The sequence below is a fragment of the Pelobates fuscus genome, chromosome 11, assembly GCF_036172605.1.
Source record: "Pelobates fuscus isolate aPelFus1 chromosome 11, aPelFus1.pri, whole genome shotgun sequence".
NCBI classification, from domain to species: domain Eukaryota; kingdom Metazoa; phylum Chordata; class Amphibia; order Anura; family Pelobatidae; genus Pelobates; species Pelobates fuscus.
The window spans coordinates 5,026,835-5,304,059 of record NC_086327.1 but is presented as its reverse complement, the minus strand read 5'-3'; the positions used below and the strand labels follow the sequence as shown (position 1 = coordinate 5,304,059).

The 277,225-nt window shown below is 42.4% G+C and overlaps 4 protein-coding genes and 2 non-coding genes across 7 annotated transcripts in view; 2 read left to right on the top strand and 4 right to left on the bottom strand.

The window, feature by feature from the left end:
* Positions 1 to 40,789: 40,789 nt before the first annotated feature.
* Positions 40,790 to 40,862, bottom strand: TRNAF-GAA (transfer RNA phenylalanine (anticodon GAA)). The gene has a single exon. It is a non-coding gene; the product is annotated as a tRNA-Phe (tRNA).
* Positions 40,863 to 47,821: 6,959 nt separating this feature from the next.
* On the bottom strand, positions 47,822 to 47,894 carry TRNAF-GAA (transfer RNA phenylalanine (anticodon GAA)). Its single transcript has one exon. It is a non-coding gene; the product is annotated as a tRNA-Phe (tRNA).
* A 9,427-nt stretch (positions 47,895 to 57,321) lies between these two features.
* Positions 57,322 to 83,203, bottom strand: KIRREL2 (kirre like nephrin family adhesion molecule 2). The gene is made up of 15 exons (XM_063435986.1): positions 82,946 to 83,203; positions 70,350 to 70,499; positions 69,845 to 69,994; positions 68,886 to 69,043; positions 67,976 to 68,126; positions 67,781 to 67,886; positions 65,524 to 65,669; positions 64,603 to 64,730; positions 63,270 to 63,396; positions 62,560 to 62,660; positions 62,209 to 62,407; positions 61,010 to 61,114; positions 60,146 to 60,243; positions 59,211 to 59,276; positions 57,322 to 58,510 (listed from the first exon to the last, which is right to left on the bottom strand). The coding sequence occupies exons 1-15, from the start codon at positions 82,998 to 83,000 to the stop codon at positions 58,091 to 58,093; spliced, it is 2,160 nt and encodes a 719-aa protein (XP_063292056.1). The 5' UTR covers positions 83,001 to 83,203; the 3' UTR covers positions 57,322 to 58,090.
* An 18,370-nt stretch (positions 83,204 to 101,573) lies between these two features.
* Positions 101,574 to 189,592, top strand: NPHS1 (NPHS1 adhesion molecule, nephrin). The gene is made up of 31 exons (XM_063436921.1): positions 101,574 to 101,642; positions 152,890 to 152,948; positions 153,912 to 153,999; positions 154,436 to 154,633; positions 155,277 to 155,399; positions 155,897 to 156,028; positions 156,152 to 156,230; positions 156,815 to 156,918; positions 157,076 to 157,197; positions 157,723 to 157,894; positions 158,490 to 158,647; positions 160,936 to 161,077; positions 163,010 to 163,134; positions 164,690 to 164,855; positions 165,087 to 165,216; positions 165,294 to 165,466; positions 165,814 to 165,954; positions 166,808 to 166,948; positions 167,852 to 167,973; positions 171,185 to 171,350; positions 172,433 to 172,589; positions 172,924 to 173,075; positions 181,943 to 182,054; positions 184,510 to 184,691; positions 186,351 to 186,404; positions 186,564 to 186,683; positions 187,079 to 187,103; positions 187,297 to 187,408; positions 188,365 to 188,479; positions 189,145 to 189,251; positions 189,346 to 189,592. Exons 3-31 carry the CDS (start codon positions 153,948 to 153,950, stop codon positions 189,469 to 189,471), a joined length of 3,708 nt encoding a protein of 1,235 aa, XP_063292991.1. The 5' UTR covers positions 101,574 to 101,642; positions 152,890 to 152,948; positions 153,912 to 153,947; the 3' UTR covers positions 189,472 to 189,592.
* A 2,103-nt stretch (positions 189,593 to 191,695) lies between these two features.
* NFKBID (NFKB inhibitor delta) lies at positions 191,696 to 221,252 on the bottom strand. The gene is made up of 12 exons (XM_063436560.1): positions 221,173 to 221,252; positions 204,386 to 204,456; positions 203,814 to 203,850; positions 202,939 to 203,138; positions 202,061 to 202,284; positions 200,354 to 200,459; positions 198,543 to 198,689; positions 198,118 to 198,175; positions 197,683 to 197,834; positions 194,884 to 195,000; positions 194,632 to 194,796; positions 191,696 to 193,012 (listed from the first exon to the last, which is right to left on the bottom strand). The coding sequence occupies exons 1-12, from the start codon at positions 221,198 to 221,200 to the stop codon at positions 192,944 to 192,946; spliced, it is 1,374 nt and encodes a 457-aa protein (XP_063292630.1). The 5' UTR covers positions 221,201 to 221,252; the 3' UTR covers positions 191,696 to 192,943.
* A 43,798-nt stretch (positions 221,253 to 265,050) lies between these two features.
* Positions 265,051 to 277,225, top strand: part of LOC134578198 (T-cell surface glycoprotein CD3 delta chain-like) — a 20,622-nt gene continuing 8,447 nt past the window's right edge. For both annotated transcript variants that reach the window (XM_063437218.1, XM_063437217.1), the window contains exons 1-2: positions 265,051 to 265,217; positions 276,229 to 276,252. In XM_063437218.1, coding sequence (XP_063293288.1) covers positions 265,163 to 265,217; positions 276,229 to 276,252 — 79 coding nt within the window. In that variant the 5' untranslated portion in view covers positions 265,051 to 265,162. The remainder of the gene's footprint in view (positions 265,218 to 276,228; positions 276,253 to 277,225) is intronic.

Below are 277,225 nucleotides of genomic sequence, written 5' to 3'. Positions count from 1 at the left end.
TTCACTTGAGTAAACACTATATAAGGAACACAGTCATGATTACCTACTGGCATTGGTTCCAAGAGGGACGGCCGAACATCTCATTAATTCTACAAAAATACGAGGTGGATGTCAACATTCCTTCAAACCAATGTTTGGTAAATGTTCAGACTTGGGTGGAATATCATCATGCATTCAAAGCAAAGGTGTCACAATTTGTGTATATTCATCAATTTACCAAAACATTTCCCATTCCCTGGTCACAACGTCCAGATGAAGCTTACACTGGACAACCTTGGTATTGCAGGTATTTTGTGAATTACATTTTCCATAATATTCAGCCAGTGTAAAGACTGGCTTAGTCAATACCGGCCTAGTGTAGAGAATTACGCTTTTAGGGACCAACAGCACAGATCCACACATGGATTATTTTCGACGGGGGCTTTACCAGTAATGGGTACTAACATCGTTTCTACTTACAATAGACATAATATAACATAAAATCAAAAATCCATCTCTGTAAAACATATACATTCTTCTTAGAAAGCAATTGAAATCAAGCGTAACTACGGATCTGTGTAAACAAAGACACATCCTAATGGCAGCCAAATTAAAGCATCACACAGACACATAAAATACGGCAAGCCCCTTTTAAATAGAATGGATGAAATAAAGTCTGTGTCTGTGGATGTTTAAAGCTCCTACAGTATCATGTAGTCAGCGTTCTAGTAATTATAAGGAGCATTATCAAGGGATTCATTTTGTCTTCGTAAGAGCTACCTCTATCTTTCTTAATGGCTTCATTACACTTCTAACACAATTAACCATTACATCCACAGGACTTGTGCAGAGGACAATGAGTAAATCAGACATCCATATTATCAGTTGCCTCTCCTCAGTCCTCCCCAGTATCCTAAAAACACAAGCTATAAGGATTTCCTCTGCCCCCACTTCACCTGTTTGTTAATCGTACACCAGATATCTTCCTTAAAAGACAATTCAACCATTGTAAAACGCACTGTGTCTGCGCTAGCTACACTCCTGCCATATCTGCTTTTGCTCAAATACGGGCCTCGGTTTAATATTTTTAAATAAGATTTTCAAATGAGTTAATATTTATTTTCAAGATATTAAAATATGGACAAGCTCCCGCTCATCATGCTCTCCCACCGGGCATACCCTGGGTTATGGGGACGGGACCAGCGAGACAAGGTGCTACCAAACATGGGGGCACCCCAACAATGGTGACTTTACCCGAAGCCTGTAGCCATTGGGAGCAGTTACGACAAGCTGAGGCCTACCAACGCCTTGAGCTGAGGAAAGGCGACCGACCTCTTCACTTTATAACGAGCAGTACAGCCCTCAGATTCGCCTCCCCCTTTGGACCTGTGGGGGTGATCCTGGTCCCCACTGATCTGACCTACCTGATTGTTCCGGCTCCAGATACCTGCTGTTACCATCCGAGTTCCAGCTGCCACGCTTCACAAAATGGCGGGCAAAGGTGTTTTGGAGGAGCAAGGCCATACGTGGATGCATGGCGAGCAGCATCACTATATTGAGCACACATTAAGACACCTCGTTACTCGCTTTTGGGCAAAGCTAGAAGAAAGTGCGGCTGAGGCACTGCCTCCCCATTGCAAGGCAGACCAGGAAAATAAGCAACGGAACACGGGAGGGCCTACACCGAGCGATGATTCTACACCACTACCCATCTAACTTAGCGACATGACTCGGCGACACAAGCCACGCAGGCAGAAGAAAGCTGCTAACAAGAGGCTACAAACCAGTGGATCTACCTACTATTCCCAGATGGGGAGGGACTCGGGCTGTGGGATCCCCCAGGTCAATGCCTGGAAGCTGATCGCCCTCAGAAAAGCCTGGCTCTTGAGCAGAACGCCCCTGTGCTTACCGACTATTGGGGTCGGCAGACTCTAGCTTCCCCTTACCAGAATGGTCTATTGTCTAGGCCTTACAATCTTATTTCCTTAATAAAATGCTGATTTGCATAGTTGTTCCACTTTGCTAATCTCTAACCGGTGGTATGTTACAGTAGTATATACCGGTCATACTTCATTATAAATACAAAGGAGGAGTAGGGATGCAAAATGAAAGATAAGCAATTCTAAGGTGCAGATATAAAAATATATACAACCTTGTAATGATGAAGTAAGCGATATCTATATAAAAATAAATAAATCGCATATAGTGTATTACAGAACCAAAATGTTATTACACGCAAGATGATTGTGGGAACTCACAAGATTGTAATGTAAAACAGGCCCATCATCCTCAGTCAGGCAGGATCTTCAGTATATGAAGTAAACAGACTCTTCTATAGAAAAAGGATCCAAGTAAAACAGCATAAAAACCACACTCAGGTGGTATCAACAATCACTTGGGGACTTACTTTGATGCTGTTGATACCACCTGAGTGTGTTTTTTATGCTGTTTTACTTGGATCCTTTTTCTATAGAAGAGTCTGTTTACTTCATATACTGAAGATCCTGCCTGACTGAGGATGATGGGCCTGTTTTACATTACAATCTTGTGAGTTCCCACAATCATCTTGCGTGTAATAACATTTTGGTTCTGTAATACACTATATGCGATTTATTTATTTTTATATAGATATCGCTTACTTCATCATTACAAGGTTGTATATATTTTTATATCTGCACCTTAGAATTGCTTATCTTTCATTTTGCATCCCTACTCCTCCTTTGTATTCATACTATTGTATTGGTGTTTGTAGAGGGCACACTGTTTAGTAGGTTTGCTATTTGCTGTTGTGTTGTTTAGTGGTTGGGTACTTTTTTGCCTTATACTTCATTATAAGTTTAAAATATAATTGTTATTCTCACAACTTCACCGTGCATGTTAATACTCAATATATATATAGAAAAAAATCTAAACATTGAAACATTTTGCTAAATATTTTAACATTTTATTTAAAATTAATCGTTTGAAAAGCGTATTCAAAACAATTATATCGAGGCCATTATATAATATAAACTAGAGAGAGGCCTTTTACTATATCAGTATGGGCGCACCACAAATATTGGTTTCTAAAGAAGAAACCACTAGAAAATGTACTGAATTAATTTATACCTGGCTTTTCTGCATAGAAGTTAAAATCCAGAAAAATATTTGCCAAACATTTAAAATTATGTTCATATTTTTTGGCAGATCTTTTTTTAAGCTCGTAAAATAAATACCCCCCTCTTCCATCCCCCCAATTGTACGTGATTTTGTAAGGAAGACAAAAGTAAGCCAATTTTTAGATTTCATTTTTTCTTTTATGAGAATTTCTGTTCATCCTTCTTAATGCCACTTCCACATAACATTCTATTTCTCTATGCACTCATCTTATCCCACGTTGGCTACTGTAGCCAGATTTGCTACATTCTATCCAATGTTGGATGCCCGTCCTTCCCGACTGACGGTGGGAATTTCCACGCTCTTGGGTGGGTGTGGAATTGGCTAGATCTGCATTATACTTTCTTGTTATATTATTCTTGGCCAAAGTGCTAAATGCCTGAAAGATGAATTACCCCAGACTCACTTAAAATTTTAGTCATACACATAGGATAGATAATAAATTATAGATCAGGGCCTGCATTAAACATTAGGAAGGATCACTTACTGTGAGTTATTATGCAAAGCTCCCCAGCAGAGTCGTCCAGACAGCTCTTCATTTCGCCCATCAGGACAGCCGCATTTTTCTAAAGCCGCAAAGACTATTAAATGTCAGGGGCAGTAAATGGAAACAAAAACATGGGAAAACACCAAAAACTGACGCAATAAACCACGCTAAAAATATTAACTTATTGAGTCTCTTATCATACGTTTCTAAATTACTGTGATGTTGGTAGGACAGTTGCATTTGGAGTGAGGAATAAGGATAATCAATAATTAATAGGGGTTTAAAAAATAAAAAATGCAAGCCAGACATGTGCATCTGGACCAAGAAATAATCAAAGGGATACAATTTATGGCGCTAATCGCAAAGACTATAGGGACCTACCTGCTGCCCAGACAAGCCATTAACAAACAGAGAGCCCAAACTGATTGGGGTCAGAAAATTGTAAAAATAATAATCCCCTCCTGGCTTCACATTGTGTATACCCATGGAGATAGTACTTCCGATCCAATGTCACGGACAAAAGAGGCAAGATGTCAAAACATGTCTCTGCACAAAACATGAATACAAAGATTCAGTGAAAGGGTGTTCTGCTTTTCTATGCTTGATCTATACACTGTCTGTGTATGGGCAAAGCATGGCTCAAATGCTAGTGAATGGTTTGTTTTTCTGGGAGTTGGTTGTGAAAAGTGCAGTGCGATTTTGAATTGTGAATAATGAAATGGAAAGACTGTGAAACTATTTCTCCCCATCCATATGAAATAGCAATATTTACTAACAAACCACCCCTGCTCATGGTATATTACATTCTATAACTACCCATTAATACAACAGCCAGACTAACCAGTAGCTGTAGACAACACGATGGGTACAGTTAATAGGTGTAGATGGTACAATGGGTACAGTTAGTACCTGTAGGTGATAAAATGGGTACTGTTAGTAGCTATAGCTGATACGATGGGTACAGTAAGCAGCTGTAGAAGATACAATGGGTACAGTTAGTAGGTGTAGACGGTACGATGGGTACAGTTAGTAGGTGTAGACGGTACGATGGGTACAGTTAGTAGGTGTAGATGGCATGATGGGTACAGTTAGTAGCTGTAGGCGATACAATGGGTACAGTTAGTAGGTGTAGGCAATATGATGGGTATAGTTAGTAGGCAATACGATGGGTACAGTTAATAGACAATAATTTGGGTACAGTTAGTAGACAATACGATGGGTACAGGTAGTAGCTGTAGGCGATATAATGGGTACAGTTAGTAGGTGTAGGCGATATGATGGGTATAGTTAGTAGGCAATACGATGGGTACAGGTAGTAGCTGTAGGCGATACAATGGGTACAGTTAGTAGGTGTAGACAGTACGATGGGTACAGTTAGTAGCTGTAGGCGATACAATGGGTACAGTTAGTAGGTGTAGGCAATATGATGGGTATAGTTAGTAAGCAATACGATGGGTACAGTTAATAGACAATAATTTGGGTACAGTTAGTAGACAATACAATGGGTACAGGTAGTAGCTGTAGGCGATACAATGGGTACAGTTAGTAGGTGTAGGCGATATGATGGGTATAGTTAGTAGGCGATACAATGGGTACAGTTAACAGACAATACGATGGATACAGTAAGTTAGTAGACAATACAATGGGTACAGTTAGTAGCTGTAGACGATACAATGGGTATAGTTAGTAGGTGTCGCCGACACGATGGGTACAGTTAGCAGCTGTAGGTGATACGATGTAACAGTTTGTAGCTGTAGACGATACAATTAGTATAGTTAGTAGGTGTAGGCGATTCGATGGGTACAGTTAGTAGGTGTAGGCATTATGATGGGTACAGTTAGTAGGTGTAGGCAATAAGATGGGTATAGTTAGTAGGCAATACGATGGGTATAGTTAGTAGGCAATACGATGGGTACAGTTAGTAGGCGATACGATGGGTATAGTTAGTAAGTGTCGGTGAAACGATGGGTATAGTTAGTAGGTGTTGGCGATACGATGGGTACAGTTAGCAACTGTAGAGAATACAATGGGTATAGTTAGCAGCTGTAGACGATACAATGGGTATAGTTAGTAGGTGTAGACGATAAGATGGGTACAGTTAGTAGCTGTAGATGATACAATGGGTATAGTTAGTAGCTGTAGACGATAAGATGGTTACAGTTAGTAGCTGTAGATGATACAATGGGTATAGTTAGTAGGTGTCGCGATACGATACGTTAGCAGCTGTAGGTGATACGATATAACAGTTAGTAGCTGTAAACGATACAATGGGTATATTTAGTAGGTATAGACGATAAGATGGGTACAGTAAGTAGCTGTAGACAATACCATAGGTATAGTTAGTAGATGTAGTCGATACAATGGGTACAGTTAGAAGCTGTAGGTGATATGATGTAACAGTTATTAGATGCAGATGAAACGATGGGTACAATTTGTAGCTGTATAAGTCAGTACGGCAAAAACAAGTGCAGCCAATCTCCATAGCTATTATCATACTAACATCGAGGTACCAGAGATTCCGTTTCATGGTACTTTGTTGTAATACAATGGTTTGCAAGGAGAGAAATCCCACCTGCATGTGGCAATAAAATTCCCTAAAATGAAGTCCCAGGAGTGTGGGCATTTCTAGATCGCTGAAAACCGTCACTCAGGATAATCTATTGCTTTTAAATAAAAGTCTCAGGATTCGTTTTTTTCCTTCAGTTCAGCCCTGTCCGCTGGCGAACTCCAGTCCGAGTTTACGTATTAATAAAGTTTTACAACTGCTTCAATCTCCCAGCACGTACACTTGTAAAATGGCTCGTAGTTCACAATCCCACAGGGAGAAAAACCCAATAAAACAGTTTTTATTATTTTACACCAAGTACAGTTCAGATTGATGTAAAAGAGGTTGTGATCAATATGGATATCACCTTAATTGCAACTGACAGATTATTGTTTTCTCTCACAAATTTAACATAAATGGCGCTAGCACAAAATGTAGTAAAATCTTCTCTCTCTATTGCTGTAAACCATATGAATTCATCGGTTCCGTCTTCGCAATCTCTCCATCGACCCGCTGTAGGAGTATATTCATTAAACCTCTTATTGTAGCGAATTAAAGTAGAATTGACAAAACTGAGGCTAAAGTAGCGGTTATTAATGTCAGACTGGGCGATTTTTTCAGAGCAGCTATTTTTTTAATTCTTTAAGGAATTACATGCCCCCCTCCCAGGAATAACATGTCTCCCCTCCCAGGAATAACGTGACCCCCTCCCAGGAATAACATGTCTCCCCTCCCAGGAATAACGTGACCCCCTCCCAGGAATAACGTGACCCCCTCCCAGGAATAACATGTCTCCCCTCGCAGGAATAACATGTCTCCCCTCCCAGGAATAACGTGACCCCCTCCCAGGAATAACATGTCTTCCCTCCCAGGAATAATGTGAGGTTAGGACTCCATCAAATATTCTGTACTCTGGTCTTGGGTTTTTACGTCCAAGATTCATTATCTTGCACTTATCCACATTAAATGTCAGTTGCCACAACTCTGACCATTTTTCTAATTTTTCTAAATCATTTGCCATTTGGCTTATCCCTCCTGGAACATCAACCCTATTGCAAATTTTAGTATCATCAGCAAAAAGACATACCTTACCATCAAGACCATCTGCAATATCACTAATAAAAATATTAACAAGAATGGGTCCAAGTACAGATCCCTGAGGTACCCCACTGGTGACAAGCCCATGCTTCGAATATACTCCATTGACTACAATCCTCTGTTGCCTGTCATTTAGCCACTGCCTAACCCATTCAACAATATTGGAATCCAAACTTAAAGATTGCAGTTAATTGATAAGCCTTCTATGTGCAACAGTGTCAAAAGCCGTACTGAAATCTAGGTAAGCAATGTCTACTGCACCACCCTGATCTATTATTTTAGTTACCCAATCAAAAAAAAAATCAATAAGATTAGTTTGGCATGATCTCCCTGAAGTAAACCCATGTTGTCTCTGATCTTGAAATCCATGTGATTTTAGATGTTCAACAATCCTATCCTTTAACATGGTTTCCATCACTTTCCCCACTACTGAAGTAAGGCTTACTGGCATATAGTTGCCCGACTCCTCCCTATTACCTTTCTTGTGAATGGGCACAACATTCGCTAACTTCCAATCTTCTGGGACTACTCCTGTTATCAACGATTGGTTAAATAAATCTGTTAATGGTTTTGCTAGTACACCACTAAGCTCTTTTAATAGCTTTGGGTGTATTCCATCAGGCCCCATTGACTTATTTGTCTTTACTTTTGACAGTTGAAATAGAACCTCTTCCTCTGTAAACTCACATGTAAGAAATGACTCATTTGTCCTTTTTCCTAACTGAGGTCCCTTTCCTTCATTTTCATCTGTAAATACTGAACAAAAATATTCATTGAGGCAGTCAGCTAGACCTTTATCCTCTTCTACATACCTTCCTTCTTTTTTAATCTTACTAATCCTTGTTTTACTTTCCTATAAGAGCCAACTATCAGCCAACAGGGAGGAAGTGATGGCAGCCTGTTACTTCCTCCCTGCTTCACAGCGAGCCACACAGGATGAGTGGAGGGAGGAGGCAGCAGAGACACACAGACAGCAGCATGGGGGCAGAGGAGAGGCTGGAGTGGGCTGTTACTGCATGCTTACTCCCATCAGCCTCAGCCAGGACCAGAGCACCAAGCAAGTCCTACTCCAAGATACAAAGGTAAGCTAACAGGAGTGTATCTGAGTGCTTGTGTCAGTGTGCGTGTGAATCTGTGTGTCAGTGTGCAGATCTGAGTGTATGTATCTCTGTGTCAGTGTGTATATGTGTGAGTGTGTACGTGTCAGTGTGTGTCTGTCAGTGTATGTCTCAGTGTTTATCTGTGTGTATGTGTGCGCACGTGCGTGGGGTTGGGTAGCGCCATAGCTGGTGATGCCACCTCCCTGAAATGCAAGTTTTTGCAAGTTAGGATGTCTGTGGGTCTGTATGTCACTGTATGCCTTGTTCTTTATGTCTCTGCTTGACTGGGTCTGTCTGTCTCTGATTGACTGTGTCTCTATGACTATATGTCTGTGTATGCATGTCTCTGAATGCTTGTGTATGTATGTCTGTGTTTGTATGACAATGTACCCAGTGGTGTATTTTGGATTTGTGCTGCCCTAGGCAAGAATATATTTGGGCACCCCCTAATCTAAATTTGCCCCACCAATTTGTGTGAAGGCCACTTGTTTGACTGACAGAAACACGCCATCATTGGTACTGACACACCCTCACTGACAGATGCACAGTCATTGGCACACACACTGTTTAACCAACACATACGGTCAGTGACAGACACACACTGACACACCCACTCACTGACAGACACACACTTTCAGATACATATACACTGACAGACTCACACTGACATACAGACATACACATCCTCACTGATTTGATACACTGAAAGACACACACATTCACTCACTGACAGACACACAGTGACAGCTACATGCACTCACTCACAGACACACACACACACAGTCACTGACAGACACACACTGACAATGACAGACACACACACTCACTGAGAGACGCAACACACACACTCGCTGACAGACACACACACACACTGACAGACACAAACACACACTCGCTGACAGACACACACACACACTGACAGATACAAACACACTCACTGACAGACACACACATTTTCTCATACACACACCAATTATTAATATTTTTTTTTTATTTAAATCCACCCAGCTTCTCTACCTTTGGGAGAGCTGGAGAGGATCCTGTCCCTGACTGCTGCTAAGTGGGCTCCTTGCTGACTCCGCTGGCTGTATGGGCATTTAATGGAGGCGGTGAGGGAACTGAGCTCTTCTTGCTCAGCTCCGTTATGCACCGCTTAGTGATGCTGGGACTGGGGGGACAACATATTCCGGCTCTTGGCATCACAGAAGGGCATGCGAGGAAGCATGAAGAGCTGAGGACACCCGGCTAAAATATTAGTATTTTGACACTTCGGTAGGGCCCTAAGGTGGCTAGCTGGCCAGTTCTTGGGCCCCTTAAGCAGGGCTGCCATCAGAAATTTTGGGGACCGCGAAACAGCTCAAGGTCTGGGCCCCATGGGGCCTGCCCCCGAGTCTGGGCCACACAAGGCCATGCCGAGTCCGCCCACAGGGCCGCCCCCTGGGATGCAGTGTGTGTACTGATTGTGGTGTGGGTATAGTGGATGCAGTGTGTGTACTGATTGTGGTGTGTGTATAGTGGATGCAGAGTGTGTGTTTGTGTAGTGTGTGTATAGTGGATGCAGAGTGTGTACTGATTGTGGTGTGTGTATAGTGGATGCAGAGTATGTGTTTGTGTAGTGTGTGTATAGTGGATGCAGAGTGTGTACTGATTGTGGTGTGTGTATAGTGGATGCAGTGTGTGTACTGATTGTGGTGTGTGTATAGTGGATGCAGTGTGTGTACTGATTGTGGTGTGTGTATAGTGGATGCAGAGTGTGTGTTTGTGTAGTGTGTGTATATAGTAAACACAGTGTGTGTTTGTGTAGGCATGTAATGTGTGTAAAATGGGGGTGGGGGGGATTTTTTATTTTTTAACCTACCTTATCTATTTTATTTTTAAAGGACCACTATAGTCACCCAGACCACTTCAGCTCAATGAAGTGTTCTGGGTGCCAGGTCCCCCAGGCTGTAGCCCTGCAATGTAAACATAGCAGTTTGCAGGGTTAATCCAGCCTTTAGTGGCTGACAGCCGCTAGAGGCGCTTCCCCGACGCTCAATGCGAAAATCGCATCCAGCGTGCAGAACGTCCATAGGAAAGCATTGAGAAATATTTAGTAAGGATATTGACCAAGGGACAGGTCAGGGTGTCTCCTACCAACTAAAACCAGAACTTGGGGAAGGCCTACGACTATATCTCCTAGTCAAAAAAGAGGTCACCTAGTTGTACTAGATAAACGGGGAGAACCCTAATTACTAAAATTAGAAAATGAATGAAAACAATATCCAAGGCGTTCACTCCAAATGGAAGTGAATGTCTAGGAATAGGTACAACTTAGGTTAAATAAGTAGCTTACATGCCAAGAAATCTAGTAAAAACCTGTATTAGTCCATAAGGCATAGAGCTGCTATTCACAGTGAAAGGGTCCCAAATAGGAACAGAGTATATAGATATAGGGAAACACCATAGGGTGCGGACAGGCATTCCACTATAGAGGGATATATTGCTATTAAGCAGAATCAATAAGTGGTGATAAGGAAAGGGGAAAGTGGTCTAAATTCCTACACAGAGAGCAGGAGAACCCCCCCCCCCCCCCCCCCACTAGATGTCTACTAATTGAAGATTAATCAGGATCAAAGCAGAAGGGAGATATCTCCAGGCTATTGCAGCGACCACTATTCCATTCCCACCATAACCACCATACTCACAGCCAGTAAACTAGCATCTATCCCTAATAGCTCAGCACCGCACAAAGCTAGTGCCTATCTGAACCAAAGACCCTATATATAGGTAACTCCAACACAAAATAAAAAGGGTGCTACCTAACAAGTGCAAAAGTGCATATTAAAATAAATAAATCAAGCCTGACGCGCGTTTCAGCGTATTATAACGCCGTCGTCAGGGGCACTCTGTCTGTTTGCACCCTAGAGTGTTTCCCTATATCTAACATATATACTCTGTTCCTATTTGGGACCCTTTCACTGTGAATAGCAGCTCTATGCCGTATGGACTAATAAAGGTTTTTACTAGATTTAAGTTGTACCTATGCCTAGACATTCACTTCCATTTGGAGTGAACGCCTTGGATATTGTTTTCATTCCTTATCTAAGCATTGAGAAATGCTTTCCTATGGGCGTCTTTAATGCGCCCGCGGCTCTGGCCGTGCATGCGCATTCGGCTCCACTCGGTAGCTGACGTCGGAGGGGGAGGAGAGGTCACCAGCGCCGAGGGAGCCCGGCCCTGGATTAAGGTAAGTGGCTGAAGGGGTTTTAACCCTTTCAGCCCAGCGGGTGGGGGGCCCTGAGGGAGTGGGGGGCCTAAGGATTTTATAGTGTCAAGAAAACGAGTTTGTATCCTGGCACTATAGTGATCCTTTAACATTTTATTCCCCCCTCCCTGCATCTTTTTATTTATTTTTTTTATTCTTTATTTATTCCAAGACATGACCTCACATCCAATACAAACGTGACAATAAACGATTGCAAACAATCAGACCATTGTACATTCACAGTAACATTAGGTATGAACAAATAGCCAGGAGAAACAAAACAGCATAAATTTCAAATATTATAAACATTAATTGCGGTGATGACTGTGGAGTGTAAAGAAATCTTGTATCTATACTGGAAAAGGTATCCGTAATGGTGTCTTTTATAAGAAGATAAAATATGAAAAAATAATACAAACTATTTCTAAAATGGATAGGAAGATCTCGTGGTCCATGATTGCGTCTCGTATGGGATACACATAGAACCAAATTGTAATTAAATTTGCTCCCTCTTCCTATTTTAATTACGTTTGCCATCCCACGTTATAAAGTTATGTAATGTAAACAAGAAGGAGAAAAGTAAAAGTAGAGAGGGAATAATCTCTCAGAAAACCGTGAGGGTGGAAAGGGTGTAGGGGATATAGGCAGGGGGAGCCGTCTAGAGCACCACTTGCCGGAGGTGGACAGGCCCAAAGCCCGCATCGGATTCGTCCCTTGGGGCAGTCTATTTGTGGACATCCCCTAGGGGGATCCTTAAAGGATTAGTAGTGTCAGGAAAACCCCTTCAGCAGCTTACATTATTCCAGCACCGGGCTCCCTCGGTGCTGGTGACCTCTCCTCCCCGTCCAACGTCAGCTTCCCCGTCCGACGTCAGTAGAACCAAATGCACAGCAAGTGCCGCGTGCGCATTCAAAGTGTCCATAGGAAAGCATTTCTCAATGCTTTCCTATGGACGCTCTGCGCAATGGAGGCGAAATTAGCCTCCAGCGTCGCAGATGTGCCTCTAGTGGCTGTCCAGAAGACAACCACTAGAGGCTGGATTAACCCCAAATGTAAACATAGCAGTTTCTCTGCTTCTTACCTGGCCAGGGAGGAGGGAGATCGCATTCCCTGGTGGTCCAGTTGCATGGTGCTCAAAGCCAGCTGCTGGATCGCATTCCCTGGTGGTACGGTTGCATGGTGCTTAAAGCCAGCTGCTGGACTCTGCAGAGAGGGCCCGCAGCACACTCTGACTCCACTTCCCATCGTTGACGGAAGCTGCTGGGCAGTGAAGTCAAAGTGTGCTGGGCCCCCTCTGCAGCGAACAGATAGCCGGGGGCCCGCAGGTACACATATATATATATAGCAAAAATCGCCATATATATGTGTACATAGGCAATGTGGGGCCTGGAACTTCCAGAGCAGTCCTGGGCCCCCAAGGACCGCCAGGCCCATGATAACCGTCATGGTTTTCAGGCCCTGATGGCGGCCCTGCCCCCAAAACACAAGGCAAACAAGGAATTTGCCTGGGTGCTTGGGGTGGAGTTTTTTACCGCCCCCTCTGAAAGTACCGTACTAGGCAAAAGCCTTGTTTGCCTTGTGGTAAACACAGCCTTGAATGTACCTGTATGTGTAGATTGTATGAATGTGTGCCTGTATTTGTTTGATTGTATGCCTGCATATCTATGTGACTGTATGCCTGAATAATTATGTCTGTGTTGCTATATATCTATGTCTGTATGGCACACAAAGATGCTGGGGGAAATAAGAGACACACAAAGATGCTAGGGGAAATAAAAGACACACAAAGGTGCTGGGGGAAATAAGAGACACACAAAGGTGCTGGGAGAAATAAGAGACACACAAAGGGGCTGGGGGAAATAAGAGACACACAAAAGGGGTGGGGGAAAAAAGAGACACGCAAAGGTGCTGGGGAAATAAGAGACACACAAAGGTGCAGGGGAAATAAGAGACACACAAAGGGGCTAGGGGATATAAGAGACACACAAAGGTGCTGGGGGAAATACGAGACACACAAATGGGCTGGGGAAATAAGAGACACACAAAGGTGCTGGGGGAAATGAGAGACACACAAAGGGGCTGGGGAAATAAGAGACACACAAAGGGGCTGGGGGAAATACGAGACACACAAAGGGGCTGGGGGAAATAAGAGACATACAAAGGGGCTGGGGGAAATAAGAGACACACAAAGGTGCTGGGGCAAATAAGAGACACACAAAGGTACTGGGGAAATTAGAGACACACAAATGGGCTGGGAGAAATAAGACACATACAAAAGGGCTGGGGGAAATACGAGACACACAAAGGGGCTGGGGGAAATAAGAGACATACAAAGGGGCTGGGGGAAATAAGAGACATACAAAGGGGCTGGGGGAAATAAGAGACACACAAAGGTGCTGGGGGAAATACGAGACACACAAAGGGGCTGGGGGAAATAAGAGACATACAAAGGGGCTGGGGGAAATAAGAGACACACAAAGGTGCTGGGGGAAATACGAGACACACAAAGGGGCTGGGGGAAATAAGAGACATACAAAGGTGCTGGGGCAAATAAGAGACACACAAATGGACTTGGGGAAATAAGAGACACACAAAGGGGCTGGGGAAATAAGAGACACACAAAGGGGCTGGGGGAAATAAAAGATACATATGGGGTGTTGTAAGAGACACATAAGGGGGTGTAATACACACTAATGGGGGGTAAAATACACTAAAGGGGGTAAGAAATTTAAAAGGGGGGTTACGAGACACACAGGTGTAGACGCTTTTTTTTGTGTAGCCAAAACTACATGCACTGGCCCTGGAAGTACAGAAGTACTCTACAGCCCCTGTATTTCCTACATTCAGCAGACAAACCATATCTCAGGTAAGGTAGCAGCTGGTTAGAGCTTAGCAGGTAAGTAGCTCTCACATAGTGTGCAGCTTGGTGTGCTAGGTATAATGGTGGAAGGGCAGACAGCTCGTGTCTAATGTCAGAATTGCCTGTGACTTGCTATGTGGTTTCCTGAGTATAGTGGGAGTGATTCCTTACGCTAACCTCTGACCTATGTCTGGCTGGCTGAGTAGGCTTGGAGTTGAGCTCATAGAAGTCAGTTTTGTAATAAGACTCACCTGTTACTCTCAGGAGAGATCTCCCTGCACACCAACTCCTGATGGGCCCCTGCTCTTCCCTTGGCTGGCTGAGTGTTGTAGAAGTTGTAATCCACAGCTAGTGGAGAAATAATTTCATGTATAACTCTGATCCTAGAGGGATCTGACATGTAAAACGTCCACTCTCCCAGCTCGGCAGATAATTCATCCTGGGGTGACTCCCCCTACTGGAAACAAGTGGGAACAGCAGGGTGTCCCAGTAATCCCAACACCTGATTTCTGCATACACCTAGGATATAGCCATATGGTACCTACCTCCTTAGAGAAAGATTAGGATCCCATGATCTTAAGGCAGCTCCCCCTTTCACTCTTACTGTAGGGGTGGAGAATGTGGCGAAGTATGGCCCTTCTCATAGCACCTTAACCCTGCCTATTCCCTCTCACTAGGCAGCTGCTTTACCATACCTCCAGAGTGTACCTATTTAGGAGGACAGTCCCTATGTGATATACCAATAGAGATCCTGTATAATGACCGACCTGGGATAATCTCATATTATATTAAATACCTGTAGGGATCCTGTATAATGACCGGCCTGGGATAATCTCATATTATATTAAATACCTGTAGAGCTCCTGTATAATGACCGGCCTTGGATAATCTGATATTATAATATGTACCTGTAGAGATCCTGTATAATGACTGGCCTGGGATAATCTCATATTATATTAAATACCTGTAGGGATCCTGTATAATGACCGGCCTGGGATAATCTCATATTATATTAAATACCTGTAGAGCTCCTGTATAATGACCAGCCTGGGATAATCTGGCATTATATACTTATAATGACCTGCCTTGGATGATCCTATATTACAATATATACCTGTAATGACCAGCCTGGGATTATCTAATATTATAAATTATACCTGTAGAGATCCTGTATAATGACCGGCCTGGGATAATCTGGTATTATATACTTATAATGACCGGCCTTGGATGATCTTATATTACAATATATACCTGTAATGACCAGCCTGGGATAATCTAATATTATAATATATACCTGTAGAGATCCTATATAATGACCGGCCTTGGATAATCTCATATTATAATATGTACCTGTAGAGATCCTGTATAATGACCGGCCTGGGATAATCTCATATTATATTAAATACCTGCAGGGATCCTGTATAATGACCAGCCTGGGATAATCTGATATTATATTAAATACCTGTAGGGATCCTGTATAATGACCAGCCTAGGATAATCTGGTATTATATACTTATAGAGATCCTGTATAATGACCGGTCTTGGATGATCTTATATTACAAGATATACCTGTAGAGATCCTGTATAATGACCGGCCTGGGATAATCTGGTATTATCTAGTTTAAGAGATCCTATATAATGACCGGCCTTGGATAATCTAATATTATAATATATACCTGGAGAGATCCTGTATAATGACCGGCCTGGGATAATCTGATATTATAATATGTACCTGTAGAGATCCTGTATAACGACTGGCCTGGGGTAATCTGATATAATATATACCTGTAGAGATCCTGTATAATGACCAGCCTGGGATAATCTGGTATTATATACTTATAATGACCGGCCTTGGATGATCTTATATTACAATATATACCTGTAATGACCAGCCTGGGATAATCTAATATTATAATATATACCTGTAGAGATCCTATATAATGACCGGCCTTGGATAATCTCATATTATAATATGTACCTGTAGAGATCCTGTATAATGACCGGCCTGGGATAATCTCATATTATATTAAATACCTGCAGGGATCCTGTATAATGACCAGCCTGGATAATCTGATATTATATTAAATACCTGTAGGGATCCTGTATAATGACCAGCCTGGGATAATCTGGTATTATATACTTATAGAGATCCTGTATAATGACCGGTCTTGGATGATCTTATATTACAAGATATACCTGTAGAGATCCTGTATAATGACCGGCCTGGGATAATCTGGTATTATATAGTTTAAGAGATCCTATATAATGACCGGCCTTGGATAATCTAATATTATAATATATACCTGGAGAGATCCTGTATAATGACCGGCCTGGGATAATCTGATATTATAATATGTACCTGTAGAGATCCTGTATAACGACTGGCCTGGGGTAATCTGATATAATATATACCTGTAGAGATCCTGTATAATGACCAGCCTGGGATAATCTGATATTATAATATATACCTGTAGAGATCCTATATAATGACCAGCCTGGGATAATCTGATATTATAATATATACCTGTAGAGATCTCGTATAATGACCGGCCTGGGATAATCTGATATTATAATATATACCTGTAGGGATCCCGTGTAATGACCGACCTGGGCTAATCTGATATTATAATATATACCTGTAGAGATCCTATATAATGACCGGCCTGGGATAATCTGATATTATAATATATACCTGTAGAGATCCTCTATAATGACCGGCCTGGGATAATCTAATATTATAATATATACCTGTAGAGATCCCATATAATGACCGGCCTGGGATAATCTAATATTATAATATATACCTGTAGAAATCCTGTATAATGACCGGCCTGGGATAATCTGATATAATATATACCTGTAGAGATCCTATATAATGACCGGCCTGGGATAATCTAATATTATAATATATACCTATAGAGATCCTGTATAATGACCGGCCTGGGATAATCTAATATTATAATATATACCTATAGAGACCCTGTATAATGACCGGCCTGGGATAATCTAATATTATAATATATACCTGTAGAGATCCCATATAATGACCGGCCTGGGATAATCTAATATTATAATATATACCTGTAGAGACCCTGTATAATGACTGGCCTGGGATAATCTGATATTATAATATATACCTGTAGAGATCCTTATAATGACTGGCCTGGGATAATCTGATATTATAATATATACCTGTAGAAATCCTGTATAATGACCGGCCTGGGATAATCTGGTATTATATACCTATAGAGATCCTGTATAATGACCAGCCTGGGATAATCTGATATTATAATATATACCTGTAGAGATCCCATATAATGACCAGCCTGGGATAATCTGATATTATAATATATACCTGTAGAGATCCTGTATAATGACCGGCCTGGGATAATCTGGTATTATATACCTATAGAGATCCTGTATAAGGAGCGGCCTGGGATAATCTCACATTGTATTATATACCCGTAGAGACCGTGTATAATGACCGGCCTGGGATAATCTGATATTAGGCATGTGCATGGGGAAAATTTTCGATTCGGTTCGGCATTCCGAAATTGTGGATTTTCGTAATTCGGGACTTTGGCAATTCGGCACTTCAACACTTCGGCAACTTCATAACTTTAGCACTTCAGGAACTTCGACACTTTGGAAATTTGGTAATTTCGGAACTTCGGGACCTCGGCAATTCGGACATTCTGAAGTACCCGAATTATCCGAATTGCCCGAAATTCGTCCGAATTCATATTCAGACCGAAACGAATTGCACATGTCTATCTGATATTATATTATATACCTGTAGAGATTCTCTATAATGACCGCCTGTTATAATCTGATATTATAATATATACCTGTAGAGATATATAATGACCGCCTGGGATAATCTGGTATTATTTACCTATAGAGATCACATATAATGGGTGGCCTGGGATAATCTCATATTATATTATATACCTGTAGAGATCCTGTATAATGACCAACCTGGGATAATCTGATATTATAATATATACCTGTAGAGATCCTATATAATGACCAGCCTGGGATAATCTGATATTATAATATATACCTGTAGAGATCCCATATAATGACCAGCCTGGGATAATCTGATATTATAATATATACCTGTAGAGATCCTGTATAATGACCGTCCTGGGATAATCTGGTATTATATACCTATAGAGATCCTGTATAAGGAGCGGCCTGGGATAATCTCACATTGTATTATATACCCGTAGAGACCGTGTATAATGACCGGCCTGGGATAATCTGATATTAGGCATGTGCATGGGGAAAATTTTCGATTCGGTTCGGCATTCCGAAATTGTGGATTTTCGTAATTCGGGACTTTGGCAATTCGGCACTTCAACACTTCGGCAACTTCATAACTTTAGCACTTCAGGAACTTCGACACTTTGGAAATTTGGTAATTTCGGAACTTCGGGACCTCGGCAATTCGGACATTCTGAAGTACCCGAATTATCCGAATTGCCCGAAATTCGTCCGAATTCATATTCAGACCGAAACGAATTGCACATGTCTATCTGATATTATATTATATACCTGTAGAGATTCTCTATAATGACCGCCTGTTATAATCTGATATTATAATATATACCTGTAGAGATATATAATGACCGCCTGGGATAATCTGGTATTATTTACCTATAGAGATCACATATAATGGGTGGCCTGGGATAATCTCATATTATATTATATACCTGTAGAGATCCTGTATAATGACCAACCTGGGATAATCTGATATTATAATATATACCTGTAGAGATCCTGTATAATGACCGGCCTGGGATAATCTGGTATTATATACCTGTAGAGATCCCATATAATGACCAGCCTGGGATAATCTGATATTATAATATATACCTGTAGAGATCCTGTATAATGACCGGCCTGGGATAATCTGATATTATATTTTATACCTGTAGAGATCCCGTATAATCACCAGCCTGGGATAATCTGATATTATATTTTATACCTGTAGAGATCCCGTATAATGACCAGCCTGGGATAATCTGATATAATATTTTATACCTGTAGAGATCCTGTATAATGACCGGCCTGGGATAATCTGATATTATAATATATACCTGTAGAGATCCCGTATAATGACCAGCCTGGGATAATCTGATATAATATTTTATACCTGTAGAGATCCTGTATAATGACCGGCCTGGGATAATCTGATATTATAATATATACCTGTAGAGATCCTGTATAATGACCGGACTGGGAAGATCTTATATTACAATATATACCCAGTGCAGTATAATGAAAGGGTTAATACATTCTGTGTTTAAATCGTAGTACAGTATGATGAAAGGGTTAATACATTCTGTGTATAAATCTCAGTGCAGTATAATAATAGGGTTAATATTTTCTGTATATAGAACCCAGTGCAGTATAATGAAAGGGTTAATATATTCTGTTTATAGATCTCAGTGCAGTGTAATGGAAGGGTTAATACATTCTGTTTATAGATCCTAGTACAGTATAATGAAAGGGTTAATATATTCTGTATATAGATCCCAGTGCAGTGTATTGAAAGGGTTAATACATTCTGTGTATAGATCTCAGTGCAGTATATTGAAAGGGTTAATACATTCTGTGTATAGATCTCAGTGCATTATAATGAAAGGGTTAATACATTTTATGTATATAGATCCCAGTGCAGTATAATGAAAGGGTTAATATATTCTGTGTATAGATCTCAGTGCCGTATAATGAAAGGGTTAATATATTCTGTGTATAGAACCCAGTGCAGTATAATGAAAGGGTTAATATATTCTGTTTATAGATCTCAGTGCAGTGTAATGGAAGGGTTAATACATTCTGTTTATAGATCCTAGTACAGTATGATGAAAGGGTTAATAAATTCTGTATATAGATCCTAGTGCAGTATAATGAAAGGGTTAATATATTCTGTATATAGATCTCAGTGCAGTATATTGAAAGGGTTAATATATTCTGTGTATAGATCTCAGTGCAGTATAATGAAAGGGTTAATATATTATGTGTATAGATCCCAGTGAAGTATAATGAAAGGGTTAACACATTCTGTGTATAGATCTCAGTGCAGTATATTGAAAGGGTTAATATATTCTGTGTATAGATCCCAGTGCAGTATAATGAAAGCGTTAATATATTCTGTGTATAGATCTCAGTGCAGTATAATGAAAGGGTTAATATATTATGTGTATAGAACCCAGTGCAGTATAATGAAAGGGTTAATATATTCTATTTATAGATCCCAGTGCAGTATATTGAAAGGGTTAATATTTTCTGTTTATAGATCTCAGTGCAGTATAATGGAAGGGTTAATACATTCTGTTTATATATCCTAGTACAGTATGATGAAAGGGTTAATAAATTCTGTATATAGATCCTAGTGCAGTGTATTGAAAGGGTTAATACATTCTGTGTATAGATCTCAGTGCAGTATATTGAAAGCGTTAATATATTCTGTGTATATATCTCAGTGCATTATAATGAAAGGGTTAATATATTCTGTGTATAGATCCCAGTGCAGTATAATGAAAGCGTTAATATATTCTGTGTATAGATCTCAGTGCATTATAATGAAAGGGTTAATACATTCTGTGTATAGATCTCAGTGCAGTATAATGAAAGGATTAATACATTCTATTTATAGATCCCAGTGCAGTATATTGAAAGGGTTAATATATTCTGTTTATAGATCTCAGTGCAGTGTAATGGAAGGGTTAATACATTCTGTTTATAGATCCTAGTACAGTATGATGAAAGGGTTAATAAATTCTGTATATAGATCCTAGTGCAGCATAATGAAAGGGTTAATATATTTTGTATATAGATCTCAGTGCAGTGTTTTGAAAGGGTTAATACATTCTGTGTTTAGATCCCAGTGCAGTATAATGAAAGGGTTAATACATTCTGTGTATAGATCTCAGTGCAGTATATTGAAAGGTTTAATAAATTCTGTGTATAGATCTCAGTGCAGTATAATGAAAGGGTTAATATATTCTGTGTATAGATCCCAGTGAAGTATAATGAAAGGGTTAACACATTCTGTGTATAGATCTCAGTGCAGTATATTGAAAGGGTTAATATATTCTGTGTATAGATCCCAGTGCAGTATAATGAAAGCGTTAACATATTCTGTGTATAGATCTCAGTGCATTATAATGAAAGGGTTAATACATTTTATGTATATAGATCCCAGTGCAGTATAATGAAAGGGTTAATATAGTATGTGTATAGATCTCAGTGCAGTATAATGAAAGCGTTAATATATTCTGTGTATAGATCTCAGTGCATTATAATGAAAGGGTTAATACATTTTATGTATATAGATCCCAGTGCAGTATAATGAAAGGGTTAATATAGTATGTGTATAGATCTCAGTGCAGTATAATGAAAGCGTTAACACATTCTGTGTATAGATCTCAGTGCAGTATATTGAAAGGGTTAATATATTCTGTGTATAGATCTCAGTGCATTATAATGAAAGGGTTAATACATTTTATGTATATAGATCCCAGTGCAGTATAATGAAAGGGTTAATATAGTATGTGTATAGATCTCAGTGCAGTATAATGGAAGGGTTAATACATTCTGTGTATAGATCCTAGTGCAGTATAATGAAAGGGTTAATACATTCTGTGTATAGATCCCAGTGCAGTATATTGAAAGGGTTAATATATTCTGTTTATAGATCTCAGTGCAGTGTAATGGAAGGGTTAATACATTCTGTTTATAGATCCTAGTACAGTATGATGAAAGGGTTAATAAATTCTGTATATAGATCCTAGTGCAGTATAATGCAAGGGTTAATATATTCTGTATATAGATCCCAGTGCAGTGTATTGAAAGGGTTAATAAATTCTGTGTTTAGATCCCAGTGCAGTATAATGAAAGGGTTAATACATTCTGTGTATAGATCTCAGTGAAGTATATTGAAAGGGTTAATACATTCTGTGTATAGATCCCAGTGCAGTATAATGAAAGCGTTAATAAATTTTATGTATATAGATCCAAGTGCAGTTTATTGATGGGTTAATATATTCTGTGTATAGATCCCAGTGAAGTATAATGAAAGGGTTAATACATTCTGTGTATAGATACCAGTGCAGTATAATGAAAGGGTTAATCTGTGCTGTGTATAGATCCCAGTGCAGTATATTGAAAGGGTTAATACATTCTGTGTATAGATCCCAGTACAGTATAAGGAAAGGGTTAATATATTCTGTGTATAGATCCCAGTGCAGTATATTGAAAGGGTTAATACATTCTGTATATAGATCCCAGTGCAGTATATTGAAATGGTTAATACATTCTGTGTATAGATCCCAGTAGAGTATAAGGAAAGGGTTAATATATTCTGTGTATAGATCCCAGTAGAGTATAAGGAAAGGGTTAATACATTCTGTGTATAGATCCCAGTGCAGTATAAGGAAAGGGTTAATATATTCTGTGTATAGATCCCAGTGCAGTATAATGAAAGGGTTAATACATTCTGTGTATAGATCCCAGTGCAGTATAATGAAAGGGTTAATATATTCTGTATATAGATCCCAGTGCAGTATAAGGAAAAGGTTAATATATTCTGAATATAGATCCCAGTACAGTATAAGGAAATGGTTAATACATTCTGTATATAGATCCCAGTACAGTATAAGGAAAGGGTTAATACATTCTGTATATAGATCCCAGTAGAGTATAAGGAAAGGGTTAATACATTCTGTGTATAGATCCCAGTGCAGTATAATAAAAGGGTTAATACATCCTGTATATAAATCCCAGTGCAGTATTATTATTATTATTATTATTATTATTTTATTATTTATATAGCGCCAACAAATTCCGTAGCGCTGTACAATGGGTGGACTAACAGACACATAATCAGACCACTGGACGTACAGGAACAGAGGGGGTTGAGGGCCCTGCTCAATGAGCTTACATGCTAGAGGGAGTGGGGTATAGTGACACAAACGGGTTAAAGTAGGGGAATTAAGGAAAGGGTTAATACATTCTGTGTATAGATCCCAGTGCAGTATAAGGAAAGGGTTAATATGTTCTGAATATAGATCCCAGTACAGTATAAGGAAAGGGTTAATACATTCTGTATATAGATCCCAGTACAGTATAAGGAAAGGGTTAATACATTCTGTATATAGATCTCAGTAGAGTATAAGGAAAGGGTTAATACATTCTGTGTATAGATCCCAGTGCAGTATAATGAAACGGTTAATACATTCTGTATATAGATCCCAGTAGAGTATAAGGAAAGGGTTAATACATTCTGTGTATAGATCCCAGTGCAGTATAATGAAACGGTTAATACATTCTGTATATAGATCCCAGTAGAGTATAAGGAAAGGGTTAATACATTCTGTGTATAGATCCCAGTGCAGTATAATGAAACGGTTAATACATTCTGTACATAGATCCCAGTAGAGTATAAGGAAAGGGTTAATACATTCTGTGTATAGATCCCAGTGCAGTATAATGAAACGGTTAATACATTCTGTATATAGATCCCAGTAGAGTATAAGGAAAGGGTTAATACATCCTGTATATAAATCCCAGTGCAGTATAAGGAAAGGGTTAATACATTCTGTATATAGATCCCAGTAGAGTATAAGGAAAGGGTTAATACATCCTGTATATAAATCCCAGTGCAGTATAATGAAAGGGTTAATACATTCTGTATATAGATCCCAGTAGAGTATAAGGAAAGGGTTAATACATTCTGTGTATAGATCCCAGTGCAGTATAATGAAAGGGTTAATACATTCTGTATATAGATCCCAGTAGAGTATAAGGAAAGGGTTAATACATTCTGTATATAGAGCCCAGTAGAGTATAATGAAAGGGTTAATATATTCTGTGTATAGATCCCAGTGCAGTATAATGAAAGGGTTAATCTGTATGGCTCAGGGTTTCTGTTCTGGAGATGTGTATTAGGCTCCATTCAGTTTATGATAAATAATCTGAGTGCTTGGAGTCAGTAAATCTCTCTATAAAGTCCTGGCTCCCCTCTTATTCCCTCTGCTTGGGCTGGGAACAATGAAGTTGACGAGGCAGTTCAATCTATTTGCCAGCAGAGGGCAATGTTGTTCCTTCTCTCGCCTGTGTGTCTATTAGATAATGCCCTCTCCGCTCAATTTTAGGAATCTTTAGACTGCAACTCCCATCACCCTGAGCTATACTTATCATAATTATCAACGCTTACATTGTGATGGTGTGAGAGAGTGTATGGGATCCTGCGCACGCTTACCATGCACTGCTGAGGCCTTTTTAATGTGATCTTCACAATTTGCTCGGTTTAGACATAGGACAGTCAGAAAGAGTCACCAAACTACACTGGGGGCACTAGGTCCCTGCAAACAGAGCTGAAACAGATCTCAATGCACAGCCTCTTGCATGCTTTGACGCAATGCTCACCTGCCAATTATTTGGGCCCCTTGAGCAACACCATAGACAGATTTACGTCACTTTGTACCCCACCTACCTGCTGTGACATTGGAGGGTACGAAGTTACTCTTTCTAACATCTACCGCTGATGTCTTGTTTTTCTTTATTCCTTTTCTTGCTCTGCAGCTAGCATATTACCCATAATAACACTCCCATGGATTACCCGTAATAACACTCCCATGGATTACCCGTAATAACACTCCCATGGATTACCCGTAATAACACTGCCATGGATTACCCGTAATAACACTGCCATGGATTACCCGTAATAACACTCCCATGGATTACCCATAATAACACTGCCATGGATTACCCGTAATAACACTCCCATGGATTACCCGTAATAACACTGCCATGGATTACCCGTAATAACACTGCCATGGATTACCCATAATAACACTGCCATGGATTACCCGTAATAACACTCCCATGGATTACCCGTAATAACACTCCCATGGATTACCCGTAATAACACTCCCATGGATTACCCATAATAACACTGCATGGATTACCCGTAATAACACTCCCATGGATTACCCGTAATAACACTGCCATGGATTACCCATAATAACACTGCATGGATTACCCATAATAACACTGCCATGGATTACCCATAATAACACTGCATGGATTACCGGTAATAACACTGCATGGATTACCCGTAATAACACTGCCATGGATTACCGGTAATAACACTCCCATGGACTACCCGTAATAACACTCCCATGAATTACCCATAATAACACTCCCATGGATTACCGGTAATAACACTCCCATGGATTACCCGTAATAACACTCCCATGGATTACCCGTAATAACACTCCCATGTATTACCCGTAATAACACTGCATGGATTACCCGTAATAACACTCCCATGGATTACCGGTAATAACACTCCCATGGATTACCCGTAATAACACTGCCATGGATTACCCGTAATAACACTCCCATGGATTACCCGTAATAACACTGCCATGGATTACCTGTAATAACACTGCCATGGATTACCCATAATAACACTGCCATGGATTACCCGTAATAACACTGCCATGGATTACCCGTAATAACACTCCCATGGATTACCCGTAATAACACTCCCATGGATTACCCGTAATACCACTGCCATGGATTACCCATAATAACACTGCATGGATTACCCATAATAACACTGCATGGATTACCGGTAATAACACTGCATGGATTACCCATAATAACACTGCCATGGATTACCCATAATAACACTGCATGGATTACCGGTAATAACACTGCATGGATTACCCGTAATAACACTGCCATGGATTACCGGTAATAACACTCCCATGGATTACCGGTAATAACACTCCCATGGATTACCCGTAATAACACTCCCATGGATTACCCGTAATAACACTCCCATGTATTACCCGTAATAACACTGCATGGATTACCCGTAATAACACTCCCATGGATTACCGGTAATAACACTCCCATGGATTACCCGTAATAACACTCCCATGGATTACCCGTAATAACACTCCCATGGATTAAACGTAATAACACTGCCATGGATTACCCGTAATAACACTCCCATGGATTACCCGTAATAACACTCGCATGGATTACCCGTAATAACACTCCCATGGATTACCCGTAATAACACTCCCATGGATTAAACGTAATAACACTGCCATGGATTACCCGTAATAACACTCCCATGGATTACCGGTAATAACACTGCATGGATTACCCGTAATAACACTCCCATGGATTACCGGTAATAACACTCCCATGGATTACCCGTAATAACACTCCCATGGATTACCCGTAATAACACTCCCATGGATTAAACGTAATAACACTGCCATGGATTACCCGTAATAACACTCCCATGGATTACCCGTAATAACACTCGCATGGATTACCCGTAATAACACTCCCATGGATTACCCATAATAACACTCCCATGGATTACCCGTAATAACACTCCCATGGATTACCCGTAATAACACTGCCATGGATTACCCGTAATAACACTCCCATGGATTACCCGTAATAACACTCCCATGGACTACCCGTAATAACACTCCCATGGATTACCCATAATAACACTCCCATGGATTACCCATAATAACACTGCCATGGATTACCCGTAATAACACTCCCATGGATTACCCGTAATAACACTCCCATGGATTACCCGTAAAAACACTCCCATGGATTACCCATAATAACACTGCAATGGATTACCCGTAATAACACTCCCATGGATTACCCGTAATAACACTCCCATGGATTACCCGTAAAAACACTCCCATGGATTATCCGTAATAACACTCCCATGGATTACCGGTAATAACACTCCCATGGATTACCCGTAATAACACTGCCATGGATTACCCGTAATAACACTCCCATGGATTACCCGTAATAACACTCCCATGGATTACCCGTAATAACACTCCCATGGACTACCCGTAATAACACTCCCATGGATTACCCGTAATAACACTCCCATGGACTACCCATAATAACACTCCCATGGATTACCCGTAATAACACTCCCATGGACTACCCATAATAACACTCCCATGGATTACCCGTAATAACACTCCCATGGATTACCGGTAATAACACTCCCATGGATTACCCGTAATAACACTGCCATGGATTACCCGTAATAACACTCCCATGGATTACCCGTAATAACACTCCCATGGACTACTCGTAATAACACTCCCATGGATTACCCGTAATAACACTCCCATGGATTACCCGTAATAACAATCCCATGGATTACCCATAATAACACTCCCATGGATTACCCATAATAACACTGCCATGGATTACCCGTAATAACACTCCCATGGATTACCCGTAATAACACTCCCATGGATTACCCGTAATAACACTCCCATGGATTACCCGTAATAACACTCCCATGGATTACCCGTAATAACACTCCCATGGATTACCCGTAATAACACTGCCATGGATTACCCGTAATAACACTCCCATGGATTACCCGTAATAACTCTGCCATGGATTACCCGTAATAACACTCCCATGGATTACCCGTAATAACACTCCCATGGATTACCCGTAATAACACTCCCATGGATTACCCGTAATAACACTCCCATGGATTACCCGTAATAACACTCCCATGGATTACCCGTAATAACACTCCCATGGATTACCCGTAATAACACTCCCATGGATTACCCGTAATAACACTCCCATGGATTACCCATAATAACACTCCCATGGATTACCCATAATAACACTGCCATGGATTACCCGTAATAACACTGCCATGGATTACCCGTAATAACACTCCCATGGATTACCCGTAATAACACTCCCATGGATTACCGGTAATAACACTCCCATGGATTACCGGTAATAACACTCCCATGGATTACCCGTAATAACACTCCCATGGATTACCCGTAATAACACTGCCATGGATTACCCGTAATAACACTCCCATGGATTACCCGTAATAACACTGCCATGGACTACCCGTAATAACACTGCCATGGACTACCCGTAATAACTCTGCCATGGATTACCCGTAATAACACTGCCATGGATTACCCGTAATAACACTCCCATGGATTACCCGTAATAACACTCCCATGGATTACCCGTAATAACACTCCCATGGATTACCCGTAATAACACTCCCATGGATTACCCGTAATAACACTCCCATGGATTACCCGTAATAACACTCCCATGGATTACCCGTAATAACACTCCCATGGATTACCCGTAATAACACTCCCATGGATTACCGGTAATAACACTCCCATGGATTACCCGTAATAACACTGCCATGGATTACCCGTAATAACACTCCCATGGATTACCGGTAATAACACGGCATGGATTACCCGTAATAACACTGCATGGATTACCCGTAATAACACTGCATGGATTACCCGTAATAACACTGCATGGATTACCCATAATAACACTGCCATGGATTACCCGTAATAACACTGCCATGGATTACCCGTAATAACACTCCCATGGATTACCCGTAATAACACTCCCATGGATTACCCGTAATAACACTGCATGGATTACCCGTAATAACACTCCCATGGATTACCCATAATAACACTGCATGGATTACCCATAATAACACTGCCATGGATTACCCGTAATAACACTCCCATGGATTACCCGTAATAACACTCCCATGGATTACCCGTAATAACACTGCATGGATTACCCGTAATAACACTGCCATGGATTACCCGTAATAACACTGCCATGGATTACCCGTAATAACACTGCCATGGATTACCCGTAATAACACTCCCATGGATTACACGTAATAACACTGCATGGATTACCCGTAATAACACTGCCATGGATTACCCGTAATAACACTCCCATGGACTACCCGTAATAACACTCCCATGGATTACCGGTAATAACACTGCATGGATTACCCGTAATAACACTCCCATGGTTTACCCGTAATAACACTGCCATGGATTACCCGTAATAACACTCCCATGGATTACCCGTAATAACACTGCATGGATTACCCGTAATAACACTGCATGGATTACCCGTAATAACACTGCCATGGATTACCCGTAATAACACTCCCATGGATTACCGGTAATAACACTCCCATGGATTACCCGTAATAACACTGCCATGGATTACCCGTAATAACACTCCCATGGATTACCCGTAATAACACTGCATGGATTACCCGTAATAACACTCCCATGGATTACCCGTAATAACACTGCCATGGATTACCCGTAATAACACTCCCATGGATTACCCGTAATAACACTGCATGGATTACCCGTAATAACACTCCCATGGATTACCCATAATAACACTCCCATGGATTACCCGTAATAACACTCCCATGGATTACCCGTAATAACACTGCCATGGATTACCGGTAATAACACTGAATGGATTACCCGTAATAACACTCCCATGGATTACCCATAATAACACTCCCATGGATTACCCGTAATAACACTGCCATGGATTACCCGTAATAACACTCCCATGGATTACCCATAATAACACTCCCATGGATTACCCGTAATAACACTCCCATGGATTACCCGTAATAACACTCCCATGTATTACCCGTAATAACACTCCCATGGATTACCCGTAATAACACTCCCATGGATTACCCGTAATAACACTGCCATGGATTACCCGTAATAACACTCCCATGGATTACCCGTAAAAACACTCCCATGGATTACCCGTAATAACACTGCCATGGATTACCCGTAAAAACACTGCATGGATTACACGTAATAACACTCCCATGGATTACCCATAATAACACTGCCATGGATTACCCGTAATAACACTCCCATGGATTACCCGTAATAACACTCCCATGGATTACCCGTAATAACACTGCCATGGATTACCCGTAAAAACACTGCATGGATTACACGTAATAACACTCCCATGGATTACCGGTAATAACACTCCCATGGATTACCCGTAATAACACTCCCATGGATTACCCGTAATAACACTCCCATGGATTACCGGTAATAACACTCCCATGGATTACCCGTAATAACACTCCCATGGATTACCCGTAATAACACTGCCATGGATTACCCGTAATAACACTCCCATGGATTACCCGTAATAACACTGCCATGGACTACCCGTAATAACACTGCCATGGACTACCCGTAATAACTCTGCCATGGATTACCCGTAATAACACTGCCATGGATTACCCGTAATAACACTCCCATGGATTACCCGTAATAACACTCCCATGGATTACCCGTAATAACACTCCCATGGATTACCCGTAATAACACTCCCATGGATTACCCGTAATAACACTCCCATGGATTACCCGTAATAACACTCCCATGGATTACCCGTAATAACACTCCCATGGATTACCCGTAATAACACTCCCATGGATTACCGGTAATAACACTCCCATGGATTACCCGTAATAACACTGCCATGGATTACCCGTAATAACACTCCCATGGATTACCGGTAATAACACGGCATGGATTACCCGTAATAACACTGCATGGATTACCCGTAATAACACTGCATGGATTACCCGTAATAACACTGCATGGATTACCCATAATAACACTGCCATGGATTACCCGTAATAACACTGCCATGGATTACCCGTAATAACACTCCCATGGATTACCCGTAATAACACTCCCATGGATTACCCGTAATAACACTGCATGGATTACCCGTAATAACACTCCCATGGATTACCCATAATAACACTGCATGGATTACCCATAATAACACTGCCATGGATTACCCGTAATAACACTCCCATGGATTACCCGTAATAACACTCCCATGGATTACCCGTAATAACACTGCATGGATTACCCGTAATAACACTGCCATGGATTACCCGTAATAACACTGCCATGGATTACCCGTAATAACACTGCCATGGATTACCCGTAATAACACTCCCATGGATTACACGTAATAACACTGCATGGATTACCCGTAATAACACTGCCATGGATTACCCGTAATAACACTCCCATGGACTACCCGTAATAACACTCCCATGGATTACCGGTAATAACACTGCATGGATTACCCGTAATAACACTCCCATGGTTTACCCGTAATAACACTGCCATGGATTACCGGTAATAACACTCCCATGGATTACCCGTAATAACACTGCATGGATTACCCGTAATAACACTGCATGGATTACCCGTAATAACACTGCCATGGATTACCCGTAATAACACTCCCATGGATTACCGGTAATAACACTCCCATGGATTACCCGTAATAACACTGCCATGGATTACCCGTAATAACACTCCCATGGATTACCCGTAATAACACTGCATGGATTACCCGTAATAACACTCCCATGGATTACCCGTAATAACACTGCCATGGATTACCCGTAATAACACTCCCATGGATTACCCGTAATAACACTGCATGGATTACCCGTAATAACACTCCCATGGATTACCCATAATAACACTCCCATGGATTACCCGTAATAACACTCCCATGGATTACCCGTAATAACACTGCCATGGATTACCGGTAATAACACTGCATGGATTACCCGTAATAACACTCCCATGGATTACCCATAATAACACTCCCATGGATTACCCGTAATAACACTGCCATGGATTACCCGTAATAACACTCCCATGGATTACCCATAATAACACTCCCATGGATTACCCGTAATAACACTCCCATGGATTACCCGTAATAACACTCCCATGTATTACCCGTAATAACACTCCCATGGATTACCCGTAATAACACTCCCATGGATTACCCGTAATAACACTGCCATGGATTACCCGTAATAACACTCCCATGGATTACCCGTAAAAACACTCCCATGGATTACCCGTAATAACACTGCCATGGATTACCCGTAAAAACACTGCATGGATTACACGTAATAACACTCCCATGGATTACCCATAATAACACTGCCATGGATTACCCGTAATAACACTCCCATGGATTACCCGTAATAACACTCCCATGGATTACCCGTAATAACACTGCCATGGATTACCCGTAAAAACACTGCATGGATTACACGTAATAACACTCCCATGGATTACCGGTAATAACACTCCCATGGATTACCCGTAATAACACTCCCATGGATTACCGGTAATAACACTGCCATGGATTACCGGTAATAACACTCCCATGGATTACCCATAATAACACTGCCATGGATTACCCGTAATAACACTCCCATGGATTACCCGTAATAACTCTGCCATGGATTACCCGTAATAACACTCCCATGGATTACCCGTAATAACACTGCATGGATTACCCGAAATAACACTGCCATGGATTACCCATAATAACTCTGCCATGGATTACCCGTAATAACACTGCCATGGATTACCCGTAATAATACTCCCATGTAGTGATGTCGCGAACATAAAAATTTTTGTACGCGAACGCCGAACGCGAATTTCCGCAAATGTTCGCGAACGGGCGAACCGCCATAGACTTCAATAGGCAGGCGAATTTGAAAACCAACAGGGACTCTTTCTGGCCACAATAGTGATGGAAAAGTTGTTTCAAAGGGACTAACACCTGGACTGTGGCATGCCGGAGGGGGATCCATGGCAAAACTCCCATGGAAAATTACATAGTTGATGCAGAGTCTGGTTTTAATCCATAAAGGGCATAAATCACCTAACATTCCTAAATTGTTTGGAATAACGTGCTTTAAAACATCAGGTCTGATGTTGTATCGATCAGGTAGTGTAAGGGTTACGCCCGCTTCACAGTGACAGACCAAACTCCCCGTTTAATGCACTGCAAACAACCGCAAACAGTCCATTTGCACAACCGCAAGCTCCCCATTTGCACAAGGTTGGATACCAAGCTAGCCATGTCCCGTTCCTTGTCCTCACTGATGTCATTGAAGGTCTCTCCCTCCACCCAGCCACGTACAACACCAAGGGTCCCCGAAAGGTGACAACAAGCCCCCTGGGACGCCTGCTGTGTTTGGTCTTCCACCTCCTCAAAGCAACCTTCCTCCTCTGACTCCTCTTCTTCAGACTCCTCTTTCTGCGTTGCCTCTCTCTGCGTTATTATAAGGTGTGTTAAGTAGTACTATTCCTATCAGTTTAATCCCTGTTATGTCCCCTATCAGGGGACGTGTATATGGCATCGATTTTAGGAACCGGGAGATGGAAAAAGATGCTTGGTCGGTCCTCCTACTTCGAATTTGGGGCACTGCTCGTGTAATCTAATGTGCCACCAGATAGGAGTGGTGTGTTAAGTAGTCCCCCTCATCAGGCCTTTTTTAGTCGAATGTATCGCCCACTGTCAGTCCCTTCGGGATCCATCCCTCATTCATCTTAATAAAGGTGAGGTAATCTAGACTTTTTTGACCTAGGCGACTTCTCTTCTCAGTGACAATACCTCCTGCTGCACTGAAGGTCCTTTCTGACAGGACACTTGAAGCGGGGCAGGCCAGAAGTTCTATCGCAAATTGGGATAGCTCAGGCCACAGGTCAAGCCTGCACACCCAGTAGTCAAGGGGTTCATCGCTCCTCAGAGTGTCGATATCTGCAGTTAAGGCGAGGTAGTCTGCTACCTGTCGGTCGAGTCGTTCTCTGAGGGTGGACCCCGAAGGGCTGTGGCGATGCGTAGGACTTAAAAAGCTCTGCATGTCCTCCATCAACAACACGTCTGTAAAGCGTCCTGTCCTTGCCGTCGTGGTCGTGGGAGGAGGAGGATTACTTTCACCTCTTCCCCTGTTAGATTCCCGTTGTGCTGTGACATCACCCTTATACGCTGTGTAAAGCATACTTTTTAATTTATTTTGGAACTGCTGCATTCTTTACGACTTGCGGTAATTCGGTAACATTTCCGCCACTTTCTGCTTATACCGGGGGTCTAGTAGCGTGGACACCCAGTACAGGTCGTTCTCCTTCAGCCTTTTTATACGAGGATCCCTCAACAGGCACGACAGCATGAAAGACCCCATTTGCACAAGGTTGGATGCCGAGCTACTCATGTCCCGTGCCTCGTCCTCAGTGATCTCACTGAAGGTATGTTCTTCCTCCCAGCCACGTACAACACCACGGGTACCAGATAGGTGACAACGAGCATGCCTGTTGTGGTTGGTCGTCCTCCTCCTCCTCAAAGCCACATTCCTCCTTTGACTCCTCTTCCTCACAATCCTCTTCCAGCGTTGCCGCAGGTCCAGCAAGCGATGCTGATAAGGCTGTTTCTGGTGGTGATGGTGACCACAACTCTTCCTCTTCACGCTCATCTACGGCCTGATCCAGCACTCTTCGCAGGGCACGCTCCAGGAAGAAAACAAATGGTATGATGTCGCTGATGGTGCCTTCGGTGCGACTGACTAGGTTTGTCACCTCCTCAAAAGGACGCATGAGCCTACAGGCATTGCGCATGAGCGTCCAGTAACGTGGCAAAAAAAATCCCACCTCCCCAGAGGCTGTCCTAGCACCCCGGTCATACAAATATTCATTAACGGCTTTTTCTTGTTGGAGTAGGCGGTCGAACATTAGGAGTGTTGAATTCCAACGTGTCGGGCTGTCGCAAATCAAGCGCCTCACTGGCATGTTGTTTCGCCGCTGGATATCTGAAAAGTGCGCCATGGCCATGTAGGAACGCCTGAAATGGCCACACACCTTCCTGGCCTGCTTCAGGGGGCCCTGTAAGCCTGGGTACTTATGCACAAAGCGTTGTACGATCAGATTACACACATGTGCCATGCACGGCACATGTGTCAACTTGCCCAAATTCAATGCCGCCAACAAATTTCTTCCATTGTCACAAACCACTTTGCCAATCTCCAGTTGGTGCGGAGTCAGCCACTGATCCACCTGTGCATTCAGGGCGGACAGGAGTGCTGGTCCGGTGTGACTCTCTGCTTTCAGGCAAGTCAACCCCAAGACGGCGTGACACTGCCGTATCCGGGATATGGAATAGTACCTGGGGAGCTGGGGGGGGGGGGGGTGCCGTTGATGTGGAGCAAGACGCAGCAGCAGAAGAGGACTCAGCCGAGGAGGTTATGGAAGAGGATGGAGTAGGAGGAGTCGTGGCGGTGTCACCAACTCCTCTGCAGAGCCACGCATTCCATGCTTGGCAGCCGTCAGCAGGTTTACCCAATGCGCAGTGTAGGTGATATACCTGCCCTGACCATGCTTTGCAGACCAGGTATCAGTGGTCAGATGGACCCTTGCCCCAACACTGTGTGCCAGACATGCCATTACTTCCTTTTGCACAATCGAGTACAGGTTAGGGATTGCCTTTTGTGCAAAGAAATTTCGGCCGGGTACCTTCCACTGCGGTGTCCCAATAGCTACAAATTTTTGGAACGCCTCAGACTCCACCAGCTTGTATGGTAAAAGCTGGTGGGCTAAGAGTTCAGACAAGCCAGCTGTCAGACGCTGGGCAAGAGGGTGACTTTGTGACATTGGCTTCTTACGCTCAAACATGTCCTTGACAGACACCTGACTGTGGGAAGATGAGCAGGAACTGCTCAAGGCGAGAGACGAAGTGGTGGATGGTTGAGAGGGAGCAAGGAGGACAGCAGTGGTTGACATGGCTGAAGATGCTGGACCAGGAGGAGGATGGTGGCTTTGAGTTTGTGTGCTGCTTGTACTCATGTGTTGATCCCATAGGCGTTTGTGATGTGCGATCATGTGCCTTCGCAAAGTAGTTGTACCTAGGTGGGTGTTGGACTTCCCACGACTCAGTTTCTTTTGGCACAGGTTGCAAATGGCATCGCTTTTGTCAGAGGCAGACACACACAAAAAATGCCACACTGCTGAGCTCTGCAATGACGGCATTCTGGTGGTGGCAACAGCATGTGTTGATTGGCGTGCTGTCTGGCTGACCCCGGGTGCCGATGCATGCTGTCTGACTGTGCCACTAGCTCCTTGCGACGACCTCCCCCTGCTTCCAATTCGTCTCCTCCTCCTCTCTGTCTCCCCATCTGAACTTTCCCCTTGTTCTTCTTCTCTTCTAGCGGGCACCCACGTGACATCCACGGACGCATTGTCATCATCAACCGCTTCACTTGTATCTGACAACTCAGCAAAGGAAGCAGCAGCGGGTACAACATCATCATCATCACACCGTACGTCCATGTGTGTAATGCTGCCTGACTGAGACATAGCCCTGTCATCCTCTGACAATAATGCTTGCGCATCACTCATTTCTACCAACTGATGTGTAAATAACTCCTCTGACATATCAAGCGGCTCCTCTGACATATCAAGCGGCTGTGGTGCTAGTGTTGGTGGTGGCGGCAGGCGGGCGAGTGGTAACTTGAGAGGTGCCCGAAGCTAAGCTGGAGGAGGATGGTGCGTCAAGGTTCCGAGTGGAAGCTGTAGAAGATTGGGTGTCCTGTGTTAGCCAGTCAACTATGTCCTCAGAACTTTTCGAGTTCAGGGTACGTGACCTCTGAACACTACGCATTATTCTAGGGCCAAAGGGAATCACAGCACCACGACCACGACGGCCCCTGAGGGGTGGCCTGCCTCTGCCTGTCATTTTTTTTTCGATTAGTGGTACTATGCGTGCAAGCTACTGTGACAACATATATGAGTGGCACTGTGCACTTGCAGAAGTTGGCAGATTAGACGCTGTAGGCCTGACACACACGCTTGCAGACAACTAACTGCTATTCAATCTATTACAGTCAAAATTGTATTTTTTTTTAAATGTACACAACTGTTACACCAGATATGAGTTGCACTGGTGTGACACTGTGCCCTGGCAGGCCCTGAAACGCACACGTGTGAAGGAAACTGACTGCTATTATTCCACAGTCAAATTTCTAGTTTTTTTTTTAATGTACACTACTATTACACCAGATATGAGTTGCACTGGTGTGACACTGTGTCCTGGCAGGCCCTGAAACGCACACATGTGAAGGAAACTGACTGCTATTATTTCACAGTCAAATTTCTAGTTTTTTTTTTAATGTACACTACTGTTACACCAGATATGAGTTGTACTGGTGTGACACTGTGCCCTGGCAGGCCCTGAAATGCACACGTGTGAAGGAAACTGACTGCTATTATTTCACAGTCAAAAAAGTGTTTTTTTTTTTAAATGTACACTACTGTTACACCAGATATGAGTTGCACTGGTGTGACACTGTGCCCTGGCAGGCCCTGAAATGCACACGCGTGAAGAAAACTGACTGCTATTATTTCACAGTCAAATTTCTAGTTTTTTTTTTAAATGTACACTACTGTTACACCAGATATGAGTTGCACTGGTGTGACACTGTGCCCTGGCAGGCCCTGAAACGCACACGTGTGAAGGAAACTGACTGCTATTATTTCACAGTCAAATTTCTAGTTTTTTTTTAAATGTACACTACTGTTACACCAGATATGAGTTGCACTGGTGTGACACTGTGCCCTGGCAGGCCCTGAAATGCACACGCGTGAAGAAAACTGACTGCTATTATTTCACAGTCAAATTTCTAGTTTTTTTTTTTAAATGTACACTACTGTTACACCAGATATGAGTTGCACTGGTGTGACACTGTGCCCTGGCAGGCCCTGAAACGCACACGTGTGAAGGAAACTGACAGCTATTATATTACAGTCAAAAAAGTTTTTGGTTTTTTTTAAATGCAAGCTATTGTGACACCAGATAGGAGTGGTGGCACTGGGCAAGTGGGCACAGTATACACTGTGAGCCTGACACACACGCTGACAGGCAGGCAACTGCAATTAGATTACACAGGAAAAAAAACAAAAAGCAGACTGATGTTCTAGCCCTAAAAGGGCTTTTTGGGGTGCTGTCCTTATAGCAGAGATCAGATGAGTCCTTCAGAACTGTAGTGGACAATGAATACACTAGCCTAGCTATACATTTCCCTATTAAATCAGCAGCAGCAGCACACTGTCCCTCCTCTCACTAAGAATGCAGCTTCAGAATGAATCTAAAATGGATGCTGTCCAGGAGGTGGAAGGGTCTGGGAGGGAGGGTCTGCTGCTGATTGGCTGGAATGTGTCTGCTGACTGTGAGGTACAGGGTCAAAGTTTCCTCAATGATGACGAATAGGGGGCGGACCGAACATCGCATATGTTCGCCATCCGTGGCGAACGCGAACAAGCTATGTTCGCCAGAAACTATTCGCCAGCAACCGTTCGGGACATCACTACTCCCATAGATTACCCGTAATAACACTGCAATGGATTACCCGTAATAACACTCCCATGGATTACCCGTAATAACACTCCCATGGATTATCCGTAATAACACTGCCATGGATTACCCGTAAAAACACTCCCATGGATTACCCGTAATAACACTGCCATGGATTACCCGTAATAACACTGCCATGGATTACCCGAAATAACTCTGCCATGGATTACCCGTAATAACACTCCCATGGATTACCCGAAATAACTCTGCCATGGATTACCCGTAATAACACTCCCATGGATTACCCGTAATAACACTCCCATGGATTATCCGTAATAACACTGCCATGGATTACCCGTAAAAACACTCCCATGGATTACCCGTAATAACACTGCCATGGATTACCCGTAATAACACTCCCATGGATTACCCGTAATAACACTGCCATGGATTACCCGTAATAACACTCCCATGGATTACCCGTAATAACACTCCCATGGATTACCGGTAATAACACTCCCATGGATTACCCGTAATAACACTGCAATGGATTACCCGTAATAACACTCCCATGGATTACCCGTAATAACACTCCCATGGATTACCCGTAAAAACACTCCCATGGATTATCCGTAATAACACTGCCATGGATTACCCGTAAAAACACTCCCATGGATTACCCGTAATAACACTGCATGGATTACCCGTAATAACACTCCCATGGATTACCCGTAATAACACTGCATGGATTACCCGTAATAACACTCCCATGGATTACCCGTAATAACACTCCCATGGATTACCCGTAATAACACTCCCATGGATTACCCGTAAAAACACTCCCATGGATTATCCGTAATAACACTGCCATGGATTACCCGTAAAAACACTCCCATGGATTACCCGTAATAACACTGCATGGATTACCCGTAATAACACTCCCATGGATTACCCGTAATAACACTCCCATGGATTACCCGTAATAACACTCCCGTGGATTATCCGTAATAACACTGCCATGGATTACCCGTAAAAACACTCCCATGGATTACCCGTAATAACACTCCCATGGATTACCCGTAATAACACTCCCATGGATTACCCGTAATAACACTCCCATGGATTATCCGTAATAACACTGCCATGGATTACCCGTAATAACACTCCCATGGATTACCCGTAATAACACTCCCATGGATTACCCATAAGAACTCTGCCTAAAAATACTCTGATGTGAAAACAACCCATGTTTTTTCATGCATTTATTATTTTTTAAAATAGTTTACAATATTGCAGACAATTAGAAAGCATTCACTGGACTTCAGAAATTGTATCAATAAGAAGTGGTTTGTAGATGTGTATATAATAGAACTTGTGGAGAGTAAAAAACGGGTCGCAAGAGTATTCTGAGAACGGACAGCAACTGAAATAGCCTGCCCTTCGGTGGGTCCCCGCTCAGAACTCAAGCTGGTTTTAGCTCATCTTGTGCCATTACAGAGAGAACATATCTGAAGCATATCAGACTGGTCCCACCCATACGGGCAGTCCAGATCTGAAATGCCAGCAAGTTCTCTCTGCACGAGAGACACAGCAACCCCAGACGATCGTTTCAGCCAGTGAGACATAGCTGGTATCTCTCTAGGCACCATGAGCAAGGGGTCCACGTCTGGATTACCCTTTAAACTTATGCCTCACTGATGATGCCTAACAAGGCTGAAAAGATCGTCTGGGGTTGCTGTGTCTCTCGTGCAGAGAGAACATATCTGAAGCATATCAGACTGGTCCCACCCATACGGGGAGTCCAGATCCGAAATGCCAGCAAGTTCTCTCTGCACTGTAATGGCACAAGATGAGCTAAAACCAGCTTGAGATCTGAGCGGGGACCCACCGAAGGGCAGGATATTTCAGTTGCTGTCCGTTCTCAGAATACTCTTGCGACCAGTTTTTTGCTCTCTATAATAGAACTTGTACAAGCGCAATATTAGTGTTTGTTTCATGTTTTAAATCTTTTCTTATGGATTTTAAAACTGATTTAACAAATGTAAAAAATGCACAGACATAAAAATTTACAGTTTTTTTTTTTGTGTGTAACTTTAAATGTTCAGTTATTTAAAGAGACACTGTTTGCATTCTTTTTAGAAAACCTTCAGGGCATAGTTAAGATAAATATGTTCAAAACTTCTGCCGAAACCCGGGATCGAACCAGGGACCTTTAGATCTTCAGTCTAACGCTCTCCCAACTGAGCTATTTCGGCCACTGTTTCTTTAACATGATGTCATTAAAAACAGTGACATGACAGTCTGTGCAGGCTAACCAGGTTTAGGGTTAAAAAATATATGTTAAAAAATGCGCTGACTTGAAAATTAGCCTTTTTTATGCACATAATTTAAATGTTTTGGGAAAAGTGGGATAAATGTGTGCAAAAGTTGTGCTGAAATCCCAGGACCTTCAGATCTTCAGTCTAATGCTCTCCCAACTGTGCTATTTCAGCCACTGTCCATGCTTCATAATGTCATGGGAAACAGTGACATGTGCTGGCCTTGCAGGTTTAGGGTTATAAAACACATGGTAAGAAGGTGCCTAAAAATGCTCTGATGGGAAAACAACCCATATTTTTTCATGCATTTATTATTTTTTAAAATAGTTTACAATATTGCAGACAATTGTAGATTATGCTAACGTAGTGTACTTATAATCTTAATTTTAATAATGACAGGAGGCGAGTATTTTGCATGACTTTCTTTACTCATGCTTCCAGCAGCACAAGTCAATCATCAAATTTTAAACCAATCATAACAGTCTGCATAACCATATAAATAGCCTTGTATGTCACATGACTTCCTCTTTCTTTGGTGAGAGATTAGTCCATGTATTCTCCCGAAATAACAAAAAAGTTCGTAAACATAAAACAGTCCAAACTTGTTCCATGGTAGTTTCAAACTGATAACTCATAACGGTATTGGAACTTGATTCGAGAACTTCCACAGCCGATGTGTCTTATCCGGAACCCATAACTGTCATCATGCTGCAAAAAACAGAAACGAGTGTAAGAGGATGGAAGTAGACTTATGTCCACATGATATCATCGTTACCGTGTCTATCCATACATAGTATCATAAATGTTAATCTATCTGATATACTATATTGAATACCATAATACAGTCTATCCTCATCTATTAACCATTAACTATAATATCAGACAAAATTCAGCTATTACCTCAAAACTTTTATCCCTATTCTCCTGATAAAACTATAATAGTTATAGCTGATCTATAAAACGTTGACAGAAGACAACCCGTATAAGCGGGAGTGGAGGGTGGGAAAATACTCGCCTCCTGTCATTATTAAAATTAAGATTATAAGTACACTACGTTAGCATAATCTACAATTTTATTACATGACAGGAGGCTTCATATTTTGCATTTTTAAAGCTGAGGTAATAGTGAGAAAGATGCGTGTGTGGTTTGACGAAAATAAAATAACCGGAAAGTATCTTCCAGTGTCCAGTCCGCGGAACGTAATATATCCGCTAGGGATGCTCCCGCCGAGAACGCTCGAGATGCGGCTGCGCCCCTGACCGAGTGAGCTCCGAAACACGTTTCTACACCTGCTAAGGATAGGATCCAACGTACCCATTGCGCCAGTGTAGTGGTGGTAACTGGTTTATAAGGTTTGGTGTATGACACCAACAGTTGACCTCTATTAAAAGCACGAAGGTTTGCTGTAACCTCCACGTAACGAGTAAGTGTGGAAACTACACATAAACGGGGAACCGTAGGAAAAAAGGGGTAAAATATAGATGTCGAATTCGTTTTAGTTCTTCTAGACACCGTGAAGGTAACCCCTTCTGGTGCTATAGAGAAACCGTCCACGTCGAACGCTCGTACATCCGAAACTCGTCGAAAAGAGACCAAACATAGCAGTAAAGTGAGTTTGGCCGACAGCTGACGTAGGGATAAGTCTGCGTTGTCTGGCCAATTCCTAAGTAAACTGAGGACCACCTCTACGTCCACATATGATTATACTTAGGTTCCGGTGGTCTGGACAGTTTGATGCCTCGCAGAAGGCGACATACCAAAGGATCCTGACCCACCGGGGAACCCTGTATTGGCACGTGTGCCGCTGAAATTGCTGATCGTGCCACATTAATGGAACGATAGGATTTTCCCTCCGTGAAGAGGTTTGACAAATAATTCACCACTGTGGGAATAGATGCTGTAAAGGGATCACAGTCTCTTCCCACACACCAGCGGGTCCATGTATTCCATGCTGATATGTAACTGCGTCGTGTACCTGGTGCCCAGGAGTCCCATAAAAGGTCTTTAGCTGGTTGCGATAGACCTTCGACGGACCAGGTTCCCCTGAAAGACTCCAGGCTACCAGTTCCAGATTCTCTTGTAGCATTAGTGGATGTGGTTCCCCTTGCGGGTCTGTCAATAGAAAGGGGAACGATGGTAGAAGCAGGGGATGGTCCTGCGTTAGGGCTAATAATTCCGGAAACCACGCCTGACTCCTCCACAATGGTGTGATGAGTATCATCGAGATCTTGGTCACTCTGATGCGATGGATCACTCTCGCTATCATCGCAAATGGTGGGAATGCGTACGCTCCCTTGGGGGGCCACTGTTGTAGGAAAGCATCTACCGCTTCGCATTGAGGGTCCGGCAGCCAGCTGTAATATCTCGGTAGCTGTGTATTCGTCCGGGACGCGAACAGGTCCACGACCAGTGGTCCCCTGATGTCTTTCACTGCTGAAAATATCGACGTGTCCAGTCGCCAGTCGCTCCCGTCTCTCCAGTGTCGAGAGAACCAATCTGCCGTGATATTGTTGATTCCCGGTAGGTATTCCGCCTTGATTGAAATGTTGCGGGGAATACAAAATTGGTATATCTCTTTCGTCGCCTCTGTCAGGTTTTTTGACCGTGCTCCCCCCAGGCGATTTATGTATTGGACCGCTGAAATGTTGTCCATACGCAGTAAGATGCAGCAGTTCGTCATCTCCTTGGCCAGACTGCGAATCGCAAATGATCCCGCGATCAGTTCCAGACAGTTGATGTGGAGATCCTGTTCCTCTTGGGACCATGGACCTCCTGTGGATGTGTGGGCGCAGTGGGCTCCCCAGCCCCAAAGGCTCGCGTCCGACTCCAATACAAAGTCCGGGTTCTTCCCGAAGATGGCTTTGCCGTTCCAGGCTTCCATGTGGAGTAGCCACCATCGAAGTTCCGTCCGAGCTTCTGTGGAGACGGGAATCCAGTGATCGTATGTGAGTCCTGCTCGTAGGTAGTGAGCCTTCAGTCTCTGCATGGCCCGATAATGGAGCGGGCCCGGGAAGATCACCTTTATTGACGAAGATAGTAGGCCTACTATCCTCGCTAGTAGTCTGAGAGGTATGGTGTCCCTCCTGAGTATGCGTCGAATTTCCTTGCGAATGGCCGCTATCTTGGATGCGGGGAGGCGTAGAACTCCCGATTTGGAGTCTATCTCGAACCCGAGGAACTGGACTATCTGTGATGGTGTCAATGCTGATTTTTCTCTGTTCACTACAAATCCTAGCGATTCCAGAAAATGCATGGTAAATCTCGTCTGAGATTGAATTCTGGATTTTGATTCGCAGAAGATCAACAGATCGTCCAGGTAGATGAGGCAACGTATGCCCCTTCCTCTCAGATGTGCCATGACTGGTTTGAGGAGTTTTGTAAAACACCATGGAGCCGAGCTGAGTCCGAATGGGAGACATGTGAATTTACACGGGCGGCCCTTCCAGATGAACCGGAGGAAGGGACGACTCTCTCTTGCCATGGGGACCGACAGGTATGCGTCTTTTAAGTCTAGACGTGTGAACCAGTCGTGTTCGTTCAATAGGTCCCTCAGGAGGTGAATACCCTCCATTTTGAAATGGCGATAAGCCACAAATCCATTGAGTTCTCGTAGGTTGATAACTGGACGATAGTCTCCCATCTTTTTCCTGACTATGAACATGTTGCTGAAGTAACCTTGGTCGTCTGCGGCGAATTCCACCGCTCCTTTCGCGAACAGGGCTCTTATCTCCGTGTCTATGATGCGTATCTGATTCTCGGACGCCCGTATGGGTCGTGGTCGTCTGGTCTGGTATGGTGTCTGGGTGAATTCTATCACATATCCTCGTACGGTCTGAAGGATCCATGCGTCTGTGGAGATGTGTTCCCATTCCTGTGGAAAAAGGGACAGCCTGCCAGCAGTTAAACCAGAATGACATAACGGAAGACAGTTCATGCTCACCTGAGTTGAATCGTCCCCGTCCTCTGCTCCGAGTGCCTCTGGTACGGAAGGATCCCCGTGTGAATGTGGCTCTTGTCGATGGGAAGAACTGTTGAGCTGCGTATGGACGGCTGGGGCCTGATGGCCAGAAGCGGCTGGTGGCCCGACCCCTCTGCCGACCAGCCCTGCCAAAAACACTCCGATTTGTTGGAGGGGTCCGAAAGACCTGTCTGATGGAGGATTGGGCCTTATTTAATGTAGTAAATAGACCGACGTGCTTCTTTAGTTCCGCCAGGAAAGGTTCTCCAAAGAGTAGTCCGTCTGCCCGAGGACCTAGCTCCTTCTTTCCCAGATCCAAGAGTTTGGTGTCTATCTTCAATAGAGCCGCCTTACGTCTTTCTGCGCACATGGCGGCGTTTGAATTTCCCAGGAGACAGATCGCTCGCTGCGCCCATTCTCTGATATCGTGCGCTTCGAGGGGTGTCCCCTGAGTAAGTGCCAGGTCAGCGAAGTATAGGATCTTCGCCAGCGGGCCTATCATGTCTAGCATTTTGTCTTGGACCGACTTCATGCTTTTTTCAACTCCATTCCGTGGGTCTCTGCCCGACCGGGACATAAACACCCCTACTGTGGTGTCAAACTCCGGTGTGATGGCAATTTTGTCAGGCAGTACGGGGCGCGGGCATTCTGCTTTAAGTTTAGCCCGGACTTCCTTGTCCATCGGCTTCCGTAGCCAGACATTTATAAATTGGGTCAGATGGTCCGGCAGGTTCCATTCGGACGATCTGGGGTGTCGTATCTGGCGAGGGTCGAACATGGGGTTGCCCGTCTCGTCCAGGAACACCCCGTCTTCGTCTATGTTTGGTTTGTGGGAACCCATGTTGCCGGAGTGGCTTGCCCATTCTTGACTCTGGCTGAACTCTCCGCTTTCCTGCGGTATGTCCTGCCAATCCTCCTCCTCATCCGAGGGTGAGTTCTCTGCCCTCCATTCGTCCATTATTTCCAACAACGGAGGTGATGATGGTCCCTCATCACCTGATGAGGGGTCTTGTGTAGGGGAGCGATCCAGGTGTCTTGACTGGCGGCTCCGCTTATGTAGAATTCCTCCCTCGTACCTTGGGAGATTCATACTGGAGCCCTTCCAGTGGCGTTTGGACGCCACTGCCTCCGGCTTACGTTGTGTCGGATCTTTATCCTCCCTTTTTGATGGAGGTCTGGTGTCCGCCGACTCCGGCGGTGACTGTGTTATCATCTTGGCCAGCGCCTTTTCCACCGATGCTGACACTGCGGCATTGATCATTGCCTGGAAGTCTACTGCTGATGGTGGGGTAGTGTCCGACATTATGTCTGCTTGTTCTTTCCCGTCTGTGGGGAGACAGAGTATACGTCAGTGCGTATATGGCTACACAGTGGCTTCCACGTACAACTGGGGCTCACCCAGGTACCCTGTCTTAACTGCCACTAGGAGTGTGACTAGTGGTTTGTAGAGGGGGTCAGCCTCTTAGCGACCGGGGTGTACGGTCATTAATGTTGGGACGGAGCCCGGTATTGGTCGGGACGGAGCCCGGGTAATGGTCGGGACGGGGCCCGGTAATGGTCAGGACGGAGCCCGGTAATGTGAGGTATCAAAGACCTCAGTACGCTTGTAATGAGTTCACCCTTGTAAGTAACTTTGTGGAAGGTATTGCCACTGTGAGTTGCGAGGATCACCCCAGTTGTACTATGGAGGTGCCGCATACAATAAAGCGTACTTGTATTTATTTATTTATTATTATTTCTTATATTTATTGATTTATGTCATCAGTGTTTCCACATGTCAATCAGACACTCCTGTGATCATCCAATTCATTTAGTACTGTAGCCTGAGCCTGATGGGAGTTATCCTGCTGGCTAAGAGTTTGTCAGCATATAGATCCACAGTGCAGTCTTTCCAGCCCAGCACTGTGACCACTTCTATGAGCCCACATACAATCCATTATCATGTTTTAATCCATTTAACAAAATACACTTGAACTTGGCAAAAAACGTTAATAAATTGTGTGCCAGTTCGTGGGAATCACGAACTGGCGAAACCAAGATGGCCGCCGAGGATCTCACGATATCGCGAGATCCAAGATGGCCGCCGTTTGCGCGCAAATTTTGCAGCGCGATCCGCGATCGCGGTCTGCGATCGAGGACCGACGGTATCGGATGGCACCCCCTCGTGCCCCCCCACCCACCCCTCAGTACCCTGGGACTAATAAGAGACCTGGCGGTCCCGCGCGATCGCGGTAAAAATGCCGCGAACCGCGCGAGACCAACAGGCAGAAATACCAGAGAAAACTGAACTCAGATAGGGGAGAACAGCGTAATGACAAAAATGCATATAAACTTATATTAGGTATAGAGGGAAAGGGTAAGGGGAAAGCAGAATAAAAGGGGGGCGAAATACACAGTATAGTGGCCAAATGAATTAAAGGGGCCACAAGATAAAAAGCATTGCATAAATCGAAATTAGTAGAGAGCTAATACTCTGACCTGTGTCTTGGCTGGAAGCAGCAAAGAAAGAGGAAGTCATGTGACATACAAGGCTTTATATATGGTTATGCAGACTGTTATGATTGGTTTAAAGTTTGATGATTGACTTGTGCTGCTGGAAGCATGAGTAAAGAAAGTCATGCAAAATATGAAGCCTCCTGTCATGTAATAAAATTAGAACGCATTCACTGGACTTCGGAAATTGTATCAATAAGAAGTGGTTTGTAGATGTGTATATATTAGAACTTGTACAAGAGTAATAGTGTTTGTTTCACGTTTTAAATCTTTTCTTATGGATTTTAAAACTAAGTTAACAAATGTAAAAAATGCACAGACATAAAAATTAGCTGTTTTTTTTTTGCATATAACTTTAAATGTTCGGTTATTTAAAGAGACAATGTTTGCATTCTTTTTAGAAAATCTTCAGGGCATAGTTAAGATAAATATGTTCAAAAGTTCTGCCGAAACCCGGGATCGAACCAGGGACCTTTAGATCTTCAGTCTAACGCTCTCCCAACTGAGCTATTTCGGCCACTGTTTGTTTAGCATGATGTCATTAGAAACAGTGACGTGACATGACAGTCTGTGCAGGACAACCAGGTTTAGGGTTAAAAAATATATTTTAAAAAATCCGCTGACTTGAAAATTAGCCTTTTTTTATGCACATAATTTAAATGTTTTGGGAAAAGTGGCTCTTTATTTTAAGGAACACTATAGTCACCTAAATTACGTTAGCTAAATAAAGCAGTTTTAGTGTATAGATCACCCCCTGCAATTTCACTGCTCAATTCACTGCCATTTAGGAGTTAAATCACTTTGTTTCTGTTTATGCAGCCCTGGACACACCTCCCCTGGCTATGATTGACAGAGCCTGCATGAAAAAACTGGTTTCACTTTCAAACAGATGTAATTTACCTTAAATAATTGTATCTCAATCTCTAAATTGAACTTTAATCACATACAGGAGGCTCTTGCAGGGTCTAGCAAGCTATTAACATAGCAGGGGATAAGAAAATCTTAATTAAACAGAACTTGCAATAAAGAAAGCCTAAATAGGGCTCTCTTTACAGGAAGTGTTTATGGAAGGCTGTGCAAGTCACATGCAGGGAGGTGTGACTAGGGTTCATAAACAAAGGGATTTAACTCCTAAATGGCAGAGGATTGAGCAGTGAGGCTGCAGGGGCATGTTCTATACACCAAAACTGCTTCATTAAGCTAAAGTTGTTCAGGTGACTATAGTGTGCCTTTAAAGTGATAATGTGGCAAAAGCTCTGCCGAAAACCCAGGACCTTCAGATCTTCAGTCTAATGCTCTCCCAACTGAGCTATTTCAGCCACTGTCCACACTTCATAATGTCATGGGAAACAGTGACATGTGCTGGCCTTGCAGGTTTAGGGTTATAAAACACATGGTAAGAAGGTGCCTAAAAATGCTCTGATGTGAAACATATTTATCTTGTCCTCTCCTGATCTCTCCCCGTCCCTCTTGACTCGTGTCTCTGACCGCCTCTCTGCTGTTTCTAACTGGATGGCTGCCCACTTCCTTAAACTCAACTTGACCAAAACTGAAATTCTGGTCTTTCCTGGACCTTTAGATCTTACTCTCTCCCAACTGAGCTATTTCAGCCACTATTTCTTCATCATGATGTCATTAAAAGCAGTGACATGACAGTCCGTGCAGGCCAATCAGGTTTAGGGTTAAAAATACAAGTTAAAAAGTGACCAAAAATTCACGGATGTAAATATTATCCTTTTTCCCCCCCTGTATGTTATATTTAAAGGGACAGTATACGCTCCAATTACTTCACTAATCAGTGTTTATGGAACACTACAATGATAGAAATATAAAACGGGGGGGGCGGAGCCTGGCTGTGGAGCTGAACAGACGCGTGCAGCACGAGCTCCCGCCTGGAATCCTACTTACCTCGAAATAAACCTGGCTCTCCAGCTACAAAATCGACTAAAAACGCAGCACCCACGTAGGGGCTGCAAGAGAGAACAAAACAAGACCACTTTTGAAAAGCTGAGCCACCGTGAACGCGGACTGCAAAGATGGGGCCTACCGCAGTAACGACTGGCCTAAACGGAGATAAGGGAAAGGGTGAGGCGGCCGATCACCCAGCCCTGAATGCGGACATGAAAATTGCGGGGAACCACCTACTAGCCTTCCTCCCTTCCCCCCCGCCGGTGGGGGCTATACCGGCACCAACAGCATACTCACCGTGGACACTCACTTCCCAGAGACTGCATACATCAGGAGTCCCTGACTCCAAAATGGCGGATGCCACGCGCCAGTCGGCAAGCATGGGGACAGGTGGAGAATTAACAAACAACATGCTGACTAAGCTGGATGAAATCTTTGCTGCCTTCTGGGCTAGGATTTCGGAGAGGGTGCAGAACACAGCTAAAACTACACGGACCAAGCCTGCACGCACACCCCCGGCAACTGCGGGCTCCAAGGGCAGACGCAGTATGATAGCCGCCAGAGGCTCCCCAAGGAGACACTGAAAATGGGACCGGTGGCACAAACGAAAAAGCAGAGGCTGCCCCATGACAAGCAACCATCCCCACTGGAAGCAGCAACAACCCCACATCAGACCAAAGGCACCCTGCACACCTAGAGGGCGCCGACCACCTGACAAAACACAGCATCACCATCGCAACTTAGATACCTGGCACTTAGCCACGCACATGCCTTTGATGCCTCAGGAAACAGGGGTTCCCAGGGACTGCACCTGGCGACCAGCAGGAATCGGATGAGCACAGGTTGTAGGTCGGAGCCTGACAGGCATGTCTCGCTATAGCCGAACTTTAACATCACGCCTTATATCATGCGATCTGCTCTCTGAGCGTTAGCTGATTATATAGTAACAGTTGTTTTTAAAATGCCATTATTTCACCACTTGCAGAAGTATGCTGCCGCAACTCCTTACCTATGTCTAGTTTAACTACTCATGCATTATTTTATTAGTTAGTCCTAACAAATGGGGCAACTTAAGCATGTAAAAATTAACAGGATCGTCCTTGCCAGTTCACGTGTTTGCTGTTCGGCCTCAGCTCGGCCCCATGGTGCTTTACAAAGCTTCTGAAACCGGCCATGACACATTTGAGAGAACGGGGTATCCGCTGCCTCATATACCTGGACAATTTGTTGATTTTGTGCGACTCCAGGTCCAGAATTCAGTCGCAGATGACATTTATCATTCAATTTCTGGAATCGTTGGGTTTCATAGTAAAGAGAGAAAAGTCGGTTTTGACCCCGTCCCGAGTGATTCAATTCCTCGAGTTCGAAATAGACTCCAATTCCTGTGTGTTACGCCTTACCGCATCAAAGATAGAGGCTATTCGGAAGGAGATCTGACGGGTCCTCAGGAAAGACACCATACCTCTACGCCTACTAGCGAGGGTAGTCGGGCTGCTTTCGTCCTCAATCCAAGCGATTTTCCCGGGACCACTTCATTACCGGGCCATGCATGCAAAGGCTAAAAGCCCATTACCTAAGATCAGGACACACGAACGACCACTGGATACCGCTATCCACAGAGGTGCGGACGGAACTTCGCTGGTGGCTCCTTCACATGGAAGCCTGGAACGGCAGGCGGTGTGAGGGCGTGCTGGGAGACTAGAGCTCCCACAATACAGCAGGTGGTGTGAGGGCATGCTGGGAGACTACAGCTCTCACAATGCATCAGGCGGTGTGAGGGCATGCTGGGAGACTAGAGCTCCCACAATACAGCAGGTGGTGTGAGGGCGTGCTGGGAGACTACAGCTCCTACAATACAGCAGGTGGTGTGAGGGCGTGCTGGGAGGCTACAGCTCCCACAATGCAGCAGGCGGTGTGAGGGCATGCTGGAAGACTACAGCTCCCACAATGCAGCAGGTGGTGTGAGGGCGTGCTGGAAGACTACAGCTCCCACAATACAGCAGGTAGTGTGAGGGTGTGCTGGGAGACTACAGCTTCCACAATACAGCAGGTGGTGTGAGGGCGTGCTGGGAGACTATAGCTCCCACAATACAGCAGGTGGTGTGAGGGCGTGCTGGGAGACTCCCACAATGCAGCAGGTAGTGTGAGGGCGTGCTGGAAGACTACAGCTCCCACAATACAGCAGGCGGTGTGAGGGCGTGCTGGAAGACTACAGCTCCCACAATACAGCAGGTAGTGTGAGGGCGTGCTGGGAGACTACAGCTCCCACAATACAGCAAGTAGTGTGAGGGCGTGCTGGGAGACTACAGCTCCCACAATACAGCAGGTGGTGTGAGGGCGTGCTGGGAGACTATAGCTCCCACAATACAGCAGATGGTGTGAGGGCATCACAGTAATATTCCCTCTGCTCCCTGATCCCCATTTTCTCCCCATAAATATGTCAGAAAGTAAGACCTACCTGAGGTGGAGCAAAACTTGGCCTATGGCTGCTCCTTTTATGGTGTGACTTGTCATTGGTGGGAAGTGCTGACATCTGCTGCAGCTCCCACACATATAGGGACCTCTTCCTCCTTGCCACAGCATTCAGAAGTGGATTGACAGGAGGGAGGCCAGGTATGTGTGTGGGCCGTGGAACACTGAAAGGTGGTAGGCGCCATCTTAATTTAGGCCCTGTGCAACAAGTGTTTATTTTAACCCCTGCAGTGACATTCCATGTATAAGACGACCCCCAATTTTAGACTAAAAAAAAAACAATAGTCTTATACACGAAAAATATAGTAACTCTAAATGTTCAGTTATTTCAGTGAAACCTTATAGCTTATTTTAGATCTTCAGCGCATGGGCGTTTTAACCAGGAACCTGGTTATTTCTGGTAGACAGCCACTCGAGGCAGCCACAACCCCTTCAACACAAACATGTTCGAAACATCTGCTGAATCCCGGGATCTTTAGAGCTTCAGTCTAACGCTCTCCCAACCGAGCTATTTCGCCCACTGTTTCTTCATCAGGATGTCATGGGACACAGTGACATGACAGTCTGTGACGGCCAATCAGGTTTAGGGTTAAAAATACAAGTTAAAAAGTGACTAAAAATGTTCTGATGTGAAAACGATCATTTTAAAATAAAAAACAAAACATTTTATTCACTGCTGTGAAAACGATTGGATCGGATCTAACTCAGATTTTTCAGTTATTTACATTATTTTGCATCCGTTAGATGCAGGAACTTCCAAAATTAGGGCGGAATAAAGCATGTTAAAAAGCCAAGCAGTGATTATGGTGATTATAATGTGTTTAAATAACAGAAACAATGAAACCTTTCAATTAATCCTAATAGCATCTTTTAGATCTTCAGGCCGTTTTAAATGTTACTATGTTATGTTATTTTATATGTTACATATTATGTTATATGTTATGTTATTTTATATGTTACATATTATGTTATATGTTATGTTATTTTATATGTTACATATTATGTTATATGTTATGTTATTTTATATGTTACATATTATGTTATATGTTATGTTATTTTATATGTTACATATTATGTTATATGTTATGTTATTTTATATGTTACATATTATGTTATATGTTATGTTATTTTATATGTTACATATTATGTTATATGTTATGTTATTTTATATGTTACATATTATGTTATATGTTATGTTATTTTATATGTTACATATTATGTTATATGTTATGTTATTTTATATGTTACATATTATGTTATATGTTATGTTATTTTATATGTTACATATTATGTTATATGTTATGTTATTTTATATGTTACATATTATGTTACTATGTTATATGTTCCTGCATAGATATTGAGAGCTTTTCAGAATATTTGCCATAACCCAGTCAAAGAAGGGATGTATAGATCTTCAGACAAACAGAGTAATTAGAGAAACTGTCCATTAAATTCACTGATCTGGAGCATTAGAACATTTCAATGTGAAAGTCAAAACTTAGGCCATAAACAACTGAACCGGGAACTGACTTTTAAAATGTTCCCACTTTACCGATTTTGACCATAATTTAGACATTCAGCATCAAATGTGCAACAAACGAAAGAAAGGCTGCGCCAAAATTAAATAAATAAATAAAATGAGTCCCAATATACATCAGAGGATAGAATATCTGTTTCGCAGGTTCCACTGGTAGGGTATTTTCTCTGTCTGTGATACTTCAAATCGTCTCGTGATATGGAAAACACAAGAGAGGACCAATCGTGCAGAGTGTATAAAATAAGTAGTTGTAGAATAATAAGATATATTACACTCACATTTACATGAGCTATGACCAGCTCAGGGGTAACAGGTATTCAGCAGAATGATCCCTGCTTGTAGGATATTCCGAATGCTTGTCCTCTGGAGTGTGATGGTATCCAACTCTCAGGAAGAAGGGAAAATAGGAATAACAAATAGTGCTCTCTGATAGTATGATGAAATATAATTAAATATTATGTACCCATAATATTATGATTGTGACATGATATACTTTTATTTTACTTATTGTAATCTTTGTTTTATCTGTTACCACAAGTTTTGTGATTTGTGCATACTATACTTAACTCTGATTGGCTTATGCTAATTGATGCTATTTTTGGCGCCATTTTTAAAGTACCAGTGCTCTTATATATATTGTATCCTTGCCAGGTTTTAATGGTATTCCATTTTGATAAAACCCCAGTGGTGAAACGCGTTAATGGTTTAAATTGTGTATTTTAATAATAAATTAAGTTTGGCTATATTATTGTGCCACTCATATATTTTTATTTTATTATTTTTTACACATTTTTATTATATTCTTTCCTGGCATTTTATATATCCTGAGGTGGGGATTATACCGCCCACGCTTTATTCAAAGTGCAGTGAGTCCTGCACTCCTTTTGTGAGTATATCATTTTTATTTAATTATATTTCATCATACTATCAGAGAGCACTATTTGTTATTCCTATTTTCCCTTCTTCCTGAGAGTTGGATACCATCACACTCCAGAGGACAAGCATTCGGAATATCCTACAAGCAGGGATCATTCTGCTGAATACCTGTTACCCCTGAGCTGGTCATAGCTCATGTAAATGTGAGTGTCATATATCTTATTATTCTACAACTACTTATTTTATACACTCTGCACGATTGGTCCTCTCTCTTGTGTTTTCCATATCACGAGACGATTTGAAGTATCACAGACAGAGAAAATACCCTACCAGTGGAACCTGCGAAACAGATATTCTATCCTCTCATATATATTGGGACTCATTTTATTTATTTATTTAATTTTGGCGCAGCCCTTCTTTCTTTTGTAGCACATTCTTATCTAAGAGGGTTAGAGGGTTACCCTCTGTGAGGCCGCTGCCTACCCATTGTATTATTAGCGCTAACCTATCTTTTATTTATTCAGCATCAAATACCCGCACTCAAAATCATCAGAAATAATCTAGGACCACTTGGAGGCATTTAGACGACAACCTCTGGCGTTGGTCACAGGATTTTACAACACCCCAATGTTTCTCCATTACCTACAAATTGACATAAATCAAAACCAAATTTTAGCCTGAAAACAATCGCATGAAATCTAGAATCGAACTATGGGAACTTGGCTGAACTCTAAGGTTCTCCCATCGAAGATATATCAGCAGTTTATAGGCCACGTGTACAGATCACAGTTAAGCCATATATCGGCCATTTGTGTCTCTTCGCTGCTGCATCTTTCAGGGGCAAAAAAAGTATTTATATTTTATTGTGACATTAAAGTGACATTATCCATTTAAATGATGGTTTTGGGGGGATCTACATTAGGTCCCCATTTTGTACTGTTGTGAATGTGAGCGAATCCCTGGATCACAATGAATGAATCGAGGGGGAACAGGCTGCGACAAGGAGAGAGATTTAGGCAAAGTATATTGACCTCCTTCTGGGTGTCATAGCAGACTTATCACCTTAAAGGGTCTTTACATAAATGTAAATGAACCACTTCCTCTGTAGTATGTCTTTAATTCAGCAATGCATTGTGGGAGTCAGCTGGCCTCTTCCAGTACACAGTCACTCATTACTCCGAGGCAGCAAAACACAAAGCAAGAAAATGCAAGTTTGCCATTGAGGTTTTTTTTTAATTAAATATAAATATTTCTTATAACTTTACAGATAGAAAAACAATCATTTTTGCAATGTAGAAAACACACATAAGAAAAGAAAAACTGGGGAAGCCAAAATCTGATGTGCAATTATACATATAATATGATATTTAGAGCAGGAATTTCTCTTCACAGGTAATGGAAAAAAATATTAAGGCAGGAAAATGGATTTAGAGCAGGAGTCACCGAGGGCAAGTTAAAGTGTAAAATAACTTTCAATGTCAAGAGAAAACATTTTAATTCACTAATGTCTCATTCCATGCAAAAAGTGATGTGTTATGGGGTGCCATGAGGGCGCTGTGTGTGTTATGGGGTGCCATGAGGGCCCTGTGTGTGGTGTGGGATGTTATGAGGGCGCTGTGTGTGGTGTGGGGTGCCATGAGGGCGCTGTGTGTGTAATGGGGTGCCATGAGGGCGCTGTGTGTGTTATGGGGTGCCATGAGGGCACTGTGTGAGGTATGGGGTACCATGAGGGCGCTGTGTGAGGTATGGGGTAGCATGAGGGCGCTGTGTGAGGTATGGGGCACTGTGTGTGTTATGGGGTGCCATGAGGGAGCTGTGTGAGGTATGGGGTACCATGAGGGTGCTGTGTGTGTTATAGGATGCTATGAGGGCGCTGTGTGTGGTGTGGGATGTTATGAGGGCGCTGTGTGTGGTGTGGGGTGCTATGAGGGCCCTGTGTGAGGTGTGGGGTGTTATGAGGGCGCTGTGTGTGGTGTGGGATGTTATGAGGGTGCTTTGTGTGTTATAGGATGCTATGAGGGTGCTATGTGTGTTATAGGATGCTATGAGGGCGCTATGTGTGTGGGATGTTATGAGGGTGTTGTGTGTGGTGTGGGATGTCATGAGGGCGCTGTGTGTGGTGTGGGGTGCTATGAGTGCGCTGTGTGAGGTGTGGGGTGCTATGAGGGCCCTGTGTGAGGTGTGGGGTGCTATGAGGGCCCTGTGTGAGGTGTGGGGTGCTGTGTGTGGAGTTGGGTTCGATTAATGCTCTATATGTGGGTGCTTGCATTTCATGTAGGAATTATGTGGGTGTTGTATATAAAGTGTGATAGGAGCTGTAGGTATTTAAATTACACTGTTCTACACATACCCTCATCTTATCACATTATGCCGATCCTATAACCCTTACCCTTATCACGTTATGCCCACCCTATAAAACTCCCCCATATCATGTTATGCCCACCCTATCCATGATACAGAGAAGATCATTGAATGATATAACACGCTACCTATCACACAGTCCATTATTTCTCTGATAGAATCACATATCTCTGAGCATCAGAATATGACACCAATCATCACAGCCTTCCGGGGTCATCTGAATCAGCAGGAAAGCAGGTCTGCTGGGATCTAAGCAATCTTTAATTAAAGGGGACTTATACCAAGGAGACAATACTAACAAGACTTCAAGCGAGTTTGGAGAACTAGAATGCAATAGATTGTCTCTGCACTGGCCCTGCGTGTGACAACACCATGCAAACATAGATGTAAATGAGAGACGCTTTTACAAATGAATAAATGTGCATTGTGTGTTTTACACTCTATTCGTACATTGTAAACATCGTTCGGTGAACTGCCTTCAGTTACGAGCAGTGGGAATGAAAACATTGAATCTTTCGCTCTGTTTTCAGACTCCGGAGGAACGCACATTGCAGGCTATAGGGGAGTGGAATGGGTTAATAAATAATTAGCAGGCCGCTTGGTGAGCAAAGGATACAAAATATCTCATAATATCCAACATGATGCGCATCATAACGTCAATACGAGCCAAGTAAGAAGATTCATCTAATTCCCACTTAAAGCTCCATAAATAAAAATCGCTTTCATAGAAATTCAAATCCAATCTCATTAACCCTTCCAGAGAGATTTACTAAAGAGTGATAAGTGCAGGGATATCATAAAATATATTTTATTAATATATATATTTGTACTGGGTAGAATATCCCCATATTATCACACCTTAATATATCACTCCCTTGCGTGCCAGAACCGGGAACAAGATATGAACCCAGCACGTCTAGGGTTAAACTATATAAATATGCCATTTAAGGTTTATTTAGGTCTGATTGTATATTAAAAATAAAAAACAGCAACTAAAACGCCCTTTGTTACCTAGTCTATATACAGTTTCATTTCAAAATAGTAAAGGCATTTAACAACGCAATACCCAGCATGGCCACTAAGTGTCACTATTTTGACAGCTTGCATGCTGATTCATCATTTGTCTTCGACTGCTCAAAAATGAGCTACTATAATACTATATTTTTGTATTTGCAGGGAATTCCAGAGACGTATCCGTTGCCTCCTTTGTCAAGTTTTATAGGATAAGTAATGTTAGTGATACGACTTTCTGGTTTTTCTTGCCATTTGATGGGTGAGGAAATAGAGTGCTTCTCCTCGGAAGTCCTTATTGTACATTTAAACGCTTTCCACTTGCTTCACACAAGTCCTTAGGCCTCCATTTTGTCTCATTACACTTTGTTTGTGGACTTACAAAGGTTGTTTAGTGCAGTAGCAAAATGTCAACAGGAAGACATAAGGCAGCCATTTTGAACACAAGATGGCCACACGCTAGATTGTTTTGTTTTGTTTGTTCTAAGCCATAATCTTTATGCCTGATTTTTCCTCAGCCATTTTGGTATGAGTAAAGATAGAGAAGATCACACATGAGTCTGCATACGTTGTGTGGGTCTTCCATAGTCACAGGACGTGGAGATGGATGCGTAGGAAAGGCGTGAGAGTGTAGGCCCTGTCTCCAGTGTATCGTAGCGTTCAGGACGAACGTAACTGCAAAACGCTCTAGCGTACGGTGCTTGATGGTGACCAGGTCCTAGCAGCATGTGCGAGGGGCCCTGTGGCATGTGGATTCTCTCACTGGAATGGCGTGGGGTTGTGGCATATCGGTGCGAGTAGTCATACACCTTGGCTGGTCCTTGCAATGAGGGAGCAGCACACAGAGGTGTAAGAGTAGCTGGAGTTGAGTAGAGAGGACGTGGGGGAGTGGAGAATTCTGGGTAGGAGACAGTGGTGGGGCGAGAGTCGTCTTGAGCTCGTACTTTGTAGTATCCATTGGTTGGATCCTGTAAACAACAACAGTTTTAGAAACAGCTAGACATTTAAAGACATATTTAGTATCATGAGGAGCAATGTCCTTGTCTAAAAATTATCCAATTTTCAGAGGTGACGCCACGCTAATGAAGCCCTTTATCAGGGTATAATTACTATTTAAAGGGACACTATAGTCACAAGAACAACTACAGCATAATGTATTTGTTCTGGTGAGTATAATAGTTCCCTTCAGGCATTTTCATGTAAACACTGCTTTGTCAGAGAAAAGGCAGTGTTTACATTGCCCCTAGGGACACCCCCGCGAACCACACCAAAACTTGTACCCCTGCCCGTTCGACTTCCCGAACAGCTACGAGAGCGGCGTTTGGGAGTCGAAATTGCCCCGCATTCAATGTACAAAACTAGCACTGACCCATGGATAAGTCGACTCTGCGTTTTTAAATGAAGTTTACAACTAAAATTTCTCGACTTATACACGAGTATAAATGATAATTGTTTGTTTTATTACTGTAGCTCAATATAAGTCCCTGTTTTTGTTAGTTAGTTTTATAATAATAAACGACAATTCTCTTGATTCTCAGTCACCCTGAGTGCAATTTGTATCTCACAAACTCTGCAGCACCATCTGCGCCACAAGTGAATTAGAGATCACTGAATGTGAAATACAAAAACTAGCCATCACAGGGTCCGACTGACTGACTGTGAGTATACCTGCGGTTCATCGGGGATATCACTGTGTTCAGTCTGTGACGTCCCTCGGGATTCTGTGTCTGTGTGCTGCGGAGAGAAAAGACCAGGAAATATTAATATTCAGTGAGATCAGAGCTACAATCCTAGTCCATCTATTGAACTGCTACTCCCAGTATGATCAGACAGCCGTCTTTTCGCCTGAAGTCAAACTGTGCAAGACAGACAGACAGTTACAGGTTGGAGAAATCTACCAAGATTTTTTTTTGTTTATTTTGTTTTTTTTGTGATGTTATTGACAAAATAACAAAATAATAAATTAACATTCTCTGTAAATTTTATTGGTTGATTTTCATAGAATCCCCGCACCATGGCCAGCTAAACCTGACTAATGGGTTTATATAAAACAGCTGAAATGGAGAATTCTGTCCCAAGAAATTCTGATGTTAAGGTAACTGAGATGCCGACTTCCTGAACTCCTGGGCAATGTTAATGAAAAGAATGTGCTTTGAAGATTTCTTATTTCAACCCTTTAGATTTTATCAACCTTGAAATTGAAAGAAGAGGTAATTTTTTATGAGTTATACTCGGGTGTCTTTCATTGACATCTATATTAAATCCTTTGAAAACCTGCCACAGGTGACTTTTTTGGCACTCTATGCCATGAAATATACATTTGGCACGCCATGACACTGCACACAGCTCGCACAGCGCATGACGTATTAACGCTGTACTTTGACATCATAAAATATTAATTGGAAATTAGTGAGTCCCGATTATCGTACTTAAATCTGGAGTTGGAAAATCTGGAGTTTTTCTTAAAAACGATTAACAGCTCATAAGGCTCCAGTTTTTTTTAAAGATTATATAATTCCCAGTCTATCCCCTCCTCCCCTCTTTTGCCCCTTGTCCCTCAGCCACAATCCCCACAATCTGCAATTTGGCGTAAATTGGCTCACCAGTGGCTCCTTTAGGTCTTCTTCAGAATCACTCGGGTGTTTTTCGCTGGGTTCACTCCCAGACACATCCACCGCCAAGATCTGAGTGTCCTTCACATCTAGATATGGACAGATACTATTATATGGACTGTTTGAGAAATCACTAGAGACCACTAGAGGGCGCCAGAGAAACATGTATGCAATTTGATAGAGATGTCTACTAGACTGGCTAGACAATTATTTATTAAAACATATATTTTTTAAAGTGCCAACATATTCAACAAGGTTAAAAGCAATTAAAGAATCCACATAATAAATCACTGTTAGATGGGGAGAGAAATAAAGAAATATCTAGAAGAGTTTAATTCAACATTTTTCCAAATAAAGTGTTTATATGATTTAGAGAAGTGTTTTGCTGGACCTGCGCCTGATGTAATCTAATCATTTATATAGAATTGATATGTAACTGTAGGGCCAACATCGATGTCATCATCTGGCTATAGCTTGCGGCCAGTCAGAAAGCAATGCTCAAGAACAAACGGACGATAATGGAAGTAAGAGCTTACGAGTGTCAGAAATACTCTATGCCAAATTTAGAATATAATCTGACGATGGCAAAGGAAGAGTCTCAATGGGAGCACATCAAATATGTAAATAAGAGATGTGTGTATGCAGCCATCCAGTGGAGTTGCTAGACAGAAAATGGCTCCACAGACTTTTCCACATGGATCTTCTTGAAGACAGTAGGTTAAAGATCCAAAACATCATTGTCTTTCTAATGTTGTACTCATAGACTGATGGCAGGATTAGTACAAAGGAGGAACTGATGTAACCAAAGAGACAGAGACAGAGGTTATCAGAGCGTCAGACACAAGCCATACTTACTCTTTCGTGGTCGCCGGCAACACAGCACAGAGATTGTCACAAGTACAAAGAGGAAAAGCGTCCCCGAGCCCAAGGCGATCGCCAAGAGAGTTAGAGGCAAAGCGGCTGTAAAAGATGGACAAGATATAAGTGACAGCTCCACCATGATAGTGCCACATAGGAATCCATCAAAATACGTTTGTTTCTCTTTAGGGTTAAACAGTTGATATTAAACCAGGATGCTTGTGACCTCCTTTACATGTAGTTCTAATATTTAAAAGAAGAAAAACTACCACAACAAGAGGACATAGTCTTAAATTAGAGGGACAAAGGTTTAAAAATAATATCAGGAAGTATTACTTTACTGAGAGGGTAGTGGATGCATGGAATAGCCTTCCAGCTGAAGTGGTAGAGGTTAACACAGTAAAGGAGTTTAAGCATGCGTGGGATAGGCATAAGGCTATCCTAACTATAAGATAAGGCCAGGGACTAATGAAAGTATTTAGAGAATTGGGCAGACTAGATGGGCCGAATGGTTCTTATCTGCCGTCACATTCTATGTTTCTATGGTGCTCCATATTTTGAAAATAAATAAATAAATAATAAGATATTTTTTTTAAATAAACAGTACAACATAATTAATGAAATATTTCTACAAAAGCATGTATTCTTAACTATTTATATTTGGAAAACAAAGACATTTTTAAAACAGATTTTTCTAGCCAGCAATATCTCATATTTTTCATGTTGCAGCTTTATTAGCAATTAATCACTCATTGTCTGCTTGTCTGCTTTTTTATTTAAAAAAAAGGGTATAGAACTGTTCCCCTCTCATTAGCATACTTTAAGAATAGGACATATTTGCATATCAATGTCACGATGTTATCGTTGCAAAGCTGCTGTTTTATACTGATGTTAAATTAAGGTATTGTAGGGGGGAATATAAAATATTGCTTAAACAAACTTTTGGTCCAAAGTATTGAAGGCTGCTAATGTATCGAGTGGTCTGTAGGCCTTGGATGATCAAATAAAAAAAATAAAATAACTCTCGAAAGTTCTTGATTTATTTGTAAGCTTGAGACAATCAAAGTAAATTATTGTGAAGGTGTTGATATGGTAGTTTGAAGCTGGTTAACAACCTTGAGGTCTTGCCTAAAAACTTGAGTTGATGAAATAGTTTTTTTGTTCAACATATTGGGAGTTGGAGAAAATGGACTCACCTTGCTGTCTCAGAGAGATAATGATCGAATCCTCTCCAAATTCATTTAATGCACTGCAGTTAAACTCCATCTGGAAATCAGACTGTTCTGCTCCGTCGATAATCAGGAATGAAGCGGCTTCTTCATTTGTAACTCTTGTCTCAACGGAAAAACGACCCCATGAACCATCTTCAAGGGTGTTCTTATCCCACGTCCAGATCTGATGGACCACGGATAAGAGGAGTGAGAAGACGGCAAGAAGACCAACATTGAGATAGATACCTTATGGTACTCAGTAGTGAGAGAAGGTGTCACAAAATATCTCTTATGAATAACAGAGGGGGACAATAGTTCAGAATATATGGAACTTACAATTCTGTCTGGCGTGGGCATCGTCTCAACGAGACACTCAAGTCGTGCCTTTCCTCCGAGAGTGCTTTCAAAGTGTGTATCGCTTGTGATCACTGGGGGACCTGAATGGGCAACAGAAGAATAAACACAATTATTCCAATGTTTCTCTTTGATCAATGAAAACAGAAACTAATGATAAAAGAAACTGTACAAACTGTCTAACAAGTTCTGAATTATAAAAAAACTGGAAAACTGAATGGCAACATGTAGGATAAAAGCTGGGACTAGAGCTGGGTAGGGGGATTTGGCCAATTCACCTATTTATATTTAAGGAAGACTATAGTATTAGGAATACAAACTCTGTGCTCCCGCCCCGCTTCCTGACATAATCAACATTGATAATAGCGAATCAACGGGAGGCTAGTGCGCATGCCTGGCAAAATCAGCATTAAATCAGTGCATCTCAATGGGGAGCGTTCAGCATCTTCATGCGCGGTGTGGAGATGGTGAACATAGGTCCGGTAAACATTGCAGGACTGAAACAAGGAAGCACCTCTACTGTCTGTCTGCATGATGGCTCCAAGAGGTGTTACTAGGAAGCATTACTGGTGGCCGCTGCATTAATGTGAAATTAACGCAGTAACTGTACACATTTGGAAGACTAACTGCACAATGTCTGGCATCAGGTTCTGAGATCATCGTAATAGTTACACTGGCACCACTTTCCTCACCTCTTACGGTCAGCGTCACTTCCCGTTCCATGGTCCCGATTCGTGGCACTATTGCTTTACATACATAGGTTCCACCGTCTTCACGAGTGACCTTATTCAATATCAATGTGTTCCCGTTACTAAGGACCTGGGAGGGAATGAGAAGGATTTATTGAGAAAAACACTTAAACCTATTGAAATGCTTGGGTTTAATAGGGCAATCCAGATTGGAGGCTAACCATCCAACATAAACTAAAAACAGAAAAGATACTACTAGAGGTGATGATTTTATTGACTTCTTGGAATGAGTTCTCTACAGGCCAGGATGTGGCAAAAATCTCTCAGCCAATCCTTGTCTTCTATGATAGGAACGTTCTAATGCCTGTCCAACTATGTCTACGCTTGCACGTTGCTACATTCATGTTTTTTCACAGATAGAGCAAGTTCCTGTACATAAACAATCTCTCATAGACATCTTACACATTATACCGCGCTTTCATATAGAACAAAACACAAAGAATGAAAGCATCCCGCTTTCTGTATGATCGAGATAATACGACGTTTTCTTTCATTTCTACTCTCGCCTCGCAAGTTCCTATTTTATCAGTTGCCAAATGAAGATTGTATGAGTGAAGGGTCTGTAAAGGAAGCGCTTGCCTGAGCGGAATGAAAATTAACCAATATCAAGGCCTGGTTTACAGAAGCAAAATGCTAATATTTAATCTCACTCCAACATCAGAGTTAATAAAAGAACGTCTTCCAGGGTTGAGCACATTTTATAAAGAGTTTCAGACGCAGTCAGGGATTTTTACATTGCAGTCGGACTCTTATTTAAAGCAGAATAAGGTTTATTTATTAAAACTCTCTGTGGTTCTAAATAAAAGTCATGTCACCCCTGATGATATCGTGTCATGTTGGCGTCAGGTGAAACATGTTTAACTAATGTTTATAAACTAGCTCCGTCTCCAATTTACTGCAATCAGAATGTGCATATAAAGAAAGTCATTTTTAAATCTATACACAAAATGTTAATTTTAACTTTACTCAGAGGAGACATAAAAAAAGACACATCACTCCCGATAACCAGGCCAGAAAGAAACAAAATGAGCCGACAAGAAGAATGCATTATATGAACGAGAATGTTTTTAGAAATGTTTAAGTAAAAAAATTCTCGCGGATGACAGGTTCGCTTTAAAACAGATTTTCGATGTAATAAATGTAAGAATGTATAGCGGTCATGTTCAAAATACGGGCAATCGGATCCGAGAAATATCATATCACAGTGATCCTCTTCACAAACGATTCGGAGACCATCACTATTTTCCACATACTGATTGACTTCTGCTGTACTCACCTCCCCAGATCCTTTCTTGCTCCAAAATTGAGTTGGGGTGGGATTCCCAGTCCAACCACAGAAGAATGAAGTATCACCACCCAGGTCCACCATCATAGGACGTGGCTCAGTAAGAAGACGTGGCCCAACTAATAGAATAAAAAAAAAAAGGATTCATCACATGGATTGCTCGTCAGCTGGATGGAATTAGCCCTGACTGCCTTACTTAATTAATCCCCACCATTTTATTCAACATATCTGTACAGATGTACTTTTTATACTCTCCAATAAATCCCAAATATCTGCAAAAAGGGTTTTTCAGTGAATTTCAAATTTAAGTAGAATAACAGAACTGAACAAATAGCTGGACTCGGACAATTCTTCCACTATTTAACTTAAAATTTAAAATTCCTTATTACTCAAAAATAAAGGAAAAATGCTGCATGGTTTTTATTTACATTATGCTAATTGTCATGAATTGGAGACTGATAAAAGAATATTAATATTTCAGGGAAAGAAAATTGTTCCACTTTTAATGTCTCCCCCGTTTTCTTCCCAAAATGCAAATTGTTTTTCAAAATGTAAAATAAAAACTCAAGTGAAATACAATGAAATTACAAATACCGGTACTTAAATTGTGAGCCGAGAAATTGTATTTCAAATATTTAAAAAAAAAAAAAATTAAATGAAAGTTTAGAATAAATATTTGGGAAGTATAAATATTTACATTGTGAGTAAAGAAACCGCATTTTAAATAATGTTCGGTGAAAATACATTTATCACAGATACTGTGAGTCTGACTAATTATGCAGCAGAATTGACATATTTTAATTTAATTTTAACCAAACTTCTGTCTTGTTTATAAATAATTGCCCGTGGTTTTATTCCTTTCTCTTCAATTTATTTGTCCATTTTATAAAAGACACCAGACTCAATACTTACATAAGACATTTACGGCGGTGCTCACATTACTGCTTCCGACACTGTTTGTGACCTCACATGAGACAGGCGCTGTGAAGAACGTGTGATCGACGGTCACTTGGTAGCTGTCAGCTGACACCGGCAAAAGAACACCACCTTTCGCCCATCTATGGAAACACAGATTATACATTAATTACACTCGGTCTCGTGGTTGATAAAACTTTTAATTAAAGAATTATACTAAAAATGGAAGCGAATTATTATGTTGTGAAGAAGCAATATGGGCAATTATTTGCATTAAAAATTGAAATATTCCATACAGCCTGTTTACCTCGCAGCAAGAATATAAAATGTTATATGTGAACCGATTACCTATATTTAACAAAATAACATGAATTTATTGAGCCACAGCCTTTACCCTGCAACTGGGCGACTCTATCTTAGCTCCCTGTCAATCATTGGTATAAGCTCCGCCCTTTACACCTGGCAGTCAGTATAGAGAGAGCCACCTCCATCTTAGCTCTCTGTCAATCATTGTTATAAGCTCCGCCCTTTACACCTGGCAGTCAGTATAGAGAGAGCCAGCTCCATCTTAGCTCTCTGTCAGTCATTGTTATAAGCTCCGCCCTTTACACCTGGCAGTCAGTATAGAGAGAGCCACCTCCATCTTAGCTCCCTGTCAATCCTTGTTATCAGCTCAGCCCTTTACACCTGGCAGTCAGTATAGAGAGAGCCACCTCCATCTTAGCTCCCTGTCAATCATTGTTATAAGCTCCGCCCTTTACACCTGGCAGTCAGTATAGAGAGAGCCACCTCCATCTTAGCTCCCTGTCAATCATTGTTATAAGCTCCGCCCTTTACACCTGGCAGTCAGTATAGAGAGAGCCACCTCCATCTTAGCTCCCTGTCAATCATTGTTATAAGCTCCGCCCTTTACACCTGGCAGTCAGTATAGAGAGAGCCGCCTCCATCTTAGCTCCCTGTCAATCATTGTTATAAGCTCTGCCCTTTACACCTGGCAGTCAGTATAGAGAGAGCCACCTCCATCTTAGCTCCCTGTCAATCATTGTTATAAGCTCCGCCCTTTACACCTGGCAGTCAGTATAGAGAGAGCCACCTCCATCTTAGCTCCCTGTCAGTCATTGTTATAAGCTCCGCCCTTTACACCTGGCAGTCAGTATAGAGAGAGCCGCCTCCATCTTAGCTCCCTGTCAATCATTGTTATAAGCTCCGCCCTTTACACCTGGCAGTCAGTATAGAGAGAGCCACCTCCATCTTAGCTCCCTGTCAATCATTGTTATAAGCTCCGCCCTTTACACCTGGCAGTCAGTATAGAGAGAGCCACCTCCGTCTTAGCTCCCTGTCAATCATTGTTATAAGCTCCGCCCTTTACACCTGGCAGTCAGTATAGAGAGAGCCACCTCCATCTTAGCTCCCTGTCAAACATTGTTATAAGCTCCGCCCTTTACACCTGGCAGTCAGTATAGAGAGAGCCACCTCCATCTTAGCTCCCTGTCAATCATTGTTATAAGCTCCGCCCTTTACACCTGGCAGTCAGTATAGAGAGAGCCACCTCCATCTTAGCTCCCTGTCAGTCATTGTTATAAGCTCCGCCCTTTACACCTGGCAGTCAGTATAGAGAGAGCCACCTCCATCTTAGCTCCCAGTCAGTCATTGTTATAAGCTCCGCCCTTTACACCTGGCAGTCAGTATTTAGAGAGTCACCTCCATCTTAGCTCCCTGTCAGTCATTGTTATAAGCTCCGCCCTTTACACCTGGCAGTCAGTATAGAGAGAGCCACCTCCATCTTAGCTCCCTGTCAATCATTGTTATAAGCTCCGCCCTTTACACCTGGCAGTCAGTATAGAGAGAGCCACCTCCATCTTAGCTCCCTGTCAATCATTGTTATAAGCTCCGCCCTTTACACCTGGCAGTCAGTATAGAGAGAGCCGCCTCCATCTTAGCTCCCTGTCAATCATTGTTATAAGCTCCGCCCTTTACACCTGGCAGTCAGATTATAGAGAGATAAAGGAGTAAAAAACTGAAACAATGTTACTGTCTCATCTTTTAATGCAATGTGTGCCAGGCTGTGCCAGGATTAAGATGTCAATTGATAAATCTTTGAAATACATTTAACAGCAAACGGAGCCTCATGAAGAGAATGTTAAGAAACGTTATCGGTGATTCTCAATGTTTTACTCAATGGTGTGATTCTCAAAGTGATATGTTACCGGTATTAGTATGATTTACTGAGCGCGCACACCTTATCTGAACTCACCTGTAACTTGCAACCTCTGGGTTGGAGACCGCACTGCAAATAAAGGTGACCGTGCCTCCTTCAGAAATGGTTGGCGGTTCCACTGAGAGCGTCACTTTGGGGGGATCTATAAGACAATACAGGTGTGTTTAGGATAATTTAGTACCTTAATAAAGGGGTTCTGCATGAACTCACAATCTGAGTATAGACACTCACACTGCACACTCAGCGTTACTGCCCGTTCTCGCCCCTCCGGCAGCGCAGCATTTTTGACGTGACAAGCATAGCTGGCCCCACTGTCCTGCAGGCTGGGGGTGATCTGGAGAGTGCTGGCAGCCCCCTCGCTCTTCCCATCTGACAGCAATTGCTACAGGAGAGACAGACAGAGAGACACTGTGAGTGGCACTCATAGACAAACAGAGAGACACTGTGCGTGGCACTCAGAGACAAACAGAGAGACACTGTGCATGGCCTCTAAAGACAAACAGAGAGACACTGTGCATGGCACTCAAAGACAGACAGAGAGACACTGTGCATGGCACTCAAAGACAGACAGAGAGACACTGTGAGTGGCACTCAGAGACAAACAGAGAGACACTGTGCATGGCACTCAAAGACAGACAGAGAGACACTGTGCATGGCACTCAAAGACAGACAGAGAGACACTGTGCATGGCACTCAAAGACAGAGAAAGAGACATGGCGAGTGGCACTAAGAGACAGACAGAGAGACACTGTGCGTGGCACTCATAGACAAACAGAGAGACACTGTGCATGGCCTCTAAAGACAGACAGAGAGACACTGTGAGTGGCACTCAGAGACAGAGAAAGAGACATGGCGAGTGGCACTAAAAGACAGACAGAGAGAGACTGTGAGTGACACTCAGAGATGGACAGAAAGACACTGTGAGTGGCATCCAGAGACAGACAGATGACAAATGAGAAGGACTACAATTCTTATTATCCTCAGACAAACAGACGACCAGCACAGGTTAATCAGTTATAAAGTTGCAATCTAAATAAAAATAAAAATAAAAAAAAGGATAGAAGTCTAAGACCGTCTAGGAATTCTGCATATCAATTTCTGAATGTTATTAATAACTAATAGTGAGATTTCAGCCTCTCACCTTGCTGTAAATCGCCCAGTCCAGCTGTTTCCCATCACGGTACCAGGTGATCTCTGCTGCCGGTTTAGCCACGGGGGCCAGACACGTGAGGTTATATGCAACATTCAGCAGGACATTGAGGATAGGGCTGCCTGGGATCATTGGTTCTCCTGGGGGGACTGAGCAAAGGAAAAGGATCTTAGTATAAGGAGACTGAAGAGTGATGACAGATACACTGACTGTATTATATAGAGGAAAAGACACAAGAGAAGCACTGAGTGTATAATATACAGGAAGTGAGAGGATGCAGGAGAAGTACTGAGTGTATAATATACAGGAAGTGAGAGTATTCAGGAGAAGCACTGAGTGTATAATAGACAGGAAGTGAGAGGATGCAGGAGAAGCACCGAGTGTATAATATACAGGAAGTTAGAGTATTCAGGAGAAGCACTGAGTGTATAATAGACAGGAAGTAAGAGGATGCAGGAGAAGTACTGAGTGTATAATATACAGGAAGTGAGAGTATTCAGGAGAAGCACTGAGTGTATAATAGACAGGAAGTGAGAGGATGCAGGAGAAGCACCGAGTGTATAATATACAGGAAGTTAGAGTATTCAGGAGAAGCACTGAGTGTATAATAGACAGGAAGTGAGAGGATGCAGGAGAAGCACCAAGTGTATAATAGACAGGAAGTGAGAGGATGCAGGAGAAGTACCGAGTGTATAATAGACAGGAAGTGAGAGGATGCAGGAGAAGCACTGAGTGTATAATAGCCAGGAAGTGAGAGGATGCAGGAGAAGCACTGAGTGTATAATAGACAGGAAGTGAGAGTATGCAGGAGAAGCACTAACTGTATAATACACAGGAAGTGGGAAGACCAAGGAGAAGCTCAGAATTCCAGTGTCTTAGTATATGAGTCATGCTGATGATGACAGCAGTAACTGTTCTCTGAGTATGAGTCCTCCACACTCAGTACTTACTCAGCACGGTCAGACGGGCACGCTGTGACCTCAGTGCTGCTTGGGTAGCTTGGCATTCATAGATGGCATCATCATTGAGCTCCACCGACTCGATATGCAAATTATGTTCACCCAATGCAGGGTCTCCGATGATAGAATAACGAGACCATCCTACGTTTGAGGAAAAAAAACAAAATGAGTTTCTAGAGCAGTTTAGCTCCTTTCTTTATTTCTATATGTGTTTGCGGCTACTCTGTGCCATTTCCTTACACCCCTGCTGGGTGCACTATAGTAAAACACATAGTTAATAACCAAACTGGCAATTTTAGGCAGAAATAACTTGTTACCTAATTTTCCAGTTTCATTATGAGATTCCTGACAATTCACACTTTAGTGATAAACTGGGCACTTTTAAACCTGTATGCGCCAACATGAAGGAGGTGCATCGCCATCACATGACGCTCGTACGATGTGGCGCCAAGCTCTAAGCCCACACGCTGCCCACTTTTTCCTGTTTGTATTTTACCTGGCAGATCTCGCTCTGCTCCCAGCGCCAACCCGTCCATCGTCCACTGCACCACTCCTCGATAGCCAACCACTACACAAGGCAGCGTTACCGATTTTCCAGCCACAATCACCTGATCTGAGGGCTGCTGGGAAAAATGGGCTCCATGACCTACCAGAAAAAAAGACACAATTTATCAAAATGGCAAGTGTTGGCAGCGGTCGGCAATTAACAGTATGACATCTGGTAGTCCTTGTCTCGCATTGCATTAGGGGAAACTAGAGAACGGCTAATTCTTCTCTCCCAGTCGGTAGAGAAAACACTTAATTCAACTAGCTGTAACGCCAGTAGCAAAGTAGTATTTGGGGAAAAAGTTGACCTCAAAGAAAATGCAGATAAAGTAGTCTTAATGGGACAGTAAATACCAATATTACATGTTTTACTAAGTATTCCCGAATCAAGGTTTAATGCTATTTTATGACTATGGTTTGAAATGAGGGCTCCTTCTTAAAATAATGTGCTAGCGTGGCTTTCGTGATGTGGTAAAGGGCTTACCTTTCTGACTGCAGCCATTAAAGCCACAGAATTGGGCACTGACCCACTAGTCTCTGCCACAGGGCCAGTGGTTGGACCCATGCCATCTGATAAAGTGGCACAGTAAGTTTCCAAGCAGTGGTTCTATGTGAGTCCCTGGGCACGTGAGCAAATCAATTCTGGATTTATTCCCTTACCACAGAAACAACAGATTGCTTTCTATTTTAATTTAAATTCTTTATTTTGATACAAGCTGCCAGTACGGTAAGCAGTTCACAATATACTTCTTATACTGTAACTAAATTCAATATGTATCGCCAGTTTGCGTTTTTAAAGCCTTCAAAGACAATCGGGCACTGCCCTCCAAATATGAATGAACAGCGCATTAATTATAAGGCAAGACGTAAGAGGGCGAGAGAGGTATAAGGAAGAGGAGGGAGAGAGGGCCCGCCAATGTTACAGAATTCTGCCCACAATGCCAATGTCCCAGAGCCTGCCCACAATGCCAATGTTACAGAATTCTACCCACAACCCCAATGTCCCAGAGCCTGCCCACAATGCCAATGTCCCAGAGCCTGCCCACAATGCCAATGTCCCAGAGTCTACCCACAATGCCAATGTCCCAGAGTCTGCCCACAATGCCAATGTCCCAGAGCCTGCTCACAATGCCAGTGTTACAGAATTCTACCCACAATGCCAATGTCCCAGAGCCTGCCCACAATGCCAATGTTACCGAATTCTACCCACAACCCCAATGTCCCAGAGCCTGCCCACAATGCCAATGTTACAGAATTCTGCCCACAATGCCAATGTCCCAGAGCCTGCCCACAATGCCAATGTTACAGAATTCTGCCCACAATGCCAATGTCCCAGAGCCTGCCCACAATGCCAATGTTACAGAATTCTGCCCACAATGCCAATGTCCCAGAGCCTGCCCACAATGCCAATGTCCCAGAGTCTGCCCACAATGCCAATGTCCCAGAGCCTGCCCACAATGCCAATGTCCCAGAGTCTGCCCACAATGCCAATGTCCCAGAGTCTGCCCACAATGCCAATGTCCCAGAGCCTGCCCACAATGCCAATGTCCCAGAGTCTGCCCACAATGCCAATGTTACAGAATTCTGCCCACAACGCCCAGACTGTTTTGGAAAGATTTGGTGGAATTCCTGACCGGTGCTTTATTATCTTTTAGTTTATCTATTCCAATCTCTGTTGCTGATGCTGGTGCCGAGAATAGTTTATCTGAAAACCGATACAATTGTCACCCTGATCTATTACAAGACAGCCACACGGGGGCCACCTCTCGCCATTCTCTGTCCCCTTGTGCCCACAGGAAACCGCTACAATCCTGGCCCTAAAATGCCACAAAAAAACAGAAATCTTTCTGACCCCCAGCATCCCACATTTACATTCTGCCCAATAATGTTTCAATTTGCTGCTTTCTAATGGCACAGCGCCAGGCTGGGGTTAATCCTTCCTCCTCCTGGTTCTATACCTTTAATCCCCCCAGTTCTCCTGCCTCGCTAATTCATAGTCAGAACCTGTCGCTTAAGAGGATTTTACATTAATATCGGGAGAATACATGTGAATATTAATATTTTTTCGAACTGTTCAGTAGTTTTTGATATATTTTTTATGTGATATCTGCACTTCTATCGCTTGTGCTGAGATGATCATCCCCCGTGATGGGGGCCAGGAGAGCTAGGGGGCTCAGTGCCTCTCTGTGCCTTCAGATGAATAAAGAACTGGCAGAACATTTGGTCATTTTGGTCCAATGGCAGTTGGAGTTGTTCCTCTGGGCCTTACTTATTACTGCTCTATCATATTGCAACAGGATGTGTGTGTGTGAAGCTGTACTCTGTGTGTGACTGTAACAGTGTCTGTGTGTGTGTGTGTGTGTGTGTGTGAAGCTGTACTCTGTGTGTGACTGTAACAGTGTCTGTGTGTGTGTGTGTGAGACTGTACTCTGTGTGTGACTGTAACAGTGTCTGTGTGTGTGTGTGAAGCTGTACTCTGTGTGTCACTGTAACAGTGGCTGTGTGTGTGTGCGTGTTAGCGTGTATGCTTGTATGCATGTGTGCGAGCCAGAGCAGTGAGTGTGCGTGTGAGCCAGAGCAGTGTGTGTGTGTGTGCGTGCGAGCCAGAGCAGTGTGTGTGTGTGTGTCAGAGCAGTGTGTGTGTGTGCGCGAGCCAGAGCAGTGTGTGTGTGTGTGCGTGTGAGCCAGAGCAATGTGTGTGTGCGCGTGCGTGCGAGCCAGAGCAGTGTGTGTGTGCGTGCGAGCCAGAGCAATGTGTGTGTGCGTGCAAGCCAGAGCAATGTGTGTGTGTGTGTGCGTGCGAGCCAGAGCAGTGTGTGTGTGTGTGCGAGCCAGAGCAGTGTGTGTGCGTGTGTGCGTGCAAGCCAGAGCAGTGTGTATGCGTGTGTGCGTGCGTGTGAGCCAGAGCAGTGCGCTCAGGTATGACAGTAAAGTATTTTTAACCCTTATAGAGTTATTTACAAAAGTGAGAATTTACAGTGAATTTCAAATAAAGGTCAAATTAGCCAGACTGGAAAAATCCTCTAAGTCAGCTTTGATTTCAGTTTGGCTAATGACGTCTTATAAACATCGTAGCATCAGAAATTAGCAGCAGTCGGGATAGCACAGATCCTTAAAGCGGCCCTGGATAGCAGATTCATTATACTGCGCTACACAACCTGTTGGCTCTTTAGAATCAAAGCAGATTAGTAAAGTTGAGATACCTCCTATGAGGTCATCATGGGAATTACATGGTTGTAGACGTATATGCGAAGGGTCATTAAACCTGTATGTCTCCACATGATTAATGTTCCCCCCAAAATAGGCTCACTCATCCATCTCTAGAAAGAATCTCTCTTTGTGCCATTTTTTGTCTCTTTTTGTGCAAGCCTCTCCCTTTGTGTTCCTGGTCGTCTCTTAAGCCTTTTTCCTGTCCCCTGAGTGGCTCTAACAGATTTTTAAAAGCTGTTTTCCAGAGTTAATCTACTTCCCCCCTTTCATGCCTTCTCTCCCTTTGTGTAAACTGACAGCATGAAGTCCAGGGGGTTGAATGAACTGAGGGGAGATGTGGCCTGGCTTCTAGTCTCTCACTTTGAAAAGACAGAGAAAAAAAACCGCAGGGGTGACAAAATGGGGATTTAACCCAAACTCTGCTGGAAACACTAACTGCTTATCTTGGGGGGGCTGGGTTTAAACGTCACCCCACTGGGTTTTAGCTTTGTTCAATAAACTAAACGTTAAGGCCAAAACAGCCCAGCTGTAAAAACCTCAGATAAAATAGAGACTTTTTATAATCAATTTCCCCTATTTTTTTTAAAGTTGGTTATCAGCTGGTTATAACATTGGAGTTTATTTGCAAAATGAAAAGTAAATTATTATTATTATTATTATTATTATTTAGGCTAAAATAAAAAAGTTGTGACTATAATTGATCATGAGAACTTTTTTTCTTCAAACCAGCACTTTTTGTCCACAATTTGCAATTTAGTTTCCATTCGATACAGCTCTGCTTTTAGCAGGTAAAACTCTGTATAGTGAGTAAATTCCAGTCATTGAGCTGTTCGCCTTATTCTGTTATTTTTGTAAACTCTGGTGTCTATACTGCACTCTGTCACTGCAGAGGCCCTATCGATGATCACGCATGTTTTAGCGCCTCTAAAGTGAAACCAATTCATAAAAGGACTGAGCTGAGTGCAAGCTCTTCAGCATAGGATGAGATTGCCATTGTCCCCCCCCCTGCCTGTGCGGGGTGTATTGTGGAGTGTTAAGTGGAAGTTAATGCACCATATGGTGTAGTTAAGAGAGCATTTGTCTTGTGTGCTGGTTGTGTGTATTGTGATATGTTTATTGGAGCGTGAGGGCTTCTATTCAGTGATGTACTGCAGGGGTCAGGGGGCTCTGTGTTATACAGAGACAGAGGGATGGAGGGGGAACTGGCAAACTGAAAAAAATGCCCACTGTGCGGGTGGAATTATTGAGAGTGCCAGCGACCTGTGTGTCTGTGTCACTCAATTAACCAGTAAAATGCCATTTAATGCGGCACACCCCTAATACCGGCCCAAGAAACTCCCAGAGGAGAAAGAGGCAGACAGGTTTATTGCGGGAAAGGTTTAAAGAATTAAAAATTTTACTCAAAAATAGCTGACTTGGATAATGTCTCCAATCTGGTTATTTGGTGTAAAATTTAAATTGAATTCCCAGAGATTCACACTTCGTGTTTAACCCTGTGTGTGACTGTTAGCACATAAGGGTTTACTCAGTAAACAATGATTAGCAGCAGACTTGCATTTGTAAAATTGACACCAAAACAGACACATTTTACATTCCAGCCTTCACCACAAATTTTCCAAACCAGTTTTTTTTAGGCACAGCGTGTTTGAAAAATATCTATTGATTGATAAAATACACGTTGGGTGTTCTGTATAGTGAGCGATTCGAAATAAAAGTTGTACAAGTGGAGCAGTCACCGTGGGAAACCAACGTGCAAGCGTGTCCGTCGTACCCCAGAAACACGCTAATACAGGGCTACGTCTGGTTTGAATTAACATTTCGTTTTACCCGATTTTAGGATATATCACTTCCCACGTTTGCTACTTTTTACCTGTAATATATATATATATATGCAATGTGCGAATTTCACCACGATGGCTTAGTACATTAAACCGGCTCACAGTGTGTTATTTTATCACCTAACATATCTGTTATTCCCGCCAACAAGAGAAATCAAGAGAAATCTCAATGTATCCTTCCTGGTAAAATATTTAAGAAATCCATTCTTGTAGGTGCAGGGTTTGAAGCTTTCCTATTCACGCCTTAGACTGCCGGTGTTTTATTGCATGCTGTACAGTACTCGATGGAAGGACTGACACAATCGTGATATCCGCCCCTCTAAACCCCAGAAGTATAAGAGCTGATTAGTGACCCATCAGGGACTCGTGGGTTTTGAAGGATTTAGGGAATGGTGTAATAATGCATTGAAATTCTCCTCTAAGGTTTATATCCCAAGAGGATAACTCTTGGAGTGGCAGGAGGTGAACAAAAAAAATAAAAAATAAACGTATGGCGCACGTCTGTTCCTGAAAGGTTTAAGAAGTTAGGAATATGGAGAGGCCTTTACAATAAGACGTTGTTTGAAGCCTCAGCGGTACGGTGGCTGTGTCTCTCTGCCCCTCCCGCTCTCCTCCTTATCTCTCCATTCCGAGCTGTGATCCCGTCAGGGGATTAGCACTTGGCTCAATATAGATTTAAGTGGTTATACAGGAAGAAATGGGAATGAGGGGCGCCTGGCATTGTGCTGCTGTAAATCAATGGGATTTCAGTGAATAAAATAGAATATTCTCTTCATTCCTCCGAACACGAAAATCCCTTATCAAATGGCAGAAAACATGGGGAAAGTGGCATCGGGGGCCCTGACACAGAGCGGGTGCCAAAAGCCACCGGAATAACCAACTTTCCTAAAGGGATGTGCAAAAATCACCCACGTAACACATTCTCCTGTCTCGAAACCATGCTCCATTTAAACTCTTCACACGTTTTCTAATTACAGTCAGATTCTTTTTCTGTGGCGGGTTGCTATGTGAAAGTCGTATCGTATTAATATCTTGAATTACCCGCAGTAGGAGGACTATTGTAGCTTGCGCATATCTTGCAGGAAGGAGTTAATTATTTGGCTAATGTCACAATGTGCTGGCATTTCCCATAAGCCTCTCTAGTTGATATTGATAATGATACTATTTAAGAGGGACGACCAGAATTTATATCGGGGCCTGTATCTAGATCAATGGTACCCACACAGTATCACTGGTCTCGATAAGGAAGCAATGTGATGACCCCAATTTGTGAATACCCCAGGGGACCTTTCTGGCCCCATTCCATATTCAGGTGATCTGCAGAGGGTTGTTCTATAATATTATGATTTATATATAGCAGGGTTATCCAGCCTGCTCTGCTTCTGGGAACTATATCTCCCATAAACCCTCAGGCTAGCAGAGGATCATGGGATAATTAATCCACAACATCTGGAATGACGAATTATCCAATGTGTCACATGGAGTTAGATGACATGACAGTGTTGGTGTCCTATTATAGCAGATAAGGGATACAGCCTGGGCTATGGTACCAAATACAGATTCATCAGTCGGCCTTGGCCCTAATACAGAGATGGACGTTGGCCCTAATACAGAGAGAACCATGGTTCTCGCTACTAAAACAGAAGGAACCATGGAGATTTCCTCTAATACAGAGAAAGCCATGGGCCTTGCCTCTAATACAGAGGGACCCTGATTGCTCCCAGTATGGAGGTGGTAGGTACAGTCTATGTACAGTAGGTGACCTCACTGGGTGGTTGTATATAGTGCGTAGAGCTGGCATCCCTGGCTGTGTTTTATTGTAACGCCGGATGGAGATATTTCAAGAAATCATTTGATATTTTTATTTCCCAGTAACTTCTAAATCAGCGTGACACAGCCTGCAGCTTCCAAACTATTGTATTCCAGTTCCATCCATGCAGGGGCCAGTGGATGGACAGCTAGCATTGAATCCTCACAGTAATTCGAACTCATCCAAGAGGCCCGGCCATGCTGCTATCTGGATAACTGCGAGATATGATACAAATTTTGTTTCTAATCGCGGTGTTTAATGGGTAAAGACGGTAATGCTTTGGATGTCACAGCCGCCTTTCTAGAGCCTCAAATTTCGAATGTTTGGCTATTATACACAGCTGGCTGTGATATGTTGGCGCTATATAAATGGCAATAATAATAATAATATTTGTTATAGGAATAGTATGTTTTATGCATTGCTCGGAGAGAGGTCCACGTTGGCGAATCTCAATGGTTGGACATAAAACCAGAATGTGTCAATCACAGTGTAAGGGGCCATTTCATTCCCAGGACATACACAGTCTCATGTGAAAGTTCTTGGGAAACACATCTGCCACTCAATATTTCCACTTAATATCTGGTAACTGATACCATTTACTAAGTAAAAGACAGCGAGTGAGGATCAACCATGACGGTGAGCCAGCGCCTGATTTAGCCAGTCTACCCATCATCATCAACGAATCCGAGCCAACAGGCTCCATCACAGAGCTAGTGTCTCACCGCCACTGCACACAATCAGGGGCATTGTTGGTGCCACCTAATTCCCGTGAGACCAAAGTATTTCCTGAGCTGATAAGCAGGGGGCCTGCTCTCTGTCTCACATACCTGCTGTTTGTCTGCTGATACAGTGCTATCTCCAGCCCCCCCCCCCCCCCCCCTGCCTGCAATATGAAAGCCATTCTGCCCCTTCACATGAAAGAGCCACTTCAGAGGCCTGAGCCACTCTTATCTCTCCCCCTGCCCAAGCCCAGATGACAGACAGACATTTTTTGCGATGTGACCTCCTAACCTCAAAGATCTATCCCTTTACATGGGGCACCAGTAAGATTTGGTGGCATTTGAGGAACTGGTGATAAGAAAATATTTAGCCAGATTTAGAGGAAGGGATAGAATGGAGCTGAAATGGAACAACAATTCCTATCATCCTGGCTGGCTGAGGCTCATGGACGTTTAAATCCAATGTGAGCTGGAGATTAAGAGATGGGCCCTAAGCATGACCCCATCCCCAAACTTTAATTAAAAAAGCTTAGAAACCAATTAAAATGCTGAAATACAATAACCTTGTTCTGAGTGATTTATGGTTCTAATATGTATCAGTGAGCGAATGGTATTTAGTATGTTGTGTAATATTATATTGCTTTATACAGAGCAGTACAATAATACTGTGTATAGGATAGCCCAATATATACACATGGCTCTGTGTGTGTGTATTATTCATTGATAGAGATACGGAATGCTGCACACACGGGCTTTATGTCTGGGAGGTTTTGCGTATATGCCAAGTTTATGGGTCTTTACCGTTACAATATTTATTAATATTTATTCACACAGACCCCCCTGGCCACAAACAGCTCCCCGTTCAGCAAGAGAGAGACCCTTTTCATGCTCTGCAGATACATTATATCCTTTGTACATATGGAATAGGGTTAACAGATGTCCCATAGTGATGGTTTGGAATTAATAATCTACGGGGCTAAAATAAAATATACACTCTTACGCAGGGTGTGTTTTCCCATACGGAAATCTCTACACAGCACAGAGCTGAGTACACTGACATTCTAACCATGAGCGCGCACAGAGCTGAGTACACTGGCATTCTAACCATGAGAGCGCACAGAGCTGAGTACACTGACATTCTAACCATGAGAGCGCACAGAGCTGAGTACACTGACATTCCAGCCATGGGTGCAGATAGAGCTGAGTACACTGACATTCTAACCATGAGAGCGCACAGAGCTGAGTACACTGACATTCTAACCATGAGAGCGCACAGAGCTGAGTACACTGACATTCTAACCATGAGAGCGCACAGAGCTGAGTACACTGACATTCTAACCATGAGAGCGCACAGAGCTGAGTACACTGACATTCCAGCCATGAGAGCGCACAGAGCTGAGTACACTGACATTCTAACCATGAGAGCGCACAGAGCTGAGTACACTGACATTCCAGCCATGGGTGCAGATAGAGCTGAGTACACTGACATTCTAACCATGAGAGCGCACAGAGCTGAGTACACTGACATTCTAACCATGAGAGCGCACAGAGCTGAGTACACTGACATTCTAACCATGAGAGCGCACAGAGCTGAGTACACTGACATTCTAACCATGAGAGCGCACAGAGCTGAGTACACTGGCATTCCGGCCATGAAAGCGCACAGAGCTGAGTACACTGACATTCTAACCATGAGAGCGCACAGAGCTGAGTACACTGACATTCCAGCCATGAGAGCGCACAGAGCTGAGTACACTGACATTCTAACCATGAGAGCGCACAGAGCTGAGTACACTGACATTCCAGCCATGGGTGCAGATAGAGCTGAGTACACTGACATTCTAACCATGAGAGCGCACAGAGCTGAGTACACTGACATTCTAACCATGAGAGCGCACAGAGCTGAGTACACTGACATTCTAACCATGAGAGCGGACAGAGCTGAGTACACTGACATTCTAACCATGAGAGCGCACAGAGCTGAGTACACTGGCATTCCGGCCATGAAAGCGCACAGAGCTGAGTACACTGACATTCTAACCATGAGAGCGCACAGAGCGGAGTACACTGACATTCTAACCATGAGAGCGCACAGAGCTGAGTACACTGACATTCCAGCCATGAGAGCGCACAGAGCTGAGTACACTGACATTCTAACCATGAGAGCGCACAGAGCTGAGTACACTGACATTCCAGGAATGGGTGCAGATAGAGCTGAGTACACTGACATTCTAACCATGAGAGCACACAGAGCTGAGTACACTGACATTCTAACCATGAGAGCGCACAGAGCTGAGTACACTGACATTCTAACCATGAGAGCGCACAGAGCTGAGTACACTGGCATTCCGGCCATGAAAGCGCACAGAGCTGAGTACACTGACATTCTAACCATGAGAGCGCACAGAGCTGAGTACACTGGCATTCCAGCCATGAGAGCGCACAGAGCTGAGTACACTGACATTCTAACCATGAGAGCGCACAGAGCTGAGTACACTGGCATTCCGGCCATGAGAGCGCACAGAGCTGAGTACACGGACATTCTAACCATGAGAGCGCACAGAGCTGAGTACACTGACATTCTAACCATGAGAGCGCACAGAGCTGCATTATAAATGAATTTACATCATTATATTCTCGGACAGACTCATTTCTCAAACTAATCACTAGAGGGGCCCAGAGTCTCTGTGCATCCTGCTGTATGGGGGAGGACTAAGCTTATACACAGCACTGTGCATATTGCTCACTCTGCTGGGTACACACAGAGAGTTCACACAGAGCAGCCTGCATATTACATCCAGTGCTGGGTACATAGAGAGCATTGCTATATATTACATGCAGTGCTGGGTACACACAGAGCATTATTACATATTACATGCAGTGCTGGGTACACACAGAGCATTATTACATATTACATGCAGTGCTGGGTACACACAGAGCATTATTACATATTACATGCAGTGCTGGGTACACACAGAGCATTATTACATATTACATGCAGTGCTGGGTACACACAGAGCATTATTACATATTACATGCAGTGCTGGGTACACAGAGTCTTTATATTAAGCTGAAGGTATACTTTATTTAAAGACACACACAGGACAATAAGTGTCTCTAATCTGCACATGTTTGCTGTGTTGGAGGAGGTAACCTGTGACTACGGCACTAGTCCCCATATAATTAGCACAATGAATGACATGATGCCCTGGTTAAGGTACAAGTAATGGAAATTGTGATTCCCGCAGGATGCTGGCTGCATAGGGCTTAATTACTGCAGTAAAACTTGGCAGGTGAGCAGCACAATCTCACTAACAGTGGAATATCTCTGCTACCCCTGGGAGAGACCCCCTGTCCCACCACCACTGGGAGAGACCCCCCACCCCTGAGAGAGACTCCCTGTCCCCACCCCTGAGAGAGACTCCCTGTCCCCACCACTGAGAGACCCCCTGCCCCCCATCACTGGAAGAGACCCCTATCCCCATCACTGGGAAAGACCCCCCTGCCCCCCCCCCACCACTGAGAGAGACCACCTGTCCCCTATCACTGGGAGAGACCCCCTGTCCCCCATCACTGGGAGAGACCCCCTGTCCCCCATCACTGGGAGAGACCCCCTGTCCCCCATCACTGGGAGAGACTCCCAGTACCCCATCACTGGGAGAGACCACCTGTCCCCTATCACTGGGAGAGACCACCTGTCCCCTATTAGTGGGAGAGACCCGCTGTCAACCATCACTGGGAGAGACTCCCTTTCCCCCATCACTGGATGAGATCCCTGCCCCCCATCACTGGAGGAGACCCCCTGCCCCCCATCACTGGAGGAGACCCCCTGCCCTCCATGACTGGGAGAGACCCCCTGTCCCCCATCACTGGGAGAGACTCCCAGTACCCCACCACTGGGAGAGACCACCTGTCCCCTATTAGTGGGAGAGATCCGCTGTCAACCATCACTGGAGGAGACCCCCTGCCCCCCATCACTGGAGGAGACCCCCTGTCCTCCATCACTGGAGGAGACCCCCTGTCCTCCATCACTGGAGGAGACCCCCTGTCCCCCATCACTGGAGGAGACCCCCTGCCCTCCATGACTGGGAGAGACCCCTGTCCTCCATCACTGGGAGAGACCCCCTGTCACCCCACCACTGGGAGAGACCCCTGTCCTCCATCACTGGGAGAGACCCCCTGCCCTCCATGACTGGGAGAGACCCCTGTCCTCCACCACTGGGAGAGACTCCCTGTCCCCCCACCACTGGGAGAGACTCTCTGTGCCCCAACCCCTGGGAGAGACACTATGCCCCCACCCATGGGAGAGACCCCCTGCCCCCACCCATGGGAGAGACCCTCTGTCACCCACCACTGATACTGGGCCTGGGGTATGACTGGGGCCAGCTTTCTTAAATTAAATTTATCTTTCTCAATATTATAAATCTGTAGTTTGTTCCCCAATCACTGCATGTGGCCTTGGAGGACCCCAGAGATTCTCAGTGCCCCCAAGATTTCATGGGGTACATATGATTGGGGATTTCACATCTAAATTACTTTGTACAAAATTGTATCATTCAGTGACCAGCACAGAGCAAAAAAAACCTGCATGGCTAACACACAGTCCGGCTAATTATATAGCAATAAATAAAGCTTCCCATCTGTACTTTGTAGGAGCCTTTTGCACTGCGCTTACATGTAGGTTGGTGCTTTATAAAGAACATAGTAATTAAAATATACTTTATATGTCCCCAAGACTATATTAGTTACCCTTCTATCCTGCCATCCATCCCTCCATTCATTCCTCCATCCCTCCCTCCCTCCATCCATCCATCACTTCCATCCCTCTATCCATCCCTCCATTCATTCCTCCATCCCTCCCTCTATCCATCCCTCCCTCCATCCCTCTATCCATCCCTCCATTCATTCCTCCATCCCTCCATTCATTCCTCCATCCCTCCCTGTATGCACAGTTTCACATTAAACTTACTTTTCCGCAGCATGGCTGTGAGGAAGACACAAACTATCAGATAATGTATCTCCATCCTGTGTCTCCAGGTGTTAAAGAGGTGAAAGTCCTGAGACCAGGTGCAGGTACCCAGTGTGCCAGGTGTGTGCCAGGAGTGGGTGCAGGTTCCCGCTGTCACTCTGTGCTGCAGACTGTCCTGTTCACTCACTGCCTACTCTCTGCTTGACTGCTCCAGCTAAATTCTCCACCTCTGCATCCTCTCCTCACTTGCCAGCCTGCTGTACTCCCTCTCTCTGCAGTGGATTTAATGAGGCTGTGTGCCCTCCTCTCCTCTCCAGCCATTGGAGAGAAAGTTGTTCCTGTTAAACAATAAAAGTCCTTTGCAGTCTCTCCTCCTACTTGCTCCATGTCCTCCTCTTTCTTCCCTCCCCTTCTATCTGTCTCACAGACTGAGAATCCGTAAGAACAATGATGGGGCAGGAGGCTTGCAATCTTTTTACTGCAATTAGATTCAAATATTTCCTGAGCGTCACAGCTGGAGCCCACTAAACACATCCTATTCAATTAAACAGCCTAATGGAATGTTATTCCAGGGAACGCCAGTCATTACAGTCTGTGCTCTGTGGGCTAACTGCACTCAAATAATCTGATTTCAATATGTGCTCTGACAATACTGTGAAAAACAAACCATCAATACATTGATTAGTATTACACACATCGCAGTGAGCTGAGCTAAGACACAGTCAATGTTACATTGTGTTTCAAGAGCTTGCACTCTATTAATTGTTGCAATAAGTCCCTGAGGTCTGAAAGTGGTGGGATGATAATTTGTGGGTATATGCGCCCTTGGTGGGGTCTGTGAGGAGTACCGCTATCAGCGGGCTTGGGGACAATATTTTTGTAACCGAGACTCGTCATTCCCCAAAGTCAACATTAGAGTTCTGCAAATCAAACAAAAATTGTCTCATCCAAATCTTTTATTGTTTTTGGTATCGGGCACATCTGAATTTGGAAATTTGGCTGACTCGTTGAGTGCCCAAAATTCAGACAAATCGCAATTCGTTTGAAACTGAATGCACAAATCTTGTCAACATGTATCCCACCGCCCAGTGCTCAACACCTGGGGGCTCTGTGGTTAAGATGCCCGCTTTAGAGAATGGGCCTACTCATTGCTCATTCGACCTGTGTGGGCCCTTCGGGCTGACGGCACCATGAAATGAGAATTATTGGGCAGCGTCACTGGACTCCTTAAACCCAAGCACCGGCACAAATGTAAATGGAGGTCCAGCAACTGGCATTGTGATCCTGTGATCGATCAATAACTGCATAGCTTATTGTAATCAATGTAGACCACACAAAGGATTAATCAACTGACATTTTAATCTGTGTCTCGCATAAAAAATAGGCCCAATCCAGGGCTGCATATTATTGGTGTTATTAAGGGCTTTTTTAGTAGTATTTATGTTTAGTGGGTATTTTAATTACCGCACAGTGCACATTGGTCATAGCCTATTGATCAGACTTGCTCAGAGCACTTTGTTAATGAGCGTTCTTCACCTAGTCAGCAACCTATAACTAAGTGTCCCCTGCATCGTGCTTGACAGCCAGGCATTGCATTTGCCTATAGTTCGGTGCTGTTTCGGTACAGCTGTTTGGCCTATCTTTCCCCCTTTTTCAATTTTTTAGTAATTAAGAGTGTTTAATCCCAAGTCGTCTATGTATAAGCACATGATACCTTCATTAAAATTCTCCAAACTGTACTTTTTTTTAGTATATTAGCTTCTATTATTAAAACTGTGATCTGCCATCTCTACTCAATCAGTGATCGATTCGCTTACAGGACATTCTGCCTCAGTGCGCCTAGCTTTGCTATGGCTTGAACTGGCCACCTTGGTAGCGAATACTCCAAATTGGATGAATATATACTTAGAGAGTGACACTACATTGTACAGCTCAGTGTAGGGGTTATGGGGCTATACATCAGTGGGCGCTGTCCCTCGTTCTTTAGATCAGACCGGGGTGATTTGATAAAAGCCTCCTATACTTCCACAATATGAAGTGCGATTCCTGTCTAGCTGATGGCAATGATTGGCTGAGAGCACTGGGAGTCGGTTATCTGAATATAAATTAGCCCAGCATTCTCAGGGTAGCATTGCTGTCCAAGGTAGGATGGAATCGCACTTGATAAGTGTAGTTTTGGTGCTAGTCACGGGTGCACCAACATGGCCTGACAAATAAAGAATGGCGTCCACAGATTCCTAGTACCATAACTACTAGAAGACCTGTGCAGTGAGTGTCAGTGCTTGTGGTGCTTAGAGAAGTCATTTAAAGCACATTGAAACAAGGCCTCTGTGCCACGGATGTTTTGTAGCATATCTCCACAGGTTACAAGGAGTTATAGCGTAGTCTGGTGCCTTGGCTTCCAACAAGTCGCACAGGACACTAGATCTAACAATAACCTGGATAATAAGATACTATGATGCAAAACCTTAGGGATCATCTGTAAATGTAGCTCCGCTGGTTTATTTTTCCATTCGCTGATTCCCTCTGGGGTCCAAGGTTGCACAGGGAGAAAGAACTGAATGAAGCTTCAGGAAGTGATGTGCTCTCATTCTTGAAACTTTCTCCTGTCCTTAGCTGCACAAATACAAGTCCGTAAGGTGCCAGCAACCCATTTCAGCTCAGTAACTGGGGCCTTGGGACCTATGCCGACGTCGTAGTCTCATAGTAATGTGATGGTAAGCTCTTTGGCACATTATTAGGCGTACAGCCAGCATCGTACACTAAATCCAATATTCCCTTTAACACTCTGTACAAATAAAATGCATTCAAAAAGCAGGGAAAGGATCACACAAAATGAAACAATCAAGGTGCATTTTTGGTGATAAGTGACCTTTTTGTAAATTAGGTTTCAAATCAAAGGATCCACAAACTTGGCTGTGACAGCACGGCGCTAATAAAGAGGATAGGATTCTCCGCTACGTGCGCTGTGAGTGTTGGGAGTAGTAGTTATTGTACAAAACGCATTGCGTACCCCAACAACCATTGTAATCGCTAGTGTTAAATTTAGCCTTAACCCCTTAAGGACCGGCCTGTTTTTGCGATGTTTGTACGTTAAGGACCAGAGCAGTTTTAACACTTTTGTGGTGTTTGTGTTAAGCTGTCATTTTCCGCTCTCTCATTTACGGTTCCCATACAAGTTATATATTGTTTTTTTCACGACAAGAAGGGCTTTCTTTACATACCAGTATTTATATTATGTCATATATTGTATTTAAAAAAAAAAAAAAATATGGTGAAAAATTAAAAAAAAAACATGTTTTTGGACTTTTACTTGAAAAATCTTTTACTTATCTACAAAAGCTAATGAAAAAAACTGCTAAATAGATTCAAAATTTTGTCCCGAGTTTAAAAACACCCAGTGTTTACATGCGTTATTGCTTTTTTTTGCAAGTTATAGGCCTATAAATACAAGTAGGAAATTGCTGTTTCAATATATATATATTTTAAATGTATCAATAGTGACGTTGTAACACCGTTATCTGTCATAAATCCCCGAAACACACCTAACATGTACATATTTTTTAAAGTAGACAACCCAGGGTATTCAAAATTGGGTATGTCCAGTCTTTTTTAGTAGCCACCTAGTCACAAACACTGGCCAAAGTTAGCATTTATATTTGTTTGTGTGTTAAAAATGCAAAAACGCTAACTTTGACCGGTGTTTGTGACTAAGTGGCTTCCAAAAAAGTCTGAACATACCCCATTTGCAATACCTTGGGTTGTCTTCTTTTGCAAATGGTATGCCATCATGGGGCTAATTCTCATTCCTTGGCTACCATACGCTCTCAAAGGCAACCTAACCAATCTGACAAATTTCAATAAAAAAAAAAAAAGTAAAATCAAGCCTTAAATTTGACCCTGTAACTTTCACAAACACTATAAAACCTCTACATGTGGGGTACTGTTATACTCAGGAGACTTCGCTGAACACAAATATTAGTGTATCAGAACAGTAAAATATATCACAGCAATAATATCCTCAGTGAAAGAGCTGTTTGTGTGTGAAAAATTCAAAAAACTTCACTTTCACTGACAATATCATCGCTGTGATGTGTTTTACTGTTTTGAAACACTAATATTTGTGTTCAGCGAAGTCTCCCGAGTAAAACAGTACCCCCATGTACAGGATTTAGGGTGTCATAGAAAGTTACAGGGTTAAACACAGTGCTAGCAAATTAAATTATCTGGACTTTTGGCCTGGGTTGGCAGGCAGGTCCCTCAAATTGCAATCATTAAAATTACTTAATTAGGTAAAAATATTACATAAATACGCACGTCGAATTTTAATATATATACATATTTATATATTTGACGTCTACGTGTATATTTATGAAATTATTTATGTAATTATGTATGTGGACATATGTATATTTCGTATTATTTTTATTTATTTATTTATTCATAGATATATATATCATTACATTCTAAGTGTATTTTGATATAAATATATATATATCAATATCAAAATACTGTTAGAATAAAATTGCATATATATATATAATTTTTTTTAATTATTAAAAATTATTTTTATTTTGTGTTATTTATTTTTATTAACATATTATTTGTATTTTATAATAATATATATATACCATATATATAGTTATTATATATATATATTGTATATATTCGTGTGTAATTTAAATATAAGTGTATTTTTATATTAATATACGTATATATAAATATAAAAATACACTTAGTATGACATTATATATATGATATATATACATATATTATATATAGGTATATATAGATATAATACATGTGTATATATATATATATATACACATATTATTTATTTATTTTTACACTGATTGTTTGGTTTTTTTTACTTTTTTTTTTTTATTTTTTACTTGCAGGGAGACTGCCTGTCAGCACAGACAGTCCCCCTGCAGGCAGACACATGGACCCCTATTGCGGTCATGTGATCGAGTGATCACATGGCCGTGGGGTCCTGATCTGCCGAGGGGGGACTGCCCGGGCAGACAGGCAGTCCCCCTGGACCGGGAGGAGAGCTGATCGCCGCCGTGGGACCGACGGCGATCAGGTAAGTAGCCCCAGACCGTTATGACGGTTCAGGACCGTCAGCGGTCCAAACGCACGTTTTACCGCTGACGGTCCTGAACCGTCAGCGGTCCTGAAAGGGTTAAACCCTTAAGGACCAAACTTCTGGAATAAAAGGGAATCATGACATGTCACACATGTCATGTGTCCTTAAGGGGTTAAACTTGAATCAAAGAACAGCTTGAGCTTGTGCCAGACTTTCTAATTACATTTATTTAAAAGACAAAATGTTGGTAATGTCTTAAATAAAGATCCCTTTATAAAAGTGTCTCACAATCAGGTAAACATTTACCACAAGTGTCACTTTCTCATTTGTTCACACCTAGCATCTACTGGAAATGCTGCCAACACCCACTCCCCCACCATTACCCTACTTACCGTTACTCCATATGTTTCCTTTATATAAAAAGTCTAACTCTGTAAACCCCATCTTTACATTGAAAAATGATTTCATTAAGATGATTTACACAAAAAAATTAGCCAAACTTGAGAAATTGCCAAACATGGCAAGTTTTTCAGAATCACATATTTTGTCCTAAAATGTTAAATTCACTTTAATTCTCACAATTCACACTTTAGTGAATTATCCTGTGATTGAACGTTGAGGTGGATTTACTAAAATGTGGATTTTGGTGACATGTGGCCATGGTCGGGGAAGAGGGGGGGATAACTTAACGCCAGATGCGACTAAGGTGTTGGTCCATTCCACTGTACTTTCTCGCCTTGACTACTGTGTAATCCGCTTCTCAGTGGTCTTACGTGCTCCCAACTTGCGCCGTTACAGTCCATAATGAATGCGGCAAGGCCCATCTTCCTGTCCGCCCGCACCTCCCATCTGTCATTCCCTACATTGGCTTCCTATAAAATATAGAGCTCAATTTAAAATTCTAGTTCTTGCTTTCAAATGTCTACATAATGCTGCTCCAACCTATCTATCCTCCCTTATACACAAGTATGTCCCGTCTAGGCACTTACGATCTGCTGAAGACTTACGTCTATCTTCTGTCCGTACTCCCACCTCTGATGCTCGCCTTCAAGACTTCTCGAGGGCTGCACCGTTCCTGTGGAACTCGCTTCCCTCCTCCATTAGATGCTCACCCAGTCTCCACTCCTTCAAAAAATCATTAAAAACCCACTTCTTCATAAAAGCGTATCAATTAAACTCTTAATAGCTCCCAACTGATTCCTCTTCTGCAACTGTCACTAGTCTAATACTATCCTTACCTTTTGTGTCATTTTACCCCACTCCCTCTAGCATGTAAGCTCATTGAGCAGGGCCCTCAACCCCTCTGTTCCTGTGTGTCCAACTTGTCTGGTTACAACTACATGTCTGTTCGTCCACCCATTGTAAAGCGCTGCGGAATTTGAGGGCGCTCTTTAAATAATATAATAATAATAATAATAATAATAATAACGGACCCTATGCTCCATCCCACCATGTCTGAATACTGGAGCAGGACTCAGAGAAACACTATCCTTAGTGAGGGACATGTGGCCATGGTCGGGGAGGAGGGGGGATAACGGACCCTATGTTCCATCCCACCATGTCTGAATACTGGAGCAGGACTCAGAGAAACGCTATCCTTAGTGAGGGACATGTGGCCATGGTCGGGGGAGGGGGGGGATAACGGACCCTATGTTCCATCCCACCATGTCTGAATACTGGAGCAGGACTCAGAGAAACGCTATCCTTAGTGAGGGACATGTGGCCATGGTCGGGGGAGGGGGGGGATAACGGACCCTATGTTCCATCCCACCATGTCTGAATACTGGAGCAGGACTCAGAGAAACGCTATCCTTAGTGAGGGACATGTGGCCATGGTCGGGGGAGGGGGGGGATAACGGACCCTATGTTCCATCCCACCATGTCTGAATACTGGAGCAGGACTCAGAGAAACGCTATCCTTAGTGAGGGACATGTGGCCATGGTCGGGGAGGAGGGGGGGATAACGGACCCTATGTTCCATCCCACCATGTCTGAATACTGGAGGAGGACTCAGAGAAACGCTATCCTTAGTGAGGGACATGTGGCCATGGTCGGGGAGGAGGGGGGGATAACGGACCCTATGTTCCATCCCACCATGTCTGAATACTGGAGCAGGACTCAGAGAAACGCTATCCTTAGTGAGGGACATGTGGCCATGGTCGGGGAGGAGGGGGGGATAACGGACCCTATGTTCCATCCCACCATGTCTGAATACTGGAGCAGGACTCAGAGAAGCGCTATCCTTAGTGAGGGACATGTGGCCATGGTCGGGGGAGGGAGGGGTATAACGGACCCTATGTTCCATCCCATCATGTCTGAATACTGGAGCAGGACTCAGAGAAGCGCTATCCTTAGTGAGGGACATGTGGCTATGGTCGGGGAGGAGTGGGGATAACGGACCCTATGTTCCATCCCACCATGTCTGAATACTGGAGCAGGACTCAGAGAAGCGCTATCCTTAGTGAGGGACATGTGGCCATGGTCGGGGAGGAGGGGGGATAACGGACCCTATGTTCATCCCACCATGTCTGCATACTGGAGCAGGACTCAGAGAAGCGCGCTCTGTTTGATTGGCAGTCAATGCTGTTAAACAGTTCAGCTGAAATCAGGCATAAAACGGGAATCCGGGCACCGTGCCAGGACCTGGAGATTGTGACTGAGAGGATATGATTACTGTATACACAGACAGTGGATGTGAAACATGCTCACAGGGAAATAATCCTGACACACAAGAGTTAAATAAATGGAATGATTTCATTCCCTGCAGCTAAACTGTCATGAAATTTATAAATTCAAATATCCTACTTTTATTGTTCTATGTGTCATAATCAGGGCAGCAAGTGGAGCAGAACATCAGAAAATCCTTATTATTCCCATAAAGGGAGCTAGTAAAATGCAGAATGTCTCTTCCAGCGAGGACGGGACGCTGTGGGGGGGGGGGGGGGGGGGGGAGAGGGCAAAGGGTGGGGGGTAGTTCGGAAATAACTGGTTATGGTACTTAGGGTCTTTAACAATCCTGTTTGGTGGGTCGCTTTCTGCTGGAATTCAGAACCCGTTCAGTAAACCCTGAGATAGTGCAAGTTGCTATCCAAAGGATCGCAATCAGGGTGAAATGTCCAAGCTGCCAGTCACACAGTGTATCCAGTTTGGCTAACTTTACCGAACTCTTGCCATTCAGATTTTTATTCCGCACAATTCAGTGAATAAACCCCACGTCCTGTGACGGTACAGAGCGATCTGCCAGATTGTGGTGAGACGGACTGAAAGGACTGACAACTTAAGCTGAGCCCAAACTAGTAAATTAGAAATAAAAAGAGATCTGGGATTCTAATTCTGGTTTCTGATTTTGTAATTGTTTTAGCAGTCGGCCGTGATTCACTGTTTAGTGAATGTAGCATTGGATGCAGGACGTTTGAGAGCTGCAGTCTGCTATCGGTGGAGTAGCAGAGTCTGGTAACTACGCCACGGCTCAGGTGTGAGATTAACTGCAGAGAGCGAGTCTTTTCTCTCATTGTGCGGATATTAATCCACAGAATAACGTTGGACGTGACCAGGTTTTTCTCGTACTAAGAAAGTCGTCTAATGTATTTCTCGTTAGTGGCTGTCCTTAATATTGTACGGTTTGATGTAAGGGGGTTCAAAGCCGCTGCTCCAGCCAATTACAGCAGCAGTGAGGGTCACTGGGGAGACAGAACACTTTATTCAGACAGCAGAAATAATCCTTCCAATATATACATTATATAATACAATATGGAAAGCGTTCATTCTAATTAATATTCTTCAGCTGCTCATCTGGATACCAGAGACAAGAAATGATTAATTCTGAGCTTATTACACTCTGTTAGGCAATCCTCCCACTTGCTTCCGGTCCCGCGTCACATGGGCTCTATGCCTTTTTCATTATAATGACAAGTGTCGTGTGCCCGTGGAGACCTGTGCTATCATCCACAGCCCCTACACCACAGCTCTATAGTGGAAAGGTGGCCCATGTCATTGCATTGTATGAGTGGGCCCTGGCCCTGCATTGTGAGTGGCCCCTGGACTTGCATTGTGTGCGTGGCCCCTGTTCTTGCATTATATGAGTGGCATACAATGCAGGGCAAGGGACCACTCACAATGCAAGGCAAGGGGCCACTCACAAGAGTGGCCCCTTGCATTGTATTGTGTGCTTGGCCCCTGTCATTGCATTGTATGAGTGGCCCCTGGCCCTGCATTGTGAGTGGCCCCTGGACTTGCATTGTGTGCGTGGCCCCTGTCATTGCATTGTATGAGTGGTCCCATGCCCTGCATTGTGAGTGGCCCCTGGACTTGCATTGTGTGAGTGGCCCCATGTCATTGCATTGTAGGAGTGGCCCCTGGCCCTGCATTGCGAGTGGCCCCTTGCCTTGCATTGTGTGCGTGGCCCCTGTCGTTGCATTGTATGAGTGGCCCCTGGCCTTGCACTGTGTGCGTGGCCCTTGTCGTTGCATTGTATGAGTGGCTCCTGGCCCTGCATTGCTAGTGGCCCCTTGCCTTGCATTGTGTGTGTGGCCCCTGTTGTTGCATTGTATGAGTGGCCCCTGACCCTGCATTGTGAGTGGCCCCTAGCATTGCATTGTGTGCGTGGCCCCTGTCATTGCATTGTATTAGTGGTCCCTGGCCCTACATTGTGAGTGGCCCCATGCCTTGCATTGTGTGTGTGGCCCCTGTCATTGCATTGTATGAGTGGTCCCTGGCCTTGCATTGTGAATGGCCCCTGGACTTGCATTGTGTGAGTGGCCCCTGGGCCTATGCTGTGTAAGTGGCCCCTGGCCCTACATCTATAGCCCTTTGCTAGCCGTCGCTGCTTTCTCCGTTAAGGATTGTGATAAACGTTAATAAAATGTTGTCTTGCAATCTGAGATCAGAATCCGACAAACGCCCTAAGGCCGGTAAGGGGAGTGTAAGGAAGAAGGTGCCATAATGTGATTATTCCACAATGATTAAATGTACTTAGGATAATTGTAACAATGGCTGTTACTTTATTTGATTTGTATTTGGCGAGAAACATAAAACAATTGCAGAATTGGCACATTTCCATCTCGTGGCTCTCTTTGGGGGGGCAGGGGGGGAACCATGATAAAACATTGTGAGATAGTGCGGCCATGCATATACACATATGCTGCATGTGAATTGATTGATCCCATAGCTAGACTCTACAGTGTATCAAACCTCTAATAATGCCTGCAATTCTATATGTAACGTGTAACCTCTGTTAATGTTCCTGTAGATATAGCGAGCACCTGTGCCCGAGTCCTGGGGCATTGTATGCAAGGGTTAACGCGGTATGAGACGTGCGTCAGAGTTACCCGGCGCGGGCGCTGTGGTGCTGTAAAGTTCTCTCCATCAGATAATGTAGATTTATAAATATATCTGTTATCGTTCTCAGTCCTGCAGCCACTACGTGTAATTCTCTCCCTTGCATAGTTCAGCCATATCTGATCTATTCTCTGCCTGGGTTGCGAGGCGCTTCTCTATCTAATCTTCTCCACGCTTTCCACCGCGATCTGCTGCTCCTCCTGTAAACACAACCTGTAATATTGGATATATAGGAGTCTGTTAGCAGCACCCTTAACATTCCATGCGCTGGCAACCTGACTGCGTGTTTAGAGAAAATAGAGTGCAAGCTCTTATGACCAGGCTCTGTAGCTCAGTATTACAGGGATCTATCCTATTGCTGAGATCATTTATTACTGCTCTCATGACTATATATATATTGGTGATGTATGTAAAAACCTACAGCTATCTCATTCCGTAATGAACTCAGCAGCAAACGTTCCGGACTGCAAGGCTTGATTGGTCTCCTTGGAAGAGTTCGTCACTGCTGAGTCCGTACACAAGATATCTGAGCACATTGTTTGAACATGGAAAAGTGACGGCCAGAACCAATTTCAGTCCTTATTGGTTTAGTTACTGGTCATAGAAGTTGGCATTACTGGTTATGGTAGTTGGGGTCTCTGGTTATGGAGTTTGAGTTACTGGTTATGGTAGTTAGAGTCTCTGGTTATGGTAGTTAGGGTCTCTGGTTATGGTAGTTAGGGTCTCTGCGTGGGATAGGCATAAGGCTATCCTAACTATAAGATAAGGCCATGGACTAATGAAAGTATTTAGAAAATTGGGCAGACTAGATGGGCCGAATGGTTCTTATCTGCCGTCACATTCTATGTTTCTATGGTTATGGTAGTTAGAGTCTCTGGTTATGGTAGTTAGGGTCTCTGGTTATGGTAGTTAGAGTCTCTGGTTATGGGAGTTAAAGTCTCTGGTTATGGGAGTTAGGGTCTCTGGTTATGGTAGTTAAAGTCTCTGGTTATGGTAGTTAGGGTCTCTGGTTATGGTAGTTAGGGTCTCTGGTTATGGTAGTTAAAGTCTCTGGTTATGGTAGTTAGGGTCTCTGGTTATGGGAGTTAGGGTCTCTGGTTATGGTAGTTAGGGTCTCTGGTTATGGTAGTTAGAGTCTCTGGTTATGGTAGTTAGGGTCTCTGGTTATGGTAGTTAGGGTCTCTGGTTATGGTAGTTAGGGTCTCTGGTTATGGAGTTTGAATGACTGGTTATGGTAGTTAGGGTCTCTGGTTATGGTAGTTAGGGTCCCTGGTTATGGAGTTTGAATGACTGGTTATGGTAGTTAGGGTCTCTGGTTATGGCAGTTAGGGTCTCTGGTTATGGTAGTTAGGGTCTCTGGTTATGGCAGTTAGGGTCTCTGGTTATGGAGTTTGAGTTACTGGTTATGGTAAGGTCTCTGGTTATGGTAGTTAGGGTCTCTGGTTATGGAGTTTGAATGACTGGTTATGGTAGTTAGGGTCTCTGGTTATGGTAGTTAAGGTCTCTGGCTATGGTAGTTAGGGTCCCTGGTTATGGAGTTTGAATGACTGGTTATGGTAGTTAGGGTCTCTGGTTATGGTAGTTAGGGTCCCTGGTTATGGAGTTTGAATGACTGGTTATGGTAGTTAGGGTCTCTGGTTATGGCAGTTAGGGTCTCTGGTTATGGTAGTTAGGGTCTCTGGTTATGGTAGTTAGGGTCTCTGGTTTGGTAGTCACAGTAATAGCAGGTAGTGATAGGATTTATTTGCTCACTGACAGCAAGGCACGATTCTCTGTGTTATTTGAGCGATATTGGCTACATCTTTCAGTATTCACTGGCATTTTAGTAAATAAACCCCTTAGTTATCCCGAGTTTTTGTCGCCAGGTATGAACCCCTTTCCATGGGGCCCCTTCGCTTAGCCCATCGCCCCAGTGGGGGCTTTGGTGTAGCTGTGACAGTGAATCCAGGTGTTTGTGTGTCCCTTTCAGGATCAAGGGGTGGAAATTGACGATTTTATTGTAGCACTAAGTGCAGTGCGTCCGGCCCTGAATTCTATTATCATATCAATTCAATGTTTTGGTAACAGTTCTGGCTGGGAGCTCGCTGGAGGAGGGGGGGGAGGGGGGGTTCTTTGAAGTTGCATGGAGATATAATAGAAATATCTGGAAATATTTCCATGCTGGCTGCTAATAGAGGGGTTTGCAGAGTACTTTACATCAAAGTGATTATTGTGCAGAGATTTAATATCAGTCTCTTTTGTTGAGATAATATATCAATTATAGGGCTGCTGTGGATGGGATAATGGAGATATTGCAAACTAGCTACAACTGAGCAGATAGAAGGGGAGAGCAGCTAAATTAGAGGGATAACGTGATTAATCTGCTCCAACTCTTTCACTTAAAGGAATATTCGTGTTTAAAACCATAAACCATTCTGGTATACGTTTGCCATGAGGACAGAGCTTCAATTATTAAAGCTTGGTACAGCTCCTCCCATTTTGTGGTGTACTCCAGGTGCCCAGGTAGCCCTCTTCTGGTGTTGATAGAGGATTATGATTATTATATTATTTATATAGCGCCATCAGATTCCGTAGCGCTGTACAATGGGTGGACTAACAGACATGTAATTTTAACCAGACAATTGGACGTACAGGAACAGAGAGGTGGAGGGCCCTGCTCAATGAGCTTACATTCTAGAGGGAGTGGGGTATAGTGACACAAAGGGTTAACGTTTATGGGAAATGTAGTACAGAAACATTTGAAGGGTCAGTGTTGGACCCTCTAGGCATGGACATTCAGAGCCATTGGTGGAACTGAATTCGACACCCCTTTGTAAACAGCTGTAGGGCCAGGATTGGCCAACCTTGCCAGCGATATTTGGAGCATTTGATGGGCCAGGTTTGGACACCTTTGGTAAGATCTCCAGGTATGGTTAATTAGGGAGCTGAGCTAAAATCCCTAAATATTTCATTGGGACGCCATGTCTGTCCAATGTACAGAGCTCAGGATTATATTGGGGCTATATAAACAACTAATCACATAGATCAATAATTGTAATAATTCTTATTTGCCAGAGACATTTCTGAAAATATATAAAAATAACTATATTAAAAAATAACTATTATTATTATTACTGGTATTTATATAGCACCAGCATAGTCCGTAGCACTTTCAAATATTATCAAAGGGGGAGATTTAACGATAGGTTGAAGAGGACCCTGCTCAAACAAGCTTACAGTCTATAGGACGAGCTTACAGTCTATAGGACGAGCTTACAGTCTGTAGGACGAGCTCACAGTCTATAGGACGAGCTTACAGTCTATAGGACGAGCTTCCAGTCTATAGGATGAGCTTACAGTCTATAGGAGGAGCTTACAGTCTATAGGACGAGCTTCCAGTCTATAGGACGAGCTTACAGTCTATAGGACGAGCTTACAGTCTATAGGAAGAGCTTACAGTCTATAGGACAAGCTTCAAGTCTGTAGGACGAGCTTACAGTCTATAGGAGGAGCTTACAGTCTATAGGACGAGCTTACAGTCTATAGGAGGAGCTTACAGTCTATAGGACGAGCTTCCAGTCTATAGGAGGAGCTTACAGTCTATAGGACAAGCTTCAAGTCTGTAGGACGAGCTTCCAGTCTATAGGACGAGCTTACAGTCTATAGGACGAGCTTACAGTCTATAGGACGAGCTTCCAGTCTATAGGACGAGCTTCCAGTCTATAGGAGGAGCTTACAGTCTATAGGAGGAGCTCACAGTTTATAGGAGGAGCTCACAGTCTGTAGGACGAGCTCTCAGTCTATAGGACAAGCTCACAGTCTATAGGACGAGCTTACAGTCTATAGGAGGAGCTTACAGTCTATAGGAGGAGCTCACAGTCTGTAGGATGAGCTTCCAGTCTATAGGACGAGCTCACAGTCTGTAGGACGAGCTCACAGTCTATAGGACGAGCTCACAGTCTATAGGACGAGCTCACAGTCTATTGGACGAGCTTCCAGTCTATAGGACGAGCTTACAGTCTATAGGAGGAGCTCACAGTTTATAGGAGGAGCTCACAGTCTGTAGGACGAGCTCTCAGTCTATAGGACGAGCTCACAGTCTATAGGACGAGCTCACAGTCTATAGGACGAGCTTACAGTCTATAGGAGGAGCTTACAGTCTATAGGAGGAGCTCACAGTTTATAGGAGGAGCTCACAGTCTGTAGGATGAGCTTCCAGTCTATAGGACGAGCTCACAGTCTGTAGGACGAGCTCACAGTCTGTAGGACGAGCTCACAGTCTATAGGACGAGCTCACAGTCTATAGGACGAGCTTACAGTCTATAGGAGGAGCTTACAGTCTATAGGACAAGCTTACAGTCTATAGGACGAGCTCACAGTCTATAGGACGAGCTCACAGTCTGTAGGACGAGCTCACAGTCTGTAGGACGAGCTCACAGTCTATAGGACGAGCTTCCAGTCTATAGGATGAGCTTCCAGTCTATAGGACAAGCTTACAGTCTATAGAACGAGCTTACAGTCTGTAGGACGAGCTTCCAGTCTATAGGACGAGCTCACAGTCTGTAGGACAAGCTCACAGTCTGTAGGACGAGCTCACAGTCTATAGGACGAGCTTCCAGTCTATAGGAGGAGCTTACAGTCTATAGGACGAGCTTCCAGTCTATAGGACGAGCTCACAGTCTATAGGACGAGCTTACAGTCTATAGGACGAGCTTACAGTCTATAGGATAGTGCCATATTATTTAAATCTCCTTATTCTGTAATGCAATACTTTACTCCTTTATTTTGTATATTTTTTTCCTATTGTTTTCTATAAAGTTTTCTATAATTACTCTGCTATCCACAGCGGTAGGATATTGTGTATCCAATTCCGTTTGTAAAAGAAGTATTTTATTTGACCATAAAATTGTCAATTAAAAATGATACCATAGTCTATCTAGGAGAAGAGGATTAAAATTAGATCTATTGTGAAAACGGTTTATTAAACTCCGGTATATCTTGAGTAGGTCGTGTTTCCCTCCCCCCAAACCGCTTACTGAAAAGTAAAGGGGGGGGGGGGGGGGAGGGCGATGGCGAGGAGAGAACAGATTGTCGGCTCTGGTGATTTGAAGAGATTTAAAATGGAAAGGCAGATTTCCTGGAGCTTCACTGCTTTTAAATATGTTTCTTCTCTAATCCCCAAATACAGCATTCTCACATAGAGACATCGCCCCCGGCACGCTCCCCTCGCCTCTTGCCCGCGCTCGGGGGTCTCGCTTGACAACTGTCCCCTCTCGTTTTTAAGAAACATGTATTCGATGTGAAACCCGGAGACAGTCCCCCGACTTGTCACACTGGCCACAATTCAGGGCAAAGAAGTCAGTTTAAAATATTTCATGTTAAATGTGACCCCACAGGTTAGAGGAGAACATGCAGATAAGACATGTTGTGGGGTCTCGTACCGCTGTGAGACTTGTCCAGGAAATCTACAATAGCTGTCCGTTCACTTTAAGAAGTCACCTTAAACAGTCTAAGGATAGTTTGTGCCTGTCTCGCCTGCTGTCAGCTTCCCTTTCTTCGTCTCCTGTCTCTCTGTGAGCTCTCTCTCCTTCTGCCTGTCCCTTTCTCTGTGTTCCTGCCTCTCTCACTCTGCATACCTGCATCTCTCCCTCTGTCTGTCTCTCTCTCCATGTGTGAGTTTCTCTCAGAGTCTTTTCCTATGTCTATGCATATCTTTCTAATGCATTGTCTATTTAATTATCACTCTTTCTGTCTCTCTCTCCCATTGTATCTCTCTCTTTCTGTCTTTCTCTCTCTGTGTCTCTTTTACTTCTCTTTCATGTTTTCTCTTTCTATATCCCTTTCTTTCAGTATCTATACATCTTTCTTTTCCTGTGTGTCTCTCTCCTTGTATGTGTCTCTCTCCTTTCCCCTGTCTCTCTAACCCTACCTTTGTGTGTGTGTGTGTCCCTCTACATGTCTCTCTCTTTAGGCTCTGTTTCCTGCTGTTTCCTTGCATGTAGTGTTCCTTCCAGCCTGTCTCTCTCGCACAGTTTCATCCACTGCTGTCTCTCTCTCTCTCTCTGTAATCTGTGACACAGAATCTGTTGGAGAGACGGAGGATTTCAGCTGTGCTTGGATTTGATATTTGTATTATTGAGACCTATTCACTAAGTACCCTGACACTGTCTATATATTATTAATATTCAATGTATATAATAAGGGCTAACCTTGACCGCTGGCATCCAGTATACTGAACCCCCCCCTCCCGGGATATATTTACTGAATGTCACTTTCCGAATTATTAATTACACTCAGCCGTGGAGGGGGTTAATGATGAACTGGCACTTCTATGACAGTCTTACTGTGGTAAAATGTGTAGCAGAGGTTACTATAAAACCCTCAAAACATAAAACATCTTCAGTTTACAAACTGATCTGCCCAGGGTAAGCTGGGATCTCCTTCCCACCGTGTGTGCACCAGGCCTCCCACTAAGAATCATGTCACACATTCAATTTGCATTGGATGCCAGGCTATGCCAGCTCTGAATTACAATGGATAGAAGTCAAAATATAAAAATACATTGACATTTTTTTTTTTATTTTTTTTTTAAAGTTCTGCACAGGATTCACACTAACGTGGTCACTCAAACCACAAGAAGGCTCTACGTGTCAGGAACCTCTCATTCTGGACTGTGTGTCTGATTTTATCCCCTAATCTCCTGTCCAGGAAGGGCTATGCGGCATGTAGTTCTGCTGATCCATGTATCACATATTAGAACAATCTCCTAACATCCATGGCTGCTATCACCATCATGGTAGCCCTGTTCATAGTTGTCTGAGTTGGGCTGTGCTCAAAGTTTGCCTGAGCCACCAGTGGGGCCCAAAGCCAGGGGAGGTGGGAACTGAAAGACACTCACAGTGTGTGGAATATTGTGCAATATCTAGAATGAAGGGATGAGCTTGTAGCTTTGGGAATTTTTTTTTAAAGTCTCTGCTGTTTTGAATCACTGAGGAGACAGGGACAGGAAGCGCTGCACCATAACCTAAGCAAGCGACATTAGTTGTTATGGTCCCTTTAAGAGCTGACTGACAACATTAATGCCAAAACAGCCGAGCTAAAACTCCATTCTAACGATAATACACAAACACAACTCCTTCCGAGGTGCTGGTGGTGCCCTTGCACACATTAAGCATATTGTACTAGGCTAATTCATTGCATGCCTTCATTAGTGTGTATATGATCTAAGCTGAATCTAAGTTAGACTCGCAGGGCTGCATTTACACCTCAATATTCTCAGACACCCCAACCGCCCCCCAAAAATCCAGTTCTCTTTCTTAGAGAAAACAACAACCAGAAATAGCAGAAATGCAATTACCGTGTAGCAAAGTCAAAAACAATATCAAAGTATGTTAGAAAAGGAAACAAACATTAAAATACAGAGTAAATGTAATAGCTTTTTATTTTTACTTTTAGTGACGTCAGAATTAAAAACCCTCAGAGTGAACGTCTTACTGCGTGAGGAGTCAACATTTTGTAATTTTCTATTATTATTATTAATATTATTATTATTTTCTGATAAAACGGTTGCAAGCTAATCCTCCCACAATTCTCTGTAGTTTATTCACTAAACGCTGAATTGTAGCAAAGTGAAACCCAAATTGCAAAATATGCTCAAATTATCCAACCTGTGAGTAGAGCTGAATTGGGAAATTTTCCCAGATACGTTTTTCAGCTTAATTTTCCTATTCAGAATACAATTCACAGCAATTTAGATCTTAGTAAATAGCCCCCCAGTGTGGCATCCTTCAGCTACGGGTAATACACTTAATACACAAAATGTCTAAATATAAAAGTGAAGGTTGCAAACACTGAGTGTAAGAAATATCATCAACCTCTTACAGAGAGACGTTACAGAACAATAGGGATGTGCATGGGCAAAAAAATTGGTTCCGAAATTCGGGACTTCGGCAATTCGGCACCATGGCAATTCAGAAGCATCTGAATGTCCGAATTGCCGAAATTCATCCGAATTTAAATTCGGACCGAAACTAATTGCACATGTCTACAGAACAACACTATGAGAAAACAAGGGTTTGGCTGCTCTCACCTGAACATGCTTAAATGGGGTGCTGCTGGGGGCCAATATTAAGCATGTTTAGGTGAGTGCAGCCAGTCCCTTGTTTTCCCATATATATTTAGGAGTCTAGCCAACTCCTTGGTTTTGCACCCCTCCCTGTTACAGGTGTCTCATCTCAGGACCCTATTTAAGCCTTGTACTGCAGAGAACTTGAGATGGAAGGATTTCCCCAAGTGAGTAGCTCATTTAGTAGACAGAGTAGGACCTGCCAAAGATGGGGTACATTGACGTTTGTGGCAGGCTTATGCAATGTATGATCATATAATGTAACTAAACCCCCATTATTTTTTGCCTAGATCAGGTGTTTTTAATAAAACTAACAAAATTGTTCAGCACTAAAACTGTTTAGTAGACAAGCGAGTGCGCTGGATTTTAATTTTTACTGTACAGAACAACACTAAACACAATATAGGTTACAAAGCTAGAAGGTGAATATATAGAGCACCCAGGTGCAGCGTAAATATAGTAAATGCAAAAAGGTAATTACCCCTTTCAAATACAAGGTGTAACAAAGGATTCCTCTCAATCCTTAAATACAAATCGCAAAAGTAGGATCTACCTAAAACCACAAAATGCAGAACAAAACCTCAAAATTTAATAACGTTTAAATATGTAGAATCTCCAGAATTCAAGGTTGCACTCACCCCGCTTTAAAAGGGTTCTGTTCATGTGTTAAGATCGAATTGGTATTTACTTGATGAAAAATCTCGTTAAGCTCATTTTTCTATTAAACTTCTACATGATTATATACATTTGAAATGAATTGGGAGGAACATTTGGGGTATATTTTAGACCTTTCTTTAAGATCATGCATTCCTGTTTTGTTAAAAAAACTTGAGAGATTTTTCATCAAGGAAAGGCTTGAAAACCCTATAAATACCAATTCAATCTTAACACATGAACAGAACCCTTGTAAACGATTTAAACCGAGATCCACTTTTTGCCCTTATGATAGCGGTAGTCAAATCAAAGTTTTCAACAAAATGGTATTAAAGGATCTAGATAAATTAACCCCAAAAGGAGAATACTGCAATAATTTGACAAAAAAACGAAATGCAAGTCTTAAATCAACTCAAGAAAGAGATGATCTAATTATTAAGAATGCGGATAAAGGAGGAGGCATTGTAGTTATGTCTGTGGACTATTATTTAGATGAGGCGTATAGGTTATTGGGTGATAAAAAAATACCTACGTGAAACCACTAAACAATCCCAATCATGAGTTTAAAAGTGAGTTACGAGCTTTATTGGAGAAAGCTAAGACAATGCAGGTCGTTGACACAAATGTCTATCATTTTCTATATCAAGAGTTTCCAAGAATCCCTACATTTTACTTTCTACCGAAAGTTCACAAATCCAAAGAATACAACAAGGAGGGACTTTTAAAAGGAGGTTTGGGTTCCCCCATGGACTACAGCACTTTATACTCATGCACATTTTACTCCTGATGAAGTCTAAATAATTAGACGAAACGCGTAGAGTTATTATATATTTTTATTATTTTGTATTGGAGGACTCCAGCACCCTATATCGTTGTGATCAGGACTGGGGACTACAAGATTATACTGATGTTTTTTTTTATTTACTTGTTTCTTGTAAGTGTAACCATTAAAGTGTGTTTTTTACTTTATATCAGTGTTGCACTATGTTGTTTTTAATTTTCTCTTCACATGAGTCATTCAACATTTGAACATTGCTGAATCTCCCAGAAGCTACAAACTTTCGATGAGCCTGAATTATTCATAACTCTGTGAGTGCAGCCTTGAATTCTGGAGATTCTATATATTTAAACGTTATTACCCTATGAGGTTTTGTTCTCCATTTTGTGTTTTTAGTTAGATCCTACTTTTCAATACAGGTTGCGCCAAATAATATATCTAGTGACAGGTGGAGAGATAAAGGTGCAAAAATGTGCAGACAGGCCACTGTAAACAGGGACACTCCTAAATCCCTGCAGGTTGCGCCAAAAACTTAAACCAGTAAGTCCAGAAAATGCTTGAGACAATCCCACTGATGGATTTGTAGTTCTCTGGGGATTTCACCGCTGAATGCTGTCTTACACAGGGCTGGTCTATAGCTCTATTGAATGTGAGTGCTAGCCCAATATCTCAGTTGTGTATCTTACACCTAGCACCAGACAATCTGCACTATTATTAGTTGTTTTCTGTTTTATTTACAAGCATTTGAAGTTTCGACAGTTACCAACTAAGAATATCTCCAGCAATTTTTGGGGCTTATTAGACTCAGTATTTGGCGCAACCTGTATTGTGTTTAGGGTTGTTCTGTTCCTTCTGCTGTGGGTGGCTGCACTCACAGGATTGTGGGATGGATATGAGCATTTGTTGTGGACAGATACATGCGCCCTGTGCACATCTAGTACAGCCGCCATCTTGGAGGAGGCGCAGCAGATCTTTAATAATGTTTGTTTTTGACATTAAACATTCGCTGATGCTATCTCTAGTGTTTGACTACATCATCCACACCACGAGTGACTAGACTAAGCTCAGAAAAGAAAAGGAAATACATTAATCAATGATTTTTTTTTTTTTTTACAAAAACATTTTATCTCTAGAAAAACAGCAGATATTTGTTTAAAAAGCTTTTGATGCTGCTATGGAAACGAGCATTTTAACCTCTGTCCCCTCTCGGACCAGGCTAAAAAGAAATAAAGTGAGATGTGGTTAAAGGATATCTGGTCAATGAAGAGTAACAGCGATTAACTGAGTGTGATATTCAGAGAAAAACGGGATCTTAACAATATGAGTGAAAATGTGTTTGTTAAATAGTTACTAATTAAGTGTTGTTTCAATTCTCAAGTGTATATTTAGAAATGTATCATTTGTGTGATTTGGCAGTACCTGAAAATGTCTGTGAACCTGGCACCAACAAACCCTTTTATATATATATATATATATATATATATATAAACTCAAATAGAATGGCTGCACTCACGGATATTGTCCAGTTAAAATATAACTTTTAATGGAATCACATAAAAATCGACGTTTCAGTCCAACCTGTGGACTTTCATCAGGATATCATATATATATATGTGTGTGTATATGTATATTATAAGTCTGCGCTGAATGTACCACTGATTAATGGTATCATTTATTTTAATAGGAACACTGCAAGCACCATAACCACTACAGTCTGCTATTGTTTATGGTGTCAGGAGTCACCTGGTGCCATCTTCTTGTAAGTACTCAAACCACTCTAGTAGAGTTTATCAACTTACCTGGGTCCCACTGGTCACCAGTGACTGAATACCCTGCTTCTGATCCTCTCCCCTTATCGTTACTGTGTGAGCTGTAGTGGTTATGGTCCCTTGAGTGTTCTTTTAAATACATATAGGATTCCATATTTGATCCAGCACATGAGTCTGCATGGGGATACTGACAAATATCATTGAGCTAAGTGTTTTTATATATATGGGCATGGAATGTTTTTGACACTAAATATATAGCGCTCCAATATTTTTTATAAATATTGACAAATGATGTTGAAAATCATCAAGATATAGATACATGCTTCTAATTAGAGTGATTATATTTACAGCTCATTTAATGGGGCGCGTTAAGCACCATAACTACTTAAACCAAGAGATGTCACGCCGTCGTATCAAGGATATCATGCTGGATCTGGGAAATCTTGTGCCCCTTGCATGTGTTATAATGCGAAGAATCGCTTATTCCTGTCCCCTCACCTTATTCATTAATTCTGCAGCAATTTGCAAAAAAAGAAATAATCAATAGATCTAAAGGCCCGCCCCTATAGTCCATGACATCACAGAGGGAAGCACTGCATCCCCTGACCCGTACATGGGTTTGTATGGTGTTTATAATACGAGGAGCTTGCACTGACGTTTAATTCATGCTGTCAGTAATTTGATCTTTCTGAGGCACGCATTCATTTGCCGTATTGATGGGAAGCACGTTGCAGTATGTATCATTTATATGCTGTAAGAGTCCTGATTGATTAATCATTTGGTTTCTGACTCGCAGCATTTGAATTCTACATACCTCAATGCAGCGGTATTCATGTGCTGCCATTAGAATGGCCAATCCGGCTCCTCTAAATCCTCCTTGTCGGGTAGTTTTATTCATTATTTTCATGAATGAAGGCACTCACAACTGAACTGCACATCCCGTCAATGTGCTGCATTAAAGGGTTAATGGGATACTGTCTGAGAAAACACCCTTCCTGGACTTTTTTTATTTTTTTTTAGAGATTCTGAGGGTTTGCAGCAAACATGACACAATCAGAAATGTATCTTTTTTTTTTTTTTTTTCTGTTTTTTTTTTTCTGTTATGTTTTTAAAATGGAAGGGAGAATTGGAGTAATCTCTAACCCTTTAAACAGACATGATATACAAATCTACTCAGGCTTATTTACCAAGGTGTGAATTACCCAGAATGCAAAGTGAATCTGAGGAGAATGGAGCATTTTAGGTTAAAGGAGCCGACTTTCAATTCTCAGCAATTCAGACTTTAATGAATGACCCTGTATTGTTTTCTTATTCAATAACGTCCAACCAATCCATTTCTAAGCATTGAAGTTTATTGGTTAATCTCAGGTTGGCGTATTAGAGTGCTAGTTCTTGGATCCAGGCCTGTGTTATGTTATTAGCTAACCAGACCAGTCAATCCCCGTTCACTGAGAGAGCTAATAATCAGTGCTGCTACGAGAATACCTGCACAGGACAGCTGGATCGCAGCCATCCATATCAGCCATCACCTGGCCTTCCAGCCAAGCTGCCAGGATTCCCATGCTCTGTGGGGCGAGGTGGGGGAGGGCGATGGGAATTGAACCTGCTGTTTCCATTCATGGTGGAATTGCTGGCAGAGGGAGAGCAGAGAGAGCATTGAATAGAGAGTCAGCGTGTGACACTCCATCGTCCCCCCCTATATAAGGCCTATTGTACGAGCTGCACACAGCCTTCCTGAAACATGTGTCTGTGCTCCCACACGCTCCGGCAAGGACTGGAGTGATGAGGTTTGGCCACTAAACCTATACAGTGACAGGGGGTCACCGCACAGCACTGGGTTAACCCTTTCATTGCACGGGGCATGGCAATCCGGGAATTGTGATACATCGCAACCTTTAGGTCAAATAACCAACTGGGAAATCGTGGAATGTTTCCAGTCTCTCATTGGTGTAAAATGTTACATTTCCTGTGAATTCCTGCTTTATTATCCAGGTCAGACATAGATTAACAATAGTGGTCTGACGGAGACGGAATGGGCTCAATATACGTCAGATCTATGGTGTATTCCTGGACACACATTGATGGGCAGCACCTGAATGCCCCGTTATGTAGAATTCATACAGGAATCCTAAACAGAACAGGGCAGGACATCCTGCAATTAGTGTGAATAGACGATACTTTGGGCTTTGTCAACTCCAGTTAGAAATGCCCAGATCATCGCTTTCCTGGACCCATATAATGTGTTTCCATTCTGATGGTCGGTACATGAAAAGCGTTGCCCTGAAATGTATTTAGTATTATTAGCATTTACATACAGTATGTCACATGTGTTTGGACTAATTCAGGTGGTTCCTTTAGGATTCATTAAATTAATTTCTTCCTTTAGCGTTTACATTCTAGATAGCACATAGCAGCACTTTTCATGTGCAGACCAACAGCAGCTCTAGTCCAAATTCCAGGTAATTCCTGCACATACACACATCGTAACGACATATTACACAGATACAATCACAGCGCACACTGTGTGCCAGCCACACAGGCCTGGTACGGGCACGCACCCTGCCAACTCTCCGTCAAGGTGAGCAGATGGCGTCAGATGATGAGGGACACACAGAATGGCTTCCTTTCTAGCATTACAATAGCAGCCCACACTATACTGTCCTCAATAGCCTGCCGTGTGTTTATTGCGGGGTGGGGTGCGGCAGACAGTAAGTCTTGCTCCCCCTCTTTACTCTGCATTAAAGCACTGTGTGCCAGAGGGGGAGGGGATGGACACACTTGTTTGTTAACAGAAGTGTGTGTCTGTGTGTTTGTGGAGCTGCCGTGTTTGTCTGATAGAAATTGGACAGCGAGCGACATTTACTTGCTAACTTCTTCTCGCCATCTGCCTGTCGATTGCTCTGTACACTTTGCAGTGTCTGGGAGGCTCTACACAGCCATTTAGTTAGTCTTTACTCCGATTAACTCTCTGTGTGCCAAAGAGACCAGCAAATCATTGCATGAGAATATTAGTGAGATATTAACAGCGAGGGCTGTCCGCAATGCTAACAGAAAGATCACTCTGAGCTCTGGCTTTAACAGCTGAGTATTAAAAGATGGCTTTTTTTAAAATCCGAGATATGTATCTCCCTTTATGGTATCTGTCACAGCGGCTATATTTTCTTGCTTGTGAAACAGAAGATTGTAACAATAATGCAATAAAATTCTAATGCTCTTTTCTACTCAGAACTGCAAACTACGCACGCCGTATAATTGAAGAAAACCTGCTACAGTTTGGGCAAACGCCTGCAACTGCGCCATATAACCTCTTCTACAGAATGGAAACCATGTTTATTATTTGGCAGAAAATGAAAGACACCTGTGTGGATTAACCCCTAAAAAGCACAAGATGTGCCATTTAAAGGAGCACTCCAGGAAGAAATCTGGCAATTCCACTCCCACTCCCACAATCCCTTACTGTGTCCATAAAGGCCCAGCGGTGCTATAGAACATGATTGGCTGAATCTGTCCTGGGTCTGAGCAGGGCTTATTGCAGAACCTGCAAAGCCTGGGGATCTGCTGCCAGGGCAGTAAATTCACGTGGAATGTCGTTTATTTTTGTAATTCTCGTATGTTTGCTCACGCTATTCATCATGTGTGTATCATGATGATGGCAGCCATGCTTGTACTGCTCTTTATGGAGAATTTCCTCTGGTGTCACAGGCTGTGTGTCACCAAAGGGAAAGCTTAAACTGCACAGAGACATAAAAATCCCCAAATTTATACCCGTCCTCCTAGAGAGGTACCACAACTTAAACCTGAGTGTACCGAACCCAAGGGACCCCTTTTCCTCTCCCCCCCCCCATTTAGCAAAATGGACAGCACACCGACCGACCAACCACTGCCAACCTCTGCCACTCCACAAGGGTATAACATCCTAGGCCAGAAGGCCGGCCTTAGAGAATAGGCAGGGTAAACTTCTTATTGAGATAGGAAAAGAGAGTAAAGCGGAAGGGAGGTAAAGCCGAAAGGGGTGAATAACAGGTCCTACAGCGGCTGCTTTTCCCCCACCCTGCTTCCTTTTAAGTCGACCCCCCAACAGGGGCCGAAACACAAAAACAATAAAAATTGTCAAATGTAAAAAGAAAAAATCCCCAAATGTTAGCTGGTTACCCAGACTGAGATTACTAGTGCGTATGGCAAAGCATCCCTGTCAACATTTCACAGGGACAAAGAGCGACACTAATTTATTTACAGACTGATTCCTAAACAATTATTGTAGTTTAAAGACACATTACTGGGAGTATTATTACTGTGGAGCTCTGTTATACACTCAGACACATTACTGGGAGTATTATTGCTGTGGAGCTCTGTTATACACTCAGACACATTACTGGGAGTATTATTGCTGTGGGGCTCTGTTATACACTCAGACACATTACTGGGAGTATTATTGCTGTGGAGCTCTGTTATACACTCAGACACATTACTCGGAGTATTATTGCTGTGGAGCTCTGCTATACACTCAGACACATTACTGGGAGTGTTATTGCGGTGGAGCTCCGTTATACACTCAGACACATTACTGGGAGTATTATTGCTGTGAAGCTCTGTTACACACTCAGACACATTACTGGGAGTATTATTGCTGTGGAGCTCTGTTATTCACTCAGACACATTACTGGGAGTATTATTGCTGTGGAGCTCTGTTATACACTCAGACACATTACTGGGAGTATTATTGCTGTGGAGCTCTGTTATACACTCAGACACATTACTGGGAGTATTATTGCTGTGGAGCTCTGTAATACACTCAGACACATTACTGGGAGTATTATTGCTGTGGAGCTCTGTTATACACTCAGACACATTACTGAGAGTATTATTGCTGTGGAGCTCTGTTATACACTCAGACACATTACTGGGAGTATTATTGCTGTGGAGCTCTGTAATACACTCAGACACATTACTGGGAGTATTATTACTGTGGGGCTCTGTTATACACTCAGACACATTACTGGGAGTATTATTGCTGTGGAGCTCTGTTATACCCGCAGACACATTACTGGGAGTATTATTGTTGTGGAGCTCTGTTATACACTGAGACACATTACTGGGAGTATTATTGCTGTGGAGCTCTGTTATACACTCAGACACATTACTGGGAGTATTATTGCTGTGGAGCTCTGTTATACCCGCAGACACATTACTGGGAGTATTATTGCTGTGGAGCTCTGTTATACACTCAGACACATTACTGGGAGTATTATTGCTGTGGAGCTCTGTAATACACTCAGACACATTACTGGGAGTATTATTGCTGTGGAGCTCTGTTATACACTCAGACACATTACTGAGAGTATTATTGCTGTGGAGCTCTGTTATACACTCAGACACATTACTGGGAGTATTATTGCTGTGGAGCTCTGTTATACACTCATACATTACTGGGAGTATTATTGCTGTGGGGCTCTGTTATACACTCAGTCACATTACTGGGAGTATTATTACTATGGGGCTCTGTTATACACTCAGACACATTACTGGGAGTATTATTGCTGTGGAGCTCTGTTATACACTCAGACACATTACTGGGAGTATTATTACTGTGAAGCTCTGTTATACGCTCAGACACATTACTGGGAGTATTATTGCTGTGGGCTCTGTTATACACTCAGACACATTACTGGGAGTATTATTACTGTGGAGCTCTGTTATACAATCAGACACATTACTGGGAGTATTATTGCTGTGGAGCTCTGTTATACACTCAGACACATTACTGGGAGTATTATTGCTGTGGAGCTCTGTTATACACTCAGACACATTACTGGGAGTATTATTGCTGTGGAGCTCTGTTATACACTCAGACACATTACTGGGAGTATTATTGCTGTGGAGCTCTGTTATACACTCAGACACATTACTGGGAGTATTATTGCTGTGGAGCTCTGTTATACACTCAGACACATTACTGGGAGTATTATTACTGTGGAGCTCTGTTATACAATCAGACACATTACTGGGAGTATTATTACTGTGGAGCTCTGTTATACAATCAGACACATTACTGGGAGTATTATTGCTGTGGAGCTCTGTTATACACTCAGACACATTACTGAGAGTAGTATTGCTGTGGAGCTCTGTTATACACTCAGACACATTACTGGGAGTGTTATTGCTGTGGAGCTCTGTTATACATTTAGACACATTACTGGGAGTATTACTGCTGTGGAGCTCTGTTATACACTCAGACACATTACTGGGAGTATTATTGCTGTGGAGCTCTGTTATACACTCAGACACATTACTGGGAGTATTATTGCTGTGGGGCTCTGTTATACACTCAGACACACCAACAACATGGAGCTCGTAGAAAAGAGGGACATTAGGATAAAAAAAGGGACTGAATAATTTGGGCCACAAATAGGGACTGTCCTCCTAGATAGGGACACTTGGGAGGTGTAGCAGAGTTACCTCTGCTGGTGTCTCAGCCAGGTCAGGGCAGAGAATTACCAATTAATAGTTAATAATGCCTTTCAGAAGGAGACATATTGAAAGCCATTATACATTATAAATGAAGCACCAACATTGTCAGCGGTGCTGTACAGTGGGAAGACAAGACTTGAGGACAAAATAACTGGTTTGGGATAAATAATCTCCTTTTCAGTCATTTTCCCACTTTTCCTATTTTGTCTTAAGCTTTGCAATTCCCTACTGAATGCTCCACAATTCCTGCTTTAGTGACAGAGTCCAATTTCCCCGTAACTCTCATTCTGTAACAGAGCTCTAAAGGGTTGATGTGTTGCAGGAGCACAGACGCTGCTCCCATTTTTTGGGATAATTTTTTCACATCTCAATGTTTCTTCAGATGTCGTTGTATCCAGATGGTGAGACTTTGCTTTCCATTTGGGAGGCTGAGCGGGTAACACAGTCCTGTTTGTTGTTAGATCAGTGTGCGGGAGTGAAGGTAGGTATTTGCTCAGCTAAAATCAATATTTAACATGAATTCTCAGCAAAGTGTTTATATGTGTCAGATCACTCAGATTACGCCCAGCCGTCAGTCGCCCACACTCGTACTGCCAAAGAAACACTCGGCTGTGAAAGTTCTTCGTTTGTTTTATTTTATTTTATTATTATTATTATTATTACTTGTCTTTCTGTTCCAGACGCCCAGCATGGCTGCATTGTAGATACTCACTAAAGTGGGAGTTCAAACTACATTTCAAATTTAAGGACAGAGTAGCCAACTGAAAGCATAGTCTTGCCATTTGCCATGACGGGCCGTTGGGGAGATCAAATATCTCCCTCACTGGTCCACAGACACTTAAATTCAGAGAGGAGATGGCAGAGACTTATTGTAGCCTAAAGACACATTACTGGGAGTATTATTGCTGTGGGGCTCTGTTATACACTCAGACACATTACTGGGAGTATTATTGCTGTGGAGCTCTGTTATACACTCAGACACATTACTGGGAGTATTATTGCTGTGGAGCTCTGTTATACACTCAGACACATTACTGGGAGTATTATTGCTGTGGAGCTCTGTTATACACTCAGACACATTAATGGGAGTATTATTGCTGTGGAGCTCTGTTATACACTCAGACACATTGCTGGGAGTATTATTGCTGTGGGGCTCTGTTATACACTCAGACACATTACTGGGAGTATTATTGCTGTGGAGCTCTGTTATACAGTCAGACACATTACTGGGAGTATTATTGCTGTGGAGCTCTGTTATACCCTCAGACACATTACTGGGAGTATTATTGCTGTGGAGCTCTGTTATACACTCAGACACATTACTTGAAGTATTATGCTGTGGAGCTCTGTTATACACTCAGACACATTACTGGGAGTATTGTTACTGTGGAGCTCTGTTATACACTCAGTCACATTACTAGGAGTATTATTGCTGTGGAGCTCTGTTATACACTCAGACACATTACTGGAAGTATTATTGCTGTGGAGCTCTGTTATACACTCAGACACATTACTGGGAGTATTGCTGTGGAGCTCTGTTATACACTCACGCACATTACTGGGAGTATTATTACTGTGGAGCTCTGTTATACACTCAGACACAATACTGGGAGTATTATTACTGTGGAGCTCTGTTATACACTCAGACACATTACTGGGAGTATTATTGCTATTGAGCTATGTTATACACTCAGACACATTACTGGGAGTATTATTGCTGTGGAGTTCTGTTATACACTCAGACATATTACTGGGAGTATTATTACTGTGGAGCTCTGTTATACACTCAGACACATTACTGGGAGTATTATTACTGCGGAGCTCTGTTATACACTCAGACACATTACTGGGAGTATTATTGCCATGGAGCTCTGTTATACACTCAGACACATTACTGGGAGTATTATTGCCATGGAGCTCTGTTATACACTCAGACATATTACTGGGAGTATTATTGCTATTGAGCTCTGTTATACACTCAGACACATTACTGGGAGTATTATTGCCGTGGAGCTCTGTTATACACTCAGACATATTACTGGGAGTAATATTGCTATTGAGCTCTGTTATACACTCAGACACATTACTGGGAGTATTATTGCTGTGGAGTTCTGTTATACACTCAGACACATTACTGTGAGTATTATTACTGTGGAGCTCTGTTATACACTCAGACACATTACTGGGAGTATTATTACTGTGGAGCTCTGTTATACACTCAGACACATTACTGGGATTATTATTACTGTGGAGCTCTGTTATACACTCAGACACATTACTGGGAGTATTATTACTGTGGAGCTCTGTTATACACTCAGACACATTACTGGGAGTATTGTTACTGTGGAGCTCTGTTATGCACTCAGACACATTACTGGGAGTATTATTACTGTGGAGCTCTGTTATACACTCAGACACATTACTGGGAGTATTGTTACTGTGGAGCTCTGTTATACACTCAGTCACATTACTAGGAGTATTATTGCTGTGGAGCTCTGTTATACACTCAGACACATTACTGGAAGTATTATTGCTGTGGAGCTCTGTTATACACTCAGACACATTACTGGGAGTATTGCTGTGGAGCTCTGTTATACACTCACGCACATTACTGGGAGTATTATTACTGTGGAGCTCTGTTATACACTCAGACACAATACTGGGAGTATTATTACTGTGGAGCTCTGTTATACACTCAGACACATTACTGGGAGTATTATTGCTATTGAGCTATGTTATACACTCAGACACATTACTGGGAGTATTATTGCTGTGGAGTTCTGTTATACACTCAGACATATTACTGGGAGTATTATTACTGTGGAGCTCTGTTATACACTCAGACACATTACTGGGAGTATTATTACTGCGGAGCTCTGTTATACACTCAGACACATTACTGGGAGTATTATTGCCATGGAGCTCTGTTATACACTCAGACACATTACTGGGAGTATTATTGCCATGGAGCTCTGTTATACACTCAGACATATTACTGGGAGTATTATTGCTATTGAGCTCTGTTATATACTCAGACACATTACTGGGAGTATTATTGCCGTGGAGCTCTGTTATACACTCAGACATATTACTGGGAGTAATATTGCTATTGAGCTCTGTTATACACTCAGACACATTACTGGGAGTATTATTGCTGTGGAGTTCTGGTATACACTCAGACACATTACTGGGAGTATTATTGCTGTGGAGCTCTGTTATACACTCAGACACATTAGTGGGAGTATTATTAATGTGGAGCTCTGTTATACACTCAGACACATAACTGGGAGTATTATTACTGTGGAGCTCTGTTATACACTCAGACACATTACTGGGATTATTATTACTGTGGAGCTCTGTTATACACTCAGACACATTACTGGGAGTATTATTACTGTGGAGCTCTGTTATACACTCAGACACATTACTGGGAGTATTATTACTGTGGAGCTCTGTTATGCACTCAGACACATTACTGGGAGTATTATTACTGTGGAGCTCTGTTATACACTCAGACACATTACTGGGAGTATTATTGCTGTGGAGTTCTGTTATACCCAGACACATTACTGTGAGTATTATTACTGTGGAGCTCTGTTATACACTCAGACACATTACTGGGAGTATTATTACTGTGGAGCTCTGTTATACACTCAGACACATTACTGGGAGTATTATTACTGTGGAGCTCTGTTATACACTCAGACACATTACTGGGAGTATTATTACTGTGGAGCTCTGTTATACACTCAGACACATTACTGGGAGTATTATTACTGTGGAGCTCTGTTATACACTCAGACACATTACTGGGAGTATTATTAATGTGGAGCTCTGTTATACACTCAGACACATTACAGGGAGTATTATTGCTGTGGAGCTCTGTTATCCACTCAGACACATTACTGGGAGTATTATTTCTGTGGAGCTCTGTTATACAATCAGACACATTACTGGGGGTATTATTGCTGTGGAGCTCTGTTATACACTCAGACACATTACTGGGAGTATTATTGCTGTGGAGCTCTGTTATACACTCAGACACATTACTGGGAGTATTATTGCTGTGGAGCTTTGTTATACACTCAGACACATTACTGGAGTATTATTGCTGTGGGGCTCTGTTATACACTCAGACACATTCCTGGGAGTATTATTGCTGTGGAGCTCTGTTATACACTCAGACACATTACTGGGAGTATTATTGCTGTGGAGCTCTGTTATACACTCAGACACATTAGTGGGAGTATTATTAATGTGGAGCTCTGTTATACACTCATACACATTACTGGGAGTATTATTAATGTGGAGCTCTGTTATACACTCAGACACATTACTGGGAGTATTATTGCTGTGGAGCTCTGTTATACACTCAGACACATTACTGGGAGTATTATTGCTGTGGAGCTCTGTTATACACTCAGACACATTACTGGGAGTATTATTGCTGTGGAGCTCTGTTATACACTCAGACACATTAGTGGGAGTATTATTAATGTGGAGCTCTGTTATACACTCATACACATTACTGGGAGTATTATTAATGTGGAGCTCTGTTATACACTCAGACACATTACTGGGAGTATTATTGCTGTGGAGCTCTGTTATACACTCAGACACATTACTGGGAGTATTATTGCTGTGGAGCTCTGTTATACACTCAGACACATTACTGGGAGTATTATTAATGTGGAGCTCTGTTATACACTCAGACACATTACTGGGAGTATTATTGCTGTGGAGCTCTGTTATACACTCAGACACATTACTGGGAGTGTTATTGCTGTGGAGCTCTGTTAGACACTCAGACACATTACTGGGAGTGTTATTGCTGTGGGGCTCTGTTATACACTCAGACACATTACTGGGGGTATTATTGCTGTGGAGCTCTGTTATACACTCAGACACATTACTGGGAGTATTATTGCTGGGGAGCTCTGTTATACACTCAGTCACATTACTGGGAGTATTATTGCTGTGGAGCTCTGTTATACACTCAGACACATTACTGGGAGTATTATTGCTGTGGAGCTCTGTTATACACTCAGACACATTACTGGAGTATTATTGCTGTGGGGCTCTGTTATACACTCAGACACATTACTGGGAGTATTATTGCTATGGAGCTCTGTTATACACTCAGACACATTACTGGGAGTATTATTGCTGTGGAGCTCTGTTATACACTCAGACACATTAGTGGGAGTATTATTAATGTGGAGCTCTGTTATACACTCATACACATTACTGGGAGTATTATTAATGTTGAGCTCTGTTATACACTCAGACACATTACTGGGAGTATTATTGCTGTGGAGCTCTGTTATACACTCAGACACATTACTGGGAGTATTATTGCTGTGGAGCTCTGTTATACACTCAGACACATTACTGGGAGTATTATTGCTGTGGAGCTCTGTTATACACTCAGACACATTAGTGGGAGTATTATTAATGTGGAGCTCTGTTATACACTCAGACACATTACTGGGAGTATTATTGCTGTGGAGCTCTGTTATACACTCAGACACATTACTGGGAGTGTTATTGCTGTGGAGCTCTGTTAGACACTCAGACACATTACTGGGAGTGTTATTGCTGTGGGGCTCTGTTATACACTCAGACACATTACTGGGGGTATTATTGCTGTGGAGCTCTGTTATACACTCAGACACATTACTGGGAGTATTATTGCTGGGGAGCTCTGTTATACACCCAGACACATTACTGGGAGTATTATTAATGTGGAGCTCTGTCATATTCAGATTAATTGAAGTGCTCTAGTGTGCAGCTCCGCCTGGGAGTCTTCATCTCGTGAGCTGAAAGCATTGCCGTGGTTAACACACCAACGCTCTGACTGTGCCAAGCTAGTAAATGGAGCTGCAGGCTAGAGTTCGTGCAGTACCACAGGACCATCAGGATTGGCAATGTCCCCTCTGGTTCTGCCCCCTTGTTACTGGACTGCTGTGATTAAAAAAGTCCGGCCCTGGTTATACCCAGGCACAAAGTAAGCCAGCGTGCACGTGACTGGCACAATTTTCCTCGGCTTGGAATTTAAGAAATGGAGGCCTGTGCCACCCAGGCTTTTACGGTGGATGGAGACATGGTTTGGAGCAGATCATTTTGCCTTGTCGACCATCCCACCACTTATAATATGATACGTATGAACAGCCTGAGGCTCATTTGGCGTTTCAGCTGAGATAAGCTGTTTACGTCCTGCCATATTCTATCTCTGATTCCTATAATCCCCTCTACGTGCCTGCCTTTATCTGAAATTATATACCATGTTCCTCACTTAAAGGGACACTCCGCTGCCTAAATGCAAAACAAATAAAAATCACTATTAGTAGATGGAAACATAGATTTATTACTTTACTGAGAGGGTAGAGGTTAAACCAGTAAAGGAGTGTAAGCATGCATGGAATAGCCTTCCAGCTGAAGTGGTAGAGGTTAACACAGTAAAGGAGTTTAAGCATGCGTGGGATAGGCATAAGGCTATCCTAACTATAAGATAAGGCCAGGGACTAATGAAAGTATTTAGAAAATTGGGCAGACTAGATGGGCCGAATGGTTCTTATCTGCCGTCACAGTCTATGTTTAAATCACAGATTTCCCAATGCAGCTCAGTGACAATGACTTTGCAAGGCAGGTGCTCTGGGAACTTACTGCTATTTGAGTTTATCTGAGCTAAACAAACCAGGAAGTAAAAGGACCGGGCGTCTGATTGAAAAGCTGGGGGTTTATCCAGTATAATATATAAACTCCTCCTCTGTGCCTGTGAGATAATTGAGTCAGGAACGGTACTAAACTTAATTATCTCCAGGCACAGAAAAACTAAAAATACCCCCAAAATACATGGAAACATCCATGGATAGCCTGGATCTGAGTGAGCAATATATCCAAAAATCACCCAGATCTTAACGGTAGTTTTGTATTGTCATCGCAGGGAAGTTCTGACCGGTCTGCCACGAGGTAGAAGCCGAAAATAGTTCCAAGGAAATTGTGGCAAGAGGTGGTTTCATTCGTGGGATTTTGTACGAAAACCACAGAAGGTATAGGAAAGCTGGTTCATGTAGAATTCTCCCTGTGTTCAGTAGTCTGTAACTCCCGAACGCCATTCATCTATGTGAACTGGAACTGGAACAGGCTGTCGGTCCATGGTGACCGGTGTTCGCAGGTGTGCCTGGCCGAAATGAGGTCCAGACACTCAACGATCAAGTCCCGCTACCAGCTTTCGGCAGACAAGGTGGCCGCCATCCATTGTCCCAACAATGTGCGTTTGCATGTACAAAATGGCCGCCATCCAGTGGTGCATTCTATTAATTGTTTCCTTTGCGGTTTTCGTACAAGATACATAACGTTCCACGTTCTAATGGGTCTCTGGGGTGGTCTCGGTTCGGGAACGAACAAAATAAACGAAACAAAGCTGGGACATGAATACAGACGAACAGAAAGAGCTGAACGTGATGGGGTATTTCTGCACAGTATATATACTGTATACTATTTGGCCCATTTTCGCTCTTTTTGGTTCTTCTGAATCGTCCTCCAAAATCTTACTCCGTTAATTAAATTTGGCCGAGCGTAACCATGATAGATATGGGCAAAATGAAGCCTTCCTGAAAACATTTTTATTTTTCTCCCAAAACAAACAATTTACGCAGTACAGGAGTTTAGTTCACACTCAGCCGACAACCAGGAACTTTATTTGCTTCTAGCACCCACATTTGTATAGACTAAGCCATTCTAATTTTGTGTTAACGTTTTGGTCCATTTTAGTGAATTTTACCTTCAAATAGGCAATAACTTCCTAAATATAGATTATATTAAAAATATATTAGTAAAATACTCATTTATTTTAAAATGTTATTCATTTATGAATTTATTTTTTGCTTAATTATATTTTTAGATTCATTTTAACAGACAAAGTAAATGTCTGCATTATAAAAATAAATCGACCGCTTTGCCAAAAACAAAAACAAAAAAATAAACTGCATGGCTGACTGAATGTTTAAAAAAGGAAAGATTTTGAAAGCAGCCATTTTTCTGGATCCTGTGGCTTGTATGGGTGTAGATGGACATAACGTATATCCACGCAGATATTGCTGGCCCTTTGAATGCTCGAATGCAGAGAATGCGACTCATTCTTGCAGGCCCCGTTGCTGGGGCAATGGTCGAGAAGCTCAGTTGTGGTCCAGTTCTACCTGCTGGGCCCTTGTATTGAAAGGTGACAGCCATTGATAAAACAGCCAGCAAATCCATATGCTGAGACATCAAAGAAGTATGCTGACACATTATAAATCAGTCACGGAGAATTAACTGCTCACAACATCTTTTATTTTTCTGCCAATCCTGCTTGAATAGCTATCCCTTTAAAACATGATCATTAATCCTCCGAATTTCTCTAAAACAAAGTAGGAAGTGATGTGTTCTGGCTAATGAGCTCACAGACCAAGCTTTGCAGCTAATGGCCAAGAAAGATGGGGCTCTGCTTTGTCAGCTTGTCCCTTTATTTACCCAGGAAAATGGGGGGCGTGAAAACATCAAACCTCTTCGTCTCAGCCTTTTGTCCCTATATTTTTGTTTAAACGTGTGCAGAAATGCTTGTTTGAGATATTTATACAAAGAGAAACAGAGGTTTATAATTTAAGGGGTTTATTTACCAACTAGGGGTTTGGATGAGTTGTAAATCATATTTCTCAGTTGAAAAAAGTGTCCAGTTTGGAGATTAGTTAAAAGTGTCTCAATGTTACAGATTCCTGTTTGACACAATTTGCAGCTTATTCAATATATTTCTTATTAAAAGGCAGCCATTAAATTGGTGAGTTAAAACAACTGCATGGCATTATAGATGGTTCTGTCTCAGCTCCTTTAATAATTGGGGTGTCATTGCATAGTGGGGTGCTGTGGTGTACCCCTAAACCTTGCTGACACTGGCCATGTTGGGGACTATAACTCCAGTGGCTATGAATGATGGGGGTTACACCCCACACCTTCTAAAGTGCAGGCACACTAAACTGAGTCCCCCACAAACCATACTTACCCGCACCCTGGGGACCCCAGCCGGCAGTCAGCAGCTCATTGGCAGCTTTGTTCCCGTTAGATTGCTGCTAATGGCCGGTGGGCTATAACTAGCCATTATGATGATTTGCTCTGATAACCCAACACGTGAGCCACACTTAATAAATAAAGTAATGAATCCCTAGTAAATAACGTTCTACATAAAGACTGAGCACAAGGCAGTGATAACAAGCATGATTAGAGACAATGATAATGACCCGTTATTAAAGGCAGTAGTAATTAGAATAATTAGGCTATAACACAGCTCTATTAATTATCTTATGATACTTTATTGGTTGTCGTGAAGTTTTACTTTCATTTTCCGTACTTGTCTTTTAGAGCAGACGGCTAGCCTTGCACCGAGTATTAAATACTCAGCATGCCCCATTCCTCCTCTCACTGAGTGTCACTCACCGAGCATTAAATACCCAGCATGCCTCTCACTGAGTGTCACTCAGCGAGCATTAAATACCCAGCATGCCTCTCACTGAGTGTCACTCAGCGAGCATTAAATACCCAGCATGCCTCTCACTGAGTGTCACTCAGCGAGCATTAAATACCCAGCATGCCTCTCACTGAGTGTCCCTCAGCGAGCATGAAATAGCCAGCATGCCTCTCACTGAGTGTCACTCAGCGAGCATTAAATACCCAGCATGCCTCTCACTGAGTGTCCCTCAGCGAGCATGAAATAGCCAGCATGCCTCTCACTGAGTGTCACTCAGCGAGCATTAAATACCCAGCATGCCTCTCACTGAGTGTCACTCAGCGAGCATTAAATACCCAGCATGCCTCTCACTGAGTGTCACTCAGCGAGCATTAAATACCCAGCATGCCTCTCACTGAGTGTCACTCAGCGAGCATTAAATACCCAGCATGCCTCTCACTGAGTGTCACTCAGCGAGCATTAAATACCCAGCATGCCTCTCACTGAGTGTCACTCAGCGAGCATTAAATACCCAGCATGCCTCTCACTGAGTGTCACTCAGCGAGCATTAAATACCCAGCATGCCCCATTCCTCCTCTCACTGAGTGTCACTCACCGAGCATTAAATACCCAGCATGCCTCTCACTGAGTGTCACTCAGCGAGCATTAAATACCCAGCATGCCCCATTCCTCCTCTCACTGAGTGTCACTCACCGAGCATTAAATACCCAGCATGCCTCTCACTGAGTGTCACTCACCGAGCATTAAATACCCAGCATGCCTCTCACTGAGTGTCACTCAGCGAGCATTAAATACCCAGCATGCCCCATTCCTCCTCTCACTGAGTGTCACTCACCGAGCATTAAATACCCAGCATGCCTCTCACTGAGTGTCACTCACCGAGCATTAAATACCCAGCATGCCTCTCACTGAGTGTCACTCAGCGAGCATTAAATACCCAGCATGCCTCTCACTGAGTGTCACTCAGCGAGCATTAAATACCCAGCATGCCCCATTCCTCCTCTCACTGAGTGTCACTCACCGAGCATTAAATACCCAGCATGCCTCTCACTGAGTGTCACTCAGCGAGCATTAAATACCCAGCATGCCTCTCACTGAGTGTCACTCACCGAGCATTAAATACCCAGCATGCCTCTCACTGAGTGTCACTCAGCGAGCATGAAATACCCAGCATGCCTCTCACTGAGTGTCACTCACCGAGCACTAAAAACCCAGCATGCCCCATTCCTCCTCTCACTGAGTGTCACTCACCGAGCATGAAATACCCAGCATGCCTCTCACTGAGTGTCACTCACCGAGCATTAAATACTCAGCCTACCTCTCACTGAGTGTCACTCACCGAGCACTAAAAACCCAGCATGCCCCATTCCTCCTCTCACTGAGTGTATGTAAGGGGCCCTCAGTACTTACAGTATGTCACCGGCAACCAAATTTATATTTATCGACTTAAAACAACGACTCTATCCAAGACACAGAGGGGCCAGATCTGGATACCAAGACAGCCATAGTTTTGTAAATCTTCTCAAGAACAGTTTGACAAAATTGGAGAGTCTGCAACCAAACACTCTGAGCGCTATGACCAATACAATAAGCTGTAATAATACAATAAGCTGTACTGGTTCAGGTGCTTATGCCCCGTTTCCACTGAGCAGTTCAGTTCGGGTCAGTACGGTCTGGTATGCTATTTTGAGTGTTTCCATTATGAAAGTGGCCCATACAACCGAACAAAACCGCACCATTCCTGGGCCCACTTTAGATGTAGGTTCATAGGAAATGGTTCGGTACGGTTAGGGCGGAGCTACTGGCATCACACTATACAATCCATTGATTGGCAGACAGGAAAATGTCAATGCTCACAACAAATGACACGCTAGGCATTTGGTCTAAACCCCGCATGCCCCCTGGTGGTCCCACTTGCAGTAGAAACGCTCCCCTGAATAGGCTGGACCATTCTAACCCTTCCGAACCGTACCGACCCGAACCATACCGCTCAGTGGAAACCAGGCATAATAATAAGAGTATCCCTTCTAAAGAGACCACACTAGACACATTTTATAAATCTATTGCAGGAGCCATGAAATGTCACTCGGTTACCACCCTACCCTAACATGCGATGTCCTTGTTTTCTCCATACAGACCAGCGTTAATAGTGGGACATTCGATTATAACAAAGACTCGTTCGTTACCATGGACTTATTCTGGTGTGGGTCCATTAAGAGAGCTTGTATTTGGGGGGGATTTTAAAGCTGATTGTTTTCCTAATTTAGTACTAATTTGTTTTTGGATCTCCATTGTGAATGACGACATGTTTGAAATGAAACTTTCAGGCACTTCCTGAGGTTTCTGTTATTTTTGTTTCAAAACATCAAATTTATCAGAAACCAGAGACGAAAGCAAACAAACTCCCTGCGATCCTGCGGACTTTGCGAGATCTTTAACAAATCTTCTCCAAAGCCTATAGATACATAGATCACACATCTCTGGGCGATAAGGCATGTCTATCCGCTGTGTCATAGACTTTTTGTATTTGTTCTGCCATCTGCCCTCAGACTGGGCCCAGTCTGTGAACACACACAGGGTCTGGGGACGTTTCACATGTCTATCAGTAACGTGACCCTTGGTACTGTTTCCTGTCAATGCCACCTCTCAGCCTTTGTTATCTCATCCCAGTGTGTTTGTTCGGACAATCTGTTTGTGATCACTGTATTCAGAGCCTTTTACTAAACAATTACCCAAATCAGAGGCTCTGTGTACACTTCCAATGACTCACTTATTATGCTGTGTGAGTGACACTCGCTGCTCTAGGAAGCAGATACATTGCTCTACTCCCATTGTATAAAGTATTCTATCAAATATCTGTGAATGAAATCTGTAGCCTCTCTAACGGTTACACTATATCCGACACGCGCTGCCAGATGCAGTGGTAAACAATTCATTAAAACGAATCCTGCGTCAAAATACCAAAGTTGGTTTAACGTGTTAGTCTTTTTCTGCTCTTTGATGTAATGATGATTACTACAGCGGGGGCGGCTATTCTGAATGTTTAAATAAGGACATGCCGTAGCAGCCCCTCGACATACCAGGCAAACCAATGACTCCCCATGAAATGTTTTTTTTTTTTTTTTTTGGGATGCCCATTGTACAGAGCTACAGAATATGTTGGAACTCTATGAAATCTAATTAAACATATCGAGTACAGCAAAACGTCCTATCGCCTTTAGATTGTAGGTGTTGAGTTGGATCTTCCCACCGTTGCGTATGGCCTTGTCTCTATGTGTTAAACAGATGGGTGCAATGGATAAGCCAGTTTAAAGTGATCACGCATTTTGTAATATTCACGATGATCTGGGAGATTGTGCATTGTTGGCTAGTGATGATTTATACGCAATATTTCATTAAATAAACAATGTACCGCATCACTTTAATACTAAGAAACAAAATAGAACTATAGCCTTTCATCCCTGTCTCTGCAACTTGCTTGCTATTTCACTGCGCTACACTCTATGTTGGAGCTACATAAGTAACAATAAGAAGAGGAATCTTTCTCTATCATTTGGTGATTCACTGTTGTAAGTATTACATATTAGCATATCTTCACATAGTCGAGTTTGAGACTAATGTACGTCACATGCATTTAAACAAATTAGGGATAATGTTTTGTTGAGAAGAGAATCGGCCCCCCGGGACATTCTAGGGACCCTTGATGTTTCACTTATCTATTCTTATTTAGCACATGTCAGGCCTGGCAGCCACAAAATCACACTCAGTCCAACTCTGATGAAAGATAATGACTCTGCTCTTATAACTGGCTTTGTTTTATCTCAAATCCTATTGGAATTTTCATTTTGTTTTATAAGCAGGAAGATCTATTGTCCCTCCCAAAGCATTGTTACGTTCTCAGCATCCTCTATCAGAACCCAGGGGGTGAGGGTATTCACAATATGCATGCCGGTAATTCCTCAGCAAAAACTCGGGGGATCTAAAAAAAACACAACACAAAGGCTTTTAAAATAATAAAACAGTGGGATGTTAGGATTGAAAGGTTCCGTATGGTATTTACGTGTAAATCACATAGCACGACGGGGGCCTGTCTCATCTATACTGGGAGAACCAGGCGTGCTATTGGCGCAAAGATGGAAGATGGTGGGGAATTAATATTTATTTAGTATAAAATATTTTACCATGAAATAAACTGGTTGTAAGCGTGTTAGTGTGGCGTTATCTGGTGCTTAACCTAGGGAACGCATAATAGCGCCATGCTTTAAGTGTAAATTAACACATGGCGACTTGCCGCCATACTGTGGGCGCCATTTACTGGAAAGTATTTGGAGAACAGATAAAGAGAGAAATAAAGACAAACAATGCAACAAACACAGTGTGAACTGTACTGGCGTTAATTAATTACACTCACTGCGCCATAACACACATTTACAGCCATAACCGATGGCTATATGTTATCCATATGGATGGGATGTGTACAGTAATTGTGCATGGATAGACAGTGAGGGATCATGGGAAGAGTAACTTAAAGGGACACACTAGGCTGCATAGGGAATATCGCAACCTATATCCCATGAAAAATGTAAAATATATTATTAGACGTTCATTTATTTCATAAATCACCTCTCTCTTTCTGTAGATACATTGCCTAAAAAAAGATACTGATATTATATATTTAAAATTTATTATACAGGTCTAATAGCTCTCTTATCCCGAGCACTTTACAATTTATGCAAAAAGAACAGCGGTGATAACACTAAACGCACTGATACAAAAAGATAAGAGAACATCCAGATTTGATAAAGCCCCATGATCATCTCTCTCACTCTCTCTCTGTCTGTCCGTCTGTCTCTCTCTCTGTGTGTCTGTCTCTGTCTGTCCATCTTGCTGTCTCTTTCTCTGTCTGTCAGTCTCTCTGTCTGTCAGTCTCTCTCTCTGTCTCTCTGTCTGTCTGTCAGTCTCTCTCTCACTGTCTGTCTCTCTGTCTGTCAGTCTCTCTCTCTGTCTCTCTCTCTGTCTGTCAGTCTCTCTGTCTGTCTCTCTGTCTGTCAGTCTCTCTCTCTGTCTCTCTCTCTGTCTGTCAGTCTCTCTGTCTGTCTCTCTGTCTGTCAGTCTCTCTCTCTCTGTCTCTCTGTCTGTCTGTCAGTCTCTCTCTCTGTCTGTCTGTCTGTCTGTCTGTCTCTCTCTCTCTATATATATATATATAGAATCTCCATGAGAATGCTGTCCCTTTATTCATAGAGCGTTTTATTGCAATCTTAGCATACGTTTTGATGCTGGCTCAAATATCACTTGAACTGAACTAACTGTGGCTCCCAGCCATGACTTTTATGTGCCAAACGTGCCCGTGGCAATTGCTGTGAATTAATGCAAATTGGGTTGATTTGAGATATGGCCGCACGCCAGAGCAGATCTGACTGTCGTTCTTGAGAAGCAGGAGACTCTGATCACTACACGTGCTGATCGAAGAGGCCGATTGCTGCATGTGTTTAATGTCGAACAGAAAAGTGTTTTTATTTTTGTTTTTCTTTGGTTTAATAAGGTCAAGGTTAATTACAGCGTCTCGCAAACAAAGCACAATGAATAAATATGTGTTTTATAATCAGATAAATACAGAAACAACGAAAAGCGGTTATAACATGCAGTGAGGGGTGCATTCACTTGGCAAGTAGTTGTGGTGGGTTGACAGCCGAGTTGTAATGTTTGGGACAATCGCTAAATGATAGAGAAAGATTCCGCTTCTCATTGTCACTTATGTAGCTCCAACATAGACTGTAGCGCAGTATAACAAGCTGGTTGCACAGACAGAGGTGAAAGGCTATATTTATGTTTTGTGATTCGCCAAGTCTGAAAAAAATCTCTGATTCAACTGAACTAATCAACAACCCTGGACACTGCTTTTACAGAATAACAAACATCGCTGGAAATGGTAAAATAAGCTGATACCATAATACTGATTCATGATTTAATACAAAATCTATTTTATAAAATCACAAACTCAGGCCTGTGCCTATATTGCTGAGGGAAGCCCTGTATTTTTTTTTAGAGAGGAAACAGGAATTAGACAGAGAGAAATAAACACTAAACTAATGAATTTGGATTCTAAAGCTGTTTTTCAGCCAATCCCAGTCCGGATAGAATCCAGATCACAGTCCGTGAATCCAGATCATAGTCAGTGAGTTCAGATCACAGTCTGTAAGTCCAGATCACAGTCAGTGAGTTCAGATCACAGTCTGTAAGTCCAGATCACAGTCAGTGAGTTCAGATCACAGTCCGTGAGTCCAGATCACAGTCTGTTAGTCCAGATCACAGTCAGTGAGTTCAGATCGCAGTCCGTGAGTCCAGATCACAGTCCGTGAATCCAGATCATAGTCAGTGAGTTCAGATCACAGTCTGTAAGTCCAGATCACAGTCAGTGAGTTCAGATCACAGTCCGTGAGTCCAGATCACAGTCTGTTAGTCCAGATCACAGTTAGTGAGTTCAGATCACAGTCCGTGAATCCAGATCACAGTCAGTGAGTTCAGATCGCAGTCCGTGAGTCCAGATCACAGTCAGTGAGTTCAGATCGCAGTCCGTGAGTCCAGATCACAGTCTGTAAGTCCAGATCACAGTCAGTGAGTTCAGATCGCAGTCCGTGAGTCCAGATCACAGTCTGTAAGTCCAGATCACAGTCAGTGAGTTCAGATCACAGTCCGTGAGTCCAGATCACAGTCTGTAAATCCAGATCACAGTCAGTGAGTTCAGATCACAGTCATGAGTCCAGATTACAGTACGTGAATCCAGATCACAGTCAGTGACCAGAAAGGACACGTATAACAAGAGCCTCGGTTTGCTATGAAATTCTACCTTCCTGAAATATTAAACTGATAATTTACATTTGCTGTATCTTTAGGTATATTTGAACGTCTTTGAGTTTGCTCTTTTATTTATCTTTAATGTGACCCAAACAACTTATCTGACCAATCGGTTACCAATTCTATTGTCATGGGAACTCAAACCTGATAGCATTTTAAGGATTCCTGAATGACACATTTTTACAAGCTGTGAAACTTCCCATTTAGAAATATGTTGTGTTCAATTAGAGAGGGTTGGATCACCGTCTGGAGACGTTCTCCTGCCTGGGTTTCACACTTTACTGCTATGCCAAAGGCACAACAGTAAACCAGAGAGGGAAAATATAAATATATAATATGTTAATATATATGAATTCTAGAAATATACTTTAAGATCTATGCTTGGGCTTACTGCAGTGTCAATAAATAATCCCTATATAACAAAAAACACATTTGGTATCATGGACACAAATGATGGGGCATTCTAAGTCCCATAACATCTACCATTCCTTGCAGTGTTTATGGTACAAAGCGTCATTGGGCGCTGTCCCCGTATTTAGTGCCAAACTATGTAAGATCAGTTTTATTCAAAACATGGAGCCCAGTGCCCAAATCCCAGCTAATGAGTTAGTGGATGTGGGCATTAGATGGTTCCAGGTTTGGACATTCATGTTAGGCTGGAAGATTTGGGCTAATCCCCCCAGTGCTATCAGCCTATAATTGCAGTTTACAGTTGGACGCTCTGCACCATAAACCCGCAGCGATCTGAAGGGCTTATGGTGCTCAGAGTGCCGCTTTAAGATTGCTGAGATTCTCATGACTGACTTTGCAGCATTTTACAATAGTGCGTACAAAGGGCTTTTCTCTTCTCTGCAGAACATTGCGGCATTCAGGAGCAATTCCACTAAAGGCCGAGTATTGTAAGGCACTGCGTAATAAGCTGCGCTATATAAATACCAATAATAATAATAATAATAATAATGATAATATTGTGGGACTTGTGTTGACAAATATCTGCATTGCTGAGGGTAGCCGGAGGCTTGTCTAAGGGCCGCGAGGAATGGCTGAATGGGTTAAATGCTGATATGTACCTTCCTGTGAGTGCACTGTATCTGTGCAATCTCGGTATATTGTCTTGTTGGCAATTATCCTCTTTTGATGTGCAGTCTCTTGTATGGCTTTGCAATTCTACATCTGTATTCCTTTCCTGGGGGATTTGCAGACTGTGCCTTAGCGAAACCAATCTTCCGCACTCTGTCATCACCTCCTATTGATAAATCATTTTGTCTCACAGCCTTACATGTGTATTGTGCGCTAGCGAGGAAAAACGATTCCGCTGGGCCCTCGTTTCCCTTATGCTTATTAATTTATCTCTGATTTTATAGCAATCAGCCCCGTAACTAGAAAATGCTGCTTCATACCTTCCAAGCGTCTCAATGTACGCCGGATAGTCCTGATTCGTAACATTCCACTGTGTAGACAGGTAGGACACAGAACAATAATTCTGAAGATAGTCAGGTCTATTTAATATATACATGCTCAAAATCATAGGCCAGCACAGCCAGTGTCAGCAAGACGCTCCTTCCCGTCAATATGGCGCCTTTGATAATGTCACCGTTAGCGTTTGTGGTGATTAGGTGATTAAGTGAAAGTCTTTTAATGTTACTTAGGATTATGGGTTTATCAAAATGTGGCAGACAGTAACTTCCATTATTCATAACGAAACTGAAAGTCATGGGAGTGACAGTCTGCAGCATCTCCAGTATTTACAAAGTTTCAGGAATGTGGTGCTATGGAGATAAAAGTAGGGGTTATGAGATTTGTTGGAATGATACTGCTTTCATTAGGGATGTATCCACTCTCTAGCTTCTCTATAACCTTTGGTTCGAGCGCTGCTGTTAAATTAATTTCCATGTATCCCTGGAGGGTTTATTCACTAAACACTGAATTCTAGATCTGTCTCCACAAAGCAGGGACTGGTTATACAAACACATGTTCCTGTGTCTGTGCAGCTCGCCCGATGTACCCATGGGGTTCAGCCTGATAAAGCATGTTATTATATAATATATATAATGCATTAACCCCCCAAATGCCTCTCTGAACATTCCAGCACACTCATTAATCCTCTGTGCTCCGGCCCCTGTCTCAAGCCCTTTATCCCAGCCATAGTGAATTGGACGGGAGATTCTGTGCCATCTGCAGCGTGACAAATGGAGGGAGGGATGGACAGGGACAGGCGAGGGTGCCAGCAATGGCATTGAGTAGTAACTGGCGGAACAGACACACAGTGTGTTCTTCACCTCCCCCCCACAAAGCAGTATGGCTGCCCACCTGTCTATACAATCATGGTGCAAAATATGTCTGAAGAGAAATACATTTCCACCGATATCCTCGTAAAAAAGCAAAATAAAAAATCAAAATATTAATACCAACATAATTATTCAATTTCCAGGCATCTATCAGTCTGTCTGTCTGTTTATCCCGGTCTCTATTCTCACTGTCTGCCCCGGTCTCTATTCTCACTGCCTGCCCCGGTTTCTATTCTCACTGTCTGCCCCGGTCTCTATTCTCACTGTCTGCCCCGGTCTCTATTCTCACTGTCTGCCCCGGTCTCTATTCTCACTGCATGCCCCGGTCTCTATTCTCACTGCCTGCCCCGGTCTCTATTCTCACTGCCTGCCCCGGTCTCTATTCTCACTGCCTGCCCTGGTCTCTATTCTAACTGCCTGCCCCGGTCTCTAATCTCACTGCCCGCCCCGGTCTCTATTCTCACTGTCTGCCCCGGTCTCTATTCTCACTGCCTGCCCCGGTCTCTATTCTCACTGCCTGCCCAGGTCTCTATTCTCACTGCCTGCCCCGGTCTCTATTCTAACTGCCTGCCCCGGTCTCTAATCTCACTGCCTGCTCTGGTCTCTATTCTCACTGTCTGCCCCGGTCTCTATTCTCACTGCCTGCCCCGGTTTCTATTCTCACTGCCTGCCCCGGTCTCTATTCTCACTGCCTGCCCCGGTCTCTATTTTCACTGCCTGCCCCGGTCTCTAATCTCACTGCCTGCTCTGGTCTCTATTCTCACTGCCTGCCCTGGTCTCTATTCTCACTGCCTGCCCCGGTCTCTATTCTCACTGCCTGCCCCGGTCTCTAATCTCACTGCCTGCTCTGGTCTCTATTCTCACTGCCTGCCCCGGTCTCCATTCTCACTGCCTGTCCCGGTCTCTATTCTCACTGTCTGCCCCGGTCTCTATTCTCACTGCCTGCTCTGGTCTCTATTCTCACTGCCTGCCCTGGTCTCTATTCTCACTGCCTGCCCCGGTCTCTATTCTCACTGCCTGCCCCGGTCTCTAATCTCACTGCCTGCTCTGGTCTCTATTCTCACTGCCTGTCCCGGTCTCTATTCTCACTGCCTGCCCCGGTCTCCATTCTCACTGCCTGTCCCGGTCTCTATTCTCACTGCCTGCCCCGGTCTCCATTCTCACTGCCTGTCCCGGTCTCTATTCTCACTGTCTGCCCCGGTTTCTATTCTCACTATCTGCCCGGTCTCTATTCTCACTGCCTGCCCTGGTCTCTATTCTCACTGCCTGCCCCGGTCTCTATTCTCACTGCCTGCCCTGGTCTCTATTCTCACTGCCTGCCCCGGTCTCTATTCTCACTGCCTGCCCTCGACTCTATTCTCACTGCCTGCCCCGGTCTCTATTCTCACTGCCTGCCCCGGTCTCTATTCTCACTGCCCGCCCCGGTCTCTATTCTCACTGCCTGTCCCTGTCTTTATTCTCACTGTCTGCCCCGGTCTCTATTCTCACTGCCTGCCCCGGTCTCTATTCTCACTACCTGCCCCGGTCTCTATTCTCACTGTCTGCCCTGGTCTCTATTCTCACTGCCTGCCCCAGTCTCTATACTCACTGTCTGCCCCGGTCTCTATTCTCACTGCCTGCCCCGGTCTCTATTCCCACTGCCTGCCCCGGTCTCTAATCTCACTGCCTGCTCCGGTCTCTATTCTCACTGTCTGCCCCGGTCTCTATTCCCACTGCCTGCCCCGGTCTCTAATCTCACTGCCTGCTCCGGTCTCTATTCTCACTGTCTGCCCCGGTCTCTATTTTCACTGCCTGCCCCGGTCTCTAATCTCACTGCCTGCTCCTGTCTCTATTCTCACTGCATGCCCCAGTCTCTATTCTCACTGCCTGCTCCTGTCTCTATTCTCACTGCATGCCCCGGTCTCTATTCTCACTGCATGCCCCAGTCTCTATTCTCACTGCCTGCTCCTGTCTCTATTCTCACTGCATGCCCCAGTCTCTATTCTCACTGCCTGCCCCGGTCTCTATTCTCACTGCCTTCCCCAGTCTCTATTCTCACTGCCTGCCCCGGTCTCTATTCTCACTGCCTACCCCGGTCTCTATTCTCACTGCCTGCCCCGGTCTCTATTCTCACTGCCCGCCCCGGTCTCTATTCTCACTGCCTGTCCCTGTCTTTATTCTCACTGTCTGCCCCGGTCTCTATTCTCACTGCCTGCCCCGGTCTCTATTCTCACTACCTGCCCCGGTCTCTATTCTCACTGTCTGCCCTGGTCTCTATTCTCACTGCCTGCCCCAGTCTCTATACTCACTGCCTGCCCCGGTCTCTATTCTCACTGCCTGCCCCGGTCTCTATTCTCACTGCATGCCCCAGTCTCTATTCTCACTGCCTGCTCCTGTCTCTATTCTCACTGCATGCCCCAGTCTCTATTCTCACTGCCTGCCCCGGTCTCTATTCTCACTGCCTGCCCCAGTCTCTATTCTCACTGCCTGCCCCGGTCTCTATTCTCACTGCCTGCCCCGGTCTCTATTCTCACTGCCTGCCCCGGTCTCTATTCTCACTGCCTGCTCCGTTCTCTGTTGTGACTGTTTATCCCTAGTCTCTATGCTCAGTGTTTGCTATACTCTCTCTGCTCTGCCTCTGTCCTCCTTTTCTGATCGAGTTTAATTGGGATTTTCATGGTTTGCTAATCCAGTTCTGTCTAAGTTCAGTTGATTTAATCTCAGGGCTGGCGCGAAGCTACATCTGTTCCCACAGATTGCATCGAACATTAGAAGGACATCTTCATAAACAAAATACTTTACCTACAAAGGTACACTTTACGTTAACACCCTGCTCCCCAAAACGAAACACTCTACCTTAACACCCTGCTCCCCTAAAACTAAACCCTCTACCTTAACACCATGCTCCCCAAAACGAAACACTCTACCTTAACACCCTGCTCCCCTAAAACTAAACCCTCTACCTTAACACATCGCTCCCCCAAACTAAACACTCTACCTTAACACCGTGCTCCCCCAAACTAAACACTCTACCTTAACACATCGCTCCCCCAAACTAAACACTCTACCTTAACACCCTGCTCCCCCAAACTAAACACTCTCCCTTAACACTCTGCTCCCCAAAACTAAACACTCTACCTTAACACCCTGCTCCCCAAAACTAAACACTCTCCCTTAACACTCTGCTCCCCAAAACTAAACACTCTCCCTTAACACATCGCTCCCCCAAACTAAACACTCTCCCTTAACACTCTGCTCCCCAAAACGAAACACTCTACCTTAACACATCGCTCCCCAAAACTAAACATTCTACCTTAACACATCGCTCCCCAAAACTAAACACTCTACCTTAACACATCGCACCCCCAAACTAAACACTCTACCTTAACACATCGCACCCCCAAACTAAACACTCTACCTTAACACATCGCTCCCCCAAACTAAACACTCTACCTTAACACCCTGCTCCCCAAAACTAAACACTCTACCTTAACACATCGCTCCCCAAAACTAAACATTCTACCTTAACACATCGCTCCCCAAAACTAAACACTCTACCTTAACACATCGCTCCCCAAAACTAAACACTCTACCTTAACACCCTGCTCCCCAAAACTAAACACTCTACCTTAACACATCGCTCCCCAAAACTAAACATTCTACCTTAACACCGTGCTCCCCCAAACTAAACACTCTCCCTTGACACTCTGCTCCCCAAAACTAAACACTCTACCTTAACACCCTGCTCCCCAGAACTAAACACTCTACCTTAAAACCCTGTGAGAAATTCCGCTCAGCTCAACTATTTCCCCCCCCAAATTTTTCAGAACACAATATTGACCAAATGTCAGTTGAGCTTGGCAGAAAATCCGGAACCAAATGAGATGAACAAAAAAAATGGCACAAAAAATGGGTGAATCAGGGCCCTGCCAAATATAAACATAATATAATATAGGGAAAAACAGGAGGAGCAATTAAAATATCTATACTTATAAATTTATTATAAAAAATATAATATATTCATATATAAAAACAGTTTCTTATTGTCCCTCCTTTTTCCTCTATCGGTCACTTCTTACTTCATCAGTGAATTAAATCAACTATCACTCATCTGTTTCTCCATAAATCATCTCTAATTCTGACATCACGGATGGATCTCAGGTCGAGGAACCTGTTCGGTATTGCACTTTGAGTTGGTTTGGGGTTTGGGTAATTACAGGTACATTGTTACACTGTACTAACATGATTTGACTACTTGGAATGGGACAGATCGAGTGCAGTACTTGTGGGTTGCAGTGGTTATGGTGCTTGAAGTATTCTTTTAAGTGAATATAATTTCCTGCTCAATAAACCACCATTGAAACTCCCAAGGTTAAAAAGATATTTCAGATTCTGTCCTCGAGTCATCCTCTTACTAAATACATCAACCCCTTCCAAGGGGAAATTGGAGCAGGGACAATGCCTATCCGTAGCTTTATAGGCGTTTTATTGCAGAGTGTGTGCTGTTGTGAGTAACGTACACTTTGACTTCGTCAAAGGCGAGGAGTTATAATCTCAAACATCCTTCGCTGCTTTTACGGATAAAACAAACATTTCAATAATAATTATAGTTCTCTCCCATGCGTGAAGGCGCTGCTTCACCTACACCACTGAATATAACACTTCTATGGCTAAAAATAGTATGAAGCACTTCAAACCTATTGCTTTAACGCTGTCAGGAAATAACCATTTAATCATGTCAAACTTTGACTCATTGATATTTTTTATAAGACTGGCTAATTCTAACCCTGCGTCAAAAACGGAAAATGCTAAAAAACAAAACAAAAAAACTATTAAGAAGGGGATCACTTTTTGATCTGTTTAATTCCCTCTGCTCAGAATATTCTGTGCCCGAGTGAATCAACCGTTATCACACAGTAATAAGTATATAATATGGTATTACCAGAATGTGTGCATTTAAATGTATCTAGCTATACATGTGAGCATTTCTACTGCCCACCTCAATGATACTCATTTCATTGAGGTGGTAAGCAAGACCTGGGAAAGATGAAAGGCTGCCCCCAAGAGGTAAAAGTAGGTACTGTGTGTACTGCTGTAGGTACATTGAGCATCTGAATTATCTGCCCAGCACAATGTATGTCTTATAATTATTATCGCAATTTATATAGCGCCAACAGATTCCGTAGCGCTTTACAATATTATAAGGGGAGGGGGATTTAACTATAAATAGGACAATTACAAGAAAACTTGCAGGAACGAAAGGTTGAAGGGTACCCTGCTCAAAGGAGCTTACAGTCTATTGAATATCTTGTTCTCAATGTATTCCCACAATGAGATGACCTTCGTATCACGTAGTGGGACTAACCACCGGTGGATTGCGTAGACGAGAAGAATTTATATCTGCTTGTTACGGATCTGTCACACAGACCTTTATAAGACATGCGAGTCTCTAACCAGAGTTACCGCCAGAGCGTTCCAGGTTACCATGCCGTTTAGTAATCGCTATTAGTTGTCCTCTTTTGGGCTGGTGAAGTCATTTGAATTGTAAGATCTCACCTCCTGTTTGTGTTTGTCTGAACACATTTTAATGTTTGTTTGTTTTTGCCTGTTTTTGTACAGCGCTATGGACTATTGCAGCCCTTTAGATAAAGATGAAAGGCAGCGAGTGGCAAATATTGCTGTAAGATTGGGCTTAATGGAGAGCTGGCGAGGGGGTCCATGGCACAAAAGGCCCCCTGGTCACAGTATAGAACGAATTGTGAGCTGCTACCTCACATCACATCATTAAACTATATTAACTAACTGTGTCTATTTATTATTATCATTCGAATGATCACGCCTGCTCGGTGCATTATGGGAACATGTCAGCGTTAGAATCCGGATGGTTACAAAGTAAGTGCAGTTCTCACACAGGTATAAGGTCCTCTTTCAAGATATTATTTATTACAGTGAGATGTATAGCTCCGCTAAGAGTAAAATAGAACTCCCTGTACAGCGCTGCTGAATATGTTAGCTTCTCACAAATATCAATAATTGATATTATTATCCGGTCTCCATACACTGTATCTGTCTGTAACATGTGAGTTCAGGAACCCATGCTTTGGCAGATCACATGCCTGAACTCCCAATCCGTGTGCTCATGGTGGGAGAATTAACGAGCAGCAGATCCCCCTGATAACCTCTGGCTGTGCCAGGTCGGGGTCAGACGGGCAGTAATTAGCAAACTGCTGTGTTGGATAAATGTATACATGGAGGAGTGACAGCTCCAGAGCCAGGCGCCCCCTGGCGACTTCACCCCCAGGACGAGAGCATCTCGCTCGCTGAGACTGCACATTGAATGGCTGGGTGTACTCATTCCCCTAAATCTGAAAATCAGCCCTGGCTGGCAGAGCTCCCAACATTTCACATGGACAAAGGGGGATACTTTAAGTTTAGGGGTGTGAGTGGGGGTGTGGCCAGGGCAGGCTCCTCTTACTTACACAATTAACAATTTATCCAAATAAAATGTAATTTATAACAAGAACAATGTATCTTATTTACACAGACTGATTTCTAAGCACATTTATTGTAGTTTAAAGACACATTACTGGGAGTATTATTACCGTGGGGGTCTGTTATACACTCAGACACATTACTGGGAGTATTATTGCTGTGGAGCTCTGTTATACACTCAGACACATTACTGGGAGTATTATTGCTGTGGAGCTCTGTTATACACTCAGACACATTACTGGGAGTATTATTGCTGTGGAGCTCTGTTATACACAGACACATTACTGGGAGTATTATTGCTGTGGAGCTCTGTTATACACTCAGACACATTACTGGGAGTATTATTGCTGTGGAGCTCTGTTATACACTCAGACACATTACTGGGAGTATTATTGCTGTGGAGCTCTGTTGTACACTCAGACACATTACTGGGAGTATTATTACTGTGGAGCTCTGTTATACACACAGACACATTACTGGGAGTATTATTGCTGTGGAGCTCTGTTATACACTCAGACACATTACTGGGAGTATTATTACTGTGGAGCTCTGTTATACACTCAGACACATTACTGGGAGTATTATTGCTGTGGAGCTCTGTTATACACTCAGACACGTTACTGGGAGTATTATCTCTGTGGAGCTCTGTTATACACTCAGACACATTACTGGGAGTATTATTGCTGTGGAGCTCTGTTATACACTCAGACACATTACTGGGAGTATTATTGCTGTGGAGCTCTGTTATACACTCAGACACATTACTGGGAGTATTATTGCTGTGGAGCTCTGTTATACACTCAGACACATTACTGGGAGTATTATGGCTGTGGAGCTCTGTTGTACACTCAGACACATTACTCGGAGTATTATTGCTGTGGAGCTCTGTTATACACACAGACACATTACTGGGAGTATTATTGCTGTGGAGCTCTGTTATACACTCAGACACATTACTGGGAGTATTATTACTGTGGAGCTCTGTTATACACTCAGGCACATTACTGGGAGTATTATTGCTGTGGAGCTCTGTTATACACTCAGACACGTTACTGGGAGTATTATCTCTGTGGAGCTCTGTTATACACTCAGACACATTACTGGGAGTATTATTGCTGTGGAGCTCTGTTATACACTCAGACACATTACTGGGAGTATTATTGCTGTGGAGCTCTGTTATACACTCAGACACATTACTGGGAGTATTATTACTGTGGAGCTCTGTTATACACTCAGACACATTACTGGGAGTATTATTGCTGTGGAGCTCTGTTATACACTCAGACACGTTACTGGGAGTATTATCTCTGTGGAGCTCTGTTATACACTCAGACACATTACTGGGAGTATTATTGCTGTGGAGCTCTGTTATACACTCAGACACATTACTGGGAGTATTATTACTGTGGAGCTCTGTTATACACTCAGACACATTACTGGGAGTATTATTGCTGTGGAGCTCTGTTATACACTCAGACACATTACTGGGAGTATTATTGCTGTGGAGCTCTGTTATACACTCAGACACATTACTGGGAGTATTATTGCTGTGGAGCTCTGTTATACACTCAGACACATTACTGGGAGTATTATTACTGTGGGGCTCTGTTATACACTCAGACACATTACTGGGAGTATTATTGCTGTGGAGCTCTGTTATACACTAAGACACATTACTGGGAGTATTATTGCTGTGGAGCTCTGTTATACACTCAGACACACATTACTGGGAGTATTATTGCTGTGAAGCTCTGTTATACACTCAGACACATTACTGGGAGTATTATTGCTGTGGAGCTCTGTTATACACTCAGACACATTACTGGGAGTATTATTGCTGTGGAGCTCTGTTATACATTCAGACACATTACTGGGAGTATTATTGCTGTGGAGCTCTGTTATACACTCAGACACATTACTGGGAGTATTATTGCTGTGGAGCTCTGTTATACACTAAGACACATTATTGGGAGTATTATTGCTGTGGAGCTCTGTTATACACTCAGACACACATTACTGGGAGTATTATTGCTGTGAAGCTCTGTTATACACTCAGGCACATTACTGGGAGTATTATTGCTGTGGAGCTCTGTTATACACTCAGACACATTACTGGGAGGTTTATTGCTGTGGAGCTCTGTTATACACTCAGACACATTACTGGGAGTATTATTGCTGTGGAGCTCTGTTATACACTCAGACACATTACTGGGAGTATTATGGCTGTGGAGCTATGTTATACACTCAGACACATTACTGGGGGTTTTATTGCTGTGGAGCTCTGTTATACACTCAGACACATTACTGGGAGTATTATTGCTGTGGAGCTCTGTTATACACTCAGACACATTACTGGGAGTATTATTGCCGTGGAGCTCTGTTATACACTCAGTCACATTACTGGGAGTATTATTGCTTTGGAGCTCTGTTATACACTCAGTCACATTACTGGGAGTATTATTGCTGTGGAGCTCTGTTATACACTCAGACACATTACTGGGAGTATTATTACTGTGGAGCTCTGTTATACACTCATACACATTACTGGGAGTATTATTGCTGTGGAGCTCTGTTATACACTCAGACACATTACTGGGAGTATTATTACTGTGGAGCTCTGTTATACACTCAGACACATTACTGGGAGTATTATTACTGTGGAGCTCTGTTATACACTCAGACATTGCTGGGAGTATTATTGCTGTGGAGCTCTGTTATACACTCAGACACATTACTGGGAGTATTATTACTGTGGAGCTCTGTTATACACTCAGACACATTACTGAGAGTATTATTGCTGTGGAGCTCTGTTATACACTCAGTCACATTACTGGGAGTACTGTGGAGGGACACTTGGAAGGTATGCAGCAATTGGACCCGGTGCAACAAATGACAGACGATAAGACCAGTGCGGCAAGATATATTTTTCGAGGACCACATACCTTATTATGCTTTTCAAGAATATCCCGGAGCCTAGTGGTCATATCTTCCAAATCATAAACACGTTTCATTTTTTTTTTTTTTTTTTACCAAAAAAACTTATTTTATAAACGATTTAGATGTGTTATGTTCTGAGCTGGCCGAGGGCTATATAATGTTTGTTGGCTCTCTGTGTAAATCCTACCTGAGGAATGGCTAACCATGGCATACCAGATGTTTATTATTTGCACATGATCCTCAGCCAGCCAGAGGCACCCAGAAGCCATGCCATGAAGAAATGCTCATGAAGGATCCATAGTGTCAAAAATAATTTTCTTGAACTCTGTGTGACTGGCTCTCCGCTGGACGTAGAAGAACTCAGAGTTGCTAATGAATTAGTCGGTCTGACTGCTAAATTCTAAAACATTTGTCATTCCCTGTGACAGCAAAAAGGAAGACACATAAACAAGACGTGTCCTATTTAACACCCAAACATGTCACACCATGACTGTAGTGACCCCATGCTGATGTCATTCCCGAATGTCTCCGATTTAACATTGGACCTGGAGCCTCTAGAATTGACAGTACAATTCCAGGGGGGAGGGGGAGTATTTAACTCTTTAAAACCCCCAAAATAAAATGACTGTCACACAGACCTGCAGTATACCCCATACCGGCGGAGGCACCCAGTCAGGCTGCCAGGCGGTCCGTCACAGGGAGTTATGCAACACCAGTAACATTATACCTTGTAAATTATTGGCATTATTTTACTGGGAAAAGGGCATCCATGGCGGTGATACTTTGGCAGACCGTCACAAGTAGTATTAGGGTTAGAGGAGGACTTGGGGAGGTTAGTGGGGGCCGACTTTAGGCCAGGCTTCGCTAAGCACCCCAAACTCTAAAATGAGTCTAGCAGTTGGTGTGTCATGGCGCTGTGATGATGCCACTCTCCTGTTAATGCCGCCCCCATTTCGCAGTCACTTAACGTACACTTGTTATATAAATATTATCGTCCTGCAAGGTGTTTGAGGTAAATACCGGTAACTTCGGAGTAGAAGTCACAGAGAGAAAGTAATTATAAAACAGGTTATGATCATTTTTCAAAGGTTTCATTTTCCATCAATTTCCATCACTAATCTGATATTTCTCTTATTGTCACATTTTTGAAGAAAAATCAAATTACTATTCGTTTTCAAAGAAATAAGTAAATAAACAATAAACAGACCAAACTACGTCCATAAATAACAAACGCATCGGAACGAAGCTTACTTTTTATGTTAGTGTTTCTGATATCGTGTAAAAATACCAGACGCAAGGCACGGCCTTTTATGGAGCGTTTTCCTTTATGATATTTCTGACCCCTATTATCTTGTTTGCCAGAAGCTGGGCCCATTCGGGCTGTGGTATCTATTCCACGGATCGGGACTGTTACGCTCTTTATAATATGTCAGGAGGGTCGCTATGTTGGGTCTCAGGACAGCGCGAAAACCAGCCATTAATCCTCAAATCTTATTAAGGGAATCTGAGTTCTTCCTGAGGCCCTGGGTATTGATTAGAAAGGATAGTGTTGGGTATTTTACCTGATATCTTCCTTATATATACATGACCTACGACAGGGTTATTCAATAAGGTGTGAATTGTCAGCAATTGCAAGTGAATTCAAAGGGAATTGAAACTATTAAAGCAGAATTGTAAAAAATTCTCCACATCAGTTATGTGTTCAATTGCCGACAATTCACCCTGAGCATGTTGTTTTCTTCAGAACCTTATCATTCGTCACGTTTTATTAACGGCCTGTGATAATGTTCCATATTTTAATTTCAGTATCGTGTTCACGTTCTTGAAAAGCAGGGGTTTATTGACTAACCAGTGAAGTATAGTGAAGTGAAAATCAAATTGAAAAATTCAGGATACAATCATTTTTTTTGCTATTTTTGTTGATTTATGAAAACTCGTTTTTTATCTACTAGATAAATCTAACAATGCTTATCTTACTGCATTGGCTGTAACCAACTTGCTGGCTTGTCTTTGAGAGCCGTGATGGCACGTTACTAACGCGAGGGTGGCCACTGGTGCGAATATTGACTTGAGAAATAAAACATTGTGTTAACAGCACCACAGGAGGAATTGTATTACAAAATATAGCAACAAAGTAATTATCTGGAAAGTGCCGTCTCATTACTATTATTATTTATGGCGTGGGCAACGTATTCTTTGGCGAAGGGACATTGAAAATTACCCTTTAAATTCTGGGGAACATAAATCTCTCCCTACTAAATTTAATTGTAATTTAGTCTATTTAAAGAATGCATATGGTGAGCAGACGGTTTAATTATTGAGGACAGGTTGTTATAATTTCATTTGTTTACTCCATAAAACAGACTCCCACGGCGCCATATGATCACTCCGTACCGCTATACATCAGATAAACAGAGACAGACAATTTACAGTAAGACCATTTACACATTGACATCTGCAAGTGACACACGCCCACCCATTAAAGTTATAGGAAAAGCAATTCAATTGTGCATTTTAGCTGATTTCGAACAAATATAACAAAAATAGCAACTGCGCAAATGGCAAAATGGCGTTGAGGTCAAGTGTGCGGATTGCAGTCTGTCCTTCGTTCTGGGCAGTGTTGTGGGAGCCGAGGTCGGTTCTATTTGTGTCACAGATCACTGCCCCCGCGGTACGGTGCTATGTAAGGATAGAAGCAGTGCATGCTGGGATTTGATGTCACGCACAACGCTGCTCTGTATCTTCGCTCACACTGCATCTAATGCTGCACACTGTAAATATAAAATGAAAAAGAATATGGGTAAAAGTCAGAAACGAAATCAGAAAGTTCCACTAAGAAAAATATAAAATAAAACAATTATCTTTATTCTGTATCTAAAAAATGCCATCCATGGTGCGGGGGAAGGGTGAGGAGAGGGTTAGGGTTTGCCCCCAATCTATTTGAGCTGTTTAGTCTAAATCATAGCTCTGTACTCTAACTCATAGCTGTGAGCTGTGTGCTCTAACCCATAGCTGTGTGCTCTAAATCAGAGCTGTGTACTCTAAATCACAGCTGTGTACTCTAAATCAGAGCTGTGTACTCTAACTCAGAGCTGAGGCCCTGGGGAGATAGCGCCGCTAAGCAGACAAGGGCACATGTATTAGTGTGGGGACAGATGCGTGTGATTGGTTGTGTATGAATGTGTGGGTGGGATTATGTGGTGTGTGAGTTTGGTGGGGGTGGTCTTACCTCAGTGCCACTTGGGATTCGGGCCAACAAACAGCTTCCTGTCCTCATGCTCCTGTTTGTCCTGGGCCTGTAGGTTTCTCTGCTTGAGAGATGGAGGTTGAGGCTATCCTGGCGTCCCTCATAGCTGCTGCTGCACTTGATGGTGGCCGGCAACTCCATGAGCAATATGCTCACCTCACCCTAGGTATGGCTGCCGGCGTGGTTCCCCACCGCAGCCAGGCTCCTTCAGGGGCCTACCCTGCGGGCCCTGCTCCCTGGGTCCGCACTAGCACTGGCCGGCATTCCCGCCTGCCAGTTAGGCTGTCCTCAGATGTTGCACCTCGGGCTCGCCAGGCCCACGTGGTTGGGGCTCCTGACACGTGGCCTGCTACTGCCACGCAGGTTGTGTGGCCTACTACTGCCTCACGGCCTACAGCCCCTGCTTCACAGCATGCCACGGCCTCCAGCGTGGGAATGCAGGCCGGCGGCGAAGGGAGGCAAGCGGCCAGCACCATCCCTTTTTTGGGGGTTGGCAGTGGGGGGACGTCCTTCTGCTCGTCTAGAGGCCGGGCTGTTGTTGGAAATTCCATGACAGTCACTGTAAGTGGGGATCCTCATGGCGTTTCAAGCATGAGTGCTCCGGATGCGGGTGTGCCCATCCCATCTCCCGCTGTTTCAAGCGGGGCAAAACTGTTGAGAAAGGGGATACTGTTGAGAAAGGTTTGCTCCCTATCCTGTTTTTATTTTAAGTACTTCAGCACTTTCCTGGAGTGGGTAGTGCGAAGGGAAGCAGGGGTCGACTCCCTTTTGCACTATCTGTATGTGTGTGGGGCCGGCAGAGTCGCACGTCTGCGCATTACTGCTGCAGTTTCTTGGGTAAGTGTTTCAGTGTTTTGGTGTTCCATTGGTCCATGACAAAATCGTGGGTCCGGTTACGTGCCTTAGTTTCCTGGGCATCAAGATCGATTCTGTGGATGGGGAATGTCAGTTGCCCCTGACTAAGGTTCAAGACCTCCAGCAGGAGGTGTCGCTGGCTTTGGGGCGATGTAAGATTCAGCTAGGCTCCCTGCAGTCTCTCCTAGGTAAGCTGAACTTTGCCTGTCGGATTTTGCCCATGAGGCGAATCTTTAACAGGCATCTGGCGGCAACGATGTCCAGGGTCACCCACCCTCAGCACTTTTTTCGGCTTACTCGGCCATTACGGGATGACCTGGCTGTCTGGGATTCCTTCTTGGCCTCCTATAACGGAAGTCTCTAACTCTGACCTCCACCTGTTTACCAATGCAGTGGGCTCGGGAGGTTTTGGGACCCCTTTTGGGCTCTTAATGGTGTGTTGACTCTTGGCCAGAAGGCTGGCAAGTGGCAGGGTTCACGCAGAATCTGGCTTTCCTGGAGCTCTTCCCCATTCTGGTGGCATTGGAGGTGTGGGGTCCCAAACTCACGGACAGGCGTGTAGTTTTCCATTGCGACAATCTGGGGATATCAATCAATTGACCGCATCCTCTCCCCGGTGGTACACTTGCTGCTGCGCCTAGTTCTGTGCTGGTGGGTCTTAATGTGTCTTGTAGGGCTGAGCATATCCCGGGGTTCTCAATGCAATACTCCCTCTCATTTGCAGTGGGACGTATTTCGGGCAGTGGCTCCGCAGGCCGAATTGGAGGGTTTCCCGTGCCTGGTGGAGATGTGGTCGCTTGGTCTGGCAGACTGATGGAGCTAGTGCGTGGGTCGGTCTCTGCGGCCACGTGGGCCGGCTACAGTAAGGTATGGAGTGAATGGGACAGGTGGGAGCGTTCCCTCAGGGGTTTCCATGATTTGTCCTCTCGCCTACAATGTTTATTACGTCTCTTAGGGGTATGGGAGTCTGCGGGTTTGTCCCCGTCTGCGATTTCTTCAGGCTTTGAGGGCTCAGCTTCCTGTTCAAGTTACAGGGATGGGAGGATGCTGCCAAGACATTTATGGGTTTAAGGCGGAGAGTGTACTCGCGGGACTCGAGGCGTCCTGTTTCAGGCACTCTCTTAAGCTAGTTTGTGTGAATCATTATCTAAGGTTTGCCATTCTGTATTTGAGGCCCGTCTATTTCGTCTGACCTTATCCAATGCGGATTGGGGAGCTGGTGTGCCCTAGTCATCAGCAGGTGGGGGGGTGCTTTTTGGTGATGTTACTTGCGCAGTGGACCAGATTTCCTTCAGGCTTCACCGCTCAAAGAGTGATGTCTTTGGAAAGGGTTAGTGGGTCTGCTTGGGGGCGGTGCCAGGTTCGGCATTTGTCCCATTTGTTTGCTTTGGTGAGTATTATTTCTTCCGCCCGGCTTCTCCAGCCCTCCTCCTTTTGGTGCACGAGGACAGAAGCTTCATCTCCCACTTCCAATTCATTCGGGTGTTCCACTTGGGGCTCGAATACCTGGGTATTGATAGCAGGGAGTTCAGCGGGTATTCATTCCATATAGGGGCTGCTACAGGGGTTGCTCTAGGCTTGTCATGCTGGCGCAGGTAGTTCAAAGAATTGGGAGGTGGGAGGCGGGGGTGTTATGTTTCTTATGTTCGCTCTACTGTTCTCCTGAGTTGTTTTCTCTCCGCAGGTCTGTTTCCACCCAGAATGGGACACTTCTATGTCTATTGGGCCAGGAGGCGGTCCGGCCTGGAGGCGAGCGGTTGGGTCTTATGCTTTCTGAAACGGAGGTTCAGTGGTTTTTCACCAGAGGCATGAGGTGGGTGCGGCTTCTCCCTGACCTGGTTCAGCTGTCCCATCTCCTGGAGTTTCCCAGTGTCCTTGTCATCCATCTGGGGGGAAATGACCTGGGTTCGGTGCCCATATGGGATTTAGTGTCGGCCGTTAAACAGGACATGGCACACATTCGTCCGAGGTTATCGTCCGTAATTTCTGGCTCGGCGCTCGGAATCAGAGTGCCATGGAGCGTCCGAAACTGAACAGGAGGGTGTCTAGGTTTGTTTTGGGTGTTTGGGGGATTCCAGTTGTTACGTATTCATCCGCTTATAAAAATGTGGTTAATGGCATTTACTGTCCACACAGGAAAAGTTGTGCCGAGCAGCAACCAAATCCACAGAAGGTTTAATGCTGAGCAGCAATTATGCAAATGGTAACCTGGTAACTGCCTTTGGGGTCATAGGCCGGTTACAGCCTATCAGATCTAGAGGAGGGGTATTTAGGGCCAGTTCTCATCCTGCTCAGTGCCCTGTCGTGGTTTCCCTTGTGGTTGTCCGAGAGCGCGTTCCTGATTCAAGTTTCTTCTGGTTTTGGACTTGGACTTGGACTTGGACTTTGATTTCCCTGTATTCTGTATCCCCTGACCTCGGCAAGTATCCTGACTATTCTTTGTACGTTAAGACCGGTCATTCTAAGGCCTGGTAATACGTTACCTATTCATCTGTGTGACACAATTCTACGTGCTGGATCATACAGTAATCCTGACACCAGTTCACCATAGGGTTTTCAGGGGGATGCTGCCAATCTTTTTCGGTGGTCAGGTGGGTGGGTGTGGTCAGGGGTGGGGCTATTCTGGGTGTAAGTGGGGGTGTGGTCAGGGGTAGGGCTATTCAGGGTGTAAGTGGAGGTGTGGTTAGGGGTGGGGCTATTCTGGGTGTAAGTGGGGGTGTGGTCAGGGGTGGGGCTATTCAGGGTGTAAGTGGAGGTGTGGTTAGGGGTGGGGCTATTCTGGGGGTGGGGCTGTGCTAAGTGTGAGTAGGGGCAGTTCTGAAAAATTTGAGGTGACTTACTAATAACAATTTATAGAACTAAAATGTAATTTATAACAAGAACAATGTATCTTATTTACAGACTGATTTCCAAACACATTTATTGTAGTTTAAAGACACATTACTGGAAAGAGAGACAGTGATTTGGGTCTAATATAGGGACTGTCCTTCCTAAATCGGGACTCTAGGTCACTATAAGTAAATAGCTAAAAATGACAAACAGATCAGAGGAAGAGATGTAAACGATACACAGAACCCTATATAGCGAATTATATTGCAAACCGTTGGCCACGAGGGCTGATTCAGAATACATTTTCATTGTGTCTATAGTCACAGCAATTTCAGCCCAAAGTTTGCGATCTAAACAAAATGTCAGTTCATGACAATTCACTGTTTAGCAAATAAACCCCAAAGCCCAACACAGTGCTGCCCCCTAGTGATCGGCCTTATCACCTGTTTTCAAGGGAGTCATTCACATGGAAAATAATCTGTCCAATGTATTTAGCTCCCTCTGCTGGTGATATTTTATAATAATAGCATGGTTATTCTGTACATCAGCAAAATTTGGGTCAAAACATTATTTGGAAAAAGAAGTCTCGCTTTCCGCTGTATCCCAAACTTGGTTATTTTGACCTCAATTTTAAGAATTTGATTTCCAATTTATCGACATTCACAGTTTGATCAGTGAACCCCTTTTTGATTGAATTTGTTTTGTATTTATATATTATTAATAAACGTTATGAAGCAGCGTTTAGGTGTTGGAGAGTCAGGTATTCCCCCATGTTGTGCGACAGACAGTTTCGCCGTTTTCCCGATGCTGACATTTCAGAGTGCGTGAAGTCAGGCGTTTCCCACGTTTGGTATAATTACTGTTTGAATTGTGCCTCCTCCTGTACGACCAGCTGTAAGGGGGGAGCTTGTTATTCTGAGTCAAGTGTCAGTTTGTAAATGATGGATTGTGCTTTTCACATCCCTCCCTACTAACACTCACAATACGAAATTAGCAAAATGACTAATCTTCAAATTAAAGAGAGTGTCACCAAGCCAGAACTTCCCACTCTTTGCAAACTACGATCACTGATGGCGACTGTGGAGTAAAATATCTTATTTCACTTGGCAATTCTTCACGATTTACAGTTAATGAATAAACGCATAAATAGTATAATATCGATAGTATGAACAGATCACTCAGCCTTCCGTCACCGAGACAATGCTTGAGCTGTGATCCTTCACAGTATATTAATATCCGTGTACTTTTCTCTTTTGAATTTCTTTAAGTAACACTCCAAGCACCATAACCACTACAGCATGCTCTTCGATAAACACTGCATGACTTTGCTCCGGAGAGCTGGAGGTCCTAGTTCTCTGTAACAGGAGAGAGACCGGGAACGCCATCTGGTGGATGCGAGTTAATAAGTCAACAGTTTGACTTTTGAAAAAATTTTAGGCAACAATATTTAATTTAAAAAACAATGTTTTCAGTTTGGCTACTTCTGGTCTAAAATGTTAAATTCACTTTGAATTCCTGAGAACTTAGAGGGTTTATTCACTAACACTGGATTGTAACAAACGTTAAACTCAATTGTAAACATTAGGCAGCAACTGCTATTTCGGAAAACACCCAGCTATAGTGCCTGTTCGGCTGCTTAGCCTAAATAGAGCAATTTGTAAAGTGTAACGGGCGATATCACCCCCTATTAATTGTTACACCCACTAATTCTTATAGTGACATGGACCGGGCGATATCACCCCCTATTAATTGTCACACCCCCTATTAATTCTTATAGTGACATGGAACGGGCGATATCACCCCCTATTAATTGTTACACCCCCTAATTCTTATAGTGACATGGACCGGGCGATATCACCCCCTATTAATTGTCACACCCCCTATTAATTTATATAGTGACATGGACCAGGCGATATCACCCCCTATTAATTTATATAGTGACATGGAACGGGCGATATCACCCCCTATTAATTGTCACACCCCCTATTAATTCTTATAGTGACATGGAACGGGCGATATCACCCCCTATTAATTGTTACACCCCCTAATTCTTATAGTGACATGGACCGGGCGATATCACCCCCTATTAATTGTCACACCCCCTATTAATTTATATAGTGACATGGACCAGGCGATATCACCCCCTATTAATTTATATAGTGACATGGAACGGGCGATATCACCCCCTATTAATTGTTACACCCCCTAATTCTTATAGTGACATGGACCGGGCGATATCACCCCCTATTAATTGTCACACCCCCTATTAATTTATATAGTGACATGGAACGGGCGATATCACCCCCTATTTATTGTTACACACCCTATTAATTCTTATAGTGACATGGAACGGGCGATATCACCCCCTATTTATTGTTACACCCCCTATTAATTCTTATAGTGACATGGAACGGGCGATGTTACACCCCCTATTAATTCTTATAGTGACATGGAACGGGCAATATCACCCCCTATTAATTGTCACACCCCCTATTAATTCTTATAGTGACATGGAACGGGCGATATCACCCCCTATTAATTCTTATAGTGACATGGAACGGGCGATATCACCCCCTATTAATTGTCACACCCCATTAATTCTTATAGTGACATGGAACGGGCGATATCACCCCCTATTAATTGTCACACCCCCTATTAATTTATATAGTGACATGGAACGGGCGATATCACCCCCTATTTATTGTTACACCCCCTATTAATTCTTATAGTGACATGGAACGGGCGATATCACCCCCTATTTATTGTCACACACCCTATTAATTCTTATAGTGACATGGAACAGGCGATATCACCCCCTATTAATTGTCACACACCCTATTAATTCTTATAGTGACATGGAACGGGCGATGTTACACCCCCTATACATTCTTATAGTGACATGGAACGGGCGATATCACCCCCTATTAATTCTTATAGTGACATGGAACGGGCGATATCACCCCCTATTAATTGTCACACCCCCTATTAATTTATATAGTGACATGGAACGGGCGATATCACCCCCTATTAATTGTCACACACCCTATTAATTCTTATAGTGACATGGAACAGGCGATATCACCCCCTATTAATTGTCACACACCCTATTAATTCTTATAGTGACATGGAACGGGCGATGTTACACCCCCTATTAATTCTTATAGTGACATGGAACGGGCGATATCACCCCCTATTAATTCTTATAGTGACATGGAACGGGCGATATCACCCCCTATTAATTGTCACACCCCCTATTAATTCTTATAGTGACATGGAACGGGCGATATCACCCCCTATTAATTGTCACACACCCTATTAATTCTTATAGTGACATGGAACAGGCGATATCACCCCCTATTAATTGTCACACACCCTATTAATTCTTATAGTGACATGGAACGGGCGATATAACCCCCTATTAATTGTCACACCCCCTATTAATTCTTATAGTGACATGGAACGGGCGATATAACCCCCTATTAATTGTCACACCCCCTATTAATTCTTATAGTGACATGGAACGGGCGATATCACCCCCTATTAATTGTCACACCCCCTATTAATTCTTATAGTGACATGGAACAGGCGATATCACCCCCTATTAATTGTCACACACCCTATTAATTCTTAAAGTGACATGGAACGGGCGATATCACCCCCTATTAATTGTAACACCCCCTATTATTTCTTATAGTGACATGGAACGGGCGATATCACCCCCTATTAATTGTCACACCCCCTATTAATTCTTATAGTGACATGGACCAGGCGATATCACCCCCTATTAATTGTCACACCCCATTAATTCTTATAGTGACATGGAACAGGCGATATCACCCCCTATTAATTGTCACACCCCCTATTAATTCTTATAGTGACATGGAAGAGGCGATATCACCCCCTATTAATTGTCACACCCCCTATTAATTCTTATAGTGACATGGAACAGGCGATATCACCCCCTATTAATTGTCACACCCCCTATTAATTCTTATAGTGACATGGAACAGGCGATATCACCCCCTATTAATTGTCACACCCCCTATTAATTCTTATAGTGACATGGAACAGGCGATATCACCCCCTATTAATTGTCACACACCCTATTAATTCTTATAGTGACATGGAACGGGCGATATCACCCCCTATTAATTGTAACACCCCCTATTATTTCTTATAGTGACATGGAACGGGCGATATCACCCCCTATTAATTGTCACACCCCCTATTAATTCTTATAGTGACATGGACCAGGCGATATCACCCCCTATTAATTGTCACACCCCATTAATTCTTATAGTGACATGGAACAGGCGATATCACCCCCTATTAATTGTCACACACCCTATTAATTCTTATAGTGATATGGAATGGGCGATATCACCCCCTATTAATTGTCACACCCCCTATTAATTCTTATAGTGACATGGAAGAGGCGATATCACCCCCTATTAATTGTCACACACCCTATTAATTCTTATAGTGACATGGAACGGGCGATATCACCCCCTATTAATTGTCACACCCCCTATTAATTCTTATAGTGACATGGAACGGGCGATATAACCCCCTATTAATTGTCACACCCCCTATTAATTCTTATAGTGACATGGAACGGGCGATATCACCCCCTATTAATTGTCACACCCCCTATTAATTCTTATAGTGACATGGAACGGGCGATATCACCCCCTATTAATTGTCACACCCCATTAATTCTTATAGTGACATGGAACGGGCGATATAACCCCCTATTAATTGTCACACCCCCTATTAATTCTTATAGTGACATGGAACGGGCGATATCACCCCCTATTAATTGTCACACCCCCTATTAATTCTTATAGTGACATGGAACGGGCAATATAACCCCCTATTAATTGTCACACCCCCTATTAATTCTTATAGTGACATGGAACAGGCGATATCACCCCCTATTAATTGTCACACCCCCTATTAATTCTTATAGTGACATGGAACGGGCGATATCACCCCCTATTAATTGTCACACCCCCTATTAATTCTTATAGTGACATGGAACGGGCGATATCACCCCCTATTAATTGTCACACCCCCTATTATTTCTTATAGTGACATGGAACAGGCGATATCGCCCCCTATTAATTGTCACACCCCCTATTAATTTCCTCTAGTGACATGGAACGGGCGATATCACCCCCTATTAATTGTCACACCCCCTATTAATTCTTATAGTGACATGGAACGGGCGATATCACCCCCTATTAATTGTCACACCCCCTATTAATTCTTATAGTGACATGGAACGGGCGATATCACCCCCTATTAATTGTCACACCCCCTATTAATTCTTATAGTGACATGGAACGGGCGATATCACCCCTATTAATTGTCACACCCCATTAATTCTTATAGTGACATGGAACGGGCGATATCACCCCCTATTAATTGTCACACCCCCTATTAATTCTTATAGTGACATGGACCAGGCGATATCACCCCCTATTAATTGTCACACCCCATTAATTCTTATAGTGATATGGAATGGGCGATATCACCCCCTATTAATTGTCACACCCCCTATTAATTCTTATAGTGACATGGAACGGGCGATATCACCCCCTATTAATTGTCACACCCCCTATTAATTCTTATAGTGACATGGACCAGGCGATATCACCCCCTATTAATTGTCACACCCCATTAATTCTTATAGTGATATGGAATGGGCGATATCACCCCCTATTAATTGTCACACCCCCTATTAATTCTTATAGTGACATGGTATGGGCGATATAACCCCCTATTAATTGTCACACACCCTATTAATTCTTATAGTGACATGGAACAGGCGATATCACCCCCTATTAATTGTCACACCCCCTATTAATTCTTATAGTGACATGGAACAGGCGATATCACCCCCTATTAATTGTCACACCCCCTATTAATTCTTATAGTGAAATGTAACAGCGATATCACCCCACATTAAATATTTCACTAGATTTTGTAAAGGTTTAGGATTTAGGACATTTAATAGTGCTTTGTTAGTGAGTGTGATAATATGGTGTGTGGGGGATGTTTGTAAGTTTAGCTGTGTCCCCTGTCACAGGATATTACTAATCCAAATGATTCTGCAATGTAAGTAAGTGCTGAGTACTGACTCCCACTACACAGCACAGGGTGGGAGGAATCAGGCTGTGACACTGGAAAGGTGGAGAGACCGAGAGAGAGAGACAGAGAGTGACAGAGAGAGAGAGAGAGAGAGAGAAAGAGACAGAGAGGGTACAGTGCATGAGATCTGGGAGAGTGTAAGAGATAGATAGAGAGAGTAGGAGTGAGAGAGAGAGTGGGAGATAGATGCCTAGAGACAGAGAGAGAGTGGGAGATAGATGCCTAGAGACAGAGAGAGAGAGAGAGGGACGAGGAGAGGAAGAAAGTGTGATAAAGAGAGCAAGAGAGTACCTGTAATACCCACTGAGCTAAGAGACTGAGAGGACTAGAGAGAAGGGGTAGATAATAGAGAAAAAAAAGGTATGTAAGAGAGAAGGGGTAGAGAGAGAGAGAGAGAGAGAGAGAGTGTTTGGAGATACGGAATGTAAGAGCCGGGAGACAGGAATAGTCTTTGAGTGGGAAGATTGGCTCAGTGAGTGACAGATAGAAGTGAGAGTGAGTGAGGTTATAATTACACTCACACAATAAATGACAAGAGAGAAAGGAAGCTGCTAATATGGGGACGTCATTGAAACAGAGCAAGAGACATTAACACATCTGTCCAACAGGGCCAAACCAATTAACCAACTACAAGAAAGGATTCTACAGGTTTCTCTATTGATTCAAGGTTAGAAATATCTCACTTTATTGCCACATATCCCTTTCCTTCATTCCTGTATCTCTATCGTATAATAAATCCCATTCCTTCATTCCTATATCTGTCGTATAATAAATCCCCTTTCCTTTATTCCTGTATCTCTATCATATAATAAATCCCCTTTCCTTCATTCCTATATCTCTGTCGTATAATAAATCCTCTTTCCTTCATTCCTATATCTCTGTCGTATAATAACTCCCCTTTCCTTCATTCCTGTATCTCTATCATATAATAAATCCCCTTTCCTTCATTCCTATATCTCTATCATATAATAACTCCCCTTTCCTTCATTCCTGTATCTCTGTCATATAATAAATCCCCTTTCCTTCATTCCTGTATCTCTGTCATATAATAAATCCCCTTTCCTTCATTCCTATATCTCTATCATATAATAACTCCCCTTTCCTTCATTCCTGTATCTCTGTCATATAATAAATCCCCTTTCCTTCATTCCTGTATCTCTGTCATATAATAAATCCCCTTTCCTTCATTCCTGTATCTCTATCATATAATAAATACCATTTCCTTTGATGCTGTATCTCTATCACATAATAAATATAACATTTCTCCTACCTTTCTTTCCTCCATTCCTCTCTCTCCTTTCTCTGTTTCCTCCATTCCTTCCTCTCCTACCTTTCTTTCCTTCCATTCCTTTCTCTCCTATGTCTGTTTCCTTCATTCCCCCCTCTCCTATCTCTGTTTCCTCCATTCCTTCCTCTCTTATATCTATTTTCTCCGTTCCTTTTTCTCCTACCTTTAATTCCTTTAATTCCTCCCACTCCTGTCTCCGTTTCCTTCATCACTATCACTATTTTCACTTGCTTCTTTTCTCCCCGTTATTCGTGTCTTGTTTTCCAGTTTCACTAATTAACATTGAAATAATGAGCTGTTAATACATTAATTGGGAATTTATATGTGAAAAGTATTTTTTAGGATTATCACACTGTCTGCCTGTACACTTTGTGAAACATGGATTCCTTGCCCATCACCCTCACCTGCTGTTTGTGGATCTTCGTAAAAGGTAGGAATTTGCCATCCTTGTGGGGACTGGGGATTGTATGGAAGTAATAAGTATAACTGATAGTGTCTCAGCCATTCCTCGGTACAGCAGCAATTTGTCTGTTGTTCAATCACTAATTCCAATCAATGGCTGTTTTATCATGTTGGCCAATCATGTCCGCAGCACCCAGACGGACACTGTGTTCAGTTCTGGAGATGAAAGCTCTGGATGTCTTAAAATGTGTATGAGTATACCGTGGATCTTTACTATACCAACATGTAATGACGGCTCCAGCAAGGTTCAGGTACGAAAATGGGTCCTGTTGCGCCAGTGAGAGGAGATAGCTGGGTCCAATCATATTTTAATGGATACTTGTAGGAGTTAAGTAAGAGTAGAGCCCTTCTCCTGTCTATCTGAGAGTGATGGGAGTATAGCTGCTGAGTTTCTTTCTTTTTAGGTGTCCTGACGGCACAGCAAGCATTCCGCGTGCAGCCGGATAATGTCACTGTGGTACAGGGGTCCACGGCGATACTGCGCTGCGAGGTAGAACACGCCTCTGGCATTGTGCAATGGGTGAAAGATGGACTTCTGCTTGGACCGGACCGGAACATACCTGGATTCCCTCGTTACAGTATGACTGGGGATCCCCAGAAAGGTGCCATGTCTGTTTTAATATCAAGATTTTACATGGGAATATTCTCCGCCACATAATTTTGAAATCATTGTTTTTAATGGAATTCCAATCATTTCTCAAATAACACTTCTGAAATACCTCCTGGTTCTGTCAGATACACAGTAAATCCCAGTTCTGTCAGATACACAGTATCTCCCGGTTCTATCAAATACACAGTATCTCCCGGTTCTATCAAATACACTGTACCTCCTGGTTCTGTCAGATACACAGTAAATCCCGGTTCTGTCAGATACACAGTACTTCCCATTTCTATCAGATACACAGTACCTCCTGGTTCTGTCAGATACACAGTAAGTCATGGTTTTGTCATATTCACAGTACTTCCCATTTCCATCAGATACACAGTACCTCCTGGTTCTGTTAGATGTACAGATCCCATACCTTGTTTGAAGACAGTAACAGTCACTATACAATAACAACATCCTGAGGTAAAATGTAAGTTGATGTATCCTGCCTTTAATAATCTGTTAGATGCACCCCATGAGGTCACAGGTTAAGGTCCAGGAATATTTCGGACCATCTCGGTGATGTTTCATCTTTCATTATTAGCATTAACGAGCCCCCAGTAACAATGTATAACTAACCCTGTTCTTTGACTCTACAGGAGACTACAACCTGCGCATCGAACGCTGTGAGCTGTCAGACGACACCGAGTATCACTGTCAGGTTGGCAGGTCAGAGGTCAGCCAGGGGATCATCTCTATCACAGCCTTTCTCAACGTCCTGAGTATGTGTACCCTACTCACAGAGTGTGTCCTCCCCACCCATGAGACTGACCTGTTCTACTTATTGAGTATACTGCCTATCTAATAAATATAGTCTCAACACACTGAGTGTGCCCTCCACTCACTGAGTCTGACCTCTCTTTCCTGAGTGTACTCACTGCAGTGCTGTACAATTGGAGAAACCCAGTCAGTGTAGTATACATAGACTAATATTAGAGGAAGAGGGTGCCCTGTCTGTGACCTGACAACCAGCATTGAGTGAAGACTGACTTGTAATAAATTATCCCGCAGTGTCCCTCCCATGGCTGTTGGACTGGAACACATGTCACCCTCAGACAATCAGTGAGAGTAATTACAACCATCATCCATCATATTAATGTTCCTGTTATTCCATTTTCGAAGCCATTGTGTATATTACATATTGTGACTTCTGGACAATTTTTGCAAATTTTCATTGTTTAACTCTCTATGGCCCCATTTACCCCTTTCCTACCTCCAGTCCCCCCTCAGGCACCCCAGTTCTTGGAACACGTCTCAGGCAGCACTGTGACCTGGGTTTTCGGGGTGGAATACCCTGTAGGATGCCGCACCCAAGATGCCAAACCAGCAGCAACAATAACCATCACCAAAAGTAAGTGTCGCTGATGGTGAAAGCATTAAAAGATCAGTAGTATGAGGTGTTACGCTTGGTTCCTTCCACTGAATGCCTGGAGAGCGAGGAGGGTGCTCACTAAGTGTTCTTTTCCCAATACAGGTGGGGTGGAAGTACTCTCAGAGTCGTCCAACAGTCCTGGGTCCAAAGACCAACTGGAAAACACAGAGATCTCCGCAAAGTGAGTGACGGAAATAAGGTCTCAAGGTGCTTGTGGAGATCTGGACATTTCAGGAGTTCTGATAATTTCAGGAGATATGATAATGATAGGAGATCTAATAATTTTAGGAGATCTGATAATTTTAGGAGATCTGATAATTTTAGGAGATCTGGTAATTTTGGGAGACCTGATATTTTAGGAAATCTGAAAAGTTTTGGTATCTGACAGATATGGCTTCACACATCCTAACTGAGCATAATTCTAAAACTCACCTATATTCTGCTCAGCAACGTTGACCTAGAATTTGTGCTTCCCTTGTAAATTGTTCCCAATTCTCAGCTTAGTAAATAAACCTCTTACTGTGATATACTAAGGGGTGAAATATTGGAGAGTTTAAAGGCTTGGAGGTTCAAAACTTGATAAAAAAAAATCTCACTAATTGGTCCGGATCTATTCATTAGCCCGAAATTACTATATTATTATTATTATTATTATTATTATTATATCATTAGAAAAGGAAAAACACAGATACTGTCACTATCTTATCACTGTTTAGTAAATATCTTGGTGTTTATATTTTGTGACCGTTACCTCCTGTTCTTTAGGGTGATCCCTCAGGGCTCCGATAATGGGAAACTGCTGACTTGCTCAGCCCAAAATCCAGCTCTTGCAGCCCCTCTCTCTGTGAGCTTCACCATGAATGTATTGTGTAAGAATTATATAAAAAACCTGTATAGCTTTACAAGTCAGTAATGCTGCATGTTGAAACATTTATAGATACTGCTCATGTGCACACAGCATGATAGTGTCCCCTGTTTCCTTTGCTGTTCTATGATACCTTTCCTGTCCCTCTTATCTTCCTGTAGTTCCTCCCAATGTCCCCGTCATTGAAGGCTATATTGGCCCTACAGTTAAATCCGAGATGACTTTAAATTTGGTTTGTGTTTCTCAGAGTGGGAATCCCTTGGCGACTTTGCAGTGGTTAAAGGTAAGTCTCCAGCCATTAGTAGTCCTGTTCTTGTTCGACATCCCACTTCTGCCACCATTATAACAAACTCTAGGATCACATGCCTTCCTTTTACCAATAAATATGTACACATATATCGATGCAGGCCTCAAAATTTTCACCTACTCTCTAGACAGGGGCACGTGAAAATGTAACTCTGGCAGGTAAAAATTCATCCCTAGTAAATATGTCCTGAGCTCTATTTAACTTTTAAAGCCCAGCTAGTAGTACAGGACTTGACATTTTAAGCCCTGCATATATACATGCGCTTTTGTGGGTGAAAACTATATATAAAAAAAACATTTATGATTTTTTTTTAAACTTATTACATTATTTTTATGGGGGGAATGAATGTATTTATACATTGTGGCACATCATGCCAGACAAGCATTATTTGCTTTGGGGTTTTCAGTTTGATTTTGTTTATATGTAAAGAATAAGCTAATTTAGTTATTAAGAAAAGAACATACTTTGGCTGATACTGACAGATTTTCGTTATGACCACAGAACGAGGAGGTGCTGTCCACGCGGTGGGATTCCGATGTGCGTATACAGTCATCACGAAGTCCCCTCTCCCTCACCATCAAGCCCGAGGACAACATGGCTGTCGTGAGCTGCGAAGCTATAAATCACGTAACCCCAATGGCGCTAAGAGCAAGTATCACCCTCAACGTTTTGTGTGAGTGTCCCCATGAAAGTGTTATAGCAATTACACGATGATGTGATTTTTTTTTGTGTGTGTTTTACACTGTATTATTTAAAACGTTCGGCACCCAAGTGGCCAAAACAGTGTAAGATCTAATGTTTTCTCTATGAAAGCCTGCGAGGAGGCCACAATTTCAGGCGATAACCATAAAAACGATATAAAGTTAGGAGGCCATGATTTAAGGCTAAAACAATCTATAATATCCCTGCCGATAAAATGGTTTCTTCATTGTCTAATTAGGTAATCAGCTCAATTCTGCTCGGATTTATCACAATATATATGGACTGCTGTGAGTCAATGTGGTTAAAAAACCCAGTAGAAGCTACATTTATTTAATCTGAATAACGCAATCATGAATATACATATTTATTATCTACATTTATTGTAATAAAGGATTTATTTCTTCCAAAATTGCAGAGTTGTAAAATGTGTCTCGTTCAGCCTGACCTGAAATATTTTTCAGTTAATTAATCATTTAATTGCTAAAAAAATTTTCTTTTCATGTTATACCGCTAATTTCGTCTCCAGGCTGATGTGCCCGTTTAATGTTTTTTCCCCCCAATATTAGTTCCTCCTACCGATGTCACCATCCTTGGATCTACGTCTGTGAAGGAAAACGCATCCTTGTCTTTGTCATGTTTTACGACTCCTAGTAATCCCCCTGCACAGATCCGCTGGTGGCTGGGCTCTAAAGAACTTCCAGAGACCGTGGTCACTGTAAATGATGTGAGTGTCTTCCCGCAGTAGCCGGCCCAGGCAAAATAGTAATGGTCCTAAGATTAAGAGCGTAGTGGGCCTGGTGCTGACAATTATGATTGGCCTAATTACAGAATCTTATTGGGAAAAAAAACCTCTAAAATAGTTTTACCTCCCAGGCGTCATGTATCTGATGGAGATGGTGCTGGAGGTAAACTAACCGGATATAGCTATCAGAAAACACATGCCCTATGCTAATCTCTCGCTTTCATTATTATTATTATTATTATTTATATAGTGCCAGCAAGTTCCGTAGCGCTGTGCAATCCTCTTTCAATGAAAGTAAATCCATACCCCCTAACAGCAGTGTCCAGTGAAGTAGGAAGTCAATGGGGGGTAAAAAGATGGGCCACTGATCACTTAATCAGAACTGCCAAAAGGGACGAACAGACCCAAAAAGGGGGCAGTACTGGGGATACGAAGCAGCCCTGGAAAAAAAAAATCGATGCCAGCCTCATAAGTCTTTGCACCAAAAATATTGTCACATGTAAAATGTAAGGCTATGTGTATATATATATATATATGTGTGTGTGTGTGTATATATATATATATATATATATATATCTCCTTACATATTATATATGTTAAATGTTTTACTTTTACATATTATATATATTATAGGTTTTACTCTGAAAGGACCAATATCTTATATTTCTTTTTCTAATATATAATATTGGTCCTTTCAGAGTAAAACATTTAATTATACAGTAAGCATACTCACATGCAGACACAGACAATCTCACTGACACACACAAGCGCATTGGTACACAGACTGATACATAAACAATCTCACTGATATACATAAGCTCATTAACATAAAAACACAAGCTCACAGATGCACACAAATAGGCTCACTGACAGACAATCTCACTGACACACACAGACAAGCTTATTGGTATACACACAAACGTAGTACAGACAAACTCTGACACGCACAAGCTTACTACAGACAAGCTCACTGCCACAAACATGCTCACTGACACACACATGCTCACTACAGAAAAGCTCACTGACACACAAGCTCACTAACACACAAATGCTCATTACAGACAAGTTCACTAACACACAAATGCTCACTACAGACAAGCTCACTGACACACACATACAAGCTCACTCACTAGCAGCCACACACATGCTCACTCACTAGCAGGCACACACACACAAGCTTACTCACTAGCAGACACACACACACACATAAGCTCACTCACTAGCAGACGCACACAAGCTCACTCACTAGCAGGCGCGCACACACACACACAACCCCTCTCACTAGCAGGCACACACACACACACACACACACAAGCTCTCACACTAGCAGGCACACACACACACGCTTTCTCACTAGCAGGCACACACACAGCGATATATCTTACACAAGGCAAACAAGGCATTTGCCTTGGGTGGTATTTTGCAGAGGTCGGCAAAAAACGCAAACTCAGCTTTACCATAACTAATTTCGTTGTCACCCTGTCCACACAAGTTTTGCTCCCTTAAATCCCTCTTAAGTTTCCATACTTAAGTAAGAGCATGTGAAGAGTAGTAAAAAAAAAGATATATATTTTTTTTAAATCAATGGTCCTATTCCATGGACATGAATTTAGAGCTGCAGCTCCATCAGCCCCTATGTTAATCCGACCCTGGTCCTAAGAATAAATATCTTAGAACCATCAGTATTTCCAATTGTCCAAATCCTGCATGGAAGTACTGACTTGTTATTTAATAGCAAAAAAATAAAAGTTACAAATGTATTTTTATTATTTTAGCACATTTTTATTTTGTTTGGGGCTGATCAATTCTATTCTCTGTTCGTGTGACCAAAGGAGTCAACAATAATATGTTAATGGTAGCCGCCAAAATGTATTGACGGGAATATTTCATTTGAACTAATTAGCACCAGTTAGCACAAAGCTATGTTTAAATGTTGTGCATTTAAAGTCCCTATAAACCATGATTCCGAGCTTTATTATAAACACTTGGTTGTCGATGAGATGTTGCATGTGACATATGTTATCTCTCATTTATATAGTTTGCATATTTCTGTATGAGATTATTGAATAATGTAGAGGTATACTCACTAAATTGTGAATTGTAAAAGCATAGCGAGGGGTGCACATGTTAGGCCAAAACTGTAGAATTGAAAAAATTACTTTGGGAATTTTTTATCCTAAAATGTGTACTTTACTTGTCAATTCTTTATAATTTGCAGTTTAGAGAATAAACCCCTGTTCTCTCGGTGGTGATTCTCTTTTTCTACACAGGGAGCGTTTGGGGGGAAAGTGACCATGTCGAATATTACGGAGTTGGCTTATAAAGCACAGGACGGGATGCAGTTAACGTGCGAGGCTTTCAACGAAGCCATTCCAAAAACCATCTCCAAAATGATCACACTTAGCGTGCAACGTGAGGGAACGCAATTTCTTAATGTCATTAATGCCAAACTGCAATGATCACCAAACGGGCTCTGACGGTTTAGGATTTCTGATAATTATCACCGTGATTTAATATATTTTTTATAAACTTATATTTTAAAATTTAAACTTATAAATATTTTAAAATGTTGTGATTTTTTTTGTTTTTGTTTATGAAATATTTTTAATTAGGTTACTATTTTGAAAAAACTATTTGAAAAGCTTATTGAAAAAATATGATATCATTTGTAACGCTTATCCAAAAATATGAAATGAATGCCAATGTCAGATGCAAGGTGTTATTGTACAAATATAGTTGTGGGCAAAGGTTATGCCCAACCTGGTGCTCAGTGATTCCCAAACCAGTCATTAAGGCTGGCCTACCAGTCCAGGATTTAGTGATTACTCAGTTGTATCTAAGCTGTTTTTAGAAAAGAAAACAACAACTTAAACAATGCTGGGTAATCCCTAAATTCTGGCCTGGTAGGGGTGCCACGAGGACTGGTTTGTTAAACACTGGGTTACCTTGTTATATTAAATAGAAAAAAAAATCTGTATTTAGAAAAAAAGTAATTCAGAAAAAGTCGCCCCTACATAAATAGCACATGTTGCCCCTTCATAAATTGGAGTACAAACACTCCAAGTGTACTCTCTCTTAAAATAAAACAAACCCATGGAAAAGGTGTGGTGTACTACTTTTCCACACTATAAGCAAATCTAAATGTTACCGGTAAAATTTAAAGAAAACCATTACGTAGCAGTAATTGTAATTCCTTGTGACGGTAATAATGGCGGTCAGATTACAGACTGTCAGATTACCGGTAATGTGGTAACAAATTCAGCTTTCTTCTTATCTTAATCTCCTAAAATGAACTGGATATAAAGAGAAACACAATATATTAACACACACTTTTTATAAGGCATAAAAATAATGGCTTATGCACTGACACACAGTTATGGTGGACACATACTGGCTTAGTTCACAAACAAATATCAAATGGATTCCATTCCTGGCCTCCCGACCAATTTATAATTCCTTTTTTTCTGATACCATTGGCACGAAGGCCATGACATAGAAACATAGACTGTGACGGCAGATAAGAACCATTCGGCCCATCTAGTCTGCCCAATTCTCTAAATACTTTCATTAGTCCCTGGCCTTATCTTATAGTTAGGATAGCCTTATGCCTATCCCACGCATGCTTAAACTCCTTTACTGTGTTAACATCTACCACTTCAGCTGGAAGGCTATTCCATGCATCCACTACCCTCTCAGTAAAGTAATACTTCCTGATATTATTTTTAAACCTTTGTCCCTCTAATTTAAGACTATGTCCTCTTGTTGTGGTAGTTTTTCTTCTTTTAAATATAGTCTCCTCCTTTACTGTGTTGATTCCCTTTATGTATTTAAATGTTTCTATCATATCCCCCCTGTCTCGTCTTTCCTCCAAGCTATACATGTTAAGATCCTTTAACCTTTCCTGGTAAGTTTTATCCTGCAATCCATGAACCAGTTTAGTAGCCCTTCTCTGAACTCTCTCTAAGGTATCAATATCCTTCTGAAGATAGGGTCTCCAGTACTGTGTACAATACTCCAAGTGAGGTCTCACCAGTGTTCTGTATAATGGCATGAGCACTTCCCTCTTTCTACTGCTAATACCTCTACCTATACAACCAAGCATTTTGCTACCTACTACTACTTCATGGTGGACTCAAAAGGCCATAGAGACCTAGAAGTGTGATGACGTCATTGTGTGGTGACATCAGAATGTATAACGTGTTTCGACTTTGAGTCGTCTTCCCCATGGAATGCCTTGAGGAAGCTGACTTAACATAGAAACGTGTAGTCTATGCCATGACACCATCTTTATTTTAAATTAATTTTTAAATGGAATGAATGCTCCTTATCCCCTTTGTCTGTTAGATCCTCCAGAGAAACTTTGGATAGATGCCCCTCCGTCTGACAAGCGTTTTCGGGCAGGCGCTACGGTGAAGCTGACCTGTTACTGCAGTGGTGGGAACCCAAAGCCTCAACTTACCTGGACCAAGGTCAGATACTACATGTCTCCTCTTATCTGTCTGGATACTCAAAGTGAGGGGACATGCAAAGGACCACAAACAAACCCATTTATTATTGTGTATCCAGTTCTGCCTCCTGCATTATATCTTGAAGATAGTTGAGGTATTATTTTAGTTTTTTGGGCACCAAACCACAAGCTCACTATCTTAAAAAGATTATTCTATTATAGTATAGGAAAGGTCTGAATTGTAGTAAATTTGATTTTGGATGGGAAGACTAAATGTCAGTTTTAACTTTCTAAATCTTATTCCTTTATGAATTGCTTTGTACTCTGAACTTTTTCAAAGACTGTTACTATTAGCATCAATATACAAGGTTTGTCCAGAAAGTATCCAGCCATGTAATATGAAAAATAGAGACATTTATTGAAGAAGATACAAGATACAAGTTATCTCAGTCCCCTTCAAAGTAGGAAGCTTGGCAACGTGCACTGTTCTCCCAGCATCTCTTCCACTGTTTAAAACAATCTGCAAAATACTTTGTTGGAATCGCCATCAGCTGCCTCGTCGTATTTACCTGAATCTCGTCAACAGTCTGAAATCTCTTCCCTTTCAAAGGTGATTTTAGTTTTGGGAAAAGCCAGAAGTCGCGAGGTGCTAAATCTTTCAACAGATTCTCGACCATCTTTGAAGCATTTGTGCCACACCTTTATTTGGGCTGCACTCATTGCCTCGTCACCGAAAGCCTTCTGAATCACCCGAATAGTTTCCGTGGAGGAATGTTAAAGCTTAACGCAGACTTTGATGCAGATTCGTTGCTCTACTCGCTCAGTCATTTTAAATGTGATGGCCACACAATACACATGCTCACTCAACGATGTCTAGCACTGTCAAGTACAGTGAAGTTATCAATGTTCACAAATGTGCATTCCGTCCACTCTCCTTGACTGGCAGGTAACATCGATGTTGCACAAACCGTTCTCGTTATATTAACAATGGCTGGACTTTTTCAGGACAGACCTTGTATTCTGCAATATTTTACGATTATAGAAAGGGTACATTTAGTGGTGTGAATGGTCCTTACACTCTATATAATAAAGGGATATATAATGCCTTATTGTCAGTAAGGTGGTCTGATCCGAATTAATCCTGGGCTTCCCAGTCGATCTATATGTAGCAGTACACAGTATGTAAATAAAATGCACTCTATAAAATCATTACACCATAAACTCAGTGCATTATATACACTCATTACGCTATTTAAAATATATTATAAACTAATACACTATATAAAATATGCTACATACACTCAGTACATTCACCATTTTATTTCCTTGTCAACCAGTCACAACTATTTTTAGAATGAATACACTTGAAATTGCAAAGGAACAATTAGTTAAAATATTGCATTGCATTTATGATTAACCCCTTAAGGACACATGACATGTGTGACATGTCATGATTCCCTTTTATTCCAGAAGTTTGGTCCTTAAGGGGTTAAAGACGTGTACTTGACTTTTTTTATTTTGTAATCTGTAAGAAACGTATATTTTATTGGTGTTGGAACGTTGTTGTTATATTCCAGGACAATAGCAATGTCCGTGATGCAGTGGTGGTTCCTTCAGGGAAAATAGTGTCTAAAGAGATTACTATCGTCACTGCTCCGAATGACAATCAAGCCGCGTATCGCTGTGACGTTCGTTATGACAGCAAAGTGGTGCTGAAAGAGGTGACGAAGTTACACGTGCAGTGTGAGTGGCGTTTCATGATAATTGTGCTGTACAGGCAGGGCAGAGTGGAGGGTTACTCATATTTGGGTCTGGGATTAAATATAATCCATTCACTAATCCAACACCGGCCCCAGAAATCTCAGGGTTTTAAAAAAAAAAATCTTTATTCCCAAGGGAACAGAATTGCTAAAATCTATAATTTCACGTTATCTGTCCTTACGAACAGGATCCAAACAATGTGTCTATTTTTAGTCCCACCGATAGACGTGAAAATCACCAGCAATGCCAAGGAGTTCAAGCGTGGAAGCACCATCACTCTAACCTGTATCACTGGCAGCAGTAATCCTAGAGCAACCATTTCCTGGATGAAGGACGGACAGCAGTACGTGATCTCCATGTCCATCTCCAAGGCTGGCTTGTACAACAAAAACTGCCTGGTAATACTGTCTCCTTCTGCAGGTTAAAAGCCCAGGATTTGGGGACAAAATCATCTTTATATGGTGGGATGTCTACCTCCAGCCGTATTACTTTCACAGCATTATCCAAAGACCATGAGAAGCGCATTGCCTGTGAAGCCTACAGCAGCATTCTAGGAGAGGGGGTGAACACCTTTTACAAACTGAATATTCTGTGTGAGTATCGTATTTTGGTTTAATATGTTTGATATCCTTTTACTAAGCCAGTGGGTACTGTGTGGGCAGACATACTTCATTGTGGGAGGGTGAAAGGGGTGAAATACCAGCCAGAAACCAAGTAATCCTGATCCTGAGACAAGTCATCACCGATCAAAGGCCAAGGTGCACATTAAATGCAGTTATGAACAGTCACAGTCCATGGAAGGTTGTAGACTGTGGAATATGGAAACCATCAAATACACGCTGAGGTTAAGGCAGCCAAGCAAGGTTATGGTAGCAGTGAATGTCTCCTAACTCCCAGTTTATTTTCCTGGCTTTGGACACCAATCTCATCCCTTTTCTAGTTCCACCGGAATTCCCAGATGATAAGCCCAAGGTGGTCCAAGCTGTGGAGCATGGGGCGGCCCTCATCCCGGTGAACGTCAGGGCCAATCCTGCTGTGACTACCTACACGTGGAGCCGCGGAGGGCGGAAACTGACTGGAGGTGAGGGCATGACAGCAGTATGATGGAATTGACTCAATTCAAGGGCGGTTACTCACGGTTAACTCAAGTGGGAATTTATACAAACTCAAATAGAATTGCACATTTTACACCAAAAGAGCAGAGATAAAAATATAGCTGACTTGGAGATTTTTTTTTAAGGTTTGTCTTTTTTGGCCTAAAATGTAAATTCACTTAATAAAAACAATAAACGGTTTTGTTAATAAAATTGATAGAATAAATAGAAGGCTGGCACTGCCCAAAATATACAAGTCATCGACAGGACCCCCAACTACACAAAGCTTTACTCACACCAGAGAGTGAAGGAAGGCTGCGTAGTTAGCTTTAACATAGAAAGGCCGTCAAAGGTTAATTTCTTTTGGTAAAGGTCCAAACACACGAATGCCTGGCTTGGACATTCCTTAAACTGTAGAATTCTTCATACTTTGCGTTAATGTTTTCCAGATTGGTTCAGGATGGTTGTAGTAATCACTTCTTGTTTCACTACATCTCACAGCCTGCATCCATCCTCCTGTACCTGACCGTCTACTCCTCAAGTGTCACATTCGTCATATACATAATACTTTTCAGGGAGGAGAGAGTTAGCTTGTGTACTGCATTTTTGCATAATGAGTTTCATGGGAAATAGTCTGATATTTCTGATTAAAAATACCTTATAACACCTGGAGGAGAGTAAGCACAGTATATAGGCAGCATTTTTGCCCATTTAATTATCATGTGTTTACTTTATTGGATCAGGAAGATGATTTACCTTGTGTGCAGGGTATGGTAGGTACAATACAGGGACCGGGGAGGGTTCCAGCATAGAATACTAACTTAGATACTGTGTTTGCAGAGGGAGCGTACAGACACCACCTGCAGGGAGCGGGAAACCTGGAGATTTGGAACGTGAGCCGTGCTGACTCCGGGGAATACAATGTAACCTGCGAGAATAAAGAAGGAAACAGCAGCACCCTCATGTGGCTGGACGTGCTGTGTAAGACAGGAGGCTGTACTGTGAAATGCGTTGGCTATTACTGTTTACTCATAGGGCTAATAACATAGGAACACAACTAATTTAATAAATATAAAAATATATATAAACGTTATTGTAATGCATACACACACACAAGTAATACAAATAACTTATTAAGGACCAGATCAAATCTAAATGTAAATGCATAAACATCAACAAGCTTGAGCGTTACAAGTGCAAAGATTATTCAATGGCACAATGTTGGAAAAACAGGCAATAATCATCCCAAAATAGTAGAGGGTTACACGCTATATACCCAATCAAATCATGAAAAAACACCTATCACCTGGGGACTGTGGCCACCCAATTAATGAACATACAGTGATCACCGATGTAATACCGTGATAACAACAGGGTACTGCCATAACAAAACACCACTTGTACGAGTGTATTCACTACAGAATTGTAATGAATTGGAAACATCAAGTTAAATATATATCAATGCTGTGACTATAACTGCATTACAGAGCTAGCCATTGGCCACCATGAGTCAGCCATTGGCCACCATGACTCAGCCTTTGGCTACCATGACTCAGCCATTGGCTCTCATGAGCCAGCCATTAGCCACCATAAAAACCCACCAAGGTTAATTCAGTAAACGGTAAGTTGTGGTAAAATAAATATGTATTTGAGCTACAAAAAGGCAGAATGAAAAAATAGCAACATCTTTAGTATCAAAGATAAAATCTGGTTTATGGGTCACTGTTTAGTGAATAAACCATTCGGCATGTCTCATAGCTTGCTAGAGGAAGCTTGGCTGTCAGTCAATGTCAGCCTGTCACAGATCAGCTAGTTTATTGATTATAGATTAGGTGATCACATCAGATAATAAAACCTTTAGTAACTTGCTTCTATCTTCCATAGATGCCCCTTCTATCCGCAGTATCACTGACCCAACAGAGGTGGATCTAGGAGAGACGGCGGAGATCGTTTGTACGGCTGATGCCAATCCTGTGACGGACACAATGTTTCAGTGGAAATGGCTGGTTTGGATCTCATTGTTTTAACATTGTGCAATCAAAAATTATTCCTTTCACTTTGCAGTCAATGTTTACGTTGTCAATCATTGTTATAAGCTCTGCCCTTTACACCTGGCAGTCAGCATAGAGAGAGCCACCTCCATCTTAGCTCCATGTCAATCATTGTTATAAGCTCTGCCCTTTACACCTGGCAGTCAGTATAGAGAGCCGCCTCCATCTTAGCTCCCTGTCAGTCATTGTTATAAGCTCAAGCTCCGCCCTTTACACCTGGCAGTCAGTATAGAGAGAGCCACCTCCATCTTAGCTCCCTGTCAGTCATTGTTATAAGCTCCGCCCTTTACACCTGGCAGTCAGTATAGAGAGAGCCACCTCCATCTTAGCTCCCTGTCAATCATTGTTATAAGCTCCGCCCTTTACACCTGGCAGTCAGTATAGAGAGAGCCACCTCCATCTTAGCTCCCTGTCAATCATTGTTATAAGTTCCGCCCATTACACCTGGCAGTCAGTATAGAGAGAGCCACCTCTATCTTAGCTCCCTGTCAATCATTGTTATAAGCTCCACCCATTACACCTGGCAGTCAGTATAGAGAGAGCCACCTCTATCTTAGCTCCCTGTCAATCATTGTTATAAGCTCCGCCCATTACACCTGGCAGTCAGTATAGAGAGAGCCACCTCCATCTTAGCTCCCTGTCAATCATTGTTATAAGCTCCGCCCATTACACCTGGCAGTCAGTATAGAGAGAGCCACCTCTATCTTAGCTCCCTGTCAATCATTGTTATAAGCTCTGCCCTTCACACCTGGCAGTCAGTATAGAGAGAGCCGCCTCCATCTTGGCTCCCTGTCAATCATTGTTATAAGCTCTACCCTTTACACCTGGCAGTTAGTATAGAGAGAGCCACCTCCATCTTAGCTCCCTGTCAATCATTGTTATAAGCTCCGCCCTTTACACCTGGCAGTCAGTATAGAGAGAGCCACCTCCATCTTAGCTCCCTGTCAATCATTGTTATAAGCTCCGCCCTTTACACCCGTCAGTCAGTATAGAGAGAGCCACCTCCATCTTAGCTCCCTGTCAATCATTGTTATAAGCTCCGCCCTTTACACCTGGCAGTCAGTATAGAGAGAGCCACCTCCATCTTAGCTCCCTGTCAATCATTGTTATAAGCTCCACCCTATACACCTGGCAGTCAGTATAGAGAGAGCCACCTCCATCTTAGCTCACTGTCAGTCATTGTTATAAGCTCCGTCCTTTGCACCTGGCAGTCAGTATAGAGAGAGCCACCTCCATCTTAGCTCCCTGTCAATCATTGTTATAAGCTCCGCCCTTTACACCTGGCAGTCAGTATAGAGAGAGCCACCTCCATCTTAGCTCCCTGTCAATCATTGTTATAAGCTCCGCCCTTAACACCTGGCAGTTAGTATAGACAGAGCCACCTCCATCTTAGCTCCCTGTCAATCATTGTTATAAGCTCCGCCCTTTACACCTGGCAGTCAGTATAGAGAGAGCCACCTCCATCTTAGCTCCCTGTCAATCATTGTTATAAGCTCCGCCCATTACACCTGGCAGTCAGTATAGAGAGAGCCACCTCTATCTTAGCTCCCTGTCAATCATTGTTATAAGCTCTGCCCTTCACACCTGTCAGTCAGTATAGAGAGAGCCGCCTCCATCTTAGCTCCCTGTCAATCATTGTTATAAGCTCTACCCTTTACACCTGACAGTTAGTATAGAGAGAGCCACCTCCATCTTAGCTCCCTGTCAATCATTGTTATAAGCTCCGCCCTTTACACCTGGCAGTCAGTATAGAGAGAGCCACCTCCATCTTAGCTCCCTGTCAATCATTGTTATAAGCTCCGCCCTTTACACCCGTCAGTCAGTATAGAGAGAGCCACCTCCATCTTAGCTCCCTGTCAATCATTGTTATAAGCTCCGCCCTTTACACCTGGCAGTCAGTATAGAGAGAGCCACCTCCATCTTAGCTCCCCGTCAGTCATTGTTATAAGCTCCGTCCTTTGCACCTGGCAGTCAGTATAGAGAGAGCCACCTCCATCTTAGCTCCCTGTCAATCATTGTTATAAGCTCCGCCCTTTACACCTGGCAGTCAGTATAGAGAGAGCCACCTCCATCTTAGCTCCCTGTCAATCATTGTTATAAGCTCCGCCCTTAACACCTGGCAGTTAGTATAGAGAGAGCCACCTCCATCTTAGCTCCCTGTCAATCATTGTTATAAGCTCCGCCCTTTACACCTGGCAGTCAGTATAGAGAGAGCCACCTCCATCTTAGCTCCCTGTCAATCATTGTTATAAGCTCCACCCTATACACCTGGCAGTCAGTATAGAGAGAGCAACCTCCATCTTAGCTCCCTGTCAATCATTGTTATAAGCTCCGCCCATTACACCTGGCAGTCAGTATAGAGAGAGCCAGCTCCATCTTAGCTCCCTGTCAATCATTGTTATAAGCTCCGCCCTTTACACCTGTCAGTCAGTATAGAGAGAGCCACATCCATCTTAGCTCCCTGTCAATCATTGTTATAAGCTCAGCCCTTTACACCTGGCAGTCAGTATAGAGAGAGCCACCTCCATCTTAGCTCCCTGTCAATCATTGTTATAAGCTCCGCCCTTTACACCTGGCAGTCAGCATAGAGAGAGCCACCTCCATCTTAGCTCCCTGTCAATCATTGTTATAAGCTCCGCCCTTTACACCTGGCAGTCAGTATAGAGAGAGCCACCTCCATCTTAGCTCCCTGTCAATAATTGTTATAAGCTCCGCCCTTAACAAGTAAACATATGTCTTTCCACAATATTCCTATTGTCTGGTAACCACCGAAAATCCACCCTCCCCTGCCTTGCCCATAGCTCAGTAGAGCACTATGGGAAATGGCGCTCATGAACAGTTGGGGCGCCATCACTGCATTATTGGAAGGGCCTCAGTCTGTTTACTCCATGACCTGGCCCAGTCACGCCACCAATGGTTACAAGAGGTGAGGTGTTGGCAAAAAGAAATCCCCAGGTTTGTGATAAGTATACTTCTTGTCCATCCATGAGGTCTGTTCTCTCTGTAAGTGGCTCTATGGACACAAATTATTACTATGAACTAGAAGTACTAGAACTGTGGCATTCTTTCTTCCCCCTGTCCAAACCTGCTATTGGCACTGGCCTCGGGACTTATAATCTGAGAGAGATCAGACCTTATTCATGTCATTGACCTTATCTTTTCACAGGGAGATGACGAGAGGACCCTGTCTGATATGGAACATCAAGTTAGCGGACTAACTGGGCGTCTAATTATCCACCAAGCAAACAGGTCAGATGCAGGGCGCTACGAGTGTATGGTGGACAATGGAATCCCACCGCCCATCAAGGCTGTCGCACGATTGATTGTCCGCTGTACGTGAGACCCTCTGCTGTATTTTCTGTATAAAACGTACACAATTGCCATTAACGCAAACAGATAGATTGCAGGGAACATTTACTAACAGAATGGAACATGAGAGACTGGTGTAAAACATGCCCAACCTGCGCACATTGCATATCATTATAAACCCCCGGTGCCAGGAGAATTGGGTGTAACTCTAGGCTTTTGCATGTTACAATGTGATCACATTTATCACCAATGTGTAGCTCGGCAGCTCTAGGATAACCCCTACAACTCTCAAGAAGCCAGTATGTGTCGTCTATTAACATAAACCCAAACTAAACAACATAAAACATATAAAAACCCAGCTTTACAAATGATAATTTATTTCCATCAGTGTTCTGTGTGTGGAGTTACACAGTTATTTGTAGAAAGGGACGCGCCTCTGAATATATTTACACCCTGAAACAGTGACTAGATATGTAGCAGGTTACTTTATTTTTAGACAATTGCTGAAACGAATGTACTGACTATTTAAATAAAGAACGATGACCCGAAACAAATCTACTGTTATTTATAAAATCTCTTACTTTGTATTTTAAAGTGCATGATGTGTCCGGCAGTTTTTATAACAATTACATTTGCAGAAAAAAAAAAAATAATTAAGACAAAGCTGAAGTTGCTGTGTTAATGGTTTCATTTTGTTACTCTAAAATCTGTGTTTTAACCCAAAACTAGCACATTTGGCTGATATCTGCTCCTAATGGAATTGTATTCTAAATGTATTCCAAAGAATGAGGAGAAACAAGTTTTAAATCAGTTATTTTTATACCCTTATATGACTTTTTCCCTGTGTTTTGCACATTTTTTCTCAAATAGCAGCAATTTAAAATTCATCTGTTTTGAGAAGCAGAAATCGATTTCAGTTCTGTAAAAGTAATTAGATAATTATTTATATAAACCACATGGACCCATTGTATTCAATATGAATATTTTATGATATAAAAACGCTCTCTTCTTCACGCGGAGTTGAGTCAATATTCTCTGAGCTAAAGATATTTTCGTTTAATTGTTCTGTTTTATATATTTTCCCTGTGTTTGTCTTTCCCTGCAGTTAAGCCAGAAATCCAGAAAGGGGTGCACCTGAGCAAAGTAGCGGTGTCCGGTGATGGGAAGAACGCCGTGGGTCTTGTGTGCAAAGCTGAAGGGATCCCAAATGTGGCTTTTAGTTGGGCTAAAAATGGGGTGACTTTGGATTACAAAAACCCCCGGTAAGTCCCTCCATTTCTTTATTTAGAGAGCTCTGTCCCACTTGATGTTTTATCGACACTGTTCACACTTTAACCCCTTAAGGACACATGACATGTGTGACATGTCATGATTCCCTTTTATTCCAGAAGTTTGGTCCTTAAGGGGTTAAGAAGCTGTATGTTATTTATGAGTCATGTCAACCCTTAGATATTTCTGCTACTTGTCCATTAAACGAAGAGATAAAAATCTCTATTTTAAGTGACTTCGGTGCGTGACTTCGGTGCACTCTGATTGGCTGCTGCCCGCGTTGACCTTAGTAATCATTTTTTATGCTCTGTCCTGTCGCTTATTCAGATATTCAGAGAAGACGCTGCATGAAACGTGGATTCACACCAGCACACTCGTCATTGTTAATGTCAGCGCCGTCCATGATTACGCTCTATTCACGTGCACGGCGACCAACGCTCTTGGAGTGGACAGCTTCACCCTTCAGCTCGTCAGCACCAGTAAGATAAACGTTCCGGATTGTCTTTAACAATATTTAAATCATTCCCTGAAAGTAAAATTAGCGAGTACACATAGCAAAGTTATTAAGCAGTCAATGATACACTAAACAGCAAGTTACCGTCTCGTCAAATGACTCACGAAGTACAAAACTTTGGCTAAAACACCCAAACTGTGACCATCACTGAGTTGGAAAATGATTTCAGATCACCTATTCGGTCGTAAAATTCACGTTTTGGTTTTCATTTGAGTACAGTTCAGTGTCTGGTCAATAAACGTTTTACGGGTTATTCACTAAAATGGGGATTGTTAGGAATTCAAAGTCAATTTCAAATGTTAGGAAAAAATATGGGAACTGGAAAACGTACATGATTTATACAAATGGTCCATTTTTTAACCTAAAATGTAAAACTCACATCGAGCCCTTGTCTGGTGGAACATGACAAATTCCACCGATGTTGGTAGGAGAGAGATTTTAACAATTTGTATTATTCGTCAATGAAAGTTTGAAAAGGTAGAAAATGTCCTGAAGAAAAGCATTGTTATTTTACAAGTCAACTTTTTAAATGATTATCAATATTAATTTACCCCTTACCAAGATTACACGTCTCAGTCTGCAGACTACTTAGAAAATAATCTAAAATAAGACAAATCGTTCTTTGCTGTGCGGTAATTATTAAATGTACCCACGTGGGTCTGTTTTATAATATTGATATTGAGAATATTCCAACAATTTAATATTACTTCATAGCTGGATAATGTTCTCAGTACAAGTATTACTAAAATCTATTTGTCAATTAATATAGATGTGACGGAACCATCCGTCTGTCTAGTACTCTTGTGGATTCGGCTATTTTAGGCCATCCGTCTAAAGGACTGATTTGGGATGTTATAAAGTATGTTTTACCGTTCCAGCCTGTTTTCCAGCCGTTCGCCTCGTTTCGCACGAACTCCCTGTCTAACATATGGGTGGCCGCCATCTTGGGACTGTTGCACGTGTTCGCGGCCATCTTGTGTACGAACAGCGGTGTTTGCCTGTGAACGCATGGAACTAAAAACGGATACCCAAACAGGCGAACACCGCTGAGACCTCCATACACCCAGAAGTTCGTGTTGGAACAACCGAACGACGAGCCATTCGGTAGTTACTTGTAATCAGCTATGGGGAATCCAGCGAACTCGGAGACAGTTGTGGATGCTAAGGATTTCGTGTGATTTTAACCGGTGAACGGAGACCGACTGCAGGGCCGAAACTTGTGGAACTCTTTTCGGCTAGAAGATCTGTGCAGTCGGTCTAAACTTCAATCGTCCATAACTCCCGAACCCCTTAACCGAATGGGCTAAGATTTGGACAGAGTGTTCCCCTAACCAAGACCTTTCAAGCGGTGCTGGTTACCCCCTGGTTTTGGGGTACATCCATAACTGGGGTGAATTGTTGTACAGTTTAATTGTGTTATGTGATTATCTGAGGGGAGGAGAGGTGGGGGTGTTACCCTGTGTATAATTGGTTATTTTCATCCTCCCCCTGGGAGTGCCCTGTGTGTGTCTTTTCCTAATAAAAAGCAGGCTGGATGTTCCAGTCCTCAGATCTTGTTTTGACCCTCAACACGGAGCTTCAGTCTCGTTATTGGGGGGATTCTTATTTACGCTCAAGGACTATTATTGGGAACTTATGCCGTTTGGTGGATATCGTTACTCGAGAGATTACTACTTCCCCTGGTTATGGTTCGTGGATTATACAGAATACGAACAAGGACTTGATACGGTGAGAGGGGAAGGTAGACTAAACAGTGACTTACTTATTAAGACAAAAAGGTGTCTTAACAATTGGTGGCAAGCGACGGGATGAATCCCACAACACAGAAGGAAAGAAATGCAGTATGAACAGTTAAGACGTGCTACTCTTAAGGACATAATAGAACGCCGAGGTCGATCAGCAAGCAATTTAAAGAAACGAGAAATTATTGCTTTGCTAAGGGAAATGGATGCAACACAGGGAACGGAGAACGCTAATGTGCCCAGCAGTTTGGATTTAACACCCGAGGAGATACAATTTAACCGGGCAGTGCAAATAAGGCTGGCACACTTTGGCCCCAACCCCTCAGCAGACATTGTGGAACGTGTGCAAGCTGCAGTAGCAGCACACCAAGCGCTCCAAGGAAGGGGAGCTGCAGCAGCAGAGGTACCCAATAACGATTCCGGAAGGAAAAAGGTACCATTTGCTGCATTCAAAAACTTTATTGAAAATGAAGGAGAGATCGATGGGTTTCTGGCCGATTTTGAGAGGCAGTGTGCCCTCCATCAGGTACCCACAGACCAATGGGTCACCATCCTTTCTGGGAAATTATCCGGCCGGGCTAGTGATGCATTTCGGGCCATCCCAGAGGAGGAGATCACCAGTTACCGGGCAGTGAAGGATGCGCTTCTAGCCAGGTATGCGGTGACCCCAGAAGTTTACAGACGGCGCTTCAGGGAAACCAACAAACAAAGTGGCGATTCGTATGTGGAATGGGCCTGCAGAGTTCACCGTACTGCAACCCACTGGATGGCAGGATGCCAAGCAGTATCGGGGGAAGAGGTACTACAGGTATTCTTACTGGAACACTGTTTCGAGAAATTGCCTACCGGGGTTCGGGAGTGGGTCAGAGATAGAAAACCCTCTACCCTACCCGAGGCGGCCCGGTTGGCAGACGAATATACTGATGCTCGCAAACTGGACAGTACTGTGGTTAAAGTTCCGACCAGAGTGGAATACCGACCAGCAGCCCCTCCGATTTCAACAACCTACCAACCCCCAGTGCATCGCAGCCCAGTAGTACCACCGTCCAATAATTATGTACAGCCATCCAAATTTAATGCCCGGGATTATTCCCAACCCATCCGGTGCTTTCTGTGCAAACAGTTGGGACACAAGCGCCCGGAGTGTCCGCTGAACCAAGCTAACCAAGCTCAGTCCTGGAGGAGAGCAGCCAACCCGAATCAGCGACCACCACAGCCTGCTGCTCACTGTGTAGAACAGGAGGAATTCTGGGGTATCTTGCACGAAGCCGACCCGGTGCAAGCCGCCCATCAGGACAATCGCCAGCAACACCGGCAGACTGTGAAACTAAATGGCCGAGTGGTAAATGGACTTAGAGACACAGGAGCCACCATGACACTGCTCCAAAAGAACTTGGTCTCAGAACACCAGCACACCGGAGACACAGTAGCCGTGAGGGTAGCAGGGGGAGCCGTATTCCGGTTACCTGTTGCCCGTGTTCACCTGGACTGGGGAGTGGGCGCTAGACACGTGGATGTTGGGGTTATGAAAGACTTGCCCGCTGATGTGCTTCTTGGTAATGATTTGGCCCCTTTGGTTTCGGCCTATGCTCCAATGGGTCCCTTGGACGTTAACCCAGTGACTACTCGCTCTCAGACCCGTGCCTCTGGAACCAGCCCACCTGCCGAGGAGGCCCAGGTAAGACCCTTTTCCCCGACTGACACCTTAGCTCAGACCCCCTTACGTTGGGATTCCCCAGAGGAGTTTGGGAGGGAAACCCGGGCAGATCCTACCTTACAAAAGTACAGGGACAGAGCAGACGCTGGAGAAGAAGGGATAGACGGAGAGCGGTATAAGTGGGTGGGGGACAGGCTATACAGAATCCCGAAACCTTCCCAGAAAAAGATAGCCCCTCCGCAGAACCACCAGCTGGTGGTACCCGCGAAATACCGGCAGGAGCTTCTGCGGATAGGGCACGATGTCCCTTTAGCAGGACATCTAGGGTCACGACGCACAGCCTATAGGATCTCCCAGAATTTCTTTTGGCCCAACTTCAACCAGGCTGTGCGGATATATTGCAGTACTTGTGACACATGTCAACGGGTAGGAAAACGGGGGGACCACCCTAAGGCTAAACTATCAGCGATGCCTATTATAGGGGAGCCCTTTTCCCGCATAGCTGTTGACATTGTGGGTCCACTGGCCAGGGCTAGTCCATCAGGCAAGAAGTATATTCTTACTGTAGTGGACTATGCCACTCGCTATCCAGAGGCAGTAGCGCTGTCGAACATAGAGGCAGAGACAATTGCTGATGCCCTGGTGAGGATTTTTACCCGGGTTGGGTTCCCTAAAGAGATCCTCTCCGACCAGGGAACCCAATTTACTGCGGTGCTCACCCAGCAGCTGTGGAAAGTATGTGGCATTAAACCCTTGCTTAGCTCGCCTTACCATCCACAGACTAACGGTCTCTGCGAGCGTTTTAACGGTACCCTCAAGCAGATGCTGAGGACCTTTACGGACACTTGCAGGGACTGGGAGAGATTCTTGCCGCACCTTCTGTTTTCATACCGGGAGGTGCCCCAGGAATCTACTGGGTTCTCCCCTTTTGAGTTACTGTATGGGAGACGGGTCCGCGGACCCCTAGATCTCATCCGGGGACACTGGGAAGGGGAGACCGAGCAAGAAGGGACCCCCATAGTACCATATGTTCTGGAACTTCGGGACCGCATGGAGAAACTGTCCCTGATGGTAAGGGAGAATCTCCAGGCGGCCCAGGGGAAACAGAAGAGGTGGTACGATCAGGGTGCCCGACAGCGAGCCTTCCAGGTGGGGCAAAAAGTATTAGTGCTCAAACCTGTGAAGGCCAACAAGATGCAAGCCTCTTGGCAAGGCCCGTACAGGATAGTGGCGCAGATCTGCGATACTACCTATTTGATAGCCAGCTGTTCCGACGAAAGGGTCCAGAGATCCTTTCATGTGAACATGCTGAAAGAGTATCAAGAACGACCTGAGAACATTGCAGCTGTATGTGCCCCAGCTGCAGATGACCCGGAGAATTTGTCTCTCCCTGATCTATTAGAAAGGGACCCCCAGACTGACCTCACCTCCCTCGTACAGTTAGGAGACAGGTTAAACCCCACAGAAAAGATCCAAGCGAAACAGTTGTTATGGGAGAAGCAAGCAACTTTTTCCCAGGAGCCAGGTTACACCCACCTCGCTATACACAAGGTAGAGACCCCCGGACAGACCCCCTTACGACAGCCGCCCTACCGTATCCCTGAAGCAGTCCGAGATGGAATGCGGAAGGAGATACAGGAGATGACCCAGCTTGGGGTCATCGAACCCTCTGACAGCCCTTGGGCTTCACCTGTAGTCCTAGTACCGAAGAAAGATGGGACCACCCGGTTCTGTGTGGACTACAGGCGACTCAACGAGCGGACTACCACTGACGCCTACCCGATGCCCCGGGTAGACGAATTATTGGATCGTATTGCCAGGGGACGTTATCTGACCACCATAGACCTATGTAAGGGCTACTGGCAGATTCCCCTGGCCGAGGATGCTATCCCCAAGTCGGCCTTCGTCACCCCATTCGCTCTGTGGAGCACATTCATGTCGATTAGAGTGTGACGTCATCATAGCGCGACCCGCGAGAAAGGGCGGGCGCGCAATAGAGACATAAGTAGCTTCTCACACTCATTCCCGACAGGGCCATTGAAGGGATCATTGGATTCCGAGCGCGCAGCCCGTTACAGCACCCCACCGCCTGCTACAGCATTTCATCAAAGGTAAAGAGACCCTCTACAAACAACGAGCAAGCAAGGAAGGAGCCTGGAGGACGCATTGCACAAAGGAGGACTGACTACATGTTCCTCTATCCTGGCACAGACCGGAGATAATCCCTTGGACGCAGATACAAACAACTAATGATACAGGGAATCCTCTGGCCTCTAACTGTGGTGAGATCTAACCATTTAACACTTGGAGTAATAACTACTTATAATCATCAGTGTATACACATTTGGACTGTAAATACTTTTTTCATTTTTTTCTCATTTTTTCTTATATTTTTTTCTTCTTTTTACTGTTTTATTTTTTGGACATTCTCTTTGTTTTTTCACATATATATTTTTTCTATACTACTGATAAATTTTTTCTATATTACTGATGAATTTTTCTGTACAGTGTATATAAGAGATAGAGGGCTCTCTATCATATAGTGCCTTTGTGCACTTTACTTGATTATCTTTTGCGGTTTATATTGGGGGCTTTTTGTATATATTAATTATTGTTTAGGTGCAATGGTAGGATTGTAGATATATTTTGTTAGTCATCAAGTATACCTTTATGATATTCTATTCGCTTTGATTATTTAAATAAAACTATTTTTGCAAGAATTAGCTTCTAAGCAGTATTTATACAGAGTGCGGTATCCTTTTTTGTTGCATATATTATTGGGAGGTACCAGGAGTGGGTTACCCGGATATCCAGCACCTGTTAGATGGAAGAGTGCCTGTACATTTCTCTTCATCGTCACCCCATTCGGCCTGTACCAATTTAGGGTCATGCCTTTTGGGATGAAGAATGCCCCGGCTACTTTCCAACGGATGGTGGATAGACTCCTGGATGGCTTCCAAGAATTTGCCTGTGCATACTTGGATGACATAGCGATCTATAGTGGGTCCTGGGAGGAACACCTGGTACACATAGGGGTAGTGCTGGATAAGATCCGGGCCGCTGGCCTGACATTGAAGCCAGAAAAGTGCCATGTAGGTATGGCAGAGGTACAGTACCTGGGTCACCGAGTGGGATGTGGGAACCAGAGACCAGAGCCCGCCAAAGTAGAAGCGGTGGCTAACTGGCCCACACCCACTACTAAGACCCAGGTATTGGCCTTCTTAGGGACAGCGGGGTACTACCGACGTTTCGTTCCTGACTACAGCTCTATTGCTAAACCCCTGACAGATCTGACGAAAAAGAATTTGCCTAAGCAGGTCCTGTGGTCCCCGGCTTGTGAAGCTGCGTTCCAGGCACTGAAGCAAGCTCTCGTGAATGCCCCTATCTTGGCTGCCCCAGTCCCTAACAAACGCTTTCTCGTTCACACAGATGCTTCCATGTATGGACTGGGGGCTGTGTTAAGCCAAGTTGGGGAAGATGGAGGAGAGCATCCTGTCGCATACCTCAGCCGAAAATTACTACCCCGAGAAGTGAGTTATGCGGCAGTTGAAAAAGAATGTTTAGCCCTAGTCTGGGCATTGAAAAAGTTAAGTCCCTACTTGTATGGGCAAGAATTTTCCCTTGTAACAGACCATAACCCCCTCGTTTGGCTTAACCGGGTCTCAGGCGACAATGGGAGACTGCTGAGATGGAGCTTGGCATTACAACCGTACAATTTTACTATTAGCTACAGACCCGGTAAGCTGAACGGAAATGCGGATGGCTTATCACGACAGACCGACATATCCACCACCTCGTAAGTCCGGACATCCCCAAGTTGACCCGCCACAGGGTCAAGCCGGGTCTGCCGGAGTGTTCCACAAGGGGGGAGCCGTGTGACGGAACCATCCGTCTGTCTAGTACTCTTGTGGATTCGGCTATTTTAGGCCATCCGTCTAAAGGACTGATTTGGGATGTTATAAAGTATGTTTTACCGTTCCAGCCTGTTTTCCAGCCGTTCGCCTCGTTTCGCACGAACTCCCTGTCTAACATATGGGTGGCCGCCATCTTGGGACTGTTGCACGTGTTCGCGGCCATCTTGTGTACGAACAGCGGTGTTTGCCTGTGAACGCATGGAACTAAAAACGGATACCCAAACAGGCGAACACCGCTGAGACCTCCATACACCCAGAAGTTCGTGTTGGAACAACCGAACGACGAGCCATTCGGTAGTTACTTGTAATCAGCTATGGGGAATCCAGCGAACTCGGAGACAGTTGTGGATGCTAAGGATTTCGTGTGATTTTAACCGGTGAACGGAGACCGACTGCAGGGCCGAAACTTGTGGAACTCTTTTCGGCTAGAAGATCTGTGCAGTCGGTCTAAACTTCAATCGTCCATAACTCCCGAACCCCTTAACCGAATGGGCTAAGATTTGGACAGAGTGTTCCCCTAACCAAGACCTTTCAAGCGGTGCTGGACTCAAGGGTGTACCCCCTGGTTTTGGGGTACATCCATAACTGGGGTGAATTGTTGTACAGTTTAATTGTGTTATGTGATTATCTGAGGGGAGGAGAGGTGGGGGTGTTACCCTGTGTATAATTGGTTATTTTCATCCTCCCCCTGGGAGTGCCCTGTGTGTGTCTTTTCCTAATAAAAAGCAGGCTGGATGTTCCAGTCCTCAGATCTTGTTTTGACCCTCAACACGGAGCTTCAGTCTCGTTATTGGGGGGATTCTTATTTACGCTCAAGGACTATTATTGGGAACTTATGCCGTTTGGTGGATATCGTTACTCGAGAGATTACTACTTCCCCTGGTTATGGTTCGTGGATTATACAGAATACGAACAAGGACTTGATACGGTGAGAGGGGAAGGTAGACTAAACAGTGACTTACTTATTAAGACAAAAAGGTGTCTTAACAATAGATATTTATTTCCTTGCATAGATCAGTTATATAGAGCTTTAGAAGATGCTGTAATTACACAAACTCATCCTGGAGAAATGTCTTTCTTTGTTTTTTAATGGTTTGTTTATGTGGAATTATTAAGCATCAATTCGTTTTTTTTTTTTGTTTATTCCCTAAATAGGGAGCTGTAATAAAGGCCTCAATTTAATATTTTTGGATAAACGTTGAAATGATTTAATATTAGTTGATATACTGACATATTTTTACATATTTTTACATATTTTTGTCATTTTTATATTTTGGAAAAAAAAGTCTAAAAGTTTATCAAAACATCTAAAATCGTTTTAACGGCTCGTCCAAAAATATTACGATGAGGCCAAACTGATAAAAACAGAAATTTATCAAATCATCTATTTTTCGAGCCTTTAGCCCAAATCTTACAGTTTGTTGTTGTTCTGTTCAGTTCACGGTTTAGTGCATAAATAACATGCAGGTTGGGCTCGCTGTCTCATTTTTACGTCCCCCCATTTACACTTGCTCCGCAGGTCGCCCAGACCCCCCTTTTGGTCTAAGAGTCCTTAGCTTCACACATAACTCTGTGACCCTCGGGTGGAATGCTGGGTTTGACGGGGGTGAAAAACAGCAATTTCGAGTCAGGTGAGGATCTAAAGTGTAGAGCTATTACATTATATATTGGGCAACTCTCACAATGTTCATACTAGATGGGCCGAACGGTTCTTATCTACCGTCACATTCCATGTTCTATGTTCAGACAGACTAATACTGAGCAGCAGATTTTACACTCAAATTGTTTAGGATTAAACTAACATCCCATTAACTAACACAACCTCACTCCATGTCAACTTACACAACCTCACTCTGTGTCAACTTACACAATGTCACTCCATATCAATTTACGCAACCTCACTCCATGTCAACTTACACAACCTCACTCTGTGTCAACTTACACAATGTCACTCCATATCAATTTACGCAACCTCACTCCATGTCATCTTACACAACCTCCCTCTGTATCAACTTACGCAACCTCACTCCATGTCAACTTACACAACCTCACTCTGTATCAACTGACACAACCTCACTCTGTATCAACTTACACAACCTCACTCCATATCAACTTACACAACCTCACTCCATATCAACTTACACAACCTCACTCTGTATCGACTTACACAACCTCACTCCATATCAACTTACACAACCTCACTCCGTATCAACTTACACAATCTCACTCCGTATCAACTTACACAATCTCACTCCATATCAACTTACACAACCTCACTCCATGTCAACTTACACAACCTCACTCCGTATCAACTTACACAACCTCACTCCGTATCAACTTAAACAACCTCACTCCATATCAACTTACACAACCTCACTCTGTATCGACTTACACAACCTCACTCCATATCAACTTACACAACCTCACTCCATGTCAACTTACACAACCTCACTCCATATCAACTTACACAGCCTCACTCCGTATCAACTTACACAACCTCACTCCATATCAACTTACACAACCTCACTCCATGTCAACTTACACAACCTCACTCCATGTCATCTTACACAACCTCACTCCGTGTCAACTTACACAACCTCACTCCGTATCAACTTACACAACCTCACTCCGTGTCAACTTACACAACCTCACTCCATATCAATTTACACAATCTCACTCTGTGTCAACTTACACAATGTCACTCCATATCAATTTACGCAACCTCACTCCATGTCATCTTACACAACCTCCCTCTGTATCAACTTACACAACCTCACTCCATGTCAACTTACACAACCTCACTCTGTATCAACTGACACAACCTCACTCCGTATCAACTTACACAACCTCACTCCGTATCAACTTACACAACCTCACTCCGTATCAACTTACACAATCTTACTCCGTATCAACTTACACAACCTCACTCCGTATCAACTTACACAACCTCACTCCGTATCAACTTACACAACCTCACTCCGTATCAACTTACACAATCTCACTCCGTATCAACTTACACAACCTCACTCCGTATCAACTTACAACCTCACTCCGTATCAACTTACACAACCTCACTCCGTATCAACTTACACAACCTCACTCCGTATCAACTTACTCAACCTCACTCCGTATCAACTTACACAACCTCACTCCATATTAACTTACACAACCTCACTCCATGTCAACTTACACAACCTCACTCCATATCAACTTACACAACCTCACTCCATATCAACTTACACAACCTCACTCCGTATCAACTTACACAACCTCACTCCATATCAACTTACACAACCTCACTCCATGTCAACTTACACAACCTCACTCCATATCAACTTACACAACCTCACTCCGTATCAACTTACACAACCTCACTCTGTATCAACTTACACAACCTCACTCCATATCAACTTACACAACCTCACTTCATGTCAACTTACACAACCTCACTCCATATCAACTTACACAACCTCACTCCGTATCAACTTACACAACCTCACTCCATATCAACTTACACAACCTCACTCCGTATCAACTTACACAACCTCACTCCGTATCAACTTACACAACCTCACTCCGTATCAACTTACACAACCTCACTCCGTATTAACTTACACAACCTCACTCCGTATCAACGTACACAACCTCACTCTGTATCAACTTACACAACCTCACTCTATGTCAACTTACACAACCTCACTCCATATCAACTTACACAACCTCCCTCTGCATTAACTTACACAACCTTACTCCATATTATTTGTATTATTTTATTATTTATATAGCGCCATCAGATTCCGTAGCGCTGTACAATGGGTATATCATATTACATAACCTCACTCTGTATCGATTTACACAACATCCCTCTACCTGATATAAAAGTCCCTTCTGTTTAATCCAATTTTTTTTATTTATAATTTGTTCAGTTATAATCATTCACACTGAATGTCTTTATACATTTATGGATTGTTTGATTAGTACGAGTTACCCGAGGTAGTCCATGCTCTAATTGCATTAAAGCGGCTCTCACGCACTCTGTAACATTATCTCAGGGTTTGGTGGAGAAGGTAACAATGTCTCTTTTAGGTACCGATGGCCGGGAGCCGGAAGTTTCATGTACGTTGATGTATTCCCACCTGAAGCTACGGTTTTCACCATCACGGGGCTGAGAGGGAACACGACCTATAACTTTTCTGTGAATGCGGTCAATGTTCTAGGAGACAGCGATTATGCGGACAGTGGGGCTATCATCAGCGTCACAACGCAAGGTGACCATCTAGACTCCAAGTGGGAGATTTATCAACAATGTGCTCCAAAGGGAGCTCTTTATTTTATCTCAGATCTGTTCCTATTTATGGTCTAATAAGTGTTGGCTTTTCTCTTCCCAAATTCTGCCAATTTACACTGAATTATCCATTTATAAAAAGTCAGCCAAATACAGATAAAAAAAGGCCGAAAGACGAGAACCACCATACTGCTGTAAAAAATACTTTTACATCACAAACAATATGACACCTATGGAGCAAAGCAGCAACAAATGAAAAAATAATTCACAAAAATGTCTGCGGTGCTTTGTTTAATCTGCTGTTGTGTTTCTGTATTAACCCTATCATAGCCTTGCACTATCCATCCTATAGTGTCTTTTTGCAATTAGATCAGTCGATCACGTTTGTATGTATGTATGTATGTATGTGTATGTGTGTGTGTATGTATGTCAGTATGTGTGTGTGTATGTATGTATGTCAGAATGTCAGTATGTATATATGTATGTGTGTGTGTGTGTGTGTGTCAGTATGTATCTATGTGTGTATGTATGTATGTGTGTGTTTGTGTGTGTATGTATGTCAGTATATATGTGTGTGCGTGTATGTGTGTGTGTGTATGTATGTGTGTGCGTGTATGTGTGTGTGTGTGTATGTATGTATGTATGTGTGTGTGTGGGTGTATGTATGTCAGTATGTATGTGTGTGCGTGCATGTATGTATGTGTGTGTGTGTGTGTGTGTGTGTATGTGTATGTATGTCTGTATGTATGTGTGTGTGTTTCTGTGTATGTATGTATGTATGTATGTATGTATGTATGTACGTATGTATATGTATGTGTATGTATGTATGAATCTCAGTATGTATGTATGTATATGTGTGTGTATGTATGTATGAATTTCAGTATGTATGTATGTGTTTGTCTTATCGCACACTTTCTATATTTTTTATTAGAATGCTGTTTTTCTTATTAAATTTACAGAGGAAAAGAAAATCAAATAAATGACAGAATAAAGATCAGAATTACAATATGAATTTATTTTACTTGCTATTAAGTTATAAAACATGAATTAGTGTACGTTTTATAAATGATAAAATGGTTAGAAAAAGATTGATGGGGTTGGGATTATGGCTGGATGTTATTGGGAATGTAGGGGTTAAACATATTTGTTTGTTTATATGTTTTATGTAACATGTCCAGAGATTATGAGTACCATTAAATTGGGTGATAGTAACAACCCCTGGATGTTGGGCTAAGGTAACATCCCCAGGACGTACTTGGAAACCAGAGTAATCTGAATGTACCTTTCCTGGTTAAATACTTTGTTATTATTATTATCTGTATGACGTGTTGATACTGTATGCTGCAGTGGGAAATATCGCCCCCTAGGGAGGAATCCCTGCTATTGCATGTGCTCATTAGACGAGCATTAGTTTGAGGGTGAATCAAAACATTTGTTTTTTTGTTAATTTAATCCGAAAACAAATATCGCCCAATAAATTAATGAATAAACGAATTGGCCATTCGTACTGGCCATTCGTACTGCTATTGTGAGTGCATGAATCCCTATTTAGGGGGGCATTCCGAAAATTATCGGAAAAAAACTGAAACAAAAATTCTTAGTGCTCGTAACCTGAAATAACATACAATGTATTCTCTTGCAGATGATCACAGAGTGGTGATTCTCACAGCCCCACCACCCGTCGCACTACCAGAAGGTAAGATAAAGGACAAACAGACCATAAACATGTGATATTATAGTTAGAGGTTTGATGGGTAATCCTTCCTGCGCTTAACGTGGAATTCTTTGTAATTAATTAGGTCCTTCTAATATTGTGTGATTCTTAGACAGGTGATAATATATCATTTTCTCCCAGCCCCCTCTTTGTTGCCGATGCTTATAGTGGCGGTGTGTGTTGGTGCAGCGGCCCTTCTGATGTCTAACGTAGGACTTGTCTGTTGCCTGGTAAAAAAATACCGACAGAAAAAACTAAAAGGTAATTACAAAATACGTCTCCAAGCCCATGGGGGATTTATTAAGCCAAAGGCTTAACACCTTTATGTACAAGTTTTAGAGCGTTTTACGAACATTTTTATTTTCCTACTTTGGGAAGTAGAGCAGTGAGAACAAAGCTCCCTTTTCTGGAGCTCTGGTATTTCCACTTTATTGGTGGCAGCCGGCAGATTCACGCCTTTGACATGAATTAATTTTCATGGGAATGGAATCATTCTTGACTCATTAATTTTTTTGAGAGGAATCGTGTAATTACCGGCTCTCATACTGCGTTTACTCCATGCGTTTGACATAGATTGGATGGTTCTCTCTGCTTGATCCAGTGGCCCTGGGGATACATTAACTCTCACTATGATTCTGTGTGTCTATTTCTTACAGGAGACGGAGAAAAGAAAGAAGAGGGGTAAGTGGATAATAAGATGTACCCCTGATTCTCTAGGACCCAATGTTTATCTGGAGATTATTATTGGCTATACGTTCTCCAGTTAACTGATGGGTTACACCACCATCTCGTTCCTGATTTCTCCACTTATTTACATTGTTGTGATTAGATAACAGAGATATTTTTTTTATTAACGATCTGTTTGTCCCCTCAGAGCAGCACAAAGCACACTAAATGAGTATGGAGACAGGGAGCTCATCAACACTCATGCAAAGAAGACATTGCTGATAGACAGTGGATCGGAGACGGGATCTAGTATGTATCAGGTGAGACCACTGTGGTGGGATGGGGTCTAGTGTGTATCAGGTGAGACCACTGTGGTGGGATGGGGCCTAGTGTGTATCAGGTGAGACCACTGTGGTGGGATGGGGTCTAGTATGTATCTGGTGAGACCACTGTGGTGGGATGGGTTCTAGTGTGTATCTGGTGAGACCACTGTGGTGGGATGGGGTCTAGTGTGTATCTGGTGAGACCACTGTGGTGGGATGGGGTCTAGTGTGTATCTGGTGAGACCACGGTAGTGGGATGGGATCTAGTGTGTATCTGGTGAGACCACTGTGGTGGGATGGGGTCTAGTGTGTATCTGGTGAGACCACGGTAGTGGGATGGGATCTAGTGTGTATCTGGTGAGACCACTGTGGTGGGATGGGGTCTAGTGTGTATCTGGTGAGACCAGTGCGGTAGGACGGGGTCTTATGTGTTGTAGAATTTTTAGAGGACCTTGAACACACATTTTTTTCAGGGAGTACTCTCACTAGGGTGCTTTAAAACACAGAGGGCCCTAGCCCAGACAAATCCATTGGAACAAAAAGTAGGTTTCTTCAGCAGGTAGACTTTTGGTATTGTGGAGTACAAAAATGTAGATGTTTTGGCTCCCTCTGAATCTTGTTCCTTATAAAGGTTTTCCTCAATAAATTCTAAAAGAATAACCTAGCATAAAATATCTGCAGCCATCCATCTGACTACTATTCTCATCATCCCCAGTGGACACAGAAATGGGAGCCATTTAATCACTAACCAGTAAATTGTGATGAATTGACAGCTGATCTTATATCCTTTAGCCCCCTTTACATCCTTCCTCTCTCTGAAACCACCCATGGCAAGGCACCCCTAAAACCGACATAGCTATACATCTTATAATAGGGTTACTCTCTTGCAGTTTGATTCCTATTGATTATAATAATGTTTCTATTCTTAGTAAATCTGCTCTGTGTTTGTGCAGGAGAGTACATCTGATTCTGGACTTTATTACTACCCAGAAAGAGACTACTGGCCAACGCTTCCCCCTCACTACGAGACAGCAGAGCCCGAGGATGCAGGGGGTCACACCTGGCCAGGTATGCAGAGCTTGGGCTAATGATGGTAAAAAAAACACTTGCAATGTTCTAAACCCTCCATATTAATGGCTCTGTAAATGCATGTTGCAAAGAAAGTGAAAATGAAAGCTAAGTATCCCATCAGTTATTGACTGGAAATGGCTGCCCGCCTCTCCTAATCATGCGGATTACTAATCTGTGATTTAAAATTATATTATGCATTACATTTACTCTGTTAAAGTGGTATGACTTGGATTAGCACTGTATTGTATTAAGCAAAGATTATTAAACAGATCTTTCAGTTCATTCCTCGCTCAGTAGTTTTAAACACATAAAGCTGTAAAATTATTAGAAATATGTTTTTTTCCTGTTGCTAAGACAACAGTGAATTTCAACCTATTACTGCGCTGTGTGTGTCACATGACATCCGACAGGAATGAATGAGAACTTCGTAAAATATTTAACTTCTTTAATGGTATCTTAACTGTGGTTTTCAGTTTCAGAAATGGAAGAGAAAAATCCTGCAATGCAATATTTAGATATAAATGGGCTTTCTCACGAAAGTAAGCTGGAGTAGCAACATTAACAGATCAGTGAACGTCGTCAGAATTTAAACGATGGTGTGTGGAGACCTATGGACCTGGTATCTTTATAACAATGTTATTATTTAAAATATCTCATTATAGATGGCGGCTATGAAGGCTGGATTGCGTCGTCTGATGCACACGAATATGAAGAGGTCGGCCAGGATTACCCACAAGTCCCCAGGTCCAAGTGGGCATTTGGAGCCACGGTGAGTCACATGATCTGTCACAATTTGATCCCATGCTTGTCTTGTACTTGTCACATGACACCTAGCCAACATTTACTCTCCTCTCTCGTTACAGGCCAGCCAGAGGGAAGGGATGCCAAGGGCAGAATACCAAGGGCCAAGCCGAATTTACGATGAACCAGATATGGCCCGTGCTGCAGTGTATGAGACTCAGTATGGGGGTGAGGGACACTTAGTATGACCCTCATGGCAGCTCTGATGGCTTTTATCTCTCCAGCAATTAGTCCACTAGTTCAATATTTCAATGCTTACTGGGTCCGCAGATAGAACATTTCTAAATAAACACTTTTTTACAACCCAAACCCACATCTATAGTGGTTACTTTGAACTGAATGTTCATCATACTGAATAGATCCTTATAGATAAAATTACACCCACGTTTCCATTTAAATGGACATAATTGTGACCGTATACTCAATTTATTGTATATCTTACTGCACAAAACGTTTCCCTATGCAAAATATACACATACACATACATATGCAAAATATTTTAGTGCTCAGATAATAAATGAGCACAAAATCATAAAACAAGCAAAAACGAGATTGCGGGTTGTACAAATGGCTAATGGTTTAACAACTTATGATATCCTTCAGATTCTAGCAATAACCTATAATACTGCAGTGTATGAAGTGCCCACAAGATGGCAGTATAGGCTCATTCCAATATAATCCAAATCTGTGTCCTCATCCCATGCGTTTTTAGTTATTTATTTATTGCGTAAACTCAAATAAAGTTAAACTGATACATCTTGTAGAATTTCAAGCAAAAAACAGGTTGTCAAGTTACGGTGGTGCAGGGCATCTATTGTGTTACAGAGCTTCTAAGTATGATTGCGTAGTTTTACACCGTGAAGATGTCGATTATCCTGCTTGACAAAAAAAAATATGTAAAAATATTTATAATTTGAACTGCGATCTCTTTATAAAGTATATGAAAATAATCCCTCAGAGCATGTGTCACATTTTAAAAACACAAAAGAAAACTAGACGCAGAGCGAGCTTTCATTGGCTTGAATTATTTATTGAAGTATTTGTAAACCGCTTAGTTGGTCACTCCACACCTTACACCCACAAAGAAGACATTTTTCATAGAACTGAAACGACTAAAATAGACATAAATTAGACAACATAAATAAACCACAAAACTAGACATTTCTCTGTTTAAATAGAATTTTAAATAAACAATCCTGGTGTAAAATAAATTCACCATGTTCATTCATCATTAACATTTACTGCCCTAGAATGTTCAGTAAACAATAAATTGGTAAAAATACAGCAAAACTAAAATTTAATGAACGGCTTGGGGAAAATACGTTGATACTTCTTGGCCTGTTCATTAACGAGCGTGTTGTGGCAATTTAGGAGATTTTTTGAAAATGATCCACATAATAACAGGAAGGACACCATACTGCTGTCAAACACTTTGATGTGTGCCAGGCAGAATTTAGGATTCCTAAACATAGTTATGGAGATTTGTAGCACTGTATGGGTGCTGGATACACAAGGACTGTGTATCCTCACATTTACTGTAACAAAACTATCTCCACCCCTTCCGATGTCTGTAGCATGGAGAAATGATGGTGGACTACTCCTCCTGGGTGAAGCTATCTACTTCCAGAATACACTTTGGAAAATCCATAGAGGTCCCACCACCAGAGAGGAAGCTCTCTGTTTTTTTTTTGTTGGGAGTTAGGTCACCCTATCCGGAATAGCAAGACCTCCGTCTCTCCATGTCACAGGCAGTAAAAGCACAAACACACTATAAATGATAAACTGGTGAAGAACGTCATCAGGCCTAAAATACCGGGTCATATATTACGATCTCCACTTTAATCAGATTATCTGATATGTTTATGGGAAATGTATCACTTATTAAACATAAACATCTGAACAATGTTATTTTGTATTTGTGTGAAAGCGTTGAGCATCGAGTCGATCAATATCTCACACTTACATTTACTGTGATAACAAAGACCAATATGGTCCAAAATCAGCTATTTCATAGAAATGATAAAACTATTGGATTAGGCCCTTAAATACAGACCTGGCTCCAATAAGCAAAGAGCAGACTAAGAAGCAGAAGTCCTGCTTAATATCTGGAATGCCTGCTGTTGGGACTCCAGCTCCTATTCTGCGTTACAGTTTGCCAATCTCTGCATTTCGTCCGTACATCAGGCACTTCTTTACAAACTTTGGCAAATGACTGGTTTCATTGAAACCAAGATATTCAGAAAAAATAAACAGTTGGTACATCCGAGCTGGATTTTGGCAGTCGGTGTGATTGTAGCTTATTACTGAAAGTTGAGCAAGTGTCTAAATGACAGTTCTTGGCTTATTTTTTAAATGCTGGGGAGGGAGGGGAGGGAGGGGAGGGAGGGGAGGGAGGGGAGGGAGGGGGGGGGGTCTGTATCCTCCTTGTATAGGAGTGCCTGTGATTGATGGGGTTCTGAGTAAACATGCAGCTAATCTACTCATCTAAGCCTTGAGTTAGAAAGTTGGGGTTTATTTACGGAACAGGTCAAAAAATTTACAGAAAATTAACCAATTTGCAAATGTCAGGTAAAAGTGAGCAAAGTGGTAATATTGCTTAAATCAGGTACTTTTACAGCTGAGGAATTTTGGAATATATTTTGCTAATTTAACTTTCAATCTTCCACAATATACAGCTTAATGATAAACAAATCCCCAAATAAAATGCATGTATTTTGTATATTGTATGGGGCTGGATTGACTAATGGGTGGGTTCTGTGTCCCGTTAACTCCATTTAATGTAATCTCTATATTACTCTGGAGCATTGCTAATATAATTCAATGAGTCTGCCAAATAACCCCAGCCATGATGCGGGTTGCAGGAAACGTTAGTGCCCTGGAGAAGGCGTTCCCAGCTCAGCGAAGGGTTCTGAAGGATGCTTATCAATCCTACACTCTGTCAAGCAGGTTATGAAGGAGCTGCCCAGCATGTGCGGAATTCATTCACTTCCAATGTGACATCAGTTTTCTAATCCAGACAGTCACTTTGTGGTCCTGCAAAAGACTAATGAACTGGTTTCACACTGGGAGATTATTGTCTGGACTCATGGGCAACATTTTTAACGCCTGGAAAAAGAATGCCGAATCCATGAGTTCCTCGCAAGAACCTTTCAACCGGATGAGCGTAGTTACTGGATAATTCATTTTAATGACAGAATGACTGAAGCCAATCAACGTGGCCAATTTAATCCCACATAATGATCTATCCTGCTGAATTTCACTACTGACAGGAGCCCAGGTGATTATACCCAAGCAGTATCACCACTTGGATATATTCAGACCAAGCCCAGGAATCCTGCCAGTCCAAACCCAGCCCATCTTTACTTGGTAAGATGCTCTTCGAAGAAATCTGGGATCATTTTGGGGTAATCTGTGATGCTGGCTATGAAACCGATAATATGCTGGCAAGCAGTTGGTGTTGGGGTTAAAAGTTTCACAGAAACCAGGAACAATACAGTAAATGGTAGGAGTTATCAGCGAGGTCAGGTTTGGCAAAGGGTTTGTCGTTATTTCAAATCAAACCATGGGGACTAGACGCTCCGTGTGGAGATACACTCTCCTTCCGCTGGTGGAAGGATCTTGACTTGAGGACTAGAAAAGTAGTCCAGGTCTGCGCTGTTCCTATAAGGAAGATGTGGATTGGTGGCGGGCAGAGGACATGACACGTCTACGCTTCAACAAGAGCTTTATCTGAGGACAGAATTAGAACATGTTCTGGATGTTAGAGAGATTAAAAACCAAACATATCTCTTTAAAATAAATACAGGAATGTTTCAGAAACCTAAAAAGGGGGGAGGGCGGATGGGGAGGAGGGGAGGGAGTGTTTGAAGAACGTAACACCACAACCATGTACTATTTAGGGACTTTTAATAATTTAATGTTCACATAATATGTTTTATATATCATTCAAGTGATTTTAACTTAATTCAGCTGTGGATAATTATTGGACACCGTAATAATTAATATGAAGAATAGGGACTCTTCACACCCATAAAGTACGTCATCTTGCCGACACGCTCTATGTGCAAACAGATGCAGACGATATTCAGCTGGACTCATTTCATTTTGTTACTAGATTATCATTTAACTATAATGATGCCACCATTGTTACATAAAGTTTATTACGGTAATATTGTGCACTGTTACATGTTGTTAATAATCTGGCTGTTAGAATTTTGGTTAAATATTTAATCGTTTATATCAAATGGCTGGCCTGCTCCATTCCCCCCCTCGCCCTCCCAACCCTGCATGTTTTCATTGGTGGTATATCTACTAAATAGTGATTTTTATAGTGCGTTAGAGAGTAGAGTGTCCCTTTAACACCTAGAATTCAGTTGCTTATCATATGCTCCCCATTCTTGTTGTATTAAAGGGACACTGTAGGCACCCAGATCCCTTCAGCTAATTAAAGTGGTCTGGGTGTACTGTCCCTTTTGCACCTAGTGCTGCCATGTTAAACTTTGCAGTTCCATAGAAAATATGGAAGTCTGCCCTCCAATTCAGAGGGCTTCCTGAATTGAAATGGACTTTTGGTCCGGTATCTGCCGCTGGACGTCCTCACACTCTGCATGAAGACCTCCAGCGTCAGATTTTTCCCCATAGGTGTGAGGATTCAATGCTTTCCTATGGGGAGGTCTAATGCACGCGCGACATTAGGTCCCACTCGTTCGGGGACGGAGGAGGGGGCGGAGCCAAGACCCAGCGCCGAGGGACATTGGCGCTGGGCTAAGGTAAGTAAATAAAAGGTTTTTAAACTCTTTATTTACCTGGGGGAGGGCGCGAGGGAGTGGGAAGCAGGGGGATCGATAGTGCCAGGAATACAGCTTTCCACTACAGTATCCCTTTAAGGTCACTATCTGGGGTGTCTTTTGCAGTGGGAGCAAAAATTGTAACTGCTTAGATGCCAGCCTCTTATAAAGAGCTATTTAGAGCTAAAATGCAGCTTCCCACTTTATATAAAGCTACTGGGTGAGATCATTTTTAATAATAATAATAATAATAATAATAATAATAATAATGATAATAAGTAGTAGTATTCGGGACCACAGCACAGGTTTTTTTTTGCCAGGGGCTGCTGTGATCATAAAACTAAACCTGGATAAGTCCTGTGTGAGAATACTTACATTCTGACAATTAGATTAAATTGTACTTTTTTTTTGCATTACTTTAAAAAAAATTATGAAACCCCTTACATTGTATAAAGCATCTTTCTAAGAAGAAGACCACCCTAGAGCTCTGGGCATATCTACAGACGACTTCTCAATACCCCCCTCCCCAAAACAAACCTTTGGTAATGTATGTTAGGTTACCTGCTCGGAAAACTCTCCGGGGGGCACCAGGTGAGCAGGCTGCTCGTTCTCCAGGTTCCGGGTGCTCGGGTCGGCTCCTGAGAACAGCAGTAGTTGGATGAGGTACTCGGTGGTCGCCAGCGGGGGAAGGGCTGCCGCCATGTGCAGAGCGGTGTTTCCGTGAGCCTGGAAGAGAAAGTAGGAAGTGATAAACGGACCCAAACAGGACAGCAAAATGCCACACGGTGCTGGCAGGAGAGTAACGAGTATCACCTTCATGTTGATGAGCCCAGGAAGGTCGGGATGAGGCAGGTCCAGGAGGAATTTAACCAGCGGGATGTTCCCGGCTTGCACAGCCAGATGGATGACAGTCTTATTGCTCTTTATATCCTGCGGGAGAGACTGGGAGTCAGTGACATGGCACATATACCTTGGCGATACGGATTGTGTATTGCGTCCTTTCTCTAACACACATGGTTTTCATTAGACATAAATAAAGAGAACATAAACAAATATTCTATTATTTTTGCCTGGAAAATATATATTTTTTTCTCCCTATCGCTTAATTGTATTGCTGTATTGAATATGGTTTGATCTGTGCTTTAGGGTTGGAATGTAATGCCATATTGGATTTTGGATGCTTCCACCAGGTAGAGAGAGATTTTAGATTCTGAAAGCACAAGGCAGCTGCTTAAAGGGACACGGTAGTCACCAAAACAACTTTAGCTTAATTAAGCAGTTTTGGTTTATAGATTATGCTCCTGCAGACTCACTCTCAATTCTCTGCCATTTAGGAGTTAAATCACTTTTTTTATGCTGCCCTAGCCACACCTCCCTGCATGTGACCTACACAGCCTTCCTAAACACTTCCTGTAAAGAGTCATCTAATGTTTACACTTCCTTTAATTTAGAATGTATTATCTATTGCACTATTAATAGCCTGCAGATGCCTTGTGTGCGAATAACGTTACATTTACAGAGGAGAAGAAAACAACAACAACAACTCATAAAGCAAGTAAACATCTGAACATCTGAAAATTAAACTTTTTTACATGCAGGCTGTGCAAGTCACAGTCAGGGGAAGTGTAGCTAGGTTTGCATAAACAGAAAAAAAAAGAGATTTAACTTCTAAACGGCAGAAAATTGAGCAGTGAGACTGCAGGGGCATGGTCTATACAGCATAACATCTACATTAAGCTAAAATTGTTTTGGTGACTATAATGTCCCTTTAACTTTAGCGACAAAGGCCTCACATTGCTTAGAGACATTTCTCTTTATTGGAAGTTTATCAGCTGATGGCAAGCCTTTTGTTTATTAATGTAATAGAAGGAGGGAACTAGTGATAATCCAATGGATGGTGCGATTTGAAAGATATTAAATGTGCCTTTGTCCACAGCCTCACCATAGGTTATTTAGATAGAACGAAATGGAGGCCAGGGTTAGACACTAGTTGGTAAGTAGTGGATATACTCAGCAGGATCCGTTAACATCAGCTGGGAGGGAGCCGCTGCTCGCTAAGGTTATAGACAGAATCTATAGTGATCAGCAACTGGCCAGCAATCCACATCATTGCAACAGAGCCCAAACGTAATAGATCCCAATTGATCGTTATTTAATCATTGCGACAGAGCCCAAACGTAATAGATCCCAATGAATCTTTATTTAATCATTGCAACAGAGCCCAAACATAATAGATCCCAATTGATCGTTATTTAATCATTGCGACAGAGCCCAAACGTAATAGATCCCAATGAATCTTTATTTAATCATTGCAACAGAGCCCAAACATAATAGATCCCAATAGATTGTTATTTAATCATTGCAACAGAGCCCAAACATAATAGATCCCAATGGATCTTTATTTAATCATTGTAACAGAGCCCAAACTTAATAGCTCCCAATAGATTGTTATTTAATCATTGCAACAGAGCCCAAACGTAATAGATCCCAATTTATCTTTATTTAATCATTGCAACAGAGCCCAAACGTAATAGATCCAATAGATCTTTATTTAATCATTGCAACAGAGCCCAAACGTAATAGATCCCAATTTATCTTTATTTAATCATTGCAACAGAGCCCAAACGTAATAGATCCAATAGATCTTTATTTAATCATTGCAACAGAGCCCAAACATAATAGATCCCAATAGATCATTATTTAATCATTGCAACAGAGCCCAAACGTAATATATCCCAATAGATCGTTATTTAATCATTGCAACAGAGCCCGAACGTAATAGATCCCAATAGATCGTTATTTTATCATTGCAACAGAGCCCGAACGCAATAGATCCCAATAGATCCTTATTTAATCATTGTAAATGCACGATAGAGCGCTAATAAACAACACCCTGGAATTATCAAGCAGTCATTTTATCGTTTTCGCTGTGACAGTCTATAGATGATATAAATGTATCTCCGCTCGTTCGATACATTATCAGCTTTTGCCCTGGAAGATAGAGATTACATGGCGCTCAGTCTAATACCCCCTGGTGATGTGCCCTGTGTATTGGCAGAGAAACAGCCTGATTTATCCTCTCACTGGAATGGGACGTTCGATACAGAACAACAAATGATGGATGGCGTTCTCCACAGGCAGCTGGCACTGAGCTGTGCCACAGAGAGGGATTCTCACCTGGCTGGTACAGCTGGCACAGAGCTGTGCCACAGAGAGGGATTCTCACCTGGCTGGTACAGCTGGCACCGAGCTGTGCCACAGAGAGGGATTCTCACCTGGCTGGTACAGCTGGCACCGAACTGTGCCACAGAGAGGGATTCTCACCTGGCTGGTACAGCTGGCACCGAGCTGTGCCACAGAGAGGGATTCACACCTGGCTGGTACAGCTGGCACCGAGCTGTGCCACAGAGGGATTCTCACCTGGCTGGTACAGCTGGCACCGAGCTGTGCCACAGAGGGATTCTCACCTGGCTGGTACAGCTGGCACCGAGCTGTGCCACAGAGAGGGATTCTCACCTGGCTGGTACAGCTGGCACCGAGCTGTGCCACAGAGAGGGATTTTCACCTGGCTGGTACAGCTGGCACCGAGCTGTGCCACAGAGGGCTTCTCACCTGGCTGGTACAGCTGGCACCGAGCTGCAGCAGGAGCTGAATACAAGTCAGGGTGTCCCGTTCTCGCTGTTCTCTTTCAGGGGAGGGCTGGCTCATCTGGCTGGTGTGGGCGGCATTGTGGGCATTCACTGCGCAGTGAAGAGGGGTCAGACCTGCCGGGTGGAATCAACCAGTTACCCTCAGGAATAATTAACAATCACCATCAATACCAGCAGTAACCCCAGTTACCCCCAGTATGTACCCAGTTACCCCAGGTATGGGCAGTAATCCCAGTTACCCCCAGAATGGGCACTAATCCCAGTTACCCCCAGTATGGGCACTAATCCCAGTAACCCCCAGTAGGGGCAGTAATCCCAGTTACCCCCAGTAGGGGCAGTAATCCCAGTTACCCCCGGTGCCAGTACAGAAAGCGCAGATTCCTGGTGATTAAATTACCATCATAATTTCTGGCCTCAATGTCAAATTTCTGCTGATTTTGAAGAGACATAAAAACCTGGAATATAGAGAAAGTGAGAGTGTTTCAGTATAAAATGCGGGTTCTTAATGGGTATCAGAAACCAGGGAGACGCACTCTGCATCAAACAGACATCCAGCATCGATACACCAGGAAATACCAGCCAATGGAAAGAATGGAAATCCACACAATCTTACCCAAATTAGCACTTCTTGCCTAAATTGACCAATTTAGTTTCAATTCACTATAATTCTGTGTTTAATGAATAAATCTCAATATGTTTTCGCCGCTCGATGGGTTTCTGCCCCAGGTTGCAATTTCCATTATTTACAAAGATTGATCTTACATAGCGCTTAATGCATCAGCTCATAAATAACCTCTTAATAAAAAATAATAACGAATTTACCCTCAACACATCACACAGTCCGTATGTCCCAGCCACGTGCAGCACGGTCTGCCCTTTCTTGTCGGACACGTTCACGTCTGCTCCAAGCATCATGAGGTCAAAGACAATCTGAGGCTGATTGGCTGCTACAGCGACCAACAACGGAGACTGCAGAAGAATTAACGATTAGATCATTCAAACAGGAAGCTCATATTATAACAGCTCATTGTATTATTACAGCTTATTGTATTATTACAGCTCATTGTATTATTACAGCTCATTGTATTATTACAGCTTAACGTAATATTGCAGCTTAATGTATTAAATCTTATATTATTAAAATGTATCATATTATTATAGCTTATTGTATTATTACAGCTCATTGCATTATTACAGCTTATCATGTTGTTACAACTTATTTTAACGTAAGCTTAACGTAATATTATAGCTCAATGTATTAAATCTTATATTATTAAAACGTATCATATTATTACAGCTCATTGTATTATTACAGCTTTTGTATTATTAAAGCGTATCATATTATTACAGCTCATTGTATTATTACAGCTTTTGTATTATTACAGCTCAGTGTATTATTACAGCTCAGTGTATTATTACAGCTTAATGTATTAAATCTTATATTATTAAAGCGTATCATATTATTATAGTTTATTGTATTATTACAGCTCACTGCATTATTACAGCTTCTCATGTTGTTACAACTTATTTTAACGTAAGCTTAACGTAATATTATAGCTCAATGTATTAAATCCTTTATTATTAAAGCGTATCATATTATTACAGCTCCTTTTATTATTACAGCTCAGTGTATTATTACAGCTTATTGTATTATTACAGCTCAGCGTATTATTACAGCTTATTGTATTATTACAGCTCAGCGTATTATTACAGCTTATTGTATTAATACAGCTCATTGTATTATTACAGATCATTGTATTATTACAGATCATTGTATTATAAAAGCTCAGTGTATTATCACAGTTTATATTATATTGTATTTACCCCAATATAGTGAATTATACCCCAAACTGTTACACCAATATATCGAGATGTTCATGTAATATCTACTAAGACACTATTTTGTCTGGAATTCGATGAATACTGTCATTTCACAAAGTCAGATCTGGGGATAATTTTCACGTCAGGTTCTGATTACAGCTCAGCCGTTAGGGGACCATAATTTATAATTTAGTGAATAAACCCTTTATCACACAGATATATTATTCAGCGTGTAATGGATCTGTGAGAGGAAGCCACCACTAAAAGCTCAGAAAGTTTCCGTTTGTGGCTGAATGTCACAAGAACGAGGTAGGAGCCTGCACAATGTTTCCAAATAATGCAATTTACATGCGTCTACTTCCTGGTCTGTGATAGTGAGACATTAATAGAATGTTCTCAAATCTAAGAACGTTCCGATTCGCTCACATTGCACAGTCCTGACAGTTTCCAAACAGACTACAGAGTGTCACCCTTTCAGTGACGAATGCTTGCTGATGTAAGGAATGAGCCCCATATTGCCAATAAAATCTGTAAATGGTCCAAAATTAAAATTAAAACCAGCATGTATCCCCTATAATAAGAGAGAGACAGATTTGGGGCAGATTCTAGCACCCCCTTCGGCTGTGAGGCAGCTGGACATGTAGGGTGCATATTGCGAGGGGTTAATGGCACGGCTCCCACCTCTTCCTTCCATTTTTAGTTCCAATGAATGTAATGGAAGGACGAGGTCCCCAGGGCCTACGTATTGTTCCTCTGGTATAAAGCATTGGGTGGTGCCTGACATGTTTGCCAAGTTTCCCTCAATCCATTACCTTCCCATTGTGCTCCTTGGCGTCGAGCTGGCTGTACTGCTGGTAACGTTCTGCCACCGCGTATGACAAACTCCTTAGACCTTTTGCCACATAAATATGTAGGATCCTGCAAGTCGGAGTACAACAGTAAGACATTACCACATTCTGGGGACAGTTTGACCACTAGGCAACCAGCTTACTAACTTACAGCCATGGCATGTAGGGGGCCTCGCCACATGCCAGAGGAATACAATGTGCCAGTGGCAGAATGTCGTGATATTAATGTGGTCACATGCCAAAGGCTCCATTGAGATACATCTTTATTACATAGTCACATGGGCTAAAAAGAGGCAAGTTCAGCCTTCCTCAGATAGGTTTTTGCTGTTGATCCAAAATAAGGTAAAAAAAAACCAGTTTGAAGCACTTCCAGTTTTGCAACAAACTAGAAAATAAAATCCTTCTTGACCCCAGAATGGCAGTCATTGGATCTCACTGGATCAACACGCTATTACCCACTAAGTAAAAAGCGTATCCCTGTATATTGTGGTTTTGCAAGTATTTATTGTATAGACTCTGATAAGACCTTATTGTAAAAAAACTTTCCTTTGCCTTAGACTAAATCTCCTTTCTTCCAGTCTAACTGCATGACCTTGTGCCCTATGTAAAGTCCAGTTTGTGAATAGATTTCCACACAATGGTTTGTTTTGGCCCTGGATATATTTGTATAATCAGAGATGTAGTAGCCACAAGGCAAACAAGGCATTTGCCTAGGGCGGCACATTCGGGGGGGGGGGGGGGGGGGGGGGGGGGCATGCCACCCAAGCTCCCAGGCACATTCCTTGCTTGCCTTGTGTTCTGAGGCTGTCCACCTTACTGTGAGTGAGTGAGTGAATGTAGCTGTCAGTGTGTGTCTGTAAATGAGTGAAAGTGTGTGCGTCTTTCAGTGAGAATGGGTGTGCCATGTATCAATGAGGGCATGTGTCTGTCAGTCAAAAAAGTGGCCTTGACACGAATTGGGGGGGTCAAATTTAGGTTTTCGGGGTGCCCGGATTTAGTCGTGCCTAGGGCAGCACAAATCCAAAATACACCACTGTGTATAATGTTATCATATCCCCTCTCAGGCGATGTTTTTCTAAACAAACAAGATTTGAATTTGTTAACCTTTCTCCATAACTAAAATGTTCCATTCCTTGAATACTTTTTATAGCTCGTCTCTGCAATTTTTCTAGTGCCATAATACCCTTCTTTAGAACAGGTGCCCAAAATTGCACAGCATATTCAATATGTGGTCTTACCAGTGATTTATAGAGAGGCAAAATGATATTCTCGTCCCGAGAATGAATGCCCTTTTTAATGCATGACAATACCTTACTGGCCTTGGCCACTGCTGATTGACATTGCACATTGTTGCATAGTTTGTTGTCTATAACAATTCCCAAGTCCTTCTCATGTGTTGTTATCCCTAATTCACTACCATTTAGGGTGTAAATTGCTTGTGCATTCTATACCAGAACTGCATGACTTTGCATTTTTCTACATTAAATTTAATCTGCCCAGTCCCCCAATCTATCTAAAACCCCCGAATCAAAGCAATATCCTGCCCAATCCTTTCTCTGTTCACGATGCATATAATGTGGGTCTTAATCACAGATAAATGGAATAATGGCTTAGAATAGGAAAGATTTGTAGGCAGCAGACTGATCTATATCCTCCCTTCCCAACACTCACGTATCTCCATCCTCGTCCCCACGCAGGAGCTGTTCAAGGCTCACATTTCGAATTTCGGCTCTTGCCTCTTCCAGATCCATTGGAATCATGTCAGGGACTACACAGCCCGCCATCCTCAGGAAATGCTCCGATCCGGACTCTGGCCCAAGCCCTGTGTGGTGCCCCAGCCAGGGGGGGGCATGTGGAAAGGTGGACATGTAGGTTCCCGGTGACACGGAGTCTGGCTGTAAAGAAAGGATGTGAATAGTCATTAGTCCTAAATAAAGTGCATTCTATGCAGTGACTCTAAGAGACAGTGTAGCCGTTTCCGAATTACAACTCTTACATTGCTTAGCCAGGCAAGAACCCTACTGCTGCTTTAGGAACTTCAGACTGTCCTTTCTTGCTATTCTTTAAAAGAAATATGACAAATCTATATTCCTAATGCAATAGTGTCCCGGCCCCTACTTGTTTTCAGGACCCTGCACCAGGTGTTTTAAAAGATTTACTTACCTTTTCCAGAGCCTCCCTCCGCACTGCTCACCTCACCACTTCCTGCAAAATCACAGAAGAGGCATGCTCCAATCCAATGCTCCTCATAGAGGTGGACCTAAGCCTGCAATGTAGCAGTTTCTAAAAAACATCATTGTTTTTCATTGCGGGGTTAAATGGACGGGGACACTGCACCTTGTAGACTTTAGCTCACCTGGAGATATTCATGGACATCTCGTGAATATATGAGAGAATTCAACTAATTAATAAAATCCAGATCATACAATTCTGATTCCCTTAAACAATTTGACGCTATTATAAATTCAAATCCAGATACAGAATTCATCTGGGGGTCTGCCTGTTCTCTAGTTTCGAAACCATAAGAACAATTTGTCCAACCATCTTACCCCAAGACTTGTGTCCAAGCTTTGTGTTTCGTTGCTGGTTCTTTCGTATCCCTCATTTTGACCAAACAGGACCCCTGTTCCTGGGGTGTAATAACTTTCAGGAATAGCGTATGGATATTGGGGTGTAGGTCTTGTGTATAGCTGAGTGGCATCTTGTTGGCTGGCAGGATGGTGGGCAAATGAGGTGGAACTGCTGGCACCTTCAGAAAGACAGAACTTTAAGGACTGAGCTCTTCCACCAAAATCAAGAAAACACTCTCTCAATCAACAGTTTAAATGGTTTGCCATCGTTTTATAGCTTTCTAGACCAGTGGTGCCCAAACCAGTCCGCATGGCCCACCAACAATCCAGGATTTATGTATTTTCTTGTTTTATTCCAATAGAGATACTGACAAAACCTGGACTGTTGGTGGGTCTTGAGAACTGGTATGGGGAACACTGTTATAGACCATCTTTCAGTTACAAAGGAAGTATGTCTTTAAATAAATGCCCGTGTTGCTTAATGTAAGTAGAGATTCTCTGTTAGGTCTTGCTGCTGTGGTCTAGCTGGTAAACCCTACTCTGTGGTATTAGTTCCTGTATCACGGGAAGCTGGAAATTGAGCTGAAAGACATACTTTCCCTACAATAACTGATAAAATATACCCCAGAGATGCAGCATAGCCAGGAAAGAGTTAAAGGGTTTATTTTCTGTTGGTAAGTCGGGCAGTTCTCCAGAGAACACTAATGGAAAATGCATGGAGTTGGGCCTCGCTGGGTCCGAGCCAGTTATATGTAATGGGTAAAAGGAAGATAGGAAGAAGAAAGAACTCATCGTGATATGATTAATGAATAAAATATAAACCGAGAAAGACGGTAAACATCGCCCCTACCAACCTGAATCTTGGGTAAACTCTCGGAGAGGTGGAGAAACCTGCAAAATAAATTGAGACAATTCAGCAATGTTGGGGTGAATGGAGTGAATAAACAAAACGTGTCCATGCTTAAAATAACACGTTTTAAATAATTCTATTTACATATACTGTAACTTGGCGGTCTGTAATCAGCTAACCAATCATATCGCAAAGAGTTTATTCCGTGCAGAGACAGGGCTATTCACAATTATCATTCATTCAAAGGAAGGTTCACGTTTTAGGCCACGGTCACTATACTTGGTATATTCTACAAGTCAGCAGGGCTTCAGCTATTGTCTGATGGAATTTCAATCCACTGCAGGTCTGCACCCCATTAATAGTAAATAATTTTTATTAAAAAAATTCCCATGTCCTATGCTTAAGGACAAACGTATGGGAAAATCTCTAAACTGAAGTAGCCAAATTGATAAAATTCATTTATTTGAGCTAAAATTATTCACTTTGAATTCCGTACAATTTATATTTTAAAAATAAACAGGTCGGTGTCAAGTTGGGAAAGAGGAAAGTCCGGACCCCCATATCCCTAAATGTTACCTGGTTTGTCTTGCGTTTGTGCTTCAGCAATTCCTTGACGGTTTGGGGAGGAGGATAGTACGACCTGCAGTCTGGGGATCAGAAAATGCGGGTAATTAGCAAATTATATCCTTAGCAGTCGATTAAAAAAACGCTAGATCTGCCTGGGAATTATCAAAACTCAAACACGGAGATTAAAAGTAAACCATATGAAAAAAGAAAACACGATCACTCCTTAATTATTAACCCCTCGTTATTAACCCCTCATTATTAACCCGTTATTAACCCCTCGTTATTAACCCCTCATTATTAATCCATCGTTATTAACACCTCGTTATTAATTTATCGTTATTAAGTCATCGTTATTAATACTTTATTATTAACCCCTCATCATTAACTCGTTATTAACCCCTCTTTATTAACCCCTCGCTATTGACCCCTCGTTATTAACCCCTCGCTATTGACCCCTCGTTATTAACCCCTCGCTATTGACCCCTCGTTATTAACCCCTCATTATTAACCCCTCATTATTAACCCACCTTTATCAATCCCTCATTTTCAATCGATCATTATCAGCAATTAACTAATTCTGTGATTTTTTTCCAAATAGCTTACTTTATTATAAAAATGTTTTATCTATTGCAAACAATGTATTCAGCAAAATACTTTACTCTTGTATTAGATTCTACCATTTTGGCAGAAAGTCAGTTCCTTGAATCTTTAAAAATAAATAACAAAAAAAATAACACAATGACATACCTCCCAAGTGTCCCAATTTTGGGCCCAAATCCCTCTGTTCCTCTTTTTTTTTTATCCAAATGCCATGTCAGATTGTATAACAGAGCTCCACAGCAATAATACTCCCAGTAATGTGTCTGAGTGTATAACAGAGCCCCACAGCAATAATACTCCCAGTAATGTATCTGATGTATAACAGAGCTCCACAGCAATAATACTCCCAGTAATGTATCTGATGTATAACAGAGCCCCACAGCAATAATACTCCCAGTAATGTATCTGATGTATAACAGAGCTCCACAGTAATAATACTCCCAGCAATGTGTCTGAGTGTATAACAGAGCCCCACAGCAATAATACTCCCAGTAATGTGTCTGAGTGTATAACAGAGCTCCACAGCAATAATACTCCCAGTAATGTGTCTGAGTGTATAACAGAGCTACACAGTAATAATACTCCCAGTAATGTGTCTGAGTGTATAACAGAGCCCCACAGCAATAATACTCCCAGTAATGTGTCTGAGTGTATAACAGAGCCCCACAGCAATAATACTCCCAGTAATGTGTCTGAGTGTGTAACAGAGCCCCACAGCAATAATACTCCCAGTAATGTGTCTGAGTGTATAACAGAGCTCCACAGCAATAACACTCCCAGTAATGTGTCTGAGTGTATAACAGAGCTCCACAGCAATAATACTCCCAGTAATGTGTCTGAGTGTATAACAGAGCTCCACAGCAATAATACTCCCAGTAATGTGTCTGAGCGTATAACAGAGCCCCACAGCAATAATACTCCCAGTAATGTGTCTGAATGTTTAACAGGGCTCCACAGCAATAATACCCCCAGTAATGTATCTTAGTGTATAACAGAGCTCCACAGCAATAATACTCCCAGTAACGTGTCTGAGTGTATAACAGAACTCTACAGCAATAATACTCCCAGTAATGTGTCTGAGTGTATAACAGAGCTCCACAGCAATAATACTCCCAGTAATGTGTCTGAGTGTATAACAGAGCTCCACAGCAATAATACTCCCAGTAATGTGTCTGAGTGTATAACAGAGCTCCACAGCAATAATAATCCCAGTAATGTGTCTGAGCGTATAACAGAGCTCCACAGCAATAATACTCCCAGTAATGTGTCTGATGTATAACAGAGCTCCACAGTAATAATACTCCCAGCAATGTGTCTGAGTGTATAACAGAGCCCCACAGTAATAATACTCCCAGTAATGTGTCTGAGTGTATAACAGAGCTACACAGTAATAATACTCCCAGTAATGTGTCTGAGTGCATAACAGAGCCCCACAGCAATAATACTCCCAGTAATGTGTCTGAGTGTATAACAGAGCCCCACAGCAATAATACTCCCAGTAATGTGTCTGAGTGTGTAACAGAGCCCCACAGCAATAATACTCCCAGTAATGTGTCTGAGTGTATAACAGAGCTCCACAGCAATAACACTCCCAGTAATGTGTCTGAGTGTATAACAGAGCTCCACAGCAATAATACTCCCAGTAATGTGTCTGAGTGTATAACAGAGCTCCACAGCAATAATACTCCCAGTAATGTGTCTGAGCGTATAACAGAGCCCCACAGCAATAATACTCCCAGTAATGTGTCTGAATGTTTAACAGGGCTCCACAGCAATAATACCCCCAGTAATGTATCTTAGTGTATAACAGAGCTCCACAGCAATAATACTCCCAGTAACGTGTCTGAGAGTATAACAGCGCTCCACAGCAATAATACTCCCAGTAATGTGTCTGAGTGTATAACAGAACTCTACAGCAATAATACTCCCAGTAATGTGTCTGAGTGTATAACAGAGCTCCACAGCAATAATACTCCCAGTAATGTGTCTGAGTGTATAACAGAGCTCCACAGCAATAATACTCCCAGTAATGTGTCTGAGTGTATAACAGAGCTCCACAGCAATAATAATCCCAGTAATGTGTCTGAGCGTATAACAGAGCCCCACAGCAATAATACTCCCAGTAATGTGTCTGAGTGTATAACAGAGTTCCACAGCAATAATACTCCCAGTAATGTGTCTGAGCGTATAACAGAGCTCCACAGCAATAATACTCCCAGTAATGTGTCTGAGTGTATAACAGAGCTCCACAGCAATAATACTCCCAGTAATGTGTATTTAAACTGCAGTAAATGTGTTTAGAAATCAGTCTGTGTAAATAAGATACATTGTTCTTTTTATAAATTATACATTTATGTCATAATTTATATTTCAGTTGCATTAATTGTTATTAGTAAGCCACCTAAAATGTCTCAGAATTTCTCCTGACCACACTCCTCCTATACAATTAAAGTGTCCTTCTCTGTTGGGAGGTATGTAATGAGTTAAAAAAAAAAGGATTTGGAAGACAAATTGGACAAAACTAAAAAGGTGCAATAATTGGCCAATCAGTGTACACACTATAAACACTTTGTCACCATTTGGTTCACAGATCAAGTGAGGAAAAACAGTCCATGTTTATATATTATATATTTATTAACTAAATAATATATTATTTAAAAAATATTGATTGTTTATACTGCTCATTCTTTTTCCTTCTTTTGGTCAGTCTTCGCTTGATCTGTGAGCAAGCTATCGCTGTGCTCTATCCATCAATAATTTTTATTGTCTCCACAGGAGGAAATCAGAATCACAAATCAAAACAAACATACTGGACGAGGGGGGAAAGGAGACAGGGGTGCACAAGGAAGGTGGAGGGGAATAAAAATAATAAAGCACCAATATTAGGAATGTAATGTGAGCTGCCTGCGCAGCCTACAAGGGTGGAAGGTGATAACGTCTGTTCTGAGTACGCAGTCACACAGGTAACAAACATCATTTGTGTAACTAGTCCCTGGTGCAAATATCTCTGTATGTTTCAAGCAGAATTTTTTTACATATAGATTCCAACCACCATAACCACTTAAAAGAGCATAAGAGTGTAACCTTTCAAGTACTGACAGTTCTATTGGATGACATCACATACAGCGTTTATGCTCTACGCAGCGAGACTGACTGTGCATTGCAAGACAGCTTCCTCAGCGGGGAGGAGGAGGAGAAGGGGGGAGAGAGTTCGAACTGTTTCCTTTTTGCTGCATTTAACAATATTTGTAAATTGAGAAAAATAAAATGAAATGTACAAATCCCCATATGTTTAACCTGCAACTGGGTGCCTCCTGAACTCCGCCCTTTACACCTGGCAGTCAGTATAGAGAGAGCCACCACCATCTTAGCTCCCTGTCAATCATTGTTATAAGCTCCGCCCTTTACACCTGGCAGTCAGTATAGAGAGCCACCTCCCTCTTAGCTCCCTGTCAGTCATTGTTATAAGCTCCGCCCTTTACACCTGGCAGTCAGTATAGTGAGAGCACCTCCATCTTAGCTCCCTGTCAATCATTGTTATAAGCTCCGCCCTTTACACCTGGCAGTCAGTATAGAGAGCCACCTCCCTCTTAGCTCCCTGTCAGTCATTGTTATAAGCTCCGCCCTTTACACCTGGCAGTCAGTATAGAGAGCCACCTCCCTCTTAGCTCCCTGTCAATCATTGTTATAAGCCCCGCCCTTTACACCTGGCAGTCAGTATAGAGAGAGCCACTTCCATCTTAGCTCCCTGTCAATCATTGTTATAAGCTCCGCCCTTTACACCTGGCAGTCAGTATAGAGAGAGCCACCTCCATCTTAGCTCCCTGTCAATCATTGTTATAAGCTCCACCCATTACACCTGGCAGTCAGTATAGAGAGAGACACCTCCATCTTAGCTCCCTGTCAGTCATTGTTATAAGCTCCGCCCTTTACACCTGGCAGTCAGTATAGAGAGAGCCACCTCCATCTTAGCTCCCTGTCAATCATTGTTATAAGCTCCGCCCATTACACCTGGCAGTCAGTATAGAGAGAGCCACCTCCATCTTAGCTCCCTGTCAATCATTGTTATAAGCTCCGCCCTTTACACCTGGCAGTCAGTATAGAGAGAGCCACCTCCATCTTAGCTCCCTGTCAGTCATTGTTATAAGCCCCGCCCTTTACACCTGGCAGTCAGTATAGAGAGAGCCGCCTCCATGTTAGCTCCCTGTCAATCATTGTTATAAGCTCCGCCCTTTACACCTGGCAGTCAGTATAGAGAGAGCCACCTCCATCTTAGCTCCCTGTCAATCATTGTTATAAGCTCCGCCCTTTACACCTGGCAGTCAGTATAGAGAGAGCCACCTCCATCTTAGCTCCCTGTCAATCATTGTTATAAGCTCCGCCCATTACACCTGGCAGTCAGTATAGAGAGAGCTACCTCCATCTTAGCTCCCTGTCAATCATTGTTATAAGCTCAGCCCTTTACACCTGGCAGTCAGTATAGAGAGAGCCACCTCCATCTTAGCTCCCTGTCAATCATTGTTATAAGCCCCGCCCTTTACACCTGGCAGTCAGTATAGAGAGAGCCACTTCCATCTTAGCTCCCTGTCAATCATTGTTATAAGCTCCGCCCTTTACACTTGGCAGTCAGTATAGAGAGAGCCACCTCCATCTTAGCTCCCTGTCAATCATTGTTATAAGCTCCGCCCATTACACCTGGCAGTCAGTATAGAGAGAGACACCTCCATCTTAGCTCCCTGTCAGTCATTGTTATAAGCTCCGCCCTTTACACCTGGCAGTCAGTATAGAGAGAGCCACCTCCATCTTAGCTCCCTGTCAATCATTGTTATAAGCTCCGCCCTTTACACCTGGCAGTCAGTATAGAGAGAGCCACCTCCATCTTAGCTCCCTGTCAATCATTGTTATAAGCTCCGCCCTTTACACCTGGCAGTCAGTATAGAGAGAGCTATCTCCATCTTAGCTCCCTGTCAATCATTGTTATAAGCTCCGCCCTTTACACCTGGCAGTCGGTATAGAGAGAGCCACCTCCATCTTAGCTCCCTGTCAATCATTGTTATAAGCTCCGCCCTTTACACCTGGCAGTCAGTATAGAGAGAGCTATCTCCATCTTAGCTCCCTGTCAATCATTGTTATAAGCTCCGCCCTTTACACCTGGCAGTCAGTATAGAGAGCCACCTCCATCTTAGCTCCCTGTCAATCATTGTTATAAGCTCCGCCCTTTACATATGGCAGTCAGTATAGAGAGCCACCTCCATCTTAGCTCCCTGTCAATCATTGTTATAAGCTCCGCCCTTTATACCTGGCAGTCAGTATAGAGAGAGCCGCCTCCATCTTAGCTCCCTGTTAATCATTGTTATAAGCTCCGCCCTTTACACCTGACAGTCAGTATAGAGAGAGCCACCTCCATCTTAGCTCCCTGTCAATCATTGTTATAAGCTCTGCCCTTTACACCTGGCAGTCAGCATACAGAGAGCCACCTCCAACTTAGCCCCCTGTCAGTCATTGTTATAAGCTCCGCCCATTACACCTGGCAGTCAGTATAGAGAGAGCCACCTCCATCTTAGCTCCCTGTCAATCATTGTTATAAGCTCCGCCCTTTATACCTGGCAGTCAGTATAGAGAGAGCCACCTCCATCTTAGCTCCCTGTCAATCATTGTTATAAGCTCTGCCCTTTACACCTTGCAGTCAGTATAGAGAGAGCCACCTCCATCTTAGCTCCCTGTCAGTCATTGTTATAAGCTCCGCCCTTTACACCTGGCAGTCAGTATAGAGAGAGCATCTTAGCTCCCTGTCAATCATTGTTATAAGCTCCGCCCTTTATACCTGGCAGTCAGTATAGAGAGAGCCACCTCCATCTTAGCTCCCTGTCAGTCATTGTTATAAGCTCCGCCCTGTACACCTGGCAGTCAGTATAGAGAGAGCCGCCTCCATCTTAGCTCCCTGTCAATCACTGTTATAGGCTCCACCCTTTACACCTGGCAGTCAGTATAGAGAGAGACGCCTCCATCTTAGCTCCCTGTCAATCATTGTTATAAGCTCCGCCCTTTACACCTGGCAGTCAGTATAGAGAGAGCCGCCTCCATCTTAGCTCCCTGTCAATCATTGTTATAGGCTCCACCCTTTACACCTGGCAGTCAGTATAGAGAGAGCCGCCTCCATCTTAGCTCCCTGTCAATCATTGTTATAAGCTCCGCCCTTTATACCTGGCAGTCAGTATAGAGAGAGCCGCCTCCATCTTAGCTCCCTGTCAGTCATTGTAATAAGCTCCGCCCTTTACACCTGGCAGTCAGTATAGAGAGAGCCGCCTCCATCTTAGCTCCCTGTCAATCATTGTTATAAGCTCCGCCCTTTACACCTGGCAGTCAGTATAGAGAGAGCCACCTCCATCTTAGCTCCCTGTCAATCATCGTTATAAGCTCCGCCCTTTACACCTGGCAGTCAGTATAGAGAGCCGCCTCCATCTTAGCTCCCTGTCAATCATTGTTATAAGCTCCGCCCTTTACACCTGGCAGTCAGTATAGAGAGAGCCACCTCCATCTTAGCTCCCTGTCAGTCATTGTTATAAGCTCCGCCCTTTACACCTGGCAGTCAGTATAGAGAGAGCCGCCTCCATCTTAGCTCCCTGTCAATCATTGTTATAAGCTCCGCCGTTTACACCTGGCAGTCAGTATAGAGAGACAATGTTTCTATTTTGTTTCTTCCGATACGATGCGTGCCCTGACTGGAACTGGATCGTGATGTCATTATAAATCTTTAATATAATTTTAAAAGAGAATGGAGCATCACAAGAAGAGAAAGGTTAATCCAAGTTGCAGGTGGTTTTCAATGATTCAGTCCCCGTCACGCTGTCGCACACCTTGTCTTGTTTCAGTTTCTAATATTAACAATTAATGAATAACCCATTTTTAACTAACCTTGCTTTCCTAGTAAGTTCCATTGTGCGCCGCTGGCATTGAGCATCACCAGACCGTTGTGGGTACGCTTGGTCTTCACACTACGAGACTAGAATCATTCCACATGCGGGGATTCACTGTCTGTCAGAGCTACGCCGCTGTCACAATCGTGTGTCATCTGCGAGACAGTCAATATGAGGCGTGTGCGGAGACTGCACACAATAAGGAGAAGTGGTGAATGTGGGGGCTGGACTGCACTACGTACGTCTCTACCAGACCAGGAATCCCCAGTGAATCACTGTCTGGGAAATCCTATGCTACCTTTACAATGCTTTGTATTGATGACTAATTAGTGACATCATTGTTATAGATAGCTGGCAGCAAAGATAGCGAACTTTATTGAATGTAATAATTATCATTAACAGCCAAGAACTGTCTGTTTGCACAACAAAAGCAAACCATTGTTTTATTTATGATTAAGATTTGGTTAAGTGACCGATAGGAAAGGCCTGTGGTAGGTGAAATCAGTAAGTGACCAATGACCTATCTCAAATCTAAACTAGATCTTAGGACAAACATTAAAACAGTGCAGGAACAGAGAGTTGGAACATGAAACAAGGCATTCAAATGGGACAAACAGGACATGCGCCAGAATCCTGTTTTGGTCAGTTTGGAGGTTTAGCAGGTATTGGTTTCTTCCAGTGAATTATCAGTGATCGAATTACACATACTGTGCAAGTCACATGTAAAAAGCTGATAAATTGGATCATGCCTAATATTGATTGATTACTATACCACCACATTTATACTGAATCCCCACTAATCTCTGGTTCTCTAACGGGGACGAAAACCAAATCTTTAGCAATGTGAAATGCACAGCTCATAGTCGCCGTGTGCTGACAGATCGGGTAACGTAGCCCTGCACTGGATTAGCGGCCGACACAATGTGATTATAACCATACCCCGAAGCCTGCGTCACACATAATACATTTGTTAAACAAATCATTTTCATTTTAACGTTACTCATCGGAGTTTACACTCGCTCAGTACTGGCAATTTTTTTGTTTTAAATCAGAATAAAATTTCCAGTGTCTTTTAATATCTCAGTTTTACATCAGCATGGGCTGATATAGCCTAAATATATTGAAAAAATACAGAAAATGTTCATTTTATGTGAAAAGTAAAACACTTTCAGTTTCGCCCAAACCACAGGCTGTAGTACAAATCATAGACCCCTAGTAATAGAGTAATAAGGGCCCCCCCCTCGTTACTCACTGCGCTGACAGAAATGTCCCTGTGAATCACCAAGTGCCCTCGGTCACCATGGCGAGATTATTGCATGCACCAACTCTAGCCCCCAGTGGCAAACATCCCAAATTAGCAACTTTTGGATTTGGGGGTGCAGCCTGCATAACAAAGCTGCATTTTGGAATTACATTACTAAGGAAATCAGAAACTACAATATTTAGCCGTTTTTATATTTCCTAAATTTTATTACTGCTATATAGTGAAGTGCGAATAAAATCAGCTGCGAGTGAGCTTTACATTTCACTTATATTTAAATCAGCCCCCCCCCCCCCCAGTATTGGTCATATTGTAATGTATTCAGAATCTGATATTAGTAACTGATTGTAACACGTCCTGATCCCACTGTGGAGGGGGCCACAGAGCCTAAAGCATTCCAAATAAAGATTTGCTGTTTATATAAAACCAAGATTATTCCCTAAAAAGGCCAAGAATCTATCAAATGTCCCAGTCACCCAAACCGGAAATCTCTGGCATCTCAGCTAATCCGGTTTGAATTTGGCAAACTGTTTCCTAATGTCCCACGATGCACTGGTTTGTGAACAGCCTCTAGGTTTCATATAAACACATAACATGTTCAATACGTGAGTCGGTTTAATTTCTCTACGCCCCAATGCCCAACACCTGCTACGCCTCACTTCCTTAAACAATGTAACTGAGAGCACAGCGAGATCCGGGCATTCACTAGCAGGTATTCCCCGTTCAGGGGGCGGAGGGAATCCCCACATTTCCGGAGGTTGAGAGAAGTTCTGCTCTGGCGATAACCCACAATGACCTGGGCTGGGGGTAACCTCACACGGCCAGTATACAGAATGGCCACTAAACTGGGGAATGGCCTCACACGGCCAGTATACAGAGTGGCCACTAAACCGGGGAATGACCTATCATGACAGTATGCAGATTGGCCACTAAACCGGGGAACGACCTATCATGACAGTATACAGATTGGCCACTAAACTGGGGAATGACCTCACACGGCCAGTATACAGAATGGCCACTAAACCGGGGAATGACCTATCATGGCAGTATACAGAATGGCCACTAAACCAGGGATCGACCTATCATGGCAGTATACAGAATGGCCACTAAACCGGGGAACGACCTATCATGGCAGTATACAGAATGGCCACTAAACCGGGGAACGACCTATCATGGCAGTATACAGAATGGCCACTAAACCGGGGAATGACCTATCATGGCAGTATACAGAATGGCCACTAAACCAGGGAATGACCTATCATGGCAGTATACAGAATGGCCACTAAACCAGGGAATGACCTATCATGGCAGTATACAGAATGGCCACTAAACCAGGGAATGACCTATCATGGCAGTATACAGATTGGCCACTAAACAGGGGAATGACCTATCATGGCAGTATACAGATTGGCCACTAAACCGGGGAATGACCTATCATGGCAGTATACAGAATGGCCACTAAACCGGGGAATGACCTATCATGGCAGTATACAGAATGGCCACTAAACCGGGGAATGACCTATCATGGCAGTATACAGAATGGCCACTAAACCGGGGAATGACCTATCATGGCAGTATACAGAATAGCCCCTAATCCAGGGTTCGACCTATCATGGCAGTATACAGAATGGCCACTAAACCGGGGAACGACCTATCATGGCAGTATACAGATTGGCCACTAAGCCAGGGAATGACCTATCATGGCAGTATACAGAATGGCCACTAAACCGGGGAATGACCTATCATGGCAGTATACAGAATGGCCACTAAACCGGGGAATGACCTATCATGGCAGTATACAGAATGGCCACTAAACCAGGGAATGACCTATCATGGCAGTATACAGAATGGCCACTAAACCGGGGAATGACCTATCATGGCAGTATACAGAATGGCCACTAAGCCAGGGAATGACCTATCATGGCAGTATACAGAATGGCCACTAAACCGGGGAATGACCTATCATGGCAGTATACAGAATGGCCACTAAACCGGGGAATGACCTATCATGGCAGTATACAGAATGGCCACTAAACCAGGGATCGACCTATCATGGCAGTATACAGAATGGCCACTAAACCAGGGAATGACCTATCATGGCAGTATACAGAATAGCCACTAATCCAGGGTTCGACCTATCATGGCAGTATACAGAATGGCCACTAAACTGGGGAATGACCTATCATGTCAGTATACTGAATGGCCACTAAACCGGGGAATGACCTATCATGGCAGTATACAGAATGGCCACTAAACCGGGGAATGACCTATCATGGCAGTATACAGAATGGCCACTAAACCGGGGAATGACCTATCATGGCAGTATACAGAATGGCCACTAAACCGGGGAATGACCTATCATGGCAGTATACAGAATGGCCACTAAACAGGGGAATGACCTATCATGGCAGTATACAGAATGGCCACTAAACCGGGGAATGACCTATCATGGCAGTATACAGATTGGCCACTAAGCCAGGGAATGACCTATCATGGCAGTATACAGAATGGCCACTAAACCAGGGAATGACCTACCATGGCAGTATACAGAATGGCCACTAAACCGGGGAATGACCTATCATGGCAGTATACAGAATGGCCACTAAACCAGGGAATGACCTACCATGGCAGTATACAGAATGGCCACTAAACCAGGGAATGACCTACCATGGCAGTATACAGAATGGCCACTAAACCGGGGAATGACCTATCATGGCAGTATACAGAATGGCAACTAAACCGGGGAATGACCTATCATGGCAGTATACATAATGGCCACTAAACCGGGGAATGACCTATCATGGCAGTATACAGAATGGCCACTAAACCAGGGTTCGACCTATCATGGCAGTATACAGAATGGCCACTAAACCGGGGAACGACCTATCATGGCAGTATACAGATTGGCCACTAAGCCAGGGAATGACCTATCATGGCAGTATACAGAATGGCCACTAAACCGGGGAATGACCTATCATGGCAGTATACAGAATGGCCACTAAACCGGGGAATGACCTATCATGGCAGTATACAGAATGGCCACTAAACCAGGGAATGACCTATCATGGCAGTATACAGAATGGCCACTAAACCGGGGAATGACCTATCATGGCAGTATACAGAATGGCCACTAAGCCAGGGAATGACCTATCATGGCAGTATACAGAATGGCCACTAAACCGGGGAATGACCTATCATGGCAGTATACAGAATGGCCACTAAACCGGGGAATGACCTATCATGGCAGTATACAGAATGGCCACTAAACCAGGGATCGACCTATCATGGCAGTATACAGAATGGCCACTAAACCAGGGAATGACCTATCATGGCAGTATACAGAATAGCCACTAATCCAGGGTTCGACCTATCATGGCAGTATACAGAATGGCCACTAAACTGGGGAATGACCTATCATGTCAGTATACTGAATGGCCACTAAACCGGGGAATGACCTATCATGGCAGTATACAGAATGGCCACTAAACCGGGGAATGACCTATCATGGCAGTATACAGAATGGCCACTAAACCGGGGAATGACCTATCATGGCAGTATACAGAATGGCCACTAAACCGGGGAATGACCTATCATGGCAGTATACAGAATGGCCACTAAACAGGGGAATGACCTATCATGGCAGTATACAGAATGGCCACTAAACCGGGGAATGACCTATCATGGCAGTATACAGATTGGCCACTAAGCCAGGGAATGACCTATCATGGCAGTATACAGAATGGCCACTAAACCAGGGAATGACCTACCATGGCAGTATACAGAATGGCCACTAAACCGGGGAATGACCTATCATGGCAGTATACAGAATGGCCACTAAACCAGGGAATGACCTACCATGGCAGTATACAGAATGGCCACTAAACCAGGGAATGACCTACCATGGCAGTATACAGAATGGCCACTAAACCGGGGAATGACCTATCATGGCAGTATACAGAATGGCAACTAAACCGGGGAATGACCTATCATGGCAGTATACATAATGGCCACTAAACCGGGGAATGACCTATCATGGCAGTATACAGAATGGCCACTAAACCAGGGAATGACCTATCATGGCAGTATACAGAATGGCCACTAAACCAGGGAATGACCTACCATGGCAGTATACAGAATGGCCACTAAACCGGGGAATGACCTATCATGGCAGTATACAGAATGGCCACTAAACCAGGGAATGACCTACCATGGCAGTATACAGAATGGCCACTAAACCAGGGAATGACCTACCATGGCAGTATACAGAATGGCCACTAAACCGGGGAATGACCTATCATGGCAGTATACAGAATGGCAACTAACCCGGGGAATGACCTATCATGGCAGTATACATAATGGCCACTAAACCGGGGAATGACCTATCATGGCAGTATACAGAATGGCCACTAAACTGGGGAATGACCTACCATGGCAGTATACAGAATAGCCACTAATCCAGGGTTCGACCTATCATGGCAGTATACAGAATAGCCACTAAACCGGGGAATGACCTATCATGGCAGTATACAGAATGGCCACTAAACCAGGGAATGACCTACCATGGCAGTATACAGAATGGCCACTAAACTGGGGAATGACCTACCATGGCAGTATACAGAATAGCCACTAATCCAGGGTTCGACCTATCATGGCAGTATACAGAATGGCCACTAAACCGGGGAATGACCTATCATGGCAGTATACAGAATGGCAACTAAACCGGGGAATGACCTATCATGGCAGTATACATAATGGCCACTAAACCGGGGAATGACCTATCATGGCAGTATACAGAATGGCCACTAAACTGGGGAATGACCTACCATGGCAGTATACAGAATAGCCACTAATCCAGGGTTCGACCTATCATGGCAGTATACAGAATGGCCACTAAACTGGGGAATGACCTATCATGGCAGTATACAGATTGGCCACTAATCCAGGGATTGACCTATCATGGCAGTATACAGAATAGCCACTAATCCAGGGTTCGACCTATCATGGCAGTATACAGAATGGCCACTAAACCAGGGAATGACCTATCATGGCAGTATACAGAATGGGCACTAAACCAGGGAATGACCTATCATGGCAGTATACAGAATGGCCACTAAACCGGGGAATGACCTATCATGGCAGTATACAGAATGGCCACTAAACCGGGTAATGACCTATCATGGCAGTATACAGAATGGCCACTAAACCAGGGAATGACCTATCATGGCAGTATACAGAATGGCCACTAAACAGGGGAATGACCTATCATGGCAGTATACAGAATGGCCACTAAACAGGGGAATGACCTATCATGGCAGTATACAGAATGGCCACTAAACAGGGGAATGACCTATCATGGCAGTATACAGAATGGCCACTAAACCAGGGAATGACCTATCATGGCAGTATACAGAATGGCCACTAAACCGGGGAATGACCTATCATGGCAGTATACAGAATGGCCACTAAACCAGGGAATGACCTATCATGGCAGTATACAAAATGGCCACTAAACCGGGGAATGACCTACCATGGCAGTATACAGAATGGCCACTAAGCCAGGGAATGACCTACCATGGCAGTATACAGAATGGCCACTAAACCAGGGAATGACCTATCATGGCAGTATACAGAATGGCCACTAAACCAGGGAATGACCTACCATGGCAGTATACAGAATGGGCACTAAACCAGGGAATGACCTACCATGGCAGTATACAGAATGGGCACTAAACCGGGGAATGACCTATCATGGCAGTATACAGAATGGCCACTAAACCAGGGAATGACCTACCATGGCAGTATACAGATTGGCTGCTAAACCGGGGAATGACCTATCATGGCAGTATACAGAATGGCCACTAAACCAGGGAATGACCTATCATGGCAGTATACAGAATGGCCACTAAACCGGGGAATGACCTATCATGGCAGTATACAGAATGGCCACTAAACCGGGGAATGACCTACCATGGCAGTATACAGAAAGGCCACTAAACCGGGGAATGACCTATCATGGCAGTATACAGAATGGCCACTAAACCGGGGAATGACCTATCATGGCAGTATACAGAATGGCCACTAAACCGGGGAATGACCTATCATGGCAGTATACAGAATGGCCACTAAACCGGGGAATGACCTATCATGGCAGTATACAGAATGGCCACTAAACCGGGGAATGACCTATCATGGCAGTATACAGAATGGCCACTAAACCAGGGAATGACCTACCATGGCAGTATACAGAATGGGCACTAAACCGGGGAATGACCTATCATGGCAGTATACAGAATGGCCACTAAACCAGGGAATGACCTACCATGGCAGTATACAGATTGGCCGCTAAACCGGGGAATGACCTATCATGGCAGTATACAGAATGGCCACTAAACCAGGGAATGACCTATCATGGCAGTATACAGAATGGCCACTAAACCGGGGAATGACCTATCATGGCAGTATACAGAATGGCCACTAAACCGGGGAATGACCTACCATGGCAGTATACAGAATGGCCACTAAACCGGGGAATGACCTATCATGGCAGTATACAGAATGGCCACTAAACCGGGGAATGACCTATCATGGCAGTATACAGAATGGCCACTAAACCGGGGAATGACCTATCATGGCAGTATACAGAATGGCCACTAAACCGGGGAATGACCTATCATGGCAGTATACAGAATGGCCACTAAACCAGGGAATGACCTGGAATTGGAGAGATTGCTGGCTGAGAATTATGGGAAATGGAGTCCAACAAATATTCTGCCCATAGCTGCACATTCAGTATAATTAGTAATACGGTGATTCGGGCTGTTAAAGAACTCGCAAACATACAGTTTGATGCAAATATAGAAATTGTAAAAGTCTTAAATCTTCACATTGCTTAAAAATAAATAAATAAATATATATAATATTAACCCCTTCATTGCCAGGGCAGGGCAAATCACTTCTACACTCCATCGTACATATCACGTTTATTACTGCACATCCTGCACAGAATAAGGGGTTTATTTACTAACACCAGACTTAGAACACAGGCAACATTTGGGTCATACCATGTTTATATATATGCAGCTTGGTGGCATTGGCTAAAATATCACTAACTCAAGCTCACCTTGTTTTGTAAAAATACCTCTATTTGATAAATGATTTAATTTTTTCAAAATTTCCATTTTCTCTGGGAGATATTAATAATAAACTAAGCTCATGTGATATAAGGATTAAGCACTGGTTGGTTCAAAAAGTTGGTTGCCATAGCAGCAAATAAAGCTTCCTACGTGCTTTATTTTATTAATATTTAACAGCTAAACTGACAGATCTCCTCTTAATCGGAGTGTCAGTTAATGTGATATCTAATAGCATCAGCTACTCCCGCCACCACCGCTGGGAGTCCAGTCTGGGCATTCACTACACCATTTATATCATGAATATTATGTTTCAATTCAGTTATTTTTTATGATATACATTTTTTTTTTATATTTATCATCATTCTATTGTTCACAAAAGAGGTAAAATACCACGCAATAAATAAATCACCCAAAACTGAATATGTTGCTATTTGAGTGGCCAGAATGAATGAAGTGTAAATATTTTGATATTAGCTTTTAATACTATAAAAATATAAATTAAAAATACTGTTTATTTTTTTATTTTTTTAAATTCAGTTTGTCCACCACTGGAGAAGAATGTTATTTAACAGTGCTCGGGCATTAAAACAGTGAAATTCTCCTACGATTTCAATATAATTTCATTGCTCAGTCATTAAGCGATCTGGCTGTAGATGATTGGGGAATTGGAGATAAATTGATAGGGCGTCACAGGGATATTCACTAACAGTGAACTGAAATGTGAATGGCCGCTATCAGCCTGAAACCGCCGTGCTGCAACGTGACTCTAGCCATAATAGAGGCGTTTTCCAATTGGATTTAATTGTTTGATTTATTAAATGTAGATTTCTGTTCACTGCAGTTTGGTGTGTGGCGATTAAACCCTGGGGTTGGGGTTTTTCTTACCTTTAGCGGTGTTTGGGGTAGGATTCATACCCCCCTCACCCGGCGCGTCTTGTCTGTAAGGGTCCAGCCTTTAATTCTAAGAGGTAATCTCCTCTCCTTATTCTCTCCCCTGTCAGCGACTCAATGAGCGAGAGGCACGAGCCGGCTTCAAATAAAGAGGAACTAGAATTGCTCACCCCGCCTCCTGCGAGGCACAGACGGAAAGATAGCACGAAGGAGAGAAAGAAGATAAAATGATGAGATAAAGGGAACTGTACCCGGCGGGGAAGGGAAAGTATTGAAATAGGAAATAGAAAATGGAAAAAGGAAGGCAGAGTGGTTGGCAAACATCAGACGAAGTAAAGCTTCAAAATTAAGATTTTTGCAGAAGAAAAAATAACACAAAAACCCCACAAGACTGTAATCTGTATGAGTAATACTATTGCTTTCATGACAAGAGGTTCTAACGTCCCATTAGATCAGGAGATACATTGTATATCACTGGTCAACCAAGGGTTAACTTTCTGGAGAAAGTCAGAAACGTTAGGGTTAAAAAACACAGTTTAATCATTAACATGAACTATGTGGTTTAATGTCAGAGCAGTGATGCTACTGGAATATTTCAGTTATTTAAACACTGACCAACTGGCCTGGACTTTCTAGGAGAGTCCCTATGTTTTGCCTCTGGTTTTAAAGACGATTGTTAATGTCACTTTTATTTTATATTTGGCACCTTTTATAATGTACAGGGTGATACAAAATTCAGAAAGCACCCAAAATACTGCCAGACATTCACACATTAACTAAAGGTAAGATTACTCTAACTGAAAAGCCATTACATGGTATAAGGAAACTGACAGGGTGATTCACAAAAATGAGAATCAAAGTGAATTTCAAATTTAAGGTTAAAATAGCTGAACTGCTCTCAGTACTCTGTGCTTAAATCTGACATTTACTTTCAATTCTCAGAACTCTGTGATTATGTTTTAGTATTCAGATTAATGTATTTGTTTTACCTGATACAAGCATTTTAGATATTAGAAAAATATAAACAGACAATCATTCTTTATCTAAAATGAGGTCTGTCTGTCGATTAATCAATCTGTCTATCTGTCAATTAATCGGTCTGTCTGTCTATCTGCCGATTAATTGGTCTTAATGACGATTAATCGGTCTGTCTATCTGCCGATTAATCTGTCTGTCTGTCTATCTGCCGATTAATCAATCTGTCTGTCGATTAATCAGGCTGTCTGTCTATCTGCCGATTAATCGGTCTTGCTGTCGAATAATCGGTCTGTCTGTCTATCTGCTGATTAATCGGTCTGTCTGACGATTAATCGGTCTGTCTGTCTATCTCCCAATTAATCGGTCTGTCTGACGATTAATCGGTCTGTCTATCTACGGATTAATCTGTCTGTCTATCTGTTGATTAGTCTGTCTCAACTCCACCTGTGTCTGTGAGAAACCGTGCGCCATCTATGCTGTAAGTTCCCCTTTATTATATGAGTTAAATTCTGTGAAGGTGCCTAGCGCTCTGCAGGCTCAGCGATGATTTTCTGATCAGTTCGTTTAGAATATATTTATCAGTTGGCTGTCAATGCCCCAAATCGCTATGTTTAGCAAGAAGGCCCCAGAGTTTGACTGAGTTTATGCTAAAAATATGTAAATTATTAATTGATAATTAATAACATATAGAACATATCTACATACATAACGGAAAGCATCGTTAGCGCTCTATAGATGCAATCCTCTTCTAACCTGAAAAGACTCCGATTGATTCTTTATTGTGGTAAATGTAAGGAGACAACGATGTTCGATTGATTTTTCCTTGAAAATAATCCTAGAATATAGATTGAGATATCGATGATAAGAATCCTTACTTTTCAGACACATTAAGTAATACAAACAAGGGGAAAGAAGTTTTAGGAACATTCTAAATAGTTAATATCCCTCATATCCTGATTGTATAATTATTACTAGTATTCAAATAGTATTCATATAATTATTATTAGTATTAATATATACCCTCCCCTCTTGTGTCACTTTACTCCACTTCCTGTAGAATTAAGGTTCATTTTAGCAGTACCCTCAACACCCTCTGTTTATGTGTGTCCAACCCGTCTTGTTGCTAATACCTGCCTGTTAGTAGTCTACCCTTTGTACAGCGCTAAGGAATTTGTTGGCGCTTTATAAATAATAATAATAATAATCATAATAATAATACAACCGTAACCAATATTCTGTGTTGCTTCCCAATAATATAATGTTGGTGGATATAAGATGTGAGTTATAAATGAAATTCAGATCATTTTCATACAACCTTCAAGGGACACTGTAGTCACTATAACCATTTCACCTCTTTGAATTGGTTATAACGCTTTGAGTCCCCAGGCACTGTCCCTCCAGTCAGTGTTAAACCATTTTAGTCCCTGACCACCCACAGTCCGGCCTCTTCTGGAGGTGTGGCTAAGGCACAGATTACGCACTTCCTTGTAGTCATCCCGTTAGTTGGAGCTCTGATTGGTTAAGAATGTCAGCTGACTGTTTTTAGCCTATCACAGCTGCTCAATGATGCCCAGTTGAATACTTCCTCATCGGGCCAAGCAGTACTGTTTAATGCTTAAAGGGATCCTATAGTGCCTATAACAAACCAGTTTTCCTGGCACTGTAGTTAACACCCCTTCAGCCACTTACCTTAATTAATAGGCAGACGATGTGAAGTGCAAATTCTGTGTTATCAAGTTGGTAAAAGAAAGGGCTATTTTTCTGTCAAAGTGTTTTAAAACAATACAATAACTCTGGGGAGAATATAATATAATAACATTAGAATACAATAATTACACAGAGCTGTAATAATGTATTATGTGACTATTAAACTCCGTCCAATTATCTGAATATGGCTCATAAAGGGGATTACTAATACACACAAACACTCAGGGAAGAATGCTTGCCATTATATGATTATACAAAATTTCCTTTTCAGACCTGATATTAGAGAGTAGAGAAAGATGTGATACATGAAAATTTCCTTTCTATAAACCCATCTATCACTCACATCCTATTGCAATCTGAGCTATTTAAAGGTTTGATTGTGTTATATTTACTTTGCTGTTGTAGGAGAGAATGAGCAATTAACAGACACCCAGCCAGCGACACTGTCAGGATGGGGGTCAATGATAGGGGTTTAGGAAGCACAGCTCTTCCAAACTAGGGGTCTGGCTGTGGGGGGCAGACTTTCTTGGGCTAAGAGTCAATGTAAGGGTAAGATTTCATGTCAGACTACAGGTCAGTGTTGGGGGTAAATGGTGCAGTTAGAGAAGTTACAGCTATTTAAATGGGGGACAGAGTTAACTTATTGTTATTCAATATTTACATGACTCCAACATATTATGCAGCGCTGTACAATTTCAATGAAGATACGCATACACTATAATCATACTGGTACCAAAGGAACATAGGTCCCAGGTAGGGGTTTACAATCTAGCGTTTAAAGCGATTTAATAAACAGTGATAAGCAAAATGGCCCCGAGCTCGGCCCCGAGCTCTCATTCCACTTTCTATTGTTGACCTGATTAGGTTTGCTCGGGGCATTTGAAGTTGATGACCAGTGGACACAATGCCTGCATTAAAATGGGTTTCAGTATGAGGGACTTTAGAGTCACACAAAGAAAACGTTTAAGGTCCTATTAGGTCAGAACAGAAATAAATAGATTACTGATTAAAACCCCAGTAGTGAAGCAAGAAACTAGTATCATATCTCTACAAGAATTGGCTCTGCCATCATGGCGTCTAAGCTAACTCACTCCGAGAGACGGATTTCTAAAATAACGGATCATTCTGTAATTATTAGAACAACGCTGGCGGTTCGTTCTCTTAACATGAAATGGGGTGTTCTTTTTCTAATTGTCTCCAAATTAGTGGATAACCTACTGACAACGTAACTAGTTTGGAAAATTGACATTACTGACCCTGTTTCTGAATTAGATTATTCCCTTCAATCCAGACTTCTTTTCTTGTGTTCATTCTCGGTAGAAATATTCCAATTGTAGAAACACAAACATTATATTTATTACCTATAGCCGGTGTGACAAGTATAAATACCAGAGGTCAAATACCCCTTTAAATAATTTGCCTGTGTTTTGGAGAATGCAGATTTCCAAAATGTGGGCAGAATGCAAATATTAGGACTGGTTATAATACCCAGGCAAAGTTTAAAAAAAAAAAAAAAAAAAAAACAGGTATTGCTATTTTTCCAAAGAAGATTGAAGCGTTAACGTACACTCTGTGTGCCCAGTGACCATTGCACTTTCTCCCCCTTGCTGGGTGCTGTGTATGGACTCTTGATACACTGACACATGCCGTGTCCTGTATAGTGAGAGAGAGGACATGAATTGTCAGATAGAATTCATCTGTGAGCGACTGACATGAGCTCCCCCGTGAAGCTTATAAGGACCAACACTGGACTAAAGGGGAAGACAAACAATACATTATGCATTACATACACTAAAACCATTTACTATAATCAAAGTATACTTTAATTAATTACCATCGTATATATAGATTTTACACAATATTTTAATGCCTTACACATTTAAATATTCTCTTTAAATAGTATATTTTAAATATATATTCACTTTAAGACTTGATATTAGTTATACAATCTAAAAAATATGATTTACCATATTTAGCACAAGAAGAATAACATAAATCATGAATTAAGCAGATTTTCGGATTAAATGTATCCGTGCACATCATTTGAGCAGGAATGTGCATGCGCACAATGATTTAGTACTGCACACTACGTATAATGCTTCATATTCAGAGGAAAGGAAGGTTTTTATGTTTCCCATAATCTCTGTTTGTGAAACAGTGTGAAGATAGACAAAATACAATTTATTTGCATGTGGCCACAAAAACACAGAACATGAGGAAATAGCAGCAGGTGTAAACATATAAAACACTCTGCAGCTTTTACACACTAAATATTTACTTCCAGCTGGGTAACATTTTTTAATGTAAAAGTAACAGATGTTCATTTTATGAAATGATGTGTGTTAATTATTGAGGTTGTTTTGGCACATGTGCTCTTTCATATTTCCTTATTAAGGGCACTCACACATATTACAGATTGGTTTTTTTCTAGATGTTTATATACAACAATATTAAGAATGAGAAAATAAACAACAACAAAAAAACCATTGCAACTTAAAAAGATCACATTATAATAGATTTACTAATTAGAAGCAAATTACTGTTTGAAATGCACTTTTCTGCAAAATTTGGTAAACTAGGACTGCGAGTTTATTACCGTTCCCCAAATCCAAAACTGCTTCCAAAAAGTATATATTTGTAGAAAGTAGACCCCCCTTCAAAGTATTTACCAAGCGGCATTTTGGCACATTTCATATAATTAGGACTTCAAATTTCAAGAGCCCTGCTACTACCCAGACCATAAAAGTTACTTGCCCTTACAACACTGGAGAGTCCATTGCCCACTCACCCGGGTTGGACTTCTACTCGTCAAGGCGAAACCATTTCCTTACTCTCCTCTGCTGAACTTCTGTCTGCATTTAACATTGCACAGCATTGCAGAATATTATCACCTTAATGTGGGCCAATATATTGAACCTCCATTACTTTTATCAATATTCTGTGAGTACAGTCAACACCCAACTAGGCAGACATATATAGATTGGTGAGATCACACGATACAAATACAAAATATTACCACAGCTTTAGTACAATATTAATTTTCTAGGCGCGTGTAACGTTTGGGGAAACTGTAAGTGACTTGTAAACCATGTTCTAATTCTGATATGTCTCTTTTCCCAGTGACACCATCTGATGATGTGACTATTTAAGTTGCTATAATGACCAGCATCTATGTTAATGCAGTGTCAGTGTTATCATGGCATCTGCCTCCGTAGAAAAAAATAATGCATAAAAAGACAAAAAAAAATACTTTCTAAATGTAGTTACTGTTTAACCTTTTTTATCACCACAAAAACTTTAACCTAACTTTTAACCCCTCCCCCCAAATAACCCACTGAACTAAATAAAGAAATACATATTGCAATACATCTTGCCCTAAGCCCGTGTCATTATAAGCAGGGACTCTCCAGTGCCAGGAGAACAAACCCGTTTTACTGGCACTGCAGGATCCTAATTCCGCAACCAGTTTCCAGCTCCCATCCGAACCAAATTAACCCTAAATAAACCCCGAGTAAACCAACGGAATCCTAAATAAACCCCAGATAAACCAACTTAATCCTTAATAAACCGCAGGTAAACCAAGTAACTCTAAATAAACCCCAGGTAAACCAACGTAATCCTAAATAAACCCCAGGTAAACCAACTTAATCCTAAATAAACCCCAGGTAAACCAAGTAACTCTAAATAAACCCCAGGTAAACCAACTTAATCCTAAATAAACCCCAGGTAAACCAAGTAACTCTAAATAAACCCCAGGTAAACCAACTTAATCCTAAATAAACCCCAGGTAAACCAAGTAACTCTAAATAAACCCCAGGTAAACCAACTTAATACTAAATAAACCCCAGGTAAACCAAGTAACTCTAAATAAACCCCAGGTAAACCAACGTAATCCTAAATAAACCCCAGGTAAACCAACTTAATCCTAAATAAACCCCAGGTAAACCAAGTAACTCTAAATAAACCCCAGGTAAACCAACTTAATCCTAAATAAACCCCAGGTAAACAAACTTAATCCTAAATAAACCCCAGGTAAACCAACTTAATCCTAAATAAACCCCAGGTAAACCAACTTAATACTAAATAAACCCCAGGTAAACCAAGTAACTCTAAATAAACCCCAGGTAAACCAACTTAATCCTAAATAAACCCCAGGTAAACCAAGTAACTCTAAATAAACCCCAGGTAAACCAACTTAATCCTAAATAAACCCCAGTTAAACCACCAGAATCCTAAATAAACCCCAGGTAAACCACCGGAATCCTAAATAAACCCCAGGTAAACCAACTTAATCCTAAATAAACCCCAGGTAAACCAACTTAATCCTAAATAAACCCCAGGTAAACCAACTTAATCCTAAATAAACCCCAGGTAAACCAACTTAATCCTAAATAAACCCCAGGTAAACTAAGTAACTCTAAATAAACCCCAGGTAAACCAACTTAATCCTAAATAATCCCCAGGTAAACCAAGTAAATCTAAATAAACCCCAGGTAAACCAACTTAATCCTAAATAAACCCCAGGTAAACCAAGTAACTCTAAATAAACCCCAGGTAAACAAACTTAATCCTAAATAAACCCCAGGTAAACCAAGTAACTCTAAATAAACCCCAGTTAAACCAAATAACTCTAAATAAACCCCAGGTAAACCAACGTAATCCTAAATAAACCCCAGGTAAACCAAGTAACTCTAAATAAACCCCAGGTAAACCAAGTAACTCTAAATAAACCCCAGGTAAACCAACTTAATCCTAAAGAAACCCCAGGTAAACCAAGTAACTCTAAATAAACCCCAGGTAAACCAACGTAATCCTAAATAAACCCCAGGTAAACCAAGTAACTCTAAACAAACCCCAGGTAAACCAACTTAATCCTAAAGAAACCCCAGGTAAACCAAGTAACTCTAAATAAACCCCAGGTAAACCAACGTAATCCTAAATAAACCCCAGGTAAACCAAGTAACTCTAAATAAACCCCAGGTAAACCAACTAAATCCTAAATAATCCCCAGGTAAACCAACTTAATCCTAAATAAACCCCAGGTAAACCAACTTAATCCTAAATAAACCCCAGGTAAACCAAGTAACTCTAAATAAACCCCAGGTAAACCAACTTAATCCTAAATAATCCCCAGGTAAACCAACTTAATCCTAAATAAACCCCAGGTAAACCAACTTAATCCTAAATAAACCCCACGTAAACCACCGGAATCCTAAATAAACCCCAGGTAAACCAAGTAACTCTAAATAAACCCCAGTTAAACCAAATAACTCTAAATAAACCCCAGGTAAACCAACGTAATCCTAAATAAACCCCAGGTAAACCAAGTAACTCTAAATAAACCCCAGGTAAACCAACTTAATCCTAAATAAACCCCAGGTAAACCAAGTAACTCTAAATAAACCCCAGGTAAACCAACTTAATCCTAAAGAAACCCCAGGTAAACCAAGTAACTCTAAATAAACCCCAGGTAAACCAACGTAATCCTAAATAAACCCCAGGTAAACCAAGTAACTCTAAATAAACCCCAGGTAAACCAACTTAATCCTAAATAAACCCCAGGTAAACCAACTTAATCCTAAATAAACCCCAGGTAAACCAACTTAATCCTAAATAAACCCCAGGTAAACCAAGTAACTCTAAATAAACCCCAGGTAAACCAACTTAATCCTAAATAATCCCCAGGTAAACCAACTTAATCCTAAATAAACCCCAGGTAAACCAACTTAATCCTAAATAAACCCCAGGTAAACCAACTTAATCCTAAATAAACCCCAGGTAAACCAAGTAACTCTAAATAAACCCCAGGTAAACCAACGTAATCCTAAATAAACCCCAGGTAAACCAAGTAACTCTAAATAAACCCCAGGTAAACCAACTTAATCCTAAAGAAACCCCAGGTAAACCAAGTAACTCTAAATAAACCCCAGGTAAACCAACGTAATCCTAAATAAACCCCAGGTAAACCAAGTAACTCTAAATAAACCCCAGGTAAACAAACTTAATCCTAAATAATCCCCAGGTAAACCAAGTAACTCTAAATAAACCCCAGGTAAACCAAGTAACTCTAAATAAACCCCAGGTAAACCAACTTAATCCTAAATAAACCCCAGGTAAACCAAGTAACTCTAAATAAACCCCAGGTAAACCAACTTAATCCTAAATAAACCCCAGGTAAACCAAGTAACTCTAAATAAACCCCAGGTAAACCAACTTAATTCTAAATAATCCCCAGGTAAACCAAGTAACTCTAAATAAACCCCAGGTAAACCAAGTAACTCTAAATAAACCCCCAGGTAAACCAACTTAATCCTAAATAAACCCCAGGTAAACCAAGTAACTCTAAATAAACCCCAGGTAAACCAACTTAATCCTAAATAAACCCCAGTTAAACCACCAGAATCCTAAATAAACCCCAGGTAAACCACCGGAATCCTAAATAAACCCCAGGTAAACCAACTTAATCCTAAATAAACCCCAGGTAAACCAACTTAATCCTAAATAAACCCCAGGTAAACCAACTTAATCCTAAATAAACCCCAGGTAAACCAACTTAATCCTAAATAAACCCCAGGTAAACTAAGTAACTCTAAATAAACCCCAGGTAAACCAACTTAATCCTAAATAATCCCCAGGTAAACCAAGTAACTCTAAATAAACCCCAGGTAAACCAACTTAATCCTAAATAAACCCCAGGTAAACCAAGTAACTCTAAATAAACCCCAGGTAAACAAACTTAATCCTAAATAAACCCCAGGTAAACCAAGTAACTCTAAATAAACCCCAGTTAAACCAAGTAACTCTAAATAAACCCCAGGTAAACCAACGTAATCCTAAATAAACCCCAGGTAAACCAAGTAACTCTAAATGAACCCCAGGTAAACCACCGGAATCCTAAACAAACCCCAGGCAAACCAACGTAATCCTAAATAAACCCCAGGTAAACCAAGTAACTCTAAATAAACCCCAGGTAAACCAACTAAATCCTAAATAATCCTTAGGTAAACCAACTTAATCCTAAATAAACCCCAGGTAAACCAACTTAATCCTAAATAAACCCCAGGTAAACCAAGTAACTCTAAATAAACCCCAGGTAAACCAACTTAATCCTAAATAATCCCCAGGTAAACCAACTTAATCCTAAATAAACCCCAGGTAAACCAACTTAATCCTAAATAAACCCCAGGTAAACCACCGGAATCCTAAATAAACCCCAGGTAAACCAAGTAACTCTAAATAAACCCCAGGTAAACCAACTTAATCCTAAATAAACCCCAGGTAAACCAAGTAACTCTAAATAAACCCCAGGTAAACCAACTTAATCCTAAAGAAACCCCAGGTAAACCAACTTAATCCTAAATAAACCCCAGGTAAACCAAGTAACTCTAAATAAACCCCAGGTAAACCAACGTAATCCTAAATAAACCCCAGGTAAACCAAGTAACTCTAAATGAACCCCAGGTAAACCACCGGAATCCTAAACAAACCCCAGGCAAACCAACGTAATCCTAAATAAACCCCAGGTAAACCAAGTAACTCTAAATAAACCCCAGGTAAACCAACTAAATCCTAAATAATCCTTAGGTAAACCAACTTAATCCTAAATAAACCCCAGGTAAACCAACTTAATCCTAAATAAACCCCAGGTAAACCAAGTAACTCTAAATAAGCCCCAGGTAAACCAACGTAATCCTAAATAAACCCCAGGTAAACCAAGTAACTCTAAATAAACCCCAGGTAAACCAACTTAATCCTAAATAAACCCCAGGTAAACCAAGTAACTCTAAATAAACCCCAGGTAAACCAACTTAATCCTAAATAAACCCCAGTTAAACCACCAGAATCCTAAATAAACCCCAGGTAAACCACCGGAATCCTAAATAAACCCCAGGTAAACCAACTTAATCCTAAATAAACCCCAGGTAAACCAACTTAATACTAAATAAACCCCAGGTAAACCAACTTAATCCTAAATAAACCCCAGGTAAACCAACTTAATCCTAAATAAACCCCAGGTAAACCAACTTAATCCTAAATAAACCCCAGGTAAACCAACTTAGTCCTAAATAAACCCCAGGTAAACTAAGTAACTCTAAATAAACCCCAGGTAAACCAACTTAATCCTAAATAATCCCCAGGTAAACCAAGTAACTCTAAATAAACCCCAGGTAAACCAACTAAATCCTAAATAAACCCCAGGTAAACCAAGTAACTCTAAATAAACCCCAGGTAAACCAACTTAATCCTAAATAAACCCCAGGTAAACCAAGTAACTCTAAATAAACCCCAGGTAAACAAACTTAATCCTAAATAAACCCCAGGTAAACCAAGTAACTCTAAATAAACCCCAGTTAAACCAAGTAACTCTAAATAAACCCCAGGTAAACCAACGTAATCCTAAATAAACCCCAGGTAAACCTATTAACTCTAAATAAACCCCAGGTAAACCAACTTAATTCTAAATAATCCCCAGGTAAACCAAGTAACTCTAAATAAACCCCAGGTAAACCAAGTAACTCTAAATAAACCCCAGGTAAACCAACTTAATCCTAAATAAACCCCAGGTAAACCAAGTAACTCTAAATAAACCCCAGGTAAACCAACTTAATCCTAAATAAACCCCAGGTAAACCAACTTAATCCTAAATAAACCCCAGGTAAACCAACTTAATACTAAATAAACCCCAGGTAAACCAACTTAATCCTAAATAAACCCCAGGTAAACCAACTTAATCCTAAATAAACCCCAGGTAAACCAACTTAATCCTAAATAAACCCCAGGTAAACCAACTTAGTCCTAAATAAACCCCAGGTAAACTAAGTAACTCTAAATAAACCCCAGGTAAACCAACTTAATCCTAAATAATCCCCAGGTAAACCAAGTAACTCTAAATAAACCCCAGGTAAACCAACTAAATCCTAAATAAACCCCAGGTAAACCAAGTAACTCTAAATAAACCCCAGGTAAACCAACTTAATCCTAAATAAACCCCAGGTAAACCAAGTAACTCTAAATAAACCCCAGGTAAACAAACTTAATCCTAAATAAACCCCAGGTAAACCAAGTAACTCTAAATAAACCCCAGTTAAACCAAGTAACTCTAAATAAACCCCAGGTAAACCAACGTAATCCTAAATAAACCCCAGGTAAACCTATTAACTCTAAATAAACCCCAGGTAAACCAACTTAATTCTAAATAATCCCCAGGTAAACCAAGTAACTCTAAATAAACCCCAGGTAAACCAAGTAACTCTAAATAAACCCCAGGTAAACCAACTTAATCCTAAATAAACCCCAGGTAAACCAAGTAACTCTAAATAAACCCCAGGTAAACCAACTTAATCCTAAATAAACCCCAGGTAAACCAACTTAATCCTAAATAAACCCCAGGTAAACCAACTTAATCCTAAATAAACCCCAGGTAAACCAACTTAATCCTAAATAAACCCCAGGTAAACCAACTTAATCCTAAATAAACCCCAGGTAAACCAACTTAATCCTAAATAAACCCCAGGTAAACTAAGTAACTCTAAATAAACCCCAGGTAAACCAACTTAATCTTAAATAATCCCCAGGTAAACCAAGTAACTCTAAATAAACCCCAGGTAAACCAACTTAATCCTAAATAAACCCCAGGTAAACCAACTTAATCCTAAATAAACCCCAGGTAAACTAAGTAACTCTAAATAAACCCCAGGTAAACAAACTTAATCCTTAATAAACCCCAGGTAAACCAAGTAACTCTAAATAAACCCCAGTTAAACCAAGTAACTCTAAATAAACCCCAGGTAAACCAACGTAATCCTAAATAAACCCCAGGTAAACCAAGTAACTCTAAATAAACCCCAGGTAAACCACCGGAATCCTAAACAAACCCCAGGCAAACCAACGTAATCCTAAATAAACCCCAGGTAAACCAAGTAACTCTAAATAAACCCCAGGTAAACCAACTAAATCCTAAATAATCCCCAGGTAAACCAACTTAATCCTAAATAAACCCCAGGTAAACCAACTTAATCCTAAATAAACCCCAGGTAAACCAAGTAACTCTAAATAAACCCCAGGTAAACCAACTTAATCCTAAATAATCACCAGGTAAACCAACTTAATCCTAAATAAACCCCAGGTAAACCAACTTAATCCTAAAGAAACCCCAGGTAAACCAACTTAATCCTAAATAAACCCCAGGTAAACCAACTTAATCCTAAATAAACCCCAGGTAAACCAACTTAATCCTAATTAAACCCCAGGTAAACCAACTTAATCCTAAAGAAACCCCAGGTAAACCAACTTAATCCTAAATAAACCCCAGGTAAACCAAGTAACTCTAAATAAACCCCAGGCAAACCAATGTAATCCTAAATAAACCCCAGGTAAACCATGTAACTCTAAATAAACCCCAGGTAAACCAACTTAATCCTAAAGAAACCCCAGGTAAACCAAGTAACTCTAAATAAACCCCAGGTAAACCAACGTAATCCTAAATAAACCCCAGGTAAACCAAGTAACTCTAAATAAACCCCAGGTAAACCAACGTAATCCTAAATAAACCCCAGGTAAACCAAGTAACTCTAAATAAACCCCAGGTAAACCAACTTAATCCTAAATAATCCCCAGGTAAACCAAGTAACTCTAAATAAACCCCAGGTAAACCAAGTAACTCTAAATAAACCCCAGGTAAACCAACTTAATCCTAAATAAACCCCAGGTAAACCAAGTAACTCTAAATAAACCCCAGGTAAACCAACTTAATCCTAAATAAACCCCAGTTAAACCACCAGAATCCTAAATAAACCCCAGGTAAACCACCGGAATCCTAAATAAACCCCAGGTAAACCAACTTAATCCTAAATAAACCCCAGGTAAACCAACTTAATCCTAAATAAACCCCAGGTAAACCAACTTAATCCTAAATAAACCCCAGGTAAACCAACTTAATCCTAAATAAACCCCAGGTAAACTAAGTAACTCTAAATAAACCCCAGGTAAACCAACTTAATCCTAAATAATCCCTAGGTAAACCAAGTAACTCTAAATAAACCCCAGGTAAACCAACTTAATCCTATATAAACCCCAGGTAAACCAAGTAACTCTAAATAAACCCCAGGTAAACCAACTTAATCCTAAATAAACCCCAGGTAAACCAAGTAACTCTAAATAAACCCCAGGTAAACCAACTTAATGCTAAATAAACCCCAGGTAAACCAAGTAACTCTAAATAAACCCCAGTTAAACCAAGTAACTCTAAATAAACCCCAGGTAAACCAACGTAATCCTAAATAAACCCCAGGTAAACCAAGTAACTCTAAATAAACCCCAGGTAAACCAACTTAATCCTAAATAATCCCCAGGTAAACCAAGTAACTCTAAATAAACCCCAGGTAAACCAAGTAACTCTAAATAAACCCCAGGTAAACCAACTTAATCCTAAATAAACCCCAGGTAAACCAAGTAACTCTAAATAAACCCCAGGTAAACCACCGGAATCCTAAATAAACCCCAGGTAAACTACCGGAATCCTAAATAAACCCCAGGTAAACCAACTTAATCCTAAATAAACCCCAGGTAAACCACCGGAATCCTAAATAAACCCCAGGTAAACCACCGGAATCCTAAATAAACCCCAGGTAAACCAACTTAATCCTAAATAAACCCCAGGTAAACCAACTTAATCCTAAATAAACCCTAGGTAAACCAACTTAATCCTAAATAAACCCCAGGTAAACCAAGTAACTCTAAATAAACCCCAGGTAAACCAACTTAATCCTAAATAAACCCCAGGTAAACCAAGTAACTCTAAATAAACCCCAGGTAAACCAACTTAATCCTAAATAAACCCCAGGTAAACCAACTTAATCCTAAATAAACCCCAGGTAAACCAAGTAACTCTAAATAAACCCCAGGTAAACCAACTTAATCCTAAATAAACCCCAGGTAAACCAACTTAATCCTAAATAAACCCCAGGTAAACAAAGTAACTTTAAATAAACCCCAGGTAAACCAACTTAATCCTAAATAAACCCCAGGTAAACCAAGTAACTCTAAATAAACCCTAGGTAAACCAACTTAATCTTAAATAAACCCCAGGTAAACCAACTTAATCCTAAATAAACCCCATGTAAACCAAGTAACTCTAAATAAACCCCAGGTAAACCAACTTAATCCTAAATAAACCCCAGGTAAACCAACTTAATCCTAAATAAACCCCAGGTAAACCAAGTAACTCTAAATAAACCCCAGGTAAACCAACTTAATCCTAAATAAACCCCAGGTAAACCAAGTTAACCTTAACTAACCAACACTAACCATAGCTAACACTAACGTTATCTAACTGGCTAATAAGCCCTAACCCTAGCTAAAACTAACCATGACTAATCATCTCTAACCCTAGCTAACACTAACCATGACAAAACAACTCTAACCCTAGCTAACACTAACCATGACAAAACAACCCTAACCCTAGCTGACATTAACCGTGACTAACCAGCCCTAATCCTAGCTGACAATAACCATGACTAACGAAACCCTTACCATAGCTGACACTAACCATGACTAACCAACCCTAATGCTAGCTGACAAAAACCCTGACTAACCAACCCTAACCCTAGCTGACAATAACCATGGCTAATTAACCCTAACCTTAGCTGACAATAACCATGGCTAATTAACCCTAACCCTAGCTGACACTAACCATGACTAACCAACCCTAACCCTAGCTGACACTAACCATGACTAACCAACCCTAACCCTAGCTGACACTAACCATGACTAACCAACCCTAACCCTAGCTGACAATAACCATGACTAACCAACCCTAACCCGAGCTGACAATAACCATGACTAACGAAACCCTAACCATAGCTGACACTAACCATGACTAACCAACCCTAATGCTAGCTGACAATAACCATGGCTAACCAACCCTAACCCTAGCTGACAATAACCATGGCTAACCAACCCTAACCCTAGCTGGCAATAACCATGGCTAATTAACCCTAACCTTATCTGACAGTAACCATGGCTAATTAACCCTAACCCTAGCTGACAATAACCATGACTAACCAACCCTAACCATAGCTGACACTAACCATGACTAACCAACCCTAACGCTAGGTGACAATAACCATGGCTAACCAGCCCTAATCCTTGCTTACAATAACCATTACTAACCAACCCTAACCATAGCTGACACTAACCATGACTAACCAACCCTAACCCTAGCTGACAATAACCATGACTAACCAACCCTAACCCTAGCTGACAATAACCATGACTAACCAACCCTAACCCTAACTGACATGAACCATGGCTAACTAAACCTAACCCTAGCTGACAAAAACAATGACTAATAAACCCTAACCCTAGCTGACAATAACCATGACTAACCAACCCTAACCCTAGCTGACACTAACCATGACTAATCAACCCTAACCCCAGCTAACAAAAATCATGACTAACCAACCCTAACCCCAGCTAACAAAAACCATGACTAACCAACCCTTACCCTAGCTGACAAAAACCATGGCTAACCAACCCTAACCCCAGTTGACAAAAACCCTGACTAACCAACCCTAACCCTAGCTGACAATAACCATGACAAACCAACCCTAACCCTAGCTAACAATAACCATGACAAACCAACCCTAACCGTAGCTGACAATAACATGACTTACCAGCCTTAACCCTAGCTGACACTAACCATGACTAACCAACCCTAAGCCTAGCTGACACTAACCATGACTAACCAACCCTAACCCTAGCTGACACTAACCATGACTAACCAACCCTAACACTAGCTGACACTAACCATGACTAACCAACCCTAACACTAGCTAAAATTAAGTCTAGCCTTGGACTGGGACTTTGGAGAGTGACTTTGATCACTTTGATTGAATTTGGTACAGTCCATCCACTTTGACGTTTCTCCGATTTGCTCAATCTATTGTATCTTTTGCTTCTGGCACGTTTAACGTTGATGAATGCACTGGTATATATGTTTGATTTGTGAATATTCCAGTGAATGTTTTATAAGTATATGTTTTAATAATTTTGAATAAATAGACAAGAAGTATATATAATCTTATACTAACCCTGCTTTAAAACAGGTGTATTACGTGGCCTAGCGCCATTTCCATTATGACACCCATCAAAGGCAGTACGGAATTTTTTTTTTTATTTACTAAACACCAGATTCTATACAAAGAAAATCGAACTGAAATATTGGGGATAAAACAGCCAGGCTGGGATCAATCGAACAGAAATATTGGGGATAAAACAGCCAGGCTGGGATCAATCGAACAGAAATATTGGGGATAAAACAGCCAGGCCAGGATCAATCAAATAGAAATACTGGGGATAAAACAGCCAGGTTGGGATTAATAGAATGTAAATATTGTGGAACAAACAGCCAGGATCAATCGAATGGAAATATTGGGGATGAAACCGTCAGGATCAATCAAATGGAAATATTAGGGATAAAACCGCCAGGCCAGGATCAATCGAATAGAAATATTGGGGAAAAGACAGCCAGGCTGGGATCAATCAAACTAAAATGTTGAGGATAAAACTGCAAGGCTGGTATCAATCGATTGGAAATATTTGGGGATAAAACAGCCAGGCTGGGATCAATCGAACGGAAATATTGGGGATAAAACAGCCAGGTTGGGATCAATCGAATAGAAATATTGGGGATAAAACTACCTGACCGAGATCAGTCAAATGGAAATATTAGGGATAAAACAGCCAGGACGGGATCAATCGAATATAAATATTGGGGATAAAACTGGCGGCTGGGATCAATCGATTGGAAATATTGGTGATAAAACAGCCAGGCTGGGATCAATCGATTGTAAATATTAGGGATAAAACAGACAGAACGGGATCAATCGAATGGAAATATTTGGGATAAAACAGCCAGGCTGGGATCAATCGAACAGAAATATTGGCCATAAAACTGCCACGCTGGGATCAATCGAACGCAAATTTTGAGGATAAAGCTGCCAGGCTGGGATCAATCGAACAGAAATATTGGGGATAAAACAGCCAGGCTGGGATCAATTGAATGGAAATGTTGGGGATAAAACAGCCAGGCTGAGATCAATCAAATGGAAATATTGGGGATAAAACTGCCAGGCTGAGATCAATCGAACGGAAATATTGGGGATAAAACAGCCAGGCTGGGATAAATCGAATGAAAATATTGGGGATAAAACTGCCAGGCTGGGATCAATCGAACGGAAATTTTGGGGATAAAACCGACAGGCTGGGATCAATCGATTGGAAATATTGGGGATAAAACAGACAGGCTGGGATCAATCAATTGGAAATATTGGGGATAAAACAGCCAGGCTGGGATCAATCGATTGGAAATATTAGGGATAAAACAGCCAGAACGGGATCAATCGAACGGAAATATTGGGGATAAAACAGCCAGGCTGGGATCGATCGAACGGAAATATTGGGGATAAAACAGCCAGGCTGGGATCAATCGAACGGAAATATTGGGGATAAAACAGCCAGGCTGGGATCAATCGAATGGAAATATTGGCCATAAAACTGCCACGCTGGGATCAATCGAATGGAAATTTTGAGGATAAAACCGCCAGGCTGGGGTCCATCGATTGGAAATATTAGGGATAAAACAGCCAGGTTGGGATCAATCGAATAGAAATATTGGGGATAAAACTACCTGACCGAGATCAGTCAAATGGAAATATTAGGGATAAAACAGCCAGGACGGGACCAATCGATTGGAAATATTGAGGATAAAACTGTCGGCTGGGATCAATCGATTGTAAATATTGGGGATAAAACAGACAGGCTGGGATCAATCGATTGGAAATATTGGGGATAAAACAGAAAGGCTGGGATCAATCGATTGGAAATATTGGGGATAAAACAGCCAGGCTGGGATCAATCAAATGGAAATATTGGGGATAAAACAGCCAGGCTGGGATCAATCAAATGGGAATATTGGGTATAAAACTGCCTCGCTGGGATCAATCGAACGGAAATTTTGAGGATAAAACAGCCAGGCTGGGATCAATTGAACAGAAATATTGGGGATAAAACAGCCAGGCTGGGATCAATCAAACAAAAATATTGGGGATAAAACAGCTAGGCTGGGATCAATCAATTGAAAATATTGGGGATAAAACAGCCAGGACGGCATCAATCAAACGGAAATATTGGGGATAAAACAGCCAGGCTGGGATCAATCGAATGGAAATATTGGCCATAAAACTGTTACGCTGGGATCAATCGAATGGAAATTTTGAGGATAAAACTGCCAGGCTGGGATCAATCGAACAGAAATATTTGGGATAAAACAGCCAGGCTGGGATCAATCGAATGGAAATATTGGGGATAAAACAGCCAGGCTGGGATCAATCGTATGGAATTATTGGCCATAAAACTGCCAGGCTGGGATCAATCGACTGGAAATATTAGGGATAAAACAGCCAGGCTGGGATCAGTCGATTGGAAATATTGGGGATAAAACTGCCAGGCTGGGATCAATCGATTGGAAATATTGGGGATAAAACAGCCAGGCTGGGATCAGTCGATTGGAAATATTGGGGATAAAACTGCCAGGCTGGGATCAATCGATTGGAAATATTGGGGATAAAACAGCCAGGCTAGGATCAGTCGAACGGAAATATTGAGGACAAAACTGCCAGGCTGGGATCAATCGAATGGAAATATTGGGGATAAAACAGCCAGGCTGGGATCAATCGTATGGAATTATTGGCCATAAAACTGCCCGGCTGGGATCAATTGAATGGAAATATTGGGGATAAAACTTCCTTACCGAGATCAGTCAAATGGAAATATTGGGGATAAAACAGTCAGGACGGGATCAATGGATTGGAAATATTAACTATAAAACACCCAGGACTGGATCAATGGATTGGAAATATTGAGTATAAAACAGCAAGGCTGGGATCAATCGAATGGAAATATTGGGGATAAAACAGCCAGGCTGGGATCAGTCGATTGGAAATATTGGGGATAAAACAGCAAGGCTGGGATCAATCGATTGGAAATATTGGGGATAAAACAGCAAGGCTGGGATCAATCGATTGGAAATATTATGGATAAAACAGCCAGGACGGGATCAATCGATTGGAAATATTGGGGATAAAACAGCCAGACTGGGATCAATCGAACGGAAATATTGGGGATGAAACAGCCAATCATAGCTGCTAGTTCACTCACTATATTGGAATAATATTTAAGGTGATAATAAACTAGAAGTCTGACTCAAGATGATAGGGATTGTAGTTATTGTACGAATGGTGCATTTCTTCCATAAATCGCCCAGCAGATGTGACTCACAGAAGGAACACTGTCCCCATGAGGTCATGCTCTGGCTCATTTACTTGTTAACCACAAGCCGTGGTGACGTTCAGCCATTGGCGGCTGCTACGCCATTCGTGGAGGCAGAGGAAAAGGAAGTAGGTGTCACTTGCAAACAGCGAGCACTGCAACATCTGCACCGCTGCATGTGTGTGTGATAAACTGGCACACCGTGCAGAATAACCACACTAGGAAAACAGGAATCCCTGTAGAGGGACACAATATAACACTATACAGAGAATGTTAATATGAGTTCCCTGCCGGTGTAAGACACTAACATGATTCAGTGTACACAGTGCTGTATAATACAATGATAGGGCTGGCAGTGTACACGGTGCTGTATAATACACTGGTAGGGCTGTCAGTGTACACGGTGCTGTATAATACACTGCTAGGGCTGTCAGTGTATACAGTGCTGTATAATACACTGATAGGGCTGTCTGTGTATACAGTGCTGTATAATACACTGATAGGGCTGTCAGTGTACACGGTGCTGTATAATACACTGATAGGGCTGTCAGTGTACACGGTGCTGTATAATACACTGCTAGGGCTGTCAGTGTATACAGTGCTGTATAATACACTGATAGGGCTGTCAGTGTACACGGTGCTGTATAATACACTGATAGGGCTGTCAGTGTATACAGTGCTGTATAATACACTGCTAGGGCTGTCAGTGTATACAGTGCTGTATAATACACTGATAGGGCTGTCAGTGTATACAGTGCTGTATAATACACTGCTAGGGCTGTCAGTGTATACAGTGCTGTATAATACACTGATAGAGCTGTCAGTGTACACAGTGCTGTATAATACACTGCTAGGGCTGTCAGTGTATACGGTGCTGTATAATACACTGATAGGGCTGTCAGTGTATACAGTGCTGTATAATACACTGATAGGGCTGTCAGTGTACACGGTGCTGTATAATACAATGATATGGCTGTCAGTGTACACGGTGCTGTATAATACACTGATAGGGCTGTCAGTGTATACAGTGCTGTATAATACACTGATAGGGCTGTCAGTGTATACAGTGCTGTATAATACACTGATAGGGCTGTCAGTGTATACAGTGCTGTATAATACACTGCTAGGGCTGTCAGTGTATACAGTGCTGTATAATACACTGATAGGGCTGTCAGTGTACACAGTGCTGTATAATACACTGCTAGGGCTGTCAGTGTATACGGTGCTGTATAATACACTGATAGGGCTGTCAGTGTATACAGTGCTGTATAATACACTGATAGGGCTGTCAGTGTACACGGTGCTGTATAATACAATGATAGGGCTGTCAGTGTACACGGTGCTGTATAATACACTGATAGGGCTGTCAGTGTATACAGTGCTGTATAATACACTGATAGGGCTGTCAGTGTACACGGTGCTGTATAATACAATGATAGGGCTGTCAGTGTACACGGTGCTGTATAATACACTGCTAGGGCTGTCAGTGTACACAGTGCTGTATAATACACTGCTAGGGCTGTCAGTGTACACAGTGCTGTATAATACACTGACAGTGCTGTCAGTGTACACAGTGCTGTATAATACACTGCTAGGGCTGTCTGTGTATACAGTGCTGTATAATACACTGATAGGGCTGTCAGTGTACACAGTGCTGTATAATACACTGACAGTGCTGTCAGTGTACACAGTGCTGTATAATACACTGATAGGGCTGTCAGTGTACACAGTGCTGTATAATACACTGATAGGGCTGTCTGTGTACACAGTGCTGTATAATACACTGATAGGGCTGTCAGTGTACACGGTGCTGTATAATACACTGATAGGGCTGTCTGTGTATACAGTGCTGTATAATACACTGCTAGGGCTGTCAGTGTACACAGTGCTGTATAATACACTGACAGTGCTGTCAGTGTACACAGTGCTGTATAATACACTGCTAGGGCTGTCTGTGTATACAGTGCTGTATAATACACTGATAGGGCTGTCAGTGTACACAGTGCTGTATAATACACTGACAGTGCTGTCAGTGTACACAGTGCTGTATAATACACTGATAGGGCTGTCAGTGTACACAGTGCTGTATAATACACTGATAGGGCTGTCTGTGTACACGGTGCTGTATAATACACTGATAGGGCTGTCAGTGTACACGGTGCTGTATAATACACTGATAGGGCTGTCTGTGTATACAGTGCTGTATAATACACTGATAGGGCTGTCAGTGTACACAGTGCTGTATAATACACTGACAGTGCTGTCAGTGTACACAGTGCTGTATAATACACTGATAGGGCTGTCAGTGTACACAGTGCTGTATAATACACTGATAGGGCTGTCTGTGTACACGGTGCTGTATAATACACTGATAGGGCTGTCAGTGTACACGGTGCTGTATAATACACTGATAGGGCTGTCAGTGTACACAGTGCTGTATAATACACTGACAGTGCTGTCAGTGTACACAGTGCTGTATAATACACTGATAGGGCTGTCAGTGTACACAGTGCTGTATAATACACTGACAGTGCTGTCAGTGTACACAGTGCTGTATAATACACTGATAGGGCTGTCAGTGTACACAGTGCTGTATAATACACTGATAGGGCTGTCTGTGTACACGGTGCTGTATAATACACTGATAGGGCTGTCAGTGTACACGGTGCTGTATAATACACTGATAGGGCTGTCTGTGTATACAGTGCTGTATAATACACTGATAGGGCTGTCAGTGTACACAGTGCTGTATAATACACTGACAGTGCTGTCAGTGTACACAGTGCTGTATAATACACTGATAGGGCTGTCAGTGTACACAGTGCTGTATAATACACTGATAGGGCTGTCTGTGTACACGGTGCTGTATAATACACTGATAGGGCTGTCAGTGTACACGGTGCTGTATAATACACTGATAGGGCTGTCAGTGTACACAGTGCTGTATAATACACTGACAGTGCTGTCAGTGTACACAGTGCTGTATAATACACTGATAGGGCTGTCAGTGTACACAGTGCTGTATAATACACTGATAGGGCTGTCTGTGTACACAGTGCTGTATAATACACTGATAGGGCTGTCAGTGTACACGGTGCTGTATAATACACTGATAGGGCTGTCAGTGTATACAGTGCTGTATAATACACTGCTAGGGCTGTCAGTGTATACAGTGCTGTATAATACACTGATAGGGCTGTCAGTGTACACGGTGCTGTATAATACACTGATAGGGCTGTCAGTGTATACAGTGCTGTATAATACACTGCTAGGGCTGTCAGTGTATACAGTGCTGTATAATACACTGATAGGGCTGTCAGTGTACACGGTGCTGTATAATACACTGATAGGGCTGTCAGTGTACATGGTGCTGTATAATACACTGATAGGGCTGTCTGTGTACACAGTGCTGTATAATAAACTGACAATGCTGTCAGTGTACACAGTGCTGTATAATACACTGACAGTGCTGTCAGTGTACACAGTGCTGTATAATACACTGATAGGGCTGTCAGTGTACACAGTGCTGTATAATACACTGATAGGGCTGTCAGTGTATACAGTGCTGTATAATACACTGATAGGGCTGTCTGTGTACACAGTGCTGTATAATACACTGATAGGGCTGTCAGTGTACACGGTGCTGTATAATACACTGATAGGGCTGTCAGTGTATACAGTGCTGTATAATACACTGCTAGGGCTGTCAGTGTATACAGTGCTGTATAATACACTGATAGGGCTGTCAGTGTACACGGTGCTGTATAATACACTGATAGGGCTGTCAGTGTACACGGTGCTGTATAATACACTGATAGGGCTGTCTGTGTACACAGTGCTGTATAATAAACTGACAATGCTGTCAGTGTACACAGTGCTGTATAATACACTGACAGTGCTGTCAGTGTACACAGTGCTGTATAATACACTGATAGGGCTGTCAGTGTACACAGTGCTGTATAATACACTGATAGGGCTGTCTGTGTACACAGTGCTGTATAATACACTGATAGGGCTGTCAGTGTACACGGTGCTGTATAATACACTGATAGGGCTGTCTGTGTATACAGTGCTGTATAATACACTGATAGGGCTGTCAGTGTACACAGTGCTGTATAATACACTGACAGTGCTGTCAGTGTACACAGTGCTGTATAATACACTGATAGGGCTGTCAGTGTACACAGTGCTGTATAATACACTGATAGGGCTGTCAGTGTACACGGTGCTGTATAATACACTGATAGGGCTGTCAGTGTACACAGTGCTGTATAATACACTGACAGTGCTGTCAGTGTACACAGTGCTGTATAATACACTGATAGGGCTGTCAGTGTACACAGTGCTGTATAATACACTGATAGGGCTGTCTGTGTACACAGTGCTGTATAATACACTGATAGGGCTGTCAGTGTACACGGTGCTGTATAATACACTGATAGGGCTGTCAGTGTATACAGTGCTGTATAATACACTGCTAGGGCTGTCAGTGTATACAGTGCTGTATAATACACTGATAGGGCTGTCAGTGTACACGGTGCTGTATAATACACTGATAGGGCTGTCAGTGTATACAGTGCTGTATAATACACTGATAGGGCTGTCTGTGTACACAGTGCTGTATAATACACTGATAGGGCTGTCAGTGTACACGGTGCTGTATAATACACTGATAGGGCTGTCAGTGTATACAGTGCTGTATAATACACTGCTAGGGCTGTCAGTGTATACAGTGCTGTATAATACACTGATAGGGCTGTCAGTGTACACGGTGCTGTATAATACACTGATAGGGCTGTCTGTGTACACAGTGCTGTATAATAAACTGACAATGCTGTCAGTGTACACAGTGCTGTATAATACACTATCTAGTATTTTTGGGGTAAGTTAAAAATATACGTATGTAAGTTTTTGTATTTGAAAGATAATTGAGCTATCCGAATTTTAGCTCAATTATCTCTCAAACACAAAGGCTCTTGGGAAAGAAACCCCTGTGTTCTTGATTTGGAAACCCCATGCTAAGGGCAATGCATAATAACTATACATATCACACTCAATTGTTACCATATATATATACTAACCTTGCTAGCTCCTAAACTCCCCATTTTACTTCATTAATTTAATTGAATATGCTACCATGAACTCTAACACGGTTATACTATAGATAGGTGCCCCATTTGTTATTCGGTTTTCATGCTGGGGGCAACGTTTCATATATTTTTACACCCCCAGCTCCTTTCTGTGGATTTACATGATTTAAACCATGCTGTCAATGAGACGCCCGGTCCTGTTACTTCCTGGTTTGTTTAGCTCAGTGGAGATAAACTCTAGAGGCAGCTATTGCCCAGAGCACCTGCCTTGCAAAGACTTCTCATTGAGCTGCATTGGGGAGTCTGTGATTGGACAGTAGTATGCATTAGGTTTTCTAATAAAATGCCTCTGATTGTGTGACGATATAAGGAGATTAGTGATGTACCGAACTGTCCGCCGGCGAACAGTTCCTGGCGAAATTAACGTGTTCGCGTTCGCCGCGGCGGGCGGGCGGACACATGCGCAGTTCGATCCGCCCCCTATTCGTCATCATTGGGCAAACTTTGACCCTGTGCCTCTCGGTCAGCAGCCACATTCCAGCCAATCAGCAGCACTCCCTCCCTTCCACACCCTCCAACCTCCCTCCCAGCATCCATTTTCGATTCATTCGGAAGATGCATGCTTAGTGAGAGGAGGGAAAGTTTAGCTGCTGCTGATTAGATAGGGAAATTGATAGCTAGGCTAGGGTATTCAGTGTCCACTACAATCCTGAAGGACTAATCTCATCTCTGCTGTAAGGACAGCACCCCAAAAAGCCCTTTTTAGGGCTATAACATCAGGCTGCTTTTTTTTTTTTTTTTTTTCCTGTGTAATGTAATTGCAGGTGCCTGCCTGCCAGCTTCTGTGTGAGGTTCACATTGGATACTGTGCCTATTTGCCCAGTGCCACCACTCATATCTGTTTTAACAATAGGTTAAGCTTTACATTTAAAATAAATATTTTTTTTTCACTGTAATAGAAGAGCAGTTGCCTGCCTGCCAGCTTCTGTGTGAGGTTCACATTGGATACTGTGCCTATTTGCCCAGTGCCACCACTCATATCTGTTTTAACAATAGGTTAAGCTTTACATTTAAAATAAATATATTTTTTTCACTGTAATAGAAGAGCAGTTGCCTGCCTGCCAGCTTCTGTGTGAGGTTCACATTGGATACTGTGCCTATTTGCCCAGTGCCACCACTCATATCTGTTTTAACAATAGGTTAAGCTTTACATTTAAAATAAATATTTTTTTTTCACTGTAATAGAAGAGCAGTTGCCTGCCTGCCAGCTTCTGTGTGAGGTTCACATTGGATACTGTGCCTATTTGCCCAGTGCCACCACTCATATCTGTTTTAACAATAGGTTAAGCTTTACATTTAAAATAAATATATTTTTTTCACTGTAATAGAAGAGCAGTTGCCTGCCTGCCAGCTTCTGTGTGAGGTTCACATTGGATACTGTGCCTATTTGCCCAGTGCCACCACTCATATCTGTTTTAACAATAGGTTAAGCTTTACATTTAAAATAAATATTTTTTTTTCACTGTAATAGAAGAGCAGTTGCCTGCCTGCCAGCTTCTGTGTGAGGTTCACATTGGATACTGTGCCTATTTGCCCAGTGCCACCACTCATATCTGTTTTAACAATAGGTTAAGCTTTACATTTAAAATAAATATATTTTTTTCACTGTAATAGAAGAGCAGTTGCCTGCCTGCCAGCTTCTGTGTGAGGTTCACATTGGATACTGTGCCTATTTGCCCAGTGCCACCACTCATATCTGTTTTAACAATAGGTTAAGCTTTACATTTAAAATAAATATTTTTTTTTTCACTGTAATAGAAGAGCAGTTGCCTGCCTGCCAGCTTCTGTGTGAGGTTCACATTGGATACTGTGCCTATTTGCCCAGTGCCACCACTCATATCTGTTTTAACAATAGGTTAAGCTTTACATTTAAAATAAATATTTTTTTTTCACTGCAATAGAAGAGCAGTTAGTTGTCTGCAAGCGTCTGTGTTTCAGGCCTACTTCAGCGTGTGCTCTGCAGACCTGTGCCAGCGTGCTTTGACAGTTGGCATTCATATCTGGTGTCTCTATAGCGTGCTTTTACAACCAAAATTTTGTTTCCACTGAAATAGAAGAGCAGTTGCCTGCCTGACAGCTTCTGTGTGAGGTTCACATTGGATACTGTGCCTATTTGCCCAGTGCCACCACTCATATCTGTTTTAACAATAGGTTAAGCTTTACATTTAAAATAAATATTTTTTTTTCACTGTAATAGAAGAGCAGTTAGTTGTCTGCAAGCGTCTGTGTTTCAGGCCTACTTCAGCGTGTGCTCTGCAGACCTGTGCCAGCGTGCTTTGACAGTTGCCAATCATATCTGGTGTCTCTATAGCGTGCTTTTACAACCAAAATTTTGTTTCCACTGTAATAGAAGAGCAGTTGCCTGCCTGCCAGCTTCTGTGTGAGGTTCACATTGGATACTGTGCCTATTTGCCCAGTGCCACCACTCATATCTGTTTTAACAATAGGTTAAGCTTTACATTTAAAATAAATATTTTTTTTTCACTGCAATAGAAGAGCAGTTAGTTGTCTGCAAGCGTCTGTGTTTCAGGCCTACTTCAGCGTGTGCTCTGCAGACCTGTGCCAGCGTGCTTTGACAGTTGGCATTCATATCTGGTGTCTCTATAGCGTGCTTTTACAACCAAAATTTTGTTTCCACTGAAATAGAAGAGCAGTTGCCTGCCTGACAGCTTCTGTGTGAGGTTCACATTGGATACTGTGCCTATTTGCCCAGTGCCACCACTCATATCTGTTTTAACAATAGGTTAAGCTTTACATTTAAAATAAATATTTTTTTTTCACTGTAATAGAAGAGCAGTTAGTTGTCTGCAAGCGTCTGTGTTTCAGGCCTACTTCAGCGTGTGCTCTGCAGACCTGTGCCAGCGTGCTTTGACAGTTGCCAATCATATCTGGTGTCTCTATAGCGTGCTTTTACAACCAAAATTTTGTTTCCACTGTAATAGAAGAGCAGTTGCCTGCCTGCCAGCTTCTGTGTGAGGTTCACATTGGATACTGTGCCTATCTGCCCAGTGCCACCACTCATATCTGTTTTAACAATTGGTTAAGCTTTCGATTTAAAAGAAATAATTTTTTTCACTGTAATAGAAGAGCAGTTAGTTGTCTGCAAGCGTCTGTGTTTCAGGCCTACTTCAGCGTGTGCTCTGCAGACCTGTGCCAGCGTGCTTTGACAGTTGCCAATCATATCTGGTGTCTCTTTAGCGTGCTTTTACAACCAAAATTTTGTTTCCACTGTAATAGAAGAGCAGTTGCCTGCCTGCCAGCTTCTGTGTGAGGTTCACATTGGATACTGTGCCTATTTGCCCAGTGCCACCACTCATATCTGTCTTAACAATTGGTTAAGCTTTCAATTTAAAAGAAATAATTTTTTTTCACTGTAATAGAAGAGCAGTTAGTTGTCTGCAAGCGTCTGTGTTTCAGGCCTACTTCAGCGTGTGCTCTGCAGACCTGTGCCAGCGTGCTTTGACAGTTGCCACTCATATCTGGTGTCTCTTTATCGTGCTTTTACAACCAAAATTTTGTTTCCACTGTAATAGAAGAGCAGTTGCCTGCCTGCCAGCTTCTGTGTGAGGTTCACATTGGATACTGTGCCTATTTGCCCAGTGCCACCACTCATATCTGTTTTAACAATTGGTTAAGCTTTCGATTTAAAAGAAATAATTTTTTTTCACTGTAATAGAAGAGCAGTTAGTTGTCTGCAAGCGTCTGTGTTTCAGGCCTACTTCAGTGTGTGCTCTGCAGACCTGTGCCAGCGTGCTTTGACAGTTGCCAATCATATCTGGTGTCTCTTTAGCGTGCTTTTACAACCAACATTTTGTTTCCACTGTAATAGAAGAGCAGTTGCCTGCCTGCCAGCTTCTGTGTGAGGTTCACATTGGATACTGTGCCCATTTGCCCAGTTCCACCACTCATATCTGTTTTAACAATTGCTTAAGCTTTCGATTAAAAAGAAATAATTTTTTTTCACTGTAATAGAAGAGCAGTTAGTTGTCTGCAAGCGTCTGTGTTTCAGGCCTACTTCAGCGTGTGCTCTGCAGACCTGTGCCAGCGTGCTTTGACAGTTGCCAATCATATCTGGTGTCTCTATAGCGTGCTTTTACAACCAAAATTTTGTTTCCACTGTAATAGAAGAGCAGTTGCCTGCCTGCCAGCTTCTGTGTGAGGTTCACATTGGATACTGTGCCTATCTGCCCAGTGCCACCACTCATATCTGTTTTAACAATTGGTTAAGCTTTCGATTTAAAAGAAATAATTTTTTTCACTGTAATAGAAGAGCAGTTAGTTGTCTGCAAGCGTCTGTGTTTCAGGCCTACTTCAGCGTGTGCTCTGCAGACCTGTGCCAGCGTGCTTTGACAGTTGCCAATCATATCTGGTGTCTCTTTAGCGTGCTTTTACAACCAAAATTTTGTTTCCACTGTAATAGAAGAGCAGTTGCCTGCCTGCCAGCTTCTGTGTGAGGTTCACATTGGATACTGTGCCTATTTGCCCAGTGCCACCACTCATATCTGTCTTAACAATTGGTTAAGCTTTCAATTTAAAAGAAATAATTTTTTTTCACTGTAATAGAAGAGCAGTTAGTTGTCTGCAAGCGTCTGTGTTTCAGGCCTACTTCAGCGTGTGCTCTGCAGACCTGTGCCAGCGTGCTTTGACAGTTGCCACTCATATCTGGTGTCTCTTTATCGTGCTTTTACAACCAAAATTTTGTTTCCACTGTAATAGAAGAGCAGTTGCCTGCCTGCCAGCTTCTGTGTGAGGTTCACATTGGATACTGTGCCTATTTGCCCAGTGCCACCACTCATATCTGTTTTAACAATTGGTTAAGCTTTCGATTTAAAAGAAATAATTTTTTTTCACTGTAATAGAAGAGCAGTTAGTTGTCTGCAAGCGTCTGTGTTTCAGGCCTACTTCAGTGTGTGCTCTGCAGACCTGTGCCAGCGTGCTTTGACAGTTGCCAATCATATCTGGTGTCTCTTTAGCGTGCTTTTACAACCAACATTTTGTTTCCACTGTAATAGAAGAGCAGTTGCCTGCCTGCCAGCTTCTGTGTGAGGTTCACATTGGATACTGTGCCTATTTGCCCAGTTCCACCACTCATATCTGTTTTAACAATTGCTTAAGCTTTCGATTAAAAAGAAATAATTTTTTTTCACTGTAATAGAAGAGCAGTTAGTTGTCTGCAAGCGTCTGTGTTTCAGGCCTACTTCAGTGTGTGCTCTGCAGACCTGTGCCAGCGTGCTTTGACAGTTGCCAATCATATCTGGTGTCTCTATAGCGTGCTTTTACAACCAAAATTTTGTTTCCACTGTAATAGAAGAGCAGTTGCCTGCCTGCCAGCTTCTGTGTGAGGTTCACATTGGATACTGTGCCTATTTGCCCAGTGCCACCACTCATATCTGTTTTAACAATTGGTTAAGCTTTAGATTTAAAAGAAATAATTTTTTTTCACTGTAATAGAAGATCAGTTAGTTGTCTGCAAGCATCTTGGTGTCAGGCCTACTTCAGCGTGTGCTCTGCAGACCTGTGCCAGCGTGCTTTGACAGTTGCCACTCATATCTTGTGTCTCTATAGCGTGCTTTTACAACCAAAATTTGTTTTTCACTGTTATAGATTGAATAGCAGTTACTTGTCTTCAAGCGGGTGTCTCAGGCCTACAGTGTGTGCTCTGCAGCACTGTTCCAGTGCACATTGCCAATCATATCTGGTGTCTCTATAGCGTGCTTTTAAAAACAAAATTTGTTTTTCACTGTTATAGATTGAATAGCAGTTACTTGTCTTCAAGCGGGTGTCTCAGGCCTACAGTGTGAGCTCTGCAGAACTGTTCCAGTGCACATTGCCAATCATATCTGGTCTCACAGTAGCTTGCACTCATAGTACCACAAATCCCCCAAAAAATGACAGGCAGAGGCAGGCCACCCCGCAGGGGCCGTCGTGGTGCTGTGATTCCCTTTTGCCCTAGAATAATGCCCAGTTTTCAGAAGCCACGTACCCTGAACTTGAAAAGTTCTGAGGACTTAGTTGACTGGCTAACACAGGACACCCAATCTTGTACAGCCTCCGCTCGGAACCTTGACGCACCGTCCTCCTCCAGCTTAGCTTCAGGCACCTCTCAAGATAGCACTCACCCGCCTGCCGCCACCACCAAAACTAGCACCACAGCTTTACTTGGTATATCAGAGGAGTTATTCACACACCCGTTTGAAGAAATGAGTGATGCGCAACCATTATTGCTAGAGGATGTAGATAACAGGGATATGTCTCAGGCAGGCAGCATTAAACACATGGAGGTACGGTGTGATGATGATGATGTTGTACCCGCTGCTGCTTCCTTTTCTGAGTTGTCAGATACAAGCGAAGCGGTTGATGATGACGATGCGTCCATGGATGTCACGTGGGTGCCCGCTAGAAGAGAAGAAGAACAGGGCGAAAGTTCAGATGGGGAGACAGAGAGGAGGAGGAGGAGACCAGTTGGAAGCAGGGGGGGTCGTCGCAAGGAGCTAGTGGCACAGTCAGACAGCATGCATCGGCACCCGGGGTCAGCCCGACAGCACGCCAATCAACGCATGCTGTGTCCACCACCAGAATGCCGTCATTGCAGAGCTCAGCAGTGTGGCATTTTTTTTGTGTGTCTGCCTCTGACAACAGCGATGCCATTTGCAACCTGTGCCAAAGGAAACTGAGTCGTGGGAGGTCCAACACCCACCTAGGTACAACTGCTTTGCGTAGGCACATGATCTCACATCACAAACGCCTATGGGATCAACACATGAGTACAAGCAGCACGCCTACTCTAAGCCGCCATCCTCCTCCTGGTCCAGCATCTTCAGCCACGTCAACCACTGCTGTCCTTCTTGCCCCCTCTCAACCATCCGCCACTCCGTCTCCCGCCTTGAGCAGTTCCCGCTCATCTGCCCACAGTCATGTGTCTGTCAAGGACATGTTTGAGCGTAAGAAGCCAATGTCACCAAGTCACCCCCTTGCCCAGCGTCTGACAGCTGGCTTGTCCGAACTATTAGCCCGCCAGCTTTTACCATACAATCTGGTTGAGTCTGAGGCGTTCAAAAAATTTGTAGCTATTGGGACACCGCAGTGGAAGGTACCCGGCTGGAATTTCTTTTCACAAAAGGCAATCCCCAACTTGTACTCGATTGTGCAAAAGGAAGTCATGGCATGTCTGGCACACAGTGTTGGGGCAAGGGTCCATCTGACCACTGATACCTGGTCTGCAAAGCATGGTCAGGGCAGGTATATCACCTACACTGCGCATTGGGTAAACCTGCTGACGGCTGACAAGCAAGGAATGCGTGGCATTGCAGAGGAGTTGGTGACACCGCCACGAATTGCAGGCAGTCCTGCTGCCACCTCCTCTACTCCTCCTACTCCATCCTCTTCCATAACCTCCTCGGCTGAGTCCTCTTGTGCCGCTGCTTCTTGCTCCACATCAACGGCACCCCCCCAGCTCCCCAGGTACTATTCCACATCCCGGATACGGCAGTGTCACGCCGTCTTGGGTTTGACTTGCTTGAAAGCAGAGAGTCACACCGGACAAGCACTCCTGTCCACCCTGAACGCACAGGTGGAAAAGTGGCTGACTCCGCAGCAACTGGATATCGGCAAAGTGGTGTGTGACAACGGAAAAAATTTGATAGCGGCATTGAAGTTGGGCAAGTTGACACATGTGCCGTGCATGGCACATGTGTGTAATCTGATCGTACAAAGCTTTGTGCATAAGTACACAGGCTTACAGGACGTCCTGAAGCAGGCCAGGAAGGTGTGTGGCCATTTCAGGCGTTCCTACACGGCCATGGCTCACTTTGCCGATATCCAGCGGCGAAACAACATGCCAGTGAGGCGCTTGATTTGCGACAGCCCTACACGTTGGAATTCAACACTCCTAATGTTCGACCGCCTGCTCCAACAAGAAAAAGCTGTTAATGAATATTTGTATGACCGGGGTGCTAGGACAGACTCTGGGGAGCTGGGATTTTTTTTGCCACGTTACTGGACGCTCATGCGCAATGCCTGTAGGCTCATGCGTCCTTTTGAGGAGGTGACAAACCTAGTCAGTCGCAACGAAGGCACCATCAGCGACATCATACCATTTGTTTTCTTCATGGAGCGTGCCCTGCGAAGAGTGCTGGATCAGGCTGTAGATGAGCGTGAAGAGGAAGAGGAAGAGTTGTGGTCACCATCACCACCAGAAACAGCCTTATCAGCATCGCTTGCTGGACCTGCGGCAACGCTGGAAGAGGATTGTGAGGAAGAGGAGTCAGAGGAGGATTGTAGCTTTGAGGAGGAGGAGGAGGAGCAAGACCAAACACAACAGGCATCCCAGGGTGCTCGTTGTCACCTATCTGGTACCCGTGGTGTTGTACGTGGCTGGGGGGAAGAACATACCTTCAATGACATCAGTGAGGAGGAGGAACGGGAAATGAGTAGCTCGGCATCCAACCTTGTGCAAATGGGGTCTTTCATGCTGTCCTGCCTGTTGAGGGACCCTCGTATAAAAAGGCTGAAGGAGAACGACCTGTACTGGGTGTCCACGCTACTAGACCCCCGGTATAAGCAGAAAGTGGTGGAAATGTTACCGAATTACAACAAGTCGGAAAGGATGCAGCATTTGCAAAATAAATTAAAAAGTATGCTTTACACAGCGTATAAGGGTGATGTCACAGCACAACGGGAATCTAACAGGGGGAGAGGTGGAAGTCATCCTCCTCCTCCTCCTCCCACGACCACGCCGGCAAGGACAGGACGCTTTAAAGACGTGTTGTTGATGGAGGACATGCGGACCTTTTTAAGTCCTATGCATCGCCACAGCCCTTTGGGATCCACCCTCAGAGAGCGACTCGACCGACAGGTAGCAGACTACCTCGCCTTAACTGCAGATATCGACACTCTGAGGAGCGATGAACCCCTTGACTACTGGGTGTGCAGGCTTGACCTGTGGCCTGAGCTATCCCAATTTGCGATAGAACTTCTGGCCTGCCCCGCTTCAAGTGTCCTGTCAGAAAGGACCTTCAGTGCAGCAGGAGGTATTGTCACTGAGAAGAGAAGTCGCCTAGGTCAAAAAAGTCTAGATTACCTCACCTTTATTAAGATGAATGAGGGATGGATCCCGAAGGGACTGACACTGGGCGATACATTCGCTTAAAAAAGGCCTGATGAGATGAGCTGCCTTGGGCTAAAAATGGTCCACTGCTGTATTTTAGCTCTGAATGACGTTTGACTTGCGTGACTTATCCGCCACCAACTAGGGTTCAAGCCGCCATGTTTTAGGGCACTTTCTGCCTGTGAAACAAACATCAATTTTTCTGGCCGCTGCTACAGCAGCGGCTGCAACAATACCAAATTTTTCAGGCATGTGTACATGCCTAATTTTTAGCCCCACTGGTGCAAGTGGACTGATTACAATTACAGGGCCTCTAAAGAGTCCTGTATTGTTATTTGTCGTCACTACCTTCCCGCGTCGGGAAGATTTCTTGCACAGGGCGCCCAAAGGCCTAAGGCTGGCCCTGCGCATGGGTCAGTGGCTCTGCACCAGACTTCCCTCCAATTGATCAAAGTTAAAGGATTTCAAGTGGACTGATTACAATTACAGGGCCTCTAAAGAGTCCTGTATTGTTATTTGTCGTCACTACCTTCTCGCGTCGGGAGTGGGTCATTTGCGTCCCTGCTGCCTTCCTTGCATGTGGTAGCTGTTTGTCAGGGATTTGTCAATCCATATCTGCCAAGTGACCCTATGTAGGGGGAACAGTCTCTATTCTGCTCTGTGTCAGTGTGTATCAGGGATAATTAGGATAGGTGTCAATCCATATCTGCCAAGTGACCCTATGTAGGAGGAACAGTCCCTATTCTGCTCTGTGTCACTGTGTATCAGGGATCATTAGGATAGGTGTCAATCCATATCTGCCAAGTGACCCTATGTAGGAGGAACAGTCCCTATTCTGCTCTGTGTCACTGTGTATCAGGGATCATTAGGATAGGTGTCAATCCATATCTGCCAAGTGACCCTATGTAGGGGGAACAGTCTCTATTCTGCTCTGTGTCAGTGTGTATCAGGGATCATTAGGATAGGTGTCAATCCATATCTGCCAAGTGACCCTATGTAGGAGGAACATTCCCTATTCTGCTCTGTGTCAGTGTGTATCAGGGGTTTTGAGGACAGGTGTCAATCCATATCTGCCAAGTGACCCTATGTAGGGGGAACAGTCTCTATTCTGCTCTGTGTCAGTGTGTATCAGGGGTTTTGAGGACAGGTGTCAATCCATATCTGCCAAGTGACCCTATGTAGGGGGAACAGTCTCTATTCTGCTCTTTGTCAGTGTGTATCAGGGGTTTTGAGGACAGGTGTCAATCCATATCTGCCAAGTGACCCTATGTAGGGGGAACAGTCCCTATTCTGCTCTGTGTCAGTGTGTATCAGGGGCTTTGAGGACAGGTGTCAATCCATATCTGCCAAGTGACCCTATGTAGGGGGAACAGTCTCTATTCTGCTCTGTGTCAGTGTGTATCAGGGATCATTAGGATAGGTGTCAATCCATATCTGCCAAGTGACCCTATGTAGGAGGAACAGTCCCTATTCTGCTCTGTGTCACTGTGTATCAGGGATCATTAGGATAGGTGTCAATCCATATCTGCCAAGTGACCCTATGTAGGAGGAACAGTCCCTATTCTGCTCTGTGTCACTGTGTATCAGGGATCATTAGGATAGGTGTCAATCCATATCTGCCAAGTGACCCTATGTAGGGGGAACAGTCTCTATTCTGCTCTGTGTCAGTGTGTATCAGGGATCATTAGGATAGGTGTCAATCCATATCTGCCAAGTGACCCTATGTAGGAGGAACATTCCCTATTCTGCTCTGTGTCAGTGTGTATCAGGGATCATTAGGATAGGTGTCAATCCATATCTGCCAAGTGACCCTATGTAGGAGGAACATTCCCTATTCTGCTCTGTGTCAGTGTGTATCAGGGGTTTTGAGGACAGGTGTCAATCCATATCTGCCAAGTGACCCTATGTAGGGGGAACAGTCCCTATTCTGCTCTGTGTCAGTGTGTATCAGGGGCTTTGAGGACAGGTGTCAATCCATATCTGCCAAGTGACCCTATGTAGGGGGAACAGTCTCTATTCTGCTCTGTGTCAGTGTGTATCAGGGCTGGGCTTTGAGGACAGGTGTCAATGTTAGGTGATTTCTGCCCTTTATGGATTAAAAGCAGAATCTGCATCAACTGTGTAATTTTCCATGGGAGTTTTGCCATGGATCCCCCTCCGGCATGCCACAGTCCAGGTGTTAGTCCCCTTGAAACAACTTTTCCATCACTATTGTGGCCAGAAAGAGTCCCTGTTGTTTTTAAAATTCGCCTGCCCATTGAAGTCAATGGCGGTTCGCGCGGTTCGCCGGTTCGCGAACATTTGCGGAAGTTCGCGTTCGCCGTTCGCGAACCGAAAATTCAGGGTTCGCGACAACACTAAAGGAGATACCAGAACCATCTGCTCCATAAGGTTAAAGTCACTCACTGCGTTATTCACTGAACTCAGAAATTTGATGCAATAAAACAAGGAAAATCACCGACTTTCTTCAACTGAGCTTTGTGACAACTGGCGAGTTTATCCAGAATTTAGCAATAAGTATTTCAGAATGAAATGTAAACCTGCTATCCTTGTTCCATGATTTACATGTTCCGCTGTAGATGTTTAACGTGAGAATTGTTGGGAATTCAAAGTTCGCAATCAGTTAAATTTGAAATTCCCAGCAATTCTCACTTTAGTGAATGATTGTGTTCATGTACACTCAGTGACAGCACGTACAATGCCGAGTTCAGTAAATGATAGAATCCCGGAGTCCTGGTCGTGTGCACTCAGTGACAGCACGTACAATGCCGAGTTCAGCACATTATAGAATTCCAGAGTGCTGGTCGTGTACACTCAGTAACAGCGCGTACAATGCCGTGTTCAGCAAATTATAGCTATTAGTCGTGTACACTCAGTGAGAGCACGTACAATGCCATGTTCAGCAAATTATAGCATTCCAGAGTCATTGAAAAGCGCTGCAGAATTTGACGGCGCTCTATAAATATCATAATAATAATAATAATAATGGTTGTGTACACTCAGTAAGAGCACGTACAATGCCGAGTTCAGCAAATTATAGAATCCCGGAGTCCTGGTTGTGTACACTCAGTAAGAGCACGTACAATGCCATGTTCAGCAAATTCTAGAATCCCGGAGTCCTGGTTGTGTACACTCAGTAAGAGCACGTACAATGCCGAGTTCAGCAAATTATAGAATCCCGGAGTCTCCAGTCAGCTCCTAATAGAGGTTCAGATTGAAGACAATCTTCATAAATTGTACAATATTACCATCTAGTGGCAACAAACTGACATTACATGTTCTAAAACCGCATTAACCTTTCTTCTAATTCTCGGTATATCAGGAATAATAAACACTGCATTTAGGTGGTTTCATATCTCAGCTCACAAGTAGCTCGCAGCCACTTCCTTTAGCACGTGGTCAGCAGTCTCTTGTAAATGTTGTTGTTTATTTCGGAATTTTAGCAACACGCACACTGCACCACTCATACATTGTGCCACTCATACATTGTGCCACACACACACTGCGCCACACACACACACTGCGCCACACACACACACACACTGTGCCACACACACACTGTGTCACACACTGCGCCACTCACACACTGCGCCAAACACACACTGCGCCACACACACACTGCACCACACACACACTGTGCCACACACACACACACACTGCACCACTCACACACTGCACCACTCACACACTGCGCCACACACACACTGCACCACTCACACACTGTGCCACACACACACTGTGCCACACACACTGCACCACTCATACATTGTGCCACTCATACATTGCGCCACACACACTGCGCCACTCATGCATTTTACCACTCATGCACTGTGCCACTCACACACTGCGCCACACACACACACACTGCGCCACTCACACTGCATCACACACTGCATCACACACACTGCGCCACGCACACTGCGCCACACACACACTGCACCACACACACTGCGCCACACAAACTGCGCCACACACAAACTGTGCCACTCGTACATTGCAGTGCGCCATTCATACACTGCGCCATTCATACACTGCGCCACTCATACACTGCGCCACTCATACAATGCGCCACTCATACACTGCGCCATTCATACACTGCGTCACAGTACCTGTGTCTCTTGTCACGACTCGGGAATAACAAGTTACTTACAGAGTTATTTATTAAAGTGAGTATTTAAAGTGAATTAAGGCCAGAGCACAGCCGTCTTCGAGAATATTTTTAGTAACTATTACAAGAAGCGTTTCCAACGCGAGCATCGTCCTCTTACTCAGCCTGAAACACTGACTGATTATTTATTACACAGAGAATTGTCGTGAATTCAACAAGTATTCCAAATTTAAGGCTGTTATAGTCAAACTAGAAATATTCTGCTAATCAGCATGTTTTCCGATTCAGCTATTTTGGCCTTAAATTTAAAATTCACTTTTTGTGAATAACCCTGTATATTGAAATCACCAAATTCATGAAAATCGTGTGATTTATTTCTGCATGAGATGAAGCCTGCAAGTGGGACATGTTAGCTGCATTGTGTGTCGTCCGGCTGGCTGCGTGCAGAGACCCGGTAACACGGCAATGCTGCTCCTCACCAACCATGAACATTCAGAGCTGGTTTCCTGTCAGTTACAGATCGGATACATTGAGCAGAAATCACATTGCTGCTGCCCACCGTCACCCACTAACTAGAAAATACACAAACAATATAACCCGCACAACTTTCCACTCTTTTATTTTCATTCTGACAAGTTTCACGCAACTTAATAAATACTTTGAGACTCTTATCCACTGAATTTTAGTGAATTAAAAAAGTAATTGCATATTCAGGCTGCAGAGCTCTGTGATACCCTCATACACACTGTCCATTACTGTGAGTTTTATTGCTGTGGAGCTCTGTGATATACTCATACACACTGCACATTACTGTGAGTTTTATTGCTGTGGAGCTCTGTGATACCCTCATACACACTGCACATTACTGTGAGTTGTATTACTGTGGAGCTCTGTGATACTCATAAACACTGCACATTACTGTGAGTTTTGTTGCTGTGGAGCTCTGTGACACTCATACACACTGTGAATTTCTGTGAGTTTTATTGTCGGGAGCGCTGTGATACCCTCATACACTCTGCACATTACTGTGAGTTTTAAAGATGTGGAGCTCTGTGATACTCTCATACACACTGCACATTACTGTGAGTTTTATTGCTGGGAGCTCTGTGATACAATCATACACACTGCACATTACTATGAGTTTTATTACTGTGGAGTTCTGTGATACTCTCATACACACTGCACATTACTGTGAGTTTTATTGCTGTGGAGCTCTGTGATACAATCATACACACTGCACATTACTGTGAGTTTTATTACTGGGGAGCTCTGTGATACACTCATACACACTGTACATTAATGTGAGTTTTGTTGCCGGGGAGCTCTGTGATACCCTCATACAGACTGCACATTACTGTGAGTTTTGTTGCCGGAGAGCTCTGTGATACCCTCATACAGACTGCACATTACTGGGAGTTTTATTGCTGGGGAGCTCTGTGATACAATCATACACACTGACATTACTGTGAGTCTAGTTATATTGCTAGGCAGCTCTGTGACCTCCTTCTCCCCCTGCTCCATCTCCCTCTCTCCACCCAGTTCCACCTCCCTCTCACCCAGCTCAATCTTTTATCAAAGCTGTATCTCCCCCTAGCTTAATCTCTCTCAGTCCATCCCAGTTCCATATCCCCTTTCCCCCATGTCCTGCTCCCTCAGTAGCTTCCTGTCTGTCACTCTGCACCGCGAGGAGCTGGTCGCTATGGGCAGGTAAATCCAGCTTCTTCACAGATACCGGGACTGTGTAATAATACAACGAGCTGCAATAATTCAATGAGCTGCAATAATACAATAAGATGTAATAATACACTGAGCTGTAATAATACACTGAGCTGTAATAATACAATGAGCTGTAATAATACACTGAGCTGTAATAATACAATAAGCTGTAATAATACACTGAGCTGTAATAATACACTGAGCTGTAATAATACACTGAGTTGTAATAATTCAATGAGCTGCAATAATACAATAAGATGTAATAATACAATAAGCTGTAATAATATAATGAGCTGTAATAATTCAATGAGCTGCAATAATACAATAAGATGTAATAATACAATAAGCTGTAATAATATAATGAGCTGTAATAATTCAATGAGCTGCAATAATACAATAAGATGTAATAATACACTAAGCTGTAATAATACACTGAGCTGTAATAATTCAATGAGCTGTAATAATACAATAAGCTGTAATAATACGCTGAGCTGTAATAATACAATAAGCTGCAATAATACAATAAGATGTAATAATACACTGAGCTGTAATAATACACTGAGCTGTAATAATATAATTAGCTGTAATAATATAATGAGCTGTAATAATATAATGAGCTGAATTATTACAAAAGGTTGAGTGGTTATATTAATTAGTGCCCCTTTGAGTTTAAAAGATTTAGTTGTGATTATAAAATGTAAATTATGAAACATATAAATGTAAAACAAACACTTTTGTTTCTAAATATAAAACTAAGTAATCTGACCGCTATTTTAGGGGTCAAGAAGGATTTTTTTCCTAGTTTGTAGCAAAATTGGAAGCGCTTCAGATTGGGTTTTTTGCCTTCGTTTGGATCAACAGCAAAAAAACATATGTGAGGAAGGCTGAACTTGATGGACGCAAGTCTCTTTTCAGCTATGTAACTATGTAACTATGTAACTATATAACTATATAACTATGTAATTATGTGACTATGTAATTATGTGACTATGTAACTATGTAACTATGTAACTACGTGACTATGTAACTATGTAACTATGTAACTATGTGACTATGTAACTATGTAATTATGTGACTATGTAATTATGTAACTATGTAACTATGTGACTATGTAACTATGTAACTATGTAACTATGTAATTATGTGACTATGTAATTATGTAACTATGTAACTATGTGACTATGTAACTATGTAACTATGTAACTATGTGACTATGTAACTATGTAACTATGTAATTATGTGACTATGTAATTATGTAATTATGTAACTATGTAACTATGTGACTATGTAACTATGGAACTATGTAACTATGTAACTATGTGACTATGTAACTATGTGACTATGTAACTATGTAACTATGTAACTATGTAATTATGTGACTATGTAATTATGTAACTATGTAATTATGTGACTATGTAATTATGTAACTATGTAACTATGTAACTAACATTGTAAAATGCTGAATAAACTATGAGATCATGAGACCAATACTGTATTTTGTAAAATCAGGTTAAAAAACAGAACAGGAAGTAGTTAGCAGCAACTGGTAAAACCAGGAATTAAAACGTTTTTCAACAGTTTATAAAAGTGTAGATTTCAACAGAGATTTTATAACTGGGGACAGAACAGCCCGCCCAACTGTCACTCAGACACTATCGGTCACGCGGATACAATCAGCCACATAGACACTACCAGTCACTCAGACACTATCAGTCACTCAGACACTATCAGTCACTGAGACACTATCAGTCACTCAGACACTATCAGTCACTCAGACACTTTCAGTCACTGAGACACTATCAGTCACTCAGACACTATCAGTCACTCAGACACTATCGGTCACGCGGATACAATCAGCCACATAGACACTATCAGTCACTCAGACACTATCAGTCACTCAGATACAATCAGCCACATAGACACTATCAGTCACTCGGATACAATCAGCCACATAGACACTATCAGTCACTCGGATACAATCAGCCACATAGACACTATCAGTCACTCAGACACTATCAGTCACTCAGACACTATCAGTCACTCAGATACAATCAGCCACATAGACACTATCAGTCACTCGGATACAATCAGCCACATAGACACTATCAGTCACTCAGACACTATCAATCACTCAGACACTATCAGTCACTCAGACATTATCAGTCACTCAGACACTATCAGTCACTCAGATACAATCAGCCACATAGACACTATCAGTCACTCGGATACAATCAGCCACATAGACACTATCAGTCATTCGGATACAATCAGCCACATAGACACTATCAGTCACTCAGATACAATCAGCCACATAGACACTATCAGTCACTCGGATACAATCAGCCACATAGACACTATCAGTCACTCAGACACTATCAATCACTCAGACACTATCAGTCACTCAGACATTATCAGTCACTCAGACACTATCAGTCACTCAGATACAATCAGCCACATAGACACTATCAGTCACTCGGATACAATCAGCCACATAGACACTATCAGTCATTCGGATACAATCAGCCACATAGACACTATCAGTCACTCAGATACAATCAGCAACATAGACACTATCAGTCACTCAGACACTATCAGTCACTCAGACACTATCAGTCACTCAGACATTATCAGTCACTCAGACACTATCAGTCACTCAGATACAATCAGCCACATAGACACTATCAGTCACTCAGACACTATCAGTCACTCAGATACAATCAGCCACATAGACACTATCAGTCACTCAGACACTATCAGTCACTCAGACACTATAAGTCACTCAGATACAATCAGCCACATAGACACTATCTGTCACTCATATACAATCAGCCACATAGACACTATCAGTCATTCGGATACAATCAGTCACTCAGATACAATCAGTCACTCAGACACAATCAGTCACTCAAATACAATCAGTCACTCAGATACTAACACTCACTCTGATACAGAAATTCACTCAGACACAGACACTAACTCAGAGAGTCATTTAGACACTCACTCAGATACAGACACTCACTCAAACAGTCACTCAGATACAGACATTCACTCAGACAGTCACTCTGACACTCAGATACAGACACTCACTCAGACAGTCACTCAGATACAGACACCCACTCAGACAGTCACTCAGATACAGACACTCACTCAGACAGTCACTCCGACACTCAGATACAGACACTCACTCAAATAGTCACTCAGATACAGACACTCACTCAGACAGTCACTCCGACACTCAGATACAGACACTCACTCAGACAGTCACTCAGATACAGACACTCACTCAGATGGCCAGACACCTTTCTCCCTTTTCAGAGCTAGTGGAAGTGTCATGCACACTGGGCCAGCACACACCTGCCTCCCTCCCATTCCAGTGAGCTGTATTACAGTTTATTGTGAAGCACTGAATAACTGCATGTGTATCACAGTGTATGCATGCGCGCTCGTGGCTCCAGCACAGATTCTTCTCAATGAGAATCCTCTGATTGGTGAATTCCCCAGCGCATGCTGAAAGTCTGTGTCAGGGGACGAGGGGAGGGCTTGCAATGCAGCTTCCAAGCAGTTTTTTTAATACACTCCCAAAATGTTCAGGGGTATATCTACTAAACAATTTTAAAAAGTAAAAAAAATAATTCTAGGGAGTGTATCTTTAAATAGTGGGAGAGGAGAAAGCACCCTGGAGGGCTGGGGTAGGGGCGTTATACATAAATCAATAACATTTAGAGGAAGTGTCACGGTCTTGGTTAGTGTGAATGCAGTTGATCATAGTTTACCCCCCAGTTCTTATTTTGTGAGGAGAAGGCGAGAACCACTTGTAACTTCCTGTCCTGGGTGTAAAAAGCAGAATAAAGCGTGTGGGGGGTTTACAAACACCGCAGAAACATCACCAACATGAAGCGGATTCTAAGACACGTCTTACAGACCTGCGTTCTATGGCTGCTTATCGGTGAGCGGATTCTGACTTCGTTACATTTAACCCCTTAAGGAAACGTGACATGTGTGACATGTCATGATTCCCCTTTATTCCAGAAGTTTGGTCCTTAAGGGATTAAAGGGGGTTACACTGTGGTATACCGTATCTATGATTGAGAGCCCCGTTAAGGAACGGACGCTGTGTTTCTGCCCCCCAGTATAATTCTGTAGAATGTTTGTGGTTGGTTTGCAATGAATTCCCTGCGTTTAGATAATGTCCCAGTGTGTGGAGTCTGGAGCTTGGCATGTCATTTACAAAACAAACTTCTTTCATTATCTCACTAGTTACATTGTTGTGGCAAGCGGCATTCTGTTGGGAATAATTAGACTAATATTTTAAAGTCGGATTGGCAATGCTGATATATTCGGCTAGAAAGTGCTGCTCCTGGCTTTTATTAGTAACATTTTCTTACAGTGGGAATATATTCCACCCCCTGCTGGGCAGCACTTACAATCCTTGCCTGACTGGCTGTAATTGGAGATTTGAATGGCATGTACAATAACTGAAATGAATAAAATGTTCCACTTGACATCATTCTGCATTACCTTCATTATCACTTGGTCACTGAAAGGGTTAGAACGGGGAACTCAACACTTTCCCCATTGGATTTATAAATTATACGAAGAAGTAATTGAATTTAAAACTTTTTTTTCCAGCTCAGTTATTTGTCGTTTACTGATAAAATTCCCAACAAGTCGCAGTTTAGTGAATGTCCTTGGAGGAGCTGAGTGGACGGTGAGAGAGTTCTAGCGCGGTGATTTTGGTAGTGCCGCAGTGTTTCATAGTCTTTGATCTGATCTTTAAACATGCGCAGGAACCAAAGACGAGGCGTGTGAGAGGTTTCAGTTTGACGTTTTTAGTTTCCAGCAGAAGATTTGCCCTATTTTACTGCTGAATGTTCCTAAGCAGAGCAGACGTTCGTAAACCACATTTATTCACATACAATAATCACTAACTCTGTGCTATATCGTCTATAAATCTATGTTTCCCTTTAAATTCTATCAAATTATCTGTAAAATGGCTTTCTAAAATACCCAGGCTGTAAACATACCAAGTTTGAGAACTTTTCTAAATCAAGACTTTTTACCTAAATATGAAGTTTGATTTTCAATTTCTCTACAATTCAGTGCTTATGGAATTTAACCCTTTTATGGCAATCGTGTCGCTAGTAATGGCAGCCACACTACCAGGTTAAATAAAAAAGCTAATTAAAGCTAATTTAACAAAGATGCAAAAATATGAAAACTCCCCCCTCTATCAAACACAGAGATTATTAGTCTTCTCCACAATTTACATCTAGGATATGAACTATTTTGCTCGCTCCCTATAATCATTATTATAACCCATTCAGGTAATTTACTTCAAAGAAGATAATTTTAAATTTAAGGGCAAAATAGTGAACTCTAATAATTCTCTTCAGCTATACTTTCAGTTCGGCTATTCTGGGCTTAGATTTAAAATGTATTCACTGTGAATTGTCACTTTAGTAGCAGCAGAACTGATTATTTAACCCCTCGTGTCCTGGAAGCAATGGCTGGACATGGTGTCAATCATTCTGTGGATCCAACTGAACTCACTGATAGGATTGTAGAAAGACAAGAAATAGTGAAAGGGTTATTCACTAACACACGGCTATTAGTGATGTCGAGAACATGAAATTTTCCGTTCGCGAACGGCGAACGCAAACTTCCGCAAATGTTCGCGAACGGGCGAACCCGGTGAACCGCCATAGACTTCAATGGGCAGGCGAATTTTAAAACCCACAGGGACTCTTTCTGGCCACAGTAGTGATGGAAAAGTTGTTTCAAGGGGATTAACACCTGGACTGTGGCATGCCGGAGGGGGATCCATGGCAAAACTCCCATGGAAAATTGCACAGTTGATGCAGGGTTTTAATCCATAAAGGGCATAAATCACCTAACATTCCTAAATTATTTGGAATAACGTGCTTTAAAACATCAGGTATGATGTTGTATCGATCAGGTAGTGTAAGGGTTACGCCCGCTTCACAGTGACAGACCAAACTCCCCGTTTAACACACCGCAAACAACCGCAAACAGTCCATTTGCACAACCACAAACTCCCCATTTGCACAATGTTGGATACCTAGCTAGCCATGTCCTGTTCCTTGTCCTCAATGATGTCATTGAAGGTCTCTTCCTCCACCCAGCCACGTACAACACCAAGGGCCCCGAAAGGTGACAACAAGCCCCCTGTATTTTTTTTTTTAAATGTACACTACTGTTAAACTGGTGTGACACTGTGCCCTGGCAGGCCCTGAAACGCACACATGTGAAGGAAACTGACTGCTATTATATTACAGTCAAAAAGTTTTTTTTTTTTTTAAATGCAAGCTATTGGGACACCAGATACGAGTGGTGGCACTGGGACCACCTTAAAAATATTGGATATCGCTAAAAATCATGATCACTATATACTTTCTCTAAAAACCTTTAAAACAAACCAAACTTCTCATCCATCCGCTATACCACTTTATCCCACCTAGAACTAGTGCCCAGTTAAAATACTTGACTCTTACTTACCCACACTCAGTCATGCCACACACATTTCACCACTACTCTCACTGAATCCCTCTGACTACGGCTAAATTCATCTTTTACATCAGAACACTACTCCTAAGATTGGGTTGTATCCATGTCTCGGGTCTTTCATTTAGAATAGGGGCAGCTTCGGTCTCCTTCAACACTGACACTCCAGTGCATATTATTAAAAGATTGGGCAGATGGAAATCCTCAGTCTACAACCGATATATTCCTCATCCCGAGAAAGAAATGAGGAAAGCTTTTAAAAGTTTGGCTTTGTAAATTTGATGCAATAAGTGTGTTTTTCTTTAATACCTTTTCACCCTCTTTGCATGAACCCGATTTACATATATTACTAATGTGTTTCTGAACATATATATTATATTATTCACTCACTCACTCTCTGGGCCGGCCTAAGACATCATGCTGCCTAGGTCCAACGATAAATGACTATGGGGGATAATGTATAATAAACACAGGTTACTGGCTATGGGGGGGATAATGTATAATAAACACAGGTTACTGGCTATAGGAGGCACAATGTATAATAAACACAGGTTACTGGCTATGGGGGGATAATGTATAATAAACACAGGTTACTAGCTATGGGAGGGATAATGTATAATAAACACAGGTTACTGGCTATGGGAGGGATAATGTATAATAAACACAGGTTACTGGCTATGGGGGGGGATAATGTATAATAAACACAGGGTACTGGCTATGGGGGGATAATGTATAATAAACACAGGTTACTGGCTATAGGAGGCACAATGTATAATAAACACAGGTTACTGGCTATGGGTTGATAATAAACACAGGTTACTGGCTATGGGAGGGGATAATGTATAATAAACACAGGTTACTGGCTATGGGAGGATAATGTATAATAAACACAGGTTACTGGCTATGGGGGATAATGTATAATAAACACAGGTTACTGGCTATGGGGGGATAATGTATAATAAACACAGGTTACTGGCTATGGGAGGGATAATGTATAATAAACACAGGTTACTGGCTATGGGAGGGATAATGTATAATAAACACAGGTTACTGGCTATGGGGGATAATGTATAATAAAAACAGGTTACTGGCTATGTGAGGGATAATGTATAATAAACACAGGTTACTGGCTATGGGGGGATAATGTATAATAAACACAGGTTACTGGCTATGGGGGGGATAATGTATAATAAACACAGGTTACTGGCTATGGGGGATAATGTATAATAAAAACAGGTTACTGGCTATGGGGGGATAATGTATAATAAGCACAGATTACTGGCTATGGGAGGATAATGTATAATAAACTCAGGTTACTGGCTATGGGGGGATAATGTATAATAAACACAGGTTACGGGCAATGGGGGATAATGTATAATAAACACAGGTTACTGGCTATGGGGGGATAATGTATAATAAACACAGGTTACGGGCTATGGGGGGATAATGTATAATAAAAACAGGTTACTGGCTATGGGGGGATAATGTATAATAAGCACAGGTTACTGGCTATGGGAGGATAATGTATAATAAACACAGGTTACTGGCTATGGGAGGGATAATGTATAATAAACACAGGTTACTGGCTATGGGGGGATAATGTATAATAAACACAGGTTACTGGCTATGGGGAGGATAATGTATAATAAACACAGGTTACTGACTATGGGGGATAATGTATAATAAACACAGGTTACTGGTTGTGGGTGGATACTGTATAATAAACACAGGTTACTGGCTATGGGAGGATAATGTATAATAAACACAGGTTACTGGCTATGGGAGGATAATGTATAATAAACACAGGTTACTGGCAATGGGAGGGATAATGTATAATAAACACAGGTTACTGGTTGTGGGGGGATAATGTATAAAAAACACAGGTTACTGGCTATGGAGGGATAATGTATAATAAACACAGGTTACTGGCTATGGGGGATAATGTAGAATAAACACAGGTTACTGGCTATGGGGGGATAATGTATAATAAACACAGGTTACTGGTTGTGGGGGGATAATGTATAATAAACACAGGTTACTGGCTATGGGGGGATAATGTATAATAAACACAGGTTACTGGCTATGGGGGGGATAATGTATAATAAACACAGGTTACTGGCTATGGAGGGATAATGTATAATAAACACAGGTTACTGGCTATGGGGGGATAATGTATAATAAGCACCGGTTACTGGCTATGGGAGGATAATGTATAATAAACACAGGTTACTGGTTGTGGGGGGATAATGTATAAAAAACACAGGTTACTGGCTATGGAGGGATAATGTATAATAAACACAGGTTACTGACTATGGGGGATAATGTATAATAAACACAGGTTACTGGTTGTGGGTGGATACTGTATAATAAACACAGGTTACTGGCTATGGGAGGATAATGTATAATAAACACAGGTTACTGGCTATGGGAGGATAATGTATAATAAACACAGGTTACTGGCAATGGGAGGGATAATGTATAATAAACACAGGTTACTGGTTGTGGGGGGATAATGTATAAAAAACACAGGTTACTGGCTATGGAGGGATAATGTATAATAAACACAGGTTACTGGCTATGGGGGATAATGTAGAATAAACACAGGTTACTGGCTATGGGGGGATAATGTATAATAAACACAGGTTACTGGTTGTGGGGGGATAATGTATAATAAACACAGGTTACTGGCTATGGGGGGATAATGTATAATAAACACAGGTTACTGGCTATGGGGGGGATAATGTATAATAAACACAGGTTACTGGCTATGGAGGGATAATGTATAATAAACACAGGTTACTGGCTATGGGGGGATAATGTATAATAAGCACCGGTTACTGGCTATGGGAGGATAATGTATAATAAACACAGGTTACTGGTTGTGGGGGGATAATGTATAAAAAACACAGGTTACTGGCTATGGGGGGATAATGTATAATAAACACATGTTACTGACTATGGGGGATAATGTATAATAAACACAGGTTACTGGTTGTGGGTGGATACTGTATAATAAACACAGGTTACTGGCTATGGGAGGATAATGTATAATAAACACAGGTTACTGGCTATGGGAGGATAATGTATAATAAACACAGGTTACTGGCAATGGGAGGGATAATGTATAATAAACACAGGTTACTGGTTGTGGGGGATAATGTATAAAAAACACAGGTTACTGGCTATGGAGGGATAATGTATAATAAACACAGGTTACTGGCTATGGGGGGATAATGTAGAATAAACACAGGTTACTGGCTATGGGGGGATAATGTATAATAAACACAGGTTACTGGTTGTGGGGGGATAATGTATAATAAACACAGGTTACTGGTTGTTGGGGATAATGTATAATAAACACAGGTTACTGGTTGTGGGGTGATAATGTATAATAAACACAGGTTACTGGCTATGGGAGGATAATGTATAATAAACACAGGTTACTGGCTATGGGAGGATAATGTATAATAAACACAGGTTACTGGCTATGGGGGATAATGTATAATAAACACAGGTCACTGGCTATGGGAGGATAATGTATAATAAACACAGGTTACTGGCTATGGGGGGATAATGTATAATAAACACAGGTTACTGGCTATGGGGGATAATGTATAATAAACACAGGTTACTGGCTATGGGAGGATAATGTATAATAAACACAGGTTACTGGCTATGGGGGGGATAATGTATAATAAACACAGGTTACTGGCTATGGGGGATAATGTATAATAAACACAGGTTACTGGCTATGGGAGGATAATGTATAATAAACACAGGTTACTGGCTATGGGGGGGATAATGTATAATAAACACAGGTTACTGGTTGTGGGGGATAATGTATAAAAAACACAGGTTACTGGCTATGGAGGGATAATGTATAATAAACACAGGTTACTGGCTATGGGGGGATAATGTAGAATAAACACAGGTTACTGGCTATGGGGGGATAATGTATAATAAACACAGGTTACTGGTTGTGGGGGGATAATGTATAATAAACACAGGTTACTGGCTATGGGGGGATAATGTAGAATAAACACAGGTTACTGGCTATGGGGGGATAATGTATAATAAACACAGGTTACTGGTTGTGGGGGGATAATGTATAATAAACACAGGTTACTGGTTGTTGGGGATAATGTATAATAAACACAGGTTACTGGTTGTGGGGTGATAATGTATAATAAACACAGGTTACTGGCTATGGGAGGATAATGTATAATAAACACAGGTTACTGGCTATGGGAGGATAATGTATAATAAACACAGGTTACTGGCTATGGGGGATAATGTATAATAAACACAGGTCACTGGCTATGGGAGGATAATGTATAATAAACACAGGTTACTGGCTATGGGGGGATAATGTATAATAAACACAGGTTACTGGCTATGGGGGATAATGTATAATAAACACAGGTTACTGGCTATGGGAGGATAATGTATAATAAACACAGGTTACTGGCTATGGGGGGGATAATGTATAATAAACACAGGTTACTGGCTATGGGGGATAATGTATAATAAGCACACACAAAAAAAATATGAATGCAGCTTCAGAATTAATCTAAATTGTATGCTGTCTAGGAGGTGGGAGGGTCTGGGAGGGAGGGTCTGCTGCTGATTGGCTGGAATGTGTCTGCTGACTGTGAGGTACTGGGTCAAAGTTTACTCAATGATGACGAATAGGGGGCGGACCGAACATCGCATATGTTCGCCGTCCGTGGCGAACGCGAACACACTATGTTCGCCAAGAACTATTCGCCAGCGAACCGTTCGGGACATCACTAACGGCTATTCACCAACACACCGTTATTCACTAACACACCGTTATTCACTAACACACTGTTATTCACTAACTCACCGTTATTCACTAGCTCACTGTTATTCACTAACACGCCGTTATTCACTAGCACACCGTTATTCACTAACACACCGTTATTCACTAGTACACTGTTATTCACTAACGTGATAATTCAATGTGATTTGAATATTAAGCTATAAAATGCAGAAGTAGAAACCTTCTCTAATTCACTTATTATTTACCAAAGTGAGAATTCAAATTCGAAATAAAATTGCAAATTTGGAGCTAAAAAGCACGGGATAAATGGCCAATGTAGTTTGACTATTTTATTCTAAATCCTTGATTGATTAAACTAATTTGTGTTGGAAACAAATACCCTGGAATTGTGTGTTGTTTGTTTTGTTTGAATTTGCTCCTGATATAAAGAATGATTTCTGTATCACATCCCCAGGCATTCCACCTCACTCTTGTTATATATTTTCCTCGAGGCGGGATCTCTCCCAACACAGAGTGCTATGATGGCTTGACAACTGGCTTGCTTTAATAAGTAAAAAATCTCCTACAAACTGGTTTGCATTAATTAGTAAATCTCCTATAAACTGTTTTTTTAAATTAGTAAACTGTTTTTTTTTGTTTTTTTTTAATAGCCAAACTAGAATTCTTCAAGCCTGCTATGTTTTCAGTTTGACTATGCCAGGCTGAAATGAGAATCTCGCTTTGAATTCCCGACAAGTCACACTTTAGTAAATAGGCCTGTTTACACATGGGTGAATAACACATTTGGATGTACAAACTATTAGATGGAAATAAAAGCCATTTATAATTTCAGAGAAACTTGCACATGCGTTAGAGGCGTTGCAGCAAGAGTGACTCAATACATATTTATGTAATGTATGTATCAATAAGACTTGCTTTGCACAATCTGCTTTCCTGCCTCATTGTAGCCAGTGACAGACTCAGAGTGCTGGCATGTTGTCACAGCGAGAGTCACAGAGTTTGTCAGACGGCTCAAATGTATCAACATAATGGGGGGAGGTTGGGGAAGTGCCAATGTTTTAGCTCAATTTATGTATCTGAGATGGGGGAGTCAGAGCGGTCAGTCGGTCAGTCTTAGAGCGGTCAATCGAGAATATATATATATATATATATATTAATTACAAAAGCAAACAAAAGCAAATAAGGCTATACAAGCGATATAAGCTAAAAGGGAGGGATAGCACATCAAAGAGAATACAACCTTAAAACGGGCCGGGATCTTTTCAGATCTGAAACATAAATACAGTAAAATATGGTGAAGTATGAATGGACAAGGGGGTGGGTGTCCAGGAGGTAGAGAACTTACAAAAGGTATAGGTTTTCTGCGCTTATCTCCCTTTCGGGTGTTTGTAGCCAATCAATGTGTAGAACAAACGATAGATTTTCCTCCAAAATGGTAAAATCCTCAGTATGGACAGAAAAGAGAGATATACATAGAGTAGTACTGTATAAAAATATCAAAATTTAATCACACTGATTGCACTTACATTCAGGTAACAATCAGCAAGCATGTCTCCACTAACAAGTGGACCGAGATGTCAAATGGGATCAATGATGCAGATGATGGAACAACTGGTCGTACCATATGAAGTGCTAAAACAAATAAATACAATAATAAAATAATATAATAAGAATACTCAGTCCAACGCGTTTCGTCTTGTGTAGACTTCTTCAGGGATATCCCTGAAGAAGTCTACACAAGACGAAACGCGTTGGACTGAGTATTCTTATTATAATATTTTATTATTGTATTTATTTGTTTTAGCACTTCATATGGTACGACCAGTTGTTCCATCATCTGCATCATTGATCCCATTTGACATCTCGGTCCACTTGTTAGTGGAGACATGCTTGCTGATTGTTACCTGAATGTAAGTGCAATCAGTGTGATTAAATTTTGATATTTTTATACAGTACTACTCTATGTATATCTCTCTTTTCTGTCCATACTGAGGATTTTACCATTTTGGAGGAAAATCTATCGTTTGTTCTACACATTGATTGGCTACAAACACCCGAAAGGGAGATAAGCGCAGAAAACCTATACCTTTTGTAAGTTCTCTACCTCCTGGACACCCACCCCCTTGTCCATTCATACTTCACCATATTTTACTGTATTTATGTTTCAGATCTGAAAAGATCCCGGCCCGTTTTAAGGTTGTATTCTCTTTGATGTGCTATCCCTCCCTTTTAGCTTATATCGCTTGTATAGCCTTATTTGCTTTTGTTTGCTTTTGTATTCTGTATTGCTGAGTGAGTGAGGTACACTCTTGGTGATAGCACATTTTCGATTTGTGGATTAACGCTATAGTACACACCTTTTGTATTCCCTTATATATTAATTACTCTCTTCAATTCAGGATTAGCAAACCTATAACGCCAATCTATTTTATTGGAGTGTTGGTGGAATGTCCGCTCCTTGTTACGTAGTCTCTATGCTGGTTCCTGTACATACTGCATTATTTAAAGTCAATAACTTTCTTCTGTAATTGTATAATTCTCTCCCCCTCTCCAGGACCCATGCCTGACATTATCCCTCTTCAGTCCCATTTCTTTGGATCTTCTCTCGTCTCTCTGTTATGGCATCCTGGATATTTTCAAACTTCCTACAAACAAACCAGTTAAAGTTAAAGTACCCACAATCAGTTCCCCATCTCCATCATTCCCTCTTCCATTCTCTGTTATTTCTTTATAACCAAGGTGTTAACTTGAATTCTTCCACATATCCTCCAGTAACTCCATCTGCAATGTGCTCCTCATTAAAAGTCCAAAATTCTATCCATTCACCTCCTTTTCAACCACCTTCCAAATTACAAAATATCAACATTACATCTCAATATCTCTCCTCACTCTCCGCTTGCTTCAAACCCATAACCCTACCTGTCCTGGCCCTTTTCTTACCTCCACATCCCTCAACTCTTCCCAGCTTCCTACTACTCACACGTCTTGCTACAGTGTCCTGTCTCTCCACTATCCCACCTCCACAATCCATTCCTCACTCCTATATACCTTTTACTTATTCTATAGTCTATTGACCCTCTTTCCAGTGGGCACTTTTTGTGAAGCCCCCAAAATTAACCTATTCATAAACATTTTCTCATTTGTTTCAAACAGACATACATTCCTAATAATCTAAGCATGGTTTTATGACTTACCTGAGGTCCACCAAGCACCACTCACCTCCTCTGGTGCATCCTGAAGCTCTTAGTATTTACACAGCTCAGTGGAGCTAACAGAAGCTTCTTGCTGGACCTTCCACCTTCACAGGAAACTGAGAGCAGAGGACATTTGTCAAACCTTTCACATTCGGTTTCACTACTTAGCCAGGGAGGGCATCAGATCACGTCTGGCACCATAACCACTACAACATGATGTAGTGGTTATAGTGCTTGGAGTTTTCTTTTAACAGTCCACTTTCAACAGCTGTTCTGATGTCATTCCCATCTCGGTCTAATGTTTGTGTACCTATCAGGATGACAACACGTGCTCTATCATCTGCTGATAACTAAGCTTGTCTGATTTCACCCGAACCCTCAGTGTTTGTATTCCTATATCCAGTCACTGTTCTTAACACTCTCTCTTTTTATTGCAGGCCACACACAGTCATCAGACCCAGGTAAAACGATCAAGATGTATTGCAATGTTTAGTATCTTGTAATTTAATATTGTAAGCGGAACGAAATAATCGCTTTATAAACTGTGTTGCAGAATGTTTTTGTGGTTCACATATACAATGTGTAATTGTATATTCTAGAATCATATATTCCTGCTAGGTAAACCGACCATGACATCATATTACTGCATTGTATTAAATAATTCCATATCTGGATGTGTTCGATCAAATTCCCAAACTCAGAGCAGAACTCTACCCGAATCACAAACCAATTAAATAGCGCAATAGCCGAGCAAAATCATTTTCATTTGTGATTCTGGATTCCGCCCATGGAAATGATATATAGAGATGATTGATAACTATCAGGGGACAGTCAAAGCTATAAATATACACTCACACACTCTCACACACACACTCACACACACTCTCACACACACACTCACACACACACACTCACACACACTCACACACTTTCTGCTCGTCCCTCTATTGGTTACTTTTTCTGACTTGATCTGGAAAACAGATGGTGGGAACATTCTCCTATCAGTCTACTGCAATATATATTCATATTATATTATTAATATTATGCACATGTTTTGCAACCCACTGATTGGCTCATTTTTGCAAACTGTTTGGTTTGTCTGATTTGTGTCCAAATTGGGGTTTTTGTTCTGAAATTCTGCCGCACACAAACCAACATATTGTCAAAATTTGGGCATCAGAGAAACATGGTTCAGATGAACTGAATTTTCTGTCTGCAGACAGTCTAATCCAAGGGTAGGCCACCTTTTAGGAGCACTGTGCCGAAAAAAAAGATTGTGATGTCCCATAGTGTGCCGGTCCTAGTTTGTTTAAATTGAGGTGTGCATGTTGCCGTATTCTGCTTGTGTTATTTATACTGCAGTTGCTTTGTATCGTTGTATTTGTGCGTATATCTTCTTTAGTAGTTTGTGGTATCGTGTATGATACCTATGAA

Bases quoted from the DNA above. Each gene is read 5' to 3' on its own strand.
- KIRREL2 (XM_063435986.1), bottom strand. From the start codon at position 83,000: ATGGAGATACATTATCTGATAGTTTGTGTCTTCCTCACAGCCATGCTG. The intron at 62,661-63,269 runs GTGAGGAAAGTG...TTGCCCATTCAG, and splicing joins AGTGACGCTGACCGTAAGAG to GTCCCCCAGTGATCACAAGC. The intron at 62,408-62,559 runs GTAAGTTCCATA...GTGGTCCATCAG, and splicing joins TGCCCACGCCAGACAGAATT to ATCTGGACGTGGGATAAGAA.
- NPHS1 (XM_063436921.1), top strand. From the start codon at position 153,948: ATGGATTCCTTGCCCATCACCCTCACCTGCTGTTTGTGGATCTTCGTA. The intron at 158,648-160,935 runs GTGAGTGTCTTC...TTTTCTACACAG, and splicing joins CCGTGGTCACTGTAAATGAT to GGAGCGTTTGGGGGGAAAGT. The intron at 164,856-165,086 runs GTGAGTGGCGTT...GTCTATTTTTAG, and splicing joins GACGAAGTTACACGTGCAGT to TCCCACCGATAGACGTGAAA.
- NFKBID (XM_063436560.1), bottom strand. From the start codon at position 221,200: ATGAATCCTACCCCAAACACCGCTAAAG. The intron at 204,457-221,172 runs GTAAGAAAAACC...TCTGATCCCCAG, and splicing joins TACCCCAAACACCGCTAAAG to ACTGCAGGTCGTACTATCCT. The intron at 193,013-194,631 runs GTAACCTAACAT...TTCTGTCCTCAG, and splicing joins CCGGAGAGTTTTCCGAGCAG to ATAAAGCTCTTGTTGAAGCG.